The following is a 283270-nucleotide window of genomic DNA, read 5'->3' on the forward strand; positions in this document are numbered from 1 at the left end:
GGTGAGCAGATCCATGATGAATGCAGCCATTTCCTCAAGGAGTGGAATCAGAATTCCCCTTTGCATTGGCACTCATGCATCCACCAAGGAATGAGTCTCTTGGGCTCTGGTCTTTTGGCTTCCCAGATAGCATTTCTCTCCTCAAGAATGTGTGTTCTTTGCCATCTTCATACTGTCTCTTCTATACGCATATCAGCTTGCTGGTGTGTAACAACCCAATATTTTCTCTCTGTCAACCTCCAGTGCAGGGCAAATAGAGGGCAAATAGAGGGGGAGGTCAAAGAAAAGGTGGCTAAAGTGGTGGTCAGAGGGGGCACATTTGGAGTATCATCCACTCTTTCCCTGAGGGCTTCTGTGTACTCCTTATTTCTCGAACACCCACTTCAGTGACATGATGTTATAGACATTTATCTTCTTTCCCCACATTCCAACTAATGAGGTTATTGGCTCTGGAAAGCTGAGGTTCACACAGTCATTCAAGGATCTGGCTTATTGGGGCTCTGCCACTCTCCAGACATGGCTGCATGGTTGCCTGGACATGGGCATCCAGCTAGCAGATGGGAGAAAATGGAGGAAGATAAACTATGGAAATATTTATGGAAATGGCCCCCATCCTTCTGCTCACATTCCATTAGCTCTATTCTCAAGGGAGGCTGGGAAGAAGAGTTAGCTGTGTGTACAGGAAGAAGAGGTTACGGGCTTGATTGTGCACAGGCACACTGATGCCAAGCATGAAGTCATTTGTAGAGACAGGCTGCACTGGGCACTCTAGAAGTCATCATAGCAGCAAGGACTAAAAATAGAACTTGTGATAAACCACTCTTTCCCCAGCATTAATTGAAGAGACTCTCCCACTCTTTGCTGTTGCTCTGTTGTGTCATTTCCTGCTTTGCCCCCTCAGCATGAGCAGCGATGGATGACAAATGCATGAGGACAAGTGGACACAGAAGAGAACAAAGACACCCTTGTTTCCATAAACCCCAGCTGTCAGGACACATCTCTAGTACCTCGAGTGCCCCATCCCAAATGTTTCTTGGAAGCGATCTCTTTAAATCCATTCCAACCAGAACACGCTTAACATTTGTCATCTCCTGCTTTAATGTAGCTCTAGAGTGTGAACTCTGTGGCATCTTGTCAGGTCCTTTGTTGGTTCCTCCCCCCTTTATTTGCGGGGAGAAAGATGAAAAATTTGAAAGGAGGTTATGTGTCTATTGTGGCAAATGTCAGAGATCCAGGGAGTGGGTTGTCATTGTAGCCCCAAGTCCACTTGTTGTTCTCTCCCAGAGCAGGTTAATCTTGTAGTGAGGTAGGTCATGCTCTATGCAGAAGGAAATCCCATGGATGTTGATCAAAATGATATTTCCTCAGGGCCTCCCTGGTGGTGTAGGGGTTAAGTCTCAGTACTATCATGCTATCACTGCCCTGAGTTTGATCCTCGGTCAGAGAGCTGACTCACATGGCACAACAGATCTCTCCTGTCACAGCAGTGTATTTCTGTAGATCTGCCTGTTCTGTTCCCCACTCTGTCTCTGGTGAATCCTCTCACCCCTTGCAGCTCTGCCCTATAGCCCAATCTTTTATGCATAAATAAATAAAAATAAATCTTTAAAAATCATATTTCCTCAGTTTAACCAATGCCCACAGAATGCTTAGCCACTGCCTGGGAATGTGGCCCAGCTTCCTATGCCAGGTGAGGTTTCTGTGAATTTTATAACATAAATGTGCATGTCTTTTCCAGCTGTTTTGAGGGTATTTCATCTACAGAAACCTTGGAATTACAGCTTGTCATGTATTCATACAAACCAAATAAAAAAAGTTTTCTTGTACTCTGGGAAACATGAAATGCATACCTTATGATTTCTTTGCAGGAACCATCACTAGAATCCAGATCTTACAGCACAGTGAATGCATACCAGCTATTAACACTTAGACCTGTTGACCAGCATGGATGTGACCAATGAGAATTCAGTAACCTTTGGATCCTGAGCTGTTACCCACACTCCATTAGCTCTCTCAACTCGGTAACTGGGCTAGAAGTGTAGTAGTTGAGAAATGCCATTTTAGAGCAATATTAAACCATAAGAAAATACGAGTTACCCAGGACAATAATGGTGATAATAATCTTGACATCAAAGACACTAATAAACAAAGACTAAAACTAAAATTGTCAAAAGATTAGAGGGAAAATAGCAGAGGTAGAAGATTAAATAATAATTAAATTATATTATATAGACAGGTAAGTGCAGAACTTGAAAGAGTATGGTTTGCTTCCCCTTTGCCCTGGAATTGAGAGTCTTTCTCTTTCTGGAGCCCAGTCTGAAAGATTGGTCAGGCTAAGGAAGGGATAGGACCTATCCTTTAGGTGGATGACCAGTTTGAGGCTAGTAGCTCACTAACTGCCCGGCTACTGTTACATGGTCCAGTGCGTAGAACTATCTTGTCCATAATGAGATAATGTGTCCCTCCCAGGCAAGTTGTCAGGCAGACAGGGACGAATGTGGATAGTATTTATTGAGCACCTACTAAATGTAAAGCACCATAATGAATGCTGAAAGGGTGACATAAGGTGATAGTGGGGAGGGGTGAAGGAAGATGAGGGTCTGAGCTTAGGAATCAGAATTATTTTTTAAGATTTATTTATGCATATAAGAGCTGGGGTACAGGCCAGAGGTGTGGGAGGGTGAGAGGATTCATCAGAGACAGAGTGGGGAGCAGAACAGGTGGATCTACCGAAATACACTGCTGAGGGGAGCAGTGAGCGAGTCAGGAGAGGTCTGCTGTGCCATGTGGGTAGCTCCCTGGCTGGGGATTGAACTCATGCTGCAGTGGCTGCGGATAGCTTCATGGTGCTGAGACTCAACCCCTTGTGCCACCAGGGAGACCCCCACTTGAATTACTTTTATGTGTGTATGGTCTCTTCCACCACTTGAGCCCCTGCCTTGGAGTGGATTGTATTTTCCCGAAGGATGGGAATTTCAATGAGATACAGTATGGTATAGGGCAAAAATTCTGCTTTCTAATCAGATCAACCTGCTCTGATTCTGTTGTTATTTAACCCCTCACAAGCCCCATGTTTTCCTCAATAAAATGAACATAGGGCCTCCCCGGTGGTGCAGCGGTTGAGCGCTGGGTTGCGAAGCTGCCTGCGGCCTCTGCGGCGACGGTTCGATCCCCGGCTGCTCCCCGGCCAATGGAGGAGGGTCCCGCATGGCGCGCAGACCTCTCATGCCGCCCGCTGCTCCCCTCAGCAGTGTACTCGGTCCTTCTGCCTGCTCTGCTCCCTGCTCTGGCTCTGGTGAATTCTCTCACCCTCCCGTGCTTCTGACTATACCCAGTGCATGTATAAACAAACAAACAAACAAACAAATAAATAAATACATGCCTCTTTAAAAAAAAATAAAATGAACATAAAGACAATGATCTCCAGACATTAGATGCTCAAGGTTAACTTTTCTTTCCCTGCAATCTTGCTTGTCATAGGTGCTTGATAGTGTAATGAACTAGAGACATTTTATAGAATGTTTACCCTGGAAGAGCCTTTCAAAAATCATCTAGCTCAACTCTCTCATTGATTTTGATTCTCTTTCTTTCTTTCTTTCTTTCTTTCTTTCTTTCTTTCTTTCTTTCTTTCTTTCTTTCTTTCTTTCTTTCTTTCTTTCTTTCTTTCTTTCTTTCTTTTTTCTTGAGTCACAAATTAATGGGAGTTGCTACTGTCAAAGCAGAATGGCATCTTGTCCATTTGATGGGAAAAGATAAAAGAATGAGAACCTAACATTGGTGAGAGTGTAGAGAAACCTTGTTTACATATCCATTGGTTCATAGTTTCCAGTGTGTAGTTCAGAGGCTATTTACCAACCATTTATTTATTTATTTATTAAAGATTTATTTTTATTTATTTATACATACAATAACTGGGGTGTAGGCCAGAGGTGGGGGTGTGTGTCATGGTGGTGAGAGAATTCACCAGAGACAGAGTGGGGAGCAGAACAGGTGATCTACTGAAATACACTGCTGAGGGGAGCAGCAGGTGAGACTCCAGGAGAGGTCTGTTACGCCATGTGGGTCAGTTCCCTGGCCAGGGATCAAACCCATGCCTCAGTAGTTGGTGATAGCTTGATAGGGCTGCACCACCAGGGAGGCCCTGCACCAAACATTTAAATATATATGCCCTCTGACTTGGCATTCTCATAGCTAGAAATTTATCCTGTGTAGATAATCAACCAATTGCACAAAGCTGTGTATACAAAAGAATTTTCATTGTAGTGTTGCTCATAATAATGAACTTCTGGAAAGACTCTTCATATTCCTGGGTAGGGAGTTAGTTAAATAAATGAAAACGCATCTTTGCAGTAGAGTGTATGGAAAATCTTAATTGGTGTGGAAAGATGGGGCCATAGCACATTGACTTGTTAAGGCACGCAGGTATGTGGCCCCGAGGGATGTCGGGACAGGACAGGCGCCACGATTTCAACAGTTGCTTCTGGATGTCTGGGCTGACACTTATTTTCTTCTTTATACTTTTTTAAAATGAGGGACTGTATGCTTGAGTGTAGATGAACTATATCATCAGAAAGAAATCATAAAGCTTTTTTTAATTTGATCAGAAAAAGAATGAGCCCTCCTGTTTCCTAGCTCAATAATCATTCTTGGGCAGTATTGCTGTGCCCAGTCTAATTTTATCTCGATTATTTAACCTGATAAATATTTAGCTGCCAAACCCTTTGTCTATGTGGTCGCTACTGTAGAAAGTGACACTCCGATTATTCTTCTCACTTTCTCAATATGCCTTTTCGGATGTTCTGGGAATTTCTCCAGATCTCTTTTTGAGGTAGGGAATACACAAACAAACAAATAAACAAACAAACAAACACATCAATTTCTGTCACTTCCTCATTTAAAACATATACGATCATAAATCCATTTTTTTCCCTAAATAAAAGCAGGTGGTTGAGCCTCCTCGAGTGTAAATCTGTCCTTAAATGACAACCAAACAAAACAGATTTCCGATCTTGTGATTAAAGAATTTTAAGGACTACCGGACAAATGTGTGATGTGTACTGTGTACTAGTTGCCATGGTTTTAACTGAGGATGGGCTATTTAAACATATCCTTAATTTGGATAGGCATGAGTCTCAGCTTTGCAGGGTTAGAAATGGTGCAAAAGGCTTGGCTGTTTTTAGATTGAATAGGAGCTTGGCTATAGTAAGAACTAAAAATAGAAGTCCCTATCTTTACTTAACTCTTTGATTACCAGACAGAACAAAGAAATTCATTGCAGTAGATTCTCTGTGGAAAATAAAGCTGGCATGACAGGAAGGCGGTATTTAATTATTTAGCATTTTTGAACCAACATCTTGTTATTTGAGAAATCCTCTGAAATTTGTATTTAAAAAGCCCATTTTAAGCTTTAAATTCAGGTAGTCCGTTTCCATGGCAGCTGGACTCTTTTGAAGGTTTCTAGATTGTAACTGGAGTAATGTTTTTATGAGTTCATTTCTTTTTCTATCTGCAAGTAGCACTTTGGAGCAAACAGACAGTGGACTCAATAGTTTATCCTTGGTTATGTTATCTGTATTATTTTATAGCAAACACTGTGCATTGTTAAAAACGCAAATGGTATCTACATCTAGAACTTTACCACTGAAGAAAAGCTGATAAATGCGCATATAGTTTCATCTCAAGATTTCCAACCCCTATTTTTAGAAACTATAGAAGATCTCTAATGGTCACCTGGAAGTTTGGAAAATGCATTCAAATCAGAATCAGAAAATAAAAGTCCGAGTTCAAGTCCTGCCCCTGGTTGGCTCTGGGATTTGGAGCAAGGCACTTAATTTACTTGGGCTTCAATTTTCTTTCTTTTTTTTTTTTTTAATTTTTTTCTAGAGGCATGTCTTATTTGTTTGTTTGTTTTGTTTTTGGTTTATACATGCACTGGGTACAGTCAGAAGCGCGGGAGGGTGAGAGAATTTACCAGAGCCAGAGCGGGGAGCAGAGCAGGCAGAAGGACCGAAGCACACTGCTGAGGGGAGCAGCGGGCGGCAGGAGAGGTCTGCGCGCCATGTGGGACCCTCCTCCGGTGGCCGGGGAGCAGCCGGGAATCGAACTGGCGCCGCAGAGGTGGCGGGCAGCTTCGCAACCCAGCGCTCAACCGCTGCGCCACTGGGGAGGCCCTGGGCTTCAATTTTCTTGATTGCAAACTCTCCAGTTTTGAGGACACTCAGAATAGATGAGCTTTCTACTTTAAGATTTTTGTAATGTCTTATTTTTTAATTAGTTCAAAGCTTTCTTCACGTAAAATCTCATTATGGAAACAGGAAAAGTGGAATTCCATTCAATGTTGGCCTGGGACTTGGTGGTGGGGGATCCTGAGTGTTTCCCTTCTAGCCTTTTTCCATCTATTCCTGGACTGCCCTTGACATATCAAGTAGGGTGTGTCAGGGCTGCCTAGTGCATAGTTTGACGACTGTTAATTTAAACTTTAATGTCTCATTTAATTTTCACAGTCTGTGCTTCTGAGAAATCTCAAAATAATGTCATAAGAAATTTTTAGAAGATTGGAGTCTTCATATTATATCAACAAAAATAAAGCACAGAGATTTCTAAAAGATAGGAATTACTGTTTTTGGCACTAGGCACTAAAAAAAAATCGTTAATTTTTCTGATATTTGCTGTCAAGGGACACTGATGAAAACCCTCTCTTTGCTGCTTATTTCTTATGAGATCTTATAATAAAACCATTTATACTTGCTGCATCCCTTTGGTATTTTGTCTGACACAAATGCTGACCCATTAGCTCTTCATTTCATAATTAACATTTTATTATATTCTTGGGATTTTAAAATGACTTGCTTAGTCCACAGACTCTTTATTTTGAAATAATAGAATGCTGCTTAAAGGATTTGTTTATTTTGAACACATGCAATTTGCAGCAACATGGATGGCGCTGGAAGGGATCATGCTCAGCGAAATAAGCCAAAAAGAAAAAGAAAAATACCGGATGGTCTCACTCATAGCAGGAATCTAGAAAACTTAAATAAGGGACCAGGAAAATGAATAACTATAAGAAAGTGAAAATCAAAATCAACAAAAAACTATGAACCAGAGACACTCTATGGAGGGTGGGGTGCAGGGAGGGGAGGAATTGGGGTCAAAATAAGGGGGCTGCAATTGTATGGGGAATATAAAAATAAAATTTATTTAAAAAAAGGATTTGTTTATTTTGAATGTTAATTTTGTCTATATTTATGCAAAACTCTTTTTATTTGTAAAAGTGGTAATCCTAGTTGGGTCAAAGACTTGTGGAGGAAGCTGGTGTTTGGGTTCCAAAATGGAATTTTTTTTATTATATACTAGATATAAGATCTTTATGGGAGATAGCAGTTTGAAAAAGAACAGCAAACCTTTTCAGACACTGTCAATTATTTCAGAAAAGATTTCAGGGTCAGCAATGAAATCTTTATTTAATTCTTACTTTCGTATAATGTTTTTAATATCTATGATCTTCATAGGAATCAATTGTGATATAATCTGCAGCTAGAAATCAAGAGTGCTTGGGTGTTGGGCTCCCAGATAAAATTCAGCAGAGAGGAAATACTATGACTTAATAATGTGATCTCTGAGAAAAAAAAATATTGTGTATACCTCGAAATGTTTAAAACTAACATTCATATTGTGTTTCCCAAGCCACTTTACAAACTATTTATAGAGAATCACATCAACCACCCACCTATTGTTAAAATAGAGAAAGTATTTTAACACTAAAAGTCAGCTTTATAAAACAGCAAAAGGACTGGTAATGGAAGGAAATGATAGACTGGAAATGATAGACCAGAGACTTAACTAGCTTCTTTTTAAATTTTAATCTTTAAGGTGTAATATATATTCAGGTAAAATGCACATAAGTGTCAGTTAGCTCACTTTTCACAAACCTAACATACTTGTGTAACTAGCACCTATACCAAGAAATAGAATATTACCAAATAAAATATTACCCCCCGATTCTTCTATACATTCTCCTTGTCACTGAACTTCTCCAAAGGTCTTGTCTTCTAATTGTGTACACTAGTCTGTTCTTAACTCATATGAATGGAATGATACAATATATACTCTTTTGTGACTTTTTAAAAATTTGACTTTATGTTTTTGAGACATCCATACTTTGTAATTGCTATAGGTTTTTTTTTTTTTTAAAGTATTACTGCCTTTTTTTTTTTTAAAGATTTATTTAATTATTTATATAAGCACTGGGTACAGTCAGAAGCGCGGGAGGGTGAGAGAATTCACCAGAGCCAGAGCGGGGAGCAGAGCAGGCAGAAGGACCGAAGTACACTGCTGAGGGGAGCAGCGGGCGGCAGGAGAGGTCTGCGCGCCATGTGGGACCCTCCTCTGGTGGCCGGGGAGCAGCTGGGGATCGAACCGGCGCCGCAGAAGCTGCGGGCAGGTTCGCAGCCCAGCGCTCAACCGCTGCGCCACAGGGGAGGCCCTGCTATAGGTTTTGATTCATTCCATTGTTCATGGCACTTTGGTGGTTTTTCATTTGTGACTATTACTACTTCTAATAAACATTCCTGATCATGTGTATCTAGGAAGGAAATGGCTATATTCTTACCATAAGCACGTAAGATAACCACATTAATAGGTAATGCCAAATAGTTTTTCACATGGCCATATCAATTACATTCTCAACAGCAATGAATGAGAATCTTGGTTGCTTTGTATACTTGTCAACACTTGTTATTTCCTGCTGGATGGGTAGTGGTATCATACTATTCTTCAATTTGCATTTCCTCGATGACTAAGTCCAGCCCCTTTACAGATGTGTATTGGTCATTTGGATGGTTTCTTTTATGGAAGGATTTTTCCCAATTTTCTGTTGCATGTCTATCTTTTTCTTACTGCTTTGCAGAAGTTTTTAAAAATATATAATGGATAATTTCTTCATATTCTTGTGTACAATATGATTTTTAGTGTTCAGATTGATGCTAGGTATGTGTTATATATATTTTTGGTGCTCCCTAGGCCATTGTATACTCAGGTCTGGAAAACTGCAAATGAAAATTAGATAGGAAAAGCAATCTTAGTTCAGAATTGATAGTATTATATGACATTAAGTTACTATGAAATGCATCATCACTATTTAATGTCAAATTACAGTCATGATCTATTTTTTATTTTTAGCTTTTTCATGTTGTTTGATTTATTGCTTATATTTGAAAGCAAAAATAAGAAGGACAAAAAAGAAACCACCCTAAAACTGGAGGAGAAGGGGAAGATGATCTTGCTTTGCTCTTGTTAAAATAGACCATGACTTCTTTCTTTTGAGACATATTTGTGAATTTTCACCACTTGCTATGTTGGCCACTGTCCTGCAGGAGCATGCCTTGCAAAAGTGAGGATATCAAGGACATTTTGTTTACAGCTAGGCAAAAGGACACCAAATTTGTCAACATCAAGGAGAACAGGGATCGTCTGAAGTTTAAAGTTTGATGCATCAGACCTTTAGATTTTAGTCATCGCAGACGCAGAGAATCTAAAGCAATCCCTCTCCCCCACCCCTTTCATGGTAAACTAGCTAAAATGAACTAGGGTGAGTGGGAAGAGAGAAATGTGTACTCCTGTCTATGGTCAAAAATAATCACTTGCTTGATGGGAGTGGTTCCCAGACCCTGTCCTGGATCCTGTGTGGTGAGAATCCTTGGGGAGCTTATTACAAATACACATTTCAGGACTCCATTCTTGGAGATATGGATCACTAAATCCAATAGAGCTGGCATAGATAGTGCCTAAAATATGTATTTTTTTTCAGTTGCTTAAAAATTTTTATTATTTATCATGATTCTGACTGACTGGGTGGTTTCTCTGTGAGATTCATGTAGCTGTAGTTATCTGATGAATCAGATGGGATGGCTGGACACACAGATAATCGGCCTCCTTCTATCCTCATGATTTTTCATTCCAGTCTTTTTTTTTTTTTTTTACAGCATAATGGTCTCAGCTTATGAGAGGAAAGAAGCTACAATGCCTGCTGAGGCCTTCGCTTAGAATGGCTTCTTACGTGTCCTGTTGGTTATAACCAGTCACAAGATTAGTCTAGATGCAAGAGTGAAAAAGTAGGTTCCACATATTCATGAAGGAAATGTCAAAGTCAGAATACAAAAAGGCTTGTATAGCAGGAATGGCAGAAATGGCCATATTTTGCAACATCGCAGTTTACTAGCAAATGGTAAATTTCTGGCTCTCTGGTCCAGATTAAAGAATCTTTTATCTTAAACAAACTTTAAGATTAGTGGACTGGTACTTTATGATGGGGTTTCTCCCACAATACCTTTTTCCAGAATGTTGTATGAGGTAAGAAGATAAGCTGGGCAGGAGATAAAACTTAAAGAAAGGAGAGAGGGTCAGAAGCTTAAATGCTAAAAATTGAAGATTGGTGGTATAGGGGAGGGAAGAGAAACTTCATATTAATGTTGTTTTTAAGGAATCAGTTTTCTAGAAGTAAAAATAAAATGATTTAGGAATGTGAAGGCATATGTGTGGTCCTCTTCTCCCCTGGATGCCTTTGTTCTTTTTTTTTTTTTTTAAAGATTTTTTTATTTATGCAAGAACTGGAGTAAAGGCCAGGGACATGGTAGGGTGAGAGAATTCACCAGAGACAGAGCGGGGAGCAGAACAGGCAGATTGACTGAAAACACTGCCGAGGGGAGCTGCGGGCGAGACAGGAGAGGTCTGCTGCGCCATGTGGGTATCTACCTGGCTGGCAGGGAGTGAAACGGCCAGTTGGCTGCAGAGGCCAAGGATAGCTCCACAGTGCTGTGCTCAACCCGCTGTGCCACCGGGGAGGCCTGGATACCTCATTTATGAAGAAGGGAATGAAGAGACAGTGGTCTTAGTTGTCTCTCCTGTGGCATTGCCAAGGTAAAATATATGCCATTGTATTTCATACACACTTATCTTTGTATGGGGCCATGAAGAAGACATCTATGACATTTTCTGTTTAGCAGTTGACATAATAGATGACAAAGAGTTATCATTAGTCTTTTCTAGGTAAACATTTCTAGTTTCTGCAACACTATTATCATATATACCATATGTGTTAAAGCATAGAGTTATTTCAAAGACATAGGTTGGCTTTAAATTGTCTTGAAATGTGTATTTATACACATTTGAGACACCAGGCTCAATTCTTAAATGATATAACAGATGATCCACAAATAACCTGAACATACTTGCTTTATAAATCTGGTATTAGGCAGAAGAGCTAATCCTTCTCCTATACCCTGGAAATATTACATTACACCTGATTATCATTAGTTATAGTTTAGGAAGAGGGCACATATTTGAACTATATTCTTGCCTAAGTTCATATAATTAAAAGCAGTGAATTTGGGATTTGCATCTCATAGTGTATTTAATATGGAAAAGTATTTTTAAAATACTTAACTTAAAATAAGACTGGGTAGAACAAACTGTGGGAACTGTCTTTCTGGTTTTGCTATTTCAGATCCTGCTTTAAAATGGAAGCAAAACATATTCTTTTCTATGCCAAAATAGAAAAGTACTCTTTTCCTAACCAAACTCAAGTCCTTTGGTTTAACAGTTGGCACAATTTTTTTTTTTTTTGGTGCACAAATTGCCATTTACTGATCTTCTTGGCCAAACCACAATACAAAGTCTTATACATAAGTGCAAGGTGTTTGAATTTGACTTCCTACTCTGCTAAAAGAAGGTATTTACTGATACAATTTCTGTGGTTACTTGCATCAGGTTTAGCAATCTAATTGCCTCATTATCTAACAGTGGAAAAAGCATGAACTTGGAATCTCACCTGGATCGTGCTACTAATCAGTTGAATTTCTTTTTTTCTTAGATTTTATATATATTTTACATCATTCTTCCTTTTTGTATAATGTATGCTTTCTTCTCTCAGGTGTAGTCCCCATAGAATTCCCACCACCAATTCACCCTTGCACCATCACCATAATCCGTTAGTGCTCCTCCCTCCCCTGTTTTAATCCCTCTTCCTCCCTGTCCCATGCAAAAAGTCTCTGTTTTATAGTTGCCTAATCAGGTGAGTTTCTTGGGGCAAATGGCCAGACCATTGTGCCTCTGTTTCCTCGTCTATTATAAAAAAGGTTTGAAACCAATGATGTACATATAGAAATAAGAGTAAATGGATTTAGAATTCACTCATAACACTGACTCCCAGGAGACACAGCTAAGGATATAGTGCTTCTGGCCAGAGCCCCCCCCCCCCAGTAAGAAATATTAAATATCTCTATTTACAATGACTGGATCAAGAAGATGTGGTACATAGACAAAATGGAATATTACTCAGCAATCAAAAGAGATAAACTCATGCAATTTGCAGCAACATAATTGAGCTGGAAGGGATCATGCTCAGTGAAATAAGCCAGAAAGAAAAAGAAAAATACTGGATGGTCTCACTCATAGCAGGAATCTAGAAAACCTAAATAAGGGACCAGGAAAAAGAATAACTATAAGAAAGAAAAAATCAAAACCAACAAGCAACTATGAGCCAGAGACACAATATGGGGGTGGGGAGAAAGGAGGGATTGAGGTCAAAATAAGGGGGTTGCAATTGTATGGGGAATATAAAAATAAAAATAAAATTTGAGAAAAATGAAAAAAAAAACCAAAATAATATATGTTTATTAGAAATGCAAAAAATATAAAAAATATTTAAAATTAAAAAATCACTTCTTTGATGATAAAAATAGATAGAAAATACCATTTTCATGTAGGAATTTTTTCCTAAGGTGTACATGTCTAAACAAATAAACATTTCTTAAACTTCAAAAAAAAATCTCTATTTAGTATTTTAGATTTAACTAAAGTAAAATTCATGATTTCCTAATGACACAAAACAAACCACGTGGGTCACCTCTAGAAGATGTTGTGCAATCAGTTCCTAATTCTGAAAATTGGTATGTAAAGAGAAAGAATAAAGCATCTATTCTGTCTTTCCATGTGAACTATACCTCAAGGTAACCGAATAGCTTGTGAAGGAAAGTTTTTACACAATAGTTCCAGCTAATACTGAAAAGAGAGTGTTAGAATGTCATCATTTTGCAACCTCAAATAATGACCGTAGGCAATGATCATGAACACAAGTAAAATAATTTGTGGAAAGCTAATGGGAAACTTCTTAACAGGTAGATCAGGTTGATAAAACATGAAACCATTAATCAATCCCATTGTCACGCACGAAGAGATCCAGGCATTCCCATGATGCAATGGGAAGTACAAAACCCCACTCTGCAACATTCTTGCCAAAGCCATTGAAGCTGATTCTGCTCCAGATCTCATTTCCAGTTTACAGGAAACACAGGAGATAGGAACATATTGAAGACACTGAGGGATGGATTAAAATCCAGGGAATTGTACCATGCAAATAACCTGGCTTGGCTTCCTCAACAAATAAATTAGAAGGAAAAAGCAGAGGTGAGGGAACTCAGATTTAGAAATAGGAGAGAGACCTATGAACTAAACACAAATTGCAGATCTTGTTTGGGCCCCACTGGAAAAAAACCCCACATATGAGCCCACAAGGGAAATTTGATTACTGACTAGATAGCTAACATTATTAAGGATGTTTTGTTAATTTTAAAGTGATTATTCCATTTGGTTTTGTGGGAAAAGGAGTCATTATCCTTCAGAGATATATTCTGAAGTATTTTTAGGTAGAATAATATGATTAGGATTTGATTCAAAATAATTCAGCGGCAGGTGGGAGGGAGGGAGGAGAGATGAAATGAGCCTGATTATGTGCTGATGATTGTTGAAACTGAGTTTTGGAAACATGAAGGTTCATTGTATTCCTCTGTCTGTTTATATTTGAAAAATTTCACAATTAAATGTTTTTAAATAGGGAAAAGTAATAAACATGACTTATTAAACCATACAGTTAGGATTTGTGCAGGGTTTTGCATCTATGTTTATATTAGTCTCTTGTCTGCCATAAACGATTATCACAAGCTGGGTGGATTAAAACTGCACAAAATTATTCTCCCACGGTTCTAGAGACTAAGAGTCTGAAATCCTAAAGAGTTGTACCCCCTTAAGGGCTGTGAGGAAGAAACCATTGTTTTTCTCTTCCAACATCTGGGGGCTACTGTCTTTGCTGGACTTGTGGCTGCTGGTGCAGCTCTGCCCCTGTTCACACTGTCTCGACCTTGTCTCGTCTCCCCATACCTCTCACTCTCCTAAGAACTCTTGCCACTAAATTTTGGACTCACCAAGGTGATTCCAAATTGGATAATCTTGGATGATCTCATTGCAAGATTCTTTTTTTTTTTTTTTTTTTTATAAATTTTATTGTTATATTCCCCATACAATTGCAGCCCCCCATTCTGAACCCAATCCCTCCCCTCCCGCCCCCACCCCCGCCCCCCTAAAAGTGTCTCTGGTTCATAGTTTTTTGTTGATTTTGATTTTCACTTTCTTATAGTTATTCATTTTCCTGGTCCCTTATTTAAGTTTTCTAGATTCCTGCTATGAGTGAGACCATCCGGTATTTTTCTTTTTCTTTTTGACTTATTTCGCTGAGCATGATCCCTTCCAGCGCCATCCATGTTGCAGCAAATTGCATGTGTTTATCTTTTTTGAATGCTGAGTAATATTCCATGGTATATATGTACCACATCTTCTTGATCCAGTCATCTATTTTTGGGCATTTGGGTTGTTTCCAAAGCTTAGCTATTGTAAACAGTGCTGCTATAAACATAGGGGTGCAGGTGTTCTTTGGAATTGATGTTTCTGTGTCCTTTGGGTAAATACCTAGGAGTGGAATTGCTGGGTCATATGGAAGCTCTATGTTTAGTAGGTCCAGAAATCTCCACACAGCTTTCCACAGTGGTTGGACCAGTTTGCACTCCCACCAACAGTGCAGAAGAGTTCCTTTTTCTCCACACCCTCGCCAACATTTGTTGTTGCTAGTTTTTTTAATATGTGCCATTCTCACTGGTGTAAGATGGTATCTCATGGTAGTTTTGATTTGCATTTCCCTGATGACAAGTGATGTTGAACATTTTTTCATATGCCTGTTGGCCATTTGCATTTCCTCTTCAGAGAAGTTTCTTTTTAGCTCTTCTGCCCATTTTTTGACTGGATTATTTTCTTTGTTGTTGTTGAGTCTCATCAGCTCTTTGCAGATTTTTGTGATCAGTCCTTTATCCTTAGTGTTGGGTGCAAAAATGTTCTCCCAGTTGGTGGGGTTTCTCTTTGTTTTTGTTATTGTCTCTTTTGCTGTGCAAAAGCTCTTTAATTTGATATAGTCCCAGCTGTTTATCTTTGCCTTCACTATCACTGCTTTGGGTGATGTGTCTGTAAAGATGTCTTTGATGTGCAAATCACGTAGTGTTTTGCCTATATTTCCTTCTATATATTTTATGGTTTCAGGTCTTATGTCTAGTTCTTTAATCCATTTTGAGTTGATTTTTGTGTATGGTGTGAGGTGGTGGTCAAGCTTCATTCTTTTGCATGTAGCGACCCAGTTTTCCCAGCACCATTTATTGAACAAACTTTCTTTGCTCCAATGCATAGTCTTTGCTCCTTTGTCAAAGATTAGTTGACCATAAATCTGTGGGTTTATTTCTGGATTTTCTATTCGATTCCATTGGTCTGTATGTCTGTTCTTGTTCCAATACCATGCAGTTTTGATGATTATGGCTTTGTAGTATAGTTTGAAGTCTGGGAGTCTGATGCCTCCATTCCCTTCTTTTTTTTTCAGGAGAGCTTTGGCTATTCGGGGTTTTTTGTGATTCCATATGAATTTCATCAATAATTGTTCTATTTCTTTGAAGAATGACATTGAAATTTTGATTGGAATAGCATTGAATCGGTATATTGCTTTTGGTAGGATGGCCATTTTAATAATGTTTATTCTTCCAATCCATGAGCAGGGGATGTCTCTCCATTTCTTTGTGTCTTCTTCTATTTCTTTTAACAGTGTTTTATAGTTTTCTTTGTATAGGTCCTTTACCTCTTTTGTTAGATTTATTCCCAAATATTTGATTTTTTTTGTTTCAATAACAAAAGGGATGGTCTTTTTGATTTCTTCTTCTTCAGATTTATTGTTTGTGTATAGGAAGGCTACTGACTTTTGCGTGTTGATTTTGTATCCTGCCACTTTACTGAACTGATTGATGAGTTGAATTAGCTTTTCTGTGGAGTTTTTGGGGTTCTCTATGTATAATATCATATCGTCTGCAAATAGTGATAGTTTGACTTCTTCTTTTCCTATTTGGATTCCTTGGATGTCTTTCTCTTGTCTTATTGCCCTGGCTAGGACTTCCAGTATTATATTGAAAAGCAATGGTGAGAGTGGACATCCTTGTCTTGTTCCAGATCTTAATGGAATTGCTTTCAGCTTTTCACCATTGAGAATGATACTGGCTGTTGGCTTGTCATAGATGGCCTTTATGATGTTGAGGTATGTTCCTTGTATCCCAAGAATTTCAAGGGCTTTTATCATGAATGGGTGTTGCACTTTGTCGAAAGCTTTCTCAGCATCTATTGATATTATCATATGGTTTTTATATTTCTTTTTGTTGATGTGTTGGATAACGTTGATTGATTTTCGGATGTTAAACCATCCTTGTGCCCCTGGAATGAATCCAACTTGGTCGTGGTGAATTATCTTATGGATACATTGTTGGATTCTGATAGCTAAAATTTTATTGAGGATTTTTGCATCAGTGTTCATTAGGGAGATTGGCCTGTAGTTTTCCTTTTTTGTGTTGTCCTTGTTCGGTTTTGGTATTAGTGTAATGTTGGCTTCATAGAACGTGTTTGGTATTGTCCCTTCCTTCTCAATTTTTTGGAAGAGTTTGTGAAGGATAGGCACTAATTCGTCTCTGAATGTTTGGTAGAATTCATTTGTAAATCCATCAGGTCCTGGGCTTTTGTTTTTGGGGAGGTTTTTGATTACCATTTCAATTTCGCTAATTGTAATTGGTCTGTTTATGTGTTCTATTTCTTCTTTATCTAGCTTTGGGTGATTGTAGAGTTGTAGGAATTTGTCCATCTCCTCTAGATTGTTAAACTTGTTTCCATATAACAGTTCATAGTAGTTACTGATTATTCTTTTGATTTCTGCTGTGTCCGTTGTGATTTCTCCTCTTTCATTGATGATCCTGTTTATTTGTGCTTTCTCCCTTTTTTCCTTTGTGAGCCTGGCTAGGGGTTTGTCTATTTTATTGATTTTTTCAAAGAACCAGCTCTTGGTTTCATTGATCTTTTGGATTGTTTTTTTAGTTTCAATTTCATTTATTTCTGCTTTGGTTTTTATTACTTCTTTTCTTCTACTGGTTTTGGGGTTTTTTTGTTGTTCTTTTTCTAGATCTTTGAGCTTCGAGATTAGGTTGTTTCTTTGCGTTCTTTCTTGTTTCTTGATGTGAGCTTCTATTGCTATATATTTTCCTCTTATTACTGCTTTTGCTGCATCCCATACATTTAGGATATTGGTGTCCTCCTTGTCGTTCAATTCAAAAAATTTTTTAATTTCTTCTTTGATCTCCTCATTAGTCCAATGGTCTTCCAGTAGTGTGGTTTTTAATCTCCATGAGGTAGGAAAGTTCCTTGCCTTCTTTTTATGGTTTATTTCTAGTTTGATGCCTTCATGGTCAGAAAAGATGGTTGATATGATTTCAATCTTGGTGTATCTGTTGATGTTTGTCTTGTGCCCCAGTATGTGATCGATCCTGGAGAATGATCCGTGTGCGCTTGAGAAAAATGTGTACTCCGTTTTTTGGGGGTTTAGTGTTCTATAGATGTCTGTTAAGCCCAATTGCTCTAGGTCTTTATTTAGAGCTTTGGTTTCTTTACTTATTTTTTGTCTTGTTGATCTATCCATTGTTGATAGTGGTGTGTTGAAGTCTCCCACTACGTATGTGTTTTCTCTGATGTCTGTTTTCAGAGAGGACAACAGTTGTCTGATATATTTTGGTGCTCCTTCGTTTGGTGAGTATATGTTAATGAGTGTTATTTCTTCTTGAAGTATTGTCCCCTTGATCATAATGTAGTGACCATTGGGGTCTCTTTTTATCTTTTTGAGTTTGAAATCTGTTTTATCTGATAAAAGTATAGCTGTTCCTGCTTTCTTTTTTGGTCCATTTGCTTGTAGGATTGTTTTCCATCCTTTAACTTTGAGCCTATTTTTATCTTTTGTAGCTAAATGTGTTTCCTGGAGACAGCAAAAGGTTGGGTTTTGTTTCTTAATCCAGGCTGCAACTCTGTGTCTTTTTATTGAAGAGTTTAGTCCATTTACATTTAGAGTTAATATTGATATGTTAACATCTGTATTTGCCATTGTGTTTGTCTTTCCTTTGATTTTATTTATTTATTCTTTTAATAACTTTTTTTTTTTTTTGGCCTTCTTTCATTGTTATTCGTCGCTCTGAGGTTCTGGCTTTAGGACTCCTTGTAGTATTTTTTGGAGTGGGGGTTTAGTTGCAATGAAATTCCGGAGTTTCTGTTTGTCTGGGAAGGTCCATATTCTTTCTTCAAAGAGGAAGGAGAGCTTTGCGGGATAGAGTATTCTTGGTTGGCATCTGTTTTCTTGGAGTCTGTTGACTATGTCCCTCCACTCTCTCCTTGCCCGTAGTGTTTCTTCGGAGAAGTCTGATGTCAGCCTGATTGGTTTTCCTTTGAATGTTATCTGTTTCTTCCCTCTTGCCAGCTTCATTATTTTTTCCTTGTCCTGGATTCTTGGGAGCTTTACTATTATGTGTCTTGCTGTATTTTTCCTTTCGTCGTGGAAGTTTGGTGTTCTTCTTGCTTCTTGTATATCAATTTTCAGCTCCTTCTTCACATTTGGGAAGTTCTCTTCAATTATCTCTTTGATTATTTTCTCTGTTCCTACATCTCTCTCCTCTCCTTCTGGTATTCCTATAACTCTTATATTTCCTTTCCTCATGGAGTCAGATAGTTCCCGAAGTCTTTCTTCGTTCTTTTTCCTTCGTACTTCTCTTTCCTTTTCTGTTTTGGTTCTTTTTATTTCTGTGTCTTCAAGATTACTTATTCGTTCTTCCATTTCATCTATTCTGCTTTCATTGCTTTTCCCAGAGTTCTTTAGTTCTTCCATTAATTCTTTGATCTCCTGCATTTCTTTTACTTCTCTCTTTAGGGACTCAATTTCTTTCTTCTGACCATTGTTTTCCCTCTCTAGGGACTCAATTGCATTCTTCTGATCATTGATTATTTTTCCCTTATCATTGTTTTCCTTTATGACTTCTGTCAGTTTTTTAATCACGGCAATTTTAAATTCTCTTTCTGGAAGGCTCAGAAATTCTTCCAAGTTATTGTCGTTGCAATCTGGGGGCTGGCTTTCTTTTTGTGGTGTGCTTTTTCTCTGGAGAGTTGCTAGGTTGCGTGTGGTTCTTCTCCTCCCTACTGTCTGTTTTCTAATTTGCCGTATGCGTTGGGACACTGTGTTGTTGGGACTTGCCGGCATCTTGGGTGGGCTTCTCTGTTCCCCTCTGGTTCTTCCAGGAGTCATCTGTCAGTTTCAAGCAGCCTTTACTGGAGAAAGGTCCCTGTTCTAAAATGCCGATGTGGGGACACACTCCCCTGTGCGCCTGGTCTGCTCCGGCGGTGGGTTCCTGCTACCCTCTGGGCTTGGACTGCAGGCCAGAGGGGGTCTGGCGTGGGCGAACTTCCCCCGCTCACCTCTGGCTCCTGAGGAAGCCTTCTGCAGGTAGTTTTTACTGAAGAAATGTCCCTGTTCTAAAATGGTGATGTGGGACACACTCCCTGCGCTTCTGGTCTCAGGCACACTATTCTGCGCGCCTGGTCTTCCCCGGCTGTGGGTGCTCGCTCTCCCTGTGGGCTCAGACTACTTGTTCAGAAGGGGCCCGGTGTGGGCTAACTCCCCAGCTGGCCACTAGCTCCTTCAGTAGCCTGTGCTGGGGTCAAGTCGCTAGGTGGCACCAGAGATCTCTCCTAGAGCCCTTGGGGTGCTGATTTTCCACCCCGTGGGACAGGGAGCAGAGCGGGGATGGTAGGGTACACCTCAACGGCTTTGGGGTACTGTGTCTGCCTTGTGCTCCACCGTCGTGGGGAACCCACGCCCCTAATTTCGTGCCCCGGGTCTCAGTTCCAAAGCCCTCAGTTCCAGGACGCGGGCTGTAGCCCAGATCAGTGGCGCGGGAATGGCGCCTTTTGAATCCCGCTCCCCTGCCTGGGCGCCTTGTTCCTGCTCACTCAGGGAGGGCCTCCGCCAGGGTCTCAGTTCCAAAGCCCTCAGTTCCAGGACGCGGGCTGTAGCCCAGATCAGTGGCGCGGGAATGGCGCCTTTTGAATCCCGCTCCCCTGCCTGGGCGCCTTGTTCCTGCTCACTCAGGGAGGGCCTCCGCCGTCTCCCCGCAAGCCTAGGTCGCAGGCGCAGGGCCCTGGGCAGCTGCAATCTGAGCGCCCCTTTCGCGCAAGCTTACCGGGCGGCCAGGGCTGTGTGCTGGTGCTGGTCTCCTCCTGGGGGGTTGGGCTCTCTTTAATGGCGCCTGGAGCTCACCTCCACGGCGGATCCTGCAGGGTTCGCCTCAGCTCCCGTTCACGGGGTGTGGTGGCTGAAATAGTTCCTTTCCACTCACAGTCCCACTTGCTGCATCCGTTTTTCTTGTTGGGCGTTTTGGTTTGTTGTTTCCCTCGTCTCTGCCGGTCGGAGAGTGCCGCCTCTGTGGGCGGGGGAGGGGAGCAGGGTTCTGCGCTTCCCTCCCTTCTGGTCCTCTTTTATGGCAACTTTCTTCTTCGGGCAGTTTGCTGGAGTCGTCCGTTTATCTTCCGTGTCCCAGTTCTCACTGGGACCTGCCGCTTTTCCTCCCTATTAACTTTTTTTAATGGGAGTTCTTACTCGCAGCATCTCCTCGCCGCCATGTTGCTCCGCCCCCCCTCTCCAATAATTTTCCGATTCTTTTTTTTTTTAAAGCACAACATTTTTTAATATGTAATTATTTATATGCATTTGTTAGTTATTATTTATTTTTTTATGTTTTATTTTATTTTTTTTTATAATAAATTTTATTGTTATATTCCCCATACAATTGCAGCCCCCCCATTCTGACCCCAATCCCTCCCCTCCCGCCCCCGCCCCCCTAAAAGTGTCTCTGGTTCATAGTTTTTTGTTGATTTTGATTTTCACTTTCTTATAGTTATTCATTTTCCTGGTCCCTTATTTAAGTTTTCTAGATTCCTGCTATGAGTGAGACCATCCGGTATTTTTCTTTTTCTTTTTGGCTTATTTCGCTGAGCATGATCCCTTCCAGCGCCATCCATGTTGCTGCAAATTGCATGTGTTTATCTTTTTTGAATGCTGAGTAGTATTCCATGGTGTATATGTACCACATCTTCTTGATCCAGTCATCTATTTTTGGGCATTTGGGTTGTTTCCAAAGCTTAGCTATTGTAGACAGTGCTGCTATAAACATAGGGGTGCAGGTGTTCTTTGGAATTGATGTTTCTGTGTCCTTTGGGTAAATACCTAGGAGTGGAATTGCTGGATCATATGGAAGCTCTATGTTTAGTAGGTCCAGAAATCTCCACACAGCTTTCCACAGTGGTTGGACCAGTTTGCACTCCCACCAACAGTGCAGAAGAGTTCCTTTTTCTCCACACCCTCGCCAGCATTTGTTGTTGCTAGTTTTTTTAATATGTGCCATTCTCACTGGTGTAAGATGGTATCTCATGGTAGTTTTGATTTGCATTTCTCTGATGGCAAGTGATGTTGAACATTTTTTCATATGCCTGTTGGCCATTTGCATTTCCTCTTCAGAGAAGTTTCTTTTTAGCTCTTCTGCCCATTTTTTGACTGGATTCTTTTCTTTGTTGTTGTTGAGTCTCATCAGCTCTTTGCAGATTTTTGTGATCAGTCCTTTATCATTAGTGTTGGGTGCAAAAATGTTCTCCCAGTTGGTGGGGTTTCTCTTTGTTTTTGTTATTGTCTCTTTTGCTGTGCAGAAGCTCTTTAATTTGATGTAGTCCCAGCTGTTGATCTTTGCCTTCACTATCACTGCTTTGGGTGATGTGTCTGTAAAGATGTCTTTGATGTGCAAATCACGTAGTGTTTCGCCTATATTTCCTTCTATATATTTTATGGTTTCAGGTCTTATGTCTAGTTCTTTAATCCATTTTGAGTTGATTTTTGTGTATGGTGTGAGGTAGTGGTCAAGCTTCATTCTTTTGCATGTAGCGACCCAGTTTTCCCAGCACCATTTATTGAACAAACTTTCTTTGCTCCAATGCATAGTCTTTGCTCCTTTGTCAAAGATTAGTTGACCATAAATCTGTGGGTTTGTTTCTGGATTTTCTATTCGATTCCATTGGTCTGTATGTCTGTTCTTGTTCCAATACCATGCAGTTTTGATGATTATGGCTTTGTAGTATAGTTTGAAGTCTGGGAGTGTGATGCCTCCATTCCCTTCTTTTTTTTTTCAGGAGAGCTTTGGCTATTCGGGGTTTTTTGTGATTCCATATGAATTTCATCAATAATTGTTCTATTTCTTTGAAGAATGACATTGAAATTTTGATTGGAATAGCATTGAATCTGTATATTGCTTTTGGAAGGATGGCCATTTTAATAATGTTTATTCTTCCAATCCACGAGCAGGGGATGTCTCTCCATTTCTTTGTGTCTTCTTCTATTTCTTTTAACAGTGTTTTATAGTTTTCTTTGTATAGGTCCTTTACCTCTTTTGTTAGATTTATTCCCAAATATTTGATTTTTTTGTTTCAATAACAAAAGGGATGGTTTTTTTGATTTCTTCTTCTTCAGATTTATTGTTTGTGTATAGGAAGGCTACTGACTTTTGCGTGTTGATTTTGTATCCTGCCACTTTACTGAACTGATTGATGAGTTGAATTAGCTTTTCTGTGGAGTTTTTGGGGTTCTCTATGTATAATATCATATCGTCTGCAAATAGTGATAGTTTGACTTCTTCTTTTCCTATTTGGATTCCTTGGATGTCTTTCTCTTGTCTTATTGCCCTGGCTAGGACTTCCAGTATTATATTGAAAAGCAATGGTGAGAGTGGACATCCTTGTCTTGTTCCAGATCTTAATGGAATTGCTTTCAGCTTTTCACCATTGAGAATGATACTGGCTGTTGGCTTGTCATAGATGGCCTTTATGATGTTGAGGTATGTTCCTTGTATCCCAAGAATTTCAAGGGCTTTTATCATGAATGGGTGTTGCACTTTGTCGAAAGCTTTCTCAGCATCTATTGATATTATCATATGGTTTTTATATTTCTTTTTGTTGATGTGTTGGATAACGTTGATTGATTTTCGGATGTTAAACCATCCTTGTGCCCCTGGAATGAATCCTACTTGGTCGTGGTGAATTATCTTATGGATACATTGTTGGATTCTGATGGCTAAAATTTTATTGAGGATTTTTGCATCAGTGTTCATTAGGGAGATTGGCCTGTAGTTTTCCTTTTTTGTGTTGTCCTTGTTCGGTTTTGGTATTAGTGTAATGTTGGCTTCATAGAACGTGTTTGGTATTGTCCCTTCCTTCTCAATTTTTTGGAAGAGTTTGTGAAGGATAGGCACTAATTCGTCTCTGAATGTTTGGTAGAATTCATTTGTAAATCCATCAGGTCCTGGGCTTTTGTTTTTGGGGAGGTTTTTGATTACCATTTCAATTTCGCTAATTGTAATTGGTCTGTTTAGGTGTTCTATTTCTTCTTTATCTAGCTTTGGGTGATTGTAGAGTTGTAGGAATTTGTCCATCTCCTCTAGATTGTTAAACTTGTTTCCATATAACAGTTCATAGTAGTTACTGATTATTCTTTTGATTTCTGCTGTGTCCGTTGTGATTTCTCCTCTTTCATTGATGATCCTGTTTATTTGTGCTTTCTCCCTTTTTTCCTTTGTGAGCCTGGCTAGGGGTTTGTCTATTTTATTGATTTTTTCAAAGAACCAGCTCTTGGTTTCATTGATCTTTTGGATTGTTTTTTTAGTTTCAATTTCATTTATTTCTGCTTTGGTTTTTATTATTTCTTTTCTTCTACTGGTTTTGGGGTTTTTTTGTTGTTCTTTTTCTAGATCTTTGAGCTTCGAGATTAGGTTGTTTCTTTGCGTTCTTTCTTGTTTCTTGATGTGAGCTTCTATTGCTATATATTTTCCTCTTATTACTGCTTTTGCTGCATCCCATACATTTAGGATATAGGTGTTCTCCTTGTCGTTCAATTCAAAAATTTTTTTAATTTCTTCTTTGATCTCCTCATTAGTCCAGTGGTCTTCCAGTAGTGTGGTTTTTAATCTCCATGAGGTAGGAAAGTTCCTTGCCTTCTTTTTGTGGTTTATTTCTAGTTTGATGCCTTCATGGTCAGAAAAGATGGTTGATATGATTTCAATCTTGGTGTATCTGTTGATATTTGTCTTGTGCCCCAGTATGTGATCGATCCTGGAGAATGATCCGTGTGCGCTTGAGAAAAATGTGTACTCCGTTTTTTTTGGGTTTAGTGTTCTATAGATGTCTGTTAAGCCCAATTGCTCTAGGTCCTTATTTAGAGCTTTGGTTTCTTTACTTATTTTTTGTCTTGTTGATCTATCCATTGTTGATAGTGGTGTGTTGAAGTCTCCCACTACGTATGTGTTTTCTCTGATGTCTGTTTTCAGAGAGGACAACAGTTGTCTGATATATTTTGGTGCTCCTTCGTTTGGTGAGTATATGTTAATGAGTGTTATTTCTTCTTGAAGTATTGTCCCCTTGATCATAATGTAGTGACCATTGGGGTCTCTTTTTATCTTTTTGAGTTTGAAATCTGTTTTATCTGATATAAGTATAGCTGTTCCTGCTTTCTTTTTTGGTCCATTTGCTTGTAGGATTGTTTTCCATCCTTTAACTTTGAGCCTATTTTTATCTTTTGTAGCTAAATGTGTTTCCTGGAGACAGCAAAAGGTTGGGTTTTGTTTCTTAATCCAGGATGCAACTCTGTGTCTTTTTATTGAAGAGTTTAGTCCATTTACATTTAGAATTAATATTGATATGTTAACATCTATATTTGCCATTGTGTTTGTCTTTCCTTTGATTTTATTTATTTATTCTTTTAATAACTTTTTTTTTTTTGGCCTTCTTTCATTGTTATTCGTCCCTCTGAGGTTCTGGCTTTAGGACTCCTTGTAGTATTTTTTGGAGTGGGGGTTTAGTTGCAATGAAATTCCGGAGTTTCTGTTTGTCTGGGAAGGTCCATATTCTTTCTTCAAAGAGGAAGGAGAGCTTTGCGGGATAGAGTATTCTTGGTTGGCATCTGTTTTCTTGGAATCTGTTGACTATGTCCCTCCACTCTCTCCTTGCCCGTAGTGTTTCTTCGGAGAAGTCTGAGGTCAGCCTGATTGGCTTTCCTTTGAATGTTATCTGTTTCTTCCCTCTTGCCAGCTTCATTATTTTTTCCTTGTCCTGGATTCTTGGGAGCTTTACTATTATGTGTCTTGCTGTATTTTTTCTTTCGTTGTGGAAGTTTGGTGTTCTTCTTGCTTCTTGTATATCAATTTTCAGCTCCTTCTTCATATTTGGGAAGTTCTCTTCAATTATCTCTTTGAATATTTTCTCTGTTCCTACTTCTCTCTCCTCTCCTTCTGGTATTCCTATAACTCTTATATTTCCTTTCCTCATGGAGTCAGATAGTTCCCGAAGTCTTTCTTCATTCTTTTTCCTTCGTACTTCTCTTTCCTTTTCTGTTTTGGTTCTTTTTATTTCTGTGTCTTGAAGAGCACTTATTCGTTCTTCCATTTCATCAATTCTGCTTTCATTGCTTTTCCCAGAATTCTTTAGTTCTTCCACTAATACTTTGATCTCCTGCATTTCTTTTACTTCCCTCTTTAGGGACTCAATTTCATTCTTCTGATCGTTGATTATTTTTCCCTTATCATTTTTTTCCTTTATGACTTCTGTCAGTTTTTTAATCACGGCAATTTTTTTATATAAATTTTATTGTTATATTCCCCATACAATTGCAGCCCCCCCATTCTGACCCCAATCCCTCCCCTCCGACCCCCCTAAAAGTGTCTCTGGTTCATCGTTTTTTGTTGATTTTGATTTTCACTTTCTTATAGTTATTCATTTTCCTGGTCCCTTATTTACGTTTTCTAGATTCCTGCTATGAGTGAGACCATCTGGTATTTTTTTTTCTTTTTGGCTTATTTCGCTGAGCATGAGCCCTTCCAGCGCCATCCATGTTGCTGCAAATTGCATGTGTTTATCTTTTTTGAATGCTGAGTAGTATTCCATGGTATATATGTACCACATCTTCTTGATCCAGTCATCTATTTTTGGGCATTTGGGTTGTTTCCAAAGCTTAGCTATTGTAAACAGTGCTGCTATAAACATAGGGGTGCAGGTGTTCTTTGGAATTGATGTTTCTGTGTCCTTTGGGTAAATACCTAGGAGTGGAATTGCTGGATCATATGGAAGCTCTATGTTTAGTAGGTCCAGAAATCTCCACACAGCTCTCCACAGTGGTTGGACCAGTTTGCACTCCCACCAACAGTGCAGAAGAGTTCCTTTTTCTCCACACCCTCACCAACATTTGTTGTTGCTAGTTTTTTTAATATGTGCCATTCTCACTGGTGTAAGATGGTATCTCATGGTAGTTTTGTTAATCACGGCAATTTTAAATTCTCTTTCTGGAAGGCTCAGAAGTTCTTCCAAGTTACTGTCGTTGCAATCTGGGGGCTGGTTTTCTTTTTGTGGTGTGCTTTTTCTCTGGAGAGTTGCTAGGTTGCGTGTGGTTCTTCTCCTCCCTACTGTCTGTTTTCTAATTTGCCGTATGCGTTGGGACACTGTGTTGTTGGGACTGGCCGGCATCTTGGGTGAGCTTCTCTGCTCCCCTCTGGTTCCTCCAGGAGTCATCTGTCAGTTTCAAGCAGTCTTTATTGGAGAAAGGTCCCTGTCCTAAAATGTCGATGTGGGGACACACTCCCCTGTGCGCCTGGTCTTCCCCGGCGGTAGGTTCCTACTCCCCCTCTGGGCTTGGACTGCAGGCCAGAGGGGGTCTGTCGTGGGTGAACTTCCCCCGCTCACCTCTGGCTCCTGAGGAAGACTTCTGCAGGTAGTCTTTACTGAAGAAATGTCCCTGTTCTAAAATGGTGATGTGGGACACACTCCCTGCGCGTCCGGTGTCAGGCACACTCTTCTGCGTGCCTGGTCTGCCCTGGCTGTGGGTGCTCACTCTCCCTGTTGGCTCAGACTACTTGTTCGGAAGGGGCCGGGTGTGGGCTAACTCCCCAGATGGCCACTAGCTCCTTCAGGAGCCTGTGCTGGCTTCAAGTCGCTAGGTGGCGCCAGAGATCTCTCCTAGATCCCTTGGGGAGCTGATTTTCCACCCCGTGGGACAGGGAGCAGAGCGGGGATGGTAGGGTACACCTCAAGGGCTTTGTGGTGCTGTGTCTGCCTTGTGCCCCACCGTCGTGGGGAACCCACGCTCCTAATTTCGTGCCCCGGGTCTCAGTTCCAAAGCCCTCAGTTCCAGGACGCGGGCTGTAGCCCAGTTCAGTGGCGCGGGAATGGTGCCTTTTGCACCGCTCCAGTGCCTGGGCGCCTGGTTCCTGCTTACTCAGGGAGGGACCTTCACCTCAGTGAGGACCTCCGCGCGTCTCCCCGCAAGCCTAGGTCGTCTCCCAAGCCTAGGTCGCAGGCGCGGGGACCTGGGCAGCCGCGATCCCGGTCTGCACTTGCTTTTCAAGCGCGCCGAGCGTGCCGCTATCCGTGCAAGCTTACCGGCAGCCCGGGCTGTGTGCGCCTCTCCCGGGGTCTTTGTTCTTCTCTAATGGCGCCCGGAGCTGTTCGCTCACTGCCGCGGCGAATCCTGCAGGGTTCGCCTCAGCTCCCGTTCACGGGGTGTGGTGGCTGCAATAGTTCCTTTCCACTCACAGTCCTGCTTGCTGCGTCCTTTGTTCTTGTTGGCCGTTTTGGTTTGTTGTTTCCCTCCTCTCTGCCGGTCGGAGAGTGCCGCCTCTGTGGGCGGGGGAGGGGAGCAGGGTTCTGTGCTTTCCTCCCTTCTAGTCCTCTTTTATGGCCACTTTCTTCTTCGGGTAGTTTGCTGGAGTCACCCGTTTATCTTCCGTGTCCCAGTTCTCACTGGGACCTGCCGCTTTTCCTCCCTATTAACTTTTTTTAATGGGAGATCTTACTCGCAATGTCTCCTCGCCGCCATGTTGCTCCGCCCCCTCATTGCAAGATTCTTGATTTAATTACAACTGCAAACACCCCTTTTCCAAATAAGGGAAAATTTACCAGTTCCCAGGATGAGAACGAGGATGTAGCCTCTGGTGCATCACCATTCAACTCACCACAATGACATACTTCAATAAAAAGATTTGAAAACCCATAACTACAAGGAGTGATTTAGTTTTCTCAATTGAATGTTAGGGAGTATTTGTTAGCGTCATTGCTAATTTCCAAATTTATGAGACAGCCTTGATTTCTCTCCTTCTGCCTTATCCCATAGGCAAGTCTTAGAAATTTTACTTCTGAAATTTATTTTTTTATTTTTTATTTTTTTACTTCTTCTGAAATTTAAATCAAACCTTTTTATTTCTTTCATCTGCACTCTAAATCCTTTACTTTCATTTGTCCTATCATATCCTCTAATGGTCTTACTGATATTTCTGACTTCTGATCTTGCACCAATCCATTCCATTCTCCCCACAGATGCCAAAGTAATTAAAAACAAAAGAAAACAAAAACTTCACAGATCTAATCATTGTGCCTTCCTTTTCCTATCCCTTAAATACTGGTTCACTGCTTCCAGAATAAAATCCAAATTCTTTAGCGTTTGTCTTCACCTATCTGGGGTCATTCCCGTTTTTGCCCACAACTGTTCACTGCCACTGGCCTCCTTTTAATCTCTTTAACATGTCAAAGTCAGTTTCTTGAAAAGGACAGATTCTTGAAAAGGAGAATCTTGAAGCACAGATTCTTGAAAAGGAGAATCCAGGCAGTATTTACCACAAGAATTTTATTCATAATTGGGTAACTGGTTATTTTAAAAACAGAAACAGTAATTCATGTCGAATAGTAAATAACATGTAAAAATATTAGACATATTAGAAAACAAGTAAACAGCATATAATTCCCCCCTCCCCACTATACCCTCTGAGATAATAATATTTGGGTTTACATTCTTTCAGAATATGTGTTTAAATATCATAAATACATGATTAACTAGGAAACCTGCTTTTTGCTAATTAACAAGGAATTGAAACTGTTTTCATGTTATTACATGTGTACCTTCATCATTATTTTTTAGACTTTCCGTTCAGATTTCCAAGTTGTTCCAACAAAGACTTGTACCAATTTGCATTCCCACCAGCAGTGTGTGAATGTGCTCATTTTCCCAGGTCTCTGGAAATCTTTTAAATCTCTGCTAATCTGAGAGATGAAAAACAGCATCCCATTGTTGTCTCAATTTGTATTTCTTGCAAGTTAGTGAAGTTGGATGTTTTTGTTTCTGATATCAGTATACTTGTGGTTTCTCATGACCGTGTATTTAAAAGGGATTAGATTTAAAAAAAATACCAAACTAGCTGAAGAAGAGCTAGGTAAGCCACTCAACACTGCATTACAGCAGTGCCAGCTCTGTACCCTGGATCCAGTTCTCAATATCTTGAAGCTGTTTCACTGAGCATGCTATTGGGTTTTACAGTACAGCCCTCATTATAATAGTATTTATTTTCTTCCTTGTGGCATATGAATTAAAGAAAGTAATTTAAAATCATTTTTAAAAGTGTGTTGTATGTATTTTCTGAAAATGTATGTGGGGAAATAAACAAGAAATTACAGATTAAGGACCTACGTTTCAAAATGTGGCCCAACAATTTGAATTTACCAGTATCTGGAGTTTTGATCATATCTAGGTTTCAGCTTGGACTTCAAGTAATTCGTTGCCTCAATTGTCAGTAATAATTTTCCCTATGGTATTTATTTAGAAAGAAGTTCAGGGAAAAGTGAAGAGAAACAGTTAAATACTGGCACCCATTGCCTGCATTACTTTTGATCAGAATCTTACTTTTTCATCATCTGAAAAAAAGTACCAGTTGGATATTCCAAGTTCCCATATTTCAAATTTGTGTATGTGGCAATACAGGAATTACAGAAGATACGTTTTAACTGTCCAAGGTCCTGAAATCTTTCTTTTCTTTCTTTCTTTCTTTTTTTTTTTTTTGTTCCACGATTTTGTACATCATTTGGAACTCCAAGTGACTTTCTATTATTTAATACTTTTTATGTCCTTTTTCATGTATATGTACCTAAAGTTGGTGCCTTTGGATGTGGATCTGCTGACTGAATAGAACAATTTGATATATGATGGCATGCCATGTGTTTTATTTATTTTTTTTAAAGATTTGTTTATTTTTATACAAGAACTGGGGTACAGGTCAGAGGCACAGGAGGGTCAGAGGATTCACCAAAGACAGAGCGGGGAGCAGAACAGGCAGATGTACTGAAATACACTGCTGAGAGGAGCAGTGGGTGAGGCAGGAGAGGTCTACCGTGCCATGTGGGTTTCTCCCTGGCTGGTCTGGATTGAACCCGCACTGCAGAGGCTGTGGACAGCTTCACAGTGCTGCGCTCAACCTGCTGCGCCACTGGGGAGGCCCTGTGCCATGTGTTTTAAGAGCTACTTAAAAAAATATAAATCAAAGAAAATAAATATGCTTTTGATTGCAGTTGCAAGTCAAGTGTAGTCCAAACAAATTAAAAAAAGGAGCATAAACCACCATGATCCAAACCACAACTGAATAGAGCCCTAAGTGCAAATGGAAATTTTAAAGAAAAAGATGATACATCCAGGTCATCAGGAATAAATAGGATGACTCAATAAATTAAAAAATCAAGAATGATATTCTTAAAATTGAAAGAACCTATCAGATTAAATGGAAATGTGGAAATAATGTTTTATTTTGATAGCAAATACAGGGAGTCAAGGAACAGAGCATTCCCTTATCATTCCATGAGAAGGAATGATGACACTGGAAAGACACAGTTTCCAATGTTATATATATATATGTATATTTCTTTTTCTAGCAGAGCTAACCTTTTGTGCAGCTTTGAGTACAATTCTTCCAGGGAGTTGACATAGAGCTAAACTAAAATGTGGAGAAACTGCTGCTTTGTTCGTAGGGTTCCAGACACCTCTGAAAATGATGAGAAAGTTTGCCTCCATTGGCAGGACTGAATAACCCGGTTCCCTGAACAGAAAGCTCTGTCATAAAGCCTGAACTCTTTCGTCTTTTTGCTGCCTTTGATGTACACTTCAAACAACCTGGACAGGACACCACTAAGATCCCAGTGCGTGCCTACGTTGGATACCCCTTCGCTATACTTCTGGGGAATGCCTCAGCTACAAGCATTCAATCGCATGGGACTTCTTACTCCATTGTTCCAGTTGCATTGTTACTAATTGTATTATCCCCTCTCTTGTTCGTCTATATCCTGTGGTGGTCTTGCTCAAAAGACCCTCCTATGTTATGTTACCTGTTGATTTACATGACATGCCTTGGTATGATAACATTGCCATGCAAGTTTTAGATGAGGTACATGCTCTTCTTCGTCCTAAACGTTTTACCCTTATTTTAGGCATTGCGGCCCTGATTTCCCTGGTTACTTCATTAGCTGCTTCCTCTGTTGCTTTAATTCAGGAAGCTAAGACAGCTTCTTTTGTAAATGACCTTACCAAAAACGTGTCCATGGCGCTCGCAATACAGCGGGACATTGATTATAAGTTAGAAAGAAAGTTAAATGCTCTAGAAAAAATTGTTATTGCTATTGGCAATGAGGTTCAACTTCTCAAACAACAACTGTCTACTCGTTGCCATGTTCAGTTTCGTTTCATTTGTGTTACGCCTTTACATTATAACTCTTCCTTACATTGGAATCTTACCAAACATCACCTATTAGGCATCTGGCAAGACAATGACCTTTCTCATGACCTTTCGTCTCTCCAAGCTGAAATTTCTGCTGTCAGTAAGTCTCATCTGCACACTTCACTCTCTTCCTTTGCTCATTCTCTAGCTTCTACTCTCCAATCTTTGACTCCTACTCACTGGTATCATCTCATTCTCTTTTATTGTTCTTTCCTGTTGTTTACTCCTTCCCCTCTGTGCCCGCTTACTTCACAGGTCCATTCATCGTCTTCAACGAGATATGTACGCCTTCCAGCTCCCTTCTAAAAACGAAGGGGGACCTGCTGCACCTCCCCCTGCAGTGACCTTTAGGGCTAACCGGCCCTAGGTCCGGCTGGGCAACCAGCGCGCAGGGGGAGAACAGCAAAACCCTACCTGCTGCACCTCCCACCGCAGTGATCTTAGGAATGGCTTTCGCCACGGTCCCTAGATCGAATGGCTTTCGCCACGGTCCCTAGATCCGGCTGGGCACCAGCGCGCGGTGGGAGAACAGCCTGAAGCAGAGGAAGTGCAGCAGAAGCTCCCTGAAAAGGCAGAAGCTTATCAATAGATAACGACCACCAAGAACCACTACCAGAATGCTAAAAATCCTATCCCGTCTTCCTAGAACTACAAACTTTAATCCCTTATCTGTCTTTCTAAACTTCCTCCTTTCTTCTATAATGGTCATTGCTTGTTATGTAGATCACCTCCCTGATAGTGATAGACTGAGCCGGCGAGCAAGCTAATTTCTTTGATATTCATTCCTGTGCTTTTAGAAAACATATATATACTAGTCACAAACTTAAGGAAAATTACACTCAGATTTTCACTCTTGAAGTGTGTCTGTTTGTCATTTCTTTCGCCGACTCCCTGACCACCCTGCACGCTTCTCTCAACCCTGAGGTGGCCTCATCGTCTACTGCTGTGCTGGTCTGCGGCACAGTTTATCTATGTACTATTTTTATTTATTTGTTTTTGAATTTTATTTATTTATTTATGCATACAAGAGCTGGGGTATAGTCCAGAGATGTGGGGAGTGAGAGGATTCACGAGAGACAGAGTGGGGAACAGAACAGGCAGACTGACTGAAATACACTGCTGAGGGGAGCAGCGGGTGAGACGGGAGAGGTCTGCTTCGCCATGTGGGTTGCTCCCTGGCTGACCGGGCATTGAACTCATGCTGCAGAGGCCACGGATGGAGGAACCCGGTGAAGCTTGGAAGGATTTTGATTTTTTCTGAGACTTGTAGCACAAAAGATGCTTTTAAGAAAATATGAGCTGGCTAAATGGTTTACATATTGGTAAAGAAGTAAAAAGAATTACTTGACAAGAAGGGGATGTTGGACAATTTAGTGTCTAATACAAGTTATTGTCAGGGCCTTGCAATTGGAATGCGTTCCTTATGTATTGGATATGTAAGGAAAGGATTTAGTCTGGAAGTAAGAAAAGATTTCACCTTACCAGTTCTTAAATTTTGAACAAGTCTAGCAATGGGCATATCTTTCACTAGATATATTAAGACATATTTGCGTAGTCATAGAAATTGCAGTCTTACTCAGAGGTAGAAAATTGAAATGACCCTTTCAAATATGATTTTATGATACAGCAACATTTAGATGACCTAGTGGTAGGAGAGGAAAGTCCAGTGTTATATTTACTCAATTTTCAGTGAAGTAATTATTTATTTTAATAGTGGCAAAAATAAAATGAGTAGATTTCAAACATTTTCATTAAATGCTGACACTGTCCCATCCCCGACTGGACAAAACCTTTTCTGTTAGTCACACTATCCTCCATTTTTCATTGGCTGCCTGCAAGGAGCATCTGTCGATTCATCAAGACAGTAAGTCCCTCCAAAGGATTTTCAATTCTTAGCCAAGCTGAAAGAATCTGGGAAATCAGATATGCCTGTAAATAATAGGTTATTTGAAAACATGTAAGCTTCACGTTCTGGTTCAAGTTAAAACTTTCCTAGAATGACTTGAAAACCAGAACTCATTCATTATGGTATGTAACCTTGCTGATTTCTTGTTTTAAAATTCAGTAAAATACCATATGTGCCTGTCAACTGGATGTGTATGTGTGAAAACACTCATCTATCCCTGAAACATGGCCTTTTGGGGATAAGCAACAAGATGACTTCTTTTACTAAGACTAGAACTAAGTATAGGAGAGAAATTTCAATGAGTAGGTATGTGACTGCCTTCCGTCCTGTGAATCTGCATGGACACTGGGTCCAGGGAAGGCAGTGGGTTATTTAGTGACTTGCTGTGGTCAGGAAAATTTTCCCATTGACTCAACTCATCTCTAGTTACATCATGACATTAATCATTGCCAGAAAGCAAATGAATTTGGGCTTAAAAAAATCAATGTTATGAATGGAATTTCCTAGAATAAAGATACACTAAATAGAAATCACAACCAAATGCAGTCTTTGATTTGATCATGGTTTTTAACCGAATAACAAACTTTTGTGAGTGCTTGAGCATTTGCAAAATAAAACATTGAGGGAAAAGTGAAAAAAAAAAATCAGCTCCACCTCTTAAAAAATCACCTGGAATTATGTTTTGGTAGTAACCCAGGGAGAAGGAATTACTTTGAAACCTGTTTTTTTAAAAACAAGTTATAGCTCTGCATACTTCAGGTACAATATTTGGCACATTGCCTCATAGGAGCTTAAACAATCTTTCCCTAAAGTTTAAAATAGATGGGGTGGGGGGTTGGGAGTGTGGGGCAACGTACTGTACAGCACAGTGGCCATAGTTATTGATACTGTATCTCACATTTGAAGTGGCTAAGAGTAGATCACAAGCAAAAAAAAAAGTATGTGTGGTGATGGATGTTAACTAAATTTATTGTGGTGTAATTTCACAATCTATACAATTATCAAATCATTACATTGCACACCTGAAACAAATACATTGATTCAACATATCTTAACAAAGTTTGTTTAATTGAGAAACTTAGAAGGGAAGAGGATTCAGTTCCTCTGAATATGAAGCAAGTTCACCAGCTTGACACTGTCATTGCAACTTCTTTGGAGTTCCTAGGGTGTCTTCATTAATCCCCAATCAGAGGTCTGAGTCACCAAAATAAATCTGCAGGATTTACGCACATGGAGTTAGTTACTGAGTAGTAGAATAAATGACACTCTCTGCCTTTTAGCAACTTTTCCTTTTCCAAGCCAAAAGCAGAGCCCAAGATTAAAGTAACATATACTTAAGGGTGTGTTTTTGCAGATGCTGGTTGGGACATGAAGACAAAAGTAGGAGTGAAAAATGCTGATAACAAGGTGAAAATCTCACTGAGGAACAGGACGCATTTTTGGTAGGAGACGTTTAACTTGAACGCATAACCCTATCGGTTTCACCACTGAGTGGGCATCCGCAGAGCATGGGGGTTGGGGGGGTAGCTTCCCAAAATGATGTGGACATCTCTCTGCAGTTCTTTTGAGAATGGGACTTGGAGGAAATCTTCGGGGTGGGTAAGATCTTGGACGGTTGGGATTTTTTCCACGGGACTTCAGGGCAGAACGATGAAGCCAAAGGAAAACATTCGAAGGCAAATGAACGAATTCATCCTGCTAGCCCTGAATTCAACGTAGACTCGAACCAGATCTGTCCTCCTCATTCTGTTTGCCGAACCATCTCTAAGCAGGATTTTCCAAGCTGCTTCATCATCCCAGCGATTCGCTGTCCCAGACATTCTTCTGCCTCACCCTGGCACCCGTGTTCAACTCTCCTCCAGCTGAGCTGTTCATCATCGCCAGCCACGCCGAGCCTCCCCACGCGGCTGCAGCACCCTCTCCGGGCCTCACACCCATCCCGGGCTGCGGCGCGGGGAGGGGGCAGGGGAGCCGTCAACTCACGCCAAACTTCCACGCTGGCGATGACTGGGGTTCTCCGGCTCCCCTAGCCCTCCCGCGCCGGGCCACACGGCGCTCATTCAAGCGGTGCGGCAGCGATTGCAGGTTCTGAGCCGCGGAGACCCGGGCGCCCCGCAGCCGCGCTTCCCGGGCCAGGCACGGTGCCGCCTCCCACCGAATGCGCCCCGGACGCGGCCGCCCCAGCCCCGGGCAGCTGGCGGGGCACGGCGCGCGCCGGGAGACTTGGAGCGGTGATGCTTTGTTTTGCAGCCGCAGGAGCTCGAGGCGGTCTCTTTCCACCAGACTTCACCCGCCCGCAGCAATAGCCATGGAAGTTGCCGCGGCGCAGAGCAAGAGGGTACCGCTTGGCGCGGCATCTTTTTTGGATGTTTTTTCTCGACACAGACCACTTATTTCTTCCTTCCTGCGGTAAGTGGAATCGAGTCTGTCATAAGAAGAGGTAGAATTGAAAAGGATGAAAGGGGATTGCAGGAGCACAAAGGGTTAATCTATTCAGTTGTTTTCCTTGGGAGGGGGCTCGCTCTTCCCCGGCCCCCCTACCCCTTCCACCAGGCAGTCCCTGCCAAATCAGGCAGCTCAGGAGCTTTGATTTCAGGCGCTAGGGGAGGGGAGCCGGGAAAACCAATCCATTCATTCATTTTCGGTGGGTTCCTCCCCTACGCCCCTAAACTTGTCTTTGTCCATATTCTGAGAAGGGGGAATGAACGTGGAAGTGAGAAAAAGCCCCAGAGGTTGGGGGGGGAGAGAAAAAAAGAGGGGGGACAGTGATTTAACTTAGAGAAGATCCTAAGGGCTAGTGATTAGTGTAAGTCTTTAACCCATGTCAGGAACTCTAGACCCCAGAGCCTGTTCCCTCCTTCCAGGGAGGTAGGGAACCCTAGACCCCAGGTCCAGCCCAATCCCCCCAGCTCCCAAGCAAATGTCTGGTCAAAGCTTCTCTGGAAAAAGGCTCTCTATGGGGAGCCGAAACAACTTCTGATGAAAACCTACAACAGAAGGGGAGGCTCAACATACGTTTGTTGAGTGGCCAAATGATGCATCCTAAGTCTGAGTGTTTTGTGCCCCGGGATTTTGCTCCTAACGGTGGACTAGATCCCAGGACACCAGGATAGTCCAAGTCATTTTGCAGAGGAGTCGTTGGAGTCTTTGGCTTCATTACCCATAAGAAGCCATATGATAGCTGCAGGGTCAGATTTATGGGTCCAGGGACCCGATGAACTCACTTGGGGAAGAATCTCTGTGTTGTGACCTTGGACTGGTTCTTTACCTCTCTGAGCCTTGATCTTCTCATCTGTAAAATGAGGCCAGTTAAGTGTTCTTCAAAGTGATGCAGGGAAGATGAGTGAAGTGAGAACATGAGGGGTATTTGATAAATGTCAGTTTTGCTTCTCTAGTCTCAGAAGATTCAGGAGGGAATCTTTCTCTGTGGACACCTCTCTCTGGCTCTGATGCAGGCAATACATGCAGGCAGTTGCATTGCAGTGACTGGGCTGGAGCCCTCCTGTCTGTGAGCAGTGAGGAGAGGGTGAATGAGCCTCTTAAAGGCTTTCTCAGGAGCATAGAAACAGCTTCTGTGGGGTTTGGAAACAGAATTTACATACACACCGGTGTCCCGGGGGGGTAAGCTAGACATGCAGAAATTCCCTGTTCATCTCATTTCATGTCTCACGCATGGTGTCAACTTTCAGTAGAGGGGAGCAAAGTGTGGAAACAATCCCAGAGAAGATGGCTCTGAAGGGTGGCAACTCACCCATGTCCCAAAAAAGGGCTGAGGAATTAGGGAAATGCTATCAAATCAGGACCATTTTGGGGGTCTACAGAGAACTCAGGGATCTAGCCCAAGGCGCCTGTAGTGTTAGTGACAAAGCACCTGCCAACCCTCCTCAGACAGCAGTGGACCTTGGTGGATCTTAACTGGAATTCAAAAACCTGAATGCGACAGACAGTGAAGGATGGATGTTGAGAAAGATGTTGCTGACACAGCATCCTCCAGAAGCCTCAAAGTACCCCAGAGTGGCATGCAATTCAGAAAGCGCCTGCTAGTGCAGGGGTTAGAGCCATAGCAGACAGGCTTGGAAACAAGCGGGCAGTCACTCTCCCTTAGATAAAGGCAAGGAACAACCTAACCTGACCTCAGGGGACTAGACAGCAAGCTGGAAGACTAGGTCTATCTTGCTCACAAGCATATGCCAGCACCTAGCACAATGATGGCCCACGGAAGGGGTTCAAGCTGCATGTTGAGTGGACAATGCTTTCCTTTCCAACACCGGGGCATACATTTCATGCCTTTATTTAGCAAGTATTTCTTCAGCATCTACTATATGCAAGACTCCGTTGTTAGGCAGCGGAAGTAACCGGTAAGCACCATTCACATGGGTACCTCCAGTGGCCCATTCAAGAGCATCTCAGCACCACCTGGCTCTTCTGGAGACTGAGGCCCGGTCTCCACAGCGGCTGCTGGCGGGGGGGCCGTGAGGCTGGGGGTTGGGGGGCCAGAGTCAGGTCTAACCTCATTCTGGGACCATGTCTGAGGGCCTTCACACCTGCCCCTGCTGGGCCCCTGGACTCCCCGGGCCGCCGCTTCCCGGAGCCCTCAGGTCTTGGCAACCCCGTTTCCCTGCGGGGCCGCAGCGCTTCTCTCCGGCCCCCTCCCGGGCCGCCGAGCAGCAGCCCCAGCCGGGGCCTCAGGTAGCTGGGGAAGGGACCGGGCTGCGCCTGGGGATCGAGCTTCCCCGGGCGGGGAGAGCGCGGCCGCCACGGAACGGTCCCAGAACAAAAGGCTCATGGCTGGCCCCGGCCTCCTCGGAGCGCGCTGGGGCCGTGGGTTCGGGGCGCAGGAGAGAGCACCGGGCGCGGGCTGGACTGAAAGAATGAAGTGAGAAAAGGGGGTGCGCCCAGGGTGGGAGCGGGGACTGGAGTCACCCCCGAGGCCGAGGTCTGCGGCGGGGCCGCCGCGGCCCTTTCTCCGCCTCCTGCAGAGCCTTCCAGGCAGCCAAGCGTGTCTCCGGCAGCAACTCCACCGCGCGCGCCGCGGCGCCTCCACGCCAGCCGGCCGGCCGAGCCAGTAAGTAGCGGCGCGCCCGCCGCGCGCTCCCCGCCCCGCCGCCGCGCCCCGCCGCCCGGCCGGCCCGTTCTCCGCGGGTCGCCGTCCCCGGGCCGGGCGCGCGGGCCGAGCGTCTCCCCCGCCGGGCGCCTCCGCCCGCCGCGCGCCCTCCCGCCGTGGCGCGGCGTCTGCGGCGCGCTGCGGGGAGGGTCGCCTACGCCGCGCGCGCCCCGGGTGCCGCGCCACCCCCACGTCCAATGGCTTTCGCGGGGTGGGGAGCGGGGGGCGTCGCCCGGGGGCGAGGAGCCGCGGCCGGGGTGGGGCGTGTGCGCTCTGCGGGGCCGAGCGAGGCTGACGTGCCCGCCCGAGCGCGCGCCCGGCGAGTGTGTGTGTGCGGGAGAGCGGGCGCTCACGCCTTCGGGGGCTGGAGTGACACTGCGGTGGGCTTCTCCCGCGCGCGGCCCCCCGGCGGCTCAGCCCCCGCCCTGCCGGCGCGGCGTCTGGGAAGCAGCTCGGCTCTCGGGTCCGCCGAGCCTCGCTCTCCGTGCGCCCCTGGCGGGTCTTACTTTTCCTTTTCCCCGGGGGCGGCCGCCCGCCACCCCTGCACCGGTGCAAACACCCAAGCCCGTTTCCCTTCTCTCCTAAACCAGTATTTTCCCACTTGGCTTTCTCTGGGGTTCTTCCACGAGCCAGTTCGAGACCACCCCCCTCCCATCCTTGGAAATTGTTTTGTTGGACCGCTGTACAGAGGCGTGTAAAGCTCGAGGACTTTATTAGCTTTTTCCTTTCCTTCCCTTCTGGGCAACGGAGCAATGAAATTTCCAATCGAGACTCCAAGAAAACAGGTGAACTGGGATCCTAAAGGTTGGTATTTCCTACTCCCGGCCGCCCTCGCCCTGCCTCCTTCTCCGGTGCGCGCCTCCACTAGTGGCAGCGCTCCTGCTCCCGGCGGCGGCAGCGTGTGTCCCGAGGCTGCAAAATGCGCCTGGGAACTGCAGCGCGGGTGGGAGGCGGGCGGAGGCAGTGTGGGTTCCAGACCCAGATAGTGTCTGTCATGATCACATAATCATTGTCCCTCCCGGCTTGTTTCAAAATCTATTTAAAGATACACCAGGCCGACTGTTTGGCTTGAAATTGCACCAAGTGTTGGTATCTGCTTTTGACTTGGTGTGTGTGTGTGTATGTGTGTGTGTGTATCCTTTGTTTCTGGTGATCTTTGTCTCTCTAGCAGATGGGTGGGGTGCCTCCCCTGGACCTGGAGCTGCGCCACCTGGCCGGGCTGTCCTCAGTGGGAAAGGTTTCCTGGCAGCAAGTGGGGTTCAGATCTGCAGCAGCTGTCCCTGGAGGTGGCCCTTCTCCCAGGGCATGTGAAATAATGGAACCCGCGGGACCTTCTGAGTCTTTGCTCAATCTTAGTACCAAACCAGGCAGCTAGTTTGGCTCAGATCAGAGCAGAAGGGGGAGGGAGTAGTGGTTTGCTAGAAGGGTGGGGCTGGCTAGGGCTGGGAGGGGGCACCGTGTACTGTCTGAACAGTAGTGTTCTTTACAAGCCCCGAGGATTGTTGGACAACGTGCCCTTGTAGCAAAAGGGAGTGACCAAGACAGATTTGTCTCTAGCAGCCGGCCAAGGTGTCTGTCATTAGCATACAGATGTTAGGCTGCTTCGGAGTGAGCAGAACGGGCAAAGAACAAGTTGTCCGGTTTTGATGAGAATGTTCTTTAGTGTTCCTCTTAGCGTATCTGACGGCTGAGTCTGGCTGGAAGAAACCTGTGTGTGTGCTGGTGTTGAAATTTGTTTATATGGGTGTATGTGTGTCTAGTACTCTTTATGTGTGCATTTATTCCTTTCTCCAGACTGGAAAAGAGGAAACCTACTCATTTGTGGGGAAAATGTCTTGTGAAGTGATTTGCTCTTGGAGAGAGAATGAAGAGGCAGTGCTTGTTTCAACACTGAGCCTGTTACATATTAAAGACAACCCCAACCTCATATTTTGTCTCTGGATCTCTAGAAACATGGAAGTGTGTCTTCGCTGTTTTTGTTTGTTTGTTTTCTTTTGGATCCCTGGGAAACATTTGTTGATAACTGCTATGGACTGTGCGCTGTTCTAGGCACTGGAGATACAATCAGATGAGTGTAGACAGAAGTTCTGGTGTTTTAAGAGTTGATGGTAAGGGAGACAGACATACTTTATGCAGGTTCTGTGAAGGAAAGCATCCGGGTTTTAAAAAGTGTCAGAAGAGATTGATGAGGACCAGGGGAGGTAGGTAGTCAGGGAAGGGATTCTGACCCTGGTTCTGAGATTGGAGGTTTTGTAGGGATTCATTGACTAATGAAGAAGTGAACTGTTGCAGAAGCTTCATGAGCAAGTGCAAAGGCCCTGGGGCAAAAGGAGCATGTGTATTTGAAAGGAAGTTTGCATGACTGGAGCAAAGAGCGAGAGAGCATGTGTTATGGGGGGTGGGGTGGGGGATCCAAAGGGTAAGGCCTGGACATTGTGTGGTATAGGTAGGGCGCAGGCAGGGAAGGGGCGTAGCCCTTACCTTAAGCCATTGAAGGATTTCAGTCTGAGAAGTGACAGTGTCAAATGGAAGTGTTGTGTGGCTTTTGTGGACTGGCGGAATCAGATAAGATTGCAGATGGACATGGACCGGGGTGGATAGCCATGAGGACGGAGAAGTAGATGGAATCGGGAGTCTCGGAAGACATGAAATCAGCAGGCTTTGTGTGAATAAAGCACGGAGGTGGAGGAATTAGAGGGACTGGGATGGTAGCCAAGCCAGGACCTGCCTTGAGGGAGAGCTCGTGAGTTCAGTCCAGGACTTCTTGCGTGGGAGACTCCCTGAGTCATCCAAGAAGTGTATTAAGTGGGCAATAGTCGAAAGCGTGAGGGATCCTCAAGGAACTCTGATAGGGAGGGCTGTGGGCTGATCTTGTGAAGCTTGCCTTTGCTTTAAAATATGTTTCTATGTAACCACCCCTCTATAGATTGATGTCACAGTGACAAACACAGATGAATATCACATTGTACAGCCCGACATAATGTCAGAGCATCCGGATTCACCTACAGTCACACCAAGAAAAAGAACATTCATCCATTGTATGCCAGGTGTTTTATGTATATTATTCCATACAATTATTCTCATAATACTCACCTGATGTTTTAAGTGTTATTATCCCCAGTTGACAATTGATGGCCATTTGGACCCCACTGAGCTCTTCTCTGATATGATACCCTGACTTCAGACATAATTGGTCCCAAAGGTGGGGGTGACAAGATCTTTCCTAGCTAAGGGGTAGAGGAAGGGGGGATGTGGGGAGTGAGGGTGGCATATCTCACACCTGTCTAGAACTCTGTGCCGGGCTCTGCATATAGATAGTGCTTTATATATATTAATTTATTCAGTTTTCATAAAGATTTACAAGTGAGGGAACTGAGAAACAGAGAGGTTGAGCAAGTTGTCCAATGCCACACAGTTAATAGTAGGTGGGGTTGGACTAGAATGTGTGAACTTAAATTCTCTTCTATCTCTTAAGTTATTGGGACTTCTGACTCTTGCCTGGTGAGGCTACCAGAGTCCTGAAGAAGCTTGTTGGGAAGAGATGAGAGAATAGGAGGAGTTGAGCTTGTGGAAGAATATGACAGAGAGAAAGAGGAGGAGAGAAAGAGGAAGCAGGGTGAGGAAGTTAATCAGCCTTTCTTACTTATTCCTTCATTTCTTCACTTATCCATGTAGCCAAACAGCACCTCTGCTTCTACCTCTGGTGGCCAGTCACTGGCCACTGGACAGACTTTGTGTCTTTTCTTTGGAGGTTTGGTTTTTCATAAGCCCTGTGTATTTATTAGCAGGAGAGGGGAAACTTCCATTATAATAAAAACACAGAAGGACAGTTCATATTATATGGATTTTAGGATTATTTACCTAATAAACTTCAGGTAGAGAGGCTCATAGATTGTGGAAGGAAGTTGTCATTATGATGTCTTGCCTCATTGCCTGTCAGTTTAACAGCACAGGATGAAGGAGGTTTGAGAATAGATTGGCTTTTTGTTGCACATGGATGTATGAAGCAAAGCGCTGTCAAGAAGTTTAGGTGCAAAAATAAGATCTAAAGGTAAAATGATGATTCTTTGATTGGCTGTGATCCTTCTCCATGGTAGTAAAGTGAAGGCTTCAACAGATAGGGTGGCTGTGTATGTAGGACCTACCCCAGAGTGGGTTGGCAACCATTCTTGGTTTTCTTAGCAGAACTATGTCCATTTTAAGTCCTTGGGATCACTTGTTGATGATTTTCTGCTGAAAACTGGGATTGACTTGCTCCTTTTATGCATGTTAAGAGCTTTTAAAAGTCAATAAGATCAATATGATCTGCAAACAATATTCCATAGCTTGAGGCAAGCCAGTCAATATGGCTTTAAAATCTCTGGATTTGGGAACAAAAGAATTTATTTCTAGCATGAGCTGTAGGTGTAATTAGCTGTGGGCTGTTCATTCTTGAGACTTCACTTTCCTTCCATGTCCTTGACTTGGCCTCTTTGACCTGATCTCTTCAATTTTCTCCTTGACCTGACCTTTGGACCATTTGGCTTCCTCTGCTTCCTCAAGTAGAGCATACTTGTTTCTGTCTCAGGGCCTTTGCACTTGCGCTTTCCACTGCTGAGGAAGTGTACTTGCCTGGCTGAGTTCTTTCCATCATTTGAATCTCATCTCAAATGTACCTCATTAGCAAGAGCTTCTCTGTGCCCTCTGACATCCTCTCCTCTCCTTTCCTACCCCTGCCACTTTCTGCAATACCAATGGTCAGATGTCTTCCTGGAACTGGTTTTGATCTGAAACCATCTTACTCATGTGTCACATTTGACACCCGCCTCCCTCTCTGGTAGGTGAGCTCCAGAAACTTCCCCTCTCTGGCTTACTGTCCCATCCTGGGGGCCTGGGAAGTGCCTGGCATGTAGTAGATGCTCAGAAACCTATTTTTTTTAAAGATTTATTTATTTATGCATACAAGAACTGGGGTACAAGCCAGAGGTTTGGGTGTGTGTGTATGAGAGGATTCACCAGAGACAGAGTGGGGAGCAGAACAGGTGGATTGACTGAATCCGCTGCTGAGGGGGGAGCAGCAGGTGGGTGAGACGAGAGAGGTCTGCTGCGCCATGTGGGTCACCTCCCTGGCCAGGGATCAAACTCATGCTGCAGTGGTTGCGGATAGCTTCGTAGTGCTGCGACTTAACACCTTGTGCCACCAGGCAGGCCCCTCAGAAACCTTTTTGTGGAATGAATGACTGGAGGAGAGGGAGGGTTGGAGAGGATCTCTACCTGAGACTTCATGCATAATGGAGCACCTAGGGTCCTTTACGCTACAAACAGTAGCATAAATACAAAGAAGGGGAAAGGAACTATATCCCTAAATAAGAGGTACTGAAAATGACAGCTATATTCCCACTTCCTTGGGGGCTCGAAGCCTCCAGAACCTCCAATAGAATTCTTTCCTCCATTCTCCCAGCCAGAAGTGCAAGGGTTGAGTGAGGGTTTGTTGGGGGTGGGGGCATGGGGATGGGCTGATGCAGCCTGATGAGGATGTGATTGCTGTCCAATTAATAATTTGTCTCAAATTGACCATTGATTGGCATGTAGCTCTTTTTAGGTGTTTTAATCCTCTTAAGCAAGAGGCAAAGCCACTGAGATGGAGCTGGATTTCTTTAATTGTGCTTTTTTAATGCACAGTTCCAGAGCGGCCTGCATCTTATGCGTGTAGCACCTTTCAGTTTATAAAACGCTTTCCACAAATGATCTCATTTGTTCTTTAAACAACGCTATTTTGGTTGATATTGGAATCTTAAATTTGCAGATGGGAATAGAAGGAGTGGATCACTCATTTGGGGGCCCAAGGCTGCAAATGGGCAGAGTCGGGTCAGCCCAGGCCTTCTGACGTTGGATGCTTACGTTTGGGATAATTTCCCTCAAGCTCTCCTCCCTTCCCAGGCACTTGTCCATTCCATGTTCTTCTATTCCTTCTGTCCAAATGAGCAATTTAGAGGTCAGTGAGTCCTTAGCAGCCGGCTGTTTTCAACAGGTCCTCCTTACACTGGCTACCACTTTATCCATGAGCTCAGCTGACAAACCTTGGATCCCACTTTTGAGATTTTGATCTCTTATGAATGAGAACCAAGCTCAGCTTGCAAGTCACTGGAGTTCCCTCTTTATTAATGTGTTTCTTGACACACATTTGTATAGCTTAGATTTTTCTGGAAAGAAGTAATCTATATGTTGATTTAATACCCAACTTTTAGGAGCTCAGCTTTCCAAATGGAATTAATCATGTGTCAAAATCACCTCATTTTCCTAGAAAGTGAAGAGGAAAAATGTTCCAGAGATTCTCTGGGCCAAGATTTGGTTCAAGCTGCTGGTTTTTCTTCTTTTCCTTCTCCTTTTTAAATTTTTATTTATTTATTTTTGGGTAGAACTGGGGTGCAGGCCAGAGGTGCAGAGGGTGAGAGGATTCACCAGAGACAGAGTGGGGAGCAGAACAGGAAGATCAGTTGAAATACACTGCTGAGGGGAGCAGCGGGTGAGACAGGAGAGGTCTGCTGCGCCATGTGGGTAGTTCCCTGACTGGGGATCGAATTCAGGCCACAGCTGTCATAGCATGATAGTGCTGAGCCTTAACCTCTAGGCCACCAGGGAGGCTGCCAAGCTTCTTTCCAGCTATGTCTACAGGAGCTCCATCATCCTTTTACCAACCCCAATGGTCGCGATGGAAATGAGAGCGGGTGGGTTGACCACCCTCTTTCCAAAACACCTGTGCTTTGGCTCTGCATTAACCTGATTAAACGACAAATTAATTTTCTTTTGGAGCTGGAATCTGGAAGTCCAAGATGAAGGTGCTGGGGGTGGGGATGTCTGGCTGGAGCTTTGCTCTGGGGTTGCAATGACTGCTTCTCTCTGTGTCCTCACTGGTGGAGAGAGGTTGCTCTGGTCTTTTCTTCTTCTTAAAGGATTACCCCAGCCCTATGGGTTTAGAGCCACATCCTAATGACTTCAATTAACCATATTTACCTGCTAAAGACCCTATCTCCTGTATAGTCACTTTGGAGGTTATGGTTTTAATGCATGAATTCTGAGGGGACACAATTCAGTCCATTTGCTGGCTGGCTGTGAGTATCATCTTAAATTGGATGTGTTTAAAATATATAATCCACATCTTGCCGCAGACTGGGACACTGCATCCTCCACTGAGATATGGTACAAAATGTGTCTAATCTAGGTAGAGTGTTAGGGGCCCACTGCTGGCAAGAAAGGTTTTTGAGCTCATAAATTCTTTTTACTGTTAGCCTGTAGGTCATTAGAGATCTTAATGATGAAACAAAGCTAATGAAGCCATTTTACTGATAGCCAATTAGCAGGTTTCAGCTTGGACAGCTCCCTGGGCTGGGGTGGCAAGGTGGAAAAAGGTGACCTTCTTTGGCTGTGTGCTGTTCTGAAGGCTCTCACTGGAGCATCCAGACAGGGGGACCCTGGTGAGGGGCTCAGCTCCCTGTGGCTCAGGTGCAGAACCTACTTAAGTGTGGCATTTCATACTTGCTTGCTAGACCATTGTTTTGTGGTTTGCTAGTTCACTTTGAGATTGTTCTCCTTCCCCATACTTGCTTGCTAGACCCTTGTTTTGTGGTTTGCTAGTTCACTTTGAGATTGTTCTCCTTCCTCACCAGTGTCTGAGACTGAGTCTTATGACTTTCTAGTCCTCCCTTTCAGGTTGGGTTTGGGGCGTGAGGGCCAGAGCCACTGGCAAGGGAGGGGGTGGTCACGAGGGGAACAGCCTGCTCTTCCATGTATATTCCCAGAGCCAGGGAGACCAATGGAGTGGGCACACGAGGTTGCAGAGGGGTAGGTGGGTAGGATTTCAGGGAATTTCATTTTCTATAACAGTGATTGCATTACTCCCCTGTCATGGAGGGAACTTAAAAAAATTTGGGGTAACACTGATAAGTTTTAGTTGCAAAGTTTTACACTCAACATAGTTTTACACCTCAAATCTGTGTATGCAACACCATATTTGAGCTCAAAGATGTAGTTTCCACCCACCACTGTCCAATCAACCCCTCTACCCATTCCACCTCTTCCCCTTAATCCCCAGTAACCTCCATTCTGTTGTTAGAATCTAAGGGTTTTGTCTTGATTATTTATTTGCTTTGACTATCTTCTGCATGTGAATGAAATTGTATGGTAACTGTCTTTATCATCTGACTTATTTCACTTAGCATAATGTTCTCAAGGTCCGTCCATGCTGTTGCAAATGGCAAGATCTTGTCTTCTTTTATAGTTGAGTAGCATCGTTGTGTACATACACCACATTTTCTTTTTCCAGTCATCCATCCTTGTGTACTAAGGTTGTTGCCCTAGCCTGGCTGTTGTGAATAGTGCTATAAGAACATAGGGGTGAATATATCTTTTTGAATTAGTATTTTTGTATATTTTGGGTAAATGCCCAGAAGTGGAGTTGCTGGATCACATGGTAGTCCTATTTTCACTTGTTTGAGGAACCTCTCTACAGTCTCCATAGTGGCTGTCCTAATTTACATTCCCAACAACAATGCTGAGAATTGCCTTTTTGGAAGGAACTTTGAAAAAAAGTGAGGAATAGTGATAAACCATGGGATTTGAGAGTTAACTGCTGCCATACATAAACCACATGGTCATGGGGAACTTCACCTCTCTGGGTTGTCCCTGTTTTCTTTCCTTCCTTTATTTCCCCTCCACCTCCCCCAGCCACCCCTATTCCTATGGAATACTGATCTCAATTGCCATCTCTTATGCAACGGAGCCTATTTTTTTTCCATTTAACTACCCAGTGTAGGAATGGTGATAGTGTTTGCATTTGCAAGGAGATGCTCACAGTGCAGATTGTAGAAGTGATGGAGAGTCTGGAAGTGACAGTCACCTTTGCACATGTCCTGAAACGCCCATACAGTGTTTGTAACTCTGACACATGAGCTAGCAACAATTTTACATTGTGAAATAGTAAAACCAGTTTCTTCTGTGTAAACAGTCCTAGTAGGTCCCCCAAGTAATAACACATTAGATATTTTAGCAGGCTAAAGATAAATACTATCATATTTGATGGGATATGAGCCTGACAGCTTGGCTAGAGATGCTTTGTATCAAATGTGATATTTTGACAATTGAACATTAAAGCAGCCCCCCATGTTTAAGGAAAATTGAAGGGGAGAAATTTAGGAATGAGATTTGATCCATTAATTAATTTTTTTCCTTTGCAAATGTGAGACAATCTATTGTTGCCCATTTCATCCATGAACCAACCTGGGTAAGCTCCTAATTCTCTTGGCTGGAAATGTCTCCATAGGCCTTCCTTTCTTGTAGAGGAATTTGAGGCCACGTGGGAGTGATTATGGAACATGTGGTCCAGCATAGACAGCCTTAAAATGGCCCAAGAGGAGTAAATGCTTGACATATTCATTTTTTTTAAATGAAAAGTATCACAAGCCCTAGGCATGGAAGGTCTCATTCATGGTTGGGAGGTGACTCCATCCTCCTCTTTGCTTTATCAAGATTTCAAGCCATCTCCTGTCTCAACCAACCAAACCTCCACTTCAACAGATGGGTACAGACAGGCTGCCTAGGTATGCTTATCATGCAAATGGTTTACAATTTTTCTTACCATATTCATTTAACCTAGCCTCTGTGAAATGCCACTCTCTGTTCTCTGTAGTAGCTTAAAAGGGGGTCCCGTCTTAGTGCTGTTGCAGCCCCTCTCACAGAAGATGAACTGGGTCAGGTACCCTACACAATGTCAAATCAGTTTTCAGGATGATGGGTGCACATTTCTTCCTGGACAACCTTTTTGCACATTAGCAGGTATTAGGTGTTATTGTGTAACAGACACTCCAATCTTGAATGGTCTAAGCCATAAGCACATGTTCCTTATCTGATAGTTTTTGTGGGTCTGGAATTTGGGAAGAGCTTAGTGGCTGGCCTGGCTGGGGGTAACGTTCAGTGGCTGTGCTCAGCTCTTGTCTGGGGCTGCTGTCTGATGGCTTGGCTGGGGCCAGGGGCTCTGCTTCCCAGGTGGCTTGCTCATGTGACTTATAGTTGCTCTGGTTGTTGAGTCCTCCCAGGATGGTCCTCTCCATGGCCTGCTTGAGTGTCCTTACAATATGGTGGCTGCTTCCCAGAACACGTCATTTAAGAGAGAACAAGGCGGAACTAACTGTCTTTCATGCCCTAATTAACCTAAGTTCAGAAATCACATACTGTTACTATCACCACATCCTTTTCATTAGATGCGAGTCTCTAAGTTTAGTCCACATTTAGGGAGTTGAGGTGATAAAGCTCATCTTGAAGAAAGGCATGTCAGAGATTTTGAAGACAAATTTAAAAATCACTATAAACGTTTCCCTCTGTTATTTATTGAATGTGTACTAAGTGGCAGAAACTGTGCTAAATGCTTTATAGTTATTATCGCACATCAGTGTTATAATAGCCCATAGAAGCAGGTGAAATCATTATCCTTGCTTTCTAGACAAGGAGGCTGAGTCCTACAGAGCTTCAACAACTCGTCGAAAGTTAGCTCCTTGCTCTATGACTTGAACCTAGGCCTGTCTGTTAATGCCAGAGCTCTCACCTCTGCTGTGTATTCCTTCCCCGATAATCTTGGGTACAGAAGCCTGGTTGATCTTGTTTAACCTTTTTAGGACAGTGAGTATGATGAAGATTTATTTAAAATTTGGACATATGGTCCTATATGATGCCAGTGTATTTAATGGTCCAAGCAGATTATCCAGAAGACTGAAAGCATCTCTGGAGCCTGGGCTGTGTGGGCACCAGCTATGTAGAAACTAGTTCTCCCTGAATGGCCACACAGCACCCCTTCTTTGTGCTCCCTGCGATACCAGAGGTTGAGTGTGACAGTTGAGGAACCGCTTCTTTTTACAGATTGCTCCTTTCTCACAACCTCCTTCCTTTACAGATTCAGTGACTGAAAACTGGCCTCTTGGGATGAAGCCAGATAAACGGACCTGCTTCAGCCTGAGCAGAAGAGTCAGGGACGAGGGTGTCTGGCTCCTTTCTGCGGTGATGGGCATCGTGGGTGTGACCAGGCAGGAGGGTGTGAATGTGGCTGAGATGGCAGGGGTGTGTGCTGGGTGGGGGCCTGGACACACGCAGGGAAAAGTCGCTGGGGGAGGACTCTTACCGCTTCCGCCATGCTTCAGGTAAACATGTTTTTGGCCACCTGGTTGCTTTTTTCCCTGCACATTCTTGAAGAGAAAATGGTTTAATGACATGTGATGACTTAGAGGTTGTCACGTTTCCAAACATTTGTGTGCTTGACTTATTCCTGAGGCGATTTTCTCTTCTGAGGAAAGTTTTGGAGCTTCTGTGTCCTGGACAGAGGAGAGAGAATACTGTTTCTTTTGAGCGCCTGCATGGGCTTTGTTGAAGGTGTCACTTCCTGCACAAAATGGCCAAGGGAGGCCCCAGCAGGGCGAGACTGGGTTGAATGAGGCTGCGAGGCCAGCACATTCACATTCAGCAGCCAGCTCTCACAGCGTCGGTAACCATAGTAACCACGGCTGAAAATTTCTCAGGATTTGGCCTTCATTGTGCCCACCTTCGGGCTCTGTTGTTCTCCCCATTATTCCTTCATCCGGGAACTACCCCCACCCCATGTCCCGATCCCCACTCCTCACCCCCCATCCCTACCCCCTTACCCCCCCACTTTTACCCCCACTCCGCTCCTCAGTGGGTGGCTTCCAGGGTGAGTCTGCCCTGGTGGGTTTAACTTCTGCCTGATTCTTCACTTCCTCAAATCCCGTTTTCAATTCCTGGACCCACTATAGAGGACCTCCGAAGTCATTAGGACCCAGGCTAAATCACTTGCATGTCACTTTCTCATTTTTACTATGAAAAATCAGTCATAAAAGTGAGTATGTTGAAGTGTGAAGCTGTGCTCCCCAGTATACAGTTTGGTGACACCAATGAAACCAATGAAATTTGGTTTAAAAAGCGTGGTCCTAAGTCACGTGGTGCGTGTGGTCTCGATTTACTTGTAGCTGGGCAGAGTGAGCATGGCTCACCTCAGTATTTCTGGTCACACTCCTGTGCCTGTCAGGGGGCTTGGGAATGTTCCAGAACACAGCCAGCCAGCAAGGCACAGTGCAGGGACACTGTTCTCTGGCCAGGAGACCTGTATCTCCATGTTGGTTCTAGAGTGAGGTGTGGCCTGTGGCAGGACGGTAGGGTGGTGCTGGTGCCAGTTTGTATAGGTAGATTAGGTTCTAAGATTTGGTTTCTTTTCTGTAAACACTGAGGAGGTGCTGAATAGTTTGAAGTAGGAGGAGGATGCATTTTTTTAAAGATTATTCAAGCCCCTCCTAAGTCAAGTGATTGATTCAGCAAACGTTTACTGAGGAAACTTACCGTCTGGTGCTGGGTGTGGGGCTCCCTGGGGTGACTCTTTGTAGGAATCATAGGAATCTTGGAAAAACATCTAGGTAGGAAAAAAGCTTTGCTTGACATCTTTGGCTTACGACAACCAGTTCAAAACGTCTGGTTGCAAATCAGAGGTGTAGCTTAAAGTGGTGGCCACCACACTTGCAGTTTCTGTTCATGAAAACAGTATTTTCCCTGCCTTTGTCACATGGCCCCCTTAATTCTGTGATAATTTACACATCTGAGTCCACGAATCTGTGAACCAAACACTATGACACATGCACATTGTACTTTAAACATCTCTTGGAAGCATTTGGTTACCAAACCAGTGGAATAGACCTGAGGAAAATTGCCAGCAACCCCCTCCCACTGTCACTTTGTTCCTAGAGTGGGAGGCACTGTGGTATTGGGATATTGCTCCTTTGACAAAAATGGGATCCCTGCCAGTTGAGTCCTCATGGCCTCGGCTCCAAAGGCCTCCCCATAGCTGGAATTAATGAGAGAAGCTGATGCGCTGGTCCCTTTCTTTGGCAGGTGGGGAGTGCAGCTTCTGTAAGAGCATGAATGCCCGCTCATCAGGCAATAATCTCTGCATTGAGACTCAGTTCTAAAGACAGGCAGCGCCAACAGCCACGGGGTGTGGGGGTGGGGATTTGAGAAAGTCTGTACGTCCCTGTCAAGAACCGGCCCACTTCATTCCTTCCCGTGACTGAAATCTACTTGCTACTCTATTCATGGACAGACTTTCATTCATCCATGTGGTTATTTCATAAATATTTATTGGGTGTGTGCCTGCAGAAATGGGGCTTGGCACTAGACACAGGAAGATGAAATAGACCTGAGGTTTTGAGCCCAAAAGAGTCAGTTTAGCTGCTGAGGCAGGTGCACCATCAAGTGTATGATATAGCTTGATGAATGCATTGATAGAGATATGGATTAAAAGATTGTTGCCAGAACACTTCTTATTAAAATGCAAATGTACTTCCTCTGATAACATCCGAACTCTCTGTCACCCGATGGTACAGCTAAGTTCATCAAGTTTGTATGAGAGAGCTGGGCGCAGAGGAAATGGATCCCAGAACCCAAAAGTATCGATGTGTTGGTGTCAAGCAGGGAAAGGAAACATAGAGAGCTTGGAAGACACCTACTGGGGAGCCGTCTGAGGGTCCTGGAGGCTGATAGGGTGATGGGGTTGGGGGGGTGGGTGGGGCATCAGAGGGCAAAGATGTGGTGGAGGTGGAGGGGAAGGCAAAGCTTTACATGGGTCAGTGCTGTTTGGTCCCCATTAAACTCATTTCTGAAGTTGGAAGAGACTTTTGAGATCTCGAAGTCCTCTGAGACTTCTCAGAGGACAAGACTGCGGCTGGAGAGGTCAGGTGGCTGGCCCTTGGCCACACCAGAGAGGAGACAAAGCACATCTTTGGGCCCTTACTACCTGCTGGCCTCTGCTATTCAGTGTTCCTGCTCATGGTACTAATGCCAGGTGCCTTGTATTCTGGTTCCCTTCCTTTGGGAAGAAGAGCTGATGAAGTGCTATAGCTCAGCTAGAGCTTGGAGCATGTCGGTTCTGAGATTCCAAACCAAATTCCCCATAAGGCTATAAAAAGTTGTGAGATTCCCTGTAAATCAATAACAGTAAAAATGTGCATGTATATTTAGCCTCTTGGAGAAGGCATCCTTTCCTTTATTCAGTGAATATTTACTGAGTGCCCTCTTTGTGCCTGGCACCTTTCCAGAAGGTTCTGGGGTGATGAACAACACATTCCTGAAACTGAGCAGCCTGTTTGCAGACACTCAGATCAACTCCCTCTGACTTTTAGAAATCTCCATCAGGCATACATTTAATGAGTAAAGAATATTTCATAATAAGGGGCCATTCTGATGTTACATTGCCCTACAAAAAAAAATTATTTGAATTTAAGAAAAAGTTGATAATTTAGTAGGGAATGTGAGTTGATCCTGTGGAAAGCAGCAGCATTCTGCTAGAAAGTCCAGTGATTCAAAGAAGATCTCAGAACTACCCAGTTTGTATTGAAATTTTATTAAGCCCCTTTGTTAATTAGGACTCTCTGGCTCGGCGGGTATCACGGGACCTAGTCTGAGTCTCCCCCATGATGATGATATGTAAATTAATCTCCCCGGATTTGCAAGAGGCTGAAATGGTAAATACTCTCTCTAGCAGATGGGAACTTTTTGTGACACATGATTTCCAAAGTGTCTAAATTTACATGTCTTCTGAATAGGGGGAAATTGGGGCTTCTGTTTGTTCTGAGCCTGGCAGTCTCTTTGCTACATCTGGGCTGCTGGTGCAACCTGAGGCCAGCAGAGAGTCCAGGTTGCCAGCCTGGGTCATGAGGGCTGAAGGAGGCAGCCGCTGGTGGGACTGGCAGGGGTGTCCACTAAGACTCCGGGGGGCAGTGAGAGACTTACCTGGAGTCGGAGTCACTCTTGACCAGTGGGGTGGCTACAGGAGACTAGGGAGCCCTCCTACCTGTGGCAACCTGAGGTTCCTGCTCGATTTTTTAAAGTATTTATTTATTTATGCATACAAGAACTGGGGTACAGGCCAGAGGTATGGGGAGTGAGCAGATTCACCAGAGACAGAGTAGGGAACAGAACAGGCGGATTGAATGAAGTACACTGCTGAGGGGAGCAGAGGGTGAGACAGGAGAGGTCTGCTGTGCCATGTAGGTAGCTCCCTGGCTGGCTGGGGATTGAACTCATGCTGCAGAGGCTGCGGGTAGCTTCATAGTGCTGTGCTTAACCCCTTGCGCCACTAGGGAGGCCCTCCTGCTCTATTTTGAACTGGTCCTAAGGATAGTGGGCAGCCTGTCTTGTGGTGTTGATGATGGGAGCAACCGCCATGCTGCTCCTGTAGATCAGGGGGGTGTGACAAGGTGTGTAAGAATAGCTGAGGTCTTCCCCCCTCCCCCAGCTCTGTGGGTCTTAGATGCTGACTTACCTCTCTGTGCTATTTCTGCAGCTGAGAACCAGAGCGGATCACAGTGGCCATCCCCTGGGGATGCTCCTCAGGGACCTAACATGTACACGGGCATGTGCTTGGGATGATGCACATGTGCCAGCACACAGGAGGCACCTAGCACGTGACCACCCATCACAGAGGGTCTTCTAGGCCTCGGGTCCCACACTCAGTGTTTAACATGAAAGAGGCAGTTGATTCTCCACAGAAGCTCCGGTCACTACTTGTTCCCCAGTTAATATCCTAATGTTTAGCCAGATGTCCCACACATTCCTGGCTTCCAGAGAACCTGTGTGGAGTGAGGGCTCCACCTCTATTTTTTTTTAATAATAGCTTTATTAAGCTTTATTAAGACATAATTTACATGATGTTAAACTTACCCATCAAAAGGTACTATTTATGATATTCACAGAATTCACAGCCGTTACCACTCTGATTTTAGAAAATTTTCATCACTCAGAACAGAAACCGTAGACCCATTAGCTGTCACCCTCTGTTTCCCCCCATTTTCTCCTGGCCCCGGGCAAACACTAACATACTCTCTGTCTCCATGGATATGTCTATTCTGGGCCATTTCATAGAAATAGACTCCTTTGTCATGTGGCTTTTTATGATTGGCTTCTTTCACTTAGCCAAAGGTTGTCAAGGATTCCTCCGGTGGTAGCATCCACATATATTTTTGGGTGTAGAAATGGACAGTCATTTGAGACAGAGAGTATTAGTTCCATTTTGAAGACAAACTAAAGCTTGGGTGTGCCTCCTGGCTCCTGGCCACCTTAAAGGTGCTTGAACTGGGGTCCGCACCCAATCTGCCTAGGCTCTTCATCCACTCACTGGCCTCTGCTTGGATCTAAGCATCACGCTGGGCACCCCCTCCAGAGGAGCGTGTCCTACTAGGTGTGCTTCTCTGTGCCTCACGCCTGGCCTCTCTGCACACTGTGGCCTCGCGAGGATTCTGATGTTGCCCACCCGCCCCGGGAGGAGGCTGTGCTTTCAAAGCTGTACAACACACACGGGGCCTTCTGTGGCTTATTGGCCAGTCTGGTCCTTTTGTCCATTGCTCCAGGATTTTGACATGACCTGGGAAGATTATGGAAATGAAAATATGGGACAAACACACTTTCTGGATTCACAACCCAGCAATCCAGTCAGCTGACACCATGCAGGGAAGATTGTCTTTCTTGCCCCATCTTCCCTGGCAGATTGTAGGTAGACACCGCCAGGCATAAGCTCATCAACTCCTCCAGTTCCAGGATGGCTGCTGAGACACGAGGTGGAGTGTTGAATCCTCGGTGGCTGAGACGGCGTGGGACATGGGCATTGGTGGCCGGGCAGCCCAGCACCTGCTGGCTCCTGGCCAGGGATGTGTGTCTTTGTTGTGTGCCCCTTAAGGACCGAACGGGTCTAAGGTGATAAGAGAGCAAATCCTCTGAAGTGCTGATATCTCCCATGTTTTCCAAAACTGCCCTGCCCTCCTGTTTCTCCTGTGCTAGTCTACAGAAAAGGTCCCATTTGATCATTAGAAATGCAAATGAGCTTTCATCTTGCTTCTACCAAAGAAGGAAAATTATCCTATGTACCTCCAGGTTTAGAAATTACCATCAGGCCTTACTTTGACTGTAAGCTAGTGGGATTGGCTTTTGGATTAACTAATTATGTGAAAGTACACGAAGACCCCTGGGCCTTAGGGTGATTCAGTGCTTGATTTGTGACTTGCTCGTGGACAAGCCTTTCCCTGGTCTCAGTGCTCATGAGACTTTGGGCCTCAGCGCCCAGCTTGTCCCTTTACACTCACCACTTCAGTGCCAGCTGACTCGCTTCTGGCTGTCCAGTTTGGCCTTTTTCTTGACTGAGCCTACTTTACTGCTGCCCTGGAAGGCAGGAAGTGGGGGGGAATTAGCACACCCGAGGAGCAGCCGTGCCACTGATAGATAGTAGATGGTGCATGAACACCCCAGTTTCCTCAGCCCTGGGTGGTGCTAATTCAGGCATATGTTTTGCACGGGGGGGTCTCAGTTTCTCCAGTGGGAAAAATTGCACCCCCCACAGTGATAGCTAGTTTGATAACTGCACCCTTTAGTGGCTTTCTTGGCTGCCTGCCCATCTCTGTCTCTTTCCCAGTTCGCTATGGTGCTTCCTTCATCTCCCAAACAACTACTGTGCTCAAGTCCTTATCTTAGGATCAGCTTCTGGGGGTGGGGGTGGGGGCCCAAATGAAGACATATGGTAATGCTTTAGCTTTTTCTTGCTTTTCTGCCTTATACCCAACCAGCTGGCTTTGAGTGAGAGGACAGGGTTCAGTGCCCCAAGATGCAGGCAGATGACTCTCAGGGGATATAATCTGTAACCAATCAGCAGCTTTCTCCCCAAGACATCTCCAGCACAAACCCTGGTGTTGGTGAGTAATCCAGAAAGCATAAAAAGAGATTGTGGCTTCATGAGACTCATCTCAGCCTCTTCAAACCATTTTGTTTCCAGAATTCTCTTTCTCAGAAGATGGCAAATGACCTACAGTTGATTTCATTATGTGCAGCAGCTATGTCCTATTACTTTGCTGTGGATACTGAATTAGCAACTACTGAGCCATTTCTGGGGGAAAAGGGAAATACAGGACTAGGGCCCTGAAAACCCTGGTCACTTCATCCATGGCTCAAAACATGACCTTGCTTTATGCTGTTTCATTTAAAAACACCTTATTTAATATATATTGTTGAATCATTAGCACTGAATTCACTGCAATGACACCCTCACTCCTCCCTGGAAAAGAAGTTTCTCCAGAAGGCACCACCCACCTGTGCATAGGAACATGAGGCAGCCCTTGGGTATGGAGCTCAGGGCTGACTTTCAACAGTGGAATGACCAACAGAAAGCACAATACTGTGAAAAACATGGCACCCAACAGAAAAAGCCTCTTGTTTCCAGTGTGAGACCTGAAACAGGGAGGCCAGGGTGCCTTGTTCCACCTTGGAAACATGGTGCTGGACAAGACAGACTTAGACTTTTCCTAATGTCCCATGTCCGCAAATGCCTGAGGAGCTGCCCTGAGTATTGATTTTGAGGTTACAACCAAATTCCAACATCTAGGAGAATTTTCAAATTGGAAGCTTGAAAATAATAAGGGGAGACTCTCTTTTTTACTCCAGTGCATTGAGACTCCATGTTATAGGGAACAGCATGGGATGAGGACCCAGTGGGCTATGGTGGAGCAGGTGTACTCCTAAATCATATACAGTGTTGTAAACCAATGGTTACCTCAATAAAGATGCAATAAAAAAAAGAAGAAAGTCAAAAGGAGAAAAATCCCCTGATCTCTCCCATTTGTGGAATATAAAGAAAAGCGAAAAGTGATCAAACACACAACAAAACCAAAAGGAAACCCTTGGACTCTGACTACAAATTGATGGTGACCATTGGGGGTGGGGGGTAGGAGCAGCTTGGAGTGGGTGATGATCGGACTTGTGGTGTTGAGTGTGGTGTGAAATGCACAGTGGCTGGGTGAGAGGCTCCTGAGACCTAGGTAGTATTGTGAACGAATGTTAGCGCGGCAAAGAGAAAAAGGGACTCCATTTTAATTCAGTATCTTTATCAAACAGGCCGCCAGGTTCTGTACTGGAGTCTGAGCTATAACAACATGGCCTCTGCCCTTAAGGAGTTTTCATTCTGGTGGCACTGGGAACTAAAACTGTAACAAGACCGAAGACTCCAGAAGAGGGACAGATAGTTCTATGGGAATATGATGGCGGGAACAGAGCTCAAGTCAGGGTGGACTTCCCAGAGGAGGAGGAGTTTTTGATCTGTTTGGCGAGATGTTTGATGGTTTCATACAAGGTTGAGAGAAAAGGAAGCAATTGATCAGAACCACCTCATTCCTCTACCCAGTCTGCCAGACTATCTGTGTCTCTGGCAGACTGGGTGGTCTCTTGCGTTTATTCTTCACTTGTCTGATGGTCCACTCAAACTCCAAAGACTGACACAGGACCGTGGACTCCTGGCCTGTGGTTCAGACCTCCTCCTTGAGGTCCCCATGTCTCAATAGACCATGTCTCACCACCCATGTCTCACCGCCACCTGAGTTACTCACCCAAAAATCGAGGTGTGGATCCTTTCCTCCCTGCCCCTGCCATCTCACACCCATTCTCCTGCAGGTTATGTCAGCTGTGACCTCAGAGACAAGCCCAGAATCCATCAGTTTCTATCTGTTCCTGCTCCCAACACCAGTTGGATGTAGCCTCTCTGTTGGATGGCTGACGTAGCCTCTTTGCTGGTTTTCCTGCTTCCACTCCTGCTCTCTGTAATCCATTCCCCACAGAGCAGGAAAAAACCTGATCTTTTAAAGGTGTAAATGGGATTCTGTCATTCCTACAGCTTAAAGGTCTCTCCTAGCTCTCCTTTCCCACTTAGCATGGACTCCGAACCCTTGGCCCTGGCTGCCAAGTGCTGACTGCTTGCTACTTCTAACCTCATCTAGACTCCAGCCTTCTCTTGATTTGTGTTCCTTGAACGCACCAAGCTTCTTATCTGAGTCTTTGCAGGATCTGTTTTCTCCTCCTAGAATTCTCTTCCACTGGATCTTCATGTCACTAACTCCTCTCACCTCTGAAATCTCAGCCCCATGTCACCTCTGTAGAGATGCTCTTCCAACCATTCATTCATGCAGGCCATTCTCTGTCCGAGCTCGCTCTTCTAATTCTCTGCACTCTGCCTTTCACTGAAAAATTTTATTTATTTCCTAAATGGAAGCTGAAAAAAAAAATAAGCTAGATACTAAAATGATATCTCCATGAAGTTAAGGGAGGAGAGAGTTTTAGGAAGGGGAGCTTAATTAGCAGCTTTAAATGCTCTACAGAGACTCAAGATGATGACGAGGATGGTAACAGTGACAACTAACTTTAATTGTTATTATGAACCTGGCATCCTGCATCCATTATCTTATGTAGTTCTGGCTATGTTTCTCTTCACAGAAAATGTTATTTCCATTTTACAGGGGCGAACCTGGAGGCTTGGGGAGGTCACACATTGCCTGGCATATGCTTTCAATTCATGTCTGTTCTGTGAATCCATGACTTGCCCAGGTTCCTGGAACTGGCAGATGGGAAAGCTGAGTCTGGTTATAGCTGAAATGGGACCAGACTCTGTGTTTGTGTCTCCTGGACTGTGTTTTCTCCAGATGATTGAAGAATTCTTATATATGATAGGTGATTTGTTGTTTATTTTAAAATCATGATGTCAATTTTTGGACTGAAAACCTTCTGAATGTTGAACTCCATAACATTCTTTTGAAGGATTAGTTGAGTTCTAAAATAGTGTTAGGGATGAACCCAGATTGAGTCATTTCTTTATTCATATGTCCCGAGGACATATTCTTGGGATAACCCAGTTTCCTTGGGCAGGGAAACTGTTGAAACGGGGTTTTGGGGATGAGTGTAGTCAGAACCTCACTTGGGTGAGGCCATGGATGCGTGTATCCTAAGTTCATATCTGACCAACTAGTGAAGACAAGTGTTCGATGTTTCTAGACGAGGCATGCTCTTAGTGCTTGCGATAGGCTCAGTATTCCTGCAGGCTGGTGGAGACTCTGCACAACATCGAGGGTATGGTCTTCGCCCTTCCCGAGTTCACAATCTAGGGGTGGGGGCATGCACATGGGTAGGTGCAAAGTGACACAGAAGACCTGTTGATGTAATGGTTGAAAATGTGGCACGAGATGGATCAGAATATGAAATGGAGGAAACAGATGGTCTTGAGCTTCCATGTCTCAGGGGAAGGAATGCACAGGGATTGGTGGAGCAGAGAGGGAGGGAGCAAGGCAGGATGGAGCACATTCACAAGATTTGCCCAAGGGGCAGAAAGGGCTGGAGGAGGACTCAGAGGGGGTTTTAGAAGAGACAATTAGAGAATGAGAACTGTCAGAGGAAGTGAGGTGTAACTGCCATGGGGAGCTACTTGGGCCTTCTGAGACTTGATGTAACATGAAGGAATGTTTGTCAAGGATAAATCTTGCAGTGGGTGTGGGACATTTGTGAGCAAAACCAGATTCAAACTGGAAATGCTAGTTAGGGCAAGGTTTCTTAACTTTGGCTTTTCACTTTTTAATTTTTGGGGCCATAGTTAAATATCACCTCTACCACTATCTACTCAATATGTTTCTTTAAACTGATCTCACTTTTAAAACCTAGATTTTGTTTTGCCTTTAAGCAATAATATTTACCCTTGCTTAGTAAGTAGTTTTCTTTAAATTGACCTTCTCCATTAAAAAACTTAAATAAGTGTAGTCTCCCCCTAAGCAATAGTACCTATGAAATCAGAGGCGTCTGTGCTAGTTATAATTTCCCTGGTGCACATGATGTGAACCCAGAACACTTAGAGAGGTTTATGCATGTTACTGATGTCACATTGCGTGGACCACCCATGGCTCACATGCTGTGCTTTCAGGAACACTCAGAGCACTGTGACAGCTCTCGAGTTGTGATATGATCATATTGAACAAATGGCGTTTGACCTACATTTCTTAGATACAGAATCCAAAATGCTGGAGGAGCTGAAAACGTGAATCCCATACTGTCTTTGGTCTTAATGGATTGGGAGCGAAGCAGGACAGAAGGGATACCAGTAAAAGGTGGGAGGTGCCTGGCTGAGTCTAGTCGCAGCCTCGGGGAGCAGTCTTCAGTGGTCCTCTGCTACTGGGGCAGCTGAGTGAGCTCCTGCTAATGGAACCAGGACTAGGTAAGTTCTCCTGAAATCAAATTCATACAGCAGTTATTTGCCAGACACTCCGCACTACTTTTGAGTTGTTGAAGGAACGTATGAGGTTTTCAGGTGTGATAAACCAGAAATCAAAGGATGAGTGGGAGCAGAATAGAGTCAGGACTCCAAAAGAAATGCCACAATTGTGGGTTCTTCCTTTATGAGAGGAAGATTTTGTCTCCCGCTCCAGTGGTCGGGACAGGTTTTCTAGAAGACTTGGTTTTTCAGGTGGACATTGAAGGGTGAGATGACATAAAAGGCAGCAATGGAGGATGCCCAGCAGGAGGTACAGTACCCACGGGGCACCAAGAAGAAAACTGACAAGCTTATTGGGGACAAAAGCACGTCACCCGTTGATTTGTGGGAATGTGAGGAGATGAGGTTGGGAAGAAGGTCAGGGTCTTGTATGCACTTTAGATGCTAGGCTGGGCCTGGGTTTCTTTCCACAGTCAGTCAGGAGCCATGAAAGCCTATGACATGTGACCAGTTGTACTTTATGAAACATATAAACAGCTGTGAATTACAGGGAGGAATAACTGTAAGCTGGAGACTGTTGGGAAGACATTGCAGTAACGTGGATGAGAAGCACCGAGGGCCTGAATGGTCACTATGAGAGAAGGCTGGGCAGAAGGAGCAGTGGGGGTGTGTGTGTGAAAAGAGGGGTCTGATTGGAGCTCAGTGCCCAGGTCTGGGGAACTACCAGCTGTCCACACTGGGAGTCAGACATTCTCCTCAGGTACAGGGGACGAGCAGTGTCATGCTTGAGGTGTGGAGTATTGGGGAACATTGTAGGGTTGGGGCCAGAAGTTTTGTTTTGTCTTTACGTTTACAACAGGGATCCACTAGCCCTGTCATTTCTGTGTGGCCCCTCATGCTCATGTAGTTTGTACCTAAATCAGTCCATTGGGGTCGTATTACACAAGGTAACTGTCCTGGGGACTGGCTCGAGGGATTCTGTGAGAAGTCACTTGAGACACTCATCTTAGCCAACAAGGAGCCATCTCCCCTGCAGTTTCCCTCTATCTAGGAACAATTGCCTGACAGGCTTCTTCTGTTCCAACTCCTGTTTCCCACCTGAAAGGGCTCTGGCCTCCTGTGACTGTGGCCACAATTCTGCCACTACAGGAAGAGGAGTCTCATGGGAATATGTTGAAGCAAACAGCAGGTGAAGGCCAAAGTGCAGGGTCTGGAACCTGCAGTTCCCTCCAGAGCAAGGAGAAGGGTGACTGTCGCTGGCGGCACCCAGCATCGGAAGGTTTCCCAGACAACTTTCTAAACTTAGGATTCTGTCAGAGCCCTCTCTTTTCACTTAGTCTTTGCTTCTGCAGTGTTTGTTCTTTTATCCACATCACATCATGTGTTTCTGTAGTACTTGGGATGAAATGCACCGATTTTAATTGCAACAAATAGGGCAAAGCAGCTCCCGGGAGCCGCTCTGGGCAGGAAGCGGAGGCTGAGTTCTTCCAATGGAAATTTCTTTGGGGGCTGTGACTCACTGGCCTCCTTCAGCCCCACGCCACACAGGGATTGATGGGGTACCAGGAAGTCTACAGCCAATTTAGTGGCACAGAAGAAAGAAGGCACCATCAAGCACATCAGCATTCCCAGTTACCAGAGACGCCAGCCCTGTCTCCGAGCTAATGGGGACCCAAAGTGTGCCCCGAGGATGCTGTTAAAGGTTCTGAAGAGGCCCCTTACCTCTTATGGGCTCAGATTCCGCACATTAAAAAATAGTGTGTGCTTTAGGGCCGGCTATTAGCTAAATACTAACCTTCCAGAATCTGTTACTGTATCGAGGGCTCTCTTCTGCTCAAGAGGCAAAGTACTAAGGGAAGTTTACTTTTTTTTTTTTAAAGATTTATTTATTTATGCATACAAGAACTGGGGTACAGGCCAGAGGTGCGGGGTGTGAGAGGATTCACCAGAGACAGTGGGGAACAGAACAGGCAGATCTACTGAAATACACTGCTGAGGGGAGCAGCGGGCGAGACGGAAGAGGTCTGCTGCACCATGTGGGTCATTTCTCTGGCTGGGGATCTGACTTCTTCATGGTGCTGATGCTTAACTCCTTGTGCCACCAGGGAGGCCCTCGCAAATTTACTTTTTAAACGAATTTAAGTAGAAGGTTTGGTGAGGTGATGTAGCTAACTGTAATTTTCAGCAGGATTTGCTTATTGCATCAAATTTTCTTTTTAATTGGTAGAATGTGGTTATAATGTGGCTTTTGGGAAATGCATTCATTGGTGCACATAGTTTTTCATTTAACAGATTTGTATTTACTGCCTGCCAGGCTCTGTGTAGGACTCCGGAAAATAAGGCTAGAGCCATATTTTGTACTTTTAAATGCTTCCCCAAAGAAGTGTTCTAATATACTATATTAGTTCTGAGATGAGTTGTTTTCATTATATGAAATATCTAAAACCAGAAAGTATCTTACTACCAGTGACATGTAATTGTTTGATTGGCAATATTAACTTTCTAGAAATACTTAATCATTTGTTTTGTCATTGATGATGTTTTACAGATGATATTTACACAGCACTGTTATGGGCACAATATCATGATCCTATCTGGAGTGCAGTTTATGGTAATACTCTAATTTTATGAGTTGAGCTTGGGCTGGGGGAACCAACACTCAGATGCACAGATGTCCAGATGAGGAAAGAGGTGTGAGAAGATAAAAAGAGAGCTAGTGGTTCAAATTGAATTGGCAGGAAGAACAGTGAAGAGTTCTTCTAAGCTTTGTGTCTCTGTATCTTTGCTCTCTTTCCCATTTGCTACATAAATCCACTGGGTGACTCTGCCAGACATTAGAATGGATCATGAAAATGAGAAATGGCTCTTAGGGCTTCAGGGGGGCAGAGGGAAACTCACAGCAAGGAGACTAGATCAGGGTGTATACCTGATATTGGTAAAGTGAAACGACAAAGAAGCAGGGTATAGACCAGAGGTGTGGGGATGAGAGGAATCACCAGAGACAGAGTGGGGAGCAGAACAGGAAGATTTACTAAAATACACTGCTAAGGGGAGCAGTGGGTGAGACATGAGAGGTCTGCTGTGTCATACGTGGGCCACCCACCCTGACCGGGGATTGAACTCAGGCTGTAGCAGTGATAGCACTGAGACTTAACCCCTAGGCCACCAGGGAGGCCCCAACTGTAGCTCATTTCAAATACACCTTTTAAAAGCTTTATTGAAATATATTTGACAAATAAAATTGTAGTATATTTAAAGTATACAATGTGATGATGTGATATGCCTATACATTGTGAAAGCATCCCCACCATGGAGGTCATTTATACATCCATTGTCTTACATTTTCTTTTCTTTTCTTTTCTTTCTTTCTTTTTCTCTTTCTTTCTCTCTTTCTCTCTTTTTCTCTCTCTCTCTCTTGACTGCTTAAGTTCTATCTTAGCAAATTTCAACTACACACACAATATTATCAACTATAGTTACTGTGGTATATATTAGATGCTCAGACTTTGTTCACCATATTACTGAAAGTTTGTACCTTTTTAACAACCTCTCCTTATTTTCACCTTATTTTCATCTGGCAACCACCATTCTACTCTTTGTTTCTAGCAATTCAACTCTTTTTAAATTTTCAGATTCCAAATATAAGTTATATTGTGCAGTATTTGTCTTTCTGTAACTTATTTCACTTAGTATAATGCCATCCATGTTGTTGCAGATGGCAGGGTTTACTTTTTAATGACTAATACTCCACTATGTATGTATCATATTTTGTACCCATTCATCTATTGATGGACACTTAGATTTTTTCTGTTTTTTTGTTATTGTGAATAATGCTGCAATGGACTTGCAAGTATACATATCTCTTCAAGGTAGTGATTTCATTTCCTTTGCATTTATACCTAGAAGTGGGATTGCTGGATCATAGGGCAGTTAGTTCTACTTACAATTTCTGAGGACATTCAATGCTGTTTCCCATGGTGGCTGTGCCACTTTCCACTCCCACCAACAGTGCACAAGAGTTTCATTTTCTCCACATCTTCATCAACATTCGTTATCTCTTGTCTTTTTGACGGTATTTATCCTAACAATGTCAGGTAATATCTCATTGTGATTTTCAATCAAATACACAGTTTTAAAAATAATGATCCTGCAAGGTAGGCATCCTTTGAACATCATTATCAGCCTTATTTCGTGTGTGAAACTCAGACTTAGAGGGGGCATATGACTTGCCCAACATCACAGTTAGCAAGAGATAAAACCAGGATTTAGGCTTTGGCCTATGGAGCCTCTAAGTCCACTCTACTTCCAACATGCCATGTGATACCCCAAAGTCTCAGAACACGCAATGACTTTAGCTTCAGTCTTGAGAATTCCCAGGCATAGAGCAGTACACAGGCACTTGCATCGAGTAGTGTCAAATATCTAAATTAGGACACTGGAACAGCATTCTATCCATATCTTGAGTTACTTTCCCATGTGCTAAAACAGGTAGGGATTGGATAAGTTCATGGGGGAAGCAGATGCCCATACCAAGAAAGGACCTGGCATCCTGGTGAATTAAGTGCTGACGTTCAAGAATTTGTTACTTTACTTTAATAACATCCCCAAAGAGAAGAAATGCTATTGTAGCTAAGATTCTAGAACTCAGTGATGGGTATTTTAATAAAGCCCATGATCCCGAGAGGAGCTTGATGTAAGGAAGAACTTGCAATTCATAGTTAGGAGCTGATGAATCATTTTAATTATGCCTCTAATACTTGTGAGGATGTTCTGCCATCAATGGATTTCTTTAGAAATTTTTTTTAGATTTATTTATTTATTTATTTAGTGTACAAGATCTGGGGTGTAGGACAGAAGTATGGGGGGGTAATGAAAGGATTCACCAGAGAGAGTGGGGAGCAGAACAGGTGGATCTGCTGAAATGACACTGCTAAGGCAAGCAGCGGGCGATACAGGAAAGGTCTGCTGCACCATATGTGGGTAGCTCCCTGGCTGGGGATTGAACTCAGGCCATAGCGGTGATAACACTGAGACTTAACCCCTAGGTCACCAGGGAGGCCCCAGAACAATCATCTTTCTAATTAAGCATACAGCCACTATCATCCTTATCACCACTGTCTTTGTCATCAAAAAGCATTTATTAAGTATTGGTTGACTTGTGTGAGATGTCCTACAGTCTTGTTCTTGTTCCTCTCTCTTTTTGAGTTTCCAAAACAAGATCAAACAATATAAAAATGTATTGGGGTCAAAATAAGGGGGTCGCAATTGTATGGGGAATATAAAAATAAAATTTATAACAAAAAATAAATAAAAATAATAAAAAATGTATTGAAGAGAATTAGAGTATTGTCAATTAGAATATCAGTGAATGCATAGTGAGAAATTTATAACCTGGACGAGAGCCCTAGGTGACTGTTTTTAAATATTTTGTAAAGATAGAAAGCAGTATTATTAGCACACAGAGGGAAGGTTGAAGTTGCACACTAAGTGTACTTGGGAGGTTGGGAGAGTATCCTTGAAGTTATGGGCTAAGTTTAGGTGTAGAAAGAGAAGAGAAAACTAGTCATTTTTTCATGTCAGGAATTGATCCTAATGGCGATGTTACTGCTGGAATTTGTCCCCTGAAGACCAGTCAGCACCTCCTGTGGGTCTTCCCCCCTGTACTGATATGATCTAATTTGTCTGTTAGGATTGATTGGTAGAAACAGCAATGGGCTCAATCCATGTATCTGTTAAAATCCAGGCTATGTGGGACCCAGCCCAGTAAGGGATTATTTGGGTCTCACAGCTGAACAGTCCAGTCAGGGCTCAGTCTAGAGCTCAACTGACGCAGCCGAGGCTGGGTATTTCTTCTTTTCTTGATTCATCTTCTTTTCATTGCTCTATTCTTAGCAGCTTCCGTCTTGGTGATTCTCAGACTGCTGTCAGTGACTCTAGGGGTTACTTCTAGATTTACATCCTGCAGGAAGAAGCTAAATTCTCAGAAGCTCAAATGGCGTGCAATTGAATTCTTGGTCCTAATTGGCCTGTCTAGAATCAGCTTTTCATCTTTTAACCAATCATGGTAGTGTGGGGCTGGTTGCTGATTGGCTTAGCCTAGGTTATGTGCTTTTCACTCCTGGCCAGTGAAGCCCAGCTCAGGGCTGAGAGTCGGGTTGGACTGATTTCCTTAAAGCAAAGCAAGAAACTGTTGCCTCAACTGACTGGTCATGAATGCTGAGAGAATGGATGGGGTAAGGAGAGAGGGCAGATAGAGGGGTATTAGTTGACTGTTGAGGCTTTGGCAAGCATGGTGGTTTGGACAAGGAGAGTGGCAGTTGAGATGAAGACAGTGGTAAGATTTGATTTATATTCTGGAGATGGAATCCACAGGATTTGCTGATGGAAGACATGTTGAGGGTGGTGAGGAAAACATCAAAAATGACTGCTGAGTCTCTGGGCAGAACAACAACATTTTTTTGGAGACAGGAACACAGGAGAGCTTTTATTTAGTTTCACTGTTATTAGTTTTTAGTCATTATTAAAATTATTTTCAATCATTATTATTTTATTGTATTATTATTTTGTGTGCTGTTCTGGCATGGGGGATTTGAGAAGTCTGAAGGTATCTAGTGGAAATTTCACATAGGTACTTGGAGAGAAGTGTGGAATTTAGGTGGTAGAACTGCAACTATAAATGCATGTGTGTATGAATCCATAGGAAGAAGAGGGTGGCTGTGGTAGTTTTTTAAAAAGTCATGCAGTCAGGTTATTATACAGGCTGGATTTATTGGGAGTGAGAACAGAAAATGGTTTTCTTTCTCTTCCACTGCTACTTCACACAGTACTGGATGATCTCCCAGAAATATCCTGCAGCTTTTCCAGGTGCTTTGAAATGAAAATAAAATAAAAATAGAAATAAAAATCATTATTTCCGGGTCCTCAAAAGTCCAGCTCAGTAGAAAGCAAAATATCAAACGCGCATCCAGTTCAATGCGCTCCTTTCCCTGTAGGTCAGACTCCGCCTGAGCTGCCCAGACCAGCCTTGGAAAAGAGAGCCCTGACTTGTTCTTTCTCCTCTGTCCAAATGCCTTCCTGCTCACTGGCTGCCTCTGGCTCCCCCAGGGAGAGAGGAGCTGAGAAGGCAAAAGTGCTGCCCTTGGCGGCAAGGGCCTTTGTGTTTCTCTCCAGCCGTGGACTGCTCTGTCTTCAGGCATTCAAGAGCTCTTGGGAATTCTTGGTGGCCCTTCTCCTGTTGTAGACTTTGGTGATCCCTCCCCCCACCCCCGGCTGGTCTCATAGGCACCTCTCAGTTCTTCCCCACTCCCATCACCCCAGGCTTTTTTTGCCTCGAGCAGATAGACTTCATGTGGAAGACTTTACATGCAGGCTCTGTCCTAACTTCTCGCCCCATCCCTTGGCCCATGAGAAACCATTATGCACCTTTGTGCTATTAAACTCAAGATGGCAGGCCTCTCCACTGCTCTCCTTTGTCACCAGCCAGCCATTGCAGGCTAGACTTGGGAATCCATGGCCATCTCTTTGCACACCTCCAGAGCGGGTTTGCACGTGTTCTGGAGTTGGCAGTGAATATGGCAATCCTGAGTTCTACCAAGTCTCTCCGACTCTTATCTGAAATAGTGGAGTACAGACCCATGATGTTTGCTGCTCAGGAAGCATCTAGTGGGATTTGAGGTGTGGCATAGTTTCCTGCTCTTCCCTTTCACTTGGGATAAATACAGTGCTCAAAGCCCATGATTGACACTGGGGGTAAGAAAGATTTATGAGTACTACCTTGAGAAACTCAGGCTAAAATTTCAAATTAGAGGCATGGCTTAAGGTGCTCTTTCAGAGAATTTCTTGTAACAAAATGTGAAAGCAGCATGGCAGCTGAGTTCCAAGAGTGAGTGTCCCAACAAGCCCAGGAAAAGTGGTGTGGTTCTTTATGGCAACTTTGGATGTCACCAAGTGTTGCTTCTACCTTATTCACAGCCTGTGCAGATTCAAAGAGAGGGAGCAGAGATTCCACCTTCTCTTGGGAGGAGGAGCAGAGACCCAGACTGAGAGGTGCATGAGCGATGGGAGACATTGTGGCTAAATTTGGAAAAAGACAATCTGCCTTGAGGCTGAACCAGGAGGCCATTTTGGAGCCTAGTTGTCTCAAAGAATCTAATACACTTCCAAATTTTGGACATGCTCTGAAATCAGGGTTTCTATACTTTACTAAAGGACTTAAAGGACTGTTTTTTTTTTAAAGATTTATTTATTTATGCATACAAGAACTGGGGCACAGGCCAAAGGTGTTGGGGGGTGAGAGGATTCACCAGAGACAGAGTGGGGAACAGAACAGGCAGATTGTGACTTGAGTACTCTTAACCTCAGTTGTGTTGGAATTCAAAGGTTGACTCATTAGCTCTGGGAAGTGTGCTTTCATTTCCAAACACTGATGGCACACTGACTCTGCATGAGACCCTTGCTAATTGCTTGGGGACAAATCACCCCAAGAAGTCAACACGCTAAAAGGTGAAGACAAATGCAGTTGACTTTCAATTAACTAGTCTCTGGAGAGGTAGAAGGCTAGTGACAGTCCCTAATGGTAGTGACAACAACACTAGTCAAAACAAGGTAACAATGAGTTTAATGCAAATGTACTCAGTTAGACATGCAAACATTCAGGCACGCACCCCCAGTCTACAGGCCTTACCTATTAATTAGATATTTGTTGTTACTAGCAACTATTAACTACTTATAACAACCATTTGGTATATAAAGCACCCTATGAACAAGGCAACATTTCATTTTCATTGTAGCTCAGTGAGGCAGATTACTGTATAGTGTCCATTGTATAGACGAGGGTGTGAGTAGGAGAGAGGTTAGTGGCACAGGCTGGCATTAGTGCCCAGGTCTTCTCTCAGTGCATACTCAAGATTATAGGACTAGAGCACAAATTGTGAATTTTCGCCTTGGTGGTCTTCCTTCCAGACTTATGATTTCTAACAATTTCCCTTGAACCTCCTGTGTCCTTTGGGGGTCTAGGCCCCAGTGCAGGGATTGAGAGGGAGACAGAGCTCATGTCACTCCGGGACCCTACTCTAAATTCCTATCATATAGCCTGCTTTGAGATTATTATACGTTGTGATATCTTATATATGACATAAGTGGCATAGTCTACCATATTGATATATTGAATATACTTGTGTTGTATTATGCAATATTCAATGTCAAAGAGCAGTATGGAATAGATAGAGGTGTTCAGATTTTAGAAGGATATTCCTCTTTCAATGGAATTTTACATCTGTGTCTATAGGATTTCCACTTCAAGTTTGAATTTTATTCAATTCAATGGACTTTCTGCTTATAATTCAGACTTAGAACAAAGCCCTTCTCTTTGGAAGCAGGGTTTTGTTCTAAAAGTTTGACTACTTCTGATTTATATTTATAAATATCCAGGGCTCTTGGATATTTTCAGTTTAAAGATTTGGTCTGTAAGTAGTATCAGTGTCATTATTGTAACTTCAGGCTCAATCTATCAGTCCCTAGCTGAAGTCTTTTCTGCTGGGAAAATCTGTATTACCATCTGCTCTAGGAAATAACCTTTAAAGTGCCCATGTGAGCACAAATCCTTGAAACTAAAAGTCATAGGAAAGGGAGAGTTTATTCCATGTTTTAAAAGTTCAGTTTGATTGAGATCTAATGTCCATTAGGTCTTTGTGATTGATTTAGTATGTTAAGTGCATCCCAGAAACAATGATGATAGTGTGATCTCTATTTTTTTTTCCTTTTTTCATATGAAACTTTCTTTTTTTTTATAAGGACATAGGAGTGGAGGTTTCTTTTCAAATTAGTGTTTTTGTGTTCTTTGGGTAGATTCCTAGGAGTAGAATTTCTGGGCAAGATTCATTTTGGGCAGGGAAAGTATTATTAGTATTTTTTTGTATAATATTAAAATTATTATACAATGAACTTCTTTGATGTAACCCATTCTTTCAGACTACCTAGTGCATGCCTATCATATACAGGAATGACCCACATGTGCAGGTGCTGTTCTTGGGTGTTATGGTCTAGAAGGGCAGGTGCTGGGGAAGATGGCTAATCCACAGCAAATCATCAGATAATATAACTACTACCATGATACCTGCTCAGGTAGGAGTAATGGGGAGGGGCTACTTGGAACGGCCAGGACGGACCTCTCTGAGGTGGTAACCTTTAAAATGAGACCCAGGATAGGACCCAGTCATTACTGGCTGGGTTGACAAGTAGGTGCAGTTTGACTTGCTAAGTTTGAGACGGCCGAGATAGCCCAGTGGGCAGAATGGGCAGAATGGGGGAAGGGCCTTCTGGAAGCAGAAGGGTGAAGTGGGTGAAGGCTGAGGCAGGAGGCAACTGTTGTGAGGTGAAGGTAGGAAGCAGCTGTGGATGCCATAGTAAGAGGTTTGGGTGTGATGCTGAGAGAAATGAAAGGTCTGGGCACAAGGGGTGTGACCGGATCTGTGTTTGAAAATGCTTCTGACTTCCAGGTGTAGGATGGATGTGGTGAGTGTGTGAGTGGGGAGTCCTGTGAGGAAGGTCTGGGGAGTCAGGTGAGGGGTGATGGCCTGCTCTGATGGTGGGGGAAGGGAGGAAGAGGGCAGGGGTCATTCTGTACGATTGGGAGGTAGAAATGACAGAACTGTGTGTGTGTGTTGGGGGTGGGGGTGGCAGGGAGGAGCATGGAGACCAGGAAGATGAGTCTGCCTCTCAGAATCCTGCTGTTTTGACTCTAGCTGACCGAGTAGATGTTAATGCCATCTTTTTTTTTTTTTTTTTAAGATTTATTTATTTATTTGTACATGAACCGGGGTATAGGCCAGATGCGCGGGAGGGTGAGAGGATTCACCAGAGACGGAGTGGGGAACAGAACAGGCAGACTGAAGAAATACACTGCTGAGGGAAGCAGTGGGCACGGCAGGAGAGGTCTGCTGCGCCATGTGGGACCCTCGCCAGCTGGCCGGGATCGAACTGGCGCTGCAGAGGCTGTGGACAGTTGCCCAACTGCCTGCACCACCAGGGGAGGCCCTGTTAATGCCATCTTGGGAGAGGAGACGTCATTACTGGCTGGGTCGACAAGTAGGTGCAGTTTGACTTGCTAAGTTTGAGACGGCCGAGATAGCCCAGTGAAACTGAAGATATGGAGCTGGAGATCAGGGGACAATTATTTTTAGGACTTTAAGTTTATTCTTGGGGAAAAAAAACCTTCCCCTACCCTCCCACATACACATCCAAAGTTTCCTAGGGTCCCTGTCCCTCCAAATGGTCATCTCCCTTTTCTGACTCCACCAGCACCATGTGGTTTACAACCCCCCAGGTATACTGCACCAAATCCTGGGCTTTGAGACCTCTGAGCCCGTGGTCTCCTTGACTTACATACACAGCAGAAGCTTGGTCACTGGGTGATGGGTATTTGGTCCTCCATGCAGCCCGTAGGTTCCTGCAGATGTCTCAGATGTTACTATGGTGATAGCCATAGTGACCTGGGCATCTGTATCCCTGTGACCTAACCAGCATCTTTGTTATATTCAGAAGCAGGTAGCTCTGGACACCTCCAAGGTGGGCTTGGCTTAGCCCTTGGGGTCAGAGACTTGGGATGCAGCATGCCTGCAGCTCCTGTGACTTTTGCACCCAGATTCAGAGGTGAACCTGGCCTCTGCCTGCTGCTGCCCTGGGAGGCACCAGAAGTGGGTCGTATGTAAACCATGACCCTGGAAGAAACTACTCAGGGAAAGAATACAGAGAAAAAGAGGCCCAGGAACGATTCCCATAAAAGTCCATATTTAGGAATTTTTAGAATCAGCAGAGTGGATTTCAGAAAGCCCAGCCAGAGAAAATGGAGGAAAATCTTGAGAGTGTGGGGGGCCACAGAGGCCAAATGCAGGAACAAGAAGAAGGTGCAAGACTTGTGTGTGGGCTACAGCTGAGAGGTCAGCCGAATGTGGCCAGGATGGTGTCTGTGGACTTGGCAAGGTGGAGAGAGGGGAGATCCTTCCAAGAGTGGTTTTGGTGGGGATGAGACGTGAAGCCCAATGGCTTTCATACAGTTTTATGGTGGTGCCACTAGTGTCATTCCTACCTCCATTTTTGACTGGCTGTGTTGGGTGGCTGGTGGGTGAGTTCCTCCTGTCCCCCAGACTTAAATAAAATTCAGGATACCTGGTTAACTTTGAATTTCAGATATTTTTAATGTAAAGTATAAATATGTCCCAAATATTGTGTGGGATAGACTTATCCTAAAACATTTTTTTTCCATTTATTTAAATCTGAAATTCAAATGTACTGGTTGTCTTGTATTTTTATACGCTGAATCTAGCAGCCCATTTTGAATTGTATACTTTAAAATGGTTAAAAGGGTGGGTTTTTTGAATTAAAATTTACATGAATTTTAGTGCACATGCACATACACACATTTAACAAGTCAGCCCTAGTAGACTGTCACATAAAAATTACCGCATGATCTACTTCTGGGTTTAGCTACTAAAACGAATAAGGACAGCCAGCTTTGAGGGATGTTATTTCTGGTGATAATTAAAACTTCTCTTAGAACCTCACAGTGTTGAGCACACAGTAGGTACTTGTCAGACGATGGTTTGGTAGAAGCTGCATTATGTGCTGTGGGGAAAATGAGTTGAATGGAAAGGACCTTCTTAGGCACGTGGGGCCTTCCTTAAAGAGTGCCCTGATATGGGCCTAGCATGACCTTCTCCATGACTTAGTGCTGTGGCACCCTGGACCATGCTTGAGGAACCAGGCACATAGTTTCTGACAGCTTTACTCTTCAGTTTGTGGTTGTGGAACAAATGGCACCTCCCTGTTCTAGCAGCTTCAATGCAACTGCCTTCCGAGGGGCTCTTAAAACTCTTTAACTGGCAGGGAACTCGGAAATGCCCACAAATTCCAAGACTGCCTGGCTGAGTCATTCACTATTTTAATTATCCTATGAATTTCTCTGTCTGCTTTTCTCTGAGGTAGAGGAGGCATAACCACAGACCGTAATTCAAATGACCTCTTCAGACCCAATTTCAAAGCATTTAAGTACAGTTTGAAACCAAAGTGTCTGACTCAGCTGGGGTTTTCTTTTTTTTTTTTTTTTTTTTTATAAATTTTAATTTATAAATTTTTTTATAAATTTTTTTTTTTTATAAATTTTATTGTTATATTCCCCATACAATTACAGCCCCCCCATTCTGACCCCAGTCCCTCCCCTCCCGCCCCCGCCCCCCTAAAAGTGTCTCTGGTTCATAGTTTTTTGTTGATTTTGATTTTCACTTTCTCATATTCATTTTCCTGGTCCCTTATTTAAGTTTTCTAGATTCCTGCTATGAGTGAGACCATCCGGTATTTTTCTTTTTCTTTTTGGCTTATTTCGCTGAGCATGATCCCTTCCAGCGCCATCCATGTTGCTGCAAATTGCATGTGTTTATCTTTTTTGAATGCTGAGTAATATTCCATGGTATATATGTACCACATCTTCTTGATCCAGTCATCTATTTTTGGGCATTTGGGTTGTTTCCAAAGCTTAGCTATTGTAGACAGTGCTGCTATAAACATAGGGGTGCAGGTGTTCTTTGGAATTGATGTTTCTGTGTCCTTTGGATAAATACCTAGGAGTGGAATTGCTGGATCATATGGAAGCTCTATGTTTAGTAGGTCCAGAAATCTCCACACAGCTTTCCACAGTGGTTGGACCAGTTTGCACTCCCACCAACAGTGCAGAAGAGTTCCTTTTTCTCCACACCCTCGCCAACATTTGTTGTTGCTAGTTTTTTTAATATGTGCCATTCTCACTGCTGTAAGATAGTATCTCATGGTAGTTTTGATTTGCATTTCCCTGATGACAAGTGATGTTGAACATTTTTTCATATGCCTGTTGGCCATTTGCATTTCCTCTTCAGAGAAGTTTCTTTTTAGCTCTTCTGCCCATTTTTTGACTGGATTCTTTTCTTTGTTGTTGTTGAGTCTCATCAGCTCTTTGCAGATTTTTGTGATCAGTCCTTTATCATGAGTGTTGGGTGCAAAAATGTTCTCCCAGTTGGTGGGGTTTCTCTTTGTTTTTGTTATTGTCTCTTTTGCTGTGCAGAAGCTCTTTAATTTGATGTAGTCCCAGCTGTTGATCTTTGCCTTCACTATCACTGCTTTGGGTGATGTGTCTGTAAAGATGTCTTTGATGTGCAAATCACGTAGTGTTTTGCCTATATTTCCTTCTATATATTTTATGGTTTCAGGTCTTATGTCTAGTTCTTTAATCCATTTTGAGTTGATTTTTGTGTATGGTGTGAGGTAGTGGTCAAGCTTCATTCTTTTGCATGTAGCGACCCAGTTTTCCCAGCACCATTTATTGAACAAACTTTCTTTGCTCCAATGCATATTCTTTGCTCCTTTGTCAAAGATTAGTTGACCATAAATCTGTGGGTTTATTTCTGGATTTTCTATTCGATTCCATTGGTCTGTATGTCTGTTCTTGTTCCAGTACCATGCAGTTTTGATGATTATGGCTTTGTAGTATAGTTTGAAGTCTGGGAGTGTGATGCCTCCATTCCCTTCTTTTTTTTTCAGGAGAGCTTTGGCTATTCGGGGTTTTTTGTGATTCCATATGAATTTCATCAATAATTGTTCTATTTCTTTGAAGAATGACATTGAAATTTTGATTGGAATAGCATTGAATCTGTATATTGCTTTTGGAAGGATGGCCATTTTAATAATGTTTATTCTTCCAATCCATGAGCAGGGGATGTCTCTCCATTTCTTTGTGTCTTCTTCTATTTCTTTTAACAGTGTTTTATAGTTTTCTTTGTATAGGTCCTTTACCTCTTTTGTTAGATTTATTCCCAAATATTTGATTTTTTTTGTTTCAATAGCAAAAGGGATGGTTTTTTTGATTTCTTCTTCTTAAGATTTATTGTTTGTGTATAGGAAGGCTACTGACTTTTGCGTGTTGATTTTGTATCCTGCCACTTTACTGAACTGATTGATGAGTTGAATTAGCTTTTCTGTGGAGTTTTTGGGGTTCTCTATGTATAATATCATATCGTCTGCAAATAGTGATAGTTTGACTTCTTCTTTTCCTATTTGGATTCCTTGGATGTCTTTCTCTTGTCTTATTGCCCTGGCTAGGGCTTCCAGTATTATATTGAAAAGCAGTGGTGAGAGTGGACATCCTTGTCTTGTTCCAGATCTTAATGGAATTGCTTTCAGCTTTTCACCATTGAGAATGATACTGGCTGTTGGCTTGTCATAGATGGCCTTTATGATGTTGAGGTATGTTCCTTGTATCCCAAGAATTTCAAGGGCTTTTATCATGAATGGGTGTTGCACTTTGTCGAAAGCTTTCTCAGCATCTATTGATATTATCATATGGTTTTATATTTCTTTTTGTTGATGTGTTGGATAACGTTGATTGATTTTCGGATGTTAAACCATCCTTGTGTCCGTGGAATGAATCCTACTTGGTCGTGGTGAATTATCTTATGGATACATTGTTGGATTCTGATAGCTAAAATTTTATTGAGGATTTTTGCATCAGTGTTCATTAAGGAGATTGGCCTGTAGTTTTCCTTTTTTGTGTTGTCCTTGTTCGGTTTTGGTATTAGTTTAATGTTGGCTTCATGAAACGTGTTTGGTATTGTCCCTTCCTTCTCAATTTTTTGGAAGAGTTTGTGAAGGATAGGCACTAATTCGTCTCTGAATGTTTGGTAGAATTCATTTGTAAATCCATCAGGTCCTGGGCTTTTGTTTTTGGGGAGGTTTTTGATTACCATTTCAATTTCGCTGCTTGTAATTCGTCTGTTTAGGTGTTCTATTTCTTCTTTATCTAGCTTTGGGTGATTGTAGAGTTGTAGGAATTTGTCCATCTCCTCTAGATTGTTAAACTTGTTTCCATATAACTGTTCATAGTAGTTACTGATTATTCTTTTGATTTCTGCTGTGTCCGTTGTGATTTCTCCTCTTTCATTGATGATCCTGTTTATTTGTGCTTTCTCCCTTTTTTCCTTTGTGAGCCTGGCTAGGAGTTTGTCTATTTTATTGATTTTTTCAAAGAACCAGCTCTTGGTTTCATTGATCTTTTGGATTGTTTTTTTAGTTTCAATTTCATTTATTTCTGCTTTGGTTTTTATTATTTCTTTTCTTCTACTGGTTTTGGGGTTTTTTTGTTGTTCTTTTTCTAGATCTTTGAGCTTCGAGATTAGGTTGTTTCTTTGCGTTCTTTCTTGTTTCTTGATGTGAGCTTCTATTGCTATATATTTTCCTCTTATTACTGCTTTTGCTGCATCCCATACATTTAGGATATTGGTGTCCTCCTTGTCGTTCAATTCAAAAAATTTTTTAATTTCTTCTTTGATCTCCTCATTAGTCCAATGGTCTTCCAGTAGTGTGGCTTTTAATCTCCATGAGGTAGGAAAGTTCCTTGCCTTCTTTTTATGGTTTATTTCTAGTTTGATGCCTTCATGGTCAGAAAAGATGGTTGATATGATTTCAATCTTGGTGTATCTGTTGATGTTTGTCTTGTGCCCCAGTATGTGATCGATCCTGGAGAATGATCCGTGTGCGCTTGAGAAAAATGTGTACTCCGTTTTTTTTGGGTTTAGTGTTCTATAGATGTCTGTTAAGCCCAATTGCTCTAGGTCCTTATTTAGAGCTTTGGTTTCTTTACTTATTTTTTGTCTTGTTGATCTATCCATTGTTGATAGTGGTGTGTTGAAGTCTCCCACTACGTATGTGTTTTCTCTGATGTCTGTTTTCAGAGAGGACAACAGTTGTCTGATATATTTTGGTGCTCCTTCGTTTGGTGAGTATATGTTAATGAGTGTTATTTCTTCTTGAAGTATTGTCCCCTTGATCATAATGTAGTGACCATTGGGGTCTCTTTTTATCTTTTTGAGTTTGAAATCTGTTTTATCTGATATAAGTATAGCTGTTCCTGCTTTCTTTTTTGGTCCATTTGCTTGTAGGATTGTTTTCCATCCTTTAACTTTGAGCCTATTTTTATCTTTTGTAGCTAAATGTGTTTCCTGGAGACAGCAAAAGGTTGGGTTTTGTTTCTTAATCCAGGCTGCAACTCTGTGTCTTTTTATTGAAAAGTTTAGTCCATTTACATTTAGAGTTACTATTGATATGTTAACATCTGTATTTGCCATTGTGTTTGTCTTTCCTTTGATTTTATTTATTTATTCTTTTAATAACTTTTTTTTTTTTTTGGCCTTCTTTCATTGTTATTCGTCCCTCTGAGGTTCTGGCTTTAGGACTCCTTGTAGTATTTTTTGGAGTGGGGGTTTAGTTGCAATGAAATTCCGGAGTTTCTGTTTGTCTGGGAAGGTCCATATTCTTTCTTCAAAGAGGAAGGAGAGCTTTGCGGGATAGAGTATTCTTGGTTGGCATCTGTTTTCTTGGAGTCTGTTGACTATGTCCCTCCACTCTCTCCTTGCCCGTAGTGTTTCTTCGGAGAAGTCTGATGTCAGCCTGATTGGTTTTCCTTTGAATGTTATCTGTTTCTTCCCTCTTGCCAGCTTCATTATTTTTTCCTTGTCCTGGATTCTTGGGAGCTTTACTATTATGTGTCTTGCTGTATTTTTCCTTTCGTCGTGGAAGTTTGGTGTTCTTCTTGCTTCTTGTATATCAATTTTCAGCTCCTTCTTCACATTTGGGAAGTTCTCTTCAATTATCTCTTTGAATATTTTCTCTGTTCCTACTTCTCTCTCCTCTCCTTCTGGTATTCCTATAACTCTTATATTTCCTTTCCTCATGGAGTCAGATAGTTCCCGAAGTCTTTCCTCGTTCTTTTTCCTTCGTACTTCTCTTTCCTTTTCTGTTTTGGTTCTTTTTATTTCTGTGTCTTCAAGAGCACTTATTCGTTCTTCCATTTCATCAATTCTGCTTTCATTGCTTTTCCCAGAATTCTTTAGTTCTTCCACTAATACTTTGATCTCCTGCATTTCTTTTACTTCCCTCTTTAGGGACTCAATTTCTTTCTTCTGACCATTGTTTTCCCTCTCTAGGGACTCAATTGCATTCTTCTGATCGTTGATTATTTTTCCCTTATCATTGTTTTCCTTTATGACTTCTGTCAGTTTTTTTAATCACAGCAATTTTAAATTCTCTTTCTGGAAGGCTCAGAAATTCTTCCAAGTTATTGTTGTTGCAATCTGGGGGCTGGTTTTCTTTTTGTGGTGTGCTTTTTCTCTGGAGAGTTGCTAGGTTGCGTGTGGTTCTTCTCCTCCCTACTGTCTGTTTTCTAATTTGCCGTATGCGTTGGGACACTGTGTTGTTGGGACTGGCCGGCATCTTGGGTGAGCTTCTCTGCTCCCCTCTGGTTCCTCCAGGAGTGATCTGTCAGTTTCAAGCAGTCTTTACTGGAGAAAGGTCCCCCGCTCACCTCTGGCTCCTGAGGAAGCCTTCTGCAGGTAGTCTTTACTGAAGAAATGTCCCTGTTCTAAAATGGTGATGTGGGACACACTCCCTGCGCGTCTGGTCTCAGGCACACTCTTCTGCGCGCCTGGTCTGCCCCGGCTGTGGGTGCTCGCTCTCCCTGTGGGCTCAGACTACTTGTTCGGAAGGGGCCCGGTGTGGGCTAACTCCCCAGCTGGCTACTAGCTCCTTCAGGAGCCTCTTCTGGCTTCAAGTCACTAGGTGGCGCCAGAGATCTCTCCTAGAGCCCTTGGGGAGCTGATTTTCCACCCCGTGGGACAGGGAGCAGAGCGGGGATGGTAGGGTACACCTCAACGGCTTTGGGGTGCTGTGTCTGCCTTGTGCCCCACCGTCGTGGGGAACCCACGCCCCTAATTTCGTGCCCCGGGTCTCAGTTCCAAAGCCCTCAGTTCCAGGATGCGGGCTGTAGCCCAGATCAGTGGTGCGGGAATGGCGCCTTTTGAATCCTGCTTCCCTGCCTGGTCGCCTTGTTCCTGCTCACTCAGGGAGGGCCTCCGCGGTCTCCCCGCAAGCCTAGGTCGCAGGCGCGGGTACCTGGGCAGCTGCGATCCGATCCGGATCAGCGCGCCACTTTCTGCGCAAGCTTACCAGGCGGCCGGGGCTGTGTGCTGGTGCTGGTCTCCTCCTGGGGGGCGGGGCTCTCCAGCTGGGGTTTTCTATAAAGAATCTGTTCCTTGGTGAAAACCTAAGAACCAAAGGTCAGATTGAACCACCGATGAAAATGGCTTTCCCCCAAGTTTTGTTATTAAGAGGCTCTTGCCTCCAAAGTTCACACTCATTAATTTGGCAAGTCAGATGCTTTATTTTCATTCTACACTTATTTATTGAGCCCTACTTGGTGCCAGGGCTCAGTATCTACTCTGTGTTTTGGCTGTGGTTTTTCAAATAATGTCCCATACTTCTTATAATGGGGCAGTTCTTTGACAGAAAAATGTTTGTGCTTCATTGACATTAACTGTTCACATAGAGACTTGGCTTGGGTAGACAGATTTGGGTCTGAGGGTCAGTGAGGAGGAATTTAATCCTTGAAACCATGACCAAACAAACTCTGTACATGCCTTGCTTTTTTTGGGATAATAAGCTAATTTTATTTATTAATCGATTGTATTATTTTTTTGTTGTTTTACAATACTGCATATGAGTCAGAGGTACAGGCCCCTACCTCTGAAGATATATGTTTCTATACCACTCCTCCCACCGAGGCACCCAGAGTCCTTCATCATAGTCCATCCAACCTTTTCTCCCCTTGGCTTCCCACATCTACCTTTCCCCTCTGGTAGCCTTAATTATTATTTTTTAATTTTAATTTTGGGGTTACATTTTGCTCCTCCATATGTGCACATGTTGCACTTGCCTTCCACCAAACCATTCTGGCCAATACCCCATCTGTCTTCCTCCTCCAGCCTCTCCTCCCTCCCTGCTGTTCCCTCTGGTAACCATTAAATTCTTTCACTAAGTCTAAGATTTATTCCTACTGTATTTATTCTGTGTATTTTTTTTTTTTGTTACTTATATTCCGTGAATGAGTGAAGCCATCCAACATCTCTCTTTCACTTTCTGACTTATTCCACTTAACATAATCACCTTGAGGTCCATCCATTTTGTCCATCCAAAAAAGATGAAACCACTATTTCATCTTTTTAATGGCTGTGTAGTATTCCATCAAGTATGTTTCTTTGTCCATTTATTTGTTGAAGGACAATTATCAATAAGTTGTTCCATGACTTGGGAATTGCAGACAATCTTAATTCTACAATAAGATTTCTAGGATTTGTTTGGATTTAGTTTTGTCTGACCCTTTGTTTTAGTTCTCCTTATTTCAAATATGAGTAAAATCATCTGGTGTTTGTCTTTCTCCTTCTGACTTATTTTGCTTAGCATAATCTTTTCTTGTTCCATCCATTTTGTCATAAATGACAGGAATTTATCTTTTCTTTATGACTCAGTAGTTTTCCATTGTGTAGATTTACTACCTGAAACAAAGAAAACATAGAAGACATAGACATAGAAAGAAAGACATAGAAGAAAACAAAAGCAAAATGTTCCAAGACATTGACTTCAGAGATGTCTTTGGGGATTCGGCTCCAACAACAAGGGAAACAAAAACAAACATAAACAAATGGGACAACTTCAAAAAAAAAAAATGCTGCACAGTGAAAGAAACTATCCCTATGGAATGGGAGAAAAGATTTGGACATCCTTGCTTTGTGACCTTCTCATGACCTTGCTTAAGCAAGATTCTAACTTGGCAGGTATCTGGGGGTTTTTCACAGGAGGATCTGTTTGCTCTGTGAGATTCTGGACACCTTCCCTGCATCCCTGAGTGCTGGGCTTTTTCTAATTACATGGGAGTGGACGTGAAGATACCCTCGCCCCCCACCCCTCAGTTCACCCATCCTTTTGCCTCAGTTCCTGGACAGTCGGTTTCTACCCTATTATGTTTGCACCTCCTGGTGTCTGAAGCCCCATGGATACTTGACAAACATTGTTGAATCCACTTCATGACCATTATTTGAGTTCTCACTGTATGCTGTGCACAGGGATTGGGGTAATGGACTATCCGGAGGAGAAAGTATCCATGTTCAAGGGCATCTAGAGGAATTTCCCTTTTATCAGGAGGAATGATAGTAAGAAAAGACTAGCTATTTGGGGGGTGCAGCAAGATGTTGGTCTGGCTGGAATGTTTTGCCTGCATTCAGCAGCTCTCTGGTGTGGAAAATTCCCCTGGAGGCTGGTTCAGCCCTAGGGCTTCCCTGGGAGGATTTGCTTTTGCCCTCAGCAGACCCCATTTTCTCTGCCAATCCTAGGTGTTGCTGGGAACACACTGAGCTGGTTTATAGAAGGTTCCTTCCCTCCCTTATATATCCACTCCTCCAATTTTTCAGTCACTCTGTTGATTCCTTGAAGACTTCACTAATTAGAGCTATTAATAACATTTCAAAATATTTCTCAGTCTTCAGAGTACAGGATCTGTACATTTTCTACATTGCTGTCTCCCCAGCCTCATGAGGAATAATGGGGGTATTCTTTTCCCTTTCAGTCTTCTCTTCTTCTCGCCACTCACTCCCAGCCCCTGCTAGCTGCATTTGCAGCAAACCCCAGAAATGTTGCTGAAGTCAGCAGCCCTGACACTGCATCAGGGGAGCCACTTTAGAGGAAATTATCCAGAGGGGGAGACTGAAATGCAAAGCCATTTTGTAGGGTATTTTTAAGAAACCATTTTCTTCCTTTGACAGATCTCATTCATTTTCTGCAACTTGGTAAGGACACTGTGAAGGAAGAACCATCTAAAAAATATTTCTTGTAGCTAAGTTTTTTTGTGGGAGGTTTTAGTGACTGTGAAATGTGCCAGGAGCACTGAACAGCTGCACTGCAAATGAAGAGGACTTGAGGTTGCTTACAAAGCAGAAGGCACTGGGCGTTGAACTTCCATCACAGTGATTCTGGGAGAAGGGCAATGTGAGGGTACACCTCATTCTACGTAAATTGTTCTTAAACTATGTAAATATAAGCCAAAGTCCATTTTAGATGCACACAGACCTTGCTGTTGAAATACTGTCTGCAGAAAATCCTTTTGAAAAGTAAATATCCATCTTGCAGAGGGATTTCCATACATAATTTCAGGTTTGTTTATAGTGAGATACACCTTAATATCTTCATGACATTTTCCCTGACTGCCGTCTGGAAGCAGGGGGGCAGGACAGGTTCCTCGTGGCATGAAGGGGAGTCAGGGGAGGAAACTCTGGATTTAGAAGGGCCTCAATCCCCCAGGCAGCATTCAGGGGATGTCAGCTCCCAGTGGAGAGAAGGGGTAACACAGAAGCGGGTATTTCCAGGCAGCTCCAGAAGAGGACAACAGGAAAGGGGTTCAGTCTGTGAGCTGGAGAGAAGTGTTGAGCCTGGAATCCATGCTGTCTGGGAGGGAAGAAAGAAGGTGGGTAGGGCAGGGCATGATAAGGGCAGGGCATGGTCTGAGTGGAAGGAAGGGAGAGGCCGGAGGCACAGCAGGTGGGAGTCCGAGCTGGTGTCCTTAGTGGTGCATTTCCGAGTTGGGACTTTTCTCCTGTCCTTGGGGTCAGGGTGTGAATATGGAGGAGAGAGCGGGAGGGTGTGCTGTGGGTGCTGTGGGCAGATGTTTACCTGGCTCTGTGCATGCATCCTCCAGCCCCGTGCCTCTGCCCTTGGAGCTGGGACCTAAGGCCATTTCCTTTGGTTTCCCTGTGTCTCTTTTAGGCTGATACTGGGTGTTTATGTCCCCCCATGGGTTTCTTTCTTTCTTTCTTTTTTTAAAAGATTTATTTATTTATGCATACAAGAGCTGGGGCACAGGCCAGAGATGCAGGGGATGAGAGGGTTCACCAGAGACAGAGTGGGGAACAGAACTGGCAGACTGACTGAAATACACTGCTGAGGGGAGCAGCAGGCGAGACAGGAGAGGTCTCCTGCGCCATGTAGCTCCCTGGCCGGGGATTGAACTTGTGCTGCACCAGCTGTGGATAGCTTCATAGGTTGCGTCTTAACTCCTTGCGCCTCCAGGGAGGCCTCATTTTCTTTTCCATTGTCAAACATCAATGAACTTGTCACTTCAATGTGTTTCATGCTCTGGTAAATGTGGGTTTATGAAAGTGCCTCTAGCCACTCCTGTCCCCATCTCTGTAGGACACAGTGTGCCCATTTCCTGAGGCTGAAGAATCAGGGAAAAGCATGGGCTGGGAACGAACACCATCAGCTCTCTCTCTCATGGGTGAACACCTATTTTTCAATTTTGCTTTCTTCCATGGGGCTGTAAAAAGGGTTGGTTTGAATTGGGACAATCGCCTGTGTTCCGCGTATTTGTCATCCCAGATAGTGAAGAGAGTTTGTGGGGTTGGAGGCCGTTTGGGAAGTAAGGCGGCCTGCAGCCGGGCATGCTGGAGGCCCTGGAAGGAGCAGGGGGGCAAGTGCAGTGTTTTGAGAAGGCGCAAGCTGGGGATGCGGAAGGATCCCCCTGTGGGGCCCAGTGAGGGAGGCAATTGCTTTTTTTCTTTTTAAGTTTTCTTATATCAATATAGTGATATTAAATTTATATAACTTCTTAGGCATATTTTCTCTAGCTATTTATTTTATTTTTATTTTTTTATTAATTTTTTATTTTATATATATTTTTACATCATTTTTCATTTTTGCACAATGTATGCATTTGCATTTTCATCTTGGTTATAGTCCCCACACAATTCCCACCCCTCTTGTTTTGATCCTAATCCCTCCCACCCCATGTGTCTCTGGTTTATAGCTGCTTGTTGATTTTGACAAAGCACCTGGGAAAGGCAAACCTGTCCCTGGAAGGAATGGGATTTGACAATAGGACTTAAAAAACTTGGCCTCAGGGTAAAGGAGATATTTTGGGAACTGCAGCTGCTTATATTATTTTTAAATCCCAAAGGGAGGGAAAAAAGCTTCCCTTTTAAAAGTGCTCTGGTTAATTTAAATCGTGGAAGAATAAACTTGGGGCAGGGAGAGAAATATGTTCTTCATGAAGCCTTTCAGAATAAGACAAAAGAACCCCACCTTGGCTTTGCACCTTTAGGCCTTGGCCTTGGATGGAGTCCCTCTTGGTACTGTGGCTGGAGTCCCTCTAGTCTAGGGGCTGTTGGGAGATGCACGAGGTAGCTGGGCCTCTGGTATCCCAAAAAAGGATCAACTGTGGGAACTGCCAGGGCTGTTCTTACCAGCTCAACGCACACAAGAAATAGTTCCCGTCCTGGAATCTCTCTGCTGGGGTGGGTGTATGAGGATCCATTTCATTATAGCAATACAGTGAGCATCCCTCTTTGTACCGGGAATAATCTATAGTGCCCAGGAGTTCTGGACAGAGAGCTTCCTGGCAGCCACGGAGAGAAAACATTCTATGAGAAGACCATTAATGGGCAGCAAAACAATGGTATACAACAGCGATCAATTCATCCAGCACACTTGAGGCCTCTCCCAGCCAGGCCTTGTGAATGGTGCTGGAAACAGAGAGGAATAAGAACTCCCAGCGCCGATACCATGAAGCCATGTTGGGTTCCCCAGTGTACATTTCTCCCCTCAGTTATCTCTTAAGTGTGGCTCCCTTGAGCACCCTCTTCTACTCTTCTCTCCTCCTGCATCTCCTCTGGATGATTCCATCCAGTCCCTGGCTTCAGTATCACCTATTCTCATCCCTCTCAAAACAAGGGCTCCCACTGGATTTTGCTGCTAAATCTCAGCCCCTTCTGCCCAGAGTCTGCTGGCTCCCTCTTGGGCTTGATCCAGCAACTGCAAACCTTAGAAAGTGCCGGAGAGCGCCATGCTCTTCCAAGCTCCATGCCTGCGTGTGCTTCCAGGCCCTGCCCTCTGCGCACTTCTCACTTTCTGGGAAAGTGATCTCTGGGATCGGTAGATCTGATGTCCTTAGCTGCCTTTGTCTCCTCTCCCCCATCCTTTTCCCCACCTCCTTATTGAGGCCTCAGTCTGCAGAGCCTCGTACTCTGGGCCTGTCTGCTGGTGAAATCCCTGGCTTTGTGTCATGCCCTTGGTTTACAAATATGTGAGATTGGGGGAAAGTCAGGAAGAAACACTTGCTTATCTATCCTGAGAAGAAACTACTGATCCTTTGCATCCTAGTGAGCCTGGCACCATGTGCTCTCGGCCCATCTGGGCATGCATTAGTGAGAACCCTTCAGTCTGGGGAGTCCATAAATCCGAATTTATGCTGTTTGGTCCTAGGCAGAGAGATCCCTGGGGAGGCAGAAGAACAGAAATCCTGCCTGCCTGGACCAGAAAGTTGACTCACCCAGGGTGATTCATGCCATTCAATAGTTCTTTTTTAAAAAAAACAAATATTTTATATCTATGAGTAAAAGTGAGCTTTACAGTCCTTTGTGAAGGGAATAAGGCAGCTGTGTTTGGAGCACAGTGAAGTGAATTACTTCTCTGTCTCCATTCTAGTCCTCCCTAGCAAGTGAGCAACTGTGCAGAGCTTGCTTTGGACTATTGATTTTCTGAGAACTTTAACACCTTGACTCTGCATGACTGTCTCGGGGAAAAAACAATAGCACCTGGGCTACTCATATCTACCAGATTCAATGAACTCTAAAGTCAAATGTTCTTTTGGGCCGATGTATGAACTTGATGTCATGAATGTTGGCACGAAGTAAATTTGTGGATGGATTCAGGAATGAAGCAAGTTGTAACTAGGAGCCTTCCTGAGGTAGGCACCATGCTGAGCTTCACCTGGAGACCTAAAGGCACAGAACAAAAATAGGGGACGGCATCCCATCATCGTGGGGAATGAGAAGGAAGGGAGGACTTCTTGGAGGCAGTGACACAAGAAGTGAGTTTTGAAGCATGAGGAGGAGTTGGCCAAATAAAGAGTGGGAAGAAAAACGCAATCCAGGAAGCAAGACCTGTTCCCCTGGGCTAAGCATGCAGGGACCTGGTTTGGCTGGGGCGAAGGTTGCGTATGGGGGTGTGGCAGCGGGTGAGGCTGGGGAGACAGGCAGGTGCCAGGTTCTGGAAGAGAGCCTTGGTGCAGGCCATAGAGCTTGCACCTCCAAGGGGCCTGCAGAGGAACGTATGAGCTGGATGTGATCACACCCGGAGAGGCCAGCTGGCTGCCATGTGGAGGATGGGTTCAAGCAGGGCAGGACAGTAGGCTGTCGCAGTGACTCAGGTGAGACAAGATGAAGATCTGGAGTCAGGAGGGGAGAGGACAGATTGAGTCCAGGTGGCAGCACATTCTTAGCTCCCTTTTCCTCCTCTTTCAGCCTCATTTCCTCTGGCAGGGGCTTTGTCTCTAAAGGTTCCCTGAAATGTCACAATACTCTAGTCTCTTCCAGGGGAAACAAGCCTGAAGATGGATCCCAGGCCACCACTGCTAAGTAGCTTGAGATGGGCTAGTCAATGACTTCAGCTCGTTTCCTGGCTAGGTAATGACCCCTGCCCACCACGGAAGGTTCTGTGAAGATAAACTAGGCTCATGCATAAGACCTGTGCTAGCTCTGCTGGAAGGAGAGCGCCGTGATAAACCTCAGGGCAGAGCTTATCTGTGGTGTGTTTTGGGGACGTGACTTTTCATTAGTATGTACACACAGAGTGCCGCTGCTTTCTGACCAGGACCTTCTTGGTGGCTTTTGAGGTGCAGCTGTCACATGGAAATAGGCAAGACAAGGGTTTGCTGCTGGGGTGTAGAGTTTGTGAGCACAGACATCCTCTCTGCTCTTTTTGGAGGCAGATCATGCTAAAATCAGCTACGGTGACCCCCTTGGGCTGGTGGGGCTGGAACTGTCGGCACCTCATCTCTCCATCCCTCTTCCCAACACTCACCCCTGCACCTGGTGGGTACAGGTGGCCCTGGACTGATTGCAGACCTGGAGAGGGGGTGGAGGTTGGGGGTGTCGAGGGCAGGGGAGACAGCTGTTCTTTGCCTCCAGCCGGTGTGTCACAATCACTGTTATACTTTACCTGGGTCAACAGTCAGAGTCAGGTTGCTGTGTGACAGTGGCACCTATGAGGTGACCGCATACAAGATTTCCAAGAAACCCTGAATCCTGTGGAGACTCAGAGGCGTCGAGGCACTTGGGGTTAGGTGTCTGAAGATGATTCCCAGGGTGCCACTGAGTAGTAGCTTGAGACAGGCTAGTCAGTGACCTCGGCTCCTTTCCTGGCAAGGTGGGAGGGCTAGATAAAGACTACCACAGAAGGTTCTGGAAAGTAAACTAGGCACAGATCTGTGCACTCATGCTAGCTCTGCACTAACTCTGAAGGCAGGGACGTGTATAATTCATGTCTCTCCCCAGTGTCAAGCTGGTGCCCAACAAACTCACAGGCCTGGTGTTTGTTGGTTAAATGCATGAATGGATGATGCAGCAAAGTGTACGGGGCATGGGAAATGCTGAATAATGTAAAATTACTAAGAACTTGCCCAACAAAACCAAAGCATATTTGCCCAGTTCCCTCATATCCACCCACATTCCGCATAAAAATGGAAATTAATGGAAAGCTATTGTCTTCTAGCATCTTTTTTTCTCATCAGTTCTTGGCAAAACATTTGTTACCAAATCCTTTTTTGTTGGAGCTGTAAAGTAGTGTAGACCATTATTTATACCACCCAGTCGCTACTGATCCATTATATTGGAAAAAACTCCATCACCTCTGGGAAACTAAATAGTCTATCTCATTGACTGGAAAATATTTTAAGTCCATCTGAAATAAATGGCTTTCTGCTTGTTGAATGAAAGGGTCCTTTCCATCTGGAATTTCTTTCTTCCTATTTTTCTGTTTCTACATTCCAGAGAACTGACTTTGAAGTCAGATTGTTCTGACTTTTTTTAATCCTGGCTCCACCACTTTCTGAGCACCTGACCTTGGTTTAGTCATTTGACCTCTCTGGGTCTCAGTTTCTTTATCTGTGAAGTGGGGAAGCGTGGTAGCCATGAGCACATATGAGCACGCATGAACACACATGAACACACATGGACCTCACGGGCCTCCTGCTCTGCTCTGAACCCCTCTGTGGACTGGCATTGGGCACATTTTCTCCCGGGTGACACCAACTTATGGACTGAGTATGGCAGAAACCTACAAAGGCCTCTCTGGGGAGAACCAGGACTTGTCAAAGGGCCGATGCAGCTCCTCGGAGGCCTCGCTGAAGGTCCCTAGCAAAGTGTTTAGCAGAGTGGCGGGCACAAGATAAGTGATTGCTACATGCCAGGACTTCTCCTTACCTTTACTGCCATCAACATCTGCCAATTTTGCTTCTTTACTGCCTTCAGACAGAGAGTTCCGGGAGCGCACCCCAGGCCAGAAGGCAACTTTGTATGAGAGCGAGAGTAATGATGGTTTCTGAGGAAAAGAATGGATGAATTAAAACACCCTTTAAAGATTTATCCAAGGGCCTCCTTGGTGGCTCAGGGGTTATCAAGCCATCACCAGCCACTGCAGCACAAGTTAGATCCCCGGCCAGGGAGCTGACCCACATGGCACAGCAGACCTCTCTTGTCTCTCCTGCTGCACCCCTCAGCAGTGTATTTCAGTCATTCTGCCTGTTCTACTCCCCACTCTGTCTCCGGTGAATCCTCTCACTTCCCTACATCTCTGGTCTATACCCCAGCTCTTGTTTGCATAAATAAATTAAAAAATAAATCTTAAAAAAAAACACAAAGAGGGCCTCCCCTGGTGGCGCAGTGGTCGAGCGCTGGGCTGCGAAGCTGCCTGCAGCCTCTGCAGCACCGGTTCAATCCCTGGCCTCCAGGGAGGGTCCCACATGGCACGCAGACCTCTCCTGCCGCTCCCGCTGCTCCCTTCAGCAGTGTACTTTGTCTGTCTGCCTGTTCTGTTCCCTATCTGGCTCTGGTGAATTCTCTCACCCTCCTGCGCCTCTGACTGTACCCAGTGCTTGTATAAATAAATAAATAAATCTTTAAAAAAAAAAAAAGCTTTTAAAAAAAAACGCAAAGATTTACCCAAGTCAAAGAAAAGGCACAAACCAAATCCTTTCTCAGCCACTGAAATGAACAGTCATCTTTGCTAAAGCAACCAAAGCTGGTTTTACCCAAAATACCCAAAATGTTCAGTGACATGCTGAGGTCCCTGCTGAGACTGCTGACAGCTGTGGATGTTCAGGCCAGTAATCCAGAGCAGTGTATTTGGTGTTCCCGACAATGGGTAAAAATCCTGTTATTACTCACTCTTCACAGATAAGGAAACAGAGAAACTAAGTGACAGGTTCAAGGTCACCCAGCCACTGATGAGTTGGTTGGGACTGAAACTCTGGGTTTTGTTCCTGGTGCTTTGGAAGCTCGGGAGTTGGTGGATTCTGTTCAAACTCAGCTCCCTGCGATAGTCTCCTGGCAAACTGGCCCAGGAACTGGCCTGAAAAGACCTTTCTCAAGTCCAGATCAGCCCAGCCTCAGGCATGCTGGTGCCCTGGCACTGCCCAGGATGCGGGTTGTACAGGGACCCAGTTCACTGACCGCCATGCTCGAGGCCATCGCTTGTCACCCTTTTAGCCTTCGTCAGGATGTTTGCAACCTGGTGCTGTGACGCATGTTCCTAGTGTTGCGTGTCAGTCCCCAAAGCCTGAAGGGACCATGACTCAGTGATTTATCCCACCCCACACAGCCCCTCAACCCATCTGGTGTTTAGTAAATGCCTGTTATTGAGGGACGTGTCGATTCTGATGGGGCTTTCATTATAGTTGAAGGAATCGTCATCCTCCTCAACAATGACAATAAAACCAGGACTGTCATTTGCCCTGTGCCAGGCACTGTGCCATGAAGTGGAGACCCAATGATTAAAAGACAAGCTTTTGAGCGCCAAAGCTTGTGAGGAGATGGGCATGATGAGTCTGTCAGGGGAGCCCAGGAAGATTTCATGGAGGAGGCAACTCTGAGCTGAGACTGAGGAAGATGAGAGTTTCCCAGGCAGATGCGGCTGGGGAAGGAACTACTGGCTGAGGGGGCTGGGCTGGAGGACCTGCTGTTCAGTGTTCCTGGAATAAGGTGTTTGTTATCCGTTTGACGCTGCTCATCCACATAGTCTGTGTGGTTTGGACATGCCAGTGGACCTTCCTTCCCTTTGCTATTCATTCATCTGCTGAGCCATCATTGTCCACCTACTGAGTGCCAGGCACAGTACACGGCATGGGATGGAGATGGGGCCATGGAGCCATGAGTTGAAAGAAAGAGGCTTTATTAATGGCACAGTGTAGTGAGGGCTCCCCAAGGGGGACCTTATCTTGTGTGTGTGTGTGTGTGTGTGTGTATAGTTTCCTGTTGCTGCTGTAACAAATTCCACAACTTATTGCCATAGTTACAACTTTATTATCTTTTGATTCTGGAGACTAGAAATTCTAAATTTGTCTCACTGATTGAAATCAAGGCGTAGGTGGGGGTGGTTCCTTCTGAAAGTGCGAGAGGAGAAATCTGCTCCCTGCTTTTTCTAGTGTCTAGAGGCTGACTGCACCTCTTGGCTTGTGGCCACATTGCTCTGACCTCTGCTTCCCTCCTCGAAGGTCCTTCTTTCTGTGACCCTCCCGCCTCCCTCTCCTAAGGTTGCTGGTAATTTCATTGGGCCCACACAGGTCATCCAGGCCAAGCCTCTCATCTCAAGGCCTCTAACTGAATAGCATCTTTTGTCATGCATGTTAACAAATTCTTAGGTCCCAGGGATGAGGATATGGGCATAGTTGGGGGTCATTATTTTACCGCGCACAGGTGAAGCAGGAGAGAAAGGGAAGAGATGCTTTCAGAAGTGACACTTCAGCCCAGATTTATGAGTCAGAATGTGGGGGGAAAACAGAAGCAGGAGGCTGCTGGATTGGTCCAGACAAGATATAATATTGGCCCCATGAGGCTGGTGGCTGTGGGGATGGTGAGAGCCACAAGGGACTGAGGTATAGGGAGGAGGTGGAGTGAATGGCAAATTTGGGCAAGGTTGAAAAAAAGCCGTTCTGGACAAGATCCCCCATCTCAGGATCAACAAGGGCAGGTAGGAACCTGAAGGGCAGGGTTAGCAAGGACACAGTGCCCTGCCTGCTGGTTCTAATTCTCAATATCTTTCACTCTGAGATTCCAGAGAATGTTGTGTTTCTGTAAATCAGAAGGAAATGTAACATTTAATGATTTTATTTGATAGAAAAACATACGATAAAAGATTGATGTTCAGCTTGACGTCCAAAGAGAAAGAACTGGTTTTGAGGCTCCAGGAGTTAAGGCAGGTGCTGACAAACCTCAGTTCTTCCAGGGGGCCACCCTCCAGCCAGGTGTGGCCAGGGTCATTGGTGACATTCCCGTGCTTTTATTTACCCCGAGCTCCCCACGGTGGAGACTGAACAGTTCTCATGTGAGAGGGCTTGTTTGCCCCACTTAGGTAATTGGGTTTGTCATCTCCTAATACTTTATTTCCACAACATCCCGGCTGCACTGTGGCATAGGGCATAATATGAGTTAGAATAATAAAGGGAGAACAAAATCGAAGTGCACTGACTGTGCATTGCTGCCTAAGATGGATTTTCGAAATGCATGATAACGCAACCAGTGTCATCCTACCCTGGACTTCCTGCCTTTGCAGGAAAGTCTCCAGCTAACATATTTATTTGCCTGGTAATGAAATTACCCTAGCATTTGAAATGCTTATATTGGCCTTTGAGAATATTGGCCTTTGAGAATTCGATGTGTTCTGAAAACCAGGGGAAATTTCCTTTATTTGGAAGAAAGTAGACGCACTCTATTACTAATAGATCAGGAGCAATTACATTGTCATCAACTTTTCTCTTGAGGAATACAGTTAGGATGTACATTTCTTTTTTTTCTTTTTTCAGACAACCAGGTTAATTGGCACAAGTCATCTCTTATTGTTTCCCTGCCTGCTTTTGGTTACCTCCTCCTTCTTCTCTCACACTTCCTTTACCGTATGTGTGTGTCTGATTTCTGGGCCCGTCTCTCCTAGCTCGCTCAGGCTGTCTTTCTTTGTTTTGCGACTGCAGCCCTGGATAAAAGGGACCTTTTTAAGTTCCTCCATGTTCATTTCTGCTCGGCTCTTGGACAGCATGGCTGGCTCGCCCTCTTCTTTTTATTCCTCCAGGTTGAACTCTCTACCTCTGATCAGATGTGGTGATCTGTCATATCTCGTCCACTTTGCTCAAACCAGGGGGCAGAGGGAGGAGATGAATGACAGTAGCAGAGACACAGCTTTCCAAATTGGATGGTGGTAGAAAAATATAAGCATTTCAAATGCAATTAATACTTAAAAAATTAATCTAGCACGGCGGGTGCTCATTTTTGTAGAACTCAAGCAGGCACCTAGCAACTGAGCAAGTTCCCGGACTGCACCGTTTTTAATCCTCCCATTCGAAAGCCGGCTGGAGAAAGACATCTGTGCTTTGTTTCTCACAGGTTCTGTGCTTCGTATTTATAAACAAACTCTCTCTGCCCCTCTCCCTCCCCCTTTCCTCAGTGGCCGTTCCTGCAGCCGCGCCCCCGGTGTGCCAGTCCAAGGGCACGAGTAACGGGCACTACCCGGCCCCACGCCTGTCCATCTCCTCCCGCGCCACGGTGGTAGCCAGGATGGAAGGCACCTCCCAGGGGGGCCTGCAGACCGTCATGAAGTGGAAAACGGTGGTCGCCATCTTTGTGGTCGTGGTGGTCTACCTGGTCACGGGCGGCCTGGTCTTCCGCGCGCTGGAGCAGCCCTTTGAGAGCAGCCAGAAGAATACCATCGCCCTGGAGAAGGCCGAATTCCTGCGGGACCACGTGTGTGTGAGCCCCCAGGAGCTGGAGACCTTGATCCAGGTGAGTAGGGGTGCCGAACCATGGCCGCCCGTGGGGAGAAAGGACAGCCTCGGTGTGCTCCTTCTGGCTCACTTTCTGCTCACATCCCTTATGCCGTCTTTGGATGGGCGGCGAGGGCCTCTCTGGGGAGGCGAGGGCCTCTCTGAGCTGAGCCCTCAAGGAAGCTGAGAGCAAGGCAGTGGCCCACGTGGGGACTGGCCAGGTTCTGCGTCATGGCTCTTGGATGTGGTGGTCAGGGCTTTGGAGTTTCAAATTCAAGTCCACCCATGCGTGCTGGTTACCTTTCTCTTCTGAGGTCTGGGCTGAGAGGGAGGCCTAGACTTCAGAGAATTTTAATAAGCAGAGCTATATTAACCTGCCCAAGGTCCACGAGATGAAGCCAAGTAAAGGCCACCAGGTGTGGCAGGAGAAGAGTGTTGGTGACTTACGAGAGAAGTTTAGGTCAATTAATGGGTTTGAGATAATAAAGATAATAGAAATAAGCACACTGTGCTTTTCATCACACAGTGTGTCAGGCACGGTGCTGAGGCCCATACCTGCCTGGGCTATTAAGGAAAAAAGATCCATGGGGAAATGGAGGCAGAGAACTAGACTCCAACCCAGAGAAGCAAGGCTTGAAAGCAGGGTGGGGTGGGCTTGGCAGGGTGAACTGGAGCTGGGAAAGTCTGGGAGGAGAGTCCCCCAAGGTGGTGTGATGGCAGGACGTGCATCAGGAAGACTGAGAGGCCATTGGAGTTGGCGAGAACTGAGTCCCAGAAGGAGAAGGGCCAGTGTCTGGAGCCCAGTTGGAGGGCTTCTTCTGGAAAGTGAGGAAGGATGGCAGTCTGTGGGGCTGCAGCTGATTTCCTGTCCTACGTCCCCACCTGAACCACGAAGGGTACCCCCGGAGAAGGTGGTGGCATTATGGATGCAAGGGAGGCTCATCATTTCAGGAGTCCTAAAACTTGAAAGGGAGAGATGTAGAAAAGATGGCTTCCCTCACACCTTCTGGCTCCGGGTTACTCATGTTAAATCAAAGGGCTACTGCAACCCTGAATCTGTAGGATTGGCAAGACTGGGCTGGCTGATTATTTATTTCAAATAACATTGGCAGGATAGGGGAATTCTGAGGCCACTTAGGATCTGGTACATACATAGAAGTTGTGTTCTTTTAAATTAGTTTTGATAATCTGCCTTGACTCTTAAATAGATAGACATATGTATATATTTTAAAATTTTATTTAATTTTGTTTATTTTTATGTAGAAGATTTGGGGTGTAGGCCAGAAATGGGGGCAGTTGGGAAGATTCACCAGAGACAGTGGGGAGTAGAACAGGTATTTTCACGCTCAGAATATGTATGATTTCATACCTGTGCCTTACAATCTTTATTTAAAAATAAGACTAAAAATGCTAAAATCCAAGGGCAGTGTTTTCCTATTACTCTGTCTTGGGCAGTATTGTCTTTTTTCTCCTTTCATCAGAAAATACTACCAAATTTGTGGTGATCTGTGCCAGAGTCTTAAGGTCTAGAAAGTCACAGACAATGAAAGTTGCAATTCTGGAGTAGTTGTAAGTAAGAATGGAGCTATGTTATCCAGGCTGTCATGTGGAGTGAGATCATTTTAGTTACAAGACACACAATCACTTCAAAGATGGATGAATTGAATCTCGATTCATGCCCGAATTTTTCTTTCTTACACAGGGAGAATCTTGAGGAAAAGAGAGCGTTTCTTATTATCTTTGCATCCACGTATGGATGACGCATTGTTTGTGGTTAATTATTGCCCCATAGGGAAATGTTTTTGAACTGAAATATCAAAATCTACAACCTGGCGTTGCCATAAGCTTTCTGGGCTTAATTACACCTTTGTTCATTTCCTTTCTGAAAGAACTCAGAAGACAGAATGAAGAACAGGTTGGTGGAGTCTGGAGGCTGCTGCTGCCACTAAGGCCTTTCCCCTGCTTTCACCTCGAAAGTGTCTCTGTAAGATGAGGTGTGCATGCATGCATGTGTGTGCCTGCCCTTGAGGTCATTTTTTATAACAATTAAAAAAGCCTTTTATTAGGTCCTTGCTATGAGCTAGACACCTTGCATCCCTTCTAGCATTAAGCTTTCCAACCACACCCAAAGTTGGTGTTATTAGGCCCATTTTACAGGTTAGGAAATTGATGCTAAAAAGAGATTGAGTAACTTCCCAGACATTGAGGTGGAAGTGGCAGAGCTGGGGTGCTAAGTGCCTGGCCTGCCCCAGTGAGCCTCCCAGTCCTGTAAGAAAGTCTTACTTCATTCTAGGCTTACCTCTCCTGTAAACATTTTTTTTTAAAGATTTATTTATTTATTTATACAAGTACTGGGTACAGTCAGAAGCGCGGGAGGGTGAGAGAATTCACCAGAGCCAGAGCGGGGAACAGAACAGGCAGACAGACGGAGGACACTGCTGAGGGGAGCAGCGGGCACGGCAGGAGAGTTCTGCATGCCATGTGGGACCCTCGCCAGCGGCCGGGGATCGAACTGGTGCAGCAGAGGCCACAGGCAGCTCCGCAGCCCAGCGTTCAACCGCTGTGCCACCAGGGAGGCCCTCTCCTGTAAACATTTGCTGGATGTCAAATACTTTCCAAAATTTTAGCAAGTGAAGAACATTGGAGCTCCTTGTTCCCTGACCAAAAGCATTTCTCTATTTCTTGTCCTTTTCCCCAAGGAGTATCAGTCTTGCACCTGCTGTACCTTAAGATTTCCAGTTACTGTGATTACAGGATTTATACTGAATATTGTCTTTCTCACAATAGAGGCTAAGCAGGTTTACTTGCTGACCCTGTGTCAATCAGGAATTAACCCATCACATTTTGTCCTCCAGGTCAATTTGATTCCTTCGTAGGATGAAAATGTCCACACTGTGGGCTGGGGAGTGTTGCCTCACCATACTCATTTAAAAAATCCAGCATTTGGGTGGAGTTTCAATGTGGTGTGCTCTACACTGGAAGAATAATATTATTGTATCTCACCAGAGTCTGAAAAGAGTGATTGATAGTAAAAAAATTATACAGATAGTAATTATCTGGTAATGGCAGAATTCTAGACTGGATTCTAGACCTCATAAAGCTGAGCTGGGAGGTGTGGCCTATGTCATTAATACAAACACAGATTAAGCAGAACTGCACACTCCCTGAAATGTCTCCAGAGCTTAGAACCATAGCTCGGAGGAGGGGCTTCCAATGAACTGCACCACTTGAAGGGGTAATGTGGGACTCCAGGAGAGAATGATGGGTCATCACTCCTGAAAGGGGAGGAAAGATGAATTGTTGTTATGGAGGAGATGTCTCATTCATTCATTCCCACATTCTTTAAATTGTTTTTGAACTCCTACTGTGTGTTACTGAACTCCTACTGTGTGTTCAGGTAACACACTAGGTGTTGGCGTAGAATAAATAAGACACACCTCAAGCAAGATACTAACCTCTCTGAGATCCTGGTTCTTTGCCAATAAAATACACCTAAAGCCCCTCACCCTTGGGGTTTTGAGAGGATTCAGATCTATAATTCATGAGAAAGGCTTTGAACAATGCTGGACATGTGGTGAATGCTCAAAAAAAAAAAAAAAAAAAAAGTATTGCCGCGGCTGCTGTTAGTGTTATTTGAGGATCTCAGGGTTGCAAGCAGTGGTTTTTAATGGGGAAGGAATTTGCCCCGGGGGCATCTATCAAAGTCTGCAGATAGTTTTGGTCATAACAACTGGGAGATGCAGACCTGGAGTGGGAAGAGGCCAGGGGTGCTGCCTCCAATGCCCTGGGTGGCCCCTCATCACAAAGAATTATCCAGTCCAACATGTCAGTAGGGTAAGGAGCGCTGGAGGAAGAGGCACATAAACCACTAATTAGAAGTAATTGGAATGGAGCGATTTGAAATACATAAAAAGTGGAAGTTGCGGTGAAGAAATGAGAAAATTTTGTGGCTGCTGGTTATCTCCTCTAGTCCCCACAGCTCTTCTATGAGGATTGTCTTTGTGCCCATTTACAGAGGAGGAAATGAGGAAAGAGGAGGTGAAGTTACGTGCTCAAGGTCACCTGTTAGTAAGCAGGATTCAAGCCCAGGTGTCTGATCGTGTTTCCCGGGCTCGTCACCACCACGCACTCATGCAGAAATGAGGAACATGGGTAGATCATGGGTGAAAGTCATCCCGACCTCGTGTGTGGTCTGTCCAGGGAGCTTCAAGTGGCCACTGTGGCTTGAGGTGTAGGGTCTGGGGAGGGAGGAGGCTGGAGGGGGTGAGTGGGGTTTATATTGTGGGAAGTGGGGAGTCACTGAAAGACTGAAGCCAGGTAGTGACATGATGGAAATTTTCAGTTGGAGAACTAACTCTTTTAGCAATGGGTTGTTGGGTTGGAGGGTGTTGGATGAAGAAACTGGAGGAAGAAAAATCAAGGGGAAGATGGCAACAGGACAGGTGAGAAATGGGAAGAGATGAAGGGCCACACTGAAGAGAATTCCACAAAGGAGACTTGAAATCATTCATTTTTATGGGTGCTTTGGTGGCAGTGGTCGCAAGGGTAACCACACCTGAAAGGGGTTCCTCTACTCCCAAAATACAAATGTTGATGTAAATAAACCAGCATTACCTCAGTAGAAACAGCAAGAAAGCAAATGACTCTTTCCCCTTCAGCAAGGGCTTCGGTGGTGCCCGTTGGGCAGAGTCCACTGAGCAGCCGCATAACTGGAGATGCTTTCAAATCCTGACTTTTCTAATTGACAGATTTTCTTGCCTCGCCTCTACTGTTAAAGTGCAAGTTCCCCCAAGTGCCAGGTACTGGGTAGGGCCACCAACATTCCTGTGGGGTGTCTTTGGGGCTTGAGCTCAATGCGTAGCAGTTTTTGAGTCCTTTGAGAGTGCTTATCCCCGCTACCTGGATTGTCATCTCTATCCTGATTGTCATCTACCTGTATTGTCATCTCTATCCTGATTGTCATCTACCTGGATTGTCATCTCATCCCGAGCTGGGTGAGGATGCCAGCCTCATATTTTTCAAGTAGACGCTGCCTGGCTCCTGCCGTCTCTGCTCCTCCTGGCTGTTGTCTGCCTGGTTTGACACACATTTCAGAGAACCTTGGGGACCCACAAGACTCAAGCAGCCCCCAAGGAGCAGGTCACCTGAGCAGAACCACTGATTTCAAAGTGAGACCAGGTGAAAGGGCTGGTGTCCCTGGTGCCTGATTGTTGTTTGGGCCCCAGTGAGGCGTGAGCACACAGATCTTCTAATTTAGTGCCCTGGGGCCCAGAGCAGCCCATGGAGGACATGCAAGGTCTATCCATCTCCTGAATCTTACCCCTGAGGCCATGTGCGGGAATCTGCGGATGGCTGTAATAGGGAGGTAATAATAAAAAATAGCAAGCACTTATTGGTTGTTTACTTTCCTCTCAGCACCCTCTAAGTGCTTCAATCTGTCAGCTCATTTAACCCTTGCAACAAGCCCACAGCCTGGTGCTCTGATCATCCTTCCATTTTATGGATGAACCAGTAAATTCCAAGAAGTTCGGCCACTTGCCCAAGATCACACAGCCAGTAGGTGCTTAAACTGGGATTGGAGTTTTGGGAAGCCATACTCCAGCGCCCATGGGTCTAACCATGGAGCTGTCCTGCTCATTTTTGTCAGTGGTGCGTATCCCCAACACTACCTCTGGGTCTTTAATTCAAGCTTTTACTCCAAGGAAAAGAAGGGAGGGAGAAGAATTTCTGGGGGAAACCAGGTGGATTGTTGTCAAGGGAGTCTATTTTCAAGGAGGGTAAGTCACGGTCAGGGAAGAGACGGAATAGACCCACATAAAGCACCTGGCAGAGACCTGGCAGCGGGAGAAAGGAGTTCTCACCCCTGTTCCTTCATTCTCCACGTCAAGTGCAGGGAAGGAACCAAGTGGACTGTGATCGGCACCCCTGGAGTGCTTGCATTTCTTTGTAATCAGGTGCTTTGAAGGTCTTTTTTAAGTTGTGGATTCAGGAGCTTGATTTGACAGTTGCTCCAGCCCAAGTGCTTCTTTGTCCTGGACACTCGCCTGCTGTGACTGCTCATTTCCCTGTTCCTGGTACAGCAGCCTCAGGGACTGGTGTCCTGGCTGGTCTTGGAGAAGGCAGTGAAGCATTCATCTTGCTTGGTCCTCATGGAACAAAAGCATGAGGGGGCCTCCCTGACTCCCCAGGGAGGCCGGATGCTTCCACCTGCCTGGATGGTGATGACCCATAGCTGCGGCCCTTAGCTTGTGAACTCAGACGTTGGAGGACCTGGAATGTCTTCCGTGGGGGATGCGTGGCTTTGATTTCTCCTGGTCATAGAGTCATGTTTCATGGGAGTGGGTTTAGAGTTGGATGAGGTGCCCGCCAGGAAGGACTGGGATCTTCTAGTCTAAATACCTAGATGTGGCACAAGCAAGCAAAGCCTCCTCCCTCACTGGATACTGTCCCTGGGGGCAGCCTGACCAAACCCGCTTCCCCCACCCAGCCCCGTGAGTGAGCAGGTTACCTCACTGTCTTAAAGGCTGACTCCTCCCTGCCTCCCAAGCCCTCATACTTCAGTCCTTGTCTTCAAAAATGACTTAACTTCTCAGAACCTTCTTGACTTCAGAACAGCACCTTCCATCCAGGTCGTTTGTCTGAAGAAATTCTGATGCTTTCATCTGGCTGCCGTGGGCTCAGCCTAGAAGGGCCTGGGAGTAGGAGGCATGGCCGAATATGGCTCCTCCTGCTTCCTTCCCCTCCTTGACCATTCAGCCACCTTTTATTTTCTGTTGGTGAACAGGACATTTGTCACTGGCTTTCACTGTACCATCTTGTAGGGACTTTTCTCTTTTGTTAAAAAAATTATTAGAATTTTAGATCATTTGCTCTGTACTTGGACCTCAAGTGTGTTGGATGACTACGATTCCACCCTGTTTATTAAGCACTGACTGTGTGCAGACGTGGCACCAGGGGGTTCCTATCTATGCCTGAGCCTCACTTTTCACCCCACTGGAATAGAGGCCAGGTACTTGGTCGAGTTCTTGCAGCCAGCCAGTGGCAAAAGTGGGACTAGAGTCTGATATTCCTGATGCCAGAGCCCAGGCTCTTAGTCAGGCTCTATTCAGGCTCTATCCTTGGCTTGATATAGCGGGTCAGAAAGTGTGGGGTTAAGTGTGTATTAAGACAGATTCCTTTTAGCTAAGGAACAATCCACTCAAACAGCATGATGGGAGAGGTCTTTCGTGAGAGTTAGCACTTGCCTTCTGACACCCAGTCTCTTCCACCTTTGTCCCTTGGATTTATAACTTTCCCAATGCACAGAGACATCTATGCCAAGGCCAGGTTGTCCAGTGTTCATCTCTGGCTCTGCCTTTTGGGCCCCATTCCACCATACTTTGGTCGAGGAGGATTTCATTGAAGATGTGGGCACCTGTATGAGAGGCCTGGGGCAGTGGTTTGGTCCCGGGCCTGGACCTTTGATGTTGCCATGGTGACCGAAACTGCTGTTCTACACATAGGGGAGGACTGGAGATTTTGAGCTGCCAGTCAGTTTTCTCCAGAAGTGGAAGGTGTTGGTTAATTTGCATGATCCAGGAACATTCCCAAGGCTGCTGTGACATTTACCATTTTCTGCTGCCAGTCCCTAATTACTCACTCACCTACTCACTCACTCACTCACTCACTCACTCACTCACTCACTCACTCATTCACCTCACTCACTCAGCTACTTACCCTCTCACCCACCCAACCATTCACTCACTCATTCACTTACTATTCCATTCATTAATGCAACAAATTTCTTGACTGTCTGCTGTGTGCCACACACAGTGCTAAATATTGGGGTCAGAATTGTGAGTAAAAGACAGACATACTCTCTGCCCTCTTGGAGGGAATAGCTAGGATGGCCAAACATCCTAGTTTCCAGGGTTTTGGAATAATTACTAACAGTATTCCTTTCTCTCTAAAAAGTGTGCTGGTTTGAAAGATAAATGATGTGGTTACCCTACTTACAGGTAGTGAGGAGAAGCAAACCCTATGCATATGATCACATAAAGAAACGTGACTAGAACAAGGAGGAATGTTGGAAAAAAGAGGGAGAGAGAGCTTTGGGCATGTGGGTAGGAGAACTGACTTTAGGAGGGTGGGATTCTATCAGGTGTTGCTGAGTGCCAAGGCCATGGAAGAAAGAAGCCCTGGACGTCTCAAGATTTGGGAGAAGGGGCGTCACAGTGGCCAAAGGTCAGTGAGCGAAGGGAACGTGGTTGGTAATTAGAAAGGAAACAGGCAGGGACCAAGCCATGCAGGGCCTGGGCTTTATCCTAAGCACAGTGAAGCTGTGGTTACATTTCCAGCAGCAAGGGGACATGATCTGATCAATCAATACATTGCTATTTCAGCTCTTCTTGTAAATCCAAACGGCAGCAGTGGTGGGTAAGAGCTGGTTTTTTACATTCATTCCTCCGTCAACTGAATGTTTATAGAGTGCCAACTCTGCTAAATGTATTGCTTTGTTTGTTTGTTTTTTAAACGTCTTCTTTTTTTTTTTTAAGATTTATTTATTTATATAAGCACTGGGTACAGTCCGAAGCACGGGAGGGTGAGAGAACTCACCAGAGTCAGAGCGGGAACAGAACAGGCAGACTGATGAAGTACATTGCTGAGGGGAGCAGCAGGCGTGGCAGGAGAGGTCTGTGCACCATGTGGGACCCTTGCTGGTGGCCGGGGATGGAACCGGTGCTGCAGAGACTGCAGAGAGCTTTGTAACCCAGTGCTCAATCGCTGTGCCACCAGGGAGGCCCCTAAGTATATTGCTTTGGATTTCTGAACTGATTTATCCTCAGAGAAGCTAAAACCCAACTCCAGGGGGGAAGCCTTTGTGATCCTCCTGCTGGGTGGAGCTCTGCTTGGCCCACAGCGCCAAGCATTCAAGCTCATCTCTACACTTAGTGGATTCTGTTGGGCGATTACTATTTTTCTCATCTGTCTCCTTCCCATGGCTGCGAGCTCTTTGAGACTCTGTCTTTTATGGGTAAATCCCTCAGGCCTGGCATGATGGCTTGCCCGGAGAAGATGCTTAAGGTTTGAGAAATGAGTGAATGGCGCTTTTAATATCTGTTTTAGAGACTGAGAGCCCTTCATTTAGACCCTTTACAAAAGCAAAGCAGAAAATGATTTTTGTTCCTCTGCAATAGAATTCCTTTCTATTCAGTCTGGTTGTCAATAGTATTCCCCTCAAATCATTTATCATCTTTGTGCAGATCCCTGGTTAATGATAGCCACCTAAGCTTTATGTTTATTGAACTGTAAGGATGTTAAGGGATTCCTAGCACATGAGCTGTCTGGTCAGTAGCCTGTGGAACCCCCTGCCGTGTATCCAGGCAGAGCAAGATAAGACTTCTCCTGTGCCCTGGGCAGTCCGTTCTTCCAAGCAGCCTTTTGTGCTAGGAGCTTAGATTGTAGTTAGGTAGGAGCCCAGGCTCTGGGGGACCGACCCCTCGTGAGTGCAGGGTTTTTTATGCCCTAGGACACAGCTCTGACTGCTTAAGGTGACTCCTGCAGCTGAGGCCCTGAGATCAGAGGCACTGACATTTCTCTGGTGAAGCTTAATGGTCACACAGAAGATTGTTCAAGGCCTGAGAAATGGGACCTGCAGCCTCCCGCCTATCTCTCCAGGCCTCCAGTTCATTATTATTATTGTTTTTATCCCTGGGGGTGTTGAGTCCCTTTCTGTTTAGTGAAGAAGATCTAAAGCTTTTAAACCCTAAATTAAATTGCTAATGGAAATTGGCATGCCTCGGGAAAGATGAATGTGCAAATGAGGATTCAATGTTCCAAAAAAAACTCTCATAAAAATAAAACAAAGAGCCAGAAATAAATGCTACTGTGTCCACATTTATATACAAATGTGCATGTGTTTGCTTTTCGTTTAAAGTGAAGTGAAATTGTACGAGTCACGCACAGTCACATGCGGTCAAAGTCTGGATAGATGAGAGTCTGGATAGATGAGATTTGACGAGATGTGTGGCTTGCACAATTATTTTTATTACTTGTCATTAAATGCATTCATTTAGCTAATTAATATTTATAGAATGCCTTCATGAAGCAGGTGCTGTGTTAGGCTCTTTTTTTTTAATTTAAATTTTATTTTTATATTCCCCATACAATTAATTACAACCCCCTTATTTTGACCCCAAGCCCTCCTTTCCCTGCCCCCCTATCCCCCATAGAGTGTCTCTGGTTCATAGTTGTTTGTTGATTTTGATATTTTCTTTCTTATAGTTATTCTTTTTCCTGGTCCCTTATTTAAGTTTTCTAGATTCCTGTGTTAGGCTCTTATGATTAGAAAAAAGTAACCAAAGATGCAAGATGCCTACTCGCTGCCCTCCAGAAACTTGTAGTGTGGTCAACGTGCTGGAGTATTCTAGAGCCCGGCAGTGCTCTAAATGCTTTATGAGCAATGGATCATTTGATCATTATCATGATCTGGGTAAGTGACCAAGGAACAGAGAAGTTACCTTGCCCATGCTTAACTGAGAAGTAGAACTGGGGTCTGGGTCCAGGGCTCTGCCTCCAGAATTCCTGCTTTTTTTTTTTTTTAAATTTATTTTATTTATACAAGAGCCGGGGTACAGGCCAGTTGCATGGGAGGGTGAGAGGATTCACCAGAGACAGAGCAGGGAACAGAACAGGCAGACTGACTGAAATACACTGCTGAGGGGAGCAGCGGGTGAGACAGGAGAGGTCTGCTCGCCATGTGGGTTGCTCTGAGGCCTACAGGTATCGAACCGGCACTGCAGAAGTTGTGGACAGCTGCACAGCGCTGCGCTCAACCACCTCTGCCACCAGGGAGGCCCCAGAATTCCTGCTTTTTAACCACGATGCTCTCTTCTCCCCAATAGGGAGACCGAGTTGGCTTGAGTTGTTACAGTGGTTGGTGCAAGAAGATAAGGGAACACTCAGAACCCTATTCATGGGGTAAGAGTCTCTGACTCAATCTGTGGGACCTCAAAAAGTCATTCACTTGTGCAAAAGCTGCAGAGAGTAATGATTACTCGTTAGCTGGGCACTGCAGGGACATGGCTCTGTGTGTTCACATAAGGTGTTGAGGCTGGGTCAGTAGAGCCTACTTCAAACCAATAGATGTGTGTTAGCATTCAGGTATGCACATAAATGTAGCTTATCAGTTTTTACTGAAAACACATATTTTCCTTTCCTTTCTGGTGGAAATGGGCTGAAGAAATGGAAAGCTTGCTAATACAACATTACTTTATCAAGTAAGTGAGGGCTTAACCTTATATTCTTTGAAAAATGAGGACTATAAATACAAATTTCTACTTCTCTATATTGTCCCTTGTCAGGGGGAAGAAGGTGACATAACAGATGAGCATTAGAAAATGCTCTGCAGGGCGCTATCTAGGGGAAAGTGGACTTTTAACTAGTTCTATTAAGGCTCACTCTTATCTATTATGGTAACTGTGGACAGTTACTTCTATTTACTGATGTCTCATTTACAAATTAGAAAAGATAATAGGATTATTTATTTTAATTCTTTCATTGAATCAGCATTGCATTATAATGTTAAATGATTTCAGGTGTGCATCATTATAAATCAGCATCTGTGGATAATCCATGAAGTTCAATACTAAAAGTCCAGTTCTAATAATAGGGATCCTTACAGGGTTTTTGCAAGGACTGAGTAAGATAAGAAGGCAGAGCTTGGCACATTGTGAAAGCTGACTACTATGATTATTTTGATGAGTATTCTGGAACTTTCTTCAAAGTCTCTGGGATTGTGTCTACTTCCTTGCCTGCCTCATTATCAATGTGTTTATCAGAAAGAGGTGCAGACACAGACTCTAAGGGGGCACAGGAAATGAAATATTAATTTGGGACTAATAGTGAGCACTCAAGAGCTAGAACTAGTGTCAGTAAATATCTACAATGAAAACAAGATGGCAGAAGTATCACTTTTTCATTCTATTATGAATTGGCTGTTGAAGCTCAGTTTCCGTCCAATGTGATAGCAACAGGAAGAGGTGCCATCTTTGGTTTGGCTCACTCTGCATTGAATCAGAGTCCTGACTGCTTTTGTAGCCCAATCATTCCCCCAAAATGGCACAGACTCATCTTTGATCTCGAGTGCAGAGAGAGCAGGGAATACATCAAACATTCTCCTCAGGACCATGTGATTTTTCAACATTGCTTGGAAAATTTGTGATTCATTATGTAGAGGCTGAATCCAAACTGAGATGAAAGGATGACAGTTAGACTGAAAATTTATTGATCTTATCAGAATACACGGCTGTACCCCACTTCTTAGTGGACTTGATAGCTTCCTCGTGATTTATAAAATATCTCTTATTTCATCCTTCCTAGTAGTCAATGAGAAAGAAAATGAATTCTACATTGCAAGGCATAATTTGGAAGCTAAAAGAACTCCCCCAAATATGGTTTGGCTTCATATGACAATGTTTAGATAGATTAGTCATTGGTGTATACCCAGGCGCTAATAAAGTGAATGTTGGAACTTTCCACTCCCCCACCCACCTCACACACCCCCCTCAGGAAACAAACAAAAAAAGAGTGGTAGCAAGGAAAGCTAGCTTATCTAAGAACATAGGCTCTAGGTGATGGCCTAGCTCATCTTGGGTTTCTCTTTTATTCTTTAAACTGATGCTCCACTGTCCTGTCCGTTCTGCAGGTGGCCTTTGCCTTAGATTTATAACCAGGTTGTAAAGCTCCGATGAAAGCCTCATGCTTCCCCTTCTCCCCTCCAAGGAAAGGCTAATATTTGCACATAACTGGATATATAGGACAGTAGGAAAATAAACATCACCATAATATTCATCATGGCACTGAAGGTACTTTTCTCTTTAACTTTTTATGGCTTGGCCTGGTTTTTGTGAGCATTTAATTGTGAGCATTTAATTGCCTGAGAGCCTGAGGTGATGTGACGGCCAGTCCACTCAGGCAGGCCCGGCCGCCATCTGCCTGGGGGTGCTGAAGTCACAGTTCCCCTGCTTCTCAGCACTTGAGGTGTCCCAGCCTGGATGGGAACTTATCTGCTCTGCCCAGAGGCTGGAAGTTGGGCCAAGAGGAGGGTCTGAGAAAGGGAGAAAGAAGAACACAGAAGCTGCCTTTCCAGTATCTGGAGTGATGGGTTTTTGGTGACAATACCAAGAGCTTGCTAACTTTGCCATGTGGCCGTGGGTGAGGCCACGTGTCCACTCTAAGTCTTGTGTCCCACGGAGGTGTTGGCAATGCCATCCTCTAGGCCGGCAGTCGTCTATGTGCTAGTGAGTGCTCAGGAGGCATTACTGTTGCTCTTCCTCTAATCATAGACCAGTGACCAAGGCAGGCTGTCCAAAGTCATAGGTAAGTTAGAAAAAATCTTGATACAGTGCTGTGAGGAAGAGTCCCCTCATTTTACAGATGAGGACCCTAAGGCTCAGAGAAGTGGGGTAATTTGGGCAGGAGGAATGCTTGCCACTTTATTCAAGAACTTTCTCTTGCAGTAGTAGTAGCAGGTGCTTACATGCCCTGCCTCTGTGTCCCAAAGCAGAGGCTTCTGGGAATCAGCTACTTGGTGCCTGGCCTGGCAGGCGTGGCTCCTGGTCTCCTCTGGATACCATCTCTCCATTATTTAAAACATTGGATGTGGCCTTGCACCCGGCCCTCCACCCCCATCCCAGCGTACTCAGTTCTGATGCTGTGAACTATCTAGCTAGGAAGTACTTGCTGAGAGGGAGAAATGAAAGGTAACCATGGCCAACAAATTAATGTGGCACTTCCACTTCTAACCTGAGGCCCTTCTGCTGTGGATGTATGAGGAGGTGGGATGAGCTGCTGTCTTGGGTGGAGTTTGGGGCTTATTAGAGGCACTTTTGAGCTGTAATGAATGTGGGCTGCCAGTTGCCTTTGCACACAGGCTCTGTGGTTTTCTTTCTGTTCATTAATGGTTCAAAGTACACACACCTTCAATACATTTGTTTTTAACGATTTATTTATTTATTTATACAAGAACCGGGATACAGTCCTGATGTGCTGGAGGGTGAGAGGACTCACCAGAGACAGAGCTGGGAATAGAATAGGCAGACTGAGAAAATACACTGCTGAGGGGAGCAGCGGGCGCCACAGGAGAGGTCTGCAGTACCATGTGGGACCCTCGCCTGTTGGCTGGGATCGAACCGGCGCTGCAGAGGCTGCGGACAGCTTCATAGTGCGGCTCTCAACTGCCTGCGCCACCAGGGGAGGCCATATTTTTATTTTATTTTTTTTTAATTTTTTTTTACTTTCAATGCATTAACGAAGCTGTTTTCTGTACTCATCTCCTCATCCCACCTCAACCCCTGCCTGAAAGTCAAACTTCTAAAACTCTTTGCTGACTATGCCCTCTGGCACTGAGGCCCCCGGAGCCACCTGGGTGCCCCAGCGGCATAAGCACTTCCTGGGTGCCCCTGCCCTGGGGTCCCAGTGTGATTATTCATGGAGCCCCTTCCCACTCTGCAAGTGTCCTGAGTTGATCCACCGATCAGCCGATCCATCACCCTAGCGATTGACTCCAATTGGTTCTGTTGCTCAGCACATCTCACACAAGCCAAGCGATTATTGCTCTACCTTTGTTTGCCTTTCTTTTTGGTGCCACATAAGGAAACAGAGAATGGATGATCTCACTGAGTACACAGATCATAGGAGAAAAGCCACAGACAGTTAGTGGTCCTCTGTGGCTCATCATTCATCCCAGCGCGGTGCTAACACTCAGGGCGGCACCTCCTGTGTCCGAACAGTGATTTATGCAGCCTGGCATTGCCTTGTGGGATTACAGCAACGGGGGAACTTGTGGAGCCAGAGACTGCTGGGGGTCTCTGAGGGATCTTTACTCCCCCCTTCTCTCATCCTTCATCTCAACCTCAGACACCAGCCACTACCCTTTCGGTGAGAGGCTGTAGTTTCTCTGTTTTACCTTTCAGGCTGTCCTAATGATTGGGGATGGATGGACGGGGAGGTGGAGAGAGATTCTTTTATGTTCCAGTTTTTTTTGAGATATAATTGTCACGTAACATTGTGCAAGAGTAAGTGCATAAGGTGTTGATTCGATACACATACATTCCAAATGATTGCCTTGTTAACTCCTGCATCATGTCACATAATTACCATTCCTTTTCAGTGCCGAGAACAATTAAGATCAGCTCTCAGCAATTTTCAATTATATGGCACAGTGTTATTAATTATGGTCACCATGCTGTACACAGGATCTCCAGGACTTACTCATCTTAGAACTGGAAGTTTCTGTTCTTTGACAAACATCTCCCTACTCTCACCCCAGCCCTGGTAACCTCTGTTCTACTCTCTGTAAGAAACTGATTCCCTTAGATTTTGCCCACGTTTACCTCTCTGTTTTTTTTTTTCTTGAATAATCAGTCAATCATATTTCCTTTTGTTGGGTTTCTTATATTTGTCTGATTTCATATACAAATCAATGCTTTCCTTTCACACCTCTGGGAAGATCATGTGCTTCACTGTATTACTTTCATTTGTTCATTCATTTATTATTGATTTAAGCATCTGCTCATGAATTGTTTACTGGGTCGGTGCTGGAAACTGCAACTTAGCAGCTAAAAAGGAAATGCAAGAAGTGGTGGGATGAAGTAGTGTCTTCAATCTAGTGTACCCTTTCTTGGCAGCTTGAAGATCTCATACCCTAGTCTGATTTTTGGTTCTGAACCCCTTGAGACCTCTGTGAACCAGATAATGATTGCACACCTATGTGAACACGAGATCTGCATTCAGTTTGAGAATCTCTGCCACATAACTGATCCTGTTATGTGCCTTAGCTCATTGCATTATCTATGCATTCAAACATTTCTAACCAGCTGGTCACATTTGCAGCCTGAATGCAGAGAGAGAAAGAAAAAAAAAAAAACAACTTAAAAAGCAAATGTATTTAATTTGAAGTTTTACTTGAAGTCAAACAATTATGATCATTAGAAAATACTTTAGAAAATAAATAAAGTTAGAACTGTAAATTCAATCAGAAATATTCAGAGTTAAAAATGATGCTATTCATTCAAGTGATAATACTCTTTGTATTGGCTTTCTCTTGTCTGTACATGACTGGGGTTAGCAGATTAATTTTCATTCTGGTGGTTTGCTGGAGTCTTTCTGACCCAGGGGATCTAGAGAGAATTGAACTTTATTCCTGGGGTTGGTAAGTGTCCAAGCCCAAGCTTGGTGGCTTGCTGGAGGGCTTACTTCCCGCCTCCTCCCCACTGTTTCAGGCTCTAAACCTTGCTCTGGCCCCATTGTGCCCATAGCAACCTTTGTATTTAATTGCCACAAAACCACTTTCCCCAGGGCATTTTCGTGAGTAGCTCACTTTACTGAAGCTTGGGAGGAGCAGGAGAGAAATTTGCATCACCACCAGTTAACGCTGCATGCTAGATGGACCTGCTTCAGAAGTCCCAGGAAATCTTGCAACTGAGCTCAAGAGGCTCCCGCGTATCCACAGGCAATCCTTTTTTCTTCTCTTCCTCTCTTTTCAGGTTGTCTCCTTTCTTTTCTCCTCTCCTTTCCTTTCAGGGTATAAAATCAACCTTTCCCCACTTTGAATTATTTATTAAAATTTTTTTATTTGTAATGCAGAGCAGTTAAACCCTCACCCTTCTGGTTTCCAACAGCCAAATGCAGCCTGGTGCCTCTGTGTGCACAGGGTGGGAGTGGGTGGATTAGGAAGGAGCCCTGTGGGGTCCCTTCTTTCTCCTGAATTTCTGTGGGGTCCCTTCTTTCTCCTGAATTTTTGGACAATGACAGTCATCGCCCTCATCAGGGTCTGGGATGGGACAGAACAAGTGTGTTCTGGGTATCCCATGTAGAGAAAAGGATAAAACCATAGCTTATGGTCAGTTAGGGCTTGAATTTGGACTTCATTTCTTGGCTGTATGTCCTGGGGAAAGAGAATCAGCTTTCCTGAGTCTGTTTTTGTTATAGGACAGGGAGAGGGTCAGCCCAAACCCCTCAAACCTGCCTATTCTACATGGGTTCTGCCATCCGCCGCATCAACACAAAACATAGGAGACTTTAATGGGAAGGAACTTTAATAAAACTAGGAAACAATACAGGTAAGGCAAAGAGTCTAGTTTCTAAATGAAGCATCCAGAGTTACCCGTCCCCTCGTGGGTAAAAGTCCATCCAAATGGGATTGGCCCAGAACAAGGCCCCAAAGCCTGCTACAAGTCTAAAGCATCTTCCAGTGGGGACCCACAGAAAAGGATCACAAACAACTGGACAAGCCCGGAAGGAAAAGAGCAAAATCAACATCAAGATAAAAGCTGCCATTGTCACCTCCCCACGGGTCTCACCCACATCTGTGTCACCTAGTCCACGACCAAAAGACAAGCGCAGTTTCTTCACATGTCTCTAGGCTCCATGCGCCTCCTCCAGGTCTCCTTGCTCCATCCTGCTTCCTTCCTCAGTCTCTTCTGCAGCTTCTCCTCTTCCTGCTCAGCTCCACCCTCCCTTGGGTGGGGCAGGGAACCTCCCCCTTTCCTGGGGACCACCCTGTTACATTTTCTTAGTGCTAAAGTACAGAGAATATTCCTTCCTCGCAAGTTGTAAAAAGGATAAAATTGAATAACACACCAGTTGTGGAAGGGGTCAAAGGGGACACCCCTAAAGCGCCTGCCTCCGAACAGGCTCCTAATACGTGTTAGTTTCCTTTCTTTTCAACTGACAAACATGTTCCTTGAGGATGTTAAGATGAAATATTTATGAATTTGCACAATTCAAAAAAATTAAACGTGAAAAGGGACCTTCAGATTTGGATGAAGCAAATGATCATCCCACTTGTCTTTGCTACAATCTGTTTGAGACGCAGCCCGGGTCTGCCTGTGCTTATGTGCAGTGCTCAGCGCAGTGGGGCTTGACCAAATCTGATCTCTCTTTGCAGCTTCATGCAGTTGTAAATATTAGGGATTGCGGGTGTGATTTGAGGCCACCTAGGTGACTGAAGCCCAGAGCTGTCCCTGAAGCATTATTTCCAGGTGGGTGCATCCTAGCTGAATATAAACACTCCCTGGTGCCTGGGGTTTGGTCTGCAGATGCTCACAAAGCACAGTGAAATGGAGATCTTCCTGCCAGAAAGAACTCATGGACTGATTTTCTCTAAAGCAGAGCAGAGCCTAGTTAGTCCCTGTTGTCGGTTAGGCTGATTTCAACCATTGGCCAAAGACTACCTGGACAAATTCCGTGCAGGTGGATTTTAAATTCTGGGGTGCGAGGGCTTATGTTGGAAACAGCGGCCGGCGTAACAGGTCATGTCCTAGAGGCAGCAAAGAATAAACTAAAGACTTCTATAAAATAGAGTGTTTGTATTGTCCAGTTACCTGCGTTGGCGTCTGCCAGGCCAGCCTGGGACCTGCTAAGGATGACCCCAGCTAAGGATGGTTTTGCATATTTAAGCAGTTGTGAAAGAAAACTCTGTGTGAACCATCACATAAAACCTTATCATTTTCTCTCTAGCCTTTTTGAAAAAAGGTTGGTGGTCCCTGGTATAGAAACCAAAATATTTCAGATTAATGAAGGCAAAATGTGGTGATGACTGAGTTTTTATAGTCGTACTCTGATTTGTGGCTCTCACGATCTGTCTCTTCCAACAAAGCTTAATGGGCATTATTTAGGATTAATATAATAACATTTCAATATTTAATTGTGCCTTGCTGTTGCCACCTGGGGTTACTTCAATTTTGTCCAGAGAACAGACTTTGTTTGATGTTCTAGAAGTAGCTCTCATGTCTACCACCCCTCTCTGGGGCCCCCAGCTGTTCACTTCCTTACTACAGTTCACCTGTCTGAACAGTGTGGGGTGCTCAGCTCTGACAGTGTACCCTCCGTACCCCCTGCTCTGAAAATGGGTGGCAGGCCCAAGTCAGGAAAGGCTGCTGAAGCTTTTTGCCTTATTGTGTACCTGTTTCCCAGAGAAGTGAGCCAGGGTTAGCCCCTGCAGGGATGGTCCGTTTTGAGGGAGGTGCACAGGTGCCAGAGCACAGGTGCAAAGGCATAAGCAGATGTCTCCAGGAGGATGATGTCTGGGATGGATGCTTTTATAGTGTCAGATGAGATTGGGTCATCATTGTAGCCCACTTACTGGGAATTTTAAGATGCATGAAACTCCAATTCCAGTAGTCAGAGAAGAGTCATTGCTCACTTTAAAAACGAGCAGTGTGAGCGCTGGGAGGGTGAAATGAAATCACAAAAAGGCTGCTTTCCTCCAGCGTTGACTGCCTGGGCATTGGCCAAATGCATGACATGGGCCATCTCATTTAATCTTCACACCTACTTGGGGAAATTTATTGTTATCCCTTGTTTGCAGATGAGGACATTTGGGCTTAGAGAGGCTAAAATAAGTTGTCCACAGTTCTAAAGTTAATAATGGGCAGAGCCGGGGCAGTCTAACTCAGAAGCCTAAGCTCTTGGGTTTACATTTTTATAAACATTTTAACAAAACAGAAAAGGGGAAAAGCAGTTGCAATTCTGCCTTGCAGGAATGTCCTCACTGGGTTGCTCTCCTTTCTGTTATCTGCACAGCATAAGCATAACCCGTGCCTGGATTACAAAAATCCTGTGCCTGCGGACTTCGCATTAACCGCATCATACTATCCTACTCCCCACTACATTTAAAACTAATTTTTAATTTTTAAGTATATGAAGTATACTATTTCGCTTTAGGACTGTCCCCTCCTCCACTTAGCCAGTCCTCTAGAGATCATGGCAGGTTCTTGAGCTTCATAAAAATTTCTAACTGAGCTCATGCATTTTCACTTTCTTTGCAGCATGCCCTTGACGCTGACAACGCAGGCGTAAGTCCAATAGGAAACTCTTCCAACAACAGCAGTCACTGGGACCTTGGAAGTGCCTTTTTCTTTGCTGGAACTGTCATCACCACCATAGGTACCATTAATTTGCTAATCTCTTTTCCTCTGCAGGCTGTCCTGGGTAATGGCGCCAAGTTCATGTTCTGTCCTTAGAATACACAGCAGTTTGAGGTCCCAAGGAGGCTTATGAAACACTGTCAGATTAATGCAGTCAATTGTGGTGGCTTTCAATTCTAGGCAAAACAGATTGAAGAATTTTATATTTAGGGAGACTTTCGTTGGAAAGGATTTAATGAAGAGGGTAGAGTGAAAAATCAGAATATGAATAAGTCAGTTGAATTCAGATGGCTCAGCTGAGCTCAAATTCTTTGGGGAAAAAAATCATAATTTTTATTAAAGTTACCTAGGAAAGAACCGGAGTGTTCTACAAAGTCTGTCACATAAAACAGCAGTCTGCTGGCCTCCCCCGTTTTTATTTTCCTGGGAGCAACAACTTTGATTTCATTTGACTTATTATTTTGATGTTCTTCTCCATGCCTTTAAATATCACACTTGGAGGACTGCTCCCCGAATTTTCAGTAGTGGAGATTATTTCTTTTCTTCCCATCGTGGAAGACAAGGAATTTATTTCCTTTCTTCCATCTACCCTACTTTAGAAGTGCTCATCCCATCCTCCTAGCTTCCCAGTGTAATTTAATTTGATCAAAATGATCATCTGCTTGGTAATTTTTGACTTGATAAATGCTCTGGATGACTGATCATATATGGTGGTAAGCTCTGCTTCTTTCCTGTACTAATTTTTGTCTTATTTTATTTGCCTGTCTTCTGATCCTCGGGGAGGTTTCTTTTTGTCTTAGTGATTAACTTTTATAATTATAATCATGTTTAAAGCAGTATTCTATTAGATAAGCAGTGTCTATTAGTTTCCTATCATGGGTGACATCTCTTCCGATCATACAATTTTAGCAACACCATCCCTTTAATATTTACTTTTAAATTATTAAATAGGCTTATGCTCCTAGTATATGATTTATCCACTTTAAATGATAAGTCTTGGCTCTCTGTCATTGCATTTATTTCAGGCAGGGAACTTATTTAACTTCACATTTCTTTGCTATTGATCATTACTTGTTGTGTCATTCTATAATATCAGGGTAAAAAATTTGCATTCTGTTCTGTTATCCTGAAACTCATCTTTGCTTTCATCTTAATTCCACAGTTAAATATTGCCAGTGTTCACTGCTAGTCCTCTTGCTGTGCTCTTCCTCCTCAGCACATGCTTGGCTGAAACTCATCTTTAAGTAGTCACTTTAAGAATAACTCATGGGAGCTATATTCTCTGAATTCTTGAGTTATGCAAAATGGTAGCTCTATACTTGAAGGACAGTTTGGCTGGAAATGAAATCCTTGACTTTGCAGGTGTCGCTCCAATACCTCCTGATGTTTGTGCAGCTGTGGAGAAAATTGATGCCCAATTCTCCCCAGCCCCTTTTTATATGAAACTTGACCTTTCTTGCTTGACTACTCAAAAAATTATTTCTTTGTATAGCATCTGATAATACTATCAGGTTTTGTCCTCTTTATTTCAGGAAGATTTTCTTGATTGTCATCTTTAAAGATTTTCTCTGCTGTATGGTTTTGCTCTTTGGGAATTCCAACTCTATGCATATTATAACTCTTTTGCTTGTCTTCTATGGCAATCATTTTCCCTCTAATCCTTTTGAACTCTTAGAATTTGGTTTTCATTCTATTCATTTTTTTGTGTATGGTTTTTAGTAAATATTCTTTTATGTGCACCTTGCCATTTAATTTTCATTTTTGTGATCATTGGGATATTTTCCCTCTTCCATTATTTTCCTGGATCTCATGAGCTCACATTTCAGCCTCATGTATCATCTCACCATTTCTTTCCTAATTTCTGCTTTGTGGTTTCTCCGAGGAGATTCTGAGAGGTGATTACTTCATAGTTGGTTACAATTTTTGTCTGATCAGGGTGACATTTTTCTGCTGAGTGTCTTTCTTTCATTGGTAAGTTTTGCTGCTCTTTTCATTTTTTTTTTTTAAGTGGAAGCTTTGTATTTATGCCGAGCTTGCTTCTGTTTTACTTGATCCCAAGAAAGCTGGATATTCCTGCATCAGCTCTCTCTTAAATGCTTCCATGGGATTGGGGAGAGAAGGGCAGGGTGAGGCAGGGCACCCTCTTAGGGGGCACGTCACAAGACACTCCTCTTTCCTGTTGCCGAAGAGACAGAACACTTCCTACAAATCTGGCCCATTGCTGTCATTCTTGTCTAGTCCTGCCTTTTCTGTTTTTCTGAACCAAGTCAAGTCCCAGGGAGATTCTGCTGCTCTCTTTTTTCACCCTGAGCTGTATGCTTAGTGCAAATAAAAGTATTTGTTTTGAAGTTCACCTCACCTGATTGGTTTTTGCTGTCAGTGGCCACCGGTAGACCTGTCCATCATTCTCTGTGCAGCTTCTCTTCATTTTTTCCTCATTTGGCTTCCTGTCCAATTTCAGCCTCTTTTGGTAATTCTTACTCCTATGGTGGGTTCTAGCATTTATATCTCTCTCCCAGCTCTGCTTAAAATTAATTTGATGGTTTTCTAATCCCCCCTACAATAGTGAAGTAATACTGTAATAAAAATTCATAATCAGAAGATTGGAGACACACAGCAGTCACCAATCCATAACAATGACAAAGAGGCAGTGAGAGGATTCCTCACAGTGGGAGGATTCCTTCATTAACACCTGCTTGTACTCCAAGTGGAACTCTCTCATTATTGAGCTCTGTGCCTCAGCTATGCCTTCTGGAAGGTTCTTTCCTCTCCCTTATCCTTCATACCCATACCTTACCTGGGTGTTGGAGAGTATGATTATGCCTTCCTTGAGGAGGGGGGGTGTGCACATCTTTGACTTGCTATTGTTTCAGAGCCTAAGGGTTATTTTAGAGGCATAGGTTTTGTTTTTGTTTTAGGACTTGTATTGTTTATACATTGGTGCAACTAAGAAAGTGATGCAGTAAGAAAACTTGCAATGAAAGAGATTTGTCATTTGTTTTTAGAAAGCCTCTTCATCTAATTATATGACACACTAGAGAGTCACACTTACAAATCTGCAAATATACATAAGAACAACTGTTATAAATAATGAAGGTGTGCATTACATTAATAGGTTTGGGGCCTAGGGGCCATTTCAGACACTCCATACCAGATTGGGTTATATTAGTCCACAGTCACACAGAACCCAGTAAAGGAAGCAGGGTGACCTGCCACCTTTTGGTATAAAGGCAAAAAGTGCTATAAACCCCAACAGCATCTAAGGCCAGCCCTCTAAGTTGATCAGAGAAGACCAGTCTCAGGTTAAATTATGTTCAACAGTCTGGTTGTTAAATGGGATATGTGTCATGCATTTTAGGAGGATTTATGGCAAAATCATTAAAATTGAGATATTCTGGGCCTTTTTAACAGGTGCATATTGGAAAATGTACCCTAGTATCCAGTATTGCATCCATGAAACATTTGTGAGCATTAAAACAGACAGAAAAATCCTAACTTTCTTGTTTTATGAAATGATTAAATCAGCGCTCTGTATGATGTTTTGAAAAGCACTGATTACATCGGAATGTATATGGATAGTATTTAGTTTTTCAAATTGTTAGATGCCAGGGACTTTATTTATTGAACGGCCATGATCATGGGCCCACATAACCTGAGATTCCATCTGCACGATGAGGGACATTTAATATGTACCATTTCTTGCTCTTTTTATTTACTTACACTGGAATTTATGAGTTTGTACAGATGACTCTTAGTCCTTGATTTCTGCTGCCTGGCAGCCACATACTTTTCACCTTGTCCTGATAACTGTTTTCCCATTTACTACTTCTCATGCTTGGTCCCACACCTTGGGGGAATCTCACTTTGTCTAGATGAAGAAATCCAGTCACTTGGCAGTTGTATGGCTGCCATCATTAGTTCAGAGATGAACACGACATCTGCATCAGTACAGTAAAAACCTCAATTCCTGGGCTGAGCTTTGGAGGAAGTGACTTCTCTTTCCTACTGGAGTGAAATCTGGAAAGAGATAGGCCCAGGACCCTGCCAGTCATTTTTACCCCTTGGTGGTTTGCCCTGCCCGACTTCAGCGACCCTGAGGAAGCAGAGTCACAAAGGGGAGTGACAAATGGGGCCCTGTGCACATCCTATGAGCTTTTGATGAAGGTGCCCATGAAGTGTTAAGAAATAAATGTTATGTCTTCTTCTGTTTACCAGGGTCAATGCATTTCCTTTTCTCTTAAGTCAGTCTGCATTGGGTTTTCAATCACCTAAAACTGAAAAAATCCTAACTACTACACATGTATTGTTCAAACATCATAGAGGCCAGTGAGTGTCTTCTGAACTTCAAGACCAATACCTGACCCTGCTGGCCACTGCAGCTTCTTTGGGGCACTTGTTCATGATTTAATATCTTAGGCAGAGCATTTGATTGGCTGGATCTCTGGATTATTGTGCCAATGGCCACCTGGGATGCTGTGGCCTCTGGCAGCGGGGTGGGCACTGTGTCATACCTAGGCACAGGCTGGAGACATCCCCCCCCCCCCCATTGAAAGGAAGGTACAGGCAGAACAGAACAGTACTACAAACAAGCATACAAACAAAAACAAAAACTAACCCAAAGCATGAGTCCACTTTAGAATCATGGCTCAGTGGTGATGCTAGAAATTGGATCCTCATTTCAGTCACTGGAAAAATGCCATTTTCTCTTAAGTGAAAGAAGATAGTATTGTAAGTAGAACACCATTTGTCTGGCTGAATTTTAACTCCAGAGTGGAGTCTTTATTAAAACATGGTCAGAGAATTCTAAAGAAAACTTCAGTGCATGTTAGCAAGAATAATGAGGGGAGAAAAGCATGTTTTTTCCCCCAGTTATTTCATGGTCACGTCACTCATTGTGTGTGGCACCAAGGCTTAGAAGAACATTCAGAACCTATGAAGTCTTTGCATTTGTCCTGAGAAATTTTCTACCACGAAGGAACCAGTGGCGCAGCTGGAGCTGAGGGGCTCTCTTTTTGTTGTTTTTGAAACACACAAACGTTAGCCTGCTCACTTGAGTTTATGTGATGAGTGACACAATATGAGAAGCATTTTCCCCACAGGACTAAGGTTCTTTGAAAGATATCACCGTTGTTGGGTTCCCCATATGTGCTCTCCAGCCATCCTTAGATGTTGGAGGCTTCTGCTCTGTCAGTAGAGTGTGACAGCGTGTGAGGAGTGTCTTTATCTCTGCTTGTGTCCATGGGAAGACCCGCGAGGGGCTGCTGTGCTGGAGGGCATGGACCTGTCAAAGACTTGCCAAGTTGCTTTCCAGAAAGATCTCCTGAACCTCACGAACTAGTGTACTTTCAGACACAAGAAACGCGTATTCGTCGTTGGGAACGTGTCAGAGGGATCTTAGGAATAAGAAACTTTTTTTTAAAAGATTTATTTATTTATTTATACAAGAGCTGGGGTACAGGTCAGAATCTTGGGAGGGTGAGAGGATTCACCAGAGGCAGAGCAGGGAACAGAACAGGCAGACTGACGAAATGCACTGCTGAGGGGAGCAGCGGACGAGGCAGGAGAGGTCTGCTGCTCCATGTGGGACCCTCGCCAGCCGGCCGGGATCGAACCTGCACTGCAGAGGCTGCGGGCAGCTTCACAGCGCTGCGCTCACTATCAGAGGTTTTTTTTTTTTTTTTTTTTTTGGTGGCACCCTCGCGGGCTGCTGGGGATCGAACCGGCACTTCAGAGGCTGCGGGCAGCCTCGCAGCCCAGCGGTCAACTGCTGTGCCACAAGGGGAGTCCCTATCAGAGGTCCTTTTTATCTGAAGATATCATGGCCCTTCTTTTTAAAAAAGTGTTCCTTGTGCTCAGGTGTACAGAACAATTCCCCAGTGTCTAGCAAAAGGGAAATAGTCAGGCTCTCCTGCAAATAGGAGCGGCGCCAGAAGACAGATTGTCCCGAGTCCCGGCCCCCTGCTCTCTTTCTCAGCAACTAATTCAGGTTAATTCCTTTAAAAGGCCCAGCCCTTTGATTTTCCTGTAGTCCTTTCAAAGCCACCTGGCCTTTGACATAATAACCCCTTGGGGCCTCTTTCGAAGGAAACAACCACTGCTCTTGATTGTGGACTCTGCAGGCGGGTCCCAAGCACCCCGCTTTTCTAAGGTGGAGGAATGACTCTCCAAGACATCCCTTGCAGAGTTCAGCAGGTGATGGGAATCGCTGTGCTACAGGCTCTGTACTCCACGTTATCTGCTCAGTCTCACATGAACCTCATGAGGTAGGTGTTGTTATTAGCCTCATTTTCCGAATGAGAAGACATGTAGGTTAGTGAGCCCGAGTGCCTAGTTTTGCTCACTAGGACCAGCTGCAGAATGTACAGAGCCCAGGGCTAAATGAAAATGTGGTCTCTGTTGAAAATGACTAACAGCATGGAATATTACTCAGCAATCAAAAAATATAAACCCATGCCACCTGCAGCAACATGGATGGAGCTAGAAGGGATTATGCTCAGTGAAATGAGTTAGAAGGAAAAGGAAAAATAGCAGCTGGTTTCACTTATAGGAGGAACACAGGGGAACCATACAAGGGATCAGGGAAAGAAAAGACAAAACTAGAAGGCAAACTATAAATCAGGGATGTTCTGCAGGGAGAGAGAGGGCGCAAAACAGGGGAGGGAAGAGCACAAGGGATTTAGTGACGGTTTATGGGTGTCTTGGTGGTGGTAATTTTGTGGGGATTACACCTGAGATGAGAAATCAAACTTTTACAAAAATGAACAACAATGTGAAATATATAAGTAATAAAAAAACCAAACAACTTGCTCTAGGTGCTGTATTACAACACTGTGTGAAATTGCTATTGCTGTTTTTTTTTTAAATTAGACATACAATTTAGATTTTATCTGGGATATTTGGTCCTTTAATCAAAATAAGCTAGCGATGTGTCAAATCCACTCAAAATAGCAGGCCCATAATGATTTTTGAGAAGAGGTAAGAGCATCAAATGGCAGCAGCAGAGCAAGGACCCAAGTGCGGGCCCTTCTGAGCTCGGGGCCCTCTGTGCCTGCACAGCTTGCACACCCCCAAAGCCAGTCCTGCATGCACAGATGCTCTGGTTCTAGAATGCACGTCTTCACCAAATACCAGAACTGAACAGCACACAGTTTGGCAGAGATCTGACTTTGATGTAAATAGCAAATGGACGTGTTGTGTGTGTGCACATAACAGGCACCAGCCCTCTGTAAACACCATCCAGGGGTGTTTCTCTCCATCAAGGGCTTGAGGCTGTTTTCTAGCCTGTGGTGAACAGACCCGGCTCTGCCTTGGGCCGTGTGCCTTGTCCCTGCTGGGCCGCTCATTGGCCAGAGCCACTTTAGAGGAGCCCATGAAGCCAGCGTGGGACTGAAAATGGATTTAAAATGGACCAATCTGCGTGGAGCTCCTTTGGGCACAGGTCAGGCTTCCGCTTGCACCAGTGCCTCGTGTCCGGTTTAGAAGCCCAACCTCAGAATAGGCCAGGCCGGACACGCTGGCGCAGTTTCAGTTTCGAGGCCACCAGTGTGACATTGAAAATGGGCCAGCATGGCATTGAACAAGGGCTTGACGATGGGCTGATTTGGTCAGAGTTGGGCTGGTCATCTGGCAGACATTTCTAGAGCCAGTTGGTGGAGACGCTCCTTGGACTTCTTTTACTTTACTTAAATCTTGCTCTAATGTTCTGGGCTAGTTCTACCTGATCAACTGCATCTCTAGCCGCTGCCACCCCCTCTCACTTCCCAGCCTTGACTGTCCCTAGCTGCACCTCAGACCCAGCCATGAACCCACCTAAGGCATTGAGTGAGCCCACCCTGAGTTACTGGCATTCTCTGCCTTGTCCTGGTGCTGTGGGAGAACAGCAGAGTTCCTGGGGAAATAGGAACCAACCCTCTGGTTCCTCCTAGGGCTTCCTTTTCCTAGAGACACATTACTCGGACCCAGTTCTTCCCCACAGGACACCTGAGCAAGGTGATAATCACTGGCACTTACTAGATGCTGGCTTCACATCACGATGCCCATTTGCTTAACGATCACAGCTGACTCATGCTTCATGCTTCACAGCTGTAACTCACTTCATCCTTAACAGTGCTAAGGTAGGCACTAGTTGTAGCCCCATCTTTCAGATGAGGATAGTGAGGCAGGAGAGCTAGGTAAATCACATAAGATCTGAGTTAGTAAGTGGGAGATTCAGAACAGGAACCCCCGTGTCCTCTAGTTCCGGAGCCTGCATGTGATGGTCACAGCTGGCTTCAGCGATCTCCTGAGCATTCTGGAAGGATGGGCAGGACAGCCTCACAGGCCTGGTACAACTGGAGCCAAAGATCCAGGACTGGCCCTCCTTTTGTCTGAGAGCAGAACTCCAAATGTATGTTCTGGAATTTTCCCAGTGACAGGATTGAGGATCAGACTGGAACAGTTTCCCCACACAGTTCATCAGAGGCAGGGTACACCCCCCCACACACACCCCTTCATGCATAAAATATTGCTACTGAAGAGTGGGGTGACTTTATGTCTGATATGAAGTGAGGACCTTAAATCTATTTCAAGACGATATTTCAAGACTATTACTCCACTAATGTCCATACCCAAGAACTTTGCTTTAATTTTATTTTAGTGTTCTAGTCTGTGAGTTACTGAACGAGTTAGGAACCAATTATGATAATCACTGTCATAGCAATCATGGTGATGGCGATAATAATAATCATACTTTGACTTGTATTTTACTTTACAATGTAGTGATTTTTCCATGAGCACCTCCAGCATGAGGCTTTAGAGAGGGTAGGTGAGTCTGTGGACACCCAGGTAGAGAGGGAGGTGGGCCTGGAGCCTCTGTCTTCTCACTCCTGTCTCATGCTCCTTGGGTGGCCCTGGAATGTTCCTGAGCTCTGTGCCCAGGAGGTGGGGCACACCCTCTCTGAAAGCAGCTCTTGTCAGCATGTAGGGTAAGGTAAAAAGTATCAGGCTTTTCTGCCCTCATGCCATTAGGATAGATGACAGAACCCTGTGGTCCGGAATGCATGCCTGATGGGGCACCTGGAGTCGGGTGTGGGCATATGTAGATGGGATTCACCTGGGCTAAGACTGGGCTTTTAAGGGCGGCGTCACGGGGACGCCAGTAGAAGCAGAGAAGCAGAAGCAGAAGAACCGTGAGAACAAGGCCACCAGAGAACACCAGAGAGCCCAGATAGAGTGAGGACTTGCTGGGAGGCCTGCCAGCCTCCTGGCCCCCCAGCACCCCTGCCTGCCGTGTACCTGGTAAATCCCAATAAAAGCTTGCAAAAGCCACTGAGGGCTCCAGGACTCTCCTCCTTTACCCAGTCTGCTGCATTAGAAAACCTGTCCCGTGTCCTGTCCTGCCCTTACACAGAGCTATTGAGATGCCTGCTCAGAACCCACTGGTTCGCCTGTGTCTGCAGGACACTGACATGCCGTCTGACATGTTGGACTAAGAGCAAACCTGTCCACCCTGATAGTCAGGAGGAGCCACGAGACAGCCAAGCCTGAATCACAAATGCTTCCACAACACTTTTTGGACTCACTAGAATGTTCCAAACCCACATGGAGTGAAGCTGTTTGGGCACATTCCCCCCTTTTCAACAGGACTGTGTTAATGCAATTTGGATGGTTCTGAAGAGGAATGCTTAGAAAAATGAATGTGTGCAAGTTCCGAAGGCACCTGAAAAAATTTTGAAAGCCTTTTTTTGCACAATTAAATCAAATTGGTGGTTAGTAAAGAAGAATGGTTAGGAAGACTTGCCTGAATGCTCATTTAAGAAATGGAAACTGTAATTTAGATATTTTGAGATAACAGGTTTGAATGATTCTGATGAGAAAATTGAAAAGGAAAATAGCCAGGTGACTCATCATCCAAAGGCAGGAAGCCACAGTGAGCTCTGCAGCTCCAGAAGAGGGGGGATGATGGGCAACATTGCTCTTCCCTGGGTTGCATCCCAACATGCCAATGGCCATGAACTCAATAAGCCCCACACTGCATGGATTCAGAAACAGGCCCTACAGGAGTGGTCCTAATGTCGGAGAGAGTTAGGCAACTGGCATGCAAATGAATATCAAGTAGTTTGGACTCTCATCTGTCTAAATTGTGCTAATGCTGAAGTCTTTTTTCTTCCAGCATTACATTCTTCAGTCTTATCCATATAGACTAAGTCCTGTACTCCCAATACAAATGTGACTTAAGTCATTGCAGAATTCCTAAGAAAGTAGATGTTGGTGTTTTCGAGGCTGCATTTGAAAGATATGTTAGTAGACCTGGCTTTAGAAGGATTCCTTTAGAACTCTCCTGCACTGTTGGTGGGAGTGCAAACTGGTCCAACCACTATGGAGAGATGTGTAGAGATTTCTGGACCTACTAACATAGAGCTTCCATAGGATCCAGCAATTCCACTCCTAGGTATTTACCCAAAGGACACAGAAACATCAATTCCAAAGAGCACCTGCACCCCTTTGTTTATAGCAGCACTGTTTACAATAGCTAAGCTTTGGAAACAGCCCAAATGCCCAAAAATAGATGACTGGATCAAGAAGATGTGGTACATATACACCATGGAATATTACTCAGCATTCAAAAAAGATAAACACATGCAATTTGCAGCAACATGGATGGCGCTGGAAGGGATCATGCTCAGCGAAATAAGCCAGAAAGAAAAAGAAAAATACCGGATGGTCTCACTCATAGCAGGAATCTAGAAAACCTAAATAAGGGACCAGGAAAATGAATAACTATAAGAAAGTGAAAATCAAAATCAACAAACAACTATGAACCAGAGACACTGTTTGGGGGGTGGGGGGCGGGGAGGGGAGGGCTTGGGGTCAAAATAAGGGGGTTGCAATTGTATGGGGAATATAAAAATAAAATTTATTTAAAAAAATAAAAGATACTAAGATGATATATATAAAAAAAGGATTCCTTTATATGCAAACATCCGTTATTTCACACCTGGAAGCTCTAAGGTGCAAGAAGTGAGTGAGAAGAGAGGGAGGGTTCGGAGAGGACAAGGCGCTTTGAGGAGAGGAGAGACAGGCACTGCTCACAAAACTCTCCACGCAGGGAAGAGCCACCGTCTTCCTCTCATTCTTCATTCTTCGGGCTTTCCAGGGAGAGCTCCGTGATCTGTGGGTCTTTCGTGAATTTCTCATCACAAGTCTCTGTTACCCCACACAGGCAAAAGTTGACGACAGCTGCCTTCTGTGGGGGTGCGTGCCCAGGGGATTAGGCTGTAAAGGAGTCTAATTTGCCTTCTCAAATCTAAGACAGTGGTCAACTTTTCTCAGATGCTCAGTTTCCCCGAATCAAACATGTCCGTGATGTTTGGTGTTTCTGCAGTGGATGGTACCATTTTCCATCCAAAATATAATTCTGGGTGAGCAAAAATTTCCATAACTGTAATCTAAATATATTAAGACCCAGGAAAGCTGGATCTCCTTAGAATGATTCTATTTATGGGAGAAGGAAGAGAAGCAGTGCATTGATGTTACTAATTTTATAGAGAATGTGGAAATGGACTTCTGCTTCCACAAGTTCATGAATGGGGGATACAGGTGCCCTGCAGAATTCTGTGCCTTCTGTGCTTCAGTGCTCTGATTTCTCTGTCACCTCACCACTCTCCCTCTCTCTTTTTAATATTTCTCACCAGGGTATGGGAATATTGCTCCAAGCACTGAAGGAGGCAAAATCTTTTGTATTTTATATGCCATCTTTGGAATTCCGCTCTTTGGTTTCTTATTGGCTGGAATCGGAGACCAACTTGGAACCATCTTTGGCAAAAGCATTGCAAGAGTGGAGAAGGTCTTTCGAGTGAGTACTGCATCCATTTAAACCCTGTCCTCCGGGAGCCAGTTGACTTTAGCCTGACAGGGGCCAGAGAGGTTATCAGAGTGTTATCATGTCATTTTTTAATGGAATAGTTTAATGTTATGATCTTATTTTCTGTTTTGCCCATAGTCACAGATACTATGCCTAAACTACCCCCTATGCCATATGGGTAGCTTCTTTAGACTGGTGTTTCTGGAATGATAGCACAAGAGGGTTCAGTATCGATTTGCCAACATTTTTGCTGAAAATGTGAGGCATACTCAGTTCCTTCTTAATGATAGAGGATGGGTTCCTTAGTGTATTTGCACTAAAGTAGAGACTTGTCAATCCATCCACTTTTTTTTTGTAAATTTCTTCACTCCATTTTATTTCCAAGCACAGTGTCTTCAGCAAAGTCCTGACTTCTAAGACCTCTTTCAAAAACCTGCCTTTCCCAGACATTGTTTTGTGTTTTGCTGCTGCCTTCTCAGGGCCCCTCCATCTCTTTCCTTTCTACTGCTGAGTGCTCCCTCAGTAGTAGTATACCGATTAGGTACTACTTTATACTAAAGTGTTGATGATTGCTATTACCCTAGTGGTTTTTTTTTAACTTATCTTTAAACATGGGACCAAAATCTCAAGGAATTTATTTACTAATATTTAGTAAATAATAATAATATTTAGTAAATTTATTTACTAAAAATATTTACTTAAGGAATTTATTTACTAAAGATTGCATTTCTGGAATCTGTGACAGGCATGAAGAGTAGATGTGACTGAACTGTCGTTCTCAGTGATCTTTAACTCACACCCATTCATATGATTTAACAATACTTGTTTTGCTTTGCTTAGGTGTAAGGTCATTTCTGTTCTCTTTCTCATTGTTGTCCTATTCTCAAGTCTTTCGAACCTTCTTCAAGGAATTGTTTCTTATGATGACTTAACATTTCAAAACAAAAATTTGAGACCTTTTTCAGAATCTGGCAATGTTGGGCAAGCGTAAGATAGTGGAACAAACTTGGAGCCATTTTTCATAAACTCGGTGATGCTGGGGGAGCTGCCTCAGTGTTCTCATCACAAAAGGGGATTGAAACTTTATCAGATTTTGATTATGATTACATGAAAGAATGATGGAACAGAGCTTGGCACAGGATCAGAAGTGTAGAGTTCAGAGTTGCGTTGTCTCCCGGAAGAAGTGCTCATTGACAGGCTAGTGAGCCACTTAGATTTCATCTGAGTAGCCTGGCGGCCTGTGGTTTTTTCTGGAATGTCCCACAACCTTTGCTCCTGAAGTGCTGCCTGGCAAGCCAGCCTCATTAGAGCCTGCACCTGGGCTCCTCAGTGGTTGCCATGGAAACCCTTAGCCTCTCTGCTTCTCAGATGTTCAGGTCCCCAAGCCAGACAGCCTGGCAACCCTGTCGCCAAGGGCTGGCGTGAACTTCCCAGAGGTGCTCTTCTAGCGACAGCTTTGTGGTCCACAGAGTTAGAGCAAGATGAATCTGGCCGACTGATTCACAACAGCATTCAAATGGAGAAATGACTGGCATTTGATCTAGCATTTTTCTTTTTATGTAGCATCTTTGGATCTTCATTTCCTTATTTGTAGGAAGAGTGGGTTGTACTAAAAGCTATTGAAATCCCCCTTTAGAAAAAGGAAAAAAAATAGTGTATTTTTTTAGACTATATTAGCGTATTCTAAGTGAGGGAAGGGACTGCAACCATTTTGACTACAATCTGCCACCAAATTTGGGGGCTCAGTGTCCCCTGATGAATTTTGGAACTAAAGTACAGAATATTGTTCTTCCTCTCCTTAAAGCTGCCCCCTCCCAAGTGGACTGTTCTATGGACTCTAGGACAGAACCTTATAACCCTCACATTTCATTTTCTTTTTTTTCCTTTAAGATTTATTTATTTATGCATATAAGAACTGAGGTGTGGGGTCAGAGGTGCGGGGGGTGAGAGAATTCACCAGAGACAGAGTGGGGAACAGAACAGGCAGATCGACTGAAATACACTGCTGAGGAGAGCAGCAGGCGAGGCAGGAGAGGTCTGCTGCGCCGTGTGGGTACCTCCCTGGCCAGGGATCAAACTCACGTGGCAGTGGCTGCGACTAGCTTCATGGTGCTGCATCTCAACCCCTTGCGCCACCAGGGAGGCCCCACATTTCATTTTCATGCTGATGGCTCACTCAGTTCCTTGCAGGGTCATTGAGGTCCGAAAGTCTCTCGGGGAAGAGGTAACAGCATATTATCCTGTAGGTAGCACACGATTCCTGCACTTGCAGAACATTGAGGGGAGCTGTGGCAGGGATGACAATCCCATGAAGAGTATATTCATACTCTCCTATTTCTCCCTCCCTTCTTTGGGACCCTTTAGTCAATCAGGGAATGCTAACTTAATTCGCCCTGCTGGATTTGCTGCACCCTAAGACTCTGCCAGCCTTTGGCTTTGCTGTGAGCCCAGGATCTGAGCTGGGAGTTCCACACTGGCTCTGAAGAGCTTCCATCTCCATTCACAGCCCATTGGCCTGACATGGCTCCACCCTGGGCATAGGGGCCCTGGGGTGCATTGTTTGAGCTGCAGGAAGGGGAGGGGAGGGCACAGTTGGTAAGCACTAGTGATATACCATGTGTCTATTTCCTGGGACTACCTGTGGGCCTCACACCAGGGCGGCACGCATCCCTGAAGGTTAGATACAGCTGACCTGCGGATCACTCTCTGGGGAGCACTGCTCTAGCGAGACTCATTTGCCCCTGAGAAGTGGAGCCCATGGTCTGATAAAGGACTTGCCACGAGCCACATGGTGAGTAGGGAGCAGCACCAGGACTAGAACCAGGAATCCCACCCGCCCCTCCTCTAGGTGGGCTGGGAGTATTACTGGCAGATGTGTTAATCCATGCCATGCAATCAATGTTGAGTTTTGGACTTCTGAATGTGTCATGCTAATTTGTGGGGATGGTTTTTCAGTATTTGACATAACAAAGTAAGAATACTTTTTGCTGGGTTTCCAGGGGGAAATCTGGGCTGTTAGCAGGGATGGGTGATTATTGGGGATGATCAGCACTGACCTGGGGTTCCAAAGCAGATTTTGGAGGTGGGCAGCTCCCGCCTGCTGAGCACTGGCTCTTTTGTTGGGTCTGCCACTTGATAGGATGCTGTAGGGAAACTGGTCAAATTTTGGGCTGGATCCCACATTGTTGCTCTGAGCTGGACTTTGGCCTGAGGTTGGAAGTGGCTACTTCTCTTCACTTGGCTTTCTGATGTTACTACTCGAACCAGTTGACCTTTTCCCCGAGGACACAGCAGAGATATTTACTCGCCCTCGGAGCCACAGGAGCCTGGGTGTAGCTGATAAGTCACAACACATTACCTGAGGCCTATGGGTGCCATGATTGCTTGGGAACGCTGGAGCCTGCCAGATGCATAAGGCTTGTGATCACCACTTCAGTCTGCTGCTGACATTCAATTAGAGGACTAATCAGTCACTTTGGATGGCAGCAAGGGGCTGGCAGTGGAAGCCAAAAATGCCCAGCTACCTTTGCCATGTGCCTGGTAGGACTAAGGAGGAGGCTGCTGCTTCTCACCGGGGGTCTTGAGACTGGGCCCCCAGCAGGGAAGGGGTTAACTTAAAACAATCCTTCCTTCAAGATGATAAAAAGCGTTTGTTTTGGAAAGTGGGTGTTTTCAGGTTCGTGGTTTCAGCTGCAGTGTCCAGTCCTGTTAGTGGTGGCAGTGCATGTGGGGGTACTGGTCATGCTGGTCCGCATCGTGCCCAACGGGCTGGGTGGGCAGGGGAGGGCCAGGGACAGGCCGAGAAGGCCCGAGTTGTGTGTGTGTGTGTGTGTGTGTGTGTGTGTGTCTGTTTCTGTGCCGCTGTAACATTCCACATGAGTGCATTCCCTATTAAACATGCCTCAGCACTCACTCCAGAGGGTGAATGTTACATGGATATGTGAGTTGATTTGCATCGGAGAGAAGACCCTACTGTAATGTGAACAGTTCCTTTCTTATTTCCCCTGAGGAGCTTGCAAGGGGTGAGACATAATTGTTTTAAAATGCTCAGAAGACAAATATCTTGAAAGTGTTGTTAACCAGGTCTCTTCTGAACTTGCTGAAACATGTCTTCTAGCTTCAATGGCAGACCCGGATGTGCACTTGGGACCAACTGCATACGTGACATCCACAGAACAGCCTCCACTCTATCCCTGCTGAGGGTTCCTCCTTCCCTCCTCCCACTCATGCAGGCTGCTCAGCCTTGGCACGGTTGGCAGCTGGGGCTAGCAGCTCTGTCACGGGACCTGTTTAGCAGCATCCCTGGCCTCTGCTCACCTGTGCCCCCAGTTAGGGCCGTCCAAGGGTCTCCAGACATTACTCGTGTTCTCTTGAGAGCAAAAGCAGCCCCGTTAAAAGACACTATCTTTATTGCAGTAAGTCATGTAGGCTTAGGTTTATTGGTTTTATCTTTATTGGTTTGTAAGTCATGTAGGTTTAGGTACTGCCTCATGAACCAGCTTCGGTATCGACCACCTTATATTTGACCCCAGAATTCCAGTTTCCATCCATCAATACATAGGACCTGATTACCTACCCCTTCCCCCTACCTTCTGGTTATTTCTGTCTTGTTCTTCTAGTCTAAAAGTTTGTTTTTGTACTGTTGGGAAGAACCACTCTGAACTCTCAGCTGTGCCGGATGTAGGGACTCAGATGCCCCCAAGGTCACTGGCTGAATGTTCCACACAGCTCTGGTGTCTCCGCTGAGGTCCTTGCGGCTCTTGGAGGCTGGTGCCATTCCTTCTCCCGAGATGCATCCTTACAGAGGGCTTCAAAGATTTCATCCTCTGGGAATGAGATGGTTTCTCACTAATAAAGGAAGCTGCCTGGGGACTTAACTCTGATGATATGCATAAAGATGGATTATCCTGCTATAATTTTTTGGCAGGCAAAGCATTGCTGAAGCTGACCCAGTAGGGACTAATCTAATGCACAAGGCTTCCTCTCTCAGCTCCTCTTTGACAACTGGCCAGTGTCCCCTGGGTGCTTCCTGTTGCCATCTGCAATCACTATGGGAAGTTTCAGTGACCTTTAAAATGCATCTTCGACTCTTCTTTATAAAGAGAAAAGCACTCAAACTCTGCCTAAGACATAACCACTTAAAATATACTGTCTGGGTAGTGTTTAACACAAACATTGAAAAAGTAGCTTTACCGAGTCTTTCTTGATCTTTTTGGTAGCCTTTGAGCGCCAGTAACCTCTGGGGATCTGACTGTTACTGGGGGGTGGGAGTCATCGTGACCTTCTGTATGTGGGGACCTTTGTAGGGAGCATCACATTATTTGCGCAATAGGATCTGGTTGGGGTCAGCCTGAGTATTATGGCATCTTAGTCTTGAAGTCTGGAGAGAAGTGACTGGTCTGGGCTGAGGGTTAACTGTATCCCAGATGTGGGCTTGAGGGTGTTGCCTGGAGGAAGCTGTCTACCAGCCCACCCAAAGAGACGGTGATTGACTTCTTAATTTTATGAGGTTAACGTCCTTAGACTGGTGTCATGACCTGTCCAGAAAACCACGCCCATAGCAACAGAGCAGGGTACCAAAGCAGGTCTCCCTGCCCCAGTGCGCACGCGTGAACAGAGTCATCTCGCATCCTTCCTTTATTTTCTTGTAAGACTGGGATAGCATCTGATGGTCAGAAGATTTAGTATGACCTGGGGAGAGATAAAGATGGCCAATTGAGAAAAAGGTAATATCGATCCTATATTTATCTGCTCTCAAGGGTTTTAATTTCTCACCCTTGCGTCATCTATCAATACTTCGAGTCAGGCTATAGCCTCTGATTCTTTTTTATGTACCTGCTTGATCTTCCTAGTACTGATTTGTTAACAAACAGCCCCTTGTCAATATTTCCTTCTCTTGGAGATTAATCTGAGATTTAAATGGCCCTTGCTCATGTCTGCTATGTGACTAATGTGTAGGTGGGCTTATACAAGAGGGGCTTGTAACTGTCCCCGGGCTGACTCATTGCAGGGCAGATCATACCCTCCACTATCTGTTCTTCCAACTCATGGCTCCACTTTGCTCAACACATTCAGTGTTGACAACAAGGGGAACACACAGCTCAAAGCCAAGCCTCTTGGTGAGCTGAGGCAGGTAGCCTTGTCCTCAAAAAACGTCATTTTCTCTGGATTCATTGAACTGGTGTAATCTACTTTAGTGGTTTTGACAGCTGGGGATTTGAGGGTATCAACACCAAGATTTTAATTCCCACTGGGGCTCTAGCTCAGTCTGAAACTCCAGGAAAGTTGTGGAAGAAGCTCTTCTTAAACTATCATCCAACAGAGGGAAGTTTCTGGAACATTTTTAATGATATTCATGAACTGTGAGGTCTTGTCTATTGAAGAGGTGATCACTTCCTAGGATCCCAGGGGTTTTATTCATGAAAACATTTTACATTTTTGTCTTTGGAGGCCACTGCTAGTCCAGTGATGCTTTATATCTATACCATGGTAACTTTACTTCCAAAACTTCCAGGTACTTTTGGGTTATGAATTTAATGCAAGAATTTTAGTACCACTCACATTTGTATTTGTATCATAAAACGAGCTTAATAGGTGGATGACTTCTCTTGTTCATCCTTCATTACCTATCTCCATAGGCTGCTTTGGCTCCTCTGGAAGACACTGATTCAATAGAAACACAATCCTTTGCCCTTTTGTAAGATTCTACTTAAAAAATTACATTTATGAATGTGAAATTAGCCCTATCTCTTTTCTTTTCTTTTACATTGAGCTTCCTGTTACTTCTGTGAGCCAGGCAGGCAATAATACATTCTGGTGTAACTTCTGAAAAGTTGGATTCCTGAAAATTGCCAGGTGCCCCTGCTGAGCTGTGACTGGACTGGCCATCACAGAGCTGGGCCCATGAGCTATGAGTTGACAGCAGGTGGCTCTGAGGATGACTCTAGTGACCAGAATGGGTGGCATGTCAATAGTCATTGATACATTCTGAAGAGCTTTAGGAATTTTCTTCTAGGGAAGGGAAAATGCTGAGACTATATCCTATTGGGAGGCGCACCAAGGCTCTGAAACCATTACCCCATAGAGGCCATTCCCTGGGGAGGTGACAGCATGACAGGCTTAAGACCATCACACTGCTGAGCCAGCTCTGGCAGCTTTGTGGAAAGAAGCTGTCAGAATCCAGTCCAGTGCTGGCAACGTGCATTCCTGTTAGAGGAAATACACACTGTATTTCTGGGGGAAGTGCTCTGCTGTTTGTTTTCCGAGAGACCGAATGTACACATCATGGTGTTCTTGACCCGGTGGCGCTGCGCCATGTCTTGGAAGTTTGCTGCTGAGATTTCGTCTCTTGTTGCGGTAGTGCTAACAGCCTGTAGGAGGTAGGTCCCCAGGGGCCTGATGTATTGTTTTAAAAGATCAGAGAATCCTTTTGTGCAGCGAGTATTGCTGGTGACAGAATCCACAACCGGTCTTCCTCCTAAGTGTATCAACCTTTTCCCAATGTCGTAGAGGGTGATGCTCAAGTTCATTGTGTCTTTTTTCTTTATGTATTTCTATAATCAGTGCTTACCTAAAGTTCTGTTATGTGAGGATTGAGAAATTTTGTTTTTTGAATGTTCAAAAGGAATGCCCAGACTCAGAGGAATATAAAGGGGTTGAGCCCTGCTGGCTTCTCCCATCAGCAGTGTACTTGGGGTCCTGGCCTCTCTCTTTTCCCAGGGTATTGACATTTAGACCTGATGACAGTCACGGTTTCATGTCAGGTAACTCCAGCAGTTTGCTGGATACTTCCACAACCTGTTTCTGAATCCTGCTTCCTTATGCCTGTATGGTTTGTTGTGATCAAACACACCTAGCACAAAGCTGACCGTATTTTTCTTGAAATATTTAATTTTATTTATTTTTTCATACAAGAACTGGGGTAGAGGTCAGAGGTGTGGGGGGTGAGAAGATTCACCAGAGACAGAGTGGGGCACAGAACAGGCAGATCTACTGAAATATACTGTTGAGGGGGGAGCAGCAGGTGAGATAGGAGAGGTCTGCTGCACCATGTGGGTCACCTCTCCGCCTGGGGATTGAACTCATGCTGCAGTGGCTGGCAATAGCTTGATAGCTGAGACTTTAACTCCTGTGCCACCAGGGAGGCCCACAAAGCTGATCATTTTAAAATATACACTTCAGTAGCCGAAGTACATTCCCACTGTTGCACAAATATCTTTATCATCCAGCTCAGAACATTTTCATCTTCCCCTGAAACTCTATCCACATGAAACAGTAACTCCAGCCACATGAAACAGTATCTTCTCATTTTTCCCCTCCTCCTAGCCCTTGGTAACCTCTATTCTACTTTCTCTATAACTCTGACTACTTTCGGAACATATAAGAGGCATATGGTGTTTGTCCTTTGTGACGGGTTATTTCATTTAGTGTAATGTCTTAAAGGAGTCATGCAGGTTGTAGCTTCTATCACAACTTCCTTCTTTTTACAGGCTGAGTAATATTCCACTGTATGCATATAACACACCTTATTTAGTCAATCATCTGTCCCATGGAACATTTAAGGTTGAGTGGGTAGCATCACTGTCATCTGTCCTGGACACTTGGGTGGCTTCACCTTTTGGCGGTGGAATAATGCTGCTGTGCACACAGGTGTGAAAATACTTGTTAAGTGCCTGCTTACCCACAGAAGTGGAGTTGATGGTTTCTATGCTGATTTTATGTTTGTGTTTGAGAAACTACTGTCTTCCACGGGGCTGCGCTGGTTTAGATTCCCAGCAGCCATAAACAGGCTCCTGTTTTCCCAGGTCCTCACCAACACATCTCTTCTTCTGTTTTTCATGGTTTTTTTTTTTTTTTTTTTACTCTTTTAGGCCACAGAGTTTTTGGTAAATCACTATCAGATTGCTCCTGAAATCCTGATTGCTTTTGACAGCTGCTGCTCTATTCTCTTGTGGGCCCTTTGGAGCGACTGTTCTCCGTGCCTGCCCCTTCTTGCACCAGTCACCCTCCTACCCTCACTTCTGGTCATGTCCTTCTGCTTGTTTCCATCCTGCTTCCTCACTCCAGCTCTGTAGCAGACTTGCTGGGAGGGAGCAACTCAATGCTGGGCCAACCTGGGCCTCTGCACACTGCTGGCACCCGGTTCCACCTGGTCTTGCTCCTGCTTGGAAATCCTTTCATTCTCCTTGTAAAGATTCACTGTGCAGCTCTCTATCGTGGCTGTTCCTTGAAGCCCCAGGTCAGTTTAATAAGCAGTTGTCAAATAGTATCTTCTGTGTTCTCATCCTTGTGGGGGTATGTGGCGGCAGCGAACAAGGCACCATGCTTTCTCCCACAGAGGAAGCAGAATGTGTCCAAGGACCAGTGCCCACGGCACTGCAGTCACACTGCCTCAGTGCGTAAGCCCCGACCTGCCCCTGACCAGCCGAGACACCTGGGACTGTGCCTCAGTTTCTTCATTTGGAAGATGGGGACAAAAAGAGCAACTGTTTTGTTTGGTACTTAGTTGATGCATGGAGAGCAATGCCTGGCATATAGTCAGCTCTTAATAAATGCTATTCACTGTGTGATAAGCATGCTGCTAACTTTGGGAGCCCCCAGGAGCGGCCTGTGAATGCTAGCTCCTGACTCATGTAGCTAACAGGGTGTTCTCTGTTAAGTAAAGGGCAGGTACCTAGATGCTAATTTCTACTGTGTCTTTTTTCCCCCTACCCCATTGTACCTGCTCAATCCCAAGCACCTAGGAGGTGCTGAGTAACTATGTATCGATTGTGAATTGACTTGAGATGAGAGAAAGGAACTAGGTTCCTTCCCATGCACCCAAGGTATGCAGACTATGCAGCACCCCCAACAAAAAATGAACCCCAGCAAACCAAATGAAGAAGAGATGCTTTCAGATGCTGTGCTTGGTCCTGCCCTTCCTGGGGATAGGCGTGGAGGTGGGTGTGCCGGACAAGTGGAGGGGGTGGCAGAACGAGCAGGAGACAGAAGGAATCTGAGGGGCAGCAGCACTTGAGCCTGGGGTGCAGCTCCAGTCACCAGTCATTGCTGCAGGAGGAAGAGGAACATGGAGAAGGGCACGGGATAGAAGGGGTGAGCGTGCCCTGTGGCTCCCCGAGTGTGGTGTGGGGGTGCTTGGCATCCCTGACCGCACATCACTGGTGGCGACTCTCTGCACAGAAGCGTCCACAACATTCCATCACATATATTGGTGTTGGTAAAAGGAAATCAGAGTGTGGAAAAAAATTTGTTTTGGCCACGTGAGGATGCTCTCTCAGCTTGCATGCGCTCTTACTAGGTCTTAAACACATGGGCCAGTTCATATTTTTACCAAGCACCAGAGTGTTCCAAGACTTTCTTCCCAGATGATACCTGGCCCTTCAGCTATCACAGGTGGCCTCAGAAGATGGGTTTTGCTTCATTCTTGCCACTATGACTCCATTTAGCCTGAGGACTGCTAGTTTTTTCCCACGCCTTGGCAGAAGTGAAATTTACTGTAAACATCATAAAGGGGGGGGGGTGGTAAAAAGCTCATGTTTAATTAATTAATGATGATGATGATGATGATGATGATATTAGTAATAATAGTAACCCTGAGGTTTCCTCTTACTGCTGAGTGATTGGAAACCCACGCATTGAGTATCTTGTATCAGTTATAAGGCTTGCTTGTTTAACAGTGCTTTGAAGTTTACCTTGAGCAATTGAAACAGGGATGTAGAATGCAGTAAAAAAAAAAAAAAGGAAAGGAATTAATGCATGATTTTGAGGATAGAGTATAGAAAGCTTCTGTGTGATATTTTTTAAAAATGAATTTTACTGAGTACTGTCACTGAGTTGGCACCAAAGCTAACAAGAAAGCAAATATCAACATTTAAAATGAAATGCATGGCATATAAATGCCATATGGTGTTCTAGCAGTGTTATTCCCACTTTCTTTTTGGCTTCCATCCTTTTCCTGACACCGCTGTTTGCTTCTTGCTTCTGCTTGTCTTTATAAAATCCTGTTGTCCTTAGCCCTTCGGATCCATGTGTCTGTTGGGTGTAACTGTCTCCTACCTGTTTTTTGGAGACTTGTCAACCTTTTTTCCAAGGAAGAGGAGAAGAATACCTGTCCAGATGGCTGGGTAAACGTGGGACTCCTATTTCTGGAAGCTTCTACTGGTGGACTTGGAGGCTGAGGAGATTGCCTGCTGCCTAGAAAACTGGCACATTGATTTCCATCTTTTTCAATTTTTTAAAAACATGACCACATGCCTTTAATTTTAATGATAGTTCTAGAAATACCTTGGACTCAAATTTTCTACAAAAACATGAGCTCACTAGTCAGATTCTACAAAACATTCATACTGATCAAAAATTTTAAAGTTTTTCCTAGTTCATGTTCTTTCATGGAGTAAGGTGCTTGGTGACAGCTTGGGGTGAAGTCTCTGCTTCTGCGGGGAACTCTAAGGGCCTGTGGGTCAGGGCTGACCTGGTACCCTCTTGTATCTCCTGACTCTTGCTTGTGATTTTTTTGTTAAGATTTATTTATGTATGCATACAAGAACTGGGGTACAGGCCAGAGGTGTGGGCTGTGTGTGAGAGGATTCACCAGAGACAGAGTGGGGAACAGAACAGGTGGACTGACTGAAATACACTGCTGAGGGGAGCGGCGGGTGAGCCAGGAGAGGTCTGCTGCACCATGTGGGTAGCTCCCTAGCCGGGCATCGAACTTGTGCTGCAGTGGCTGCGGATAGCTTCATAGGTTGCATCTCAACCCCTTGTGCCACCAGGGAGGCCCCAGTGATGTTTATGGTGCTTTGAATACTGTCCCCATCATGGTCCTGGTCTCCTGGTAAAGATCAGTTTGCAGGGAGGTTTTTCTGAGTCCTAAATGAGCTCAGCATCCTTGTTCCTCTCCCACTGTACCTCTGACACCCGGGGGATATCATTCCTCTCACTCAGTCAGAGTTCCAAGTTCAATGCCAGCCGCCGTCCTCAGGCAGCCCTGTGAAGACGGTCTGTCTGCTCACTCAGCGCAGTCTAGCTCAGGCCCGGCACCCAGAGAGCACTTACCCTGTCCTGATGGGTGAATGAATGAGTGCACGTTGCCAGACATGACCTCATGCATTTTGATAGAGAAAATGACCCTGAAACTCAAAGTGGCAGTGTATGCAAATAAATGTCAATGGGAAAAAAATACCGGTCTTAACCTTTGAAGTGCAGTTATTTTGATGAAAGGGCCATTCTGTAGAGAAACTGTCCCCTGGTAATGCTCACTGCAGATGGTATTTATGTGCACAGAGACTTTTATCTCATCGGGTGACACCTGAAAGGGTAATTCTACAGACTTCTCAACTCAACCTTAAATACAACATGCAGCTGGCTTTTTATTTAATCCAGTGGTTCCTCAACTCTGTATCATTCATCATCTCCTTTTATAGCAATTGCTTATTAATGCCCCTTTGAATGCATTTCATAGATTGTACAACTTACCTACACACTTAATTATGAAAAGATCAATGTTGTTTTCTAGCCACAGTGTGAAGAGAAATAAAAGGAAGGTAATGAATAGTGAAAAAGCACATTTCAGTACTAGGGGGAGGGTGATGAGCCTAGGAGAGAGAACCTTGTCTCTAAATAGAATGGAGTCGCCCCAGTTGCAGGCTGGCTCAGGTTTGTGTTTTGGGGACTACAAAGCCCCAAGAGACTGTCTAGCCAGTGAGTAATGTGGTTTTCTCAAATGGAGAACAATTCTTGACAAGGCCCCAATGAATCAAAAACCTCCTTGCAAGTTACATTGGCGTCATAGTCTTGTAAAATTCAGCCTCTGTTGAAATTGTGCAGAAATATGTGTGTGTGTTTCTAAGTAAGAGAGTTAAATGCTTGGCTCAGGAAATTATACGTGGGGACTTTTCTCAGAGTGATATGCAAAACTTAGGCAACATTTGGAATGGCTCTCTGATCTGTGACCCCGACGCTTGTATACAGGACATCTGAATGTTCTTGCCTGCAGCCACTACATGCCAGGAGTGCCCCCCAATCGTGACACCCACAAGCACCCTCAGAAGAGGTGTATTGTTTGGATGGGGCAATAAGAGACTTCCAGGGGGCTCCTCTATAACTTTCAGGAGTTCATGTAGGTAATTCCAGGTGATTCCTATTCCTGTGGAAGGGGCTGTCTTCACATAGTCCAGACTCTGTGTTGATCAGGTTCCCAGCTATTAATAGTCAGCCAGTTCGGCAAACACGTGTCTTGTGCATATATGTGTTTGCCCCTGCCTGCGCCTCTCCTATCTATATAATTTTACTAGCATTTTTCACATTATAAAATCCTGACAGCCTCTCTCTTGCTGGATGAATAGTTTTATTTTATTTCCACCTTACAATAGTTGATCTTGAATGATTACATTCATATTTTTAATAGTTGCAAGAAAGGAGGGAGCAAGTATAGAAAAACAGATTGTGCACACCCAGGGTTTAAAGAGGAGGTTGCACACTGTTTGACAGGCAGACACATGGGCACGGAGGTGGCAATGCAGGTTGAGCAGGCCCAGGGGCAGGGAAGTGTGCAGGGAGTAAGGGCATCAGGAGTGAAGACAAGATAACTTTACCCAGCAGGCAGGAGGGCTTCCTGCAGGAGGCAATGTCAGATTGTGTTTTGAGGAACAAATAGGAATTTGACAAGTATAAAAAAGAGAGGAACATCCCAGCAGGTGAACAGCCTTTGGAAAAGCACAGAAGCATGGAAAGGTGCTCTGTCTGGGCACCAGTTAATAATCCAGTATCTTTGGAGACTCACCTACAAGATAGATGTTATGGCTAAGACAGAGAGACACAAGGCAAGGGTTTGTGAGCAGCAGGATCCCAGCAGTTTGCTAAGGAAGGGGCTGCCACCTTCTGTAGGGAGAGAAGGCAGCCAGGGCAGCAGGATGGATGCAGTTACTGACCTGGAGTGAGGCTGTGTCCTCGTGGCTTCCACAGCCACCTTTGGCAGATGTCTGTGGGGTTCTGCAGGCGCAGGCAAAGCCCATCTCTCTTGGAGCGTCTCCTCCTCTCTTTTTGTTCTCCTCCAAAGGTGTGGTTCTTACCCCTTCCCCAGAAGTGGGGTAGAGATGTGGAAGGAGATCTTGGCCCCGATCAAGGTGGAACTGGACAGTACCAGGCAGCAGCTTCCTGGAGAGGAAGCGGGGAGCAGACACACCATCGGTGCTCTGTAAAAGCAGGATCACATGGAATCCATTCTGGGGCTGGTAGCCCAAAATGATGCATCAACTCCCTTTCCAGAGGCAGTCACAAGGACAGTTCCAGCAACAGCCAAGGCCCAGACTCAGGGTCAGCACACCTATCGTGCCATGAATTCATAGGGAATAGGTTCTAGCAGCTCAGGCTCCTTCCCATTGGTTCTCACAAAGTATGCTTCTCTATGTGGAGCAGGCTGGCGCTTCAGCTGAACCCAAGTACCCTTCTCTTTGGCTTCCTTTTTCTTCTGATCATTTTCTTTCACACGTTTCAGGAAGCTATCTCGGCTCTTAGAGTGCTTAATGTGCTCAATACGAACATTAATTCTCTTTGCAAGAATCTTGCCCTTAACTTGCTTGTTTACAACAATGCCAACTGCATGCTGGGTAACATTACAGACTCTTCTGGTTTTGCCATGGTAACATTTGTGGGGCATTCCTTTTTGAACAGTGCCCATCCCCTTGATGTCAACAATATCACCTTTCTTATAGATTCGCATGTATGTGGCCAAAGGAACAACTCCATGTTTTCTAAAAGGCCTAGAGAACATATAGCGGGTCCCTCTTCTCTTTCCCTTTGTGTTAGTCATTTTGGGACTTACTGGAAGATGGCAGTTCCGGCTGAAAGGAAGATAAGAGTACACTTTTTAAAAGGAAACACTGCCTGCAGGGACACAACACTACCAAAGAGTAGACCACTGCTTAGGACCTTCTCTTAGGGAGGCCGTGACATGCAGCTTGCAGTCATGTGTGTGGCCAAACAGTCCCATCATCCAGCAGAGCTGAGAGTGTACTTTAGTACCTTAAACTTCATTGAGGTTCCAATAGAACTTAACTTCCTGGTACCAACAGGGACATTTATCATGTCCATTCAGCAATCCAGGTAAGCCCTTCGGCTTCTGCACTGGCAGGAAGTCTCTGTCCCAAATCAATGGGGGGGGGGGAATTCAAATGATGCCCAGTCCACATCCTGTTCAAGTCTGTTCTGATCAAATTAGAGAATAATGCTCCTCTTTAATAACTGTAGGAGGATCACAGGTGTATACACATAGGTGGATTGTGATTTCTTTCTCTTGTCCACTCTCCCTGCATGCTTGGAACCTGAAACTTCCCATGGGGTTTGCATAGAACTTGAGTGACCTCTCAGGAGGACAAGTCACTTGGATGTCAATGTGGCCACCTTGGACGCTTCTGCTGTGAGTCTATGAAGGCAAAGTCAGGGGCAGAAGACAGACAAGTCCAAGTTCACTGGCATCTGCTTGCTGTGTCCTTTTTCTCAAGCACCAGGCCCCTGTCAATGCTCCCTTTTCTTCAGTGGGGCGCCTGGAGGTCTGGGCAGTAATATGGGGAAGGCCCTCACTCAGTGGGTTCTTTTCCCTTCTAAGCACTTGCGTCAAACTGTGATTGTATATTTGCTTGTGAGATTGTTTAATGTTTGCCTTCTCCCCACTAACTCAGTCAGGCTGGGGATGCTCTGTTGTGCTCACCAGCGAATTTAGCTCAGTAACTGACAGAGAGTAGGTGCAGGGTAGCTATTTATTGAATGAAAGAAAAGATAGAATTCAGCTTCATTCACAGCTTGGAAAATATTCTGCTAAAGAAAATTTCTCCATTCTAAATGTATCTGTCAAGTTCTCTCAATGCAGAACTTCCCAGTTTAGGGTTTATTTCAGGGTGACTGTCTGTAAACTTGTCTGTTCCCAGTCTAACTAGAAAGTGCAGGCATACCATATTCTTTTTCTGTTTCTGAAACAATTAGGTGCAGCTGGGAAGCCTCATTATACCACCAATAAAATTCTAGATCCCTCAAACCGTTGTTCCATTTCTGCTTTCTGTACCCCAGAAGCTTTTTCTTGATTATAATCATTTTCATTAACTTTCTTAATTTTATTCTGGCTTTGCACTGCCATTTTCTATTGTAGTTTATGCATTTCACCTGTATGATTTCTTAATGCTTATTTCATTATTTTTTGTAGTTTCATATGGACAAGCATCCTTATGTGCTTTCACTTAAAAAGTGTCTAAAAAGAAAGGGTATGGCTATTAGGGAGTTCCTTACCACTCCCCAGTAAACACCGGCAATTTTTACAGATATCAGCTCAGTAATACTGAAGGGCTCTTATAGATACTGACTGAAATCTGGATGATCTTGGGGACTTTCTTCAAATCTAACAGGCAAGATAAATAGGCCACATAAGACACATGCTTGTCTGTCACTTATCTTGATTCCTGGACACACAGACAGTCATTCCAGAAAGTCCACCAGAAGTCCCCAAATACCTTCTCTCAAGAAGTCCCCAAATGCCTTCTCTCAGAAGTTCCCAAATATCTGAAAGTGAGGCTTGGGGGGCATATGAAGGCTTTGTTGCTCCCACATTTCCTGGACACTCATGGATGCTGCTACCAACAAACAGAGGCAGAACTAAGAGATGGCCAGGAGGGGAGAGAAGAGTCCAGTGCTCCTTAATAATCCATGGATGATAACTCAACATTTGACACTACTTAGTGTGTTATGCAATTGCATTATGACTGTTGCTCCCCAACTCCTCCCTTCCTGCCCCCCAGCCTTCGTGCAAGGTTCTTGTATCTCCTGGAAAGCTCCAGCCAGGGCCCAGCATCCCAATTCCTTATCTCCTTTTAGGTGTGCACCCCAGCAGGAGCCCATTGTCACCTCATTCTTACTTTTCTGCTAAAGTGGTTCAGGTGCAGGTTCCTTTCTGGTGAGAGGCCACAATCTGAAGAAGGCCACAATCTCGCCTTTCATTGAGGTGAATGGCCCACGGCAGATGGTCTGACTCTTCCCCATTTCATAGTAGATAATCTTTGAACTTTCTGCTAAAAATAAAAAACAAACAAGCAAACATGGCCTCAGGAGGAAAGGGGAAGAAGAGTTGCCATGATCGGGGTGTCTGGGGGAGCCCAATTAACAGCAGCCTACTCGAGATAGGAACCAGTCTGGAGATGACAGATTCGAGACTCATGTTACCATCTTCCTTCGACACTGGAGAATATAGCTTTTACCTGTGGGAAAATGGCTTTCTTAACACAACCCTAAAGTTAGATAGGAGCATTTCTTGAGGGAATCTGGAGAGATGAGAAAAAGCAGAGGCCACCCAGTTCCTGGGTCAGAGTGGGGGGCTGGAGGGAGCCCACAGGTATTGCAGCAGGCGGAGCGCCCTGTACTGGGAAGGAACATCTATTCTATTCATGGGTGTCCTGGTCATTGTAAGCTACTTGACCAAAAACCTATGACCTTGAACTCTTGATAACCAAGGAAAAGGCAAGAGTTTGGCTGCTCTTCACTGTCTATAGCATTGTTCTTCTAGAATGTCATCGTATGATTGTATGATGGTGGGAGAGCATTTGGGGGTAGGGTGTGTGCGGTGTGTGGTTGATCTGGGTAAAGTAGAAAGGATTTGGGTAGGTGAGGAGCTGGGTGGGGGTATCCACCAGGATTTCCAGGCATTATTCCACTGATATGGCTCATCTGGAGGGGCCCCATAATTTTCTCCTTTCCTTGAGCCTACCTTTCACACCTCTACTAAAGAGAAGCTTCTTTCTCAGCCAATGTTGGTGTGATCCCTTCTGGTTTGTTCCAGTCTCTGAATGTTTTGCTAGTAGAGATTAAATATTGTCCGTTCCAATTGGCATACTACTGTATCCTACATACCAGAGCTATATAAACTATGTAAGAATATTCCTTTCTTCTCTCCTAGGTGGTGTTTTTAGTCACCAGGATGTCATTAGCACTAAACTTTGCCTTCAACAGTTGGATCAGGGTTGGACACCATGGTCCACAAAGAATTTAGCTCACTCAGTTGTTCCCACCCTGCCTCCACCCACTTGACTTTGTGTGCACAAGGAAGGAACATTTTCTTTCTTTCCTTTTCTTTTGAAATTGCTGCGTCCCTTGCAACCAGCACAGTCTATGACATGTAAAAGGTTCTTAGTAATTATGCCCTGAGTGGATTACCCAGTTGAGTTTTGAATGCAAAATCGTGTGTTGCAATCGAGTATTATCTTCAAATGGTAAGAGTCACAGCATTTTAGAACAGAAAACTCTCCAAGACTTTAACAAAAGTGCTCCTAGTATAGAGAAGTTGAGAATTTTTATTATTTGTGGATTTTAATTTTTCTCCATGCCAGATGCACCTAGGTTGACATTTCAGTGGGAAGAACAATTGCATAGAAACTATAAGCTTATTTTTCACAAACTGTGTATTATTATACCAGGAAAGCACTGAGCTGGCTAATCATGTTAGTTGCTGTACTGATTCAATGTCACACACTCGATGTAACTTATTTTTTGTATAGATATGATCTGTCTGTGTATTCAGCCTTCGGATAGTCATTTTCCTTAGGCTCCATGGAGACTTTCCTGCATCACTAATGTGTGTTTGCAGTATTTCTACCCTGGAGATTATAGGTAAATGGTCTTTAAAAGCTCCTCATGGTTCATAGAATTGCTGGTGCTATGTGACTATTCGTTGTGATGTTGAAACCATCTGTGAGAACTGGACCTTTTAAAAAAGAAATCTTTGTCAGAAAACATAGATCAGAAAAATGAAGTCAGTCCTTTTGGTGAGGCCGTTTCTATTATCTTTCCATTTTGAGAAATTATTCTCAGTTCATGGGTATTACCATGGTGATGTGTTTGCATTTCAACAAGACAAAACTGAACTCTCAACTGGAGCGCTGCAAGTCTCGTGCCTGTCTTGGGCTTTTTATTGCACTTTCTTTATTATTGAATCAGATCTCCAATATCTTTGCCTAAAAATGAAAATAAAGCAACAATTTTTCAGTCAGACACAATCATACGGATGAATCATCTCAGAATTCGAAGAAATTACATGAAAGTGAAAAGAACTGGCATTCAAAGAGGAGTAAAAATCAAATAAAGAAACAGCCCACAAATTGATGGAAATATATTTTTGGTCTAAAATAAGGTGATGGAAGTAAAGAAAAAAAAAGCCAAGTGGGGCTTTATGCTTAATGAGAACTGGATGCGTGTTTTAGCCTTTTTGGTTGTAGACAAAAAGATACTTCCACAATTGTCAGAACCTCCGCCTGTCTCTGGAGGGAGAGCTCTGAGACCTCACTGTCCTGCCTGCTGCTGGTGAAGCTTGTTTTGCCCTTTGGAATAATCGCACATGAAATTTTTGACAAGTAAATGAACTCTACAGGTGCTGGGTTTTTGAGTTGTTCAAAAATTCCTACAGTTCGTCCTGTCGGACACAGGAGATAGTCTTGCATGAGGGGAGGGAAAGAGCACATCATCTCTTCTAATCACCGAGGTGTGAAAACAAGATTGGGGCTGGAACAACTATCCCATCTCTTTCGCCTCACTACTGTATCAAAGCATCTCTTCCAAGATAAGGATTTTGTTAGCCCACGAACACCTTAGCCCAGCCAGACCTGGGCTCTCAGGAGGCTATTAGCTACTGCTGTGCTCACTGGTAAATGGGCAATGTGATTTTGCCTAGCAACCCTGCCGGGGACACAGCTCAGTCTTGAAGTGGTGTGGGAGGGGTGCATGGGGAGAGGGGGGATGGGATCACCAGGTCTGCCCCGGCAGCAGGTTCCTGATCGAGCAGACATGATCTTGGTGGTTTCATAAGGTGAATGGAGAACTAGGGGTGGGCGAATTAAATAAAAGGCACATTAAAAAGCTTTCCAGATTGGGAGCGAAGCCTGAGAACTCCATCCAGAGACCGCACAGAAAAACCCGAGGGGATTGAAGACATTTTGCTCGTGGAAAATGAGACAATTATAGGAGACAATGCATCCAGGAAGGACCTACCAACAGTCACCTCCTGATAGAGACTATCTTAAGCCAGACGTGTGGGGACAGTCCTTACAAGCCAAGGGCGGCATTCTCTCTGGGGCTTTGCACACCCGGAGAAATAGTTGAACTTCTACATGAAAAAATGATCGTTCACAACCATGGATCGCTTCGCAGGCACAGTGCTCAAGTTTTTACACCTTTGCTTATTTAATCTTCCCAACAGTCCTCTGATGGAGATTTTCTAGTCTCCATTGTATGGAGGGAGAGCCTGGTGCACAGAGAGGTTGAGAAACTTGCTTGTGATGACTCCGATGTTTAACAGCAGGGGTGGGAGGTACCTTGGGCCATCTACCCCTAGGCTGCAAGCTCTTAAGAACTTTTAGAGCAGTAGCAAACAGTTGCAGGGCTGGTGGCGATAAAGCAACCCACAGATCACGGAGTGATATATAAGAAACCCTGTGATTCTGTGGAGAAAGCTACAGTTTCAAATGTTTAATTAAGGCAGCTTAAAAATATCTCAAGGGGACTGTGGGTGCTTTGGTGGTGGGAGCACTTTGGTGACCTCGCCTGAGGGGGGAAATCCTGTACCATCAAAATACTAATAAGGGTATAAAAAAAAAAAAGAAATGTCGACAGGACAGCGAAAACATGAGTATTCAGAATAACAGCTATTACTAGGACTTACACCCACGCCTTTTCTTTTATAGTGAAGTCTGGGTATGTAGGTTTTCACACACACACACACACACGCACACACACACACACGAAGCTTGATTTTTTAAGTTCCTAAATCACCCCCATAAGTCAATCCCGCGGGAATTCTCTGTCACTGTAGGATATCTGGAAGAAGCCTCCTGGGGAAAAACACACTGATTGACTTGGGCTGTGAGCAGTGGTGAATAAACTCTCCAACAGATACTGTAGTAAAGACTCCAGGATCCAGCCTGGGTCTCCCCCCAACTCCCCAACACCAAACCCCGGGAGCCAGGCTGGTCTCCAGCTTCCTACTCCCCACAAGTCCCTCTCTGCTAGCCTCAACCTCATTTGGATTACAGCTGCATCTGCATCCTAATTTACGACTTAACAAGTGTCTCACAAACATTTAATTCACTTCAATTTCATTATGCATTTGAGGAGGGCGATTTCTGGGGGGGGGGTGGGTGCAGGGAGATGGTGCTCCCATTGCCAGCAGTTAGATTAATTAAATTATCTATGGTAAAGTCTCCTTTTGGGCTTTGGATTTTCACACATGTCTACAAACAAAACCAAAGTAATAATAATAAATAAGTTCCCCCTCCCCCACAAAGTCCTCCTATAATTTTCAGTTTCAATGGAAATTGAAATTTCAATGGAAATTTGTGAAATGGGGAAAACATTCCCTGTGGTTCCCAGGTTATTTAGCTTGTTACAATATTTTTATTTGTGGAAAAAAATTAGTGTTTTTTTATGTGTGGTTTTTAACAATGTCAATAAATTAGCATTTTTTTGAGGGGCGAGATGGCTAGCCTGAGGGCACTCTACAAGCCCATGGACCAATTTCTTCCCCGCCCCCCACTCTCATTCTCACTTTATGTCCTGTGCGCCCTCCAGGAGTGAGAGATGTGACTCCGTCTCAAGAAGGAGCGTTCCAGTGGATGTTTAGGGCATGTACTGGTCCAGGGATTGGAGTATAAATAGTGCTGACTAAGATTTGTATACATATTCATTTAATTGCCCACTCATTTTCCTATATTGAACATACTTGGGGGTCAGAACCCCAGTCAGGTAGGACTGAATGGGCTTGAGACATGATTTTAGAGAGTCACCCACCTGCCTCTATTTTTAACTCTCCTGTCCCTTGGTTCCTTAGAGTTTTCCAGTGAAGAAGCACTTACAAATCAAGTGGAAGGAGGGATGGATGGAAGGGAAACAGAAACATAATCAACCTTCTTATCTCTGAGGCCTCATCACTTTCATGACTAGCATTTTCATGGTTGAGGCAGGTAGTTGACCTTAGAAGAAATTTTTTTTTTAAGATTTATTTTATTTATATAAGAGCTGGGGTACGGGCCAGAGGTGCAGGAGGGTGAGAGAATTCACCAGAGACAGAGCGGGGAGCAGAACAGGCAAACGGACTGAAGACACTGCTGAGGGGAGCAGCAGGCGAGACAGGAGAGTTCTGCCATAACATGTGGGTTGCTACCTGACTGGCTGGGAATCGAACCCGTGCTGCAGAGGCTGTGGATAGCTTCACAGTGAAGCACTCAACCCACTGCACCACCGGGGAGGCCCAGAAGAATCTTCTTTGATGGCTTCTGTCCTGAGAAACCCCATTGAGGTGTCACCTGCTGTGACTGAAGCTTAGGGTAGAATGCCCAGTGACAAGTTTTTATGCCCCAGAAGGTAGACAAGATGGCCCATTCTCCGTGGGAGTCAGTCTGGTTTCCTTTATTTGGGGAGGGCTCTGGCAACTTTGACCAGGCTGGGGAATTATTGAGTAGCACTGAAAGCTCATCACATCAGAACTCCAGTGTCTGCCCTCCCCTAATTAGCAGCATTATTTTATGCAAGTCCATTAGCCCCTGCTGGCTTCTGTTTTTGCCTTTGTAAAATGAGGCATATGAAGCCAAAGGTCTCTGTGCTCTGAGGTTCTCCGACTTCGAATTCAGTGACTAGAAAAATGGAGTATCTGTAAGGGTTTCCTCTATCGATTGGCCCAAATGTGTATATAGAAAATCAATCCAGGCAATCATAGAGGCCCATGCAATGTGGTGTTGAAGATACATTCACCATAGTATGTGGTTTGGGTGGGGTCATGGGAGCTTTGAGAAGACCTTAAGGATCACCCAGTCTTCAGGCAATGCCGATGTCATCTTGAAGGGAATTCCAATGAGGCACCCAGCCTGCCTCTGGACTCCACTGGCATGGCTCCTGTGCTGTGAAATCAGTCCAATTTCCACTTTACATGCCTTTCCACCCTTTACTCGCTCCTCCAGCCGTTGACATGGGATGATGGTCCTATTGCTGAAGTGATGGTGACAATTAGACAGTGTCACTGTCATTTTTACTCAGACTCCTGTCCTGTCCTTGGCTGATGATACAGTCAACAGTCACAGTGACCAGAGCACCAGCTCCAGCAGGTGTCTTAAAAGGAAAGTATGTCACGACCTCAGCAAGGGGAGGAGCAGGAGGAGCACACACTTGTCCTGAGTCTGTGTCAAACAAGGGTGGGTGTGGCTATGTCATTCTTTTCGCTTAAATTTCATGTCTGTCTTAGGTCAACCATTCCCCCACCCTGGCACGTTCCCTTGGACACAGGGAAATGAGGAGCCACGTCCATCACCACCACTGAGGGCAGTGCTCCAAACGTGTGCCTTCCTAATGGATGGCCAATAATGTCACTTGGGAAGTCATGTTGGCTCTCATGAGGTTAAGATCAGCTCTTGGGCTACCGTCCTCTAATGGCGCAAAGAACAGCCCAGGCAGGAGCTAAGCGGGACTTCTTGACCTGGGGCCATCGCCAGACTTGGTGGAACCTATGGCCCACCTAGACCACCTGACAACTTCTGGGAGTAGGGGAGGGTACACAGCCTCCATCAGAGCCTCACCAAAGTGCCCATGATGGCAGAAAGGTTGAGAACCCAGGCAGAATGCATTTCCGCTGTGCCTCTGTTTTCTGAATCTGGGGTGATGGAGCTGACTTGCCTCTCTCTCTCCTTTGCTGTTCCTAGAAAAAGCAAGTGAGTCAGACCAAGATCCGGGTCATTTCAACCATCCTGTTTATCTTGGCTGGCTGCATTGTGTTTGTGACCATCCCCGCTGTCATTTTCAAATACATCGAGGGATGGACGGCCCTGGAGTCCATTTACTTTGTGGTGGTCACTCTCACCACGGTGGGCTTTGGTGATTTTGTGGCAGGTAAGTGCCCTGGGCGTCTCAGCGGCTGGGGCCCTGGTGGGGAAGTGTCCTGTTGGCAGCGCATTTTAAAACCACGAGAAAAGGTGTGGTGGGAGAAGCCAATGAAAAAGACTCAGCATCACTGCTGCTGTTCAAAACCCGGAGTCCTGCAGTGTGAACGGCACCCAGCTTCTGCTGGGCGAGCAAGCCAGCCCCACCCCCTGCATGCTCATTGCCCTTGCCACCACGTGAATTGTGCGAGTGAAATGGAATTCTCATTGAGTCTTTGGACTTCTGAATTGTAGCAGGGCTCCTTGAATCAGTTGACAAAGGCTGTATTAGCAAGCTGCACATCTGAAACTGGAGAAACTAGCATGGAATTTACCCCACAAAAACCTGCAGGTTAAACTCCCACACCAAGGTGAGAGCCACTGTCCCTGTGAACGTTGCCCTGGGTATACTCAGGGCTTAGGCCTCAGGGTGATGACAAGACGCCAAGGTCTGTCCTGAGGGGATATCTTATCATACAATGAATTCTGCACGGGTGTGCACAGATGCAATAATCTTTGTTGCCAAATGGTGCCTTGAGTTTAAGGAAGCAAAAGAAAACTACCATTAATTTCATCTAGAGACCTGGAGCTTGAAAATGACACGTCCCACTTTCCCAGAGTGTGGTAGGAAGGCAGGGAGAGAAGACCATCCCTTGTTGCAAAACATTAAACATGTATCTGCCATTTTACCCAGTAATTCTACTCCTAAGGCATGTATCCAAAAAATTCAAAAACACTAATTTGAAGGCAAACTTGCACTCCCATCTTCATTGCAGTGCTATTTACTATAGCTAACCCATGGAAACAACCTACGTGCCCCATAACAGATGACTGGATCAAGAAGATGTGGTGTGTATACACACAGTGGAATACTACTCAGTGATCAAAAAAACTCATGCCATTTGTGGCCATGGGGAGGGAGCTTGAAAGGATAATGCTAAGTTGAAATAAGTTTGAAGGAGAAAGATAAATACTGGATGGTGTCACTAATATGTGTAATATAAATTAACTAAATTAGTAGATAAAGCTGAAAAATTAACCCTTTGATAGCTGATTACAGAATTGAAACACCAAGGGTGGGGGGGTGGCATGGGGGAGGGTAAGAACAAAGAGGGAGGGAAGCACAATGGTCTGTGGTGGTGAATATGGGTGAGTTGGTGGTGGGTACATTGTGGTGGTGATAACTGATGGGGGTATCCCAATATTACCTCAATTAAAAATAAGTTAATAATAAATAATGAAAAGGAGACCATACATCTCTTTTTCTCATGGGATAGTTCTATATGGTCAGACAACTGATCATTTCCTGAGAGATGAAGACTCTTCAGACAACTGTTGTAAGTTTGAAATGTTCGGGTGGGATGTGTGTGTGTGTTTCTCTGACCAACCCCTGGTTAAGCAGCATCCTGGACATGGACAGGCTAAGCTCCCAGGCTGACTGGCCTTCCTTTGGCACATAATCCCGGCAGTACCTTGGCTTCTCCCTGGAGTACCATGCACACCAGGAGGACAGAGATCTCATCTCTGGGAATCTGGAAGACAAGACATTCTGGAAGGGATGCTGAAAAGCTGACCAACAAGAGCCTGGGTCCCTCTACAGTAATTCTCTGGTACTGACAACCGGCTTTTGCAGGACAACTAGACTGAAGCCCACTTTATAGTGACCAGACAGTTTTTAATTTTTTCTTCGTTTTTATTGACTGAGAATTGCCACGTCAAAGTGCTTTCTAAAATTCTTTCCAAAAAGGCAACCAAAAAAAAAAAAAAAAACCAACAAAAAAAAACAACGCCACAAAAACTGTTTACAGAAAGACCCAGCAGTCCTTCAGAGGCATGGTGCTGGGGCCCAGTGGGGCTGCTCGGCTTGAGTGCCAGGTCGCCTGGTGCCCGGGGACTGGAACCTGGGGCTCCAGGAACAGCTGCACGGAGCGGCCAGGGAAGAGGACAACTGACAGCCAGCTTGGTGCCTCGGTATCACAGGTGAGAGCTGGTGCAGGGTAAAGCTCACCGGTGCTTCCAGCCCTAGGTGAACATGGACAGCAGCCCCTGGAGTTCAGAACTATTTGGAAACATCCCTCATCCGTCGTCTGCAGCCTCACTTGGGCTAGGTGCTGGCTCAGCACTCGGGGATGCTCAGCTGGGGTGGTCAGGTGACGCTGGTGACAAACCCTGCCCTCTGACCACCTGCTCGGGGTAGTCTGGTCATCTGTTCATCTGCAGCATGAAAAAGCAGAGCCGCAGGAATATGAAATTACAAAAACGATTGACTTTGATTTGCAATTTGTTCTGATTAGCCTGCCCTTGCATAGGGGCACCAAGTGCCTGGTAGTACCTGACCTTGCCTTACCTGGTAAGGTGTGACCTCAGCTGCCACCACGTGGCTCTTTTCATTCCCTTCTGTAGGGCCAACACAGAATCCCATGTGATTTGTCCTGAGGCCTCCACAGACAGGGGTCTCAGCATTCATAGTGCTTCCCTTGAAGTTCCAGTGTGCAGAGCTTACACGGACCAACCGGGAGGACGCACACCTGGAAGTTTGTCATGACTGCTGGGCAGCTCTCCAAGAGTGATGGGGAAGGATGCTGATCATGTAAGAAGACTCGTCACCGTCACCCAGAGTCGACATTCACTGTGGTCTGACCTGCACAGCCTCTACAGAAATGTGGCAGCACCGGTGACCACCGTGCAGGGTTAAGTGCTGGTCTGTTGGGAGCTGACTCACTCTGGGACAGCTGAGTAGCGGGACGCAATGTGGCAGCCCCCTGGCCTGAGGCCCTGGCTGAGCTCAGAACCTGGGACCAGCCTCTGGTGTGCATGCAAACACACACACACACACACACAGCACACACACACGCATATTGTGTTGTTCATTAGCGCACCCTAGTGACAATCTCTGCGGGCTGAGGGTGAAGTGCTAAGGTAAATATTTACTTGCAGATACCTAGCCCTGGGGAGAAAACTGCTGGGCTCTCTGGCCTAAAGCAGACTTGAAATGAACTGGAATGAACCTCAAAAACCACTCGATGCAGGGGGGGCGGGAAAAACAAAAACCCTTCAGTATGGCAGCAATGCCAATGGTCTATGGAGGAAGCTGCACCGGACAGCTGCCTGGAAGGAGACAACAAGCAGCTGAACCAAACAGGAGGGTCGCCCACAGTAGCCGCAGCCAGGCGTGGAATGCTAATTTTAGGAAATGACTGCGGCCCTTGAGGCCTGATGGGCTGCCGTGCAACGTGCAACGTGGGTTCAGTTGCATCGAGAGGAGCCTCAGGCCATGGTGCCTGCCAGCCCACTGCTCTTGGGAGGCTACTGATACCCTCAGGGCCCAGTGTGGCTTCCCGGTGCCAGGTGAGGTTACCGCAGGCCCAGGGGAACACCCGCGGGAGCTCGCTGTGGGATGCCAGCGCTGCTAGTGGGCCTTGCCTTCCAAAAGGCCTGCGGCTGCTGCACTGGGCCACAGCTTCTCACCAGTGTTGACAAGGCTGGGCTTGACTGTTTCATGGCGCTTCCTCACCTCGTTAGGACAGTGGGCTGGGCCTGGCGGCTGCTTTGCGTGATTACCTTTGGCAGTCCCCGAGGGAGAGCTGGAGTAAATAAGCTAATTATTTGGAATAAGTGACTGGCCCTTTCAATGGAGCAGTTAGTCAATGCAATCAGGCAACCGGCCAATTTGGCTCGATGGAGTTTTGCTGTAATCCCTCTGTAGAAAATAAAGGTATTGGATTAGCTCGCCCAGAAAGTCCCTTTCAGTTCTAGGTTGGTGATTCTAATTCCTCAGTCTAATAGACTTTTTGGATTAGCCTCATGTAAACACCCGCCCTCAGCACTGAATAGCTCGTGCCCTGGATGCAAGTCTCAGGAATGCCTCGAAGTCTCACCTGACTTCCACACGTCTACTCCTCTCGGGCAACGCATGTGTGCTGAGGAAGGAAATGTGTCTGAGAATCCCAAACTCTCTGGGAGTTATTTGATGCTATTTTATTTGATTAAAATTTAAGGAAGTTTAAGAAAAAAATTGACAGTGGGGCTTGATCCGTGGTTCCTAACTCAAGTCATTTGTGGAGGCTAGGTGGCTCCAGCTGGCCACTGACACTTTTTTTTGTAGTAGGTAGCATGGTTCGCGGTCAAGATTCCCAGGGAGTTCAGGCACTGGTCAGGCTCCTTTAGGAGCCATGGCAGGCCTAGCAGCTGAGCGTCAGGTGGCCATGGAGCGGCGGCTTTGCTACATGGACAGGAATGTTTGCTCTGCAAAGACCATGTGCTCGACAGTGGCTAAAGTAACCTTTGGTTGTTTTCAGGGGGAAACGCTGGCATCAATTACCGGGAGTGGTATAAGCCCCTCGTGTGGTTTTGGATCCTGGTTGGGCTTGCCTACTTTGCAGCTGTCCTCAGTATGATCGGAGATTGGCTACGGGTTCTGTCCAAAAAGACAAAGGAGGAGGTAGGACCCTTTCCAAGTCCCCTGACTGTTCCTGAGATCAGATTGTCGAGAATGACCTGCCTCTGTTCTGTGGGTGGGAGCGGTTCTGACCAGCTGGAGGGCTCGTGAGCCTTCCTGCATCTGAATCATTAGCTGCGGTGGTTTCCAGATCTTGTTTTGGCAGGTGAGAAGATCTGGTGACTCACTTGCCAACCCACAGACCTTGGAAAGGCTAGTAAACAACAACTTATTGTAAAAAAATGAAAAGAAAAAGACACTAGAGGTAGCTGAGACAGACAACGACGACGTGGGTTGAGGGCGTTATGCAAATACCGTCTTATCCGCAGGACTCACAGTAAGCCCAGGAAAGCCAGCCTGTCCTTCAGATCTTGGGGTCTGTGGGAAAAAAGCAGTTGAGCCTGTGAGTCTTGCTTGATTCTGTGTCCTGCCAAACTCACTGATGGGTAGCCAGCCGCGGAGAGGCGAACCAAGGGGCCCTTTTACCTCTGCCCCCTCCAAGTTGTCAGGTCTGTAGGAACAAAGGTAGCCCCGTGGCCATGGGCACATGGCCTCCCTCTCCCCCACCCCTAGAAATGTACATGAAAACCTACACAAGACAAGAGAAGGAAAGACCAGTTTTCGATAAAATTTAAAAAAAAAGTCCATGTAGTTCTTCTAGGAGGGGAAAAGAAATCAGCAAGGAGGAGGGCAAGGGAAGAAGAGATGAAGGAAAGCAGCAAAGTAGAGAGTGAAGCCTCATCCCTTCCCAGCCGGAGGGCCCCGGGAGAGAGCTGCTGCGGGGGACACGAGTCTCAGCCCATGTGCTCGTTTTCCTGGCTTCCCCAAACACTGTCCCTCCAAGCTCCACTCTGACTCCACGGCTAGCCCACCTCCCTGTTGAACGTCAGCCACAAGGAAAGAGAAAGTAATGACGTGTAGGTACTGAGTTCCCTGAATGCAAAAATCTGAGCGTCTCATCTGGACAGGAAAGCCAGGATGTGAACCCTTTGCCCTGCTGGCTGAGAGCTGGGGATCTGGCTGTAGGCCCGACACCAAGTTCGCGCTAAGGCATTGTGTCCTGTGGGCTTCGGCACAAAGGTGCCCCCTCCTGCGCCCCAGCCAGGGAAATGTGGTTCCTGGCCACCCTGAAGGGTCTTCTTAAACCAGGGCAAGCCCCACAGCACATGTCTGTATCGTGGCCCAGACACAGGGTGACGGGTGTCTCAGTCTGCCCAGGACCATAGGGTACCCCGGGGCACAGGACTTTCCCTTTTAAAATAAGGGTAGTCCCGGGTTAGCTAGGACAGGCTGGTGGCCCTACCCAGAATGAGGCAGGGCAAAGGAAACAGCCCCCCTCCCCTACCCCCCAACCCCAGCACCTGCTACCCACCGGGGGCTGAGCCAGGAGCGGATCTCCTGTCTCCCATAACACGGAATACTCTGTGAGCTGGACGCCATGACCCCAGGCGTGTCCGGCCCTATGATTAAAAAGAGGCCACACCATAAAAAAGGTGGTGGCTATGTCACGGGAGCCCAGGCCTGTCCACCTCCAGCGATTAACCTCTACTCCAGAGTGCCTTCGCCTCGCTCCTTCAGCCCCCACCTCCAAATCTCAAGCCGCTTTGGGGTGGTCCAGCCTAAGTGCCCCCCAGAGTTAAATCCCCCACGAGCCAGCAGGAGGTGGGTCTCCACCACCTCCAGCCCTCCGCCGGGGGGGTGGGCAGCCTTCCCCGTAGGGACGCCCAGGGCTGCGGGTGCAGGGAGGGGGACCCCACCCCGAGGCCGAGGGGAGTCACCCAGCTTGTCGCTTCTGCTCTCTCTGGCAGGTCGGCGAAATCAAGGCCCACGCGGCCGAGTGGAAGGCCAACGTGACGGCCGAGTTCCGGGAGACGCGGCGGCGGCTGAGCGTGGAGATCCACGACAAGCTGCAGCGCGCAGCCACCATCCGCAGCATGGAGCGCCGGCGCCTGGGCCTGGACCAGCGCGCGCACTCGCTGGACATGCTCTCCCCGGAGAAGCGCTCCGTCTTCGCCGCCCTGGACGCCGGCCGCTTCAAGGCCTCGTCCCAGGAGAGCATCAACAACAGGCCCAACAACCTGCGCCTCAAGGGGTCCGAGCAGCTGAACAAACACGGCCAGGGGGCCTCGGAGGACAACATCATCAACAAGTTCGGCTCCACCTCCAGACTCACCAAGAGGAAAAACAAGGACCTCAAAAAGACCTTGCCCGAGGACGTCCAGAAGATCTACAAGACCTTCCGGAATTACTCCCTGGACGAGCAGAAGAAACAGGAGGAGACGGAGAAGATGTGCAACTCGGACCACTCCAGCACGGCCATGCTGACGGACTGCGCGCAGCAGCCGGCGGGCTCCGAGGACGGCGCGCTGCCCACCGACACCAAAGACAGGGAACTCGAGAACAACTCATTACTTGAAGACAGAAACTAAACGTTATGGGCGTTGGACTCAACCAAGCCGTTGTGTTTTTGTTCCTGTTTTTTTTTTTTTTAATATATATATTCACCCCGAGACACGTGCCTTAAACAGACTTCTCCTTAGAGTCCGAAATTACATAGCATCGAAGAATATATTTCACTGTGCCATAATCGAGTGAGAAAGCTTGCTCTGCCGAGAGGGATTTCACCAGGCTGAGGCAGGATGCCCAGAGAGCGTGGGCGCGCATGGGGTCACCAACCGGCACGGCTGGCTGGGCTGCGCCCTCCCGGCGCCCCTGCCCTGGCCTGGCGCGGGCTCAAGGGCAGCTATTCCTAGACCAGCCTCTGGAAGGAACAGGTGTGTCTCCAAGAGGGAGTCTCCTTCCTGCACCCACCCCGCCCTGCGTGCTGTGTGCGCAGGCGATGGGGGCTGAACTGGGACCTGTATTGGCACGCGCGGCGCCTGAATTTTGACACAAACCCTTGAGTGCAAAGCTAGGCTTTCTCAGCTCCCAACGAATGTCCAAATGTCCGCGGGACCCGGGACCGCCTGGAGTTTGTTGGACACAGATCAGAGCACACGTATTAAAAGGTGCAATCGCTTTCCTCTCGAAAGAAAACAAAAACGTTCACAAACACATCACACTGTGGATACCACCTTAACCAATGACAGAAGCCTACTGCTTTCTGTCTCTCTCACAGAGGTAGGGAGTCCAGATGAACTTGCAAGCATTGGTGAAAAATCCCACCTCCTCTGCTGCATGGTTATGAGCAAAAAATCATGCGCTTTCCTCAGTGGGTGCGAAGGTGAAAATAAACTGGTTTTGAAATGATCACGCTCACTTTTCTAGTGGAACTTTGGTTATACCGTGTTTTGATAAGAGGGGGAGAAATACCAAAACTTTTATCGCCTTGCACGATGCCGGCGGCTTTGCTGTTCTGTCTAGCTGACCCTCGATTTTTGATAATAGACATTGGCGCATCTGAGACATACCAAGGGGGGCCGAGGCGTCGTTCCATCTCAGGGCTCCTTGCCCCTGGGGTGTCCTGCGGTAGGCCTAGTGCTGACACCCCATTTTGCTATCTCCAAACAAAAGGCAAACAGAAACCCAACCCTTGTACCGTAAGATTGACTTGTTTTAATTGCTTGCAGCTTAAGTGCCATTAATGCCATTTAAAAAAGTAATACTTAAAAAAGAAGTATTTTCAAGATTTCCCTTTTCTGTCTGGGCATTCCTTTTTCTTGAGAACACTGCTTCTTTCCCTGGCTTGTTTCTTTCTCTCACACCTGCTGTTCACGCACGTCGGGACTCCCGCATGGCTGATGGTTTCCAAGAAAACGGTAACCGACAGGGGACCAGTCTGATCGCCCCACGGGGTGAGCGCACCCAGGGAGGGACCGTGGTGGGTGGCCCTTCACAGGTGTCGAGGGGAAGACCCGAATGAGTGTTATCAGAAAGGGAAAAATAAGTCCTGGGCCAGCCACCCTGTGTGTGCCCGTCTTATTCACGACCGGCAAGCCGTGGTGCTGGTCCCCGCTTAGCTCTCTGGGTCCCACGTGTCAGCACGTGAACCTGGTAATTCACAACGATTCATACATGGAATGGATTTAGCCGAAGGTCATAGGATGCCCCGAGAAGTCGGGAAAACATCCAACGCTTTCCTGACCTCTGGGGGAAATTATACCCACCACATCCTTGGCCCCGCCACCACAGCAGACCTCTTCCTGCCCGCTTCCCCCAAACGCTCAGCAGTTCCTTTCATGAACACATGCAGCCCCCATTTTCCCTGTCCCCAAACTTTTAGGCTCCAGTTTAAGTTCTGGCATTGCTTTGGGAAGGAGCCAAGGAAGAACCAACTTTGGGGCAGCCCTTCCTGGCCGAGGTTTGAGCTAAGTCCCCCCTTAGGCAGGAGCCATAGCTTACGGGTGAGGTCCTATGTCCACCCAGTAATAGACACCTGGGAAGAGATGCTATGTCCACGTGGGCATTGATGCTCACTATGGGGACCTTTCCAGCCTGACAAAATGGGTTTTAAGAAAATGGTAGATAACTGGGGTAGTCTTATTTTCACAAGTTAAAAGCTTCCTGGTTAAACTGTTCATGGGCCGCATTCATTTTGGACTCGCTGGCACCTTCTGTAATAGCGTGTGTTAAGAGTCTTGTCCCGGAGGCCACATCTGGCAAACAGGTTTCCCTAACCCGTATCCATTGGCTTTTGTGGGCCTGGCACTGGACCAGGCTCTTTATGGGTACCAGCTCTCTGAACCCTCCCAGCAACACCGTGGGGGAAATAAGTGCACACCCATGATGCAGATCAGGACGTAGGGTTCAGGGAAGCTGAGGAAGTGACCTACCCCATGGCACACGCAGGAGCGGGGAGAGCTGGCCTTCGAAGTCTGTCTAACTTAAGTCGGCTTTCAGCTTTGCTACCATGTCGCGTGCCCTCGTGTGCACGCACGTGTGCACACGTGTGCCACTAATTCCGTGGACACAGCATGCAGAAGTGGAGAAATCTCTACTCCCAAGAGGGCACGAGGTCTGTCAACACAGAATGCTGCCCTTGTAGACACTGGGCTTTTTTTGGTTTTGGCTTTGGTTCTGGGAGCACTGAACGTGCGCCCTCCTTTCCTTGTGGTTCAAATGCCCTTTGAAAGCACTCTTCTGCACTTTACTTGCTTCCTTTGCAGGAACTCCAAACACAGCAGGAATAAAACTGTTCAAAGCACTAAGGCCACACGCTACAAGACGAGACAGGTGCTGGTGTGTGTGGAGAGCTTCTCCCAATGAGTCAAATCAGTCATTCCGAGGGGTCAAAAATACCCCCTGGCTGAGAGTGGGGAACTCTCCAATATATCCCTTCCCTGAGTACAGCTGGGGCCCAGGCCCTGCCCAATAAAATCAAAGAAATACCCTCAGTGGAGACTGATCCATTAAATTTGTGGCAAAGTGTCTGACAAATGATAACAGTCTCTCCAGAGGAGCGGCCGAGGGGAGGTAAGATCTTGGACCCCTCTCCCCAAACACATTAAGGTTTGGGGGGATGCCCGTTGTTTTGAAGTTGCTCGAATGTTACCTTTATGAGTTGGGGCCACCTAGAATGCAGAATATGTGTGGCTAAGGCAAAGCACAGCCCTGTACTCCCTACCTGCATGCCCCACCCTCCATAGATCCCGGATGAATGTTCTGATGGTGAACGAATATTCTGATTTTGCACCTGGAAGGAGCACGTTTGGTATCATCAGTGGGTGGTGACTTTTGCTTCACCTGGTCACTAGGTATTGAACTTTTCTTGCAGAACAACTGGCGAGAACCCAGCGACAATTTGGAGAGACAAGAGAGCTCAATGCCCAGTCCTAACCCAGTGCCTCTAGGGACTTGTCCCTTCGGGGGTAGGGCTTTAATGTTAGTGTGGGTAGGGGGCCCTGTCCTACAGCCCCCCCATCCCACCTGCCATCATAGTCACCTCAACCCTGTGCCTACATCTGTTACCGTATAGCACACACATAGGTAATGGCCAGGGTCCCCGGGCCAGGTCCCTTGGAGTCCCCCGGTTCTCTGTCCAAACATTCCCTGGTTCACAAGTTAATCTCATTTATGAAGACTGCTAAGAACCCGAGTGGCTGGTGCAGACCGACCAACGGGCCTGCTCATTTTAGGCTAAGACAAGAGCTTAGTCTCCTGTCCTTTGGGAGTTGTTTTCTGGCTGACTGGTGGAAGAACCAGGTGTACTTGGGAGCCTGGTGTCCAGACAAGGACCCTGCCCCCTGGAGACTCACTGTGCCCTCTCTTGCAAGTTCACTGTCATCTGGTGTGCTCATGCTGGGGTGGGGGGTGGGGGGCATCTTTTTTGTTTTGTTTTGCATGAGATGTAAAGAGTATTGAAGGGATTTCAAGCTGTGGCTACTTGCAGTTAATTCTAGTCGAGGTTCCCTTTGATTGCTTCGTGAATTTGTAAACTACAGACAGCCATCTCTTGCTCAGACACACTCACGGACACACGCCTGCATGCACAGGCACAGAGGGGAGGTGGCTGCTCTGGGGTCTCTCCACGTGGCAAGGCCTGGTTGTGCTAGACCTGGACAAACCACTCCCTCGCCCCCCACCCCCGCCCCTCAGATGAGGTCACTTCCTGACTGAGTCAGCGCTGCTCAGCTGTTTGAATGCTTGGTTTGGGGGATTAGCGAGGCTGTGGCCAGAATCCCAATGGGGAAGGTGTTTCTCCCCCGACCGGGAAAGAGCGCAGACCGGCCGCTGTGCGCCAGGGTGCCCGCAGCACGGGGAAGGCGAGGAAAACCTCCGCGCAGAGACCCTCTCCAGTGAGCGAGGAGCCCGCCCCGCGGGGCCACACCTCTGCTCTCTGCATTCCGCTCACGTTTCAAGCGGTGTGTGTGGGGGGGTGTTATTCCTTGGCGCCCTTAGGACGCGCCTGGGGGCAGAGGCAGTGGCTGCGGGAGCAGAGGGGGCTGCCAGGGGTGCGCCGCCGTGAGAGCTGGTCAGGAATGGCCTTCAGATATAAAAATGGTAACTCTCCGAAATAATGGGGGGCTGTAGCCTGGCGTTGTGGGTGCTGTCAGCTCTGCGTGGGCACACGTTGGAACAGCGCCCCGCCCGCGCCCCGCGCCCCGCGCCCCGCGCCCCCGGGTCCCGCCCGCGCGCCCGCCACGTTCACCAGCCCAGCGCGGGGGAGAAACGAGCAGTCTCTGCTTTCCCCGAGAGTGATCATCATCACTTTCTGTTCTCGCTTCTTAGGTGAAAAGTCTCATCATTCCCGGTGCGTTAAAAAACAAACAACAACAACAAAAAAACCCCCACAAAAAACACATCCAAAACCCCGAGGGGCTCGCGCCCCCGGAGGCTGCGGGTCAGCGCCCCAGGACGGAGGCAAAGCCCCTTCTTTGCCACCAGGGGGCGAGCTCGGGGGGCGCCGGTGTAGGGGGCGGGGGGTGTTGGGGGGCTGCCCCCGCGGCAAGTGCCCCGCCGGCCCACGGGGTGGGGTCCCCAGCGAGATGCCCGCGACAGGCCCGTGTGTGCGCTTGTTTCACCTGTTTGTCTCTCGGTGGGATTTCATGGTGCTTAAAAATAAAAAAAAAAAAAAAAAAAAAAGGCTTTTTTTTTTTTTTTTTAAATATCGCGGGGTGGGGGGAGGAGGGAATTTCATAATGTTCTTAGGAAAAGTCCGGAAGCAAATCTGCCTGTAACACTTCGGTGAGCTGCGCTGCTCCTGTCTTTACGGGATGATGTTGATGTATTTTTTTCCTTTTCGATGATGGAGAAAATTGCAACAAAGACCTGGAAGCTTTAAGCCAATGTCTCTCCTGTGGTCCTTTCTTTCGTGGGGACACGTGCGGTTCCGAGGGTGCAGGGGGCGGGCCCTGCTCCGGCCTCAAGTCTGGGGGGGTGCCGCTCCCCACGGGCAGGCAGAGGTGAGGGGCCGCGGTCTGGAAACGCAGGGCTCCCAGCAGCCCTGGGAGGGGAGCCTGAGCCACCCAGCGCTATTGTTTCTTTTCTTTTTTTTTTTTTAATAAGTGATTTTTTTTTTTTGAGATTTATTTATTTATTTATACAAGCACTGGGTACAGTCAGAAGCGCGGGAGGGCGAGAGAATTCACCAGAGCCAGAGCGGGGAGCAGAGCAGGCATAAGGACTGAAGTACACTGCTGAGGGGAGCAGCGGGCGGCAGGAGAGGTCTGCGCACCATGTGGGACCCTCCTCCGGTGGCCGGGGAGCAGCCGGGGATCGAACCGGCGCTGCAGAGGCTGCGGGCAGCTTCGCAACCCGGCGCTCAACCGCTATTGTTTCTTGTTGAATTTCACCCGCCTCCCCCCAACCCCTGAACCCCTGGCTTTTTTCTCTCATCCCGATTGAAGGTTGCACGGCAGGTCACATTTTCTGGGCGAAACACTCAATGTGGGCTTCGTGACAAGTGAGCAGCCACTTTGGGTGCCGCGTTAGGCTGTGTCTGGTCCTGTCCTGGCTGCGTGTCCTCCAGGCAGGGGCTCATCATCCTGAATGGGGATTAAGTGCCAGCAATTCTGAGCACCTGTTAGGCGGTTTAGCAGCCCTCCCTTCAGGCTTCCAACTGAAACAAATTGAACGTCTTCATTTTGTGGATGAAGACCGAGTTGCAGAGAGCTTCAGAAACTTCCCAGCCCAGGCCTGAGCGCTTTCCATTCTATCACAGAGCTGCGTCCTTCTGTGCTTTGCCAACAAAGGTAAGGAGGTTCCTCCTGACTTGACCTGTGGCTTCTCCCTTCCCGGTTGTGAGAGGAGCGCCACTACTGTCCCTGGCGAATGCCCGGGTGGGAATGAGCAAGGCCAGCACAGCAGGGAGGAGACTGTCCCCCAGGCCCACCCGCCCCCTGCCAATCATAGGCTGGGCAGGGGCAGCTCTGGCCCTCCTTTGGATTGTTTCCGTGGGGTTGGCACAGGGCATGGCACCCGGCAGGCACTCAAAGTGGGCTTTCTAATTGCCATTGGCCTGTGGGCCTCGTTGGCCTCTAGGCTCAAGCCCAAGGGTGTTGGCCTATCAGAACCCACATGCCTTCCTACCTCACCCTCCAGCAGCCTCACCCCCCTCCCCTTCCGAGTTACTTGCAGACTCCCCAGATGGTTCGTGCTTCTTCTTCTATCTCCAGGTCTTTGCATGTGCAAGCCCTTGTGGCAGCCATTGTGCAAGCATTTCTCACGAGCTACTCTTTATCTTGCCGCCACCTGGCTCTCACAGGCCCTCCAGTGCTGACTTAAGGGGTGCTGGCAAACCTTTCTTCACGCCTCCCCTTGTCCTCAGAGCTTGAGCTCTCGGCCTCTAGAGCACCTGCCCTGCTAGATTTTAACTGCTGGCTTCATTGTTGGATGCAGACTAATGTTCTCAGAGTGTTATAGGACAGGGAGAGGGACAGCCCAAACCCCGCAAACCTGCCTATTCTAAATGGGTTCTGCCATCCGCCGCATCAACACAAAACATAGGAGACTTAAATGGGAAGGAAGTTTAATACAATTAGGAAACAATACAGGAAAGGCAAAGAGTCCAGTTTCTAAATGAAGCACCCAAAGTTACCCATCCCCTCGGGGGTAAAAGTCCATCCATATGGGATCGGCCCAGAGCAAGGCCCCAAAGCCTGCCTCAAGTCTAAAGCATCTTCCAGTGGGGACCCACAGAAAAGGGTCAGAAACAACCAGACAAGCCCGGAAGGAAAAGAGCAAAATCAACATCAAGATAAAAGCTGCCATGGTCACCTCCCCACGGGTCTCACCCACATCTGTGTCACCCAGCCCATGACCAAAAGACAAGCGTAGTTTCTTCACGTGTCTCTAGGCTCCATGCGCCTCCTCCAGGTCTCCTGGCTCCATCCTGCTTCCTTCCTCAGTCTCCTCTGCAGCTTCTCCTCTTCCTGCTCAGCTCTACCCTCCCTTGGGTGGGGCAGGGAACCTCCCCCTTTCCTGGGGACCACCCTGTTACAAGAGCAGGGATTCTGCTCTTCACCTCCATCAGCTATCAGCACTTTATCCCACACATTAACACTGAAATTATTGGTGTAATGGTTTTAATATCTTTATTGATATCAATAGTTGCATAATTCAAAATATTTAATTTTTTCACGAACTGGATATACTTTCGAGCTTGGTCGCGTGAGTAATTTATCCAATTCTAAGTATCATCTTGGTCAAAGCCATGTTTGCCTATAAAGTATTTAATTTTGCTTTGCGTTTTGGCTTTACAAGCAGTTCCAAAATTTTAATCACAGTGTGGTTGTTGTTAAGATCACCAGATTTTGGAGATGACTCATCTGAAGGATAGACCTTCTTTAGATCAGTGGGAGTATTTATTTAAAACCAATCTTATTACTACGAGACAATTTGAACGTGTGCTCTTAGGAAACATGAGATTTTGCTCTGTGGGGTTGTCACACAAATGAAAAATGAGGCCTTGCTCCTTACTTGGGAACCCAAGGCAAATATATTCATCAGTCTCAGAATTCCTTCCCTGCTCTCCCAGGAGGTTCTCAAACTCCATTTTAGGATGATCCCCCAGGATAGTGTATCTCAAATGATGATCCAGAGGCTCTAGTAGGTCCCCTAAGGTACTTTCATGGAATCCATGGGATCAGAATTGTTTTCAGTGTAATACTAAGACATTATTCATCCTTTTCACTGTTCTCTTTATGAGGACCCAACATTTAGAACTGAGCGACCTTAGTCACTCAATGGAGGTAGGATCATATGATACCTTTTGTTGAACATGAAAGATAGTTCAGGTATTAGAGGCCCCTAAAGCACTTAAAGATATTTTTATTGAATGGGGCTTCCTGTTCAGCCTTGGAGGAGAGGATCCCTAGCAATAGCCACAAAGCAATATTTCCCTGGTTCTCCTACCCCCAGCTGCTTGGGTGAGGCTTAGTTACCCCTGAGAATTCCCAGAGGGATCTCTTGGACCCCATACTGTGGGAGTCAGTTTCTTAGAAGTCTTTCTGCCTCCCCAGGAGGATTAGCTGTCCCTGCTAACAAAAAGCCACTCCTTTTTTTTGGTATAGTTTTGCTATGGATTAGCTGTCCCTGCTAATAAAAAGTCACTCCCTTTTTGTATAGTTCTCTATCCTGAGAGAGAGCAGCTCTCCCGCTAGGAGCTCTCCTTCCTGCATAATTTTCATGGCCATGGCCCAGTGCCTGGTATTTGTTGGATAAAAAGAAAATACAAAACCCTGGTAGTGAGTAAAGGGCTTCTGTAGAGAGTAGAAGCAGAGGAGGAGGCCCCAAATCTGGGCGAACTGGAGGAGAGCATGGAAGGATGCATTGCTTGAGGGGAGCCCAGGGGAAAGCTTAGTTACATACAGATGCAAAGTTGCTTGGAAAATTCCTGGAGACCGAGTGCAGGTATCTTTTTATCTGGTCACTTTTAATTTCTATCAAACACAGGAGCCAGTGTTGTACAAATACCCTAAGACACAACTATTCCAGACTGAAAATGCTTGTGCATACATGCCTATGGATTTTAGTCAACATTCACCCATTGCCTTTATGGGAAGTATTTCAAACGTTTGGTGACTTGTTCATAGAAATAAATTTAAGGGTCTAAAACAAACAAAAAGTCTCAACCTATTTGGAAGAGTCATATTTATTAAGTGAATTTTAAAGGTGATTGTTCAGAATCATTCAGGATAAGTATGGGTTATTCCTTAGCTGGAACATGATAACATTAACATTTTGCAATTTAGTAATCTGTGTTATAGTCTATAAACTGTATCAATGACTCTTTTGAATGATTTGCAAACACCCAAGGCAAACAAAGAACAACTACAAGACCTCAGTAAAATAGATTCACTTTGAAACAAAGAACTTTGGCAAACTAACATTCTGTGATCAATAGCATAAGTTACAAATATAAGAAATAGAAATCATGTAATACTCACATAAGTGATGACTGTAGCTATCAATGTTTTATGTGGAACATTAATCTGTGCCTTAAGGGACTTTTTCTTTAGTTTTCTGATGCCAAAGAAAGAAGGCAAGTAATGGAACATTTCATTATATCCATGAGTGAATATGAATCTGCAACAATTTCTCCACTGAATTTTTGTTGAGGGGAAAAAAGAGAAATAGCACATCTGGCACTTGTTTAAGACTATGTTATCCATCCATCCATTTATCCATCTACTACCCACCCATTGAGCAACCATTTAGGAATACCCAAATCCCTATTGTGTGGGGTGTCCTGGCAGAGTGTCAGGAGACAGCAAGGATCTCAGAAGTAGAGTTAGGTAGCACTGGGCAGTGTGCTCTGGGGGCATAAAAGCTGCAACCTGGTAGGAGGAAAAACAATAATAGATCAGCCTGGGATTAGGCTCAAAAGTACAAGGAATTCCCACAAGAGTATTAGGAATTCCCTGCATTAGGAATGAGGAATTCCTTTTTTTTTTTTAATGTTTTTTTTTTTTTAATAGAGGCATGTTTTATTTATTTGTTTGTTTGTTTTGTTTATACATGCACTGGGTACATTCAGAAGCACGGGAGGGCGAGAGAATTCACCAGAGCCAGAGCGGGGAGCAGAGCAGGCAGAAAGACCGAAGCACACTGCTGAGGGGAGCAGCGGGCGGCAGGAGAGGTCTGCGCGCCATGTGGTCCTTGGGTGGCCGGGGAGCAGCCGGGGATCGAACCTGCGCCGCAGAGGTCGCCGGCAACTTCGCAACCCAGCGCTCAACCACTGCACCACCGGGGAGGCCCCTAGGAATGAGGAATTCCTAATGAGAATCAGTGTGCACCAAGGTGAGGCAGTCAGAGCAGGCTACCTGTAAGAGGGGGTCTCTTCAAGAAAGTGTGGCACTGGCTAGGGAGCAGGGGAATGTGAATGGTGCCAAAGAATAACTATGTAAGATTATTTAAGATTGATCCATTTGTCCCAAGGATACCACAAATAAATCCTCACTTAGAATTATTTTATTAGAAGACATTTTCCATCAGGGGAGGAATGTGTTAAAATGACAGAAATAAACCACAAGTGCTAAGCCAAACTTAAAATAGACAACAGATGATAAACTCTACCAGGCACCGATGGCAACAGGAATTGTAACTCCTTTCGAAAGAAAGCGTGACCCAAGAGCATACGGTACATCCATTGCTCCCTTCTCTCTGTTTCCCCTCCCTTCTCATTGCACATCAAGCAGATGGCAGGTTCTGGCTTCCTGTCCTCAAGGGAGGAATAGGACCGCAAGGGGATTCCTGCCTCTTTGTTTAGAAAGCCAGATCCATGGAGAATTTCATTCTCCGGGAAGTAAGGTGACTTGGAGAATGTGGCTGGGAAAGAAGCTTCCCTGAGTCACAAAACATTGCCTTAGGATGGGGATGGAGCAGAGAGAAGTCTGGAGTCTCCCACACTGGAAGGGACGGCCTGGTGAACTTCAGCACAGGCCTGCCCCAAGGGCCAAGTGGGCAGGAGTAGGGCCCCATGGATTCCAGCCCAAAGCTTCAACCCAAGTAGAGTTTCCCATCCCCATGGATGGGTCTTGAAACTGAAGTCATGTGGCTTGACAATGAGTAGTTTCATTATTTCATGCAGACAATAAGAGCTTCCAGAACTTGCATAACTGGACTTTTTTTTTTTGTCCTGTCTTAAGTGGTTCTTATTCTTGGTTTGAATCTGTAATCATCTTGTTTGTTAGGTGGGAACCGAAGATCAAGGGAGGGGATCAGTTTTCTCCCTGATTTGTAAGAAATTTGTATTCTAGAAATACTTTGTGTTTGTGCAATACCTGGTTCTGGACAATCTCTTTTGAGGAAGGGATGGCAGTTTCCTGCAATTAGAGGCAAGGGACACCCTTGACTGAGCTCTGGTTTTCTCTCCGTTTATTGTCTTGGCAAGATGCAAGGGTTGGGGCTGAACAGAGTTCAGGCAAAGAGGAATGGTGGAAATGGGGCAGAAATGGGGGGTCTCCTGAGGGCACTGAGCCCAGAGTGGTGGGACAAATGGATTAGGGGATAAGGAAGTCCCCACGTGGATGGCCACCCCCCCACCCCCCCACCCCACTGGTCCCAGGCACAGAGGCCTGTCAGGAGGCAAAAAGGCTGAGCCCCAGTGGGTGAGAAATGATTTCACAAATAGTCTAAAAGCAAAACAAGGTGGCTGTAGCCATAAAAAGGCCCTGAGTGGAAACAAGTGGCAGGGATCAGGGAGGGTGTCTCTGAAGCCCACCAGGCCATCCCTTCCAGTGTGGGGGACTCCAGATGTCTCTCTGCTCCGTCCCCATCTTAATGAGAAGTGGCCTATTTGCTCATTCTGGGACTGTTGTCACCCAGTGTCCTCCGCTGCTGGTTCTGTGCTGCATCGGAGGAAGGAAAGGTGGTCCTGATGGATGGGAGAAGTCCCAGTACCAGCTCCTCCAGTCCTCAGGGTGAAACAGCTCATCCATCTACATCTGAAGGCATGTGGGGAGAGCCCTTGACCCTGACCCATGGCTCTCTGCAGATGTGAGGCCAGATCCTGGGTTCGACTCCACAGAATTCCAGCCAGCTTGGGGGCACAGGGGTCTGCTGGGCAGAAGCTGTGAGTCAGCCTTGGACCTCGGTGCAAGCAGCTCCCATCTACTCTGGGGTAAGGGGTGGGCGATTTTGTTGGTGGCGATGGAACCAGGAGATACACATGCAGAAATGCCCGAGGGACTTTATTAAAGTGACAAAGCGGTCTTGAGCCCCATGGAGGGACCCTACTTCGTAAATGACGCAGGCAAGTGTACAGTGGGAATTCTCATTACTTGAAAATGTTCCCTGCTTGTGGTGGGCTGGGACTCCGCCCTTTTCTGAGTCTTTAAGCCCAGGTTTCTGAGCGGCTCCCTCCAAAAGACCTCAGGGACATCCCAGAGGTGATTTGGACAAAGCAAGAGATACGCTCATAGGAAAGTAGGTTAGAAAGATAAAATCAAGAGGTTAGAATACCCTAGACTTACTGTGTATGCAACCTTTGTCTACGTGCTTGACACACACACGGTGCCTGATTTTAGTATTAACTACTTTATTATGCACTTAATACTATGAAATATTTCTGTTCTACTCTTCTCTCCTATGCTTCAATCTCTATTTTCCGTTAATCCAGTGGAAGAAATTATATCACCCAGTGTTTGACTACTGTAGACACATTTCCCCTTCTCAACTTGTTTTTCTTTTTTATTTGTTTTAAACTTAAGCCTTTCAACAGTTGTTGGCTTGTCGCTCCCACTGAAAGCAAGCTCAAGCTTCGAGGGTCTCTTGTTCATATTAACCAAAAGCACAAAGACTATATGCTGGGGGTCGGGTGGGGGCTGGGAGGTGCCCTGGGTGCCAGACAAATTTTGAGAGCTGCTCTGGATCATGCCCAGTGGGTGAGAAGGCTGCACCATCCAACAAGCAGCGAGCGATGACTGTTCATTCATTCATTCATCCCTTCATCCAACAAACATTTATTGACTGTCTAGTGTGTGGGGGGCTGGAGCTCAGAATGGAGGCCCCATGGGGGAGGGGGGGCGCCGCTTCTGGGGAGAGGATGTCACTGCCTGTGAGGTGAAGCCTAGGAAGCTTGTGACCCAGGCGGCCAGAGCAGTGAAAGAGGCAGGTCTGGGTGGGAGTGGAGGGTCACGAGGCCACCCAACAGCCAACAGCAGGCCAGAGAGGCCCGAGGAGCAGTTGGCCTGGAGGTGGGGGTAGGGCTGCATGAGGGGTTCTGGGCAAAGCAGAACCATTAGCAAAGACATGTTGAGCTCCAGATCTCACACTCCTCATTGGCACTTCACTGCCAGAAGCTTTTATTCCAAGCATGAAAGTCCTGGGCGGATGCCACCTCTCTGCCATCAAGGGTGCCCGGTGGGTCAGGCCACCTCTCTCTCCCTAGAGGCCCTTGGATGACTTTCCTAAGGCCTAACAGAGCCCTGGAGTTAGGGGACTCATCCTTCCCCTCCTGGGCCGGAAGCCAGATGGGCCCCATCTGCACTGGAGGCCCCCACCCGGGCCGCCCTTTCCTTGGATTAATGCCCTGAAGGGGTGAGGCTCAGGCAGTGGTGACACCTTGTCAATAGGTCCCACAGGGCTGCTACCTGAATACCCCTAGGCCCCCTCCATCTCAGACAGGGAAGAAGAGTCAGCTCCAGCTAGGGACTGGCCTAGCTAAGATCACCAGGCTGTCAGAAAACTCCCTGCTTAACAGAAAACATGCTGGAGGGGCGCAGCATGCCCCTGCAGAGAGGGCAGTGTCTTCACCTTCCTCTTTTTCTGTCTCCTCTTGTTTCCTAAGACCCTCCTACTCAGAAGCAGCTAAGGGTCAAGGTGTGCTGGAGGGAGGTGGTTAGGTCTCCAGGGACCTGCAGAATCCCCCCTTCCCTGGGTGGTCCCTGGAGTGGGAATGGGGGGTGAGGGAAGTCTCCCTCCGCCCTCCTGCCAGGTTCACTTTTTGTGCACACGCCCGGGGAGCTCAGGTCTGATTTCCAGGTTCTACAAGACTGGCTTTCAGGAAGAAGTTTCTCTTGGAGTTGAAGAAGAGCTTGGGAGGGCTGCAAGGGCTGGAGTGGGGAAGGTTCGGGAGTTGGGGATATCGTAGCATTTGTGTGCTTTAACTTCAGTTTCCCTGCTCTGTGGAAGTTTCCAGTTTTTTTTTTTTTTTTAAGTCCTATCCCATGAGGCTTGCAGGGTCTGGGAGGGTGGGTGGTGTTGATACTACAAAAATGGGGAGCTATGGGTTGGGGTTCTAGACTTCAGCTAGGGTCTGTGCCTTTTTGGGGGCAGGGGATGAGATAAAAAGCAGCAGCTTTGTATCCCAGTGTCCTACCCAGCCCTGCCTCCCTAGTCCCCCAGGGGCATCATCAGAGGCCCCATTTCCTGGGCTCACTTGGGCCGGGAAAACCTTCCAGAACGGTTACTGGTTACTGGATTATCCCAATGTGAAGGGACCTGCTTTCTCCTGTCCTGTCCTCACTATGGTCCTTTTGCCCTTCCTCCTTCAGGCCGCAGGTCCTGCCTGCTTTCCTCAGGGGCTGGTCTGGGCTGCTTCACAGAGCAGGCTTTGGCTGCCACCCCACTCTGCAGGTATATTCAGGATGCTTCCCCCCCACCCAACTTTTCTCTTCCCACCCAATCTCTCCTGGGAGCTGCTGAAGTCCAGTGCTCTGAATGCAGAAGGCAATGCAGGTAGAACTGTAGCAACAGCAACAAAGCAGAATTTCACTGGCCCTGGCTCCCAGCTGGGGGACCCCAAGAATCTCGAGCAACCCACTCCAGTGCCTGGCCGGGGAAGGGCCCCGGGGCTGCTGCCAAACTTCATACTGGCAGTTCAGCTATGCAAAGGGCCAGGAAGTGCCGCGCCCAAGGCCTTGAGCACACCGCCGTCCAGCCTGCCCCTGCCCACGCTGCCCGGAGTGGCCAGGGAGGCCTCCCCTCCTGCATGTGTGATGGGCAGCCTGGGTGGCTAGGTCTCGTTTACTTCCTGGTAACTGTCTTTCTCCAGAACTCTAATTTTCATTTTCCTCCTCATAGGCTGGACCTTGCAAGAACCAGGGGCAGAGACTGCTCAGCCTCTTCCAGGAGTGGGGCCAGAAGGGCTGGGCCTGAGTATAGGTAGAGCGCTGCAGTCCCAAGTCAGAGAGAGGGGGAGAGGGCAGACTAGGGCCTGAAGCACAGTCCTCATCAAAAGCTCCTTGCAGTTTCCCCAAATTGCACGCAGAGACAGAGACCCCGCCAACATGGGGTACAGAATGTGTGGGCGCTACTTATTCCTCCTTCAGTGTGTAACCACCCGTTTACTATTGCACTCTTCCAACCTGACAGGGCAAAGATCCAGAAAGGAACCCAGCACCGCTGATGTGGCCAGGTCCTGGCCAGCCAGGGGTACCCTGGTTTATTGGAAACAGAAAGCACCATGTCCCCGCACACCCCGAGTCCCCGCACACACCCTGAGTCCCAGCACACATCCGAGTCCCTCAGAATAAATAGACTTCAAGGAGCTCTCCAATTCCACCATCGGGGGAGGTGGTACCTTGTGGCATCACTACTGGCAGGTCCTAACCTTGTAAGCTGCTCAGCCTTGAGAGCTCGCAGGCCAATTAAAGTGGCAGAGGAGAATAAAAGAGAAGCAAGAGCACGGATGAGGAGAAAAAAGCACAAAATACGCAACCCCCCCCCCCAAGGGGCCAAAGGGAGAGAAAGACAAAAGAGTGTTAGTTTTTGCTCTTCTGAAGGGCAACTGGGGTTGCAGAGCAGCGTCACGCCCAGTGGGTGACAAGGCCGCAACATCCAACAAGCAGCGAGCGATGACTGTTCATTCATTCATTCATTCATTCATCCCTTCATCCAACAAACATTTATTGACTGTCTAGTGTGTGGGGGGCTGGAGCTCAGAATGGAGGCCCCATGGTGGGGGGCACTGCTTCTGGGGAGAGGATGTCACTGCCTGTGAGGTGAAGCCTAGGAAGCTTGTGACCCAGGCGGCCAGAGCAGTGAAAGAGGCAGGTCTGGGTGGGAGTGGAGGGTCACGAGGCCACCCAACAGCCAACAGCAGGCCAGAGAGGCCCGAGGAGCAGTTGGCCTGGAGGTGGGGGTAGGGCTGCATGAGGGGTTCTGGGCAAAGCAGAACCATTAGCAAAAGCAGAGTTGCGCAGGGGTGGGTTTCAGGAATGTAAACACCAAGGGGGAGGGGTGGCGAGGGGGAGTCAGGGCCCCAGCAGCCCGTGTCGAGGGACTTGGACTTTATCCTCCAGTCTATGGGGAAGCGCAGAAAGTTTCTAAGGAAGCGTGAGGCCTCGGGGAGCATCTGATGAAAACTGGCAACACAAATCCAGAGCCACTGGCTGGAAGAGCAGCCGCATCGCTGAGGTGCTGCCCTTGGTGGTGGTGGTGGGGGCAGAAATTCACACCCGCCCATCCTCTGGTTAAAGGGCCTTCTTCACCCAGCTAGAAAATAGCAGCACATGGCTCAGGGTGAGACCCGAACCCAGTTAAGAATTTTGATCCATGTCTTTTACAATGAATTTGACAAATGTGTTTCCCCCTGTGCACTTGAAACAGGAGCTGGTAAGCATCTCAGCCCTAATTTCATCTTGTCTGTATCTGTGCCCTCTCTCCATCATCCTCACTGCCTCCCTCCTTCCAGTCTTGATTGACCCCTCAATTATAAATGCAGAAAAAAACCTCATTGGTAATTTTCCCCATCATGGGGATCCTCTGGCCAGAGCTGTTTCCCTAAATCGCTCATTTCTAGGCGAGGTCTACCGGGCTGAACTTCTTTAGTAGAAAGAACGTAGAGGATGGAATGAAGAGTAGAAATAAGCCTCAAGTTGGGAGCTAACCTCCTCCTTAAAGGGCTCAGTCATGCAGGGCTCCAGCGTGGGGTGCAACGCCGGCTGCAGTTCTGTGGGGAAGGCCATCGGCAGTCAGATTCTACATTTTGGCTCCTCATGAAATGGCAAAATAGTCTTAGAGAACATTTTGGTCTGGTTAGCAATGCCAGCGGCCTTCTGTGCTGCCACAGTGGGGGTAGCTTCGCAAGGTCAAGCTTTTGCTCTACTTCAACTTGTAGTTCTATTTTTTCTGTTTGGCCAGACCCAAATAAAGATACAAATCCAGGGAGGGTTTATCTGCCACAGGAGATCCTAGAAGACAGAGTCCCATAATCTCAGGACTGGAAAGGGCCTCAGAGGTGAGCTTCATATTCATATTCATATTCATATTCATATTCATACTCTACAGGTGTTTTGGGCAACACCTGTTTGCCAAGCACTGTGTTAGCCTCTGACCTGGTGCTCAGGGGAACAAAGAATAGGGGACACTGTTCTCTGTTCCCATCCTCACGTCTTGAGCACTAGGGATGTTTTCGACATCTTCTCTTTTGAGATGAACTCACTGAACTTTTCTGAAATTCCACCTGATTTTATGGGTCCTTCGATGATCTATTTGAGACAGCTACTGCCGCTCATTCTTGTTCTTGTTTCATTTGTGTCTGTAGAAAGGCTTCCTTCTTCCTACCTCCACACCCCGCCATGCTCCCTCCCTCCTTCCTTCCCTGCCATTTTCTGTATTCATCAGCTGCCTTCTGTGTGCCAGGCTTGGCTGGAACAATGGGATAAATTAAGTGGCTTATAATCAAGTGGGAGATGAACAAGAAAATGAGTGGTGGCTATGGAAGAAGAGGCATGAGCTTACTTGAATTGTGAGAGCTAAGTCTGAAGCTCCCTAAGGCCCCCACCCTGCTGGGTTCCAGGCCTCTGTGGCACCTGGCCTTTGCCAAGATTCTGTTCAGTTAAACTGTCCTTCGGGCTGCTGTTTGGGACACTTGCCTCCCTGCAGAGACAGAGCACTAACCTCTCTGGGCATGGCTGGTGGCACTTTGAATCTCAAGGCAAAGACCCAACTCTCATCATTTTTTTTTTTTCAATACATGTAGTTTTAATGGGGTCTGTCCCATTCTTCAGTATGAATTTCATGATGACTTGGGGAGGACAAAGGATTTTGAGGGGAACAGGTAGTTTGTTCTCTAATACATGTGTGAGGGGAAGTTCCTTTGAGGAGCTGCCCCAAATGTGGATTTTCCAGGCCATTTGTCGTTGAACAGGGCCTGGAGTGGAAGGATCATTGTCCTCACCCTGGCTGAAGACCAGTTTGAGGGATTTATTAGACAAAGAAGAAAACAGAACATCAACTTGGTGTCCTTTCTTTAAATAGTTTGAATACTCTTGCACTGCACAAGTGTTTATTGAACAGCTACCCAAGCTAAATTGAGAGGTAAACTTTAAGCAATCAGAAGAACATTGTGATTTTGATATAATTGGTCAGAATCATTTTCCCTTTCTCTCTGGCATATTTAAAGAGAGAATCTGGCTTCTTCACTTTCAATTCCCTTGGGGAAGTTAACCTTGTGGGGCATTTTTAATGTCTATTGATTGTTAATGCCTATTCCCATATGGAAAATGCCTGCTGCCTGCCTTCACTCCACACTTGCACCCACATACTATCACCCACTATCCCTGACCCATCAAGAGGAGTCCTTGTTGGTTTTCAGAATCCATTTCCAAAGTTAAGCAAAAGAGGGAGCATTCTCTTGGCTGATGGGAAATCATAGTGAGTTTAGAGGAAAAGCCAAGAAGTGACCTCATGGAGTTCTTGCACCATCTTCCTTACCACCCTCTCACATAAGCCCAGTGAAATGATACTTAAAAAAATCAGTGGTCAGGGTGAAAGGCAAGGACCAAGGTTAAGCCTCAGGGAAATATATCCACACTCCAGAGAGTACCTCTTAGGAGTATTGAATGTCAGGGGTATCAAGACTTACAGAGGTATCAGAGTGTACAAAATCCCCTCATTACACGACAGGTGTGAAGGAAGAAGAGTGGAGGGGAAGTCCCAGGTGGAGGCACAGAGAATCTTCATTCCCTCTTAGCTGTTCCCTTCAAAAGTCAATGCAATAATGAAAACTATAAATAAAGAGATTTAATGTATACATTTTTCTTTTAAGAAAACCTCATCTGGAAAGGAACTATTGAGCCAGATGGTTGTTGGATTTTATGGTGATGAGAAGGCCCAGGGAATTGTTCCCTCAGCTTTGAGTTTGCTGGATTTTGTGACAATCTTTTTTCTCTTACTCACATCCATAAGCTAGTGGGAGTTCTCAGTAGCCTATCTCTCCTTCTTGCCATTTCTCTCCTCTCCGTGATCCTTCGGTTTCTCTAATGTCTTAGGGACACTGACTTTGAAGAGAGCTCATTGGGTTTGAGTCTTGACCTTGGCACTTACTAGCTTTGTGACCTTGGGCAAACTAACCTTGTTTGGCATGCACTTTCTCTTCTGTAAGTCTAGGATGAGAAACTCTCACAAGATGATTATAATTAGCACTTATTAGCACCTGTAGGCACTCAATAAATACTTGTTTTCTTCCTCAGAAGAGCAACTGTTACTTCCAAAATTAAGCTCTCTACTTGTGCCCTCAGTAATCCCATTCTTTCCTGATTTTGTGGAGACCTTCATTCTCTCTCCTGTGTCTTCAGCCTTTCCAGCTTCTTGAGATCGTTTCCTATGTAGATACCCAGACTTAGTGAATTCCTTTCTGTGACTTGGAAGTTGTGAGAAAAGAAGAATTGGTTAGAAAATGAGGTGTCTGTGGGCGCTTCAGAAAACTTGGCCCAGGAGAGTGTTAGAAAAAGGACTTGGTTACTCTGGGTTCATTTGTCCATGCATGAGAAGATGCCATGAGAGTGGCAGGAGCTTTTACCTGAGCATGAGGTGGAGAAAAGGCTTAACTTTTGGGCACGCCAAAGGAAGAAGAGAAACCATCAGCCAGCAGGAGTGCTGCTCCATCAGAAGCAGGAAGGGGAGTCACAGACACCAGGAAAGCCATGGGGGATTTTTGAGAAAGGAGGAGTAGCACGTTTCCCCAAGATGAGGACAGGTGTCCATTGAGTCTAGTTCCTTCTTTAGAAGGTGACCTCTCACTTGGACCAGCACATTTTCAGTGGTGGAGGAGTGAGAAGCTTGACTTCAGTGATTAAAGGAGACAGTGCAGGGGGCAATCTAGTCAAAATTTGGGAAGAATTGACAAGGAAGATGGAACAATTTCAAGAAAGGATGGAAGGCCAGTGCGTTTTCACAAGTATGGCAGGCACGGGGGAACCTTTTAAAGTTGTACAAAGGGAACTTCCTGGGAAAGGTTGAGAATACAGGGGAGAGGACAGGGTGTGGAGCTGGGGAGAGGGAAGAGGGCATGGATGCAGAGCACCTATGATGGGGCTGTCTCAAAAAGAACAGAGGATGTTCTCTGAAGGAGATGGGTGAGGCTAGCTGCAGCTGTGGACACATTCACGGGCACAGGGAATCTTGCTTGTGCTTTTGAGGTCTTTATTTTCTTTTGCAAGGGGTATAATGCAGACTGCTAGCTAAAGGCAGGGAGTTGGGGGAAGCCATGGGGACTTGGTCAGAGTGGTGAAGGTTTGGAATAGCTGTGAAATAAGGGAGAGGCTTGTTGTGGGAGCTGAGATCCCAGGAGAGGCTGCAGAGCCTTGCGGGGACTCTCTCAAGCTATGCTCAGCAGCACAGCAGACAAGCTCTGCAGGGGAGTGAGAGGGCCCAGCTAAGTTTGGCAGCTGGGAAAGTGGGACTTAGAAAAGAAGGGCCCTAGGATGCTGAGGATGTCAGCAGCGATCAGGAAGGGGTTCACGATGAGTCTCACTATGAGTCCTTCCGGAACAGAAAGGGAAGCCACAGGGAGGATTTGCTGGGGTGGGGGAAGAGCTGCTATATAAGCTGTTATAAGCTCTCAGGGAAGAATTGGAAAGATTATGGGAGAGAGCCAGGACTTGGAATTTAACACTCCAAAGATGGTGCTGTTTTCGGGGCTCACAAGATCCATATAGGGGGTCTGGCTGCTGGTGGGATAGAGTTCAGCCTTTTCCAACAGACCATTACTGAGCTTGCTAATTACTCAATCTAGGGCTCTGACCACATTTTTGTACATCTCAATGGAGAGACCCATTTTTCCAAGGACTTCCAAAATACTTTCCCTAACATTTAGGGGTTCTGAGTCTGAGCCCTTTTATTCATCTCCTTTTCCATTTATGACGTTGACTAGAATTCTTAAAAGGTCACTCTGACAACTACAGAAGGCTACAGACCTCGCACTTGTGGCCACACTCCCTCCACCTTCATTCTTAGATTCTTGCCCAGTTCGGCAGGTCGAAGATTTTGCTTCTGGCTTTGGTAATCTCAGACAATGAGGAGAACATCCTTTCAGTGGAAGCACAGTCTTTCACACAGTGAAAAGTCCCAGCAGTTGCCGTGGAGACTCGCTGGGGCCTTGGTTTGGCCCTCCACCCTGTCCCTAGGACTGCAGCTGGAGTTCAGTTTCTATCCCCCTTCAAGGAGTGTGATGTTGTCTGTAAGTAGTCACTGCAGGGAAAGTAGACATTTTTGATAAAATGTCCCCTTTTGTCCCTAAAATGTCCCCTTTTGTCCCTTTGCTTTTTTCCCTGGAGCTGCAACTTGGGAAATCATAGTGGGAATTTAAATGAACTCTGATTTTTGGACCAAATAGAATGCACATGTCCACATGGCATGGAGCTTCTGTGATTCTTTCGTAAATGACTCCTGCCTTCCTGGCATGGTAGAATATTCCAGCAATTGGGAGATGGACGTTGGCGAGAGATTAAGTTGCTGTGGACCACAGAGTCCCTCTCTGGGAGTGAGAGAGTCTAGTCCAACTGCCCCTTATAACCTTGATGCACTGTGACTCCAGCACACCTAGACATGAGCATATTTGTAAGACTCTGGAAAAAGAGTGTCAATGCTTCATTAACATACTCCATATATGTCCTATACTCACAAAACGCTGGAAATCAGGAATGAGAGTCTCGTTTCTGTAACCTATTCACTCAACCTGCCCTGTAGTTATTTGCAAGGTTGGTTGTCTAGTGCTGGAGGCAGGGGGAGCCTAGTTCCTGGTTTCCTGAGGTCTTCAGTGGGTGTGACCCACCCAAGAGGCACTGCTAGGTGATCCCTGTTCCACGCACTGTGATCCCCTTACTGCACCATGAAGCCTCTTCCTAGGATTCTGGATTCCAAGAGAAGGTGGTTAAGACAATGAATAACTCTGTTTCAGTTTTGTCTTGGTTCCGTTTCTGGAGTTGTTTTGGTGGCTGGTTTTCTTGTGGCTTTAAGGAAGAATGTGCTGTGCTGTTTCTTTCAGCTCATGTAGCTTCTGGAGGGACCTTGAATGTGTCCTCTTGCCAGACATCACTTCCTGGCTCTCAGGAGCCCACCTCTTCCTCTTTCTCCCTTATTTTGTCCAGTGTTCAGAACACAAAGGTGTTGGACCTTCTCCATAATATTCTCTGGTCAGGGGTGAGCCTGTGACTACTCTAGATGAAATTTTGCTTTCCTTGGATCACCATCCAGCAAACTTGGCTTTGAAGGGTTATCCCAATGATTGGGAGCTAGGAGAGGCCAAAGCTGGAAAGGTCAAGGTCCTTGTTTCACAACAAGGTGGATCAGCCACATCATAAACAGTATGTGATAGCTCGTTAGAAATCCCAAATCCTAGGCCCCAGCCCAAACCTAAGTACCTACATTTTACGAGGTCCCCAGGTCATCCATACACACAGTCGTGTTTGGAAGGCACCGGTTTAGGTGGCATATTTGAGAGAAGCCCCTGGGCTCAAATATTGTTTCATCCTTCATTCCCTTTGATTTGTCACCACCAGGGTTGGAATGGCAAGCTGTTTGTTTTTCAAGTTCAGCGAGGGGAGAGGTGGAGACCATGGGAGACTCAGGGAAGCCTTGTTGGAGGTGCTGGCATTATGGGAATTTTCCCCTTCTGCTTGACGTCCCAACAGCTGATCTCTTGTAAGCGTAGATGGCATTCCTGCCAGAGAAAAAAGGAAAACATGCCAATGGAAACCAGATTTGGTAGCCCCAAATTCTACACTCAGACTTATATGCAACATGTTGCCCAGTAACGGGAATTTCCAATGGGCTTTCAGGATAAGTAATAAGAAGGAAGCAACAATCTGAGAAGTGCTATTAGCTACTAGCAGATCCATTTCGAACAGCAGTGCAAGGCGTTTCTGGGGTTCGAGGGTGGCCCCAGCAGGTCATGTCTCCGCAGGGATGAGGCACTGTAGCAGCTGCTGCCGATACTGCTATGGCCAGCATTGCTGGACCCCCAACTCAGTAACCACCAGGACTGGAGACGCCACCCACACCTATAGACTGAGCACCCTCTCCTCCAGGCATTATGGCTCCTCCACCCCAAGATCCCCCATGAGCCCTCCAGTTGGGCATCCCTCTTCTTGAGGGACACCACTAGGTCTGCCTGCCTCCAGGAATGACAGGAGCGAGAGGTCCGCCTCCCCAAGAATGTGTCTGCCAAGACCCTAGGATTCCATCACTCCTTAGTAGTCACTTTTTTCCTGAAATGCTTCCCGTGAAACTGTACAGAGTGCCTGTGAGTTTTTTGTTCCCTTCCTGATACATAAAATTAGCTCAGAAATGCATAGAGCAACTCGACTTAAAAAAAGTGTGTTGTGTGGCATTCTGGCTGCAGGAAGGGCATTGTCTGCATGTGGTGTCCTTCTGAGGGCCTCTGTGAGTGTCCAGGGCTGAGAGTGTGGCAACCATTCACCAGCAGTTCCTTTTCTTTTGCTTTGCATTGCAGTCTGGTGAGAGGCCTTAATTGCAACTGCTCATGATGTGGGGGGTGAGGGAAACAGGTGATCCAGCATTTAAATGGCCTCATAAACTCAGCTGGACCTTGCAGGCAACAAAGTAGGGGTGTTGAGAGCATGCAGAAACCTGGGATTACATATTTCATGTTTCCTGTTTAAAATATTTGTGTCCTGGGCATTTTCCACTCTCTCCCACTCTAGCAAGAGGGGTGATGGAGGACTAGGAAGTTAAACTCAACCTGAGACTCCCTTTGACTCTTCTATTGTCTAATTGCTTAAAAAAAAGGCAAAGGCCACAGGAATCTCCTCGAATCAAAACTATAATCCCTTGGTTTTCTCTCATCCTAAAATCCAATGCAGTTCAAAAAATAACAACTCAGTTATTTTAGTTTTCAATACACGCTCAACATGAAACCAGAGTAGTATGAAGGGGAAGAATAAGCCACAGAAAAATCACCTGGCATCACCTCCATGCAAAAATAACTGAATATGTTGGTTTTTATTTTGCTTCTCCATCAGATTGATATGTAAAAATATATGAATGCATATATTACTTTTTAAAAAATTTTTGCATAGAAGATCTGGTGTATAGACCAGAGATGTGATGGTGCGAGGATTTGCCAGAGACAGAGGGGGGAGCAGAACAGGTGGATCAACTGATATTCACTGCTGAGGGGAGCAGTGGGCGGAACAGGAGAGGTCTGCTGCGCCATGTGGGTAGCTCCCTGGCCGGGGATCAAACTGTAGGCTGTAGCAGTGATGGCACTGCCCCCATGCATATATTTTACAAAATTGTTACTATACTGTCCTGCCTGTGTTTAGCAGTGTGCCAGAATGACATTTCATTTAAATGCTTTGCATTTAGCAGTGTGTTAACATTTTCTCTCATCAACAAATACCATTTTCCATACAATTTTCAATGGCTGCACCCTATGTAGTTTAGAGCCTCTGAAAAATGGCAATAGCTATCATTACTGCAACCCCCCCATAGCTATAATTATTGCAAAAAACCTCATAGTTCCAGGAGCATTGAAGTCCACCAAATAAGTTTCAGTTCCATTGGGAAAATCACAGGACTGACCAGCAATTTGGTTCTTGTCTTTGAATCTTGTTACGACGGCTCACGTAAACTTTCACACTATTGATTTTGAAAATGATTTGGGGCTCCTGATGTCGTCTTGTTCCGAGATCCTCCGATGTCTGAATCTCCTCTCCATCTGCCTCTCGAAGTACCTGAGGGAGGCATAGGCAAAGCCTAATTTACGTAAGTTAAAAAGGAATAAATAGGGAGAGACACTAGCCAAGGAAGGAAAGGATTTGTTCTTCCTTCTCTTGGCCTGTATTCAATGAGCTGCCCTTTGATGTCTGCATTCACTTTGTGAAATTGCTCAGACCTGTCAGATAAACTTCTAGAAGCATGGCTGCTTTCCTGACTCTTCCCTTGCTGAACACAATGACATGGATGCTGTCTCCTATCTCTCACTGGACAAACATCGATGTCCTTGACCCTGCCGGTCATGGTCCCACCCTGCCTGACCACCACTGTTTCTGTGATGCTTGTCTGCATTAATTTTGCTTTCAAAGGGACCCATTCATGCCCCTGAGACCAGCTCCTCTGGCTCTCAGAAGTCCTTAGCATGCTTCCCCTTCCAAGGGGAGTCTCCTTTTTTTTCTTCCCCTTATAAATACTACCCATCCTTACTCAAGACTCAGCTCCTCTGTGCAGCCAGGCAGCTGTCCCGACTTCCCAGTGCATGAGCTTCTGTGGTGTGTGTTTTTCCCCTATGGGTAATCCTCACATCCGTCAGTCACTCGTTAGAGCCTATGTGTGCACGCTTGGGTATACACTGGAGTGTAAGGGCACATCTTCCCTTAGTGCAATAACCCCTTTCATGTCAAGTTCAGATTTCCCATAAGTTAATAGGGGAAAAAAAAGAGATCTATTTCTTTGGCTCTCACATCATGGAAGCAGCCACCAAGCCTCACAAATCACTTTGACATCAGAAAGATGGGAATGGATTTTTAGGCCTTTTGAGTCAACCATGGCTCCCCACCAAATGAATTGCAGTTTCTGTATTTTCTTATGTCCTTAGAAAAGTTTGTACCTTTCCCTGAACTATAGTTTGCACTTGCTCGCAATGCACTGACAGTCCAGAGCAGAGAGGGATGGGAATAATGGGAGCCGGAAAAGGAAGAATCTAGATGGTCCCTAAACATGGGGCTGAGAGCAGAAGGCTTCCTCTTTCCCAGCCCTTCCCTCCCCGCTTTCTCTCCGTGGTTTTCATCTATGGTCGAGATTACGTTGGGTCCCCTTGAGCACTACGGACTTGAACACGTCCCTTCAACTGTCGTCGGAGGCCTTTGGGGACAATGTGTGTCGGGAACCCTGCCCACGGATCCTTCCTAACCCAGGGAGCACCTGCAGAGCTGAACTGCGAATCCTAGCGGGGCCTTGCCGCTTGTTTCTTTGTATTCCCAATAGTGGCTGCTGCTAAGTCTTTATGCATAGTAACTGCTCAGTAGAAGAATTTCTGGAACAATCAGATATGAGGGTCTCTTGCTCCTATAACAGAAACTATGTAAGTGGCTTCGGTGCAGGTACCCAGACCTGTATACCACCCCCCCCACCCCAGGCATAAACCTACCTTAGATGGCACCTTTCCATGATAATTTCCTGCCTTCTTTTGGAGAAGGTGAGCTTGGGGTGAGGGGGGGCAGCTCCCTGGGAGACCCTTTTTGGCAGAGGTTCAGTCATAGGAGCCAAGTCCCCTGAGCCACCCTGTCGAGTTGAGTGTTGTAGTGGTGCTTGCCTGGGGGTGGGGTGGGGGAATGACCTTCAGCCAGATGGGCTGGGCTATTAAATACGGGTGGATGGCTAGGGCCTCCTTACCCAGAAAAGGTGGGGGGCACCAGGGGAAGGAATGAATGTTGACAGTACAGAAAATTCACTATGGATAGTGGAGGAGGAGAGAGAAACCAAGAAACTCAGACCAGCCCTCAGGGTTAGGGAGAGCAACATTCTTTTCTGTCTTCCAAGCATTGACACCCTCAAGCCCCGCTCCTGTTCATGTCGGCATCCATATTCCACTTCCAAGCGGGATCCGTGGATACAAAGACATTGGAATCTGCACTGGGGTTGCTTCCGCCTTTCTATGTCCAGGGCTCTCCCTGCCAGCAGAGCTGGTGGGTTCCTCTGTCCTTCCAGCTTCCGCATTTCCTAGCGGATAACACTTCCCCAGAAGACCTGTTTTCTGGCTATGAACTCACTCTCTCAAGCTACTTTCGTCCAGATATATGTAGATAGGCGGCAAACTCTGGAAATTAAAGGCACCTTCTTATTTCTCTAGTCTCCTCTTTGGATATTAGAGACGATCAGTGACTCCTTGAGGTTATACCTTACATGGGCACCCCTGGGGGACCCCTCTCCCTGCTGCTTCAATCCATTGAAATGAGCTGTCTCAGTGGATCTTTGGATTCTCACGCTGGGTTGAAACACAGGCCTAGGGGCCGTATGCTGACCTTGACAATATAGGCACCATGCGAAACATTCAGACACTGATTTAGCCAGTCATTGCTCCTGGGCACTCATTGATCTACCTTGTGAACTGGCTCCTGCCCAGTGCCCTAGGCTCCTGCCTCCCTGATGCTCCCGTTGACCCCCTGGCTTTAGTTGTGCCATGTCCTGACACCTCCCAAGTGTGTGCTGACTGCTTTCAGTTGCTGGATCTTGTCCTTCCTTTTGCCTGAACTAACCCACCCACCTTTCTGTCCTTAGGAAAGTCCTTTCCCCATTTATGGGTAAGCTCAGAAGTCTCTTCCTCTGGGAAGTCTTTCTTATTTTCTGCTCCTTAATGTATTTAGTTCTGTCTCTATCATTCTTTGCTCACTTGTTTGTCTCTCCTGAGAGCCTGGGGACCCCATGAGCACAGGAACTTTGTTTGATTCATTCTCGTTATCAGCTGCAAAGAAAAAACAGGTGCTTAGAGTACCTCCCTGTTAAGCTGACCCCTCTAAGTCCCCTGCACAGAGCCTTTTCTTTCAATTGGGTTTATATTTAGGAAAACCCTAGTCCAGGATTTCTCAGCAATTGGTTGATTACAGGAACAACTTTGGTCTTCCAATTTTCATGACTTCCTACATTGCCCAGGGCTTCACAAAGGTCTAAGATCGTGATCCTGCTCTGTTCACCAGAAGGCCTACTGACAAATGATTAAGGGAAGGATTTGGTGTTTTGGTTGGCTTATTCCTCTTCTGGGGAGGAGGCGGTGATCTAGCTCAGCAGAGACAAAGCATGTGGTGGTGCAAACTCAGGAGAGCTCTGCTGGAAACTCACTGGAAACTCAAGTGCTACAGAAAGTTCTTCTCATTCTCATGAGAAGAGTAATTTGCCAGGTAGAATAATTATTTCCATTTTACAGATGCAGAAACTGATCTCAGTGAAAATGAATGTTCTTGCCCTAGTAAGTGGCTAGTAAGTGGCAGAATCCTAGCCTGACGTTGGAAAGATGTTTTTTTTTTTTTTTTTTTTTTTTTGGCACTTTCTCTAGGAAAGTAAAAACAGCACATGCGTGGTGGGGTGGGGGAAGTAAATGGGCATTTTGGAGGATCAGATTCTGTGTAGAGCTGTATTGAACTTTCAGTTTCCTAATATTTCTGTATTTCTGTGCTGAAGCCTGTGAGGTCTCTTCTCTTTGATGGATGAGAGTGTTTAGAAATGACAGCTTTCAGAAGCTAATTCAGAACATGGCTGTGCTGGGCTGGAAAAGACTAGGTGTCAAGACTTCAGAATTAAATCTGTGTTGCCTTCAGGCAGCCTGACTGTCAAACGTTCAGGGAACAGAGTTCTTGAAGGGCTAAAGTGAGTAATGTCCCCCTGCAAACTGTACAAGAATGTTTGAATCAGACATTTTGGGGCCACTTCTGAGCTTCCACTATTAGGTAAGTCTCGGGGAAGAGATATTAGTCATGTTGATGAAAGTCTAAGGTGCATTGAAGAGAAGGGACCTATAAAGGAGCACCTTGGGGTTCTCTGCTCTGACTCTGGATAGTTGCTAGGACAGTGGAGTGAAGGAATAAAGGGAAGAAGAGAGGGAATATTTTCCAAGGAAACCAGAGAGAAGCACAGAATCTTGATGGGGGTGCTCCTGACAAGTGAGATCTTGTCAGACCAAAAAAATTTTTTTTTGGACCAAAAAATAATAAAGTGCGAGGAGAAGTTCTACAGACACCCAAGAGACTAGCTCAGTGTCAGAAACGTGGAGTAAATTGGGTGGGTCTCTAGTGAGCTAGGTGATAATTGACTTCACCGGGGCAGGAGAGAGGGGACATGAAGATGAAGGAGAAGATGGAGGCTGTGAAGAGTGGCGAGAAAGCTAGCTCTTGGGTTGGCTGCCAGTCTTCTGTTACCAAGGCCCCATGTTTGCCCATCTGCCCACTCAGGGCCTGTCTATTGTGTAACCCAATCTCTAGGTTGCCATCCTCCTGGGATCTCCAAAGCACCCATGTCCTCCTAAGCTACCCAAGGACTGTTTGTGAGCCTCAAATTTTTCTAGTTCTTTCTCTTTTCCATTTTCCTGGTCCTGCTGAATCTGCTCTTTCACTTTCCCTGGTCTTATGCAACCTCTTCCCCTGCTCTTTCCTCGCCATGCAGTGAGACATCTACTTCTCTTTGTATGACTGGAGATGTGGAGTAAGTGGGAGAGATTTTTGCACTGCCTGGAACAGGAGACATAATTCACTAAGTTATCCCAGGCTGGGGGGAGATTTTCATGGGCCATATCTCTCCCTGGAGCCTTTATTGCTGCTACCTCCCCTATTTTCCCCATCTGCCCCAAGATCCCAGCTCCCTCACTGGCAGCATCTACAAATTATTGTTACTTTATTAAGCAAAGTAATTTAATTCTCTTTGGTTTAATTGCATGCATCTAGACTACTTCATTGGCCTCATCTCTCATATCCCAAGAGACCCATCAAACTGATATCTCAGCAGAAAAACCTTCTACAGGGAGATGCACCATGCCACTTTCCTAGAAGGCAGAAGCCATTGCAATTTCCTGATTATTTTAAGCAGAATTTCTTTCCCCCTTTTAATGTTGAAAGTAGTTATGGTAGAGTGACATGCCTACAGGTGCTAGAGGAGTCTGTGCCAGGCCCCCAGCTCTGCCAGTGTCCGAGGAGACTGAATTTCCTGGGTTTTCTATAGGATGTAGCACTTTTGCCCTGGGAGAGGTGAGTGGTTGCAGGGTAGGGCGCTACTTATGGAACAGACAACTTGGGAAATTTCAGAGTTGATGAGTAAAAGCCTTCAGTTGAACATGACCTTGGATGAGTTATTGACCAATAAGAAAATGGATCTTCAAGTGCCACCATCTTCCTTTCAGAATGATGGCATTTCCAGAAGAGACTACTTCCCCTCATTCTCGTGCCTCAGGTTATGCCACCCTGAGTCTCCCTCCTCTCTGCCCCTTGTGTCACTCACTACTTTTCATCATTAGGGGTAAACTGTCTTCTCACATAGAGTGTGTGCTCTGTGGGAGAACCCCTGCAGCAATGGTTCTTCCTAAGAGAGGAAGGAAAGAGTTTTAGGCTGTGATTTCCTCCTTTGAAGCCACATCTGCCTCTATGTTCATGGCCAGGCTTGGCTTCTCTTATTATTTCATGATGCAGTGCTCAAAAACAGGCCCTGCCACCCTTGCCACCCACTCCACCCCAAGGTGAAGGAGCTGCCCAGTTTGTCACCCAAACAGAATTCTGCACAGGTTAGTCTAGAAGACATCCCATTCTTAGAGATAATAGCACCTTCTGGAAAATGACTGTGCATTGGTCAGGAAGGGTGAAAACCAAAGGAGAGCATACCTGTCCTTCCATGATGTGGAATTAACAAACAGAGCCTTGGAAAAGGGACAGAATTTTTGATGACTCCATTCTACTTGCAGAATAAATGGCTAAGTTAGATGCTCCTCTCTGCCTTTGTCTTGTGACTACTGTCTTGTGCACGATTGGTTCAGTGTTACTTCATTGAACTATGTATGTATTTTCTGAGAAACAAGCTCGTGGGTGAGTTGTTGGCTGCTCACAGGCTGGGCTGTCTTTAAAGATATTGGCATAACGCCTCTTTATTCTTTTACAAGACCCTCTTCAGGCACCAGTTCCTATTAAATGACCCCATTTCATTGACATGGCCCAGGCTATCCATAGTGTTCTCATTCAGGAAGTGTTTAGTAAGGGTTGAGTTTTACAGGGAAAAACACAGGCATTCGGGCTTGTAAAGAGTAAAGAAAATCATCCAATAACAGGATCTTGAAAAAGACTGCTTGGATTCTAGTGATCTCTGAAGGATGGACTCCATCATCTTTGAGGGGACATTTGGCTTTTTGGTGCCCCAGATTTCACACCCATAAAATGTCAGAGCACTAAGGCACAGACCAGACCTTTGGAAAGTGTTATAGCAATTCAAATTTATCTAAGTCTGGATTCAGAGGAATTTTCTAGAATTCATATTCTCATGTATTATGGGGTCCACTTTATGAAAGGTCAGGGTGTCTCTGTGGTTGCTGTTTTTGTTATGTGAACCCGCAAAATGAGGATCTGTGGTTCAGTGACAGATTGGCCAGACCCCAATCTCAGGCCCTGCTATTCTAAATGCTCTATCCTCTCTTTCTGCCGCCCTTACAAAATGACAAAGCAGATTGTTCACAACTCTCCTGTTGAATACAAGGTGAGCATTGCCAACCTCAGGGGTCTAAAAGAGAAGACATGATTGTCACAGTGGTCTTGATTCACAGAGATCTTTGCCACCTTCATTCTGTAAAGTACCAAAGAGTAACAATATTTCATCAGTGGAATAAAGAGAACATGGAATATGTGTTCTCAGTGCCCTTACCTGGCATTTCCCTTCTTTTCTCCCCAAATAGAGTGCCTGGATTTTGACGGAGGGAAAGAGTGTTGTAGCAAAGGGGATAGAAAGAGGAGGGTAAGGAGGGTGGCATTTAGAAGAGGAGCAACAGAATGCAGGCGCTTCTCAGATAGCTACCTCCTTGGGGAAACAGGGCAATTCAAGTCCATCATCACTCCATGGGGTGGGTGAAACCTCCAACTGAACATCAAAGGACAGACATCAAAAAACTCACTTTTGCTGTCCAATTACAAAAAAAAAAAAAAAACCAAAAAAACCCTCTAGTTAGTTTGGGAACTCACATCCAGATAGATCTGGTCTTCAATTGTTCCCTAGAAGGAAAGCAAGACTGTGAGTTACCTCAAGGGAAAAGTGCAGATCAGGATCAGGGACAGCACACCAGGGGCTGCGGTCTCCTCCTATGCTCTGGGAGGGGGTGTGTGGATGGGGGCCGCGCAGTAACCTTGTGTGCTTCGGGTCAGACAGTAAATCACCATAAGCACCCTACCAACCATCATGAGTCACCAGGGCTCTCTGGGGAAGAAAGAAGTGTCAGGAGAAGGTTCAGACTGCTGGGTGTCTGAAGGATGCGGGGAAGAGGGCAAGAGGGCATTTGCTTTACTCAAGAGGGCAAGAAAGTATCAGAACATTTGCTGCCCGGGGGCCAGGCTCCACTTTCCATCAAGAAAAAGGGAGAAAATGCTTCAGCACAATTAATTTCTTTGCTTTTAGAAATTTCAAATAGCAAAACATGGAAAAATAGTGCCTGAAGCAATGATTGAAATACTTTTCTTCCCCCCCAAAGTTTTTCTAAGCACCTGAAAACTTAGAAATATGACAACTTTCCCAGGCACCTTCCCAGGTGGATCTAAGGAGGCAGGAGGTGGAAGGTGAAGGGGTTCTAGCTGGACTCTGTGGGGGAAGCCTTCCATGGTCAGAATGCTAGAGAATGTTCTTTACAAGGGCCAAGACTGAGGCAACATGAAAGGAAAGAACTAAAGAAGTCATTGAATCAGAGATTCAAGTGGGCCCTGAATGAATTAAAGAGCCGCTGGAAGAGGGGAAAAGGCACAGTCAATTCTTGGCAGAACCAAGCTGGAGGGTCATCTTGGATGAACCACCAGTAGGTACCCTTGCTTGCAATGCTCTTGTACGTGCAGAGGAAGGCACTTAACTGCATATACATGTGCAAGGGTAGAGTGCACACCTCCTCCCCAACCTTGAGGGCCCTCCTGCTGGTAGATCACAACAGACAAGTTTCTGGATTTCCTGAAGAAAATTTGTGCTGGAGGTGGGAATGGGGACATGCAAGAGCTGGTCCGGTGTGTGCCTTCCTGGTGGCAGGGGGTGCCAAAGCTCGCTGTGGTGCCCACAGGGAAAGAAGCTTCCTCAGTGACAAACTCTGGGAACCCAAGCTGGGCCACCAGAATGTGTGGACAATGAGGAAGGACTTGGTGAGTCATGCATGCTGTACCCAGAGAGACACGGGGTACATCTATGAAGGGAGATGAAGGACCAGAGAGCTATGGGATTTGGGCTGTGGTTGCCTCAAAAGTCTCCTGCCAGTGCTTTCCCACCACTGGTGCATGAGGAGTATATTTTCAGTGAAGAGTCAGAGGACAACTCCTGCTTTGCCTGAATACACCTTGCAGTAGTGCAGTGTAACTTCGCTTTGGTCTTGATCCCCTATGAGAGCTGATGAAACTATGGGTCATTTGTGCTGAAGAAAGGTCAATGCTGCATACGGTACAATTGCAAGGTGTTTATGGATCCTTTGAAGCCCACCCATGGATCCTGATTTGAAAGCCAATGTTTGTTTTGTTTTGTTTTTTATTTTTTTTGTTTGTGCACGAAAGGGTGCTGGGAATCTTGAAGGTATTTCTCAAGTACCTGCGTAACGATGGGAATATTGGGATGTCACTGAGCTGACGTCAGAAGGCGTGTTCTGGGTGGAGGAACACAGCGAACATGTGACAAGTCCATTCGTGGAAGGCCAGGTTGGCTGTTTGAGGGATGTGTAACAATATTCTATACCTCCCCTCACCCAAACATGCCTTCTGTCCCTGCACTGTTGTTGGAGGATGATGGATGGATAGATTGTCGGATGGAAGGGTTGAATATGTGTAGCTATGTGATGAACTGGGATTGGAGAATTCCTAGGTGGTGGTCACTGGTGTGATCATCTCCCCAGGGAGATCACCAACAAAATGGATGGAAAGAGGATCCTCTCCTACCTGTTCCCCCATGGTGTCTACATGAGTCTGGGAGGTCTTAGAGGAGCAACTCCAAAAAATAAATTTTACACAAGACACAGAAGGACAGAGTCAACTTCGTGATTAGAGAACATGGAATGCCATAGCCAAGGCAATGCTATGATCACGTTCTGATGAGTGCTCACACACGGAAGGGAGGCCAGAGGAGTCTCATCCTTCTACACAGTACTCTTTAGGGTCCGAAGTACCTGGGGACCTGATTCAGAAACCCTTTGGATACTTCCTATTGGAAGGCTTAATACAAATTGAAATAATTTGACCCCAATTGGTCAAAAAGAGACCTTTGGTGGCCTCAGAAGTCAGCCCCGCTTGAGTTGTCAGAGATTATAGTCTTCCGGTACTCAGCATCTCTTCGGGTTTCCTGCCCCTTTTGAAAAGCCTTGTCCATGGCATATATCCTCTGCCTGCCTTCCACTGGTGTGGGGGCACTGCAAGGTCTCCTGCTGGATACTCTCATCATTCCTGCCTGGGAGTGCAGGAGACCTCTGGGGATTTTCAGCAAAACTTGAGAGAAACTCCCTTTTGATCCATCGTTTGGAGGGCTGTGTACAGACTCTGCAGCTCTGGCTACCAAAGACACAAATTAGAGAGGAAATCTATACTGGGGTCTATCAATGGGTACCATTCCCCGCCCCCTCAACCCTCAAGTCAGGACACATGAACTCCTAGGTGTGAGAGGTGGTCCAGGGGATGAAGTTTTGAACGCAAAGGTGTTGAAATTCTTGTGTGGTCATACAACAGGACTGAATATTTGAAATCAGGAGTGTTCTGGAAAGTCCAACATGGTGAAATTCCATACCCCTCACCCTGGCACCCCTGCAAAGCTCCCCCCAATGGAATGAACTCTTCTGAACTAAGAGCATGCCAGTTTGAAGGCATTGGCCTATACCATACTATTCACCCGGTAATTGGACTAAGTTCCCTTGTTGTATATCTGCTTACTCTCAGAGGCACTGAGAGTAATCTATGTACAATACTACAAAATTCATGGTTAAATGAAAGTCCTCTAATGTGTTGTTGCTGTTCAGTGGTTGAGAATTTAAAAGGTGTCTGTCACTTGTTAATTTGGATAAGTTATAAAAGTGTCCTTTCTGGTTCTCCCTCTCTTCCATGGCCATGAACGTTTTTGTTACTGAAATACCAGCCAGTTGTTATAGGAATGTTAAAGAGATTCCTGTCAATTTCTAAATATGCTACCAGTTTCTACCATCGCTTAACAGGGTGATGTGATCACACATCAGAAGTTGTTCCTGTGACTGACAGTTGATTTTCACTGAGACATGGTCAAAGCAGGAGGCATAGACATCCTAACACCAACATCACCATGAGGGTGGGGTAGACTCCAGAGCATGCCGAGTCCAGCAACAGACCCTGACAGCTGAGGTTCAGCTAGGGAGGTAGAGCTTCTCAGATGTCCTGGGAGGAAAATCTCTCATCATGAAGCTGGACCTGGTCATGGAAAGTCAGGTATACTGAGTTCAGCTGGCCTGGTTATTATTGGTAAGAACACCCATTCATTTTCTCATTCATCCATCCAAAATTCTTTCAAGTGACATCTATTTTGTTCCTTCTTTGTGCTAGGCACCGTAGTTGCACTAAAGTTACATAGAAATGGTCACTGCCTTCAAGGAGGTCACGACGTACTAGATATGGCCGTCACACTGAAGCAGAATCACACTGGATGAGCTATCCTAGATATAAGCCACAGGGGGCTCTGCAACCCTGGGAGGAGGCCTGTCACTTTGCTGAAGTGGGGAGAGTCAGCGAAGGTGTTCAAAGAAGGGGGTTTCTGCTCTGGATCTGGATCTGGCCGGAGGGAGTTCTGGGAGAATGGCGGCAGGGAACTCAACCTTCCAGCAGAGGGCGCCTGTGGCTGGGCTGGCCAAACCTGACTGGATTGTAGTTAGGCCCAGGGCCTCTGCGTGTGTGTTCGTGTGTGTGTGTGTGTGTGTGTGTGTCGGTGTAAGAGATGGGGTGGGCACAGGCTGGAAGAGCAAAACAGGAGGTCTGGGGGACTCAAGACCTTGAGACATGGGGTACAAGGGAGAAACCAAGGTCTATGACCCAGAGCATGTAGAAATGATGGGGATTGGGCAGTCTAAGGGGCAGGACCCCTGGGTGGCCCATGACCAGAATGGCAGTGAACTTTCCTTGAACTGTGTGGGAGCTTAGTGAGTGGTGCTGGGGTTCAGAGGGCAGGGATGGCAGCCTGGGTGGCTAAAAGGCTGCAATTTGGCCACTTGGGCCATTCGACAGGCCCAAGGAGGGTTGAAGAGACCAAAACCTAAGCCCTTACCCTGTGAGCAGTGGGGGTGAAAGGCGCCAGTGGGGAGAATTGAAGCAACTGAACCATTTTCTTCCTCAGGCCAGGCTTGGTTTGGAAGTAGACTAGGGTGAGGTGCTGGCTCAGGTTGGGCCCAGCTATAGGGAGCAGGGAGGATGATGAGCTGGGGCATGGGAGTGTGGATCTACTGAGAGATTCTTTACACTGATGTTGTGTAAAGTCATAAACTTTTCTGGTGGAGCATTGGCCTGTCTGACAACAGCCCAACAAGTGGATGCTTGATGTTACTAACCTGGAGCATCATCATCAAGTTGAGCAACAGGAGCAGACAGAAGACTTGTCAAGGTTTGCCCGGTCACATTGGAGCAGTGACTGACCCTCTGTCTATCCAACCCTAGGATGGCCCTCTGCTCAGGGCACTTCCTGGGAGACAAGGGAAGCCAGAACACTGACTTTGCCTCTGCAAATGTCTGCCCTTTCATCTTGAATGCCTCCCTCAATCCACCCGGTTCAGGGAGTCCAGTGCTCGCCTGTACCCTGAGCCTCTTGCAATCTGGCCCTGGTCTGAGGCCTGCATCCACAGCTTTGATGTAAGAGAATTAAGCCTTTGAGTCTTAGCTTCTGATCCTGACTGCTCTTTGGCCTGCCTCTATGTTCCTTCCACTCCAAGGCACTCGGGCCTGGCCCCCAGCTTGACTGAATCTGCTGCAAATCCAAATAGTGTTCTTGCTTATAGCTCATCACTGGCATATCTCAAAGCCCGTTAAACCTCTGGCCCATGCAAATAACGTCCAAGGAGGAACTCAGGGCCAGAGCATCTCCTCTAACCGTGGATATGGTTTCTAAGAGGCATGAGATATTGTTAAGAGCAATATCAGTTACTTGAGTCTGAACAGAATTTGGCCTGTTCTTCAAAAAAAAAAAAAATCAAAAACTGTCATGAAAAAGCCTTTCTCTTCCTGTTCTGGGCTCCTATGGTGATTGGTTTCATTCTGGATCCTTGTCCTGGGTGGCCATTCCCCCACCAGCCTGAGATTCTGTACACAGGCCTCTTCCAAAAAAAATCAAGACCATGCCCAATACTCTTGTCATGTGACTGTCCTTTTACTCCTCTTCTTTAACTGATCCAGCAGCTTTCCTCTCTGGCTGGACCTGTCCTGTGGTGCCTGAGAGATGCCCACACAGTGCTAAATTAAAGGAAAAAGACCCACCGTTTCGGATGAGGCCATTGCACCTGTTGGCCCAAGCGATAGACTTCTCCCCATTGGCAGACCTAGGGTTATTGGGTGATCTGACTACTCTAACTAAATATCTAAGTATCCATCTATATGTTTTAGTCCAAAGTTTCAAAAGTGTTTATAAAAGATTGTGGCAAAAACATGGAGGTTTGTAACTGCAGTCTTGCAACTAAATTTAGTGCCCTGATTTAAACCTATCTTTGCTATATCCATTTGGTGGTAAAAAGTCAAGAAATTCATGAATTTTTCTTTGTGGGGGGGGGGGGAAGAGAAATCAGTTTTTCCATATCCAGGGCCTGAGGAAGTTCAGTAGATGTTGGGTGCTACTCATTGATAGTCCCCGTACTTGCTGGGGGCCCTGTAATGCCAAATGGTGCTGGGCTGACCCTCTTCTTAACACTGACAGCACCAGGGAGTGTGCGAACTAGATAGCACGTCTTTATTTAAATTACATGTGGGGTATATTTAGCCTGTAACAGAGACATGTGAAGAGGAGCTTCCCTCGGAGATTAATTGCCAGCTGGTGTTGATGATACTTTGGGTGCCCAAACACCTCCGGGTAGGCTTTTATTTCCAGGAAATGGATCTGGTGTCTTCATCATGACTCCTTACATTGCCTGCTAAAATAGAATTTATATTTGGGCATCTTTATTTGATGTGGTTTCTCCCTTGGATGCCAGTCGGTCTGTCTGATTTGCAGCGGAATGAGACAGCTGGTGCAGCAGCCCATTGGGGCGGCCAGGGAGGGCAGCCAGGGAAGGCAGCTCGGGAGGGCAGCTTGGGAGGGCTGGGGGCGGTTCTTTCTGAATCCCTGAATGTGGAAGCAGCTCAGTGCACAGGCGTGGGTGTCCCTGGGACTTCCTCGCAGTTCGCGGGGTGATGGCAACATGGAAAGGGCTTGTCCTTTGGAAGGGAATTGCTTTCAGAAAAATATCCCTGTTGACGTTTCTGGGTGTGGCACTTTTTGGTGAGGGGGCCATATTACCGACATGTCAACACCTGCCTCCCCCAAGACACTTCTTGTTGCCACAGAAGCCCCGCTCTCCCCTCTGGGTGAGCTGACGGGTCACAGCGGCTGTCACTGTGAACAAGTCATGGAACCCCCGTGGCGCTCCAGCGGGGAAGCCAAGGCCACGGTCCCCTTCCTGCCTGCAGGCGCCTTCCCGCTTGGCTGTTTGCCCTTGGAATCGGTTCTGATTGGTTGGTGCCGGTACCGCCGACCGGCTGGCCCATGTTTTGAGCATCAGCTCCACCCAGCTGCGAGTACGGTTGGGAAAGGAGTAGCATTTTCCAGGAGGTGAACGTGGGACGGAGGCGATATTCTCAGTGGGAGTATAGGATGGTGAGGGTGGACCTTGGCAGGATCACCCAAACTGCGCGGCAGTAAACCCCAGGCCTGGCAAGCCTTTCTGAAGAGGTCCGCAGGTGGAAGCTGCATTGACTGGTGAAAGTCAGGGGGTAAGAGTGGGCTGGAGGGGAGACCAGGCCAGGCTCCTGGAGCTCATGGGCACACTGAGGCCAGCAGGGCACCTGAGCGGGCACCGTGAGCAGCGTTGGCACGTGAATGGCTTGCTTGATTGCTCATTTGTTAGGGGCAGGGGTGGGGGGTAAGGGAACCACTGTCCTGGGGGCCCTAGGTGATGGTGGGCACGGCCCAGGTGTCCCCCCTCTTGGCGGCTGCTCCTCCTCCTCTGTAACACCACTACCAGGCAGCCCGCCCAGCTTCCGTGTGTCTTTGATCTTGCCCTGGCTGAGACTCAGCTCTCCCTCCTCCTCCTGACCACATCCCCCTCGCAGCCCCTGCCACTGGCCTGAGTGTTCAGAATGGACCCCAGCTGATGATTCAGATGTGTCCTTGCTTTGTCAGTGCTGGGAACCCCAAAATAGAAAAGGTCAGGCCTGCCTCACACTGTGCTTGTGGCATGTTGCCATCCTCAAACTTTCAATAGTTTTGATGTATTAAAAAAAAAAAAAAGGAAGCACACACATGTAGGCTTTGGTTTTTCCTGTGAGTCACTCTGTTACCCACAGACAATTTAATGTAGCAAAACTTCTGGAAACAATCTGCTTTAGGGTACATTTGGCTTTAAGGTTAACTCTGTGACCTTTTCCTTGAGCAGACTGACCATCTACTTCTCTTGAGAAGAGCGATGCTAAGATAGATTTTATCTTTTGATGTCACATGAACACCAGGAGTGGGTGAGCCAGGACAGATTAACCCCCTGTAAGGTGAACATCTCCCCCTCAAGTAAATCATGAGGGGATAGCCAAGAGGGGGTGCTTCTCTTCCCTCAGTGGGCAGACTGCTTCTGACGATATTTTTGGGGTCAGGAGAAGCATTTCATGTTTAGTGAGCAAACCATGCTGCTAGTTTAGATTTTCAATTTCTTGTATGTAGGTTGCTGATTTTTAAAAAAGATTTATTTATTTATTTATGCATATAAGAACTGAGGTTGCTGATTTTCATAATGTGATGCCTCATTGTTTTGTGGGTGTAAAGGCTTGAAGACTTGTGTTGGTGTCTGACAGTCCCTTGAAAATTGACTGGTATTCCTTTGGGGAATGGGTGCCCAACCTCCTGCAAAAGGATCAGTGTACACAGGGCTGGGGCTGTGCAGGTAACTAAGTAGAGGGTCAGGGCTGAGAACTCTTGGGCCTTAACCAAAGACAAGTCCACCAGGGATGGGAAGATGACCATTTGGAACAGACAGCCCACTCTGTCATCTCAGCTTTTTTCTTATCCTGGTAAAGATAGACCTCATCGACAAAAAGGATTTTTGTAATGATTGATCAAAAGAAACTTCTCTCTCTGCACTGGAGTTTTAGCTAAAACCTTAAAGGGTCTTTAATTAATAAACAAAATACCTCCACATTTTCATTTAGAATTTACCGAAGAGGAACCAGACCTGTTCTCTGAACCCTTGCAGTCATTATCCAAGTTCTATCTTACACACTGGAAGGTTGGAATTTATTGGGTGAATTATTTTAAAGGGAATTTGCCAGCTATGGGTATTCCTCTGGGGGAAGTGAAAAGAGCAGAGAACAGGTTGTTTTCTGCTCACGTTTATTCTTTTTATATATATATATATATATTTCTCTATATATAGTTCTATATAAATAAATATATATATATTTCTCATTTATTTCAAAAAGAAAAAGACCCAATGAAAAGCCCACAAGAACATTTCATAGACTTTGGTGTTTTCTGCTCGGAGGGGCAGTCACATCCCAGCCCTTGACTGAATGCCAGCCAGCGTTCAGAAACTCACCAGGGTGAGCACAGAGGGTCACCCTGGAGAAGTCTAAAGGTGGGGATTGGCTAGGACATCTCCCAGTAGGAGGGCCAGAAGAACCAGTTCCAGTGGTGGAGCAAGTCGTACTTGCGGTGTGTTGAGGGGCCAGAACGTGCCCCATTGCATCAGGCAAACACATTAAAAGGCTTTGGGCTCAAGTTGTCTTGAAAGGATCCTGTTTGAGAAGATGAGCTGCTGGGGAAAGAGGCCCCCAGTGGTAGACTGCTGGGGCAAGAGCTGATGAACTAGAGTCATAAGAGCTCAGCCCAGGGAAGAGTGTTTTGGTTAGAAGATGGTGCTACAGAGGTGCCCTCCATTGTTGTCACTCCATCCCTTCCTACTTCCCAGAATAAGTCAGTACTGACATGGTGGAGGTGCTTTACGAGCCAAGTGAGCACTGCAAACAATGCCAGCTAAGAATGCTTTGATCTTTCCCTTTCATCCCCTTGTATCTGGAGAAGCCAGACATAGACATTGAATGGAGTGAGGTGGTGTAGGGGATACTGCAAAGAGTATGGTCAGACAAGGAACCCTCCCAAGATGCTAATTCCCAAACCTGAAATCAATCCTGAACTGGGTGGAGAGGGACATTTTAATTGGATGTAAGTTTCAAGTTTTAATTTAAAATGGGTCTGGGATGAATATTCTATTCTTGAAGATGGGATTGTTTTCTGAATAGCTGAAATTCACTGCAGAGTGATGGAACCTGACCCATCACTGGTGAGAGAAAACAAAACCATTTCTTGATTATCAGACCCTATTAAGTCCTATAAACCTGAGAGAAATCTGCATTCCAAATGTCCCAGTGTATGATGCTTAATTTTCATGGCTACATTGGTTTTTTTCTGAAAGATAATAGTGGTATTTCATGATAATAGTGGTATTTCAGGCACAAAGCATTTCCACAATGGATATTTAAATGTAGACAAGAATTTACCCAAGGGAAGTAGAAGCATAATGCTATCCAAGGTAAGAGTATTATGGAGAAGACCATATTGGCTTCCCCAAAGTCATGAGGACACTCTGGATTCTGGATGGATTTTTTCCAACATAGATTTTCATGGATCCACAAGGCTCCCTTCCTGCTGCCTCCACCACCTCTCCTGCTCTCCAACTTAGCGTTGAGATGAACAATACGATGCTTGATGAGTCCTCTTTTTTGAGAGGAAGGACTTATTTTGAAGTGTCAAAAGGATCAAACTGGCTTCCTGTAGAGAGTCAGCTAATGATGCCTTTGGGAACTTTTCTGACATCTTTCACTTAAAACCATCCAGGAAGAATCTGGAAACTCCCTTATCTGTATTCATACTAAGAATCTGGCAAGGTGTCATGTCATATGCTCTAAGAGCATTTTCCTTCTTCTCAGAACTCACTTTAGGAGCCTTACAATGAAGCACAGACAAGAACTATGGAGGGCACAACAGCCTTCTTCATGAATGACAAATGAATTATCATTTATGCTAGTGGTCCTGGTTGGGTCTTCTCAGCCCCAAATTGATCTACATCTGCTTGACCATATCTCAACCTGAAGACCATTTTTTTTGGTTGTAGGCTGGCAGTTTCAACTTAAAGTCTCAAGTGAATATTTCTCCAAGAATAGTAGGGCAATGCTAGGGTCCCCAAGGACTTACTAGAGTAATTCTTTGACAATCCTGTTTGGGGTAGATGAATCCCACTTTCTCTTGCCGAGGTAGAGGCAGGAGAAGCATATGGGAACACAGTTTCAGAACAAAGCCATCCTGGGTTCTCTGTCCAGTGCTTCCACGGACTTCCAACAAAACCTGAAGGCTCAAAGCCAAATACATTGCTGGGTAATGTAAAGCCAGAGGGCATTAGAGCCTTCTTAGAAGTTCTAGATATGCCTCTTTTGTTTTGGAAGAGTCACCTAACATCCAAATTCTAGTTTCATAAGGTCTTTTCCATCATTACATACCCAACTTCTAAATTATTTTGTCCATTTCACCTTTTCCTCTGGAGCTAATCATATTTCTTATCACTAAAGCAATAGTGTAAATTGCCATTGGATTGAAAGGTGGTTGTTGTTGTTGTTGTTGTTGTTGTTTTTGATGGCATGGGACAAACATGGGAAACATGCTCTTGGTTCTCTAGAGTAAAAATTGTTAGTAGTTAGAGAAACCAGTATAAAGACAGTAGATGAGAAGCAGTGGGCATCTTGGTTTGAAGTTCCTGGTTTTACAGGAACCATTAGGTGAAACTTGTGAAACCCTCTTATTTTTTTGTAATTTTTTTTTTTTGTAACTGGAATATCTTGGTCAAGGATTCAGTTCTGCTTTTCTCTCATCCTGCAGGAAACTCAAACTCAATCCTAAGAGGCAGTTTGAGCAGCTCATATCAAGATTTGATTTTCGCTGATGCAAAAAATCCCTAAGCAAATGTTTTCTAAATGGTCTAAATGAATAAATCCCATGCAATTTTAAAGTCAGGGAATTAACTGTTACTTTATTTTAAGCAGCTAAGGACACATGACCTTAGTGAGGTCTTTTGAACAGACACCTTTCAAACAGCCAAAAAAACAGGACAGAGGTCTTTGAAGACAGTAGTCAACCTGGATTTGTGATAAGTCCCCACCCAAATCTTGCTGGCAGCAGAATGTTTCTCTGACCCTGAAGCTTGCTTGGTCAGCTGACAATTTTCTTAGCCTTTCTGATACTTCTGGGAGGGGAGACAGTGTTTGGCATAGCCTCCAATGTTCGCTGAGGCCTTCCATATCAAATGACAGACTGCCCAGATACTCTGCGCTGCTGGAGAGCTGGATTCCAATTGTCATGCTCTCTGGAACTTCTTTCCATGATTGACCCAAAGGTCTCACAGCTTTGTGTATTTTATGTCCATTAAAATCTTTCATGTGTCCATCATGTCCTGCTGGGAGCTGTATTTTAGTTGCTGGCTGTGTCTTCTTTTACTAGAAATCTTTTTTTTTTTTTAAGATTTATTTATGCATGCAAGAACTGGGGTACAGCTAGAGGTGTGGGGGTGAGGGGATTCACCAGAGACAGAGTGGGGAGCCGAACAGGCGGTTTGACTGAAACTGCTCAGGGGAGCAGCGGGAGAGACAGGAGAGGTCTGCTGTACCATGTGGGTAGCTCCCTGCCCGGGGATTGAACTCATGCTGCAGTGGCTGAGGATAGCTTCATAGTGCTGAGACTCCTTGCACCACCAGGAAGGCTCTACTAGAAATCTCTTAACCTCTATGATCAAATCATTTCCTCTAGCTCCTTTTTCTTCTCCCCTTCACCTATACAGAGGCACTGGAGACCAGCTCCAGTGAAAAGAGTTGAGGAGAGGCACCAAAAGAACTTGGAAATAAAGAACTGACAGACACAAAAATAAGATTTAAGAGAAATGGGACCCAGGGGATGCAAAGCCTCTCATTTCATGCTCAAGCATCCCGAGTGCATGGTCCAACTCATTTTTTTATACAAACCATCCCTTCCCCTCCTTGCTAGTTACTAGACAATGACTCACTCTGTTAGCATTTAGCCTTGTCTGAGCACATGTTCACCACCAAGGTTCTGCGTTATTGGGTATATTCTACTCCCTTTCTAATCTTGCCTGTTTCTCAGGCTTAGCTTTGCTGACACAAGAAGACATTGTGGTCTGGACACAGACCAGTCTTGCAGCCCGGGTTGGCCAGTCTTCCAGTCATGATCCTGACATTCTCCTTGTCTCAGCCCCTCATGCCTAAGAAGTCTCCACCATTGAGGTACCCTTGATGTCATTTCCATCAGAGTAGTGACATGTAAAGCACATGTCCAGAGGGAAATATTTTGAGAACAGTAATTTCTGAGAGCTTTGGGAATGTTTCTGTCAGATGGCCCTTAGAGCCAGGAGTCATCATAAATCTGTGTAGGAGCAGAATTTCAGCTCTTTTGATTACATACTTTTAAGACTGTTCTATACAATTCTGGGACAAACCAGTCATACAATTGACCACTCTTTTGGTAGGAAGCTCACGAAAATAATCATGTCCAAATAATCCAGTTAAAGTTTCTCTTGTTTTCTATCAGCAAAGAGGATAGTTTCAGTAACATCTCAACACAATATCCTTTGGTGCAGTTTTTAAGAGCTTATAATTCAATGTAGACCAATAAAACAAATGTTCATTGGGTTTCTACAATGAGCAAAGAATTTTGCTAAATTGTGTGGGACCCAAGGATGAATGAGGCGGGATGGTAAGATAAAGAGAAAAGAAATAAGAAGTCATAAAAATGTTTACAAGAAATTGAGAAGACCTGAGAAGGGAGAAAATATACATGAGGAAAGATGGCAAAACCTCCATCTTTGGTCATTCTTCACTGAAGACCAGTGATGCTGAGAGTGACGAGAAAAGATACAAACGGAGAGAAGAGCCTGCTTTCATACGTGTAAGCACTGAGCACCATAGAAATGTCTCCAATAGGAAAAAAATAGGGGAACACTATTGGCTCCAGATGGTGGGCTGGACACGCACCTCTAAAATCTTACTGTAAAATGTTTTTTAGGGGCTATAAGATGGGGAAAATATCACTCTTAAAATTGAGCAGAGTATGAAAGCCCACATTCTATGTTTAAAATGTTTAAAAGGTATAAATCAAGCTAGAAAGTGACTATAGTTTAGCCTCCATCCTTGACAGAAATATATTCATAATGATAAAATTTGTGTATATTCATACCATTTGATACCAAATAATGGCAGAGAGTGCAACTTCAACATTCATTTTACTTTTGTCAAGGTTATAGTTCACTTTGAGAAGAGGTCGTGGTGCACCCACATGAACAACCCCGCCTGGGATGAGCTTCATTCTCATCCCTTGTTAAGAGTCCTTCTGGGCGGCCCTGATGAACTGACCCAGGACGAAACACTGCCAGGTCCAAGAAGTATTCTAGGGACTGTGTGGAAAGGGAATTTGGAGATCCAGAGTATCCCCAAAGTGTCAAAGACCCTGAGTGGGCATACTCTTGGTTTCAAAGAATCTTTGTCTCCTTGGAATGGGAGCAATTCCAAATCAGAGCTCCTCTTGCCCATATTTGTAGTAGTACCTATGGGATGAAGCAAAGTAGAGTAGCTGAGAGTAAAATTTCTGAAAATGAAATGGATAAGCAAAAACTGAGCAGACAGAAGAAGACTGAATTTTCAAACAATAGTGGGGAGAGGGAAAGACCAACTTGATGTGACTATAAAATTTACTAAAGCTCTGAAGGGAGGGGCTGGTAATGGCCCAGGGGTCACAAAAAGTGAGAATGTTTTAAGTGGTAAGATTCCTCAATTCTCTCTCCTCTTCCATACCTGTGGGGAAAATACACTTCCCTCATCTAGGAGAGAGATTGAACTTATTATCAAGAAAGGGAAAAAGAGGGTCTTTGTACCAGAGATATGACTGAAGAGTGCCAAGCTGAAAATTGGGGGTTTAACTGAAATATGTTTATAGAATGTAGAGGCCTTGCTCCCACCCAGCCATCTTCCTCCATCCTGATTGGGAATACTGGCATTCGGGCAGAAAATTGGAAGATCTGTGGAAAATAGGACTGGATCTATACAGACAACCCCCCTTTCCTGGGGGGTTGTCCTCTATCTGGTCACTACAGCTACTTAGTATTTTAGTTCTCCATGGGATGGAAACAGGCAAGTAATAAATAGCAGAGGTCTGAAGAAGACTTGTAATAATAAAATTGATAAGAAAAAAACATTCTTGTAGAAACCAATTGCGTGTGGAAAAAACTTCAAACAATACCCTCAAAGAAAATTTTTAAGAGAAGATTTACTATCCATGGGTGAAGAAAAGCTGCCGTGAAATAATATCTCAAGAGTAGGAAAGAACTCTTGGAAAATAAAAACTTGATTATAAAAAAATCCTAATAAAGTGTTAGGAGATAACATTGAGGAATCCTCTTCAGGAAGTAAAAGAAAATGACAAAATTATTAAAAAAATAGGAGAGAAAAATCTTAAAACTAGCCCATAAATCTTTGTGGGCTAGAAAGAAGAATAACAAATAAAATGAGAGAATAGACTCCATTGAGTAATTTCAAGAAAAATTCCCCAAATGGAAAGACATGAGTTCCCAGTTTGAAAAGTTGACTTGTGTCCAGAAAAATGAATGCAAAATATCAGCACTGACATTTCTCATGTGAAATTTATTTCAAATCTCTAAATCACCAAGGATAAAATTCTACACACTTCCATGGAGAGATATAAGGAGAGAGAATAAAAGCACCAAACTTCCCAAATGAAAAACAAATCCCTAACAAGAGAACTGCAATGATGTGACACTTCCCAACAGCAACACTGGGAAGCTGGAAGATACTGAAGCAAAGGCTAAAATAGAGGGAAACCAAAATTTTCAATCAGAATTTTCTATCCAAAAATACTACTAGAAAATGTAAGGGTAAAATAAAGACATTTTCAGACAGGTGATGGACCCAAGATTTTACGTCAATTTAATCCTCCTCAAGAAGCTGAGGAAGTGCTTCGCACACATAAGTCAAGAAACAAGAAATGTGGCATGCCAGAAACAATGCTATATGTGTACATCCTTCCTCTTCCCAGTGATTAGAAAGAGGAAGTAATATTAGAATTCGTTGAAGTAATATTGCAGACACACGACTAAATCCTGAGCAGTGACGTGTGGGAAGAAGAGCTGCAACCCCGCATCAGCTCTGGTCTTAAAAATACCCAGGATGATCTATTTTTCCCCCATCTATGGTCACTCTGTGTGCTATTGGACATGTACTGGACTGTGACAAGAGAGGGAAATCGTAATTGTTGAACCATTGAGATTTGGGGTGTTTCTGTGGTAGCTACTTGGTGATTTTTCACACGTGTAGAAAGTGGGTGCTGATGTCACAAACTTGAAACAATGTGACTTTTTTTAGTGACTCAGGGGTGGGCAACAAAGAACTATTATCAGAAATTGGGATGATGGGAACCCCACTTCTACAATGGCAAACCTTTGATAAAATGATCACTTGCTGTGATGGGGAGTCAGCAGCCCAAAGATAGTTGATCACATGGAACTAAAATGTTGGTCGAGGTTGACTACTCTGAAATTCACCTGGAAAGTTGTTACTACAATATATGGCCTTCAAAGATAATTGATTGGTCTATAAGGGGAAATAAAAGAGGTCACAATGGTACAGAAATTTGGGCTCAGAAAGCCATCTTCTTGTAAATTGTGAAACGATAAAGTTGCAAAATTTACAGTAAAACTTGGTTCCATGTGGTCATCATTGAAGTAGGAGAAAGTTGTGATGTGAAATGGAGGTAGTAAAAGTTGTCTGTATGTCTAGAAAGGAACTTTGGGTGTGGTTGTGGCACGTGAATCTGATTAAAAGCAAATATAGCAGAAGCAGGTGTCTGAAGGAACTGTATTGCCAAAGAATCCCTCAGTTTGAGAACCAAAACAACTCTTGAAGCCCAAAGCCACAACCAGAACACAGATTTCAAAGACTCTCTAAACCTCTGTCCCCAAGGGACATTCTCGCCAACATTCAGGTTGGATGTGAGCAACAAGAATACAACAAATGAGACTCTCAGAGAGCAGAGAAAATGTTCAGAGGATAATAGTCAAAGGAATTCCTTCCAGATGCAGAATCAGGGCCCACCAAAAACTACCCCAGTCTCTAGGTTGGGCACCCCCTGACACCCTTCTGACCCTTGGTCCCAGTGCCCAGCAGGATTTCAGAATTGCTTTTGGGCAGTGAATGTCTGAGGTTTGCTGTTCAACTTTCATGGTACACTTCCTGTTTCTATACTAGCTTTTATCTTGGTATTTAAGCAGCCAATGACTTTTGCTTTTAATGCTTAAGTTGCCAGACCAAGAGAGTTGGAACCAGTTAAGATTACTCACTTGATGACAAGATGGGGCATTGGGTCATGCTCTGTCTATGCTTTGGAAGAAAAATACAATGAATGGGTGAGTAGACATAATGCTAGTGCTCCCCATACCACTGCTAGCTCCCGAGACACAGGAAGACTACATGACTCAGTTCTCCACACTAGCTTAAGGGCAGGTAGTGTCAACCACCCCAAGGCCTGGCCCTTAAGAATGCTCTACATAGTCCCTCAGTTCTCAGTTCTTTACCGGGAGCCTTGGTGGCACTTGCCATACATGTCATGGCTGGACACTCACGCCTGGCATGCACCGCCTTATTCACAACTGACTGTGAAAACATGAGAAGTAAAACTGCACCATGTAACCCCCCTGAATTGTCCAGGTTTATGTCAGCTAGCATTCCTTCATCTTGCACTGAGGTGCTATTGGAATTGGGAGATGCAGCAAAGCTTGTAACCCCCCCCGGGCAGGGGTGACCATAAAGCAAGTGAGGACAGTGCTGAAGGTTCTGGAAGAGACTCCCCCACTAAGATAAAATTGTTAGAGCATCTGGTGTGAATGAATGTCCTAAGAGGAGATTTAAGACCCTGCTGGAAAATCTGAGGTTGAATTACTGATAATAATTTAGAAACTAAGAGTTGGGGGAGGCCCGAAGTAAAATGTGTTTCAGAAAATAAAAATGAGTTACAGTTTGCTCCATGTATCACTTATAAATAGCACATACAGCCTGACTTTTATAAGCACTGACATAGCCATCGTGAACAAAAATAGATGGGGCTAAAAAAAATGTGCAAGTGTTGGAGGAGACTTATTTTTCATATCAGGAAGCCATTCGATAATGCCTAAAACTGAAAAATAAAGATAGAGCAAAAATAGCATGTTGTTCAGAGATGTGCATGTTTTCACACTGGAAGAATGAACTCGAAGCAATCCTTTCTGACAGTCATGTCAGAGAAGGAGGAATAACTGCCAACAAAACTGTTTCCAGTTGTTATTTTCATGTGATCGTTGCCATGATGTGGCCGTTCTTTAGCCAAGCTACTAAGAGAAAACCTGGCAACTGAAATGACTTACTACCCTTTTAATCTCACTGTCCCATTTTCCCAAGCAACCTCAACCTTCACAGTGACTCAAGAGGTGATGTGTCTCTATCAATAATTTTTTCTCTAGTAAATCAAAAATCACAACTGTTTTTCTTCCCTTTCTCTTCAGATGCTATTACCAAACTGGGTGTATCAGCACATGCAAAGCATTGCTGCAGTGGAAAATTGTTCCCTGGCTTTCTTTCTCCATCTACTGTTAAGTCAGAGGTTCAACAAATGATGGCCCATGGGTCAAACTTGGCCATCCGCTCTTTCTGTACGGTCTGTGAGCTAAGAATGGTTTCACATTTACCTCTTGTCAATTCATAGATATAAAGCATCTAGAGTGGTAGAGAGACTTGAATCAAAGAGGTTTATAAATGAGGAGGACCTGGAGGCTTACTCTATAGATTTATATAGTAAGTTCTAATCAATTAACTTGTCAAAGACACAGTCTTGCAGTTTTGTGCATTATTTATCTCCAGTGTCTAGTGCAGTGCCGGTCAGAGTCAGTGATGGCAACCGCTTGTTGGCCTAAGTGTCATCCTACTATCTGAGACATAATAGGTCCTTGGCAAATGCATGGATGAATGAATCAATGAGTGAGTAACTGGGTGAACAACAAACAGGTATTACCCCGACCCTATTACAATTGGAGCATGGTTAGGGATGGAGAATAAGAAGTGATCCTTGAATATAAGATTCTTAAAATGTGACAAAATTAAGACATTTTGGGATGCTAGCATCAATAAACAATTCTCAGTCGAGTGGTGTAATATGGACCAGTGCCTTCCAATTGGGGTACTCAGCCCCTGGGCTACTCTTTCCTGACATTACAGGATTGTCCTTTCTCATGTCTCCCTTTCCACAGCCCACCTCTCACTTTGTTGATGGAATGTACACACTTATTTTTCCCAGTTCTTACTGTGGCCCACTCCTCTGGGTTTGAACAGCCCCTTCCCCCTGGCACAATCAGTTTGAAATACTGACTTGATGAAATCAAGGACCAGCCTCAAAATCTCCCTGGCCTTTTACATGGTGTAGGTATTTCTGTTAAAGATGAAGCATAGCATTGTACATGAGGATACCCTGGCTCCTGTCGGTGTGTTGAAATCAGAAATATATATATATATATATATATACACACACATATATATATCACTCATCATATCAAGAAATGCACAGCTCTTGAGAGTCTGATGAAGATAAGAGACTGCTGATAAGAAGAAAAAAATAGCTAAATAAATCTCTCCCCCATGGTGCTTTCCCCACCAACACATTCACCTAAGTGGCTCTTTCTAGAAGTTCTCAGTGTTTGTCATAGGGTTAAAGACAAACCAGTGAGCAGTCCAGGTAGGATACACTCATGATGGTTAGTTTCATAACTGGAATGTTTTCCAGAACCATCCCATTTAGGAGTTATGCTGGGTATAAAGCCTGTGGATAAAAGTTGCGTGTGATTCCTGTTAGTTTAAAATCTATGTTATGGGGCCCTCCTTGGTGAGGTTGAGCGCAGTGCTGTGAGGCTGTCCGCAGCCTTTGTGGAGCGAGTTCGATACCCGGCTGGCTGGGGAGCAACCCACATGATGCAGCAGACCTCTCATGTCTTGCCCGACGCTAGCCTCAGCAATGTGTTTCGGTACATGTGTTTTTCTGCTCCCCGCCCTCGCTGGTGAATCTTCTCACCCCCCGCAACTCTTGCCTGTACCCCACTTCTAAAAAATAAAATCTACGTTATGATCACAGCAGTTACATAGGTTTAAACAACACACAATGCTGATTTTATTTCACCCTGTAAATGCTGGCTTCTGTCTTCTTCCTGATAAAAATGTGATGATGAGACCCTGGTGAAAAGCTGATGCCCACAGAGCCCTTAGGGTAGACAACCCCCTCTATTTTCACAAGACATGCTTGAGCTCAATGGCTAATGAAATCCATAGTGCCATTTCTTAATCTCATGTATTTAATCTCTCCTGCAATGTGTTCTCTTTATTATTTGAGAATAATCAATTCTATAAAGGCAAGAAAACAAATGGGATGGATGAAACTCACAAGAAATGTGGAGCATAATAAGAAAGCTCGTAGCTTAAGGGATATTAGTGAAATCAGTGGGACATAGCTGGGATAGATCATAGGCAAATAAACAGCATGTGAGACACAAGCAGATTGTGTGTGTCGACTAGAGAGAGTCAGTGACCTGTAAGGCATTTTGAAGATAAATAGAACGAAAGGAATGTGTGTGGAATAAGAAAGATACACATACAAGGAAATACACATACAAGGAAAGACCAAGTCATGGGGTGTGATGACACTTCTGGACATCCTTAATGCAGTCCTCCCTGGGAGTCTCCCGCTGTGATTCTGTTCTGATCCCACAAGGGCCCAGCATAGGAAACCCAGTCCGTATCCAGAGCTGTTGAGCAGACCAATTGCCAAGCCATCGCCATGGCCAGGTGTCTTTGTCCCAAAATCTCTCGGGTGGAGCGAGTGCTAGTGTCAGCTATGGGCTCTTTGTGGCTGCTAAACTCTCTGTGTGGACCTCAGCTCTGGTTCCTGTGTCATGGAAAACCGACACAGGAAAGATCTATTGTGATCTAAGCTGTGGGCAGTGTGGTCTTTCCATTTCTGGCTGTCGGGTGTCTGTCCTGGGCCCTGGGCCCTGGGCCCTTGAACCTGCCTGAGCCACTTCCTCCGAAAAGCATTATTGAAAGTTATACTTTACTACTGCACTGAAGATTAACATGATCCAGGCTGGGTTACATCCCTTTCCCCTTTGATTATAAAAGAAATTAAAACTGTTTGGTGGACTCCTAGAGGTGTAGTGGGGAAGTTGTGCCTGGTCCCGTCTGCTTGCACTCTACCCTAAGTGTGTTAGCCTTCCCTTGCTTATTTTTGACTATACTTTAAATAACCTGTGTGATTCAAATGTTTTAATTTGGCTGGTGAACCTTTCTATGCCATGACCTCTGAGACAGTTTGCCTGAGCGCATACTTGGGAGCTTCAGTTGCCTCAAGATAATTCCCTCTGTGTCAGACCAAACATGTGCATTTGGGACACACACACACACACACACACACACAGTGGACAAAGCAGTTGCCCTCTTTCATACTATGCCTCCCCTCATCAAGAACTTATAATTTTAACTACACCTTGGATGCTGTATGAGTCCAAGTTAAATAAGGAAAATGAGCAAATAGATTTATGTATGATTTTGTAAGTTATAAAAATCTGCAAGTTAATGACATTAGTTAGGTTTGACATCAGTTTAATCCTGACAACTTTTAGTGATTGAACTTGCAGTATTCTAAGCTTACTATGGTGACTGGTGTCTTTTTGGAGGGATTTTATTTTGTTTTTTTAATCCAATATCTTATTTTTTGTTTTGATTTTTGTGTAGAAGAACTGGGGTGTAGGCCAGAGGTGAGGTGGAGGCAGGAGTCAGAGGATTCACCAGAGACAGAGTGGGGAACAGAACAGGCAGATTGAAATAGACTGGTGACGGGAGCAGTGGGAGAGATAGGAGAGGTCTGCTGTGCCATGTGGGTAGCTCCCTGGCTGGGTATCAAACTCAGGCCATAGCAGTGACAGCGCTGATACTTAACCCTTAGGCCCTACCAGGGAGGGATTTAATAATGAATGCATTTATTTGGATAAAAAATTAAGTTGGAGTTTTTTCCCTGAGAGGAAATCTTATTTTATTGATTCTTTATGCACAATGTGTAAGAACGTAGAGTCAGAAAAAGTCAATGAAATTAATTATATTTTCATAGCTTTTCCCATGTATATTGGATTAAACAAGATAAATAAAAAAACAACCCTCAGAGAAAAATGGCTTTCAGTCCTGATGTATGTAAACTTCCTCCCTCCCTGTACTTGGCATGGCCTGGTTTCAGTGTCTTCTGTGATAGACATACTGTCCATGCCCTAATCCCTGGAAACTGTGAATATGTTACACTACATGGTTAAAGGGATTTTGCAGATATAATTGAGAATGTGGACCTTAAAATAGGGAGATTATCCTGGATTATTCAGGTGGACCTGATCTAATCACTGAAGCCTTTAAACACAGTGAACTTTGCTCCAGCTGGGGACAGAAGGAGAAGACAGAAAAAATTGAAGCATGAGAAGTATTTTTTGTACTGTTAATGTCTTGAAAGGTAAAGGGGACCATGACTATCCCTCTCAAAGTTGAGGACAATCTCTGGCTGATTGCTAGCAAGGAAAGAGGGACCTCAGTCCTACAACCAAAAGGAACTGAATTCTGACAACAACCTGAATGGGATTGGAAGCATATTCTTTCCCAGCTCCATGGAGGAGCTGAGGCTGGCCAACACCTCGATTTTTGCCTTGAGACCTGGGAGAAGAGAAACCAGGTGAGCCCATCCTACCTGCAGAAATGTGAAATAATAAATTTGTGTTGCTTAAAATTACTAAATTGGTGGTCATTTGTCATGGCAGCAATAGAAAATGAATACCTGCAGTCCTAGCTTTCAAGAGAGTGCCCTGCCTGCAGTTGACTTATATCCTTGTTAATTTTCAATTTTATTCCCTCTGGGAAAGTAGTTTTTATAGAGAAAAACCTAACTGCCCTTGCTTCTTACTGTCTTACTGATTCTAGTAGCACTCATTTGAAATAAAATCTAATTCAAAGAGATTAGTTTCTAGAAACAACTTATCCAGCTATCCACCTATCTATATCTATTGAAACGATCTGGTCATTGGGAGGGAGAATCATGGAGAGGTGACTCGTCTAGAAGACTTGTGGCTACAGCTCTGTGAAAGGATTCTAATGATCCTGAACTCAACATAATGTGGCCAAGGACTAGGTCCTGCATAATGGAAGGGAGGAGTGAAATAATACACTGTTAGACAACTCTGGCTCTTAGTAGATTAGACATACCACTGATTCTAGAAAAATCAGCAGTTCTTCAGGTTTGAGTCTCACTGTTGAATCTATTGCTGGTCCATGGTGAGCATGAGGAATGTGAAGGGTTCCTGTTCAATTCATTCTGCTTCTCCATCATCCCAAGTCCTATGTCCCTGGTTTAGTGGTAGTCTCCTATGTTGAGTCCTCTTGCAGTATGTTGGAAAAGACATTCCTCATCTTAGATATATGTTTCTCCTATACCTTATACTCCCATTTAGTTCTTTGTCTCCAGAATCCTGACTCAGACTATCAGGATACTTCCAAGCCACTGGTTAGTCTTTCAGTTCCAACTGATGCTTCTCTGGAAGACAATGAAGTGGTGAATGGTGGGGAGCGAGGAGTGAGCTCTTCAGGCCCTTTGGGTAGAGCTATGAAGCAAGCAGCCCTTGGATGTTGCCAACACAAACCTCCTCTTTTCCTAATTCCGATGACTTATGCTCTGTTTCATCTTTGATTCCTCTACCATCTTGAGCTGAATTGCCAAACACTACTTATATTACTATAGCTTTGTTACATGCCATGAACCAAGATAACAGTTGGGACATGGAGGACAGAACTATGAGAGGTTAGTGGAATTTGAAGAGAGATGCTATATGGACAGAACTGTGACAGCCTCTCCCAAGCCCCCCAGTTACCCATGGCAACTCCACAGGGTGGGACCTGGGGAGTACTCTCTACACAGTCTCCTGAAAGGGTTCCCATTAGAAATTCTCAACTAGATGATAGAGAAGGAAACCTTTTCAAATAGTTTACCTAGGCCAGTTTTGCTGGACACAGAGCTACCAGGAGGGTGAATCTGGAGACCTAAGAGAGGATTTGCATAGCTCTGAAGAGTATGGCACTAGAGATAACTACAATCTTACTTTGTCTCACTGGATAAGGCACTACAGTCCTATAAGAGTAGGGTACAGACCGTTCTGCTCCCTGCTCTGTCTCTGGTGAATTCTCTCACCCTCCCATGCCTCTGGCCTATACCCCAGTTCTTGTGTAAATAAAATAAATTAAAAAAAAAAGAGTAGGGTGCAGAGGTGGAGAGAACAGGGACTTTGCTTTTAGGAATATAAAATCCTTGCTCCAGAGTAGAGTTCTGGAGGAAGTGACAAATGGCATCACAACTAACAGCCTTGGGGCACTGAGGAACATCTAACTATCTTGACTCCAGAGGATATGGATTTGGGCACTTCAGCAAGAATTCTATCCTCAGTTATAACTATGGCACTTTATACTCTGAATGCCTACAGGATGCCCACACATATGCACACATGTACTCACCACTGGGAATGAAGGTGAGGAGGGTACGAGGCACTTTTGTGTCATTTTTGTCATTTATTTATAAATATATCCTTTACTGTGGTAACAGCCTTTGACACACAGGAGCTGGCGTCTCAATGATCATATCCCTATTAAATAACACTGCCTTGTTAGCCACAACTGGGTGATTCAGGAATGAGTGGTTGACCTAGGTACCAAGTCAATATGAATCCTTCCCTCATATATACCTGCTAGTCTGGGGGGAGGAGCCATTATTAAATGGATAGCTGGTGACTTTATCCTCTTCTTCCTGACATTGTAGAAGGAGTCATCTGTTTGAGGGCAAACAAAACCCAGGAGAAGCCAGGGCAAGACACAGGGAGAGCTCAGAAAGAGCTAGTTTCAACTGCTCTTAAGTTCCAGCCACACCTCGGACTTTGTCATTTTATTGTTCAATACTTTGATAATGAGAGTGGCCCCATTATTCTCTACTATTTTTTCCAATAAATATCCACCTTTTTGGTCAAAGCTAGCTACAGTTGAATATCTAATAGAGTCCCAACTACAATAGTCAATAGTTCATTCTAATCTGCCTTATGTAGTATGAAGTAGTCAGGACCAATGGCAGGAAGTCAGAAGCCAGAGAGAGCCTTATGGACAGGGGAGGATGGTGAGAAGCTTGAGTAAAGCAGTAACACAGGAAGGATGGGAAGGATTCTTCGGTTATAGAATATTTGGAGAGTTGCATGTGCAAAAGGGTGGTGGTGCTGATTCCCAAGGCAAATTTACAGGAAAAAGAGTAGTTGCGGTCAAACTGTGTGTAGGGGGGGACAAGTTTGCAAAAGGCCTTCACTACTGAGGATGCTACATGTCAGGCTGAGAAGTCTGGGCTTCTTCCAATAGGAAGCCATTGAAGTTTTTGAACATGGAGAAGTTGTGTTTTAGGAATACCTAGTATTAGGCAGGGTAAGATGAAGGGACTAAGAAATGTTTATAGATACATGATTTGAGAGGCAATAGCAGTCCTGATATGAGTCCTGGGGGCCTGGACCAGAGTCTTTGAAGTGAAAATGGAAAAGGGGGAGCATCTTATCCATTTCTGTATTCTTCACGTTACTTAGCAGAGTGACTGGCATCTGGGGGTGATCATCAAATTTTTGTTAAGTAAAAATTTCAAATCAATTAATGTTAAATGTTATATCCACATTATCAGCATGTTATTATATTTAGTATCTTATGTTGCAATTTAAAAATAAATGGTATTGTTGAATTACTAAGGACATTTGGTTGGGATGTTTTAGTTGTCACTGAATTTTAATATGACCTTGGGTTAAATTAACTGGAGAAAAACATGTGTTTTACTGTTGTAAATTAATAATTCCTTTTGGTTATGAAAGGAATCAGTTGTTGGAGGTATGTTTATGTGTTTATTAGAAACTTATTTTCCTTACATATTCAAAATAGATTTAGACCATTCTACTCAATGTTTATTTCATAGGAAACACAGTAACTTCTGTCTCTTAACATGTTAGTCAGCAGTCAACAACCAAAACATTTATTAGCCTGTTGCCTCAGTGGGCAGCCACATTGGAAGTCAGGCAGGATAAGGGAAGATCACACAGAGTCTATGTGGCGCAATGAGAAGCCTCGAGGAGCTGCACTGGAGGTGATGTGCCACCCCATCCAAAGGCAGTTTCGTATTGATCAGCATTGAGTACAAAGGTGGGGCAAGTACTTAAGGAGTATAATGTGTGGGGGATGGGATTGGGGAAGAAGCTAGGGTGAAGTGACCAGGGGCCATTGCCCGGGGGGCTGCAATGTTCCTGCCAGTCTAAGCATATTATCTCTATTCTAATAACTGCCTGCTATCTTCAGTAGATACTGGTTTCCCAGTGAGTTCCTCAAACCAGGATTTTGCCCTTGGCGAGAGGCCCCTGTATAACCCTCCACCTAGCTGAGAGCAGTAACTCAATATTGTCTGAGAGCACCAAGACAATATCCCCAAGACCAAGGGGGCTTGGGGATCTTATATTATCCCGGTAGTGACATATGAATTTCCCGTTACTTTGTAATTTATCTTTAGTGAAAATGGCCAGAACAAATACCATCTCTAATCACACAGGAAAATGGAACATTAAGATGCCTTGTATAGTCCATGATTCTCATAGCTTAAGTACTATGTTTTCAATATTGCATACCTCTATCTCCTTTTATTAATGGAACACCTGCTGTTCATTCTGACCGTACACAGATTTCTATTTATAGAGTAATAAAATATTGAAAGCATAGTGCATATGTAGAAGCAAAATGTATGCTGCCAATGGGACTCAGGGCAGGAGGAGGGAAAAGTATGCAGTTGACTCCATTAGTTTATATTCTGATAAAATATGAGGATTCCAATTCCTCCACATCCTTATTAGCACTTGTTATTGTTTATCATTTTTTTAAAGATTTATTTTAATTTATTTATGCATACAAGAACTGAGGTATAGGCCAAAGGTTGGGTATGAAAGGATTCACCAGAGACAGAGTGGGGAGCAAAACAGGCAGATCCAAGCAGCGGAGGACAGGAGAGGTCTGCTGCACCATGTGGGTCAGCTCCTTGACCAGGGATTGAACTCAAGCCATTGTCATGATAGTGCTGAGATTTATCCTTTAAGCCACCAGGGAGGCCCCTTGTTTATCATTTTGTTTGTAACCAGCATAATTGGGTGTGAAATATGTCATTGTGGCTTTGATTTGCACTTCATTTGTATTTCTCCAGTGGAAATGACACAAAAATTTCATGTTTACTGAGCAATTTTTCTTAAGTATATTTTTTTTCAATCACCATCTATTTTTAAAATAAAGTTTTATCAAAATATAGCCATGCCATTTCTTTATGCCTTGCCTGTGGCTATTTTTGTCCCACAACAACATTATTGGACAGATGACCTACACAGGAGAGTGTAAAATACTTCTATGTGACCCTTTACTGATAAAGTTCATCGACCCTTACCCTTAGGCCTAAGCCATTCGAGGGTTTAATAATCATCCCAGCTTTCCAGGGACTTAAATATTTTCTTGGATCAAAGATTTTCAGTTTTAGAAACTGGAAGCCACCCCAGAGAGACACTGTAGCCCTTTGAATATCAGAAGTTCTGGCCCCATCTCTGCCCAATTGTGTTATTAGCCTTGACTCCCTGACTCATGTATTTGTTTTTTATGTTAGATTTTTAAAAGTGAGCACAAACATGATGGCTTTAAAACACTCAAGGGAAAGTACTTCTGGAGTATTGGAGTAACACACTTTGAAAATCCTCTCTTCCATAAAAGCAGTGTGAAATTGGGAAAAGCAACTCTTCCAGAATTCTTGCATTAATCAAAGGCTTACAATGATCTGAGGAGCATTTATTGTGGAACAGCAGCTGTATCTCGGTATGAATAGTGAGCTTTTGGTATTTTAAATAGCCCTGTTCCTATCTTCTGCTCCCAAATTCCATGGTAGCCTTGAAAACCAATAACCATGCAACCATTCCAACTGGGAGCAGCCCAACTTCTACCAGAAGGAGCTGAAAGGACTGGAGATTTCCAAAAAGCTCTAACCCCAGAGAATTGTCACTATTTGAGTTGTCTGGAAGAAGTTGATTCCAACCTTTATGGATGCTTTGAGAAGTTCAAAGTCATTTCAGTGGAGGAAGTAACTGCAGATGTGGTGAAGATAGCAAGAGACTTAGAAGGGGAGCCTGAAGATGTGGTTGATTTGCTACAATCTCATGATAAAACTAATGGAGGAGGAGTTGCTTCTTATGGCTGAGCAAGAAAAGTGTTTCTACTGGTGAAGATGCCATGAACATTGTTGAAATGACAACAAAAGCAATGACAAAACAACAACAACAACAGCAACAGTTAATACAGCAGCAACAGGGTACGAGAGGATTGCCTCCAAGTTTGAAATAAGTTCTACTGTGGGTAAAATGCTATCAGACAGCACCACATGCTACAGAGAAATCCTTCATGAAAAGAAGAGTCAATTGATGTGGCCAAATTCACTGTTGTCTGATTTTAAGAAATTGTCACAACTACCTGAAACTTTAGCAGCCATCATCCCTGATCAGTCAGCAGTGTTCACAATCAGTGCAAGACCTTCCACCAGCAAAAAAGATCTCGCAACTTGCTGAGGTGATGCTCAGATGATGGTTAACATTTTAAGCATAGTTTAATTCAGGTACATTTTTAAAAGACATCCTGCTATTGCACAGTTAATAGACTGCAGCATAGCGTAAGCAGAACTTTATATGCACTGGGAAACCAAAGAATTTGTGTGATTAGTTTTAGTGTGACAATTGCTTTATTGTGGTGGTCTGAGTCCTATCTAGAATATCTCCAAGATGTGCCTGTCCATGAACTATCCAGACAAGACCAAACCACGGAAATGGAAAATAGATTAGTCGTTTCCAGGGACTGGAAGTAGGCAGAAGGAAGAGTGACTGCTAATGGTATGAAAATTCTTTTGGGGGTAATAAAAATATTCTGAAATTAGATAGTGGTCATGGTTGCACATCTCTGTGTGTTTAGTGAAACCACTGAATCATGTATTTTAAGATGGTGAATTTTGTAGTAAATGAAATCTATATCAATTAAGTTGATAAAGCAAACATGCATTTATTAGCTCAATAAAGCCATTTCAAAAAGCAGCCGATTATTAGCTCAGTTCTATAGGGCAGAGTCCTGGCTGGGTTCTCTGTTTGAGCTGAAACAAAGGTGCTGTTTGGTTGTGCTCCCACCTGAAATGTGGAGTGCTCTTCCCACCTCATTCCTGTCCTCAGCAGAAACCCCTGTCTTGTGGTTGGAGAACTGAGGCCCCTTTTGCTTGCTTGTTATCAGGAAGGGGCTGCTGCCCACCTCTGGAAACTGCCTCATTCCCTGTCCTGTGGTCAGCTCCATTTTTCAGGCCAGCAGTGATGCTTTGAATACTTCTCATGCTCCAGACCCTGACTCCAGTTACCAACTAGAGACAAACTCACTGCTTGTAGAGGGCTCGTTGGTTCAGTTCATTTTTGTCTTAAGATCAACTGGCTTTGTACTTGAGATTTTAATTACACCTGTAGAATCCCTTGAAGGCAGCACCTACATTGGTGCTGGGATGAGTAACCTGGGCATGGCCGCCTGGGATGTATGCTAGATTGGCAGGATTCCGCCTACCTCCACTCTTGTCTGGTTATTCGTCTCAGAATGGACTGTGACCTTCATGTATCTCAAGTGTCCAGATTCCTAAGATTTGGCCAGTATTTGGGCCTCTCTAACTGGGTTCAGCACCTCTTATCAGGAACACATGGTCACATAAATACTGGCGCTGTTTTGTTTCCAACCTTGGCTTCAAAGGGCTGGTGTAATACCTTACATGAGTTGAAATGCTAAAGTAGGTTCTAGGGGGCGTGACTTCAGGGCCCAAGGCCTGCGGTGATTGCAGGTACCCTGTGACTTCTCCATCAGTGAAGCGAGAGTTGGGGGTAAATAGTGCCAAGTTCTGTCAATGCGGCCTTGACCTGGTGTCTTGCAAGTGATGGTTTAGGTGGCTGTGATTTCACCTTTTCCTGCTTTCCCTGTTGGGACCACGCTTAATCTTTATGGCATTAAAAGTTTACTGTGATGTGGTGGTAGTTGGGGCCACTGGGTGGGAGATAATGACTTATGATGAGAAAAAGAAAAGCTATTTTATTATAGAACCAACTGTGAGTGAACCAAATGCTAATGTACTGTGTTTTGCATCTTTTAAGCCATGTACTAAGAGGGTACATATTGGCAACAGACAGTAAACACCAGTGGAATAAGAACCCGAGTGAAAGCTATTTCAGATAGCTTAATGTACCTGATCTATTTCCTTTGAAATTGTGGAGTCAAAACACAGACCATCTCCTCCAATTTATGACTAGTAGTGGATTTTATTATTCATGAGATAGCAAAGTCTCTAATTCTGAAGGTTCCAGAACCAGGCACACATCAATGATGTCTATTTGGACCCAAGGAAAGATGTTAGATGGGCAAGTCAACTGCTTTCAGGGGTCTCACTCCTGAACCTAATCATTCCATGTGGATCCTGAACAGGCCTTGTGCAATCTGGGTGAGACTCCTGATGCATGTCTTCTTACCCAGAATAATTACATTTCATGAATGTGCTACAGGAAAGAGCTGTCACATTGCATTAGGTTAGCACTGCCACTTAGATGGTAATTGTCACGTAACTCAATTGCTGGGGCCCAATCATTCTCAGGCATAATTTAGTTCATTTAGAGCAAATGTCTTACTTGGAGTTGTTGAAGGCAAGCAAGGAACTGGTGAGTTCAACAGTTCACAGGAAGTGTGGGACCTTACTGCTGGCTTTGAAATGGGCACCCGGAAACTGCAAAGCCAGAGCGATGCTAGAGATTGGTTTGAATGGTATGATCTTCAAAAATGATCTAATGTTTGCAAAACATTCTCACTTGATTCTTGAGTCTTAGGCGATTTTGTAAGGCAAGTATTAATAACATTAGCTTCTTCATTTATAAATGAAGTTACTAAGGATCAAAGGCAGTACTTAATTCAAGGGCACATGGCTGGTTTATGACAAAAAACTGAAGTTAAGTTCCCATTATGGGTCAAATTGTTCCCCACCCCCCAAAAAAAAGAGTTCAAATCCTAACTCCTGAAACCTCAGGATGTGATCTTATTTGGAAATAGGGTTGCCACAGATATAATTAATTAGGATGAGGTCATGTTAGAGTAGGGTGTGCCCCAAATCATATAGGGTTGGTGTCTTTATAAAAAGAGGGGAGAGACACAGAAGCAAAGGACCATGTGAAGACACAGAGGTACAGGGAGCGTGCCACCTGCAGGGACTGGAGTGATGCATCTATAGGTGAAGGAAGGATTGTGGGTGTCACCAGACACTAGGAGGGCATAGACTAATTCTCTCCTACAACCCACAGGACAAGCCAACTCTGCTTGGACTTCCACGTCACCACACCTCAGTTATTTCCAACACCCCAGTTTGCGGTATTTTGTTATAGCAGCACTAGAAAACCAATACCTCCTGAGACTAATAAAAGTGTCACTTATAGTGGCCTGACTGTGGCCAGGAATTTTACACACACTCCCATGAGACCTTTTAGGAACCCTTCCAGGCTTATCATTATCAATGATAATGATAAGTGACTTAACTAGGTCAAATAACAAGTAGTTGGTGCAGCTGGAATTCCAGTCCTGGGCCTGAATTTAACATTGCCCCCTGTCCATTGCGTGTCTGAGCCATAATGGTGTCCAAAATGTCCATGCCAGTGTTAGGGGGTAAACCCCAATCTTTCTGGGCTACTGCTTTACTCTAGCTTTCCCAGCCGACTGATGGCTCAGTTTGAATGTCACTTCACTAATTTGCATTTATGATGAGTAGTCACAGAAGGATATCTGGTAGAAAAAGCTCAATGCTTGTTCAATGAACAGTAATAAAACCACTTTGATTTGATAGAATTCTCAAGAATTTACAACATAGTCTTGTTATAGGGCAGCCCCGATATTGAGCGGGTTGCCTGGCTGTGGGTCCTCACCCGCGCGCTTAAAAGGGACTTACGAATACTCCACTACAGACACACACAAAAGGTTAATAAAAGGTTTATTTACAAGGGAAAAGGAAAGAAGGAAAATGTACAACTCAGGGAGAAAATAGGGAAATAAAGTCTTTAATGCGTCCTACCCGATCTGCCGACCTGGAAACCCAAAGGCACTCTCAGAGCTGGCCAGACGCTGCTAGCTGGCGGAGAGCCAAAATGGGGGACCCCTCCAAAGCCCACGTGTCTAGCTTTATACCAACCTGGCTGCTTAACCCCACCCTCAGGTCCCAGCCACCTTCCCTTTGGTGGTGATGGGATTTGGAGTTCCCAGTGTCTTTGGCTTTGGCCTGGGGTGGGGGTGGCGTCCACAAAGCCTGTATGGAATTAGCTTTAGGACAGCCTTTTCCCCCTAACAGTCTCACATAGATTCTTATTAGGTTATTTAAAAGATCATTCGAAGGCTGTTTGAAGTGTATTTCTGTCTTGCATCTTTCCATTTCCGCCCCCCCCCCACTTAGTTATCCCCAAACAGATAGCAGACTTCCAGAAGATGATAAATATTTGTTTCACTTTCTCCTTGAAAGATCTTGGTCCTTTCTCCCCCTCTGACAGCCTCAATTCTACAGACAGGTTTCTAGAGTTTGTCTTGGTTTAGTTTTGTCTGTTCTTTTCTTTTGTTTCTCTCTGTTCCACATGTGAGTGAAATCACCCGATATTTGTCTTTCTCCTTTGACTTATTTCACACAACTCAATTTTTATCTTTCAGGATTATAGTGCCGGGGACCAGCCTCTGGCAAAACGTTGTGTCAGGGGTTCCTGAAAGGATGAGACGGCCTAGGTGAAAACGAAAGAACTGAAACTTAAGGGCTGAAGGGAAGGGGATGAGGTAGTGAGGAGACACTGACACTTGGTGAGGTGCTAGTATCTTCTGCTGAGAGACTCAGCAGGTCTTTATTTATTCATTTTTAGTATTAGTAAGCAGAAAAAAATACATTGTCATGTGTAAAGCAGAAACAATTAGTGTATTTTATTCCCATGGACTACTGGCTCCTACGGGTCCCAGCTAGACAGTAGCCTTCAAGGTTAATAGATAAAAAACCAGACCTAACACTAAAACTTATTTTTTCAGCTAGACAATTATCTAAGACAGTGGAGAGCCGCCAGCGCATCCCTATCAGCTAAAGCCTAAGCATCAAAAGACTATTTTATTCACATGGCCTTCAGCCGGAGACCAGCTGCTGCTCAGCTATCAGAACTTTTTTTACCTACAAACTTTTTAATACAGTCAACTTTATTTAAAAACTTTCTTAAGAAACTTCTAAATAAAAGGAATTTCTAAAAAAGCAAAAGAAGGACTTACTATAGTAGTTGTGCTAGTTTGTTTGTCAGATATGTACAATAAATTATTTCCCATTGTCAAGTGGGCCAAATTGTTTAATAACTAATATCTAAACAGGTAATTTTCCATGTCAATTTCTTGCAGTCTACTGATACATATGATTTATTGCCTAATGTACTTTTCTGATAAATTTTTCTCTTTTTATGACCAAGAACAAAAAATGAAGGAATGTTAGATCTTCAGCCCCACAGTGTGAGGCACAAGGAATCTTCAGCCCCACGGTGTGAGGCCCTTTACCTTCCCTGCTTGCCAGTGTCTTATCTGGCTGGGGCATCAAGGCCTCCTGCAGCATTATAGAGTTCATTGCTAATGTTTCCTGGGTAAGGCTCTGAGCCATTTAAGTTCTTCCCTTCCCTTCAGAGACTTGACACCATCATGCCCTTTCTCCACTAGACTTGAGGGGTGTGGGGATCAGCAACCTGTTCAGCTCCCTCTAGGGCTTGGGGTCCAGGGAGCTGAGAAAGTCCTCCCTGGAATATTCGCATAGACCAGGACTGCCCTTCCCAGATCCACAAGGTGCTGGAGCCATGTTCTCATCTTTGATAGATTTTGGCCTTCTTGGGTAATCATTAAATTCCTTGTCTGGTTGAACAAGTAGGTTGTGGTTCATTTTGGTCAAATATTAGTTTTCAAGATGTTTTTGTATATATGGATCCCCTAGGCAGCTTATTCAAAGTTGAGATAGGCAAACCTAAAAGAATACACTCAGATTTTAGTGATAGGGGGCATTGTTATGGCAATTTCCCAGAGAAATCAGACTGCACTCAGAGAGGTGGAGAGAGAGATTTACTTGTCACACCTGCAGGCTCAGTGGGATAGCTCCCAAAAGGCTGAGCACCCAAGACTAAAAATGGCAGCGTTTTATAGTTTGTAGGCGGAAACTTGTTATCCCATCCATCACAGCATACGCATTCGTTATTGTTTGGGGAAGGGGTCAGGGTAGCCATGGCGACTGCAGCGAAGAACAGGCGGTGCAATAGACCCAGCAACGTCTCCGCTCCAGCAAGCAGCAGAATCTGAGGCGCAGACTCCCCCAGGCAGCAGCCTCTGGGAAACTTCCTGCTTCAGAGCTCCCAGGATTACACCACCACATAAAAACGAGCAGATAAGTCCATCCCGCATGACCCCAGTTCTCTTTCTACTGCTAGTCGGTGGTGATTTGGGCATGTGACATGTCCCTGTGTGCCTCTGTTCCCCTAGGTGGACGCAGTAATATGTGTCTCACAGTGTCAATGTGAGGGTCAGGAGTGATGCTTTTCACAGCGGCTTACGCTTTTCGATGAGCTGCGAGGGCTCCCGTATCCAAGTGTCGCAGCTTGGGGTGGGGCCTGGGGGGAGCTTACACAGCTCAAGCCAAGATCCAGGTGCTGGCAGGGCTGTTTCTTCTGTGGCCTGCTTGGCTTGTAGATGGCCACCCTCCCCCTGCATTTCTCAGGTTCCTCTCTGTGTGTGTCTGTCGGTGCCCTAATTTCTTTTTATAAACAGACTGGTCGTACAGGCCCACTCTCATCATCCTTAAAAGCCCGGTCTTCAAAGGTTGCCACATTTCAAGGTACTAGGGCCCAGGTGCCAGAGTCCAGCTCCGGTGAACAGGGTTGAGAGAGGAATCTGATTGAACTGAGGAAATAAAGAAGTAACAGGCCCAAAATAGAGTTTAAGAGAAGTGGGAGCCAGGGGACCCCAGGCCTCTCATTTGTGCTGAAGCGTCCCGAGTACCTGGCGCAACTCATTTTTACTGATACAAGCAGCACCCGCCCCACCCCCGCCCCTCGGGGTTAGTTACTGGACAATGAAGCACTCTCTTAGCATTTGGCCTTGTCCGGGCACACATTCACTGCCAAGGTTCTGCACAATCAGGTTGTTCTGTTTCTTTTCTAATCTAGTTTGTCCCCCAGACATAGTCTCACAGTCCTCCCACCAGAGCTGATCAGTCTTTTAGCCATGACCAGTCTCCCAGCCACGACCCTGATGTTTTCCTTGTCTCAGCACTTTATGCCTCCAACATTAGGACCTCTGCCATGAGTTTGGGGCGGGGGGGACATGATTCATCCCACAAACATACCTCCTGTTTGGTCCACAGCGCACTGCCTCTGTATCCAGCAGAAACTAGTGCTATTCTGCCGGGTTGTCTGATCTGCCTCCTCAGCATATCCAATACCCTCCTTTTTTCCAAAGTCCAGCTCAAATGTAGGAATGCTAGGAGGCTTGTTTTGACCATGAGGAAGTAATCTCCCCCTCCAGCCCCCTGGGTTCTTTGCTTGCATTTCTATCAGAGCAATTCTCCATCTTGCTTGCTTCTGTATCCCTGTAGGCTTAGGACAGGGTCTGGCACATAGTAGATGTTCAAGAAATAACCCAGTGAACTGTACCAAATGCCAATAAATTAAACAAGTTTCCCTTGTCTGACTTGGCTGAGAAATCCCTTCACTGTACTGACAGAGGAGCTGAGGGCAGCAGAGGTTGGGAGGGACACACACGATCCTGACGAGCCTTTGAAGACACTTAGAATAAATAAAACTACTTACCCTCCTTCCTGTATATTTTATGTTTAAGAAACCTATTTTTAGGATATGTTTGAGCCAACATAACATTTATGGATGTTAACATGAATGTTAAGTGACTTTTTCTGATTTATAGTAACTCTTTGAATTTTTAATCAATATGAGAAAAGCTATTACACTCAGGAAGTCCCGGATATTATACAGGGTGATTATTTAAGCTGCTTGTGTAGGAGGATAAATAGTGCAAAGAGGAACTCTGCTGTGGATGTGTGCAGAGGTTACACAGGGCGGTATGGTGCAATGCAGGGAATGTGCATCCACGTGTCTTTCTTGGTCCTGATCATTTCAGCGGCACTTCCTGGGGAGATTTGGGACTAGAGAACCCTTAAATGGGTACTTAAACATGGGTGAATAGTCATTAAACTCACCTTAAACATGGGTGAATAGTCATTCAGGTTCTGATTCCTGTCCACTTCACCTCCAATTTCTGTTCTCCAATTGATAGTTCTCTAAAAGCACCGAATTATGCTTTTTCCTATAAGACCCATGGTGTTTCTTGCCTCAGTGAATTTGCACATGCTGTTTCTTCTTTGACAGATGCGCTTTCACCTGAAAAATTTCTAGTTGACTTTGAAAATCAAGTTTGGAAGTCACTTCTGTCAGAAACAGCTCTTCTACCCTAACCAAGCAAATTAACAGACCATTCCTCGTACCTCATGGCTTACCTCTATCTGCACCACCGGCCACCGCGCCTTTCCATTTTGCCTTCAATATATTGTGTAGTCATTTATTTCTTCTTCTATACCATAATCCTATTAGACTTGTCTTCATCACCTCAGTACTCAGCACAAGGCTTGTACAGAGCAATGCAATAGCACTTATTTACTCTGGACTGACTGAATGAATGACTGACTGAATGACTGACTGACTAAATGAATGAATAAGCAAGTGCCAGAATACTGTCAGTACTTGCCTACTGCTTTCAACCTTTTATATGGGCTCTCCTTTTAATGAAAACTACTCTTCAATTTCTATTCTTTATGAAGAGCATTTGGTACTTTGCCCTTGAGTATTAGCAATTATCTAATTTTCTCTTTAAAATTAGCTCTGAGACGTAGGCCTTATTCTTCTTTTATAGGCAGGAAAGTGAGGCATAAAGAACGTAAGTAACTCACCTCTTTTATTTCTTAATTTTGTTGACTATAGGAGGGCGTGTTGAGTTTTGGATGGCGGGGAATGGGGAAGCGTATTGGACTGGCAATCCTGGGGCTCTCTCCCTAGTTCTATCCCAGTTAGACTGACCAGGAACAATTCACTTTCCCTCTCTGGGCTTCAGTTTTCTCATCCACATGGTGGATGATCTCTAAGTTTCCTTCCAGATCTAAAAGTCAGTGATTTTCTACTTTTCTAATGTAGCACGTTGAAGTGTAACCCTCCTCCACACCAATATGCCACATTCACACAACTGTGATTTTGCTAAAAATGGACATGTTTAAATGTTAAAACGTAGATAGTAGAGAATAGTCTGTTTAAATCCAAAAAAAAAAAAAATCCATTCCACTAAAGAATTAACACTAAACTAAATCTCAGAATGGAAGATGTGAAATGATATTGCTTTCTCTGGAGTTTTTAAAAAGATTATATCCAGATATATTTGTTCACCAAATGAATTTTGGGCCTGGGAGTATTATAATTGAAATGTAGCTACAAATACACCCTGGATTCTCTCTGTGACATGAATCTGCAATATGGGGAATTTTAGAAAGTTCCCAGGTGTGTTGACAAAGGACATGGAGATCTTTTCTTCACTGAGAAAAGAAAATATTTCAGAAATCTTGAAGGGTTGTAATGCAATCACCCCTTTTTCCCAATTGGGCTTAGAAACAATTGAAAATAAAGTTGTTCGGCAGGTGGAGATAAATATATCACCTTTGTGGCAATCAAGCTGATGATGGGTAATATGGCTTGTGGCCAAGGCAGCTTTCTAATTCTGAACCCTAGAATCAGACAGATATCCACCTAGCCCTGCTAGATTAGGTCGAACTTTTCTCCCAACAAATGTATGAATTAAGCACACTCAGTTTCTCCTTACAAACCCACTATTGCAGAGACTGCTAGTTAACCTGAAATCTCTTTTCTTATTCTGTGGTAGCACAACCGCCAATTTTGGTGGGACAATGTCTTCCCAGAATATAGACTATACTTCCCAGCTTCATTTGCATCTTGGTGTAGTCGTGTGACCTAGTCAAGTTTTGGGAGTGAAGGAAATTTGTGCTTATTTCTAGGAAGAACAAGGATCTTTGCTTCCCTCTTTAGTTTTCCTTTTCCCTTCTGGAAAGAACAAGCAACTGGAGTGACCATTTAGACCATGAAATAGAAACTGACCTTTGAGGATGATAAGCTAGAAGAGGCCTGGACCCTACACGTATCACGCTAGCCCTGGACTGTTTACCTCAGAGAATTTATGGGAGAGACATGACCTTTATCTTGTGTAAGCCACTATTATTTTGGGTTTCTTGTCACTCAAGGCAGACCCCAATTCTAGCTGACACACTCTCCAGTCAGATAAGTCATCCCGTCTCCTCTGGCACTGAGTGAGGAATGGAGTGTCTGAGTATTGCAGAGCACGGTGATGCACTAATTGATGTCCTCCACAGAGGGCATGTTAGGGAGTGTGGAAGAAGAGTTCCCCTTCTGACAAGTTTATTCATTCAACAAATAATCACAGCCCACTCAGCTACATGCCAAGTACTGCTCTCAGCACTTCATGACTATTAATTAATTTGATCCTCATAATAATCCTACAAGGCAAATATGAATAATATCCCCATTTCACAGATGAGGAAAAGGAGGCACAGAGAGGCTTGGCAACTTTCTCCAAGTTCACATGGCTTTCCAGTGATGGAACTTGTATGCAAACTCCGGTGGTCTAGCTCTGTAGCGTATGCTCTCCATCACGACACAAGGAGCTATCTTATGAGGAACAGGAAGGAGACACTCATGCTTTCTCAAGGAAAGGAAGTTTGAAAGTTGGACAGATGCAGAGGCCAGGAAAATAAAGAATCCATCAGTGGTCACCTGAGATACACTAGGGTCTGGTTATCTCTACAGCAGAATGGACCCATCACTCCCTAGACTCCTGTACCACCATTATGATGACTCATTTGCTCCCTGTCACTACCTCTCAAGCTTATGTCCTTTGATTGCACTCAACTATAGTTGTCTTTACTCATTTCTTTCTACCACATGATATCTTCTTTTTCATGTACTCCACTACCTGTGACTTCCACATTTTGCCTTCTCCTTGTGTACACATTTCTGCCTACCCTATTGTCCGGTACAATATTATCTTCTCCATATAAAGGATTGATGGGGACAGCCAGTTTTCCTCCAGCACTGACTCTCCAGCTAGGTGATGCTGAGCACACACAGGCCCCTGTTAAACCTGGCACGGCCGGCACAGCGTACCAGGGATAAGCTAAACCACAAGTAAGCTGAACTAGATACCCCGCCAGCAGTGAGACCTATGCCAGCAGTAAATAATTCCAGTAGACCCCCTCCAGCAGTAGGACCCCCACCACCTGCTTGCTCCAAAAATTCTGGCAGCAGCCTGGCTATAAAGACTTGTTTTTCCAATCCTGGGACATGATTCTCATGCTGCTGCAGCGAAGAGTCACCCCTCATGGACTTTTGCTAAATAAAGTCTGCTTCAGTCTGATACTCTTGGCCTCCTTTCTTTTCTTTTTCTTTTTTTAAAAGATTTATTTTATTTACTTATACATACAAGAGCTGGGGTGCAGGCCAGAGATGTGTGTGTGTGTGTGTGTGTGTGTGTATTCACCAAAGACAGAGCAGGGAACAGTACAGGCAGATCTGCTGAAATACACTGCTAAGGGGAGCAGCAGGCGAGGCAGGAGAGGTCTGCTGTGCCATGTGGGTAGCTTCCTGGCTGGCCCGGGATCGAACTTGTGCTGCAGAGGCTGTGGATAGCTTCACAGTGCTGTGTTTAACCCCTTATGCCACCAGGGAGGCCTGGCCTCCTTTTTTTTCTAACAGGTAAAGCTTTTGCACCAGTTACTATCTTTGGATAGTCTGCTCAGCCCAATCACATCCCTAATCCCCAGTTCAAGGCCATTGAAAGTACTGCAGGCCATGCCACTCCTTCAAGGACTCCCTGCCCTACAGCCCCTCATTCAGTTTCTTCAAGCAGGAGACATATCCAACAGGGAGCTTTGGAATACTGTCCTTGTTTCTCTTACTCTTTATATGCTCTAAGTGAAGCCAAAGATATTATTGGAATATTCAACTTATGTTCTTAATTTTCCTTCATCTCAGTAAAAGAAAATTGGAATGAGCTTTGGACAGATAAGCAAAGATATCTTCCAACCCTCACTCCTACTCCATCTGGTCCAGCCCCTGCACCAGGTTCTTCACAGGTTGTTGGCCAGCCCGTCAGTGTTGGTCTTTGGATCAATACTACTTGGTGATTACACTGCTGTGGCCAGAGTAGTTGGTTATGAGGAAGTCCAGGGACTCTTCCTGGCTGCCTCTCCAAGCATCAGAGACTCTTCTTCATAGATCTTTCTCTAAGAATTGTAGAAGACAAAATATAACTTTCTCTTTGGCTTGGCATGAGCAAAGATGGTAGATCCACTTAAGGTTTCATAGGTTGAGTAGAATTTTTTCAAAACCACTGATTTCTGAATAGTGCTAGAGGTTAAGGATTTGATTAGGATTGAGCTCCCTGTGAAGGAAGAGAGCAGATACCAGACTTCCTGTCACTTCATCCTTTTTCTCCACTGCCTTCATTTTTATTTCAGGTGTGCAGAAAATCTGTCTGTCTTTGCTAATTTTTCTATGAATTCATTTGCACTACATTGATATTTATTTGTAGATGCTATTTATATATGCATATTAAATGCATGCTAAAAATGACTTGTTTAAGTAGAATAGGCCTATTAACTAATAAATATACAAACAAATTGACTTTGAGTTGAGGGGCAGTGTGTACAGTGATCAAGCACGCAGACTTTTGTACTAGTTTGCCTGTATCCAAAAGCTGACTCTGGCAATTACTGAATGTGAGCATAGGTGATTTATTTAACTTCTATGTCTCAGTTTTCTTACCTATCAAGTGGGGGATAGTAGTAGAATTTATCTTCTTTTAATGATTAAATGAATTAGATACCACAGAGAACAACGTGTAGTGCATAACTTGCTCAAACTACTATTTGACTTGGATTTCCAGGTCTTGTTGGATGTTAGCATGAAGTTCTGCTAATCAGATTGGGGGCTTGGGGGGTGGGGAGGAGGGTGTCATGATCATGTGCCCCCCATGTGGGTGTATTCTGAACTTGACTCATTTCTAACAAGTCCAAATGGCTAATTTTTTTTCCTTCAGGGATACCTTTTTCTGGAGGTATTATTCTTGAGGAATTAGCCACTATGGAAAAAATACTAACTAAGCCCACTGAAATAGACATGAAAGAATACAATCCAAGAAATAGATACAATACCTCATATAAAAATAATGTATCATAGAGACTATAATTTGGTCTGTAAGCGCTCCTCCAGCTTTAATAGCCCATGAGTCTATAAAAGACATTGAATTACTTACTCCAGGCTACCCAAATCTTGACAACAGGCATGCCAGCACTTAAATGGCACTGCTTTATAGAGGCTGAAATCATATTCCCAGGCGCTAACCATTGTCTAAGAAAAAAGGACTGCGAATTATTTGAATAAAGAAAAGCAGGATTGTTCTGTATTAGCGATCCTTTCCCTGCCATTAATACATTTCATTTGTGATCATTCATCCACCTTCTCCTTTGTTCTGTAGGGCCTTTCTTAAGATTGCCCAGTCCACGGATGCTTTCATCCACTCCAGACAGACTGAGAGTCGGATTCTCCTAGCGTATATATTTTTAGCAACAATTATGGATCCTGCCTTTCTGAGCAACTGGCAGCCTGAGGCATTCAGCACCACCTGCATTCAGCCTTCAGGAAACTGGACTGCTTTGCTGATGGGTTAGCTCTCAGATGGAGGCATACGCACACCGCAGGGTGCGTGTAAGCTGGAGAAGGTAGCTAATTATGCTAAATGGGAATATTAACGCAAGATGTGCAAACAAAAACACTCATACCAATTTCAAGACATGATTTCTGCACTTTTCTTCCTGCTCCCTCCCTCCCCAGCCCCTACTCATCAGAACGACATGATAGGAGCAGAAAGAGGATATCCTCTGGAAGATACAGGATACTGAAAAGCAAATGATGAAATAGGCAACGACATTATCCAGCGCATGAAAGGAAACCACCACCTTTGCCCTGGATCTGAACTTCCATGAAGGGGTTGGAAACCCTTGAAGTGCAATTAACATGAAGAAAATGGTAAAGTCTTAGGTCAAATGTCAAGACTAGGCCTTGTCAGAGATGTCTTAAACCAGCCCCTGCAGACCAGAATGAGGGGAGCTGGTATGTGGCTCAGTTAGGGTTGGCTCTATTGAGAGAAAAAAGTCCTTTTTTTCCTGCTATCTTGTTAGCAGATTTAGAAACAGCACCTGAATACACGTGGTGCTGCCAGAAACTGCTTGCTAGTTAAGTACTGCTCATCCTTTAACTCTCAGATGAAACACAGCTCTCCCCAGAACAACTTTCTCGTCATTAAATTAGGTTCTCTTGTGCTTTCCATCATAGATTTATCCTAGTTTGCAATCTATGTTTCTATAATTATTGGTTTAATGCATATCTCCAACACTGGATGGAAACTCCAGGAGGGCAGGCTGTCTTTCCTGGGCTCACAGGGACTGCTGTGCTCAGCTCTAGCAGAAGCTTGAGAAGTAGCTGGGTGGTAGGAACCCAGCGATGGGCGGGTCATGTGGGCACAACTGATCTTCTCATTTGGTTCAGTGGTTCATGCAGGTATTTCCAGGAGGGGAATCACAATACCTTTTTATGCCTTATGATGTTTCAAAACAGTGTTTACTGAATACCAAGGGGTGCCAGACATCACACCAGGCCATAGAGGTGGAACTGGGGCAAAGAAGGCAGAAGACTCCGGCTCCATGGAGTCTACGGTCTACATGAGGGCAGACCAGTAAACCTACTACTGTAATCCAGTCAGAAAGTGCTAGAACAAGCAGGGCAGAGTGCTTGGTACTCACTGTGTTCTTTCTATCCTTACACCCCGGGCCCCCTTGGGACTTCACACATGATTTCAGCGGGGCCCATGGATTCCAGATAGAGAACCCCTGCTTTAGATGCTGTGACATATGACACGCTCATATTAGCAGGTCTATTGTTTCCAGCGTATTTAGAATGACTGGGGAATGTCCTTTAATGAGAAGACTGAAAAGGAACACAATCCACTTTAAATGCCCATGATAATGGGAAAGCTGGAATTTGAGTCAGAAGAGCTGGGATGTAAAAGGGGTTGGAAAGTTCATAAAACATTCCCAGCATCACAGTCTGAAATTAGGGTTTTTCACGCTTGGACCTGCTCGCACTACAGGTCAAGTCTAACTAGCCTTGAACCTGCTCTGGTACATTCTTTTTTTTTTTTTTTAATTTATTTATTTATGCATATAAGAACTGGGGTATAGGCTAGAGGTGCAGGGGGTGAGAGGATTCACCGGAGACAGAGTAGGGAGCAGAACAGGTGGATCTACTAACATGCAGTGTTGAGGGGAGCAGCGGACAAGACAGGAGAGGTCTGCTGCACTATGTGGGTAGCTCCCTGGCTGGGGATTGAACTTGTGCTGCAGTGGCTGCAGACAGCTTCATAGTGCCGAGACTTAACCCCTTGTGCCACCACGGAGGCCCCTGCTCTGGGACATTCTACACAAGCATTTCTCTCAGTGTGAATAAAATGCAGAGCAACTGCACACTCACCCAGCAAGGCGGAAGTTTTATTCCAGTTCAGCTGCCCATCACACTGAGAATAAAACAACGAGCTTCTAACACAGTAGGGTAAGGAGTATGACTTTCATTCTAAACACAAAACAATTAGAGGGTTTTGAGTGTGAGAGAAACATAATTGTATTTATGTTTTAAACAGACATTACCGCTATGAGTGGGATTTGTTTAGACAATAGGAGTTTAAGCAGAAAAACCAATGGAGAAGGTGCTGCTTCAGCCAGGCTCAGAGCAAGAGGTAGCAACGGAGCCTGGAGGTGAGTGACAAGAATAATGAAGGGATTTAAAATCATGTCATATCTATATTTTAAACAGCCAGGGGAGGCTTAACCATTTCCAGTGGGAATATGAGAAATACCTTCAAATATAAGATGGGCTGTCATGTAAAAGATGAATTAAAATGATTCTGAATCCCCAAAGGTAAACCCATGCATGGAAACCTTGTGCTCAGAAGCATTTTTTCCTCAGCTGTGAAGAGATAGTAAAGATTGCCTGGGGAGTCCATAAGTTCTAACCCCCACTGTAAAGGAGCAGGGGCTGGAGGAGCTGGGGGGAGATGTGGAAAGTCTGGGAAGGGATTGTGGGGCTCACTCTGTGATCCCCACTCTAGAGCCTCCTGCCATGGCCCACCACAGAGGTAGCGAAAACTCATGCTTTTGTTAGCCATCTGATTGGGGCTTTTCAGAGAACTCCCCGAAATTTGACACATAGCTTATATCTAGTGGAGATGTGTGAGCTTTTCCTCCCAATTCTTGGCTCTGTGTCTTAGAAGGTTTTTCATTAATCTTTAGAAAGGTGGTATTGGGGAGGAGTCCAGGCTATGGGTTAGAGATTTCGATCTTGAAATTGCTCATTGCACTAGTGTAGGAAATGACTTAATGTCTCTGTGCATCTTTTACTCATCTGCTAAACAGTGACAACTTTATGTATTTTCTGTAGTTATAATAAGAAATAATTTGTACAAGCGTCCCTAGTAGAGTCTAATGCATGGGAGTAGAGTCTAATGCAACGCCTAGTAGAGTCTAATGCATGGGAACCATACCCAGAAGAAAAAAAAAAGAAAACATTTTCTGTGCATGCAAATGGAACCTTGCCATTATGTGTGGAAATTAGGAAATGTGAATCGTAGTGATTAAAGAGTTAACTGGCAAAAGGAAATTCTCACTGATTGAACTGATGAAGTCTTAACTCCAGGATATTATTCATTTTTTCCTCTCTAATTTGATGCATCTTTAAAGATAACCTTTACAGAGTTCTTAAAACACTCTGAGAAATTAGCAACAGTTCAGAGGCAATGATGTATGGTGCTGGAGCCTTCACCAGATGGGTGCTGGGAAGCTAGAGGGAGTAATTGCGCCTCCCCATGAGTGCCCTTTTCCTGTGAATACTGGGTGGGGAGAAATTGGTCCTCAAGAGAAAATGATTCATGGTTTAGTGAAAAAATTGCAAAGTTCCCGATGGAAATTAAATAGCAAGTCAGTTCATTATACTGTAGTTATTGATATTGCAATTGGCTTCCAATGAATGCAATTATAAATCCATTTAGGAAGAAGTGTGATGCCGATTTTGTTTGCTTTCATTTACCCCTTAGAGACTGGAGAAATGATGTTTTGTAAATGAGACTTGGTCCTTTTCTGCTCCCTTTGGTTCCCGTTCACATTTCTATACCTCCAGCACCTGTCGCTGTGCCCAGAAAACTGATGGTCCCTGCTCATGCTTTGTGATGGACTGAAAATGCCCTCATGATGTGTCTCTGGTGCATCCCGGCCCCCTCAACACAGGGATGCTGAGAAACTGATCATAAAGTTACTTTTATGTGTGTCCACTCTGCCTGCCTCCTGCCTGTAGCAGCTTCAGTTCTCAAGTAGTGCCTGCCTGGATGCCTGGCCTTCACATCACTTTATACTTGCAGCAAATGACCCAATCACAGCAATGCAATAGTGCATACAACCTACTTAATGCATGAGACTTTCTCTGTTTGCTCAGTTTCCTGTAAAGCCCCAAACACTAGGGGAGCAGGCCAGTTCCCCCATTCTTCAGGGAGGGAGAGAGAGCTGGCAGACCCACACTCTGAGAATCTACGATAACCTATTGATCCTCTTACTGTTTCCACCTGCCCCCTTCCACACGCCACCCAGCCTATGCATAAAGGGAGCTCAACCATGAGGTCACTGATGGGAATGTGGTGAGGAGGACAGTGGCATCCTTGTTTCTAGATCCAGGCAGCTGGGTTCTAAGGCACCTCAGGGGAGGCTGCTCAAGAAGGTGACCCTGGCTCCTTGCTCCCCACAAGGCTGTTGGCTGAGCTTGAAGCACAGCAGCTATGTGTGGTCTGTCACCAGGGAGAAGGCAAGGAGAGCGCTTGGAGGGCTGGATGCCTGGAGGCTGGAGTTTCTGGAGAGGGCCCCTGCATCTGAAGAGCGGTGTTCAGTTACAAATTGGGGGTTCTGGAGGTAAGCGTCAATATGTTTTCTTTTCCAAATCTCCCCAACCCTGTGAGCTGGTGGTTCTGCTCTCTTTTCCTCATGGTGCTTAATTTTTTTCTTTCTGGAAACAAACTCCCCTGTCCTTCTGTGAAGGTACTTTGATGTCTCTCTGCATGAAGCATGTAATAAGGAGGCTGGTGTGCACGGGAAGGTAGGAGACTTTCTTACACACTCACCCTAGACTCACCTTTCCTTCCAAGAATAGCATTTGTAACTAGGTTTATAGTTTGAGCTCAGTGGAATAGAATCCACTTTCACAGGGTTAAATAAAGCAGGTACTGTGCTCAGAAAGGAAATCAAAGACAATTTCCTAGGCAGTCCTGGATTCTTACTGAAAGTAATCAGTGGGGTAGCTTGGTTGTCAGACATGAAAGTCTCATGGTGACATGTGGTATGAACTTTTCATACCCTCTTTCCAAACTTCTCATCAATTTCCTATTTTAGGACTTCTCTCCACTTTCTTGAAAATCACTGACCTCTAACAGTATTACTCAGATGGTTTTACAAATGATGTTGAGTCCTCATTTACTTTTAGTAGATGAGTTCTTTTGGAAAAGGAAATTCAAAACGGTATTAACCAACAAAAATGACAGTGGTGGGCTTTTCTGTAGAACTCACCTATAGGATGGGATGTGATTAAATGGAGTTAAAAGCATCCTTTGAGGTGGCCTCTCTGTGTGGGATTGTGAGAGAAGCTAAGGAGTGATAACACTTAAACTTTAAAAATTGTAATGGCTTTTGACAGTCTCTAGTCCAATAATCTTGCAAGTGCACAATCTTTGAAGTCGGGGCATTTAATCCACCAATGATCCTGTTGAATGTATCTTTAATTGATTCTTTTCTCTTCACCTCCATTGCCACCACTTAAGTTGGGACACCTAAGTGATCTCTTTGCTTCTAATCTTTCTTTTATCTAATCCCCCCACAATAGCTGATGTGATTGAAAAAAAAAAAAAACAAAACCAACCAATGGGGTAAGATGGTGAATTGAAACCAACTTGCAGAATCTCTGTCCTCCAATGCTCAGTAAATGAGAGTGGGGGAGTACTAACCAACCCACAATATATCAGCAACCTGGTTGAGTAATCTTGAAAGAAAATCTCTCATTCTTTTTGCATCTCTCCAGACATGGGAGTCTGGGTGAGAATGTCTGGACTCTTGCTGGCTTACCAGCATGGCTTCTGGGGGGTTGGTAGTGGGTTGCGAGAAGGCTGGGCTCTCTGCTATGACTTCTCTTCCCTCTTGGTGGATTAAAAAGGTCTAGTCTGTGCTGGTCCAGCCCCTGTGGAAAGCAGTGTGGTGGTTGCAATAAGAATCACACTAACAGCGGATACTTTTTGAATATTTTAGTTCCAGAATGTTCAGTAACTCTCCTAGGATCACAAAGCTAGTCATAGGGAAAGATAGACTCGTTCCAGGTGATGGGGCTGGCTCTCAATTGAAGATGTGAAATAAGGCAGGGGGACAAGGCTAGCTGGAAGCCTCACCATGTTGTTCTGGACCATGGCTGCCACGGCAGGGCTGGGGATCCTGTCTCTTCAGCACCGGGAGGCAGTATCCAGAGACAGACAAGCATGCACTGAGTCTGGGATCTGAGCTGCCATGTGGCTTTGCCACTTAGCAACATGGAGCTTCAGAGAAATTAATTTGTTGTTATTTCCTCTTCTATCAAATGGAAAAATGCTATCTGCTTCAGATGGTTGTATGACAATCACATGAGATAATGTTCCGGTTTCTAAGATAACAGTTTCCTAACAACAGTGGATTAAAACAACTCCCAACACATGGGTCAGGAATTTGGGCAGGGCTCTAGTAGGTGATTCTTCTGCTCCAGAGGGCACTCACAGAGTCACACTGGTGTTCATCTGGTGGCTGATGTCTTTGGAGGGTTCAGTAAGGCTTCACTTATATGTTTTGGGTCTTGGCAGGAATGACTGGAAGGCTGGACTCAGCGGGGCTGCTCCCCCTCTTTATGTACTATTGAGCCTCCACACTACATTCTCTGCTGCAGGATGTTCTGATTTCTCACATACAGAGCTCCAAGAATGAGTAATTAGAGAAACAAAAAAAGGAAGTTACCAGTCTTTTAAGACCTGAGCCAGTACAAAATCACTTCCTTCATAAACTATGAGATAATCACAGAGTCAACCCAGGCTTAAGAGGACAGAGCATAGGATCTACCTCTTGGCAGAAATAGTGTCAAAGAATTTGCAACCATCTTAATCTGGGACAACGGGCAGTGTAGAATACATCATCATTAGGAACTATGAAGGCAAAGTATTTTTGTTTCACTACTTACTACTGGCACTGAGCAGACACATTAGTTATGTTAACTCTATGCTAAATCTTTCTCTGCTTCCCATTTTTGAGTTATATCACAGAAACCTTGAAAAGCTTCAGACTCCAGAGAAGGGAGAACAAGGCAGGAGCTCAATAGCCCTATAGGCAGGTGTATCGAGAGTCCATTGTGCTCCTTGAACCAGAAGCACTGATTGCTTCCAATTTTTAAAAACGAGTAACCTGGGCCTTCCTGGTGGTGCAAGGAGTTAAGACACAGCACTATGAAGCTATCCACAGCCACTGCAGCACGAGTTTGATCCCCAGCAAGGGAGGTGACCCACATGGCACAGCAGACCTCTTCTGACTCTCCTGCTGCTCCACTCAGCAGTGGATTTCAGTAGATCTGCCTGGTCTCTTCTGAACCACTCTGTCTCTGGTGAATCCTCTCACCCCCCATACCTCTGGCCTGTACCCCAGTTCTTGTATGCATAAATAAATAAATCTTAAAAAAAAAAACACAAAAAAAAAACCAAGAAACCTCTGAGGTTCTGAGATAGTCACGTTGTCTACTATTGCTCAGCTACGAACTGGAAGAGCCCAGATTGTTGCAGCCAGAAATGTTTTCCTGACTGCAGGCTATATTTGTGCAATAGCTATAATCTCTCTCCAATACTTATTTACCTCTGTGAACATAATGAAGGGTTTTAAAGACCATCACCTTCACAAGCCAATAACCAATGCTCTGAGCAAGGTAAGGGGAGGAATAGCAATCATGTGGAAAGCATGTTTTCCTCCCTGATTCAATATATCATAGCTTTTTTAAGTTTGTAAGTTTACCTTGATGATTACTTCTATCTTAGGTCAGTGCTTCCTGATCGTTTTTAGAATTTTGATATCTTATTACTTTATAGGCAAAGCAGTGTGGAGGAGACAGTTTCACAAAATTTGGAAAACAAACTTCTACTGGCACTTGAACACAAAATGATTGCTTCATGATCCCTGTATGGCAAATAATACTGGTTTGCTGTTTACATTTTTGACATAAATGTTGCTTTTAAATAAATTTAAATGTAAGGAAAACAGCACTCCATCTAACTATAAGCTAAAAAAAGAATTTGTCTGAAAGAATAACTATCAAAATGCTAAATTCAAATGTTAATGCAATTTATGTCAAGGTAGTAGAAAAAAATTAATGAAAAATGTGAGTGGATTTAAAGACAATTAATAATAGGATGGTGGATATATAGGGCACAGATTGGAAATTGTGAATTTGTGAAATTTGGGACAGGTAGGCGCAGTATGTAAAGAGATCACCTAGATGTTGGGTGTTGGAGTTGACTTTGAGATCTAGAGCTAGAGAGACAGAGAGACTTTGCACCAGGAGAGAGTCATGTTTAGTCCTGACAGACTAATTTGCTATCTGAGCAATTTACATCATATCCATATGGACGCCATTCTTCTCACTTGCAAACTAAAAACTAATGATTTACTTTATCTTGGAAATTCATTATTTTTTTGCCCTAGGATTCTGTGACATGTGCCTCTTCTTCCAAAAATAACCCATGCATTTATTCAGGAATGGGAAAAAATCAACTTGGATATATTTTATATGTATCTTAAAGAAGTAAAAATGAGAAAGTTTTAACTTAACATCATCTCCTAAGAAAAACATTTTAAATAACATCTAGAGCAGGCCTGGCATCTGTGAATTTCATTTTTCTTCATGGACTTTCAAATACATTTCTGTCTGCATCATTAATTCCTCATCATAACTCTGTCTTCAGCCAGCATCATAAAACGCAAATACTATTATTAGCTATCATCATTATTCATTGAAATACCTCATCAAAGATGGTCCCAATCCCCCATAGTTACACTGCCAGGAATATAATTGTGTATATCACACTCAGAAAAATTCATGAAAATTCAAAAAAGACATATACCCTGTAAATTACTTCCAGAAAAGGAATCTGAAAGAAATATTCTAAATGTAAAACCATTTCTTATTAAAACCAGGCATTTGCTGGGGTACCCACACAATCCTGAATTAGCAGCTTTCACCAGTCAATGTCCTTGGAGTTGATGTTTCCCATAGAGGACAGCCCCAAAATTATTGATGATTTTCATTCAACTCTTTTGTCAGCCCCTTGAAAGAGACAAAGGCAGGATGACAAAAGACTAGAAGGAATTCCATGCTTCTCAGACATGAGATAGTCTCCTGATCATAGGCCTGGAGACTGCACCTACATCCCAATCTTGACATTTAGAGGGTACCAATGCGGGCTTTAGAGCTGAAAAGGGCCACATTATTTCTCAGATGAAGATCCTGTGGATTAGAGAAACTAAATGATTTGCTCAAGGTCACGGGGTGCAGTAGCAGCAAAGATGGGACTAAGACCCCTATCACTTAGCTCCTGGTAGTCTGATGCTTTTCAACCCTTCCTCTAGGTTTTGATCAGGGATGAGGTCGTAGGACGGTACATGAAATCTCAGGTCCCTATTGTTTCCTGGCCTACCTAGGACACAAGGACAGCTGCCAGTCCCAGTGTCTTCCTGACACTTGAGTATGAATGTTACCACCCCCTTTTTGCTTGAGGGTTCTTAGAGGAGCAATTGTACCCATGCTCATAATGACTGATAGAGATAGACCAGACAGCATGGCTGGTTGGTGTCCCCCACTTCCCTCTTTGAGTTGCTCAATGGATCCACCATTCTAGAAGCTGCGATACAAGGGGGTTCTTAGAAAGGACTAAGGAAGGCATGGTCCTTGTGTTCAGAGCTTCATCGGGCACCTATGGCATTTCAACTTCATGCAGCATCTCCTTGTGTTTAAGTCATCACCAATGAGAATTGTTATTTCTGATTTTGGCAAAGCTGTATGTGGCACAGAAAGGAAGAAATAAGTCAACTGCTAAGACTAACTTCCCAGTCCTTGGCAATTTTAGGGGAAAAAGGAGACCCCACAAGGGGACCTAGGGATCAGCAAATTGCTTGCTGGGTGTGGTAGGATCTCCAAATGAGGGAGCCCAAACTTGCTCCCAAATATGTCCATCTTGGATGTGGGTTATGATCAAATGAAGCATTATGTTTAAAAAAATTTGAAAGTTAAAACCTTCTACACATATGGGAGGTTATAGGACAGTGGCGGTAAAACAAATTTTCCCCCTTCCCCCTTCCTCCCCCAAAAGAAGAGAAGGAACTGTGGACCCTTTAAAGATTAAAACTATAGGGGCCTCCCTGGTGGTGCAAGGGATTAAGTCTCAGCACTATGAAGCTATCCACAGCCACTGCAGCACGAGTTCGATCCCTGGCCAGGGAGCTACCCACATGGCCCAGCAGACCTCTCCTAATTCGCCCGCTGCTCCCCTCAGCAGTGTATTTCAGTAGATCTTCCTGTTCTGATCCCCGCTCTGTCTCTGGTGAATCCTCTGACTGGCCCCCACCTCTGGCCTACACCCCAGCTCTAGTATGCATAAATAAATAAACCTTTAAAAAAAAAGATTATAAATTGTCAACTCCTGAACCCAATCACTATGGGTCACAATCTCCATAATACTTGTTGGGTAATGAGACCTCCTAAATAGTTCCCTTTTTCTAGGAGTTTCTATAATTGCTAATTATTTTGCAAGTATTAACTGCACATTAACACAATTACTGACCCTTTACCCATTTGTGCATTTTTTTTACATAGTCAAGAAATTTTTATTGAGCACCTAATAGATGCCAGCAACATGATAACAGTTTGGTGTGTATCAATGAATCAGACATGGCTGCTACCTTCAATATGCTCACAGACTATTGGGGAGCCAGTCATAGAACAACATCTAGGGTCACCTTTGATCACCAACTCAGCCCAGCCTGGGGGCGCAGGTGTTTGTGAGTTCACACTGGCAGAGTGAATCCTAACTCTGTCTTCAGAAAGCAGATGTGAATCTGTTGTTTCAGCTCCTTCTCATGGCTTCCTCAGTCAGACAGGGATGCAGCTTACTGTAAATCATGGTGGTAAAGACTGAGGTCTCTGTGTGTCCCCAGAGAAGTTCCTTCTTGGGGTAGTTTATTAAGATGCTACTTTTAGAAGGGCCTTTAATCTTCACTTTCAGAACTCAGTAACACATCAGGTCAGTTTTCTTTGGCCTATTTCAGCTACTTTGGAACTTAGGGGTTTGGGTTCACTTGAAAAGGCACCGGCTGAGTGAATAATCCTTTCAAGCCAGAGTACATAAATAAATCATGGGTTTTAATCTTGATGCCTTCACATAGTAGCCGAGCTCAGTGATATTATGTAAGAACTACCTCTAATCCATGGTTTCCTTTTCTGTAAAATTAGCATAGGAATAGTATTTTCCTCTTAGGAATATTAGATAAAGTCAAGGAGATAATGTGAAGTTCTTATCTGGGTTCCTGGCAAACAAAGAGCCTTGGAAAATATTAGCTTTTGTAATGATTTGAAATAATAGTAGGAAAGGGAGAATCTATCAAATTCAGTTTCTTATAACTCCAAAAGCTGATAAATGATTTTGCTCTATTTCTGTAATTATAGATAGTTAGAATGTTTTGGGACAAAATATCACTTTAACTTTGAATACTTAAAGGGGTTATTTTGTAATACAATAATATAAAATAAGACAAGGTCAATTATTAAGTATAACTTTTTGTAATGGTAGAATATAATAAGATTTTATTTCATAGGTATGTCTATTTTATCTTTTAGGTATTCATTAGGAAACAATCCTTTTAATATATCAGGATGTCCATTTTTTCTCTAAAAGTCCTTATTTGCACTAACACATCTCTCACATCCACTGTGGTCAAAACTAAGTCCCTGCATTTGTTTTGCTGTAAGCAGAATCCCATGTTTTGTTCTTACTATTTTGGATTGTGACTCTGACTCACAACTTCTTGTTCCTGAAATTGTTGCCTCAGGGCTAGATTTCATGTGAATTTTGCTAGTTTCAGCTGAGTGGTAGTCTGCTTTTGTTCCTACAAAGGACAATGTTTTATTAGCCTGAAAAGTATAAATTGCTGATATGCAATCCCATGGAGAGAAATCACAGCAATGGTGAGAAGTACGTGGTCAGTGGAAAGAGTAAGTCTCTAGAACCATCCACATCTGTGTTCTGACCCAGATGCCACCTTGTCCAGACTGTGTGGCCATGAGCTTCCTTCCCCACTTAAGACCTTCCTCTTCCCCTGTAAATCGGAGAAAGAAGACATGATTCCATTTGTGTGAATTGCCCAAAAAATTCCCTAGTTTACAGTAAAAGCTGTACATAACTTTTCTATTATTAGTAGGATTATATTTTTGCCCTGATTATTGTGGACTGGTAAGGCCACTGGATTGTCATCACGCTACTAGGATGCCTACAAAGCAACTGGCATGGTGCTAGCTATAGAGTAGGCACATGATAAATGATGGCTTTCACTGTTGTCTATCCTTGACCCCTTGAACGTTGTATGGAGTGAGTGAGTGAGAGAAGAGGAGGAAAGAGTAAGCCCCATATGTCAATGTCACCCGATCTCTTCGAACAAGGGGAGTCTTAGCACTCTTGCCAGAGGTTGTTGCTGTTGATGATGATCGGGATGATGACGGGAATGATGATGATGGGGATGATGAGGGTTGGCCCTCACCCTAAGCTCAGTACATTTGCTCACTTGTTCCTCTTAACAAATCGGTGAGATGAGTACTAGTGTTATCCCCATGCCTTAACTTGGGTCTCCCCCAAATACATCTTGACACAAATATTTAGGTGCAAAGAGTTTATTTGGGAAGTAATCGCAAGAGTGTGGTAAGGGACTGGAAGAAGACATGGGGGAGGGAGGAAGCCAAGAAGGTGTGAGGAAAGGAAGGTCATGTCTGTGGGCCCTGGGGTCTAGAAGCACAAATTTCCCAGGGCCTCACTAGATGCTGTCAGAAGTGAGGCTACTCCTGTCTATTCCTTGGGACTCAGTTTGCACTATTCCAAGTACTGGAGACATGGTATCACATAATGGTCATGGACAGAAGGACACTCCAGTGTCTTGGAGGAAGGCACGCATCTTCGCAGGGTATCACCTCCAAAATGGCACCCCAGCCATGCATTCGATAAGCTCTTCCTTCCCCCTCATGGTGTGGAATAAGGTGGGAACAGTAGGTCCCAGTGCAGGTGTTCCTTTTACTGCAGAGTGTGTTCACTGTTCTGAAGTGAGAACGTTTTTCTAAGTCCGGATTTCAGAGGATGCATCCTTAGCACCTGTTGTCAGAGTTCCCAAAGGAGAATTTATCTTTACAAGATTAAAACAGCTGTAGGGTATTAGGAAACAACTGCACAGGTATCTCTGATGGGGAAGACATAAATGCAAGTGAGAGCAGGATCAGCAGGAAGATGGGCATAGAGGGATTGCTCAAGAGGGGGGTTCTTGATGCTGCTGGAGTCTGGAGGGAGTCTGGAGAAGGAGTTTTAAGGAATGATAAAAGATTAAGTCCTGGTAACTAAGAATCCGATCAAAAATATTCGGATAGCCAGCACTATTCTTGAGCCAAAAATAAAAAAAAAAGGAAATTTCAGAATTCCTCCTGAAGTTTTGTTTCAGAAAGGGATCATCAGGTCCAATTATTCCATTTTATTTAAAAAATGAGAAAAATGCAGTTGGGGACATGAATGAAACCACATTCAAAGTAGAATCCTTACTTCAGGTACTTAGTAGAAATCTTAGTAGAAATCTTTGGGGTACAAAGATTTGCACAGACCTGAGATCCTCGTCTTGAGGATTGCTGAGTCATTTCCCAGAGTAGAGGCCAGACACCAAGCAGAGCTCCGCACACCAGCCTGGACCAACCCAAATCAAGAATGGGAGGACATCGAGTGGCAATCGTGGACTGTTGTCACAGCTGAAAGTGTCCCCGGGGGCTCGTCACACCATTTTCTCTGTTTTGTTCATGAGTGAAACTTTAATTATGAATAGAAAAACATGTCATACAGGAATGATGCATAAGGTTGACGTATGTCAAAATAAAAATGAGAATGCAGTGTGGCATGGGTTATGACACAGGTCTGCCCAGACCACTAGGCAGGGCAGCAGAAGGGCAGCTGATCCAGCCAGTGTTCTGGAAGGAATGTTGTGAGGTAAATGAAGATTGCTCAAGCTTTTGCTCTGTTGGTCTCTGTGGCTATCACCTGCGGCCTTGAACGCCAGAGGGGTTCGGGAGCGTGGGCTTGGGACGCACATGCCTGATGGTGGGCCCCTGCAGTGGGGTGTGGGCATGCGTAAGTGGGCACGCTGAGCACATAAGTACAGAGTATGGCAGAGTGCAGTAGAGAGCATGGCAGAGTGGTGAGGAGACCACGAGAGAATGCCAGAGAGCCCAGAGAGTAAAGATTTGCAGGGAACTGGGAGGCCTGCTGGCCCCTGGCCCCCAACCCCCCATACACCTAGTTGCCTCCTACAAGAAGCATAGAAAGATCATTAAAAGCCTGAAAAAGCCACTGAGGACTCCAGAACTCTCCTTTACCTGTCTCCCGAATCAATAGAAAACCTGCTCCGTGCCTGCCTGCACTATAAATGTACACCCTTCCCAGGGCCAGTCAGGACAGAGCTCAGCCTTGAATCACAGTGTGATGGAGCAGGAAAAATGAGTGCTGGAGTCACAGTGACCCAGCTTCAAATCTCTGCCCCATCTCTGACCTGGTTGCTTAACCTCTGAGCCTCGTTGAAAAAAAAAAAAAAATTTAACATCTTCCTTATATTGTTCAGATGAGAAGTCAAGCTAACAATGTGGTTGATGGTGTAAGGGACTCACTCAGCATCCACCCAACTCCTCTGTAGTTTCCCTCTTGAAAATCGAGGAGCCACTTTTCCCAAGCTCCCTTGTGGCCTGGTCAGTGAGGGACCCAGGTCCCATCGAGCCTTTGCCCTTTCATGAGGAAGCAGAGGTGAGCAGCGTGGTTGGGTGCAGGGAAGTAGCGAGGGCAATTGTACACGTGGAGGCCTCCAGTTCTTGCGGGACAGCTGTGGGGAAGTCTTCAGGGTCCAGTTCCTGGTCTATGGGAACCCAGCACCAAGCAGTGGTGATTTCCTCCACAGTCCCATTGTAGAGCCGGACGTTGCCCCTAAATACATTGCTCCTGGCTGTGAACTTACACACTGGGCTTTCCGGAGCTCCCAAAGATTGTGTTGCCTCCTAATAAGTTATTGCAAACCCCTGTCTGCTGAACCAGCAAAGAGGATTCTGTTATTGCAACTGAGAACCCAGGCAGATGCCAGTCTTCTTCCCCTTCATCCTTAAATCCAACCTATCACCAAGTCTCATTGATGCAACCTTTCAACCCGTCCACACTCTCCTTTCCCTCTGTGGCTTCTCGGCTTAAGAGCACGGCCATCTTGTGCTCAGATCCCATCCATAGTCTCTTGGCTTCAGCCTCCTGCTGGCTCCCTCTGACCCCAAGGAGGGTAAATGATTTAATCAGGCCTTTTTGTGCCTCTAGCCTCCGTGGCCATTACCTATGGCCTTGATTGTGCTAATGTAGGAGGCTCTTGGGAGTGTGGGCCTGGGGCATGTGTGCCTGATTGCGGACACCTGATTGTGGGTGTGCACGCATGCATAAGTGTGCATGCCTGAGCCAAGAGGTCAGGGATATAAATGTGAGTACGAGAGGAAGAAACCAGGAGAGAATACCAGAGAAAGCCCAGAGAAAAAGCAAGTAAAGGTTTGTGGGGGGCTGGGGAATTCAGCTGCCTGCCTGTCTCCTAGCTCCCCACTCACTGGCCCCCTGTGGGATCCCCAGTATATCTGTTTCACCCCATTCAAATTCACTCTCTGCATTGACCCCAGAGTCATCTTCCTAAAATGTCCATATAGGCAGACCTCATTTTATTGCATTTTGCTTCATTGGGGTTTGCAGATACAGTTGTTTTTTTTCCTGTTTTTTGTTTTTTAAATACGATCCTTGTAAGGTAAGTAAATGACATCAGGCTTTTCTGTCCTCCTGACATTAGGATTGATGACGGATCCCTGCAGTCCTGAATGCATGCCTGATGGCGGGCACCTGGAGTGGGGTGTGGGCATGCGTAAATGGGTACACCTGGGCTATGGCTGGGCTTATAAGGGCGGTGTCACAGGGACACCAGGAGAACAGAGAAGTGAAGAGAACAAGAAGAGCAGAGAAGCAGAAAGCAGAAACAACTCTGGCCTATCCTGCCGCTACAATCCTCCACTAGCAAAAATATGACTTGCTCAAGACTCAGATGATGGTTAGTATTATTTTAGCAATAAAATATTTAAAATTAAGTATGTATACTGCTTTATTAGATACAATGCTATTGCAAACTTAATAGACAAATGTGTAATGGAAATACAACTTCTACAGGCACTGGGAAACCAAAAAGTTCATGTAACTCACTTTATTGTGGTATTTGCTTTATTGTGGTGGTCTGGAACCAGCCTCACAGTCTCTCTAAGATGTGTCTGTCTTTGCAATGACACTCCCCAGTGAAAACTCCCTTCCCTCCTCAACCCCCGCATACGTTAGGCTTCAGCCCTATGGAATCACTTCCTATTAGCAGAGCATAGTGTTGGTCTCACCTGGCCTGTGAGCTTTTGCTCTTCCCATCCAGAACATTCTTCTCTACCCTTAGTGGACTAACTTCATTGTTCAGGCTTTAATTAAAGTGCTGCCTACCCCCAGGAAGCGTTTCTTGATTTCCCAAGTTCAGGTTAGGGGCTTTAATTTTCTGTAGACTCTTCAAGCGTATTATATTTGCTGTTGAATTTGATTCCCTATTAGGCAAAAAGCCTTCTCTGAGGGGCTGGAATCTTGTCTGTTTAGATGGGAAGTAAACCTGTGTTGTGGACACTCAATAAAAAAATGACTTGAGTGTGGTCAAATGTCGCAGAAAGACCTAAAGTACAAGGACTTACCACCACCCACAACTTTTGACAACCTGGAGGTCAGCAATGACCTTGGGAGGGACAGTTTCAGGAGAGAAGAGGTGGCTGAAGCTAGGACCCATGGGGTCAAGGAGGACGCAGACGCGGAGAAGCCAACTGGTTTATCACAGTCTTCCTTCCTCATTCCACTGCTGCTAAGATGTTCCTTGAGGTCAGTGGCAGGGCAGGACATGGAAGCAGGACAGTGTCAAATGCCCGAGGGGTCTGTGTGAAAAAAGTAGCTTCCCCAAGAAGGGCGAAAGTGCTAACACACCAACTTCAGGCTGAAATCTCCTCTTGGCACAGGAAATACAGTGTCTGGGGCCCCAGATACTTTTAGGGACCCACAAAACCATTTTAATTTCTTTGAAAGTTAGAACAAAGATGACTATAGTCGTAAAGACTATTATAATGGCTCCACTCTGGATTATATCCATCTTTTAAAATATTTATTTATGCATACAAGAGGTGGGGTGCAGGCCAGGGATGTGGGGGGTGAGAGGATTCACCAGAGACAGAGTGGGGAGCAGAACAGGCAGATCTATTGAAATACACTGCTGAGGGAGGAGAGCAGCAGGCGAGACAGGAGAGGTCTGCTGCACCGTATGGAAGCTCCCTGGCCAGGGATCGAACTCGTGCTGCAGTAGCTGTGGACGGCTTCATAGTGTTGAGGCATTATCCCTTGTGCCGCCAGGGAGGCCCAGGATTATATTCACCTTTATACCCACACCGTCATAAAAGATAAATTCATGTAGGAAGGAGGTCTGGAGGTGAAGGTGCCCAAGGAAGGTGGTTGGTGACCCTGAAGACTCTGCCGCTTTACCATCTTGTCCTGCCTCAGAGTTTCCCTTGTAAATTAGGTCACCCCTCTCTTCTCTCAACCTCTGACTCCTACCCTGGCTCCCCCACACTTCCTGGGCTGGCCTGGGGTGGGCAGCCATATCCTCTGCTATCTGGGGACTGTGGCCTGGAAAAATCTAATCAGAGACAAGGCCACAGGTGCTACTGTTTTGCGTAGAGACTGGGGTCAGCACTTGCCTATGTCTGCTTTTTTCTATTTTTTGCTCAGGGTAAACAGAGTCTACAAGGCAAGATAGCATCTTCCTGGAACAGTTGAGATAAGACACAGCCAACCTCGGCCACCACAGCACAGAGTCTGGAAACAAGATGTGCTGAGTTCGCTGGATGAAGCAATAAGCAGCTGCCATAAATGACTAGATGGATGAAGTAACCAGGGAAACTCAGAGGACCCCGGGCAACAAATACTTCCCCTCACCCACTAGGAAACTCAGTGGAGCCGAGAAAGCTGAGCAGAAAGCTTTTTAACTCACAAACTCCTCTCCCAACAAGGTAACCTTTGTTCTAAGTCGAGATCCAATTTGCTTTAGATAATACGAATCATCACATGGGGGAAGCTCTCCTCTTTACAAGAGTCTTAGCTAAGAGTCTTAGCTTGTTACAGGAGGTGAGGTTGCTCTGAAGCCCTCAGTGTATTGAGAGGCCAGAATAAGGACTTTTGTCTCTGGAGACTTTTCCTTTTGGGAACCACCTGCCACCAATAGGCAACAAAACCCCTGTTTGCAGGAGATGGAACTAAAAGCATGCACACCCCACCCCCCACCTCCAACACCTCCCCACTCCATTCTATGGCTATCCAGGAAATGTTCTACTGAGATTCTGCAGGTAAAACTGATCATATGAAGTCATCCATCCATCCACCTTCTTCAGCTCCCTCTAAGCCACAGAAGCTGGTGATGTGTGAATAAAACTCCATCCCTGCCTGCTTTATTGAGACTTTGCCTCACACCCTTGTATATTACACATTTCATTGTTTACTGCCTCCCTCCTGTAAGCTTGTGATCTTCACACGAGAGGGAACTTTCTTTTTTGTCACAGTTGTGAACTTCATGTCGAGAATAGTGACTGGCATTTCTAGATAAGTATTTGTTGCATGCTTTCGATGAAATTATTTTATAATAATTCTTAGTCCTAGGCAGACTGCCAAAAGGAAAAGTCAGCGAATGCCACTCAAAACAATTTTTATTTCCATTTTCCAAGAATTTGATTTCAAAAGCATTTATAAAGATGGTAAAATTAACAGAAAAACCAACTTTTTTCTTTAATAAAAACTCAATATTAATATATAACAGGAAACCAGAGAGCTACATAAACCTCTCATAAGTTATTCACTTTGAACTTCACTTGAATTAGCAATTGCTCAAACTTATTGTATCTTTAGTGACTTCTAAACACAGCACTTGCCAGTTCAATAATGCAATTCACTTCCAGTTGTGGAAAATAGTTGTTCCTTGGCATAAGGCTAGTACCTTCCCTGGAAAGATTAATCTGTTTGCAATAATCTCTGCACACATTCAAAGTCTCATTGGCCTGTACTGATATTTAAAAAAGACGGATTCAGAACCAAATCAAACACCTTTCCAGGGTGAACCATATGGCTTTGTAAAATAACCTGGAGCTCAGCTTTGAGAGCAGCAGTTATAGAAAGTTGCTATGTGATGGCTGGAATTCTACTATCAAAGTGTCTTTCCTTTGAGTCTCAAAAAGCCTCTTATGAGTTTGCTCCTATAAAGTTGGAAGAACTAAAATCCTCTAAGTCATTATTTGTCAACCACATGCCTGGAGGAACCAGATAAAAATATGAACTAATGAAGCAGGAGGTTATATGACCGGAGGGAGTGAAGGGAGACCATAGACTCAGATGTCTATGCCATCCAATTTCTAGCCAGAAGCATTGTTAAAATTTTTATTTAGGTTGGCCATCTAATAGGGGGTGGGAGATGGTGTTAGAAGCTAAGTTTGTATGATAGTTTGTACAAAAAATAAAACCCAAACCTGCAACATCTGGGTGTTGAGGGGACAAAGTACTGATGAAAAGCATGTGGGAAGAATAACTAGATCTCCTCTGCACCCTGCCTTGGTGCTGTCCTGGGCTCAAGTCCATTGTCGTCCTATGAGAACTGGGTCCAGGATTGCCAGAGTAGCTGCATTTTCTGAAGAAGCAGAGAAATCCAATTTTTATGAGAAATGTCCTGGCAGAGATAGTTCATATCCAGTGGTCAGATTAGGGTTGTTGATAAGAGGCCAGCTGAGGGCAGCCCTGAGGAACGTGAGAAAGTGAGCCATGTGGTGATAGAGGTCAGTGTCTCCTAGGAGGAGGAATGATGAGTGTGCTCCTAAATCATGCAGAGCATTGCAAATCAACCTCACCTCAGTAAAACAATACAATAAATAAATTGCATGTATACCAAAAATTAAAACGGGAGAATGGATTTTGGTAGACAGCCAGCATCTCTCTCATGATTAGCTCCTTCGACCACTATCATCTATGACATAAATCACATGTTAGTCCTTAGAGGAGAAAGTCCAAAATTTTCTCCAATTATTGCATCGATCTCCATGTCTAGGATCTCCAGATGACACTCAGACTTCTGCTTCTGGTCCAGACATGGCTTCTCAAGGAGCTAACTAAACTAAAAGACAGGCTACCTGTGCTCCGTTTAAGACTCCCAACGCAGTCTCCAGTGATTCTGGAATCCTGTTGGGAAGTATGTGAGGAACTTCAACCCCTAGCAGAAAATATTTTGATAGACTCTGGGTCTGCAAGGAACATTCGCGTCCATGGTTCTCAGTGGACTTCATGTCTAGAACAGTGCCTTTCTGGAGAATAGTTTTGTCCATTATTCCCATAGCAACATATGAGGTGACTAATGGGGATAAAATATTGTTATTAGTTTTATGCCTCTCAGTGCCTATTTTATACTGATGTATGAGATCAGTTTTATAGACACAAACTTGTGGTTTCTGAACAATATGCCTTGTTCAAAACCCATGGTAGGCTTCTGACCTACTTGTTTCTTGTCAGCATCAGTTCCTGGAAAATAAGCTCCCATTCTTTTCTAGAACTGTTCTGACGTCTGTTCTTGCTCAGCCTACCTCCTGTGCCCACATGGAATCTATGCTGATACCCAAAATGATAGGCCTGGGTGACAAGGTAAAACCCTCGACATTATCTTTGCCACTAGGCTGGGTCTCCTTTTTACCCTACAAATCGTTTCTTCTAGTACTTGAGGTACAGAAATCATCAGTTTGCCCAGCTCTGAGAAACCCTGAATCTTCAGGGTCTTTTTATTCCTTTCTATGTCAACTGCAAACTAGTCAGTCCTTGCCTGATTCGTCTCTTTCTTGTCTTACTTTGCTAAAAGCAATAAACAGCAGTCAGTATACACTAATCATTTCATTCCATAGCTTCCCCTAGAGCTACAGACTTAATAGGCTGTTGGCCTGTCTTCCAAGTTATCACAGATGGTAATTTTATATATTTTTTCCCACATATAATACAGAGTTCTAACTTTCCAGTCTTTGAGATCCATTTTCTTTATTTAGTCTCAATGATAAGCTAATGTCATATTTTATTTTAGGTGTTGGTTATAGCACTCACTCTTAGGTACTGGTTTCCACACTGACTGGGAGAGATGGATTCAAATGAAATGGCTTAAATAAAAATATGCTTTTCTCTCAAGGAAGGAGGTTAGGTTAGCCATATGTGACTCCAACATATCCTTAGGAGCACCTGCCCAGTAGCCAGTACAGGAAACCATGTGGGGACCGTAAGTGGGAGGTTTAAATGAGCTGGGCCTGAAGGGTGCTTGTCATTTCTGTTTACAACCATTGACAAAAACTTAGTCGGATGAAACAGCTCAAGGGATACAGGGGCATCTACTTCAGCCGTTGAGTGCATGTTATTGTCTCCACCCCATGAAGGAGAGATCAAAAGGAACCAACTTGAAGAGGTTCAGTGGAGCCAAAAGGGGGGCAATCTGAGTTTTAGTAAGGATATTAACTGCTATTGCTACATATCTAATGTGTTTAAATACATGAGTCTGCATTTATCCTTATGAAATTATTGCCATATTTGGAGAAGTATTTGAGTAACCAGTTCATTATCTTATAAATTAGTAAGAGGTAAAAAATCAAGTACTCATCCTGTCTCACCTATATGAGCTTTTCCTCTGTAGCCAAATAGCTGATGAGGACCTTTGTGGGCTAATAACATGTTCTAGAATGATCTTTGTATCTCCTGCCACTCTCTTGAAAGTCATATCTCCAAGAAACCCTTATTACAAATCATATTATGAGAGCTAGGGATGCTCAGTGTTACTGGGGTAGAGCCTTGTTTCCAGAAATTTTCAAGGATCACTGGTGTATGACAAACAATCACACTGCTGGCTTACTACTACCAGAAAGTCCCCATTCTTGGGGGATGTAGGAAAGGTGGTTACAGTTATAAAACTGAATTTTTTATAACCCCTCCCATAATAATATTTGCTCTTTTGTGACATCTCCAGTTGCCTATGAGGAAGTAAAGGGCAGAGGGAAAGAGGTGGTGACACCCCAAGCCAGGGGTAGGCACCAGAGTGCTGGAGAGGACTGAATAGGCATGAAGGGCCACAGCCTTGTGTGGCTGAATGCAAGAGCATCACATCAGGACACTTGAAAAAGTGGACACTTGAAAACCGGCACTTACAGCAGCACCATGTGGATACTCAGGGCCTGGACCCTCACATTTTTCTACCATCACTCAACCTCCTGTAGATAAGGAAAGAGCCTCAGGAATGACTGAAGTTTTCCTCAATAAGCATCCTACTCTCTTTAACTCAGCCCACTGGGAATCATGGCTGCGAAAATTCTGGAGCCTCTTAAGAAGGCAGTTTTCCTAAGAAGGATCCTTTGGGCATGTTTTAAGTTCTCCAAGATTTTCTCTAGTTATTTTGGAGTAGCTTCCACTTATTATCATGGGGTTATCCAGAAACACATAGACTCACTCTGGGAGGGACCTTCAGCGTCATCTCATTTTACAAATGAGACAACTGGGCATTTGGCCGAAGTCACATAGCACAAGTATGGTATAGCTGGCTAGAATTCTGCTGTCCTGTCTTCCATCACACATCTATATCCATCACAACTATATCCATCACACATCCCATTTCAGTAAAGGTGACTTGACCCAGCAGCTCGCTTTGTTTCTAAAACCTCCTGCTATTAAATGTCAACTGCTTCTCAGTTTGCTTTCAATTTATGGAGTCACATCACGAATGTACAATAAGAGAAATTCAGCAGGATGGCTTCTTTACTTCTGGGCTCCCCACTGTTCCCACACATATTACTGCAGCTCTCAACAGGGAATTTGAGTTTCAAGGAGTGAGTGAAATAAACCCTGCAAAGCCATTACATCATGTACAATATTGGGGGATAAACATACGCAGAATACACAATGCTTCTGGCAGCTAACAGCTTGTTCTGAAAAAGGCTTGTTTCTAGAAAAGGATATTGGAAGGGAAAACAACTTATTCTTGTTTTTGATAGGAAAAGAAGGCCAATTTAAAATGGATTAGTGTGTGTCCTTATATGTTTGTGTCTCTGGTTATTTCTCGCAAAAACATCCACATGGCACCAAGCCTTCAGACATTGGCCTGTAGGGTTTCCCTAAATGATTTTCAGGGGATCGAGCTTGGAGATATTTCATGAGAACTGCAGAGACATTGGACCACCACCAGGCTCACATAGCATATTAAAGGTGGTAGAAGTTCTTTCATTTATCCATTTCCCAAACTGCTTTGACCTTGGAATCTTCGTTCTTTTTTTTTTTTTTTTTATTCTTAGAACTCAAGTCCCACAGAAGCCCCTTGGGCAAGGGCTGGTTCTTGGTTACTCTCTAAGACCTTAATGTGCTAGACATTTTTGGTCTCCAAGGCTTTCTGTGGAACCTCATAAATGTAACTCTAGCTGTGGGTTAGTGACCATGTTGACATTCTGACATCAGCAGATTCTCCTGTCACAATGGGACAGTGTCCTTCAACCTTTCCCACCCGCCTCCAACTCTAGGGTCTAATTATTTTCAGTGGATATTGACCTTTAACATGGTTGAGACCCAGACCTCCACAGAGTTATTCCTGACCCTCCAGCTCTTGCTTTCATTCTGCGCATGTCACCAGGCAGGGACCTTAGCTCTCACTCACTCCGTGTTACCAAGATGTCCTCTCCCCAGGCACTGGGACTCATTCCATGCAGGATTTGAGGCTCATAGCAGGTTACTTTGCCCATTTTCCTTGATAAGTGCCTGCTTGGCCTCTAGAAGTTAGAGGAGACAGCAAACATTCTTGGACTAGTTCCTGGACTCTCTGAAGTCAAGCCAATGGCAATTACACCTGCCCACCTTTGTACTTAATTCTTACTATAGCACTCAGGACATTCATTACCAGTAATAGCTAGGACTCAAAATTGGAAATCTCCTCCTGATGGTTTGATATCTAGGACAGTTTTATCCTGCCCCCCCCCCTTAGAAGAACAACTTAAAGCAAAGAGTTTAAGTGTAATCCCAGGGATCAGAAGTGAAAGACAAAGAAAAAGGAGAGGGATGTAAGGGGAGACATAAGAGGATTTGTTAGCCAGCGTGTTGTCACTAGGTATGACTGATTTTTCAGATGTGTGGTCCAGCTCTTGAGAGGACATAAATGGCGCATCTCAGCACTGACCATTGGTCAATGTGGAGGTAGGAAATTACCCAGTGGAAAGCTGGCGAACAGTAAACTTATCCACTTTGTATGGATGACTGGTCTAGAGACTAGAAGGAACAGGATTTGTGACAACGTGTATGGAAATGGAAGGGGTGATGCTAAGTGAAATAAGCCAGAAAGAGAAAGATATGTGGAATATTGAGAAACCAAACAAAGGGTCACACAAAGACAAACATTGAAACCAACACTTGAAAGCTCACCATAGATCTGAGGCACCCAGGAGATGGGGCAGGGAAAAGGGTGAAAATCGAGCACAATGACAGCAGTGGAGGACTATAGCTGCTCTGGTGGTGAGAGATCACAGTAGACATCTACTTGGGGGAGAGGGGATAGAAATTGTCTTTACAGGAATTGGTACTTTGTCTGAATGCGGGCTTCCCACATGTAGAGTTTATGCATCATTGTGTTACAATAACTTTGACTTAAGAAAGGCAAAGCCAGTAAGGGCTCAGACACTTCAGATATGAAGTGAAAGTCAGTATCACCTACCAGGAACCAACTAAGACCAGTGAGCTCTTGCACACTGAGACAAGAGTTCCTAGAGCACTAATTTGATCACGTTGTTCACTTGCTTAAAACTCTTAAATGACTAGTTACTGACCTTAAAATAAAAGTTCAACTTGTTTATCTTGGTTAAGAGATACTCCAAGATTTAAATTCTTTTTTTTTCTTTTTCCACCCTCTTTTTTTTGTTACTTCCTCCCTTACAATCAACTCCAACACTGAACTACTTTTATTTCCTTAAAATGGGGTCAGGCCTTTGTACACATCTTAAACATACTCCTCCACTTAAATAATGTCTACTCAGTCTTTAAAGCTCAGAGAATATAGCAAGTGTTCTTGGACATTTTCCTGGATCCAATGAGTTTGCGTCAGTAATGGTCATGCCCACCCACCCTTCTTACACAGTAAGAAGCTACAGTGTGTGTGTAATCTGCCTCTGCCTCCTCTCTGAGACTATAAGCTTCCCACTACTCCTACTACCTAGCAAAAATTAGCCACCTGACAAAAGTTCATAGAAAGAACTTATAAATAAATCAAGTGCTTGCTTTCTATTCAATTGTTCACTATGCCTTATAATATCATTTAAAAAGATAAGTGTCTTTTTTTTCTCCCCTCTTACACTTCTCCAGTGTATTTAAGAAGTGAAATGAAATGGAACATGAACAGCATGAAATTGGTAATTTAACTAGGGGTTGTTAATATCATTGGGCTAAACCTCTCTCGGTCAACATTTAGTACATATTGATTAAATTCCATATATAGATTCTCAATCATGGAGCGTTTTTTCCTGCATTTTTGGTTTTAAAAATCTTGTTTTTTTTTTTTATCACAACAGTGTAATATTATAAAGCTGAACACGATGCCTCTTAATAATATGTCTCACTGATAGCCTGGATTTCATGTGATAGCACAATCATTAGGATTAGACTTCATCGTGACTGATAAAGAATGGCCATTCTATGTGGCTAGTCCCTCCTCAGCTATGAAATGGGGTCTTCAGGAAATAGTGGTGGTCCCTTTCCTGGTAAAGGGTCTGCAAATATTTGTAATGTGTACACAAATATATTCTGAAATTAGAAGATCAAATTTCCTTCTAGACCTGACCTAAGTAAGACCCACTTACCAACAGGGATCAACCTGATTTTACTACAAGCAAGGCCTCCAGTCCAACCTGGGCGAGCTACATGGTATGGGGTTAAGGTCACAAGGTTTGGATGCAAACATTTGGGTTCAAATTCTTGTTCTGCTTTTAGCCTCTCTGAGCTTCTGAGCTTCTGTCCTTTCATGTACAATGGAGATAATATCTCCTTCATAAGATTATTGGGGAGATGAAGTAAATGTGGATGTAGTGTGGCTGACACATTGTATGCACTTGGAGTACTCATGACAGCTCTAACTGATAAGTTCCCAAGAAACTCGAACAATAAAGGGAATCTGATTGAAAGAGTCTTAGGAAGGAGAATAATTAGAAAAGGGGTTGGGGGTGGGGTGGGGAGAAAGAAGGAAGAGAGAGGGGGGAGCAGAGCATATCCACATTTTCTAAGGTAATTTTTATGAAATCACAGCTTCCAACCTGAGATTTGGAAATCTAAGCAATCATCCTAGGAGCAGCAGAAAGAACTGGTAATAGGGCCAGTAGCATTGCAGAAAACATTTGCAGGAACTGCAGGGGAGAGATAGCAGGAAGCACCAAGGCTAATGCACTGCTTTCAAAGGGCTTTCATAACTCACAGGGACTCAGGGACGATTTATGCTCTTGCCTACTCATAAACAGATAATAAGCACAGTGACTCACTTGTCAGGCAGAAAACTTGATTTTTTCTAAGCAATAAGCAGAATCGTAGTATATCATTTCCTTAATGTAAGCTTGGAGTAAACTGGAGGCTGATATCACTAACTCATTTCAACTTTCATGTGGTAAAAAATACTGTCATTTCTGAAATGAGTCACAAAGGCTTTAGAACCTTTCCTGACGTAAGAATTAAAAACCACATATCCATCAATAAAACATTCATATATTTCTTATGCTCGCTCATTGAAACAATCAAGGTAAGGTTAGTACTTTATCACTTTCGAAATGCTTTTATATCCAATATTCATTGTAGAGAAACCAAGTACCATTAGACAGGATGCCTGCTTTAATTTTCATACTAAGGATGAGGAAACTCAGCCTCAAGGAGATTGATTATCTTTGTTCAAAGCGGCCAAGCTAGTAAATAAACAAAAGCTGGTATGAGTCCTATGACCCCAAACCTAAAAGAAGCCTCAACAGACCAGACAGATTCTGTTGTCATATGTACTGACAAATTCATGCTTTTCAATAGATTTCTACCATAGGGGCTTAGTGGCTTAGCAGGAAATTGTTCATTATATGAATTTAGACACAGACACACGTTCAGACATCTCATGAGCATTCTGATTTAGCCCATGAATAGAGGATAGCTGTAACTAAGAGACTGAATACTTGCTTCTTCCTTCTCTGCATGCACTCTTCACCCTCCTCCATCCAGCTTTGGGCCCTGAAAAGCCAATCATGTGAGACAGAAAATGAGATTCTGCTTCTCTGGCTTTCTAGTGTCCACCCAGTAGGGAGCATCAGAAAAAAAAAAAAATGGGAAGGAGGTGGGCAGCAGATATGAATGAACAATTAAGCAAAGAGGACATCTGGAAGGCTAAAACATGTAAGAAAAAATGCTCATGATCTCTTTCATAAAGAGAGATGCAGATTAAAACTACAATAAGCTACCATCTCACACCGGTAAGAACCACACATATTAAAAAGAACCCTCCCCCAAAACAAGGACTGGAGAGGATGCGGAGAATGAGGAATGTGAACTGGTGCAGCCTTTATGGAAAGGGATCTGGATTTACCTTGAAAAAATATACATGGAAATACTACTCGACCCAGAAAGCCCACTCTTGGGGCATCTATGTGAAGACTGTGAACCCATCAATGTAAGATGCTATATGCTCTACAATATTTATTGCCGTGCTATTTACAACAACTAGGACATGGAAGCAACCTAAATACCCATCAATAGACAACTGGACCAAGAAGATGTGGTGCTTCTACACTATGGAAAACCTTGACTTGTTACTTGCATCTGGAAGAGTCTGCAGCCCTCATCTTATGAGAGCTGAAACTTATGGCAGCCTTTGTTACTTAGAAGTCATGTGACCTTTGGTAAATTATTTTACCCTTCTCTTGCAGATTTCTTATTCATAAATAGGAGGGTATGGTAGTGTAGATGATCCTCAAATGCCTTTCTAGAACTGAATATGGAGAATGAGGATAAACAGTGGCCAATCGTCTGACTCAGCTAGAACTGAAAGGAAAGTCATGTCTCAGAATGAGTGGCCTTTCTGTCCCCCATATAGTCTTGACAGCAGCCCTGCTCTCCAGTCAATAAAAGCTCCTGCAAAGGAAGACAATGTCCAGCAAGTTCCAACCCCTTTGATATTCCTGGGACACCTCACCTCAATTCAGTCAAATAAGTACTCCACACACTTCGCATGATATCCCTCTTTAAATCTAATCATATCAAATGACCAAATAAATATTCAATGCCCATCATAAGATGGGGTGCTAGGTATTGCAGTTATTAGCATTCTATTTTTATGTGTACCCTCTTTGGAAGGGACTGAATATCATATGATCATCAAATGAAAGCCAAAGAAACAAATGAGTTAAAGAGGAAGGAAAAATTTGAGGCATATTTAATCTTCCTCATTATCCATCCACAATTCTTCCTGCACCCACTGACCATTTATTATTTCTGGACTGTTCACAGTAGCTCTATTTCTGCTATTGTTTTCTAGTGGCTGGAATTTTAGCTTAAATAAAGCAGGCTTATGTAAAATGTATATAATGGCATCATCCTGCACAGTTTGTCAAACATTTGTTGAGAAGTCACATATTTACATACTAATAAGAATGAGGAAAGAAACATAATCTTGCCCTGACAACCCCATCCCCACCTGAACTATATAATGTTGTACAACTGAAACTTACCATAATGTTATAAACCAATGTTACCGTAATGAAAAAAATAAAAAATATATATAAAAAGAAAGACAAGTTAAAAAGCATGCAAGCAAACAAAACATGGTTTCTACTCTTAAATAGCCTTTATATGATGAGCAGCACTGGCTAAGGCAAGACCAAGAACCAAGTGTGACCTTTGCCCTAGGGCTGTGGGAGCAGCAAGGAAAGGCCATACAGGCCCCTAAAACTCTGGCAGCCTTCAGGCTAATTGCTTCTTTTCCCAACTAAGAAATGGGCAAAAGGCCTCAATGGAAACTTTAGACATGTGAAAACTTTAGACATTTATAAACTACAGACTTATGAAAATATGTTCAACATCATTTATTATAAGAGAAGTGCAAATTAAAACCACACTGAGATATCACTCGCCCTTGTGAGAATGGCCTATATAAAAAAGAAAGGAATTAACAAATGCTGGTGAGGTTGCAGTGAAAAGGGAACTCTTATCCACTGTTGATAGAATGCAAGCTGGTATAGCCCTTGCCAAAAATGGTATGGAGATTTCTCAAGAAAATAAAAAAGGAAATTCCATTTGACCCAGCAATACCACTATTAGATATTTACCCAAAATACACAGAAAATCCAGTGCAAAAAAGATCTATCTACACCTATGTACACAATAGCAGTGTTTACAATTGCCAAATCATAGAACCAACCCAAGTGCCTTTAACAGACAAGTAGAGAAACTGTTGAGGATATATATTCAATGGAATATTACACGGCTGTGAGGAAAGATGGAACAGTGGCATTTGGCACAAAATGGGTGGAACTTGAGGTGATTATGTTGTGTGAAATCAGCCAAAAGTAAAAGAGATTTGGGATGGTTTCACTCATTTGTGGAATATAAATACAATTACATGCAAATAATAGATGAAATAAAAATTTGAACTGGGCAAAAAAAATAATTGTTATCAGAGGGATTGGGAAAATGGTGGAGGGTGTGGAGGAGAGAGAGGCAAATGGGGATGGGTGGTTTGGTGGAGGGAAAAATTAAAAAAATATATATATATAATTGTTTTTTCTCAATTCTGCAGGTTAGACACCAAGGGCAAAAACCAAATGGTCAGTTTTTGAGTCTTTATTTCTTTTAGTCCTCCAGCAGTGTGGGATTAGACTCACAAATAAGCCATTTGCCTGTAAGCTACATGCCTTCAGTTGTTGGGTCTTAGCTGTGGGAGGGAATCACGTTTTCTCTGGAGAACACTAATTAACAAGAGGTGCCTGGCAGAGAGCTGTTATGTTAGAACAAGAGTTTTTATAGTGTGGTTCTCCCCACCTCAGAGTTTACTGGGAAACATGGTGGAAATGCTCATTCTTAGGCCCAGCCACAGGCCTACTGAATCAGAATCTCTGGCAATGGGACCCAGAGCTGTTAACAAGCCATGGAGGGGATTCTTTCTGTTGCAAGTGAAAGTCTGAGAACCACTGGCGACACTCAAACTGGGCATCTCCTCTCCTGGCTTCTGAGTTGGGCAGCACTGGCATCACCTGGGAATTTTCTAGTGAGGCAGAATCTGACTTTACCTCAGTTTGGTTGATTGAGAATCAGTTAAACTAAGATTTCTCTATGATTCTTACAAACATTCAAGTTTAAGGACCTTTGCTGTAGTGACTGGACCCTGAGTCAACCCAGAGTGTACATCAGTGGTATACAGGGTTGATTTAAAGAAAGGTGTGTTTTCTACTCTTGCCATTCCAGTCAGGCCATCTTCTGTCAGAACTTGGGTGTCTGAGAGACAGTGATCACACTCTATCTTAACTGTGCATTAAAAAAGTAGCTTTGTTTTCTTTTACTAGTCTATTCTTCCTCCAAAGTCACCAATCTCCTGGGTAACTGTGCAAAAAAGTTCTCTTGCTTGTGAACGAAAATGTGCCCACTTCTTCTTGCATAAATCATTGGATTTAATCAGCTACTTTAGGGTAAATTCTCAGTCTTTCAGATGTAATCTACCAACATAGTTCCTTCCATGATGACTCTGGCATGGGAGAGGCTTTCTTGATCTTGTGGTCACAGAAATGGAGAGGCTGGGTTAAGCTGCTCACATAGTGTCCTGCGAAAATTAGAAAATAATATATCTTCTTTAAGACACTTTTTAAAAAAGATTTATTTATGCATACAAGAGCTGGGGTACAGGCCAGAGGTACAGGGGAAGAGGAGATTCACCAGAGACAGAGTGGGGAACAGAACAGGCAGATTGACTGAAACACTGTTGAGGGGTGCAGCGGGTGAGTCTGGAGAGGTCTCCTGCACCATGTGGGTAGCTCCCTGGCCAGGGATCGAACTCATGCTGCAGAGGCTGTGGATAGCTTTATAGTGTGGCGCTTAACTCCTTGCATCACCAGGGAGGCCCCCATCATTGTTCATTTTTAAACAATGTTTACTATTTAGCAATCAATAAATGATGTCCTCATTCTAATTCTTCCCTGCTTCCTCTCCACACTCCAGTGGAGTCAGGAGGTCAGCCTTTTCCATTTTCTTGCATAACAAAGCTTTGTTTACATCATAACCAAGTCCTTATTTCCCTTTCCTAGTGGAAAACTCCAAGCTTAGGTCATCCAGGCCTGCTTTGAGATATGAAAGGGGAGCCTAAGGGAATAAAAAATTCTTTTCTTTTTCCATAATGTCTGGCTTTTGAGACACTGCTCACTGGTGAGTCACAAATAATATTGACGTCTTTTTTTTCTAGCTCATATTCACCCCTCTTCTCAAACATGAAAATGCATTGCTTCAGTGAATGGGTCCTGCAGGGCGACTGTATTTTCTATACTTGAAAATGAAGATGTCATCGAAAATATTACAGGGCAGGGAGGAGGTGCCCTAGAACCCCTAAACCAGCCTGTTCTAAGTTGGTTCTGCCATTGGCCACATCAAGACAAAAAATATAAAACCTTTCTTTTTTTTTTTTTCTTTTTTTTTTTTTATAGAGGCATTTTTTTATTTATTTATTTATTTATTTGTTCGTTTGTTTTTCGTTTATACATGCACTGGGTACAGTCAGAAGTGCGGGAGGGTGAGAGAATTCACCAGAGCCAGAGCGGGGAGCAGAGCAGGCAGAAGGACCGAAGTACACTGCTGAGGGGAGCAGCGGGCGGCAGGAGAGGTCTGCGCGCCATGCGGACCCTCCTCCGGTAGCCGGGGAGCAGCCGGGGATCGAACCAGCGCCGCAGAGTCCGCAGGCAGCTTCGCAACCCAGCGCTCAACCGCTGCGCCACCGGGGAGGCCCAAAAAATATAAAACCTTTAATGGGAAAGAACTTTAATACAATTAGTGTGCAATACAGAAAAGACAAAGAATATAATTTCTAAATCAAGCACCCAAAGTTACCCATCCCATCATGGGTAAATGTCCAGCTTAAAAGGGTTGGCTCAAAGCAAGGCCGGAAAGCGTGCCACAAGTCTGAAGCACCTTCTGGCAGGGACCCATGGAAAAGGGTCAGAAACAGCCAGACTAGTCTGGGAGGAAGAGAGCAAAATCAAAATCAAGATAAAAGTTGCCATTGCCAACCTCCTAATCAGTGCAGGGCCAAAAAAGCAAGTGCAGCTTCTTTACATGTCTCTCTGCTCCACGTGCCTCCTCCTTGCTCTCCATCCTGCTGTCCTCCATCTCCGGTTGCCTCTCCAACTTCTTCTTCCTGCTCAGCTACACCCTCTCTTGGGTGGGGCAGGTAACCTGGAAACTTCCATTTTCCTGGGGACCACCCCGTTACATAATATCTATTTGTTTTACTTCAACAAATATGAAAATATCAGTGAAGACTTTTCTGAAAGTAAATTCTTTCTCCTTAACCTTATTTTCCCATAGAACCTTAAAATTTTTCAACTGAAAATGAAAATAGTTCCAAGAGTTTTGGAAACTGAACCCTGAGTAAAGATGTGTGAAACTGTACCATTCTTAGATTTCTATATCAATTAACTTGTTATTTATTCATGCAACAAACAATTCTGATTACCAGTGAGAATTCCCTCAACGAGAATCCTTGTGGGTATTCGAATAGGAGTTGTAGAACAAGAGAGAACATCTCTGCTTATTTCAGACCTGGCTGTTTCTTGACAATCCTTTCTTCCAAGGAGGGTGAAAAGTGCTGAAATGCATTTAGTCTTCCATTCCCACAAAAACATTCATTCAAAACAATGCATGTGGCCCCTATGTTTATTGCAGCACTATTTATAATAGGTAAAACCTGGAAACAACCCAGATCCAAAAATAAATGACTGGATCAAGAAGGTGTGGTATATATACACAATGGAATACTATACAGCAGTCAAAAGGATAAACAAATGCCACTGTCCTTTTGAACACAGGGTGCCACTTTCTCCCTCCTTGGGTGAACACCCAGAGAAGCACTAAAGGAATTACCTTGGAGATTAAAAACCTCTTTCCTTAGCAACAGCAAGTGTCATTTCCATGAGTGGGTGAGTGACATGAGGAGGAATTTTTATTGTGTATCTCTATTTTAAAACCACTAATAATGCCTAATAGAGCTGGTGCTCTATGCATATGCTTCTGAGGGTTCACACTCTCTGCTCTGTCAGGGCACATTTTAGTCCATTACTGCAATCCTTTGATTTGATCCAGTTAGCGGCCAAATGAAATCAGGGTTTTTCCAAGTTAATCTATTGGTTGGAGTCAATAGTTTTGAAGCCAAGACCAGAAATTTTACAGTAATTTTGTAAAGGATTCATTTAGAAGGATGTTTACAAGTTTAAGACACATACCCAAGGGGCCTCCCCAGTGGCGCAGTGGTTGAGCGCTGGGTTGCGAAGCTGCCCGCGGCCTCTGCGGCGCGGGTTCGATCCCCGGCTGCTCCCCGGCCACCGGAGGAGGGCCCCACATGGCACGCAGACCTCTCCTGCCGCCCGCTGCTCCCCTCAGCAGTGTACCTCAGTCCTTCTGCCTGCTCTGCTCCCCGCTCTGGCTCTGGTGAATTCTCTCACCCTCCCGCACTTCTGACTGTACCCAGTGCATGTACAAACAAACAAACAAGCAAACAAATAAATAAAACATGCCTCTATTAAAAAAAAAATAAAAAAAAATAATAAAACTCATACCCAAGTCTGATCAATGAAATGCTGAGTACTACCAAAGTTACTATTTTCTTTTTAAAAGATTTATTTATGCATACAAGAGCTGGGGTACAGGCCAGAGATGCGGGGAGTGAGAGGATACACCAGAGACAGAGTGGGGAACAGAACAGGCAGACTGACTGAAATACACTGCTGAGTGGAGCAGCGGGTGAGATGGGAGAGGTCTGCTGCGCCATGTGGGTTGCACCCTGGCCGGCCGGGGATTGAACTAGTGATGCAGAGGCTGTGGATTGCTTCATAGTGCAGTGCTTAACCTCTTGCGCCACCAGGGAGGTCCGTAAAGTTACTATTTTTTATATCACTGGCATGCTAAGGCATTGTAAAGTAAGAGTTCTTAATTGTATTTTATTTTGAAATTAACTGAGCATATATTTCTTAGTAATAAAATTTATATCTTTCTTCTAAAGCTTACACTGAACAGCTTCCCGAGTTCATGTAGTTCATTCCTTAACTGGCTATATACATGGGTTGTTTTTTGAACATATAATTGCAACATTGTTTGAGGAATCATAAATTTTTAAATGTGCAAAAATCCACTGGTGTTTCATAAAGGGCTTAAGAAAATCATAGAAGAAAAGAGATTCCACACCTTTATGTTTAATGATTTGCAAATGTTAAATTAAAACATGATTATATTACTGGTCTTTGGAGAAGAACTGATTTAAACAAATCAAAATAGCAGATGTAATTTTTCAGTGCTGAGATCTAACAATAATAAATTAGAAAGGAAAGATCATACATATACTGAATTACATCTTGACTTTCATGGGTCAAAAACCTCATAACAGTAGGAAAAATCGCAAACAGCTTAGGGCTGAAATTATTATATCTTTGTTTATGTAAAAGGGGCCAGTATTCTCTTATGAAGGATAAAGAGAAACCATCACTGTTACAGCCACAGTCTGCAGAAACGACTTTATTCTGTCTGAGTTCTTACATGTGGACTTACCAAGTTTAACTGGTTGAAAAATAAATACTGGAAGGACTAGAACATAGAGTTTACTATTTTTTAAATTAATTTTTTTTTGTTGAAGTACCATTGTTAGAATATGGAGTTCAAATCAATAAAATTATCTGATGAGCCCCACGCTTTGCAGAAAGCAGAGAAATGACGTAAACTCAATTTCATCATTTTCCCCTGTTCATTTCCAACTCAGAGGGGATATTACTTGCTTCTTGTATTAAAAATGCCTCCCTGGTGGCACAGGGGTTAAAGACAGCGCTATCAAGCTACTGCCAGCAACTACAGCACAAGTTTGATACCAGGCCAGGGAGGTGACCCACACGGTGTAGCAGACCTCTCCCAACTCGCCCGCTGCTCCCCTCAGCAGTGTATTTCAGTGGATTTGCCTGTTAAGTTCCCCACATTCTCTGGTGAATCCTCTCCCCACCCCCACCTCTGAGACTTACACCACAGCTCTTGTATGCATAAATAAGTCTTAAAGAAAAAAAAGCCACCCTAAGCTACATTTCACTCTTTGGGAGTGGCAGCTAGCCTTAATCTAGGCAGTTCCGAATAGAACGTGATCGACACCTAGTGGCTAAAGACATAGACTCTGTGTGCTAGTTCTTGGCCTGCAACAAATGATATAGTGAGAAAAGGATCTTTGGAGAAGAACAACCTTAACTCCCACATCATTTCCCCTTTACCCAGGTTTGACCCAATTCTGCGGTTGTCAGCTTATCCCCGCAGACAAGGGACATTTAGCTAATTTAATTAATAACACAAGGTTAATCATGCTATCTCTATCTTTAAGCTGTATGAAATGCCAAAGAAAAAAAAAGAAATAATAAAAAAACTTGAATTAAACCAGGTGTTTATACAATGAACAAAGAATAAAGCACTGCTTTCTTTTCAATCTCCTCTACCTCCACCCCCATGTCCACCTAAAACATTCAGTCAGAATTGGCTTTTTCCAGAAAAGTATAGCAATGAAAAATAAACCACAGATAAGAGTTTTCTTATCACAGCTCCTGTGGCAACCACATCTGGCTGGGGGAGACGGAATGGAGGAGGATTGGAGAAGGGAATCTTAAGTATGTGTCCCAAGCTGCTGATTTAGGAAACAAAAAAATGAAACCACACACGTGGCATGTTATTTCAGAAGTTAAGTGGGTAATATGTGTTCTACTAGTTGGTATTAAGACATCTTGCAACACAGGACAAGTGCTCATTAAAAGGGTCAGGGAATTTTGTTTCTGTAAGCTAGGTGGGTTGTTTGTGTGGTGTCTTTGAATGTGTGTTATTCCTGATCGTGTGTGTGCACGCGTGTGCGTGTGCGTGTGTGTGTGTGTGAGCCACCCATCTGATTCATGACAGGGTCACCAGACTGGACCCAAACAACACGTCTATTGTCACAAAAACCCTCCTGGGTCAGAGTGTCACAGTAGCTGTTGTGTTTCCATAGCAACCTGTGGTTGGTTTAGCCAGAAAAGGACAGAGCACCCTTGCATGGATGACAGAATGACGACAATGATGACAACGCGAAAGGAATTTGTGATGTTCTGCATCAAAAATTCTTTTTTAAAATGAGTTCTAATTAAAAGTAAATAAATCGGGCCTCCCCGGTGGCACAGCGGTTGAGCGCTGGGTTGCGAAGGTGCACGCAGCCTCTGCAGCGCCGGTTCGATCCCCGGCTGCTCCCCGGCCACCGGAGGAGGGTCCCACATGGCGCGCAGACCTCTCCTATCGCCCCCTGCTCCCCTCAGCAGTGTGCTTCGGTCCTTCTGCCTGCTCTGCTCCCCTCTCTGGCTCTGGTGAATTCTCTCACCCTCCCGCGCTTCTGACTGTACCCAGTGCATGTGTGAACAAGGCAAACAAACAAACAAACAAACAAATAAAACATGCCTCTATAAAAAAAAAAAAGTAAATAAATCAAGTTCATGGAAGCAACCAATACCATTGGTAAATAAATGCTTATTTGAGCTTGACATTAAAGAGTATAATGTCTAGGGGGAAGTTTTTAGCTTAAACTGCAAAAAGAAAAAGGGCTAAATCAGGTTGGGCATGCAGATGTGCTCAGGACACTCTTGGAGAGATGATGCTGTATAATTTGATTCAAATGGGGAGGTTAATTTTGATGCTTTTTCATTTTTCCTTTCCCCATGAAGCTCCCGCAGGTAGGGTTTTGAAAACATGCACTCAGTTTCTTCCCTGACCTATCCATGTCTAATTGAGTTTGTTAAATTAAAAAATAACATTCTGAATAAGAAAATGTCAAAAATTTAGACAAACCAAAAGCAGCCCTAGCTATTTTGGTTATTCTTACTTTTATTGCTGTATCTTTTTCCTATAAACACATGTAAATATATCTCAGCATGTGCAAACAGAATCTATTAATTTTCTAGAAACTGTAAAGAACGGAGAATGTGAGTATGGCATCAAAGCATAAGAGGTGGCTTCCTCCTATGGTCCACAGCACCATGGAAAACTTTAATGGAAAATATAGTCAGTTTGTGCTCTCACTAGTTTTTCAGTGCATGTCTAGAAATTTATTATTGAAAGGATATTAGTTTTTCTTATTAGGTTTTTTGTTTTCTAGTGGGAGGGCACCAAATGGTATCAAGACGTTTGCTATCTGGTTACCTTGGGGTGAGAGGAGTAGAAGGAACAGATAGGAGAGAGAAGAAAAGGTGAAGCATAGCATCCCAAAATCTTTAAAAATATCTTGGTTAGGAAAAATGTTTCCCTGATACCGTCTTAAAACTGGGCAAAGTAATTACCATAATGCGGATGCCCAGGGATATGTCGTATCAAGAGTCTTTAAATATTCTAAGTTTGCAAAGAATGCAAGATTTAATCTAATAAATGTCTTTTTTGTTTATAACATATCTTTTTGTTTATACTGTACCTTTTTGACTAGACATTAAATGTTTGGATGTGTCTATGAATGTGTGTTATTCATGATCGTGTGTGTGTGTGTGTGTGTGTGTGTGTGAGCCACACACACTTTAACTTGAAATGACTTTAACTATGTCATATCAATGGTATATATATTTTTAATTAAAGTAAAACAAAATATGATGACGAGAAAGAATGTAAATAAGGTATCTGAGTAGATCAAAGAACTTTTGTAAGCTTGTGTTTTAGATATGGAATGTACATATATAATTTCCAACTCTCATTCAGAATATGTTTGCTTTTACTTTACAAAGAAGTCTGACAAAATCAGACTTCTTGTCAATCAGACTTGACTAGGTTTCTAAACTGATAGAAGCTTGGTAAGACTTCATGAGACTATTTCTTTTTTAAAAAAAGAGATTTATTTATTTATGCATACAAGGACTGGGGTACAGGCCAAAGGTGTGTGGGGTAAGCGGATTCACCAGAGACAGAGTGGGGGAGTAGAACAGGCTGATCAACTGAAATACACTGCTGAGGGGAGCAGCGGGCGAAACAGGAGAGGTCTGCTGCGCCATGTGGGCAGCTCCCTGGCTGGCTGGGAATCGAACTTGTGCTGCAGAGGCTGGAGACTGCTTCACAGTGTGGTGCTTAACTCCTTGCGCTACCAGGGAGGCCCTATGAGACTATTTCTTTTGTAACCCCCAGTACTGAACACACAACTTAGTATACACATAGGGTGGATTCGATTTGTTAAAGACTGAGAAGATTAAAAGGAGTATTTAGCAGTTGGGGTTTGGGGAGATGGGCACACAAAGTTGGGAGAAGTTACAGCTGACAGTCTAAACTCCACAGAGAGAAAATTTATACCAAGCAGACACAGATATCACCGATTTAAAGACACACAGCTCCACATGCCTTACTAACCTCTGAAGGGTTATAGCACAGATACAGATACAATCACCATAACAATAATGACCCCAAGCCACTAAGAAAATATTAACTTTCATTTAATATCCATTTAATAAAATTCAGGTTGCTGTACAGGGTACTTTTAGATAGTTCCATTGGAGAAGATAAAAATATTCTCGTACTTGGAGCCCTCAGTTTCCTCCCACACGAGAAGTCCCACACGAGAAGTGTTTACAAAGCACAGTTGTGAAAATATAATGTTATGGACCCATCAAAAAATTCCTAAATTTTATTCCAGGATTTCTAATTCCACAGTATCTTTTGTAGACATAGAACACATTTTTTTACTTTGCCTTTGAGACTTATTAAGCTTCCCAGTACATAATTTTAATAAATTCCACATATCAGATCTTCCTGTTTCAGTTATAAAACAGTAGAGAATTGGATCAGCAACACAATTTAAACTTGTTAATGCCACCGTGATCCTATATATTTTATAAGTCTGCTTCCCAGATGAGTTCTGTTCTAAAAACTGTTGGGTAAAACTTACATCATTTTCTAAAATGCTGCGAATTAGCAGCATCACATGAAAAGGAGTGAAGCACAAGACAAAAGTCACTGTGATACTGAACAGTAGCTTTATGATTCTCTTCTTCTCCTGGTTTTCTGTGGCTTGATTATGCCACACAGCTCGGTAAACCTTCTGGTTGCAAATCACAATGATGACCAAAGGGATGGCATAGCCTGTACACGTCCTGATCAAGTTATGCCTGACCTGCCACTTCTCCAAAGGGTATTTGTCATAGCATAAAGTAAAATTATTCTTTTTGGAGCAATATTCTGTAGCTATGTCTTCTTCCCACAAAGTGACACTATTGATGATGGTCTCCAATAGCCACACAGAGAGGCTGACCATGAAGGCAAACTTTCTTGTCCTTAGGAAGGAAAACTTCAAAGGGTGGACCACAGCTAGATACCGGTCCACAGCGATACAGGTGAGAAATGCTGTGCTGCTGTAGAAGTTCATGAACATGAAGAAAGTACTCCCTTTGCACAAGGCAGGAGAGAAAGTCCAGTTGTCTTTATTCCAAGTGTAATCAATCCACAGGGGAAGTGTTAATGCATACAGCAAGTCTGACAGTGACAAACTGAAGAGGTAAATCCCTAGTTCATTTTTCTTCTTAGCTTGCAGCAAAGACACACAGAGAGACCCAATGTTGGCTGGGATGCTGACTATTACCACAAAGATGTAAACAATTGGAAACAAATAATGATCCAGGTCATGCTGGTCTTCAATACAAGTGCTGTTCATTTTTTCTAACTTTACAGGGTGGCAATTACATTCACTTGCAGAAATGAAATAGAAATGTCAGTCTTGCTTCACTGTAATTGGTTTTCTAATTCTCTTTTACTAAGATTTCTTTTGTTCTTCTTTGTTCTCTAAACTTCTGATTAATTCATCTGTGCTTTTAAAGCTGGGTGTAGATCCATTTTCTTGCAGATAAAATGGTTGGAAGTTAGAATGCAGGATCCTGGCAGGTAGCTGAAGTGGTCAGTTGATTTTAATGACCAGAAATCCATGTGCTTATTATCACAGAAAACAGATGAAGAATCCTCAAGGATCAAGCATGTTGTCCGTCAGCTTTCATAGATTGTTGTTCACAATTATTTTCATGAAACGCAAGGGAGATTGGTGCAAATATGAAAATGCGATACTTTATTTTCATTGAGGTTGGCATTTCTTTTTAAACACCTTTGTTTCTGCAATGAAAGAGGAACTAGAATAGTTTAGATGTTTAAAAAACATTCTGGTCCTGAAGCAAACTTATTTTGTTAGGCCCTTTGCATTAAATGACAATGAAAGTGTTTACAAAGAGAAAGTTACTGATTTTCTCTTTCTAATTGACTTTTGTAAATGAAGTCCATCTGAGATATTTCACCTATTTCAAATAAGGACTACCTAGGAAGGCTAGCGTAGATGGAACTGTATTTGGTAAGCACATAAAACCAAAGTTGAAAAGCCATGTTAGGAGCCAACAAAAAAGATGGCAAATTAAATTATGTGTTTGTAATCAGTAAGTTTTGATAAGCCACAATTATATGATTCTAAAATTTAAATTTCATATGCAATGCAAGGATATAGCACTTTGAAAAACAATTTATTAGCCTAGAAAACAGTTACAAGAAATATGATAAAATGAAGAATTTTAAAATGTAGCAGCTAGCTGAGTCTTCATAGTAATTGAATACTACCTCTTCTGTTCCTTTGCTTCCTTTGTGGGCTAGCTTTATCTTTTTCATGCTCTTGTGAAAGAGAGGACAGAATGTTCTCAATTGTGTACAAAATATTGTGATCATCAATTTCTGCCTTTCTGATTCTTTATTTTTATTTTTTTAGAAGATTTATTTGTGCATACAAGAGCAGGGGTACAGGCCAGAGATGTGTGTGGGGGGGGGTTGTGAGAGGATTCACCAGAGACAGAGTGGGGAACAGGAAAGGTGGATTGACCGAAGTACACTGTTGAGGGGAGCAGAGGGTGAGTCAGGAGAGGTCTGCTGTGCCATGTGGGTAGCTCCCTGGCTGGCCAGGGATTGAACTCGTGCTGCAGAGGATGCGGATTGCTTCATAGTGCAGTGCTTAACCCCTTGCACCACCAGGGAGGCCCCCACCTTTATGATTCTTTATTAGGTTCATTCCTTTTTTAAGTTTTGATGTTATAGCTGCAAGCAGGAATAGAGAAAAATCTTCCTTTTGAGTTGAGAAATACTTCTATTTTTCCTTGCTGTTAAAACCTATTGGTGTTTTGCACAGAAAACTTTGTAGTCACCATGCAGGGGAAGGAAGATTGGCTTTCTTCCTGTGTGCAGTAGAACCTAAGTTGTCAGAACCACCTTCTTCTAAGTGTGAATGACTTCTAAGCCCAAAAGAGATAGGCCACTTCAAGACGTAAGGGTTCTGCTATAGGTAATCCACAAATATCCTTATTACATATGGTATGTCACTCACACTCTTAGAACAAAATGGGGAACTAAAATTTCTGAAATCTTCCAGTTTTACTACACCAAAATATGCCTAAAATATGAAAAACCTTTTAAATCATTGAATGAAATTCTCAGAGAGGGGGAAAAATGTGTGATAAATTTAGATAGAAAACAATAGAAAGTGGGAGCTGAGGTAACAGAGTTTAGGGAGGTAAGAGAGCAGTAAAGCTCTGGATATGCTAGGGTCAAGTATGGGTCTGGAGGAACTAACTGCAGCCTCTGGATGCAGAGACACCAGGGACAGAGCAAGTAGGCAGCCCTCAGTCACCCCAGACCTATTGGGGTACCAGCATCTCCGCCCTCAGGCAAAGGACAAAGCAGAAAATAAAACAAAGTAACATACTTCATGACTTTTGCAGATAGTGGTAAAGTTGGCCAGGTCCTATCTTGGGTTTGTTTCTGTGTGGAGCTATAATAAAAAATCCTGAGTATTCATGGCCGCTGATGGGGCCTCCCTGGGGCATGGGAACTGTGTCTACGCTCCAGGTTTGGTCCCACAAACTTCAGCCCAACAATAAATTAATTTTGGATGACTGTGGTCGACTTCCTTAGTCATCAAGGAAATACAAACCCAGGTCATAACACACCCAGAGGAACAAATAAAATGGGAAAGACAGGAAATATCAAGTGTGGGTGAGGATGGAAAGTCCCCAGAGCACTTGCATACTCTTGGCTGGAGAACTGTTGGCGCGTTTGCACAACATATGGCGTAGCAACTCCACTCCTAGACATCTGCTCTACAGAAATGCATCTATACATTGCTTCCCCAAAGATGTGTGGGAGCATGAGAATGCTCACAGTAGCATTTGTCATATCCCCTAGCAGTAGAGTAGATAAGTAAACTGTGGTACATTGATAGAATTGAAATCTATACATCAAAAAAAGATGAGTAAGTTTTTCCTATACGTTAACATGGTTGATGTTCAGAAACATAAGACAGAGTGATAGAAAAAGGCAGGCACAAAAAGGTATCTACTATCTGATTACTAACTAGGTAAAGATAAATATACTGTCAGAAATGAGGGCGGGAGTCATTTATTAAGCATTTATTAAGGACTTTTGATGCTCTGGGCACAATAGTAAATGTCTTGCACACATTTTACAATTTATGTTTCATATCTGTGTACTATTTATTATAACTCTATATACTACATGTGAAGAATTGGGCCATATCTTAAAAAATTAACACCAAATAACCTATGTCATTGTTGTGCTACAAATCAATGACAATCCTTGGTTATAATGCTTAAGCTTTTTCACTCTATTATTTTCTTCCTTTTATCCAAAAATACTTAAGGTATCCAACCAGCTTAAAATAGTCTATTTTCCACCTAAAGTGTACCGTCCAAAGATTAGTTCAAGTCTTCTTGTTATAAAACAGTGGCAATGAAATAAAATGACTTGTGAACAATCATTTCTGCAAATTAGATGTGGTAACACCATGTTTCCTAGGAGACAACACTTTAATGAGCTCCATTACATGAGCTACACATAAACTTGTGAAAACCATCATCTGACATCCTCTCCCCATCCTCAATGACAGTGTGCCGCGTGTTTCCATGTATCTTTCCACGTGCTTTTTGGGAAAAGTTGAAAGTGTTCCATCGCAGTAAGTTATGATGGGTAAGAGCCCCTTGATTTCTTACTCACTTTTATTGTCCCGGTGTACCTTACAGTGGAGAATGCAATGGTTTTAGACTGGTTTTTTGTTGTCATTGCCCTCAATTTTAGAGCTAGATGGTTACAAAGAACAAAAAAGCTGTTACTGCACCAAAGGAAACATACTCGCAGCCCAGAGGGTCATGAGACTGCATTTTGAAGCGTCTATTGTTTAGTTCAGGAATCTTCTGTGAATTGTTTCAAAGTCAAAATGAATTATCTTGCACTCCTCACGAAGTGGTAGTGAAGGAAATGTAAATAAGACTGATTGTATAGAATCATGACAAGTAGGAAGAATCTAGGCATTTTCCTTCCCTCTTAACAAAGCCCATCTGTACAGTTGTAAATACCAGGTACAGTGTCAAATTAAACATTTCATTGTTTGAGTGGGGGCGGGATGGAGGAGAGAAGAGAGGGGTTGGAAGAAGGGAGGGGGAGGAAAGAAAAGGGAGACACATACACACACACACATACACACAAACACACAGAGGAAGGAGCAAAGGGAGATGGTGCAAGAGGGGGCAGGGTTGAGGGGAGAGAAAGGGAGAAAGCTGTTAACCACCACTGGGGAGTGGCCAGGCACTAGAGAGACTTCTGAGAATTAGTATGTGCTGCTTCTTGATAATGAGTGTTGATTCTGAAAGTGTGTTTAGTCTGTAAAAGTTTGTCTTGCTGTGCACTTAAGATAGGCATTTTTTCTGCCTGTGTTATATTGCAACGAATAAGTTTAAGAATGGAATCAAAAGACTGAATGAAATGAGATGTAAAGAATCTTGGGGGCCTCCCTGGTGGTGCAAGGGGTAAAGCACCGCACTATGAAGCAATTCACAACCTCTATAGCATGAACTCGATTCCGGCCTGCCAGGGAGCTACCCACATGGCAGAGCAGACCTCTCTTGTCTTGTCTGCTGCTCCCCTCAGCAGTGTGTTTCAGTCAGTCTGCCTGTTCTGTTCCCCTCTCTGTCTCTGGTGAATCTTCTCACCTCTCAAACCTCTGGCCTGTACCCCAGCTCTTGTACGCATAAATAAATAAATCTTTAAAATAAAAAGAAATGAGATGTAAAGAATCTTGACAAACTCCCAATCCATGTTTTACCTGCACATGAAGCACATATACCTTTCTTAGAAATGATAGAATTTTACATCTTTCCTCATATAAAAAATAATTGTAGAAACAAGACAAACTATACATAACTTAAGTAATATGAAATGAATTCACCAAAATAAAGATATACTATATGAAAAAGTAAATGTTCCAGACATGCAGAAATGAACATAAATCCTCCTTTGAGAACAACCTTCTCAATCCAGGATTCAAAGACTTCTCATAGCTAGAGTTCTAACAAATATGACCACATTCATACACACGCATGTGTGTGCACAGACACAAATCAGCAACTATATGTGAGATTTAACAAAAACAAGAAAGAAGTGTATCAGATCCACAAAAGCTTTAGAGGTAAAAATTAATAGATAAATAACACAAGAAGTATTTAATGTGTTTATAGAAATGAAAGGAAGAATTGGAATACACGAATAAGGAATAAAAGACTATAAAAGATGTCCAGGCATATTTTAAGAGAACTGAAATAGACTTTGTAGAAATAATAAACATACTAATCTAAACTGAAAAATGAAAGCATGGAACGATGAGCTCCAGCTGAGAAAATTAGTGTATTACAAGGTTGCTCTAAAGAAATAACAAAACTATCAGCGTGTTAAAGAGCTGGGTAAATACCAGAGACTTGGAGGATAAAGTGAAAGACCACATATTTATCACTGGAGTTGTGCAGGGACAATAGGGAAGAGCCAATATTTGAAAAGAACAAAAATAAAGACTTTTTTTTAGATAAACTACCATTGAGAAATTATACCCCTAAAATTCTCATTAAGGAAACTTCTAAAGGATATAATTGAAAAGGGAAAAATAGCACTAGGAAGAAATCTGAGGTGCACAAAGGATTGAATAAACTACTGAGGGTGAAATTTGATGGGTGTCTATTCCCCTTCCATCAAGAGGCTCATCTACCTGAAAATGTCTGAACCACAGAAATATCCTTCCTTGGGACAACACTAGGAGAGCTGGGTGATGGTGCCCTTCCGCTTTCATCCATGCTCACTTAATAAACATGCCTCTTTTCTCTCAAAAAATAAGGTGGACCAAATGGAGAGTGATTTCAAGAGAATTTATAAAGTTTTCAATGGAATAAATGTCTATCTCTATAAAAACATGTCCCCTCCTTGAGTAAAACCACAAGACAGGGAGGTATGATGAAACGGAGACTGGGTGTCTTTGCTCTAGGTAACAGTCAGTGGTCATGGGGACTTATGGTTATGGGTGTGTTGGAGTGGCTTTGACAGCCTCTCAACAGCCCCCTGGGGATCTGGGACAATGGTGCTGCCTCATCTCTCTTAGATTCAGCCTTCCCTTGTGTAAGCTGCACCCTTTCACCGAGTGGTGTGTTAGAGATAAGCAGAATTCTTGCACAAGGAAAGCCATCGCTGTAGGTTAGCTGTGGATTGCTTCAGCGATTTGCTGTCAACCCACAGCTGCCCTTGGTGCAATCTCCTACATTTCCTGAAAGGAGGTCATCTTTGACCATCTACCCAGAGCATGGCATATAAGCCAGGGACTCTCAGAGTAATATTTCATCTATGATACCACACTCTGCCCATCATAACTGTTAAGATTATTTCTGTGAATCTGAGATCTTAATGGAAAAAATACATAATTCTTAGTATACATATATCTTTGCAGATATCATTTTGACAATAATCATCAAATTCTAATAAAATTGATTTTAGAATCAGTGCCAAGAAATTTGCATAAGTTTTTAATTTTAATTTTTACCAAATGCCCAAAGATGACGACCCACATAATATTAAAGTAGACCTACATTAATCGGCTCCTGCAAGAGTCGTGTTATTGATGACAATGATCAAAAGATAAAACATTTCCCTACAGTGTTACAGGAAATATTTGCTTCCATTTCTCAGTTCAACAGATGCTTATTAAAACTCTACTGTGTATCAGGTACCATGATAGTCATTTATTAAGCAAGAATTACTAATGAATATTTACAAATATTGAAAATGTTTCCAAATTCACATTATTTCTGCTGGCTACAATAAGTAGCACGTGATATCTGTACTGATGAAGAAACAGTGCCAGATAATTTTATGACAAGGAGCTGGTAGATTTCTTCCTAAAACCTTAATTTCGTTTGCCAATACACTGTTTTTTGAAGAGGATGCAGAATGTAAAAATTCCTCTTTTGTACACCGATAGTTTAACCTAACTCTTTATAAATATCGATTTTTTAAATGTCTTACCACCACTTAAAGTAGAGGAAACGTGCATCCCTCTTCCTCTCTCATCATGTTTTGCAATACCTTGTACATACATCCTAAACTAGATAAAATGTTGCAACCGTTACCCACAACCATGCCAAAGTATGCTATCTACTAAAATATTCTACTTTAAATTTATACTTACCCATGTCTCTTGGGGTGACGATTTTGTCGACTGAGGACCGAGGAGCTAGATAAATCTGCTGGCATCAAGAAGAGAAACTAAACTCGTAATGAGACAGGAAATAACACTCATATTTCTTCAGAAGTTTGAGGAAGCAGCATCTTGATGAGAAGAATGTACATTATCCACATTTAAACAAAGAAATCTCTGAACTCAAAGAGATTCTTAATTTATTATTTACTGTAGAAATATATTTTTGATAATGCACTTTCTTCTTTGCATTTGAGTGATAATCATAGGTGGGTATTACATGAATTTTGTTCACTATAATGTGTATTAGAATTTCATTTATTGATTGGTTCATTCACTCATTCATTTATCCTGTCTACACATACATTTATTTATGTTCTTAAGTTTCTGTGCTGAGATATCTAATATAGGACCAATCTCTACACCATAAAGAGCTTATCACTTAGCAAAGGAAAAAGGCACACTCAATAATAACCATGATACAATGGTAAAGGGGGATACATACTACAAAAGAAGAATAAAGCAGAGAGGATGAGTCTTAGGATGTGTGGGGTAGGAGTGAATGTTGTTAATGGATTTAGGGTGAGCAATTTCCTGGGAGAAAAATAGCAGAGGCTGGAAGAGGGCTGGGTGGAGAATGAGTCGGTTTTATTGGTTACTGGCAGTGATGGCAGGGCAGAGGTAGCCAACTTTGCAAAGTCTTTTTTTTTTTTTTTTTTGAGGGACCAATGGAATCAGCTATGAAGTATTTTATTGTAGAACCATTTTCTCCTTTGATTTTCCTCTTGGAATAGAAGGCAAATATTGTTAAAACCATGCTAAAAACAGTTGAACTAATCAACTTAAGTAAATCAATCATGTTATGAAATTTGCCAATTTATTTGTGAAAGACCTAGACTGCTATTATAAAACTCATGTAGACTTCAATATATTGACAATTGCTAAATCTATGGGTGGCTTAATATGAAATGGAATTAACTCCTACAACTTCCTGCTTTTGGAGATATTAAAAATGTCAGAGACATAACTTTCAAACCTTGCCCTCATGGATATCTACTACAAATGAGGGGGCAAAGTATTCCTTGAGAGGGACGAAATTAATTTGGGAAGGAAAAATTTAAGAATTTTAAAAACTGTAATAAGGACAGTTTGAGTCGGTCTTTGTAAAAGAACACAAGAGGTGGCTGTTGGTAGGTTTTGTTATATCTTCATAGAGATGAAAAAGAGGATGTTGTGCTATAACCAAAGGATTTAAATCTTGGGGTTATTCAAGACATAACAGGGATGGGGAGATTGTCTCTGCCTTCTTTGTGGGTATTTCATGGAGAATAATAAATGCAATAATTTGCATTTATAAAGTACACAACAGGTTATAAGGTAATTAGCTTATAGTAACTTAGAATTCAAAATACTTTATATGTTTATTGAAGTAATGAAAAAATTTAAGTAATGAAAAAATTTAAGTGAATAATAAAGCCTTAAGCTTTTACAAAAATAAAAGTAATGATTTCAGTTTATTCTTGATTCTAATTCAATGCAGTCACTTTGGCTTGCTTTTGTACATTCACTTATCTGTGGCTTCTATATATGGTTAATTCCTCATTCTCACCACCTCTTATTTTACTGATCCTAATTTAGCTTTTACAAAAAGGGTAATTTCATATCCATCTAAAAATCTAAGTGTTTTGCTATTAAGAAGGCATAGATAAGAAATAATCAAACATCTACTTCTGATTAAAGTTGATGACTTATGCTAACACCATGCTAATTCTACACAGTAAGTCATATAATTTATTTGCTTCTTACTTAGTTTAGAATAGATGGTAATCCTGTCAACTGTAGGACTCTCTGAACTCTCAACCGCTGCATCACCTAAAGAGCAAGTGGATATTTCACAGCATTGAGTCTCCATGATATTAAAAGTCTCAAAGTTGAGAAGATGAATGAACAGTTATTCACAGTCTGGCATTGTGGGGTGTCACCTTCCTGGCCTGTCAGTCGTCTGGTCTTCTGAGACCACAAAAGGAATACCCCAAACTAATCTGTGGCACGAAATTGGGTCACACATGGGGAAAAAGGGAAGAGAATATGGGTCTGTTTGGTTCCAACTTCTCTATGAGGCAGACAGTGCAAGAAAAGAAACTATTTGCTCACGAAGGGTCCTTTGCAAAGAAAGCCCCATTGTCCTTTTGAGGCAGTTTCACTCTTATAGCCACAACTAAACACAGCAGGGCATGTTTTGAGGTAGTGAGTTACTTTCTCATCCATATCACCTTTTGCCCCAGGCCAACCTTCATGCACTCAATTCATCGCTTTGCATTTATCGTGTTAGAGAAGAGATTCTTGTCAGAAAAGTGGGTGGTGGTGGGGTAGAGAAGACAATCCTAGGTTTTGAGTTTCTAAAATTTAGGTAACTCAGGAGGATGGAAAGGGCTGAGCACAGACACCGGGGGTGATACCTGCAAAACTTCTCTCACGCCCAAGAACAGAAAATGTGTTATCACCTGGTAGTACTGGGGCTTAGGATTGTAAGGGAGGATGTAATGAGGGCTTAGATGTGGTGCTTGAAATAACTTTGCAAATGGATAGCCATGAAGCAAATTCCTTATGGTGCTTTATAATACTCACTTAAGTAACTCCACCAGATATTAAAGAGTAACTGCAACGTTTAATATTATATGAGTAGTTTGTTGAAATGCATAATGGGTATGTGTAACTTAAATATGCTCATGACCACCTTTCAAAAGGTGAAACTTAATATCCCTTCCCTTTGAGTGTGTGCTTGGCTTAGTGACTCATTCCTGACGACAGCATAAAGCAAAAGTGACAGTGGTACTCTTTGGAGACTAGGTCCAAAAAAATCCCAGAACTTCCTTCTTTCTCTTCCATCACTTGCTGAGGCTAGCCAGCCACCAGCACACAAGACAGTGCCACATGGTAGTCATCTGAGTGAGTCAACAATGTATGATGAGTGGCTGGGGTAGTCAGTCTTCAAGCTCATTTTTCTGTAGGGTCTTTGTTCTGCTCTGGGTCAACTCAGTACAGTGATAAAATGGGTTAAACTTCTCAATGCTATTCATTGGTTCCACCTCTTCCCTGCCCAGACCTACTTGCTCTACTTCTTCATCTCCAATTCAAATGCATTTTCTTGATAGATTGTAGGGCAAATTCAAATTAAGGTATACATGATTTTTTTTTTAAATAATAAATTTTATTTTTATATTCCCCCATACAATTGCACATGCCCCATTCTGACCCCAATCCCTCCCCTCCCGCCCCCCACCCCCCAAAAAGTGTCTCTGGTTCATAGTTTTTTGTTGATTTTGATTTTCACTTTCTTATATTCATTTTCCTGGTCCCTTATTTAAGTTTTCTAGATTCCTGCTATGAGTGAGACCATCCGGTATTTTTCTTTTTCTTTTTGGCTTATTTCGCTGAGCATGATCCCTTCCAGCGCCATCCATGTTGCTGCAAATTGCATGTGTTTATCTTTTTTGAATGCTGAGTAATATTCCATGGTGTATATGTACCACATCTTCTTGATCCAGTCATCTATTTTTGGGCATTTGGGCTGTTTCCAAAGCTTAGCTATTGTAAACAGTGCTGCTATAAACATAGGGGTGCAGGTGTTCTTTGGAATTGATGTTTCTGTGTCCTTTGGGTAAATACCTAGGAGTGGAATTGCTGCATCATATGGAAGCTCTATGTTTAGTAGGTCCAGAAATCTCCACACAGCTCTCCATAGTGGTTGGACCAGTTTGCACTCCCACCAACAGTGCAGAAGATTTCCTTTTTTTCCACACCCTCGCCAACATTTGTTGTTGCTATTTTTTTTAATATGTGCCATTCTCACTGGTGTGAGATGGTATCTCATGGTAGTTTTGATTTGCATTTCCCTGATTACAAGTGATGTTGAACATTTTTTCATATGCCTGTTGGCCATTTGCATTTCCTCTTCAGAGAAGTTTCTTTTTAGCTCTTCTGCCCATTTTTTGACTGGATTATTTTCTTTGTTGTTGCTGAGTCTCATCAGCTCTTTGCAGATTTTTGTGATCAGTCCTTTATCATTAGTGTTGGGTGCAAAAATGTTCTCCCAGTTGGTGGGGTTTCTCTTTGTTTTTGTTATTGTTTCTTTTGCTGTGCAGAAGCTCTTTAATTTGATGTAGTCCCAGCTGTTTATCTTTGCCTTCACTATCACTGCTTTGGGTGATGTGTCTGTAAAGATGTCTTTGATGTGCAAATCCCGTAGTGTTTCGCCTATATTTCCTTCTATGTATTTTATGGTTTCAGGTCTTATGTCTAGTTCTTTAATCCATTTTGAGTTGATTTTTGTGTATGGTGTGAGGTAGTGGTCAAGCTTCATTCTTTTGCATATACATGATTTTTTGACAATACTCTTAAGCATGTGAGCTAAATCCCCTAGGGTGGAATTTTTGCCATCAGGTTAAAGAGGTGTTATTTTGAACCTGGTGATTAAACATTCATTACACATATCTTTATTTTGTATTTTACCATTCATCCACAAGTGTTTATGAACAAACATGTTTAATTGTTTATTATAAACAAATACCATGCTGCTGTGACAGGAATCACAGTGAGTCAGACAGAGGACTTAACTTTTGTCCAATTTCATAGTCTTGTAAAGAAGACACATGAGAAACTAAAGGGAAGGTTACTCTCAGCATGTAAATCAAGGGAAGGTTACTTAAGCAGGAGGTAGCATTGAGATGGATCATAAATGAGAATACTTTAATGATGTGTATGCAACAGACTTTTCCTGGGATACCAAATTGTAGAGTTAAATTTTTTTTTAAATAATTCCAAGTTTTCCTGATGACTCAATGATTGTAAGTTTATGGGCTGAGCACCAACCATATACCCCATGCTGTGTTATTTTTGAGCACTGGGCTGATTCTTAGCCACCATTCGATATTGTTATAGGCTGAACTGTTTCTCCCCAAGTCAGATGCTGATTTCTAATCCTCAGGACCTCATAATTAATTGTGTTTGAAGAACTTTAAAAGGGTGTTTCAGTCAAAATGAAGTCATTAGCATACACCTTTATTCAGTATGACTAATGTCTTTGTAAGAAGAGGGAATTTGGACACACAAGGGGATCCTAGAGGTGTACCCACACACAAGAAAGACCATGTGAGGACACACAGAAAAGACAACACAAGGAGAGAGGTCTCAGAAGAAACCATAATTCCCCGCACCTTGATCTTGAACTTCCAGTCTTCAAAAGGATCTTGAATAAGTCTAGGATTTGGGGTTAGGTGGATTCTAATAGTCTTCTCCTGCGGAAATACAGAAATATGGATTTTGACAATCCAAGGTACAGGCATATCATGGGTGAAGCATAGAAGAAAAGAAAAACTTCCTGGAGTTCTTTTAGCTGAGTAAATCCAAGCAGTAACAATGACCAAGGAAAGAACTACAGGTGTCGAAGGTCAGGTTTAAAGCTGGGGAGATACAGGTATAGAGGTTAATAATTCTCTTCATGATCATAACCTAGGGATGGTAACCTAGGGTAGGTAACAGTAGGGTTCTTGCTGTAGACAGCACTATCTATGCCAAACCTGAGCAGGAAAGGAAAGACATGGAAAGAAACTGGTACAGGACACAGAATTGCTGTTGAGGTTGCTGAACCAGGCTTGTGAATGGGCTAGCACCAAAGGGCTGGAAAGACTGGTCCCCCTGCCTGAGCACTCAGCTGGGAGAGTGCCTCTCATGGGGCCGGTATGCAGCTGCCTCCTCGGGACTCTGGATTCCCACATGATGTCAGTGTGCTTTCTCAGCTGGCCACATGTCAAGTCTGTCTTCTACGATTCAACTTGCAGGTTTGAGGAACAAATGATTTTATTTCCTTGTATTGTCTGATTTAAGAGAACCCCTACTTATATTTTAGAGATAAGGCACTGAAACAAGTTCTGGAATGTCGCCAACTCCTTTTGTAAATAATCCTTTTTTCTTGTCTCCTTTATATTTTTTCTTTTTTTTCTTTTCTTTCTTTTTTTTTTTTTTTTGGTGGTGTGGAGAGATTGAGTTATAGTCAGACCTCTAGGTAATACAGGAATTCACCCATGGTTTCTACTAGGACTTGGAAGATTTCATTTTTCTCAATAGAACTTTATCCATTTGGAATATATACTTAAATTTGGTATGAGGCATGACTCTAATTGGATCTTTTTCCAAATGGTTATCAAGTTGTCCCAACATTGTTTCAGTAATTCCACCCTATCTCTAGGGATCTGAGGTACCTTAGAGTGAGTCTTCAAAAAGTTCAATTCAACTAATATATACTGAATACCTACCATGGGTTGGATATGGCATTTAAGGCAGAAAGAGACTTGGCTTTTGCCTTTGAATTTCTGGAAGCCAAATTCAGATTTCTGAAAGTAAAAACATTTCTTAAAGTGAGGTGACATGGTGCTATCAGACTTTATCAACAACTTTTCATTCAAGGGCAAGTATCTCATCTTTCTCAAGGGACCATCTGACTTTGATCACATTTTTTCACTTTAGAAAAACAAGAGCTTTGAAGGGGTTTGAGAGAGAGAGAGTGATGCTCGAGAAACACTGTTATTTAAGAGAAAAACTATCCCTTGCTTTTAAAAATCAACCAAAATATGAGAATTAGAGGTATTCATTTGTCAAATCTCAAGGATGCTGAATCTGTTAAAGGACAGGGAGAGGGGCAGCCCAAACCCCGCAGACCTGCCTATTCTAAATGGGTTCTGCCATCCGCCACATCAACACAAAACATATGAGACTTTAATGGGAAGGAACTTTAATAAAACTAGGAAACAATACAGGTAAGGCAAAGAGTCTAGTTTCTAAATGAAGCACCCAAAGTTACCCGTCCCCTCGTGGGTAAAAGTCCATCCATATGGGATTGGCCCAGAGAAAGGCCCCAAAGCCTGCCACAAGTCTAAAGCACCTTCCAGTGGGGACCCACAGAAAAGGGTCAGAAACAACCAGACAAGCCCGGAAGGAAAAGAGCAAAATCAACATCAAGATAAAAGCTGCCATTGTCACCTCCCCACGGGTCTCACCCACATCTGTGTCACCCAGTCCACGACCAAAAGAC

General features: G+C 44.3%; 3 protein-coding genes across 3 annotated transcripts; 1 reads left to right on the forward strand and 2 right to left on the reverse strand.

Moving 5' to 3' along the window:
* Window positions 1-39642: 39642 nt before the first annotated feature.
* Window positions 39643-156299, forward strand: KCNK10 (potassium two pore domain channel subfamily K member 10; the record flags this gene model as incomplete). The annotated part of the gene is made up of 7 exons (XM_084240664.1): window positions 39643-39694; window positions 93363-93697; window positions 113490-113607; window positions 125261-125421; window positions 149145-149331; window positions 153659-153801; window positions 155607-156299. 7 exons carry the CDS (start codon window positions 39643-39645, stop codon window positions 156225-156227), a joined length of 1617 nt encoding a protein of 538 aa, XP_084096790.1. The 3' UTR covers window positions 156228-156299.
* LOC311176110 (large ribosomal subunit protein eL21-like) lies at window positions 139754-140239 on the reverse strand (the record flags this gene model as incomplete). The annotated part of the gene is made up of 1 exon (XM_084241435.1): window positions 139754-140239. The coding sequence occupies one exon, from the start codon at window positions 140237-140239 to the stop codon at window positions 139754-139756; it is 486 nt and encodes a 161-aa protein (XP_084097561.1).
* A 111964-nt stretch (window positions 156300-268263) lies between the features above and the next one.
* On the reverse strand, window positions 268264-269286 carry GPR65 (G protein-coupled receptor 65; the record flags this gene model as incomplete). Its single annotated transcript, XM_084239576.1, has 1 exon — window positions 268264-269286. The coding sequence occupies one exon, from the start codon at window positions 269284-269286 to the stop codon at window positions 268264-268266; it is 1023 nt and encodes a 340-aa protein (XP_084095702.1).
* Between the last annotated feature and the right edge of the window lie 13984 nt (window positions 269287-283270).

The sequence above is a fragment of the Talpa europaea genome (genome assembly GCF_964194135.1).
Source record: "Talpa europaea genome assembly, chromosome: 8".
Classification (NCBI taxonomy): Eukaryota; Metazoa; Chordata; class Mammalia; order Eulipotyphla; family Talpidae; genus Talpa; species Talpa europaea.